The 285,739-nt window shown below is 40.8% G+C and overlaps 17 protein-coding genes and 2 pseudogenes across 29 annotated transcripts in view; 13 read left to right on the plus strand and 6 right to left on the minus strand.

The window, feature by feature from the left end:
* Positions 1-9,901: 9,901 nt before the first annotated feature.
* Positions 9,902-20,377, minus strand: mlycd (malonyl-CoA decarboxylase). Its single transcript, XM_026366639.1, has 5 exons — positions 19,282-20,377; positions 15,615-15,727; positions 15,016-15,172; positions 14,449-14,601; positions 9,902-11,355 (listed from the first exon to the last, which is right to left on the minus strand). Exons 1-5 carry the CDS (start codon positions 19,825-19,827, stop codon positions 10,810-10,812), a joined length of 1,515 nt encoding a protein of 504 aa, XP_026222424.1. The 5' UTR covers positions 19,828-20,377; the 3' UTR covers positions 9,902-10,809.
* Positions 20,378-22,819: 2,442 nt separating this feature from the next.
* Positions 22,820-48,620, plus strand: zgc:173742 (DNA topoisomerase I, mitochondrial). Of its 2 annotated transcripts, none has more exons than XM_026364752.1 (20): positions 22,820-22,984; positions 23,254-23,388; positions 24,642-24,696; positions 25,600-25,640; positions 28,859-28,978; positions 29,144-29,234; positions 29,355-29,482; positions 29,663-29,778; positions 32,240-32,361; positions 34,432-34,554; positions 34,688-34,875; positions 35,238-35,382; positions 37,553-37,696; positions 38,211-38,396; positions 41,700-41,768; positions 45,838-45,952; positions 46,686-46,813; positions 46,947-47,047; positions 47,647-47,796; positions 48,221-48,620. In XM_026364752.1, exons 2-20 carry the CDS (start codon positions 23,267-23,269, stop codon positions 48,321-48,323), a joined length of 2,247 nt encoding a protein of 748 aa, XP_026220537.1. In that variant the 5' UTR covers positions 22,820-22,984; positions 23,254-23,266; the 3' UTR covers positions 48,324-48,620. The 2 variants fall into 2 exon arrangements, with proteins under 2 accessions (XP_026220537.1, XP_026220538.1); XM_026364753.1 differs by having other exon boundaries at positions 29,147-29,234.
* Positions 48,621-48,702: 82 nt separating this feature from the next.
* hsbp1b (heat shock factor binding protein 1b) lies at positions 48,703-51,076 on the minus strand. The gene is made up of 4 exons (XM_026364756.1): positions 50,897-51,076; positions 49,777-49,843; positions 49,456-49,582; positions 48,703-49,307 (listed from the first exon to the last, which is right to left on the minus strand). The coding sequence occupies exons 1-3, from the start codon at positions 50,939-50,941 to the stop codon at positions 49,461-49,463; spliced, it is 234 nt and encodes a 77-aa protein (XP_026220541.1). The 5' UTR covers positions 50,942-51,076; the 3' UTR covers positions 48,703-49,307; positions 49,456-49,460.
* A 145-nt stretch (positions 51,077-51,221) lies between these two features.
* si:dkey-246g23.2 (solute carrier family 66 member 2) lies at positions 51,222-114,184 on the plus strand. 2 transcript variants are annotated; one of them, XM_026364755.1, is made up of 6 exons: positions 51,222-51,527; positions 53,629-53,883; positions 54,182-54,315; positions 74,184-74,400; positions 112,693-112,798; positions 112,935-114,184. In XM_026364755.1, the coding sequence occupies exons 2-5, from the start codon at positions 53,675-53,677 to the stop codon at positions 112,751-112,753; spliced, it is 621 nt and encodes a 206-aa protein (XP_026220540.1). In that variant the 5' UTR covers positions 51,222-51,527; positions 53,629-53,674; the 3' UTR covers positions 112,754-112,798; positions 112,935-114,184. The 2 variants fall into 2 exon arrangements, with proteins under 2 accessions (XP_026220540.1, XP_026220539.1); XM_026364754.1 differs by lacking the exons at positions 112,693-112,798; positions 112,935-114,184 and adding an exon at positions 87,131-90,687.
* On the minus strand, positions 99,315-103,258 carry LOC117152861. Its single transcript, XM_033326009.1, has 2 exons — positions 99,487-103,258; positions 99,315-99,392 (listed from the first exon to the last, which is right to left on the minus strand). Exon 1 carries the CDS (start codon positions 102,517-102,519, stop codon positions 100,987-100,989), a length of 1,533 nt encoding a protein of 510 aa, XP_033181900.1. The 5' UTR covers positions 102,520-103,258; the 3' UTR covers positions 99,315-99,392; positions 99,487-100,986.
* A 3,806-nt stretch (positions 114,185-117,990) lies between the features above and the next one.
* On the plus strand, positions 117,991-138,852 carry kcng4a (potassium voltage-gated channel, subfamily G, member 4a). Of its 2 annotated transcripts, XM_026364746.1 has the most exons (4): positions 117,991-118,260; positions 120,719-121,306; positions 121,432-122,073; positions 137,116-138,852. In XM_026364746.1, the coding sequence occupies exons 2-4, from the start codon at positions 121,199-121,201 to the stop codon at positions 137,992-137,994; spliced, it is 1,629 nt and encodes a 542-aa protein (XP_026220531.1). In that variant the 5' UTR covers positions 117,991-118,260; positions 120,719-121,198; the 3' UTR covers positions 137,995-138,852. The 2 variants fall into 2 exon arrangements, with proteins under 2 accessions (XP_026220531.1, XP_026220530.1); XM_026364745.1 differs by lacking the exon at positions 117,991-118,260 and having other exon boundaries at positions 120,460-121,306.
* A 6,803-nt stretch (positions 138,853-145,655) lies between these two features.
* On the plus strand, positions 145,656-160,341 carry si:dkey-246g23.4 (uncharacterized protein LOC559426 homolog). Of its 3 annotated transcripts, none has more exons than XM_026366627.1 (7): positions 145,656-146,992; positions 152,697-153,780; positions 154,567-154,820; positions 156,132-156,275; positions 156,350-157,032; positions 157,226-157,466; positions 159,177-160,341. In XM_026366627.1, exons 3-7 carry the CDS (start codon positions 154,586-154,588, stop codon positions 159,377-159,379), a joined length of 1,506 nt encoding a protein of 501 aa, XP_026222412.1. In that variant the 5' UTR covers positions 145,656-146,992; positions 152,697-153,780; positions 154,567-154,585; the 3' UTR covers positions 159,380-160,341. The 3 variants fall into 3 exon arrangements, with proteins under 3 accessions (XP_026222412.1, XP_026222414.1, XP_026222415.1); XM_026366629.1 differs by lacking the exon at positions 145,656-146,992 and adding an exon at positions 149,138-149,480 and having other exon boundaries at positions 152,700-153,780; XM_026366630.1 differs by lacking the exon at positions 145,656-146,992 and having other exon boundaries at positions 152,341-152,892; positions 153,624-153,780.
* A 6,048-nt stretch (positions 160,342-166,389) lies between these two features.
* Positions 166,390-177,403, plus strand: wfdc1 (WAP four-disulfide core domain 1). 3 transcript variants are annotated; one of them, XR_003299173.1, is made up of 7 exons: positions 166,390-166,920; positions 174,085-174,280; positions 174,568-174,651; positions 174,799-174,939; positions 175,969-176,028; positions 176,118-176,177; positions 176,256-177,403. XR_003299173.1 is itself a non-coding variant. In XM_026366613.1 (7 exons), the coding sequence occupies exons 1-6, from the start codon at positions 166,883-166,885 to the stop codon at positions 176,174-176,176; spliced, it is 609 nt and encodes a 202-aa protein (XP_026222398.1). In that variant the 5' UTR covers positions 166,390-166,882; the 3' UTR covers position 176,177; positions 176,256-177,403. The 3 variants fall into 3 exon arrangements, 2 of the variants coding, with proteins under 2 accessions (XP_026222398.1, XP_026222397.1); XM_026366613.1 differs by having other exon boundaries at positions 166,390-166,960; positions 175,969-176,019; XM_026366612.1 differs by having other exon boundaries at positions 175,969-176,019.
* Positions 177,404-188,980: 11,577 nt separating this feature from the next.
* Positions 188,981-200,416, plus strand: dyrk4 (dual-specificity tyrosine-(Y)-phosphorylation regulated kinase 4). 4 transcript variants are annotated; one of them, XM_026364683.1, is made up of 15 exons: positions 188,981-189,470; positions 191,918-192,001; positions 193,537-193,689; positions 193,952-194,102; positions 194,304-194,467; positions 195,336-195,472; positions 196,123-196,263; positions 197,020-197,158; positions 197,384-197,465; positions 197,623-197,795; positions 197,898-197,958; positions 198,082-198,211; positions 198,309-198,472; positions 198,569-198,684; positions 198,724-200,416. In XM_026364683.1, the coding sequence occupies exons 1-15, from the start codon at positions 189,447-189,449 to the stop codon at positions 198,838-198,840; spliced, it is 1,836 nt and encodes a 611-aa protein (XP_026220468.1). In that variant the 5' UTR covers positions 188,981-189,446; the 3' UTR covers positions 198,841-200,416. The 4 variants fall into 4 exon arrangements, with proteins under 4 accessions (XP_026220468.1, XP_026220466.1, XP_026220469.1 ...); XM_026364684.1 differs by having other exon boundaries at positions 188,982-189,470; positions 198,309-198,466; positions 198,724-200,415; XM_026364681.1 differs by having other exon boundaries at positions 198,569-200,416.
* Positions 200,417-201,047: 631 nt separating this feature from the next.
* On the plus strand, positions 201,048-205,295 carry ndufa9a (NADH:ubiquinone oxidoreductase subunit A9a). Its single transcript, XM_026364568.2, has 11 exons — positions 201,048-201,149; positions 202,083-202,256; positions 202,424-202,521; positions 202,653-202,744; positions 202,863-203,004; positions 203,152-203,254; positions 203,478-203,548; positions 203,757-203,833; positions 204,041-204,136; positions 204,855-204,921; positions 205,022-205,295. Exons 1-11 carry the CDS (start codon positions 201,095-201,097, stop codon positions 205,190-205,192), a joined length of 1,146 nt encoding a protein of 381 aa, XP_026220353.1. The 5' UTR covers positions 201,048-201,094; the 3' UTR covers positions 205,193-205,295.
* A 362-nt stretch (positions 205,296-205,657) lies between these two features.
* On the plus strand, positions 205,658-211,084 carry LOC113166037 (annotated as a pseudogene).
* Positions 211,085-212,394: 1,310 nt separating this feature from the next.
* LOC113165350 lies at positions 212,395-218,425 on the plus strand (annotated as a pseudogene).
* A 2,686-nt stretch (positions 218,426-221,111) lies between these two features.
* LOC113165316 (probable polypeptide N-acetylgalactosaminyltransferase 8) lies at positions 221,112-226,689 on the plus strand. Its single transcript, XM_026364720.1, has 11 exons — positions 221,112-221,466; positions 222,035-222,368; positions 222,521-222,687; positions 223,034-223,220; positions 224,010-224,207; positions 224,378-224,492; positions 225,184-225,369; positions 225,518-225,655; positions 225,798-225,890; positions 225,993-226,163; positions 226,334-226,689. The coding sequence occupies exons 1-11, from the start codon at positions 221,289-221,291 to the stop codon at positions 226,451-226,453; spliced, it is 1,887 nt and encodes a 628-aa protein (XP_026220505.1). The 5' UTR covers positions 221,112-221,288; the 3' UTR covers positions 226,454-226,689.
* An 825-nt stretch (positions 226,690-227,514) lies between these two features.
* ribc2 (RIB43A domain with coiled-coils 2) lies at positions 227,515-229,707 on the plus strand. Its single transcript, XM_026364543.1, has 7 exons — positions 227,515-227,674; positions 227,842-227,923; positions 228,179-228,499; positions 228,587-228,705; positions 228,998-229,198; positions 229,312-229,478; positions 229,570-229,707. Exons 1-7 carry the CDS (start codon positions 227,600-227,602, stop codon positions 229,637-229,639), a joined length of 1,035 nt encoding a protein of 344 aa, XP_026220328.1. The 5' UTR covers positions 227,515-227,599; the 3' UTR covers positions 229,640-229,707.
* Positions 229,708-229,710: 3 nt separating this feature from the next.
* Positions 229,711-235,617, minus strand: ada2a (adenosine deaminase 2a). The gene is made up of 10 exons (XM_026364542.1): positions 235,377-235,617; positions 234,634-234,979; positions 234,045-234,264; positions 233,676-233,889; positions 233,464-233,591; positions 233,269-233,359; positions 233,054-233,162; positions 231,511-231,668; positions 230,543-230,745; positions 229,711-230,439 (listed from the first exon to the last, which is right to left on the minus strand). Exons 2-10 carry the CDS (start codon positions 234,935-234,937, stop codon positions 230,349-230,351), a joined length of 1,518 nt encoding a protein of 505 aa, XP_026220327.1. The 5' UTR covers positions 234,938-234,979; positions 235,377-235,617; the 3' UTR covers positions 229,711-230,348.
* A 1,397-nt stretch (positions 235,618-237,014) lies between these two features.
* On the minus strand, positions 237,015-268,765 carry LOC113165484 (cat eye syndrome critical region protein 2). 2 transcript variants are annotated; one of them, XM_026365024.1, is made up of 19 exons: positions 268,401-268,765; positions 254,856-254,950; positions 252,298-252,481; positions 251,461-251,588; positions 251,120-251,203; positions 250,542-250,609; positions 250,211-250,371; positions 247,379-247,468; positions 246,944-247,094; positions 246,009-246,138; positions 245,874-245,911; positions 245,697-245,788; positions 245,398-245,524; positions 244,287-244,654; positions 243,988-244,128; positions 242,990-243,797; positions 240,467-242,501; positions 240,114-240,184; positions 237,015-239,881 (listed from the first exon to the last, which is right to left on the minus strand). In XM_026365024.1, exons 1-18 carry the CDS (start codon positions 268,518-268,520, stop codon positions 240,133-240,135), a joined length of 4,872 nt encoding a protein of 1,623 aa, XP_026220809.1. In that variant the 5' UTR covers positions 268,521-268,765; the 3' UTR covers positions 237,015-239,881; positions 240,114-240,132. The 2 variants fall into 2 exon arrangements, with proteins under 2 accessions (XP_026220809.1, XP_026220808.1); XM_026365023.1 differs by having other exon boundaries at positions 251,120-251,206; positions 268,401-268,761.
* Positions 268,766-271,338: 2,573 nt separating this feature from the next.
* slc25a18 (solute carrier family 25 member 18) lies at positions 271,339-278,403 on the plus strand. The gene is made up of 10 exons (XM_026365189.1): positions 271,339-271,488; positions 272,434-272,809; positions 273,043-273,165; positions 274,099-274,154; positions 274,393-274,483; positions 274,650-274,765; positions 275,656-275,845; positions 276,487-276,659; positions 276,835-276,910; positions 277,017-278,403. The coding sequence occupies exons 2-10, from the start codon at positions 272,790-272,792 to the stop codon at positions 277,156-277,158; spliced, it is 987 nt and encodes a 328-aa protein (XP_026220974.1). The 5' UTR covers positions 271,339-271,488; positions 272,434-272,789; the 3' UTR covers positions 277,159-278,403.
* atp6v1e1a (ATPase H+ transporting V1 subunit E1a) lies at positions 278,404-282,251 on the minus strand. Its single transcript, XM_026365190.1, has 10 exons — positions 282,236-282,251; positions 281,901-282,048; positions 281,411-281,476; positions 281,172-281,281; positions 280,659-280,725; positions 280,282-280,371; positions 279,602-279,670; positions 279,379-279,473; positions 279,178-279,265; positions 278,404-278,961 (listed from the first exon to the last, which is right to left on the minus strand). Exons 2-10 carry the CDS (start codon positions 281,931-281,933, stop codon positions 278,899-278,901), a joined length of 681 nt encoding a protein of 226 aa, XP_026220975.1. The 5' UTR covers positions 281,934-282,048; positions 282,236-282,251; the 3' UTR covers positions 278,404-278,898.
* A 54-nt stretch (positions 282,252-282,305) lies between these two features.
* The window catches only part of bcl2l13 (BCL2 like 13), a 15,064-nt gene continuing 11,630 nt past the window's right edge, over positions 282,306-285,739 (plus strand). Inside the window, exons 1-2 of one of the 2 annotated variants that reach the window (XM_026365188.1) lie at positions 282,306-282,323; positions 283,616-283,808. In XM_026365188.1, coding sequence (XP_026220973.1) covers positions 283,667-283,808 — 142 coding nt within the window. In that variant the 5' untranslated portion in view covers positions 282,306-282,323; positions 283,616-283,666. Of the gene's footprint in view, positions 282,324-282,361; positions 282,635-283,615; positions 283,809-285,739 lie in introns of those variants that run through there. The other variant, XM_026365186.1, reaches the window with a different exon arrangement.

Below are 285,739 nucleotides of genomic sequence, written 5' to 3' on the forward strand. Positions count from 1 at the left end.
TCTGCCACACTGGATGGTCTGTCCCTTTTTAAAAGTCCCACTCACACTAACAACTTTCATATCCAAAGGGGAACATGTAGCTTTCCCCACAGAGCTCTACGCCACATTTTAATGTTTTCCATTGCTGCTTTTTTTAATAACTTGTCCCTAAAGAAGTAAAAATGAGAAGCCCAGTGAGTTCGTGATGTTTGGAAGTTCACTTCAGTGATAAGCTGGAGCACAGTCTCTCCACTCCTTCTCCTGCTGCTGCTGCTGCACACTTCATCCGATCCATCCAACGACTTCTTCAGTCCCCGGTTCATTTTCATGCCTCTTCCCATTCATTAATTAGCCTGGCTTTTCACTCTCCGTGTCACTCATCTCACAGGTACCAACCACCATCCAGCTCCACTTGCCACTTGATGACTCAAGACTCCCCGCTAGGGCAGGCTCAGACAGCCTCCCGCCGAGCGTTCTGACAGGATCCGCCGCAGCCTCGTTTCAATTCATGGTTGGCGAAGTCTCTCCCAGTTAATGTACCATCTAATCCAGTGGTACATGCATCACATAAACAGATTTGGGTTTTAGCTATCAATCACAGCTGAGGAGTTGCACCTGTTTTACCAGTTGTCACTTTTGTGTTGTCAAGAGATTATTAGTGCTTCAAATGGGTCACACGCCCTCTAAGACGGGGTACTGTCAAACTTTGCCCGTGTATAAAGTAAAAGTATTTATCGTATACTTTTTATTCCTTCTCTACTGCTTATACAAATCCAGAGGAACTACTCTTTGCTACCTGTTTTAATAGCAATCAGCAGGCGACGGCTGACAACTTTTTTCCTTCATTTGAAATTTAAATTTGCTTGTACACAGTCAAAAACTTGCATGTGGACAGATGGAGTGGACAGCTACAGGTGGGGCGGTGATGAAGAAAGATAAGTGGTTCGGTAGATTGCCCTCGGGCCAGAGTGGTTTCATGAAAATACTAACAGCTAGACATTTTAAGGCTTCAAGTAGCAAAGTGTGTTATGATTTCCTTTTTACCTCATGAAAAATACAGTAAGATTGCAGTTGAGATTGGATTTGCCAATATGGAGTCAGGACCTGTAGAGTTTGTTTTCCATTCACGTCCTTCAAACACTTTGGCTATTTTCACATCACAGGCTTTAATGTTCAACTCAGATTTTATTTTGTCACATCTGATATTTTAACCTTCGTGGTTCGCGTTCATGTTATTCTGCTCAGCCGTCAATATCGCTGCAAAGAAAAACAAGTATAAGAAGTGTAACTTTAACGTGAGGCAGGTGTGGACAATAAGAAACACAGCATCATTTGTGTGGCAGTGAAATTATGCAGTTTTCTCTGCTGCTCTACTCAGTTATTCCTTCTCCTTCTTTCCAGTGTAGCTTTGAGAGACACTTCCTCATCTCTCCGTTCACATCTGTGTTGCTCGTCTCCTCTATGATTATTTTTTACCAGACTGTGAGATGCCCACGCTGACTGATGACGGCAGGCAGTTTGCACATGTGCACAGGAGTCAGGTATTTGGCTATGAATCAGATGTAGGACCACACACCAAACCGGCCCAGGCCTATTTGGTTTGTTCACACCACCTTGACCAAATCAGTTCTGAGTCACTTGGGGGTGAAAAGATCTTATTTGATCCTCTTGAAAATGTGATGTGAACTTGACATGTGACGTGTGCATATCACGGTTTGAGACTTGACACAGTGCCAGTCTTTTAAGACGCAACACCGCATTACAAATCCAAAACTTTCTTTAAAACATTCGGAAAACATGCAGAGAAGCAGAGCAAGACAGGGGCAAAAAGTCAGGAAGAGGAAGTAACAGGTGCTTGGTGGTGAATAAGTGGCAGTGTTAAGTAAAACACATGAATATGCTCTGTTGAATCCATCCATCTGCCTGCTTCTCATTCTCTCCACTTGTATTGTTGTATTGATTTAATCAAGTTCCCTCCAGCACTCAGCTTCCATATGTGTGTATTTGTGTAAGCGAATGTGTGTATGTGTATATTTTGGGGGTCCTCCAAATACTTTGCATGTGCGGAGTGAGCGAACGGGGATTTTCATTAAGTGTAAAAGGCTGACTTTATGGTGATCAATGGCTCTGCTCATCGGTCACCTGAAGTGCCCCAACTGGCCGCAGCCTCAAGATGGATGAGGGGGACTAGAATGGAGAACAGAAGGAGTGGCTGAGATGGAGTGGAAATAGAGAGAAAGGAGGTATTCGCGCTGATGAAAGTAAAGGTAAGAGGAGAGAAAGCGAAAGAGAGAGGTAGACGAGAAATAATGAATCCCACTGACCTCCTGACCCCTTTCTGCAGACACTGAGCTATAAGATCCAGTGGAATTACACAGAAATACTGTTGTTATTGTCTTTACAACATAGTTTCAGTGGCCATTTAACTTTTGTTGCGTTACAATGGTGGAACATGCACCTGCAGGTGATACACATGGATGGATTGTGTAACGGCCCGGTGTCATTGTTTGTTGCAAAGAAGTCTATGCAGAGTATTCACACACTTCACAGTTCCTACGGCTTCCTATGGCTAATGAAAAATGTTCTCAACAAGGTGCCTTTCCCAGCCATTCTTTTTTTTTTTTTTTTTGCAATTGCTATTAATTATGTTGATTCAATTCATGCTATTTTCTAAACTGGCTCAATCGGCATTTCTGGTGCTCACGCCTGTTGCGAAGGCCATTATGTGTGCAACCCAATATTTAAAGTGCCGCCGCTTCACGTAAAGGACAATGCTGGTGATTTTTCATGTGTGACTCCATTACTGTAAGTAGAACCTGCATGCATTTACATAAGAGAACTGCTAACTACTTTCTGGTAGCTTGCCGTGACAGCCGATGTGTGCTGTTGCTGTTGTTATTTCTTTGTGGTGTGTTTGTTTGTTTTGTGTTGAACAGGAACAGCAGAGAGAGATTAGAGAAAATGAAAGAGATCAGTTATGTTGAAGCCTATGTTAACACATTATCAAGGGAGACTCTCCGAGTATCCTTGTGATGTGGTGCTCACAAAATCATACAATATAACATTATTTCCTTCTTTAAGCTCTTGTATTTGGGTATTTCACATTTTTTTGGTCAGAGCACTAGCGTGAAACCAATGTCAGAAAGTGTGTGTGTGTGTGTAAATGTAGTATATGATTTTCATTCATTTCACTTCGAAAATTAACTTGCATATTCGTGAAAAATAGCTCGAGATGGGGCAATCCATCACGGGGAACATTTCATCTCCTTTATTTCTGTCCGGCTTATGTTATCATTCTCCGGAAATGCAAATCAACTTTCTGACGGCATGCAGCATCAGAGTGTGACCCCTGAGTAATTGAATAGCATGAAAGGTGTCGGTGGCGCTATGAAATTTTCCATGTGAAGAGTCTGTATTTTATCTGCCCGCTGCCCAGATAAAGAGGACTCGCAGTTGGGAAGATTTCAGATTATGTGAAAACAGCAGAGGGTAAGCAGGTGGGCATCCAGAGAAAATTGAGAAAATTGTCACCTCCCGTCTCACCACTGCCATCGTCCTATCCAACCTCCTAAAGACACAGCAAGGCCAATTAACCTTCCTCATTACCATTGCTATAGGCCTTCCGCTCCAAAGGGTAGAAGGAGATGGGAAACAGGATGGGGGAGTGGCTGAGCAGTGTTGGTGGTGAGAGTTGGTTGTTGATGGGTGGCAGAGCAGTAGAGGGAAGGAATAAATCAGCGGAATGAAAAATAAGAAAACGCAATTTGTCACACCATTGTTGGCTTCCGCTCTCCCGTTGCATAAGGAGCATGGATTCACAAGGCGAGACTTGCGTGTCAGCCCAGCTGCTGCATCTATTTAAACGAGACTCACAGCTTCATGAAGTGAGACCACGTCTCCTTTCAATATGCAGCTCTGCAACTGCTGTGCATGTCTGGATGAACGGGAGGTAGGCGCCGAGTCAAGACACGGGGAGACGGGGAGAGCGGAGAGTAAGCTGATCTGAGGGAGGGAAACAGAATAAACTGATTTTTGGAAGGTAACTCGAGTGAGATTGCAAGTGTGGGTCGCTGGGATGCACACAGCGACCCATTAAAAGGCAAGCTGTGTTGACAGGAAAAACCACCGACTCATTATTTAGACTAAAGAAGTAAGAAAAGTAAGAAGAACAGTCTTTCATTCACTGCATGCATTATATATTTCATCAAATAAAGGACTAAGCTACAACCCCTCACTAATGCTCGTCTCTTGCTATTCTGGGCTTCAGATGAAGTGTGAACGACACACCTGTAAGCTTTGAATCAAATATTTAGTAGCATAGTGTAATAAATGATCCTAAAATATTCCAATTCAAACACGAATTATTTGAAATGTCTTTGCTGCTTTTTCTTTTGACTTTCAAGAGGCTTCAAAGCATTTAAAGGGAAGCTCAACCACACAACACAAAGGTCTTGCAGAGTAGTACCCATTATGTGAAATCAATTGTATAATGTCCTGTGCTGCTCTAGAAAAGCTTTGTCTCGCCAGAGAAAATCAACCTGATGATGATGAGGAGACCAATTGCTGCAGTTTTCAAAGCAATTTTTTCCTATTCTTGCTTGATATTGGATTTCAGCTGCTCAACAGTTGGGTGGCCTCCTTCTCTGTATTTTTCTTTTCTTCATAATGCAACAAATCACAGACGGCAGATGTGGACTGTACAAGCAGACCAGTTGACTCTTTTACTTCGGTATCATGCTGTTGCGGTCAGTGTGGTTTGGCATTGTCTGACTGAAATATGCAAGGCCTTCAAGTTCATGGACGTTACCCATTCCACGTGCACTAATGCACTTTTAAACTGTGCATCGCTAACAAGCTAAGTGGTCACTGTCTTCTGGACATGACAGCGTCTGTGATTTCCAAACATAGTAGGTAATTGTGACTCATCACACAACAGTTTTCCATTTCACCTCAGGCATTTTTTACTGAGCTTGGACCGAGACAAGGTGGCGACCTTTCTGGATCTTGTTTATATATCTTTATTTCTTTGAATGATGGTCATGGTGGTTCTTAAGCACATGTAATGATGTCCACTACAGGAGTCTATCTGGTTTACTGCAGTGCCTAAGGTGCTAAAGATCAGATTCTCTGAATCATGATATTACGATACAATTTTTTGCAATTGTATGTTTTAAAACGTTCAATTCTTAAACATACAGATCAGTTTTTTCACTTATTTATTACTAGACCTATGCTTCAAAAGTTTTCTTAATGTTGAGAAAAGCTGTCAAAGGCTCATTTTTTTCAGTATTACACTAATTGTCCAGTCTTTTGTTGTCCCTGTCCTAACTTTTTAAGTTGCTGGTATCAAATTTAATTTCACAATTTCAATGTTCCATACACTGTCTTTGCAATCATTCGAAAATTAAATTAACTTAATGTTTCTTTTTTAAATAATTGAATAATTGGGATTAATCACACTCTATGACTGTGATTAACTTGATTAACTGTTTTAATTGATTAACAGCACTGCTTTTGTCATTATGGTTTAATTTCATTTCCTCCATGTAACAACTTTTGGATATGCATCAACAGGGACTATATGTTATATTGTGGGACTCCATGCAAGTGTAATGGTAATAATTTCAAGAGGTTTGACACTTCTGCACAATTAAAAATCTGAAAACTGAATTACCACTCCAACTATGCTGCAAATATTATGCCGTACATCAATGTCTGTTCAAAAAGTTTTTCAACTGAGAACTTTTGCTTTTTCACAATATAACTTTGATGAAGACTAAATTATTGGGGGTATGCACATGATGTGAGTCTTAAAATCTGACAGACAGAAATGCACTTCAGCTTTTTCCAGGTGACCCACCTGGATCATTAGGTAAAAGATGAAGTGTTATTTGTGATCATGTAACAATGAGCACAGTAGCAGAGCCTACTGTGAATGTGTGCTGTATGTACATGTGCATGCTAGTGTTGTTTATGGAAAGTGTTAAAAGTATCTTCATCAACTTTTCCTGAAAAACATGACTCAGTGAAACTGATGGACAAAGTCATAGCGTATGTGCTTGAGATGCTTAGGATCTTAGAATGGCTGTCACCCTAGGGTGATGCCACCGCTATCTCAGCCTGTTTACCTCTACTTTCATTCAATAACCCAATCTGATACAAGACAGTCAGGTCAACTAATACTGACTAATTGCAATGGATGAACGGGGGCGGAAAATGCCATCAGCAAGCCAAATGAGTTTTAATTACAGTCTATAACCAGATATAGCAGATGTGTCAATCTTCGACTCACTCCACAACTGGGACAGAGAGGGGGTGCTGGTCTAAAAGAAATAACAGCGCAGACTTGAAGGAAGTGGGAAGAGAGAACGCAGGATGTAGAAGAAGAGAGAGAAGTCGCGGTAAATTAGAAATGTGAGGAAAAGAGGATGTTTGGCCAACACATCGGGGATCCACAGTTTGAACAATGAGCACAGTGTGTCACAATTCGCTCTTGGTGAAACTTTGCTGCCCTCTAAAGGTCACAGCTTGTAAAATACGGGCAGTGTGTAGGCTACAGTGTGTCACAATGCACGTGCAGAATGGGCCGTGCGTGTGTGTGTCCAGATTGCTCGTGAAACCGTGAAGTCCTTTGAAGACAGACCAAGGGATTGGATGGGCTGTGGTTGCAGGGTCAGGTTACCACGGGGTAGAGGAGGAGGAGAACGGTGGCGCTGTGAGGTGAGAAGCATGAAGAGGGGACCGGCGACAGCTACCAGGAAGAATGGATTACCACACCTGAGTGAAGGCTCTCCTCGTGCACATGCACACAGGAAGGTCAGGGGCCGTCAGGTAAAGCCAGCTTTGGGGAAACGTTTTTTTTTTTCTCCCTCTCAGTATCAACTGAAAATCCCACTTTCTTCACATCATTACTTACCTGCAAATACTGCTGCGAATAGACCACACAATGACATTTAGAACATGCGCTGAGAAGTCCTCATCATAAAAAAAAAAAAAAAAACTACTCAAGCTGAGAAGCGGGATGCATTGATTTACCTCAAATGTCAGGAGTAAGTGTTACAATAAAATACCACAACCTGTGAAATTCCAGAGGACGCGTCCTTCAAACTGAGCTGATGCCCTAAAAACACAAGCAAAGCTTTTTTAGGAAAGTGTATGGCTCATTTCTTTATATACCACAAGAAATGCAGCAGGCACAGGAAGTTGTACAGTAGCTCATTAAAAACTCTATTTTTTTTTTTTCTCAGTAGGGTTATTACAGTGAGCAAAGTAGTGATTTGTGTTTGTGCCGTTTTATCCATGCTCGTTATTATTTATTATATATATTTATAGATGTGAATGAAAACTTTACATTGACTTTGCCATTTTCATACACACACTCATAAGTAATGGAACAAATGGCTGACAAGCAGTTGTGTGGCCAGGTGTGATTTGTTCCCTTATTACTCCAGTCAACCAATCAAGCAGGAAAAAAAGGCCTGGAGCTCTCAACATGAGATCCAAAAAGGTGTCAAAGGATGCAAAGGAAGGAGGCCCTCATTAGGCAAAATAAACATATGACAGAGACAGACAACTGGCAGATCAGCATCAGCAAAAGGCCTGGAAGACCACGGATGACAACTAAAGTAGATTACCACCGAGTTCTATCCATGGTGAAGAAAAACCCTTTGACAACATCCGGTCAAGACTCCTGAAGAGGCAGGCGTGTCAAGACTCTTTGGACTGATGAAACCAAGATCAACAAGTCTCCCGGTATAGAGAAGGAAAGTAACCGCTCATGATCCAAAGCATACTACAGCTTAAAGATGGAGCATCTTACCATTTGGTCATGTCCATGGGTTCCTGACCTCATTGGGTCATTGGCTGCAAAGAATTTTTAAAGTAATAAATAAAAAGTAAGTTCTAAAGTTAATCTTATTCCATTATTTATGATACCCCTCAAAATGTTAGCATGTGTATGAAAATGGCTTGAATTAAAGCTGAAAGTCTTGACTTTGCTCACACATCAAGTGTGCAGAGGCCAAAAAGCCAAAAAACTTATCATCATTCCATTATTTATGAACATAACTTTACATCAAAACACATCTGACAAATGGTTTTCTGCGGCTTTCAGCTTTTAAGCTTGGCTGGGCTTTAGCACACTTTGATGTGTATTAAAAGTAATATATAAGCTAGAAAGGTCAGAGCTCAGAGTGTACTATCTGCAACAACAATATGTTGGCTCAGGGAAAAAAAGGAAACCGGAGAGTCGCCACTGTTTGGATCTCAAAATTAATGACATTTTCACATTTCTGCTACATTTGTCTTTAAACATCACTGGTGAATTGCGGGCGATTTGGTCTTGATGTGTTTCCAGATATCTTGCACTGAGCTGAATGGGTTTATTTGAACCTTGTGCCAGTTGTTTACACTCCATACCGTTAAACATAATCAAGTACTTCAATGAAACTTGAAATTGCAGCATTTGGTTTGAAGGATCAAATGTCACCATACTCAGTGGTGAATAGTATTAAAGTGAATGGTAGTATTAATTTTTTTTAATACATTGCAATACTGTATATTTTATGATTTCAGTGACTTGTTCCAGCTCCAAACACCTTGTACAGATAAAGACAAAAGACTTTTCTATGTCAGACTTATGAGAATATATTAGAACATGAAAAGGCCACTCCCACCACTCTGTGACTTCTGGCCACTGTGATCTGTAAAAAATGGATTAGCTTCATTTGTCAGGCAATTTTCTCTGAACAAGGGACAAGAAATGAAATACACCACTGCCACACACACACGCACTGAAAACCTTAAAAAAAAAAGAAGAATTGTCGGAATTACTGAATTATTTCTAGATGAGGCTTGAATTTCCACAGCAGACAGTTTCTGATCAATTGTAATTAGGTCTTCTGCTGCTTTTTGGAAAGTATTGGCACTAAAACGTGTCAAGACAGTGGAGCAGTACAATATTGAACTTGGCTGCGAATCCATTATCAACATGTGCCGGGCTGGAAATGCGACAAAAGTGCAATCTGATTAGATACAAATGAAGACTGGTCTAAGCACACACGGCGCCATTGTGGAAGCTGTCAATGATCAGAATACTCGCTGCTATATTTGACTACAAAAAGCTCCAACATACCAATCCAATTTTACTGTCATTTGATCAAGGATGTTTAAAAGTATCAAACGCTGCCTTTGTTGAAATGATATTTCAAGTAATTACATGTTCAGATTGCATTCATTTGAACAGCCGTTTTCAAATTAACTCCATTTAACACATGAAAAGTGGACTTGATTAGCACTTTAGCGTCAGCACCTTTAAAACAATTAAAAGCTTTCCCCATCAGATACTGGAGGTGTGCAGCTGGGACTCATCATTCGAAAAGCAGCCACTGAGGAGGTTTGTATCATTTCATTTAGAGGTACCCGGTGTGTCCATAAATCAGATTTCAGTGCAACTGCTCACTGTGTGAGCAATTTGTCTTCTCAGTCCTATGGGAAATACCTGACAGACTACTTTAAAATAAGTCATTGCTTTCACTGTATGGCATAATATCGTATGGCATAAAGAGATTCTAATTGGAAAGCGCCAGATGTTTAACCCAGACTGCACTGCGGTCACTCCCACCGACCGCTCCTGGGCAAAGGTGACTCAAAACAAGCCCTAGCTGAAAGCCGCAGGTGTGGAAAATGTCATTGTAGTTTCCATGGCAACCCACACCACGGCGTACATCTTTCTTCCACTGTCAGATTGCGTGACAGTGTCGCTCCTTCCCACGTCCCCCCGCGCAAAGCTGCGAACAGAGAAGTACGGGTCTCTTATTGTCCCCTATTTCTCCTGAGACACTCCCGCTGTCTCTCAAGGGCATCCTTTAAACAACTGTCCTTTTTTATGCTTCTTTATTCTCCTCCCTCCTTCTCCACAACTGAACACCATCAATCTAGCCATTTATTTTAACTTTATTTCTCACTTCATTAGTTTCTAGGACACAGAGCAGCACAGGCAGAGTAAAGGGGGAGGAGAGAGAGAGAGAGAGAGACAGAGAGTGAGGGGGGGGAAAAAATGAAAAGAAAGTTTGGCTCCTTGGAGAGATAAAATGTAATTTCACAGTCAACTTGCTGTGATATATTATTTCACAACAATGGGGTATAGGCTGATATGAGCCATGCTTGGCACCTGTACAGAGCAGTTAGAACATCAGCAATGTCTCTCTGGGGAAAGCTGGTCGTGTGTGTACGCAGGCAAAATTATAACCCAAAAAATAAATTAAATAAAAAATACCAGGAGGGTCTGGCCCAGAGTGAAGACTGTGAAAGATGAGCGGTCATGATACACAGCAGAAAAAAAGAGTTATTAAATATGAAATTATATTTGCAGAATACAGTTTAGTTGACAGCAGGTGAATGTGAACAACAAAAAAAAAAAGAAATAGACAACACAAAATCCAATACTCTGCTTTCTTCAACATGTTTGCAGTGAGACAGCTCAGTCATAGAATAATATCCCTCACTGGTAAAGCCACTGATAGATGCGTTGTGCTTCATTAGCCACTGCCTTTTCATCTGGGAAACACTTACACAGTATCAAACAGCTTCAGCCAGAAGCCCAATGAGGCAAAACCTAACCTATGCACTACATACAGCAGATGGGAAGAGACATGTCATGTGAGAAATGGTCTAATTTAAACTTACAAACAAAAGCAGCTGACTCCCAATCAGTGGCGCTTCTGGAACAGGTTTTTTATTAAACATTTAAGACAAATTAAACAAAATAAACCATTGTGCACAATCTAACCTGCAGATCAAAATAAAACAGATTTATTTAGTGTCTCTTTCTCACAGTTTGCTGTTCCTTTGAAATTGGGACACGAGCCCGAGCACCTGGTCCGATGCCGTGATGACCTTATTCTGCAGGTAAAGAGCACTGTTCTTGGACGTCTCGTTCAGGAAGTAACGATAATTCACCATGATGCCGCAAGAGTTTGCCACACCCCTGGGGCTGGTGTCGCCCAGCCAGTTGAGCCGCCACAGGGTGGCGCCATTTTGTAGGTGGAAGTTGGCCACTGGGTTGAGAGCGTAGCCCCGCCTCTTCTCCCCATAGAGGTACCAGGCGCAAAGACGCATTAGGGCAGGCTCCAGGACACGGGACAGACGCTCAGAGCGCATCCATTCGCTGGTGCTGATCAGCTTGCGCAGGGCGTCGACTGCCGGGCTCCCCGGGGATGAGTCGGTGGCCTGTTCCACCTCCTTCCACTCCTGCCCAGAGAGGAGGTCTGAGCCGCGGCCCTCCTTCCTGCACTGGCTGAGGAGGCCCTGGAGCCAGGAGGAGAATCCGGGGATGGGTGACAAGCTGGAAAACTGGGCCATGTGGGGGAACTCACTCTGGAAGACATGAGAAGAGAGGAGGAAGAGTTAAAAGCAGCGTATAAATATGTTAAAAATACATCCATGCATTTGAAGGTTACAATTTTATTATTTTATTATTTTTTTAAAAATCTCTTATATTTTGAAACGCTGCAAATCATTAACATTCATGCAGAGACAGTCTACTGCCTCATTTTTTCTTAACCAGCTTAAAGAAAGGAAAACAAAGTAAAGGTAAACGGATGGAAAGCAGCAGATATTTGATCCCGACTCGGATGCGGAAGGCACCACTTTCGCAGCCGTGGAAATAAGCAAGATGAACATTCAAACTCTGCATCAAAACCACAAAACTGTTGTTTTCGTTTCTCAGGCTGCTGCTCGGGACTTTTGTTCCTCAGACGGGGACAACATTACAAATCAACGCCTGCTGCTGATGGAGATGGATGATCCCTCTCTCCTCCCCCTCTCCTCCTTGCACTCTCACCCTTTAATACCTGTCCTCATCTCCTCTCCTCCATGTCTCTGTCTCATCTCAACCACACACACACACACACACCACCCACCTCATGAGTTCCTTTCCGTCCCACTACCTTCTCCCTTTGTCAAAATACCCCTCCCACCCCCTTCTCTGCCCATCTTCGCACTCCAGTGTCTAGGTTGATAAGTGACTGAGCGATGTGGCAGGCAGAGAAGAGAAAGGCTGAAGATGAAAGTGGAAGTGTCAGACAACCCCTGGGGGGGACACGATTCTGTCTGTCTGTCTTGCTCCGCAACATTGTTTTCCTTTATTCCTCCTTCATTTCACCCTCTCATCGCTTCAGAAATCCAACATTCTCACTCTCCCCGCCCTGCCAGCTCTCTCTTTGACTTTCTTCCCACTATGCTGCATCATGATCTCACCTTCTACACTCTGTCTACTTTTAACTACTGAGCGCTCGCATTTTGAGAGTTGGCAAAGGACAGAAGGTGGCAGATATAGGGACAGAGGCACCTGAAAGGTTAAAAAGAAAGGACAAGCAGGAAAAACGAGGAGCAGTCTCAGAACTGTGCTCTAGGGCCCAATCTACAAAGACAAGCAAGACCTCCTCTCTTCACCTTAAATCATGACTGTGACCTTTTCTTTTCCGCTCTATCATCTATCCATCCTCATAGTGGTTCCTCTGTGGCTGCGTAGGTCCTCACTTCACCTTTACATAAGGTAAAGCCCTGTCAAAAAGCCAGGGCCGTTGCACAAAACACGTCTGTGTTGTGTTTGTGTAGCCTCGAGGATAGAGCAAGGGGGTCAGGGGTTTGATTCTCGCTATGGGCATAAAAGATGTATGCCCTCATAGGTTTCTTTGATTAAATGTTAGTTCCACTCAGTTTCTCTCATTCTCATTTGATGAAGGCAGAAGATAACATTCAGACATTTTGATATCTATTTTACTATGTAAAACTTTCTCCTAGGGCTAGCCTTAGGTGAAACTAAAAGACAGTGGATTGTACTAATTTTTCTCAAGCTGTAATTGTAAAACAGACATTTAAATGAACTTACGTCTTAGTGTTATATTTCACAATGTGAAACTATAGATGCTAAATTATATATTAGAAAAAATGGTGAATGGCTGTTAAAGCGAATGTACAGTAACTAGCTTTGCAGAGGTGTCATCTTGGCCACAGACTCAAAAGATGCTTCATTAAGGTGCATTGCGTCCAATATTTGAATGTATAAGATTGCATTTAGTGCATACAAATACTTCTATATAAGTATTACCTTGGATTTTTTAAAATCTAGATTGCCATATCTGCATCTGTTGGTAGTACGTCTCATTTGTATTTGTTACACAGTTGGCCCACCTGAAAACTTCACTGGTTTAAAGTACCTGCTCGTTGCTTTTGTAGTTCAGTATTCAGAAGTGAAAAAAGTACCTCTGACAGTAGAAGATATTGACATGCAAACTAGTAGACGTCTTGATAAAGACAACATTCGTCGTCTGTGAGGCTTTTAGAACCCGGTGATATAACCTACTTTCCAACCTCTGACAAAAACAGCCCTAACGCTGCAGCAGAAAACACCAAACAATATATGCTGAGCTCACTGAACTGCATTACTAAAAAATGCCAATACGTGAAAGCTTGCAGCAATCAGAACAGTCCTAATGTATGAATAACAAAGCGGAAGCAGCTTAAGGCCCTGAAACCTGATTTAATGGAGGATTCACCATAAAGAGCCATTTCCCATCTGTTGGGTAGAGTGGCTTTTGATGTTGCATTCAGTGTTCCAATCATTTAACAAGTGCTCACTGGAGTGGCCCGATATGAAGGGCTCTTGCACTTATTGAGGGGGACGGATGCAATTTCATTACTGTCTGGTGACTACTGCTCTATTTATGTGTGTTTGCATTCATGAATGTACGAGCGAGCCCCTAACCAAGTTAGGGGTGTAGTGTAGGATTCAGCACAACTAGAAGACGCAGCACGACTTCAGCAGGACAAGAATGCTACAGTTTCGAAAAGCAATCCATCATAAATCTCAGTAAGTCAGCATGTGGGTAACACAGAGTGAAACATTTTGTTCCTGGGGTGGATACAGGCGACATGCTTTGATCCTACACCGTAGGGGTGGCGCTGAGGAGCTCTACGGGAGTCGACAGCAGTATCACTATACATGTCATGTGCGCCGTTCATGATAAGGTGTTATTCTCTTGCTTTAATAGCAAAGGATGGTTTAAAAGCATCACTGATAAAAATGGGTACTTCAGTTTATTGTATTTAGATTTAGATAGTAGATGTTTACATAACTTTGCCTCTTTTCTTATCTTAAGCACTGAGTATTTACAGTAACTAGATTTAAATAACTCTCCTGTTTTAGTGCAATGGCTGTAGCTATGTCTTTCAGTGTTTTACTTAGTAAACTCTTAACACTCCTACTCTTGTCCTCACCTCAAAACATCAAAATGAAAACATCTAAAATATTAAATTAGGTAATATACGATGCAGAAGGAGTATCAGAACAACACATTTATGTTAGTTTCACTGTATTTTAATCATAGTTGCCAAGTAGGCAGCTCACACAATGAACAATGAATCATGATTTGCTGACAAATGGCCTAGACTACACTTTCAACCCACCTGCAGTTCTCTCACCACCCTCTTGATCAGGTAATTGCCTAGCTCCACCCCTTGTAAGCCAGCCTGGGTGGAGGAGATGGAGTAGAAGATGGCTGCATTTATCTTATTCACATCCTCCTCTGAGTCAAGAGTGGCAAACTCACGGACGATGCTCTGGTGAGAAAAGCACAAATTCGGCATTACTCATCCAGATGGATCAGCAGGCCGATGTCACTGTTCCTAGCTGGATACCTGCAGCCAAGGCAGTGGCATCGCACTCGTGCACACACTGTGGAAATCATTGAACTATTTCCCAACGTGAAATACTGTCAAATATCAGTGTTGTCAGAACCACATTTTTCTCTCTGTAAATGGCAAGAAAAGGAAGTCGGCAGTGCAGAGGTCACTCCTAGAGGAATAAGCAGTTTAAAGGTCTTAGTATTGTTTTTCAAACGGCAATAATGCATTTGTCAGCTGTGAGGAGGAACAAATTGAAACCCTCCCCACCCCCTCCCGTTTAACGACCCTCCGAGGTGTTGTAAAGTGAGACAAACCATCGGAGCAGCCTAGGGCTGTAGTATAGCTAACCTGAATGTTATCAGAGATGTCTTCAGTAAGGGCCACGTGTAGGACAACGAGGGGCTCTCCTGGCATGGCAGCATGAGTGAAGGCGTAACAACGCCGGTATGGTCCCACTCTGCGCTTCAGGTCAGTCCAGTTCCTCATGGGGTGCACCGCCTCATACCTGACAAACAGCTGATATTTATTCTGTCAGCTTGCAACTGCACAAACCCACACAGTATAGCTAAATAATGACATTGCCCTTCCCTTGGGAACAATGGGTTAGGGTAGCATTACCACTGGGGGCTATCTAGCCAGGTTTACATACAGATGATTCTTTATATTTTGGTCACAACCCTCTAAAGTCTTTAAATGCAGAGTATCACAGTAATCCACCCCCATGATTGGTGTTTAATGTGTAGAAATATACTGCTTCACAGGCCTGACACGCCTAGTTATGGCTGCTAAATGTGCAATCAGTGGACAATCACTAGTCAGCAGAGAGATTGACCGACAGGCCAATTTTCATACTGTATAATTGGTATGTAAGAAAAGAGGTTACAATTAAATGAAAAGAGTTCGAGAAAGAAGAACAGAACGGTGTGAAGGTGCATCAACGTCCTTACTGGCTGATCTTCTGCAGAATCTCGCAGGGGGACTGCCAGGTGATTCTCTCCAGTCGGAGCAGACCTACAGAGAACCACTCAGAGAGCAAGCTTTTCAGCGTGCCGCTCAGGTCCTGGGAGAGAAGAGAAGGTGAGAGTTTAGAATTATCATACACATCCACCTAATAATCAAATTCACCACACTCTGTCCCTTAGCAGCAGTCAGGCGCTAGGGAAAATATTAACACAATCTTGCATTGGTATTTTATTGTAGTATAGAATCAATACTGTATTGTGTATAAATAAAACACTGTCAGACAGAGGAAATCTTATACGCTCTCAATGAATAAGAAAAAGTTGGTCATGGCATCCATGAATTTTATTAAGTTATCTGAGCCCTGTGGTGGATTATCCTTTTATTACAGCTGTGAACTATTTTTTCCCTCATTCTTTTATATCTTATTAAGAAAAACAAGAACTGCAGCTTTTATAAGACTATTAAAAAACAGATAAACACACAGTCTTTAAAATCTCATGACCTTTTTTTACTAACATAACTCATAGACTCTATCTTATTGACTGACAGTGAAGTTGCTCAAGTTTGTCTGTGGGCTATTATAGGCTGTGCAGGGTGTATGGTCCCCTGGGTGTCTGTATACTGTTTGAATGCTTTCACATTATGAGTAGTGATTTGTCTGAGCTTGCAATGGGTGTAGAGGAGGCACTTCAATAAACAACTTGCCATTTCAAAGCAGGCCTGTCCGCCTGCAAAGGTCAGACTTCATTTAAAGCAAATCTCTTGCAAACACACCAACAAGTGCACAGGGTGCACGCATACAAACCCACTCAAACACATAAAAACTGCTTATATTGGCTGTTCCATAAGATGACTTCACTTTTATTTTAATGCTGGCTTGTCAGTCATAATAATAGCTAACACAAACAAGCTCCAACACAGTCAAGGTATAAGAGCTGTCCAGTACTAACAAAATTTGGAATTCTTCCTCACATACAACGTGTGGATAAGGCACAGCATTATTCAGCTCTAAGGTCATGACCTTTCATACTGGAAAACTTGGCTCAATCAAGAGCAAGTTTAAAGTAACCAGTAATGTGAAACAACAGTTATGTATGTGTATTTGTGTTCTTCCAACTTCCCAAACTGCCAGTCAATAAATTATCTAGAATGCCTGATAATCCTGGGCTGGCATTTCTGCAGAAGACAGAGCACATCAACAACCTGTGAGTGCAGCAGCTGCCTTGGATAGCCAATTCTGACCCATACAAAAGGATGGCCAAAAAGAGATGGCTATTCCATTGACCTAGCAGAAGATGGAGTCTTTTGAAAAAGGAGGGTCGAGCATTCAAAGCCCAAGGTTAGAAAAGACAAAGGTTATAAGATAGGAGAGAAAGGAAAGACGAACCCCTGCCTCTCCTACAAGTATCCTCTCTATGTCTAGCTTAGTGTGATTATACAGAGAAATGGAAACTGCAGTGCCCAGAAGGAAAAGTCCGCCTGTCAGAGGTCAGATGACCGCTGAGTGCCAAAGTGTTTACAGATCAGCCTCAAACAGTGCCAATACCTCTACTCGAGTGGGCTGCAAGCCATTGCTTCGGAAAAAATAGCCTCACTTTGTGCATCCCAAAGACTCGACTAAAATGATGTCTGTCTTTCATCCTCTCACTGTGTGTATAGATGAAAAGGACCTCTAAGTCGATTACCCAACCAAGACAGGCTAATCTAGCATGGAATTCAAAGTGACACACTTGCAAGAACAACAGTAATTGCAGTCCTGCATTTTCAAAACTTTTGTAGTTTCAGAATTTATATATTTTTCCTCCTCTTTGCTGCTTCAATTATCTACATCATTCTGTGGATTGGCAGTTTTTTCTCTACCCCGGTGTGCCCATATCATCAATACAGGTAGTAAAAGCTTCACATTTACCCTGACCTTTTCTCATTTTAGTTCAGTCAATTCTGGCAATAACGACAGGCACAGATTGCTATGCACCACCAGGACCAAGGTGGTCAGCAATGAGTGCAGGTGGGTACACTGTAGGTAGCTTAGAGCTTTTTAAGGTACAAAAGCTCTCAGTGGGCCTGGGTTATTGAAATTAAATGCATCTGAACCAGCTCTCAGCAGGAATAAAATAGATACTGAGCAGGAGCTCAGCTACCAGTCATCAGGGAATAGGTACGGCTCTCCAAAAATCATGCTACAAAATACCTGGATTGAAACTCTATTCCAAAGCAAATAAAAGCATAAAAAACTGATCACAAAGGCGACAGGAAACCCTTTTCAGTCCAACATCAATCAAGGCAGGGCCAGTTTTAAATTGTCTATCTCAGTTTTGTAATCTTGACTGAAGTATCATACCACAACAAATCACATGTGTACATCTCTAGTGTGTTCATTTGTACACCTATTCTCCTGCAGCTCAACTACAGGCAGAAATAAACACACTGCTATAGATACAGCTAGGAGGACTAATCAGGACAATTATCTATACAGTTCGCTGATGCACCTGCTAAGACAGCAGTTAGATATGCAACCCTTGGTGCACTTTAATTATAAGTTGCACTCTTCTGCATGTTATTAAAAGTGTTGGCCTGTCAAATGACTCCTTTTTTTTCGCCCAGTGACTAAACATGTATTATTATCAAACCATCTACAGCAATACTAGTACATTCCATGCAGATTTGTACTTTGTGACCTTAGAAACTTGGCTAGAGAAAGAAAAATAGGGGTCTGAATTCTCTAACGAAACAACAGCATGGAATTGATGTGACAGCAATCTTACTAACCCCCCCCCAAAAAAAAAAAAACAACATACAGTTCTTATTTCAGTGTGCACATGGAAAGTGTGATACTTCAGTGCTGGAGTGAATTAGAAATTATAATTATATCTGACTGAACATGAGTGAGGGGTGAACAATGAGGTAAATGAGACTGGATTTTTTTTTTTGTATTTTAAGTTGCCAAAAATGTGCCATTAATGGGGCAAAGAGCACGGGAGCCATGTCTGTGTGATGGAAATTTAAAAGTTTGTTCCACTGCGTTTTCTTTCAATTTTAATTTAACTTTTTCTTCAAAATATTCAAGTTATTCATTATATGTCTGATTTATATTCAGCTCTTTTGCCCTTTTTTGCACGCGAGTAGCTCTTGTCTATTCTAGTATAGAATGGCACATAATTGCGGAGTCTATTTTAACACAGAGTTTTCCAGCAACAGTTGAAGGCAGGTTTGATCAGTACAGTATGTTGATCTTTCCAGCTAAAGCGTGCAGACAATCTGAAGGAAGTGCTGAAGATGGTTGGCAGTCCCTTGTGTCAAACTAATTTTGTCTAATCTACTGTGTGTGCAAAAAAGCTTCCTTAATTAAGAGGAATACAATGATTTAGTTCTCCCAGGACTGTAAACTGTATCAAAGGTCACTGGCACTCAAGCTGTGATGAAATGTGAGCCATGTCATGTGGGCTAAGGGAAGGAGTGTGGTGGGTGTATGCTCCTTTTGGGGGTTAGTTATGTAAGCAGTCATACACAGTCTAATGTCAATTTTGTTAGATTATACCACATGCACACTCCCTAATTTGGTGAATATCCAGATCCAGCTAAACAGTGCAAAACGCCTAAACACGAATGACACATGCGAGCACCCGTAGAAGTTATAAACAGATGTATTACCCTCATCTGTGGGCTCTCGCTAGTTTTGGATGAGATTATTTCAAGTACATCGGCTCGGAGATCCACCAGGAACTTCACTCCATTTTCGACCCTGCTTATATGATTAAGTAACTGTTTATAACGGGGAGTCAAGCTGTACCGGAGCCTGTCTTCAGCTTGTAAAATGGTCGACAGGTCCCGCAACTGATTGTCCAGCAGCTTGACAGCCAGCTCCGAAACGCTTTTGTGGTCTACTCCGAAGTCTTGTGACAGCTTCGTCAAGAAGTCCAGTTTGTCTTCTTTGCCGAGACTTCTGTAGAAGTGCATAAACTCCAAGCTGTTAGACTCGGGAGGAGGAGGAGACTTGTCTCTTGTTTCGTATGTGGGTAAAGGTACAACAACCCTCGCTAGTATCTCCTCCATGTCAGTGACACCGACGCGAATCGGGGTAGAGTACCAGCGACAACCGCTGATATCAGAGGCCTCCAGAGCAGCTTTAATGACAGACCGGTGTCGCCAGCACCTCACACTGCCACGAAAAGCCAAGATAACAGGATGGGATATCATCGCCGGGAGGGAGCTCAGCTTTCTGTTTGGAACCCGCGACCAGTGAACACAACCGTTTCCGGGTCTCTTAAAGAGACAGTACAGCTGTCAGGGCAACATGGTAGAAGGTGAAGCCGGAGGTCCAGGACAGGTCTAGTCTAAAGTCTTAGCATAAAACAAGGTCAGGTAGGGTATTTAAATCGTTTTTGTATTTAAAGCAATGGATAAACATGCTATTTACATAAAACGAACCAAAGGGGGGTCTTAAACTCTTCTCTGCAGTGATAGAAGGTTTTCAAGTAAAGAGAATCATCACATTGGACAATAGTTATCTACTGATTCATTTTATTACATACAAATCACATTTGAATGTACTTTTACATCCAGGATTGTCAGTAACTAATATAATATAAGTCATGTATGTAACACTCACTCAAGCTACATGAAGCTTCCATATCTATTGGGAAATAGCATGCATAAATTAATTAACAACAAATAATGTTTTTAATGACTTACTTTATTTTCAACTGACATGGGAAATTGGTATGCAACAGTAATATTCCTGAAAGCAAAAATAACTGCCACGTTTTGTGATGTATGAAAAATGTGATTTATGTGATGCATTTTTTTTTTTTTTTTTTTATTTGGTGTATTTTTTATTTTAATTACAGTTAATTAAAGTTACAGTCAACTATTTTTACACTGACTTGTGTCCTTGGTTTGGTACACTCATGCCATCCTCTCGTCATATTCCAAAGGTGGTTTTCAATTCTCAGACTTTTTGTCAAGAGTTAATTTGTAACATTCTTCGCTTTCAAGGTATTTTAAAGTTACTACAACTACAGTGCAAATCAAGATTATTGCAAAAAAAACATTTAATTTAAGAATAAGGCAGTCCCCATACTTAGAATGAAAAACAAAGCTTTCTTAGTGTACATGGCAAAGATGTTCCTGAATGTGGGTCGCACCGTTAAAATGGGGAGGAGGTTGATGGTATGGAGGGCTGCATCAAATAAGTGCACAAAACAACATTTGCAGTGCCATCCATCTGTGTGACTTAGGACCTTGTTTTCCAACAGGACATGACATGACCCCACGTACTGTACACCTCTAGGTTATGTAAGAGCTATTTGTCCAAGATGTGATGGAATGCTGCATCACATGACCTGGCCTCCACCATTACCAGATTCGAATCCAGTTGAGATGGTTTGGAATGAGTTGGAGAGTGGTTAGGTTAGGTTGACTGAGAAAATGCCAAGAGAATGCGAAGCTGTCATCAAAGCAAAAGGTGGCCGAAAGATGGCGAAAATATAAAACATATTGTTGGCTATTGAAGACTTTTTTTTGTTTACTGGATAATTCCATATACTGTATATTCTTTGATCATTTATATGTATTCAGTAGTAATGTATAATGTTATCACTGGCACCAAGCTTTTGACTGCTAGTGTATAAATAATGTTAAAATAATAATGTAGCCTGTATACATTTATTAAGGAAAAGTCTTGCCTACTGTACAAAAACTACTAGTAAAAAATTTAGTCACAAGCCTATAATATGTAAACCTATGCTAGGCTGATAAAAAATAATCTCAAAATCAAACACATTTTGTGAATACACATGATGTCATAAGAACAATTTGAAAATAAATGAATACATAAAATACTCTGTTTTTAACCTTGTGTTCTTCTGTGGTTCTTGACAGGCTATGTTTGATGCTACAAGGTCAAATCATCACTGTTGTTTTCCATGCATGGTTTCAGTGATCTGCAGATTGTACCATACCTTATATATTAAAAAGATAGAACAGATTTCTGTCTACATCCCTTTTAGAATTGGCTTGTTTTAAAAAGGAGTCAAAATGCATTTAACTACTATATATAAGTTTATTGAGTATTGTGTATCAGAGGAAAAGAAATGTATTAGGATTATCAGCTTACCATCAATATGACATTTGTATTGTGATATGTGTCATTGAAAATTATTTTAACAGACACAGGTGATGAGAAAAGGACTTTCTCTCACTTCTGAACAGGTATGAAAGAGCTACATTTTTGAAAGGTGGTGAATCCTATTAGGATTCTGTTTCGTTTATTGTCTAACATTCCTCTAATGAGGAACGTTCATTTAGATTCAGGCATTCAGAGGGGACCCATTAGTATGCACATGCTAAATACCACTTAGCAGACAAATTACTAAAGGGAAAGCAATAAAACATATTGTTTCATGTTCACAACCAGGCACAATAAGGAGACTGTGTGTCCTAGAATAATACTGATTTATTTCACATGTTTCATGTGGTAAGGGGGCAACTTACACTTAAAACACAAGATTTAAAGGTCCAATTTGTATGATGTTTTTTTTCAGATCATCAGTGATTTTAACTCAGCAACAATCCCTAATTTAGTGTAGTCTGAATTGTGTATGTGTTAAGAATCAGACAATCTGCTGGGCAGCTAGTTTATACTGCTTTTGTCTAAGGTACAAAATAGTTCAAGGTTGTGTCTCATCATCTGCAGCCATCATCTACTGTGTAAAATTATAGAACTGCGAGAAGACAGTATATTCTGCAGAGAAAAACAATGTAGGCCCAGTAACAGCCTTTTGCAGTCCATTATAATGGGACCCTATTGTCACACACCATGTGTTATTGTTTCTTTCTATACTGTACACAATGGGCTGTTTTCCATTCCGTTAAAGCTTACTCCTCTATTGAAATCCTTCAAATAAAGTGAAATTAAATGCATTCATCCAGTGTTGTTTCATATATTTATTTTATGTGCCTTCTGTAGCTAACTATATGCTAACTCACATATCTATCCTTTGCATTTTTATACAAACACAGTATAAAGTCCTACAGATTTTTCGATGGATACTGTAGTTTAAATTACTGTAGTTTTTATCTGGTGGATTTGGGATGAATCAATAATTATGTATCCTTTTTCCAGATCAATAATGTCACAGATAAGTGTTGTCCACACAAAGCATCTTCCTGTTACCACAGGTCAGAGGTCACAGAGTCTGGAGGGTCACACAATATGGCGCAGCACCACCCAACCTGGCAACTGTCCGAACGTCCTCAGCCAATCAGAGCTCATCTGGAGTCGACGCTAGCAGAAGGTCAAACTCCATCCGAGGAGTTTACCGCCTGAAAAGTCAAATAAACGACATTATAACAGGTGCGCAAGTCGTTTTATACTTCATTTTTTTTTTACTGACTAATGGTTTAATTAATTTTTTACAAGTTATCAGGGAATAAGAGATATTTGCAAATTAGCGTTAGCTAGCATAAACGTTGAAGTTATTTATTCTGGTGGCGTTGGCTGAAGCTAGCGAGCTCAGTGGCTAACTTAGAAGGCCAAAGCTTTTCAGGGCTGTTAGCATTTTAATATTGTAAGTTCAAATCAATTTGCTGCTGACTGGTTACTGTTCACTATGTCTTGCTAAGGTACATGTGAGCGATGGGAAGAGAGAAAGACGCTAACGTTAAAGGAGACGGGAAGGCCAAGCACAAAACAACGAAACTGAAAAAGCTGAGTGATCATGAAAGCGCCGGTGCTGGGGGGGACTCGCTCAGGAACAGGTGAGTGCTGTGTATGTGTCCGTGTGTTAAATGAAACGAAAGGTGGAAAGAAACACGTTTTGCGTACTCTTGTTACCGCTTACTCTAATTTAATCGCTTTAAAATGGCATTATCGAAAGTTACCTGAATGGCCCACCCCCTGTCATTTGCAGATGAGAGAGCAGTCCCCTAATAATATATGCATGTGACCTGACTGCAGCACATTCAACATCTGTTAAGCACCAAAACTGGCTTTTTGCATGGAGCCAGCAAGTAGCACTGCCTTTCATGTTATTGAAATTAATTCGTAAGAAAAGAAAAAAGCTACTATTTGCAACGGTGATACATCAGATGGAAGTGAGAGCCATATGGCAGCTTGTGTGTGCTACTAAAGGGCAGGCACAAGAAAGTGTTACTAGGAGAATGCTACGTTGGCTGAGCTGTCAAGCGGGCGGGTGCCATTGAGTACATGCATTCATTTCACTGAGTACAGTGGGTACTCCATCTTCATATGAATAAATTAATTAACTTGATATCTGATGCGTTTATTACTATGCATATGTGAGCAGACAAATGGATGTGGAGTGATCTGTCATTGGCTTGTGTAATTGATGAGAGCAGGGAGATGAATAGACAACTGTAAGCGCTACTGGCAGTAGAGCAAGCAGCTTTCTGTGACAGCTAGCCTCGTGTTATTTCATGGCACACTGACTGAATTACTGATTAAGGATCAACTTATCCTTCTCAGGTACAAGACTCACAGAACAAATTTTCCTGAGCATGAAAGTGCCTCCTGCTTTAACTATTGTACGACCTTAATCTGATGTTTGGAAAATTTTGATTTAATAAAAATGAACATAGCTGCAGAATAATTGCAGCTCAATTTCATGATACATTTAGCCCTGGAGGATGTAAAGGTCAAAAGGAAAAGAAACATGTTGAGAACTGTTGGGGGATCCTCTGGGACACAGTTTGTCTGACTGGTGGCATTTTATAGCATTGTCTGACTAGAATGATACTAACCAGGCAGAGACATCAAACTTACATCACCCTAATATGCTCTCGCTTTAAGCTTACTTTTGAAAAGTGCAGCTCCATATGTCTCTCAGGGGCCCTTTCAGTCATGTCACAGTATCAAGGAAAGCTAACTTTTTCTTTGCAGTTGTACTATACTGTATTTCCCTAATTGCTCCTGTTCCAAATGCTGCATTGCTAACTAGGCTTTTCTCTTCCCCTCATTGTCATCTTTTTCATCTTGATGTCCTGATGAACAGTGCCAAGCCAACTAAATCTACAGAGAAAACTGATAATGGAAAGAATCACAAGAAGGTAAACCACTCTTCACTCTCCTTTGCACTAAACATTAGAGTAGGCAAAACATTTGACTTGATGTTCACTTTTAGCCAACACTGACAACATTAAAACATCTCAGTAGACTAGGTGAGTTATTGTGATGGTCATGTGAATCCATCTGTGACTCTGTCCCTCTCTGACACAAGAATATCAGTTAACAGCGTGACAGTTCCAGCCTCTGTTACCAGCTGTCTCCACCAGTCTACCATAGCTACATGATGTGTGGCCTTGTGGGTTATCTTAATGCTATTTAATTCCCACAATCTACTGCATCTCATAATATGACATCATTAAATATTACAGTGTTATGTTTTTTGTTTTGAATTAATCTGCCTTGTAGAATATTTTTGTTTTATAAAACCTAGGAACATAGTGAAAATCACAATTTCCCATAGCTCATGGTCATCGTCAAATTACTTGATTTTTTTTATTACCAGCAGCCCCAAAACAAGTGAAATTTAGTTTACAGTGATATTGCCAGGAAATCTTCACATTAGGAATGCCTGATACGGTGAATAATTAGCATTTTTGATGGATAAGCTGATTATCATAATTGATTAATTTTGTGCTAATGGAGTAATTGATTATGCCGATTGTGTTCTCATCCATCAAGAGTCTCAGATTAAAGACTTTGCATGATATTTTACATGTTTCATTATTCAAAATGGTACATTTTTCAGAGTCAGATGTAACACACTTATTCATGTACTCCATAGGAGTTCTGGAAGATATGACCTGTTGTGGTTGTATGTTAGATTTCTTGCATGTATTTATTTATATGCAAGTGAGTTAATCTGATACAGTGCTCAGTGTCATGTACCAGCTGTGTTCAGCTTTAGTACAGTTATGAGTGTGGTCTAATGCATGTCCTCCCCTCAGGTCAAGACACCTAAGACCCCGGAGCCAGGCAACAGCCCAAGGTAGGAGCAAAGTTATAATGGCACTAGACTATATCTTATTAAAGGCCAAGATAATAGACTGACATGCTGCTATGGAGTGAGGGGATGGAAATGAATATTTGTGTTTTGATGTTCCAAGGCCCTGGACAGAAGCTGTTTCTATTTGATACAAAGTGTTAAGCTGTCTCACAGGAAATTAATTTTACTCTGCACTGAAGACAAATATGTGTGGCTTGTCCGGAAAGTAATAAATGCATGGTTTGAATAGTTGGATGCTCAGCAGGATGTTGTTGGGATGGCAGACTTTGGCCAAAGGCCTGGTGCGTCAAATCTGTCTCACAGCAGTGTTTCTATAGAGTTGTTAATGGATTGTTTCCCAGAGGTGGACTTAACCTAACCCAATATGACAAGTGACATTTCAAAGGAGATGCCAGTTGGAAAACCAATTTTGCTAAATTCTGGCTTTTAATGTTTCCCTTTAGGGTTTTTTTTCCCCCAGGAAAAAAACAGTCAGGTGGTAACTGTGCTAGCTGAGTGGGTTTCATGTAGGGAGGAAAGTTAAGTCCTTGTAGTAGAGTTAGGAAAGAAAAATAAGGCTTTTAGAACCACCAACTGTAAATGTCAATGGATGCAGTGATCCACCCTTTTTTGTATAGCTTTTTATGGATTTTGCTCAGTGATGCTGTATACAAAAACCATGACCATTTCTACATACATTTTTTACCTCCCATGGCAACCGAAAAGCTTGGCCACAGTTAGGGTTGCAAAGTAAACTTAAAAAAAACTTAGATGAAGGTCCCTCCTATATTTGTAATTTCTGCAGAATATAAGTAGAGCTTTGTCTTTGGCTCAGACGTAGTTTTCCCACTGCCAAGTTAAAGAACATGGATGTGTGTAATTTACTTAGGCATGGATGTGATTGTAACATACAGTTACACCTGCAGGCAGACAGTATTCTGTATTTAATTGTCACATTAAAAATTCTCCTTTCCCTGAAGAGAGCTGATTCTGAAAAGTCTTAAGGCACCTACAGACTGTGATTTCAGCAGTCTTAAGTTTACTACAAGCCACACTTTGTGACATGGATCTAATAAACTAGGGTACAACATCAAGTTTCATGTATGTTGACTGTACAGGGATAACATCGACTGAATCATGGGCTATGACACACGTTAGTACAAAGAATAAAGCGTGATTGATCCATCTGCGCCACAAACAGTTGTAAACAAATTGTCTTTTGATGCATTGATCAGTGTGTTTTTTCATGCAATAGTCTGATTGGTTGTTCAGTAGATGTAGGTTGTAGCAGGCATCGCATTGCAAGATATCCTGCACTTCTGACAGTGTTAGGATTTGGTCCCAGGCTGTATTTGTTGGAGGTCGTGACAACATGGATGTGACAAGATCACACTGTATACTGGCATATATGCGAATGGCTCCTGTTATAAATTTGGTCACCATGTCTTATATACTGTAAAGAAAAACACACTCAGATACACACATTTTTATGATAGGAAGGCATATTAAAACAGAAAATCTTTATTTTCAGCATGATTCATGAAAAATGTGTAAGTTGGAGTAAACTATGGATGTAATGTAGTTGGGTCCCTAATTATGGTGTCATGCTCTTGTGACCTGGCACATTTTTTCATGAGCAGTTGGTGGAATAAAAAAAGTATACATGGCAAAAGGTTAGGAGTTTTTGTTTACAGAATAATTAATCTCGACTCACTTGATAAATGCAAAGGTCAAAAAATAATTAAAATGACAGTGTGATGTTTGATTAAAGACACTGGTGCAGAAAGGTCAGCAATGACATGAAGTGGTGACCTCAACAGATACCTTGTTTAGTTTTCTACTAACTTACCTTATGTATAAATGAACACTGGAGAGATTAAAAAAGGTGCAGGGCAGTAGATTTTGTCAATATTGTGAAAATAGAGCTGTGCCTAGAATAATTTCAGAGTGCTATAATAACTCAACTATTGTCTGTGTATTATATGGAAAGTAGTGAAACTCAGCCAGGGCCTTTACCTCAGCAGACATTTCGACTTGTCATAATAGTCAAAAACAGTGTAATGTAAAATAAGCCTATAAAAGGGCAAACAAATGCACTTCAGAATCATACTGAATGTCTTTTCTTTTTTATTTAATTATTTTTATTGTAAGAAATAGAAGGGGATTTATTTAGCAAGACTTTTCCCCCTCTGTTTTTATCTATCAAAGATTGAAGATGTATTTTCTTGAGATATAAAAGGTCTCATATCATCTACACGAAACATGCACAGCATTTGCAGTAAAGACCAGATGGAGTTGGAGACCATAAAGCCTGAGAAAAGGCTCATTACCCTCAATCAGAAGCCATCAGTCGTACTGTAGAAGTGCAGAGAGAGAGTGCATTAGGCTCGTACAGTGTGTACCAGGTAGTTGCTAATACAGTGGCTTGTAATTTGACAATTACGTACCACAGCGCTTCACATGTTCCCCATTTCCTCTTTAACTGAATGTTATGTTGTGAGGAAAGGAGAACACTGTCTGTTAGATTAGCAGCAGAGACTCTTAATTTGTTGATTAATTTGGGCCAGTTCCCTGTCCACTGATTTCTCAGTCTGCAGGGAAATCCAAGCTTCCACTTGTGTAGTTATTTTTTATTTCTAATTGCTGTAATTATGTCATTATTATTACTGTTACAATAATGTTGCTTAATTACTGTAATTATTTGTGATTTCTTGTGGTCAGTGAGTCATCATTGTGTGCTTAAGGTTTTTTTTGACTCCCTATTATGCCTGGCAGTGTAATTTTGTCCTAACTCTTTTGGCAGCAGTGAGAAAGAACCATTAAGCTTTTATTCTGCCTTGTTACTGTCTTAAGTAGAGGCTAATTCAAAACCGACAGCTCAACACAATATTAGGAAAAAACAACAAACAAATGTGTGTGTTTATATACAGTGATTTAGAAAACAAGATTCCCATTGGGTGAAATAAGGACTGTTTTATTTTTTTTATTGCTTTTTTTTCACATTTGAAATTAAAATACTGCTTCCATTTGTACTCTGGAGTTAAAAAGATGTGACTGCTAACTAAACTAATGCATTATCCAGCGTAAATACAAAAGTTACCAAGGCCAAGTTCAAGGCTGGTTCAGACAGACTAATGATTGGGGACAAAACATTGACATCCAGTATTAAGATGACAAGGTCATTCAGCTTTATATTACAGACTGCTCTTTTTGTCGTTTAGCAAGTCTGTGAAACAGGAGCCACAGGATGATGACTTTACAGTGAAAAAGAAAGGCTTGAAAAGGAAAAGAATTAAAGATGAATCCATAGAAGGCCCTTCATATTCCACTGCTACACCTACGTAAGTGGCCTGAAATGAAAGCATTGCTTGTATTAAACGTTTATTGATATTAGAATATGATTAATAACATTGTTTTGGCATCATAAACATTAAAAAATGTTTTTACTTGCACCCATAATTAGTTTCATGTGTATGCGATTAATATTCTCTCTCAATACTTCCTAGCAGCTCAAAGATTAGAAATAAGCAACATGGGAAAGAAGACGAAAGTGACGGAGAAGCTCAAAAAAAGAAGTCAAAGAAGAGGACAGAAAAGGTAAACTTCTGTCTTCCAGAGGTAATCTGTCTCCATCAATAATTTTCCTGCCATAGGACGGTTTGCTGGTTCACAGTGGGAGTGTTTGAATTCACATCTGAAGTGTTTTTCTCGGCACAGACAGTAAAGAAAGAGGAAGAAGAGCATCCGGTCTCAAAAAAACCTAAGAGGACAAAAGAGGAGATAGAGGAGGCAAGACTGTTGAAGATCAAAAAGAAGGAAGAGGAGGAGCAGAATCGCTGGCGATGGTTGGGAAATGCTGCTCTTCATCTTGCGTTGACTTGGTCCCACCTCACACTCTCACGCACATATATACACACATATACACGTACACGTTGAACCATCACACACACAGGGAAACCAGAGATAAGCAATTTTAAGTTTGTCAAAGACATCCTAATTTTTTCATCATGTTGCTTTTTTGTCAGGTGGGAGGAAGAAAAGTATGAAGATGGGGTGAAATGGAAGTTTCTGGAACACAAAGGACCCTACTTCCCTCCTGAGTACCAGCCTCTACCTGACAATGTTCACTTCTACTACGATGGTCAGTTGAGCATGGAGGTTGGCTTGTGTGAGAGAGGGTGATTGAAACATGGTTGAAAGGGTATTGTACAAGCGATTTTTGACACACTTCACGCACTTTCTCACAGTAGTCTAAAGTCATTTTGGTGCCTCAAGATACAGTTGAACCCTTTTAGACAAAATTCTGAATTTTCATGCACTACAGGGTGACACTGTACACATTGCTTAAAGGCAGTTCTCTATAATTCTTAGTAGCTTTACTTACAGCCCAAAAGCAGAAAACAAATCTATGTAAAAGAAAAAATGTGATGTCATTAAGTTTAGATTATTTTGGTCTAAACATTGTTAAGTTTAAAGACCTCTGTAGTCTGTTCCTTATCTCAACTTAGGAGCAGAAAAACAGTGGACAAGTTGTGTATTAAAGAAAAAGAGGTAATTGAAGTGAATATGAATACCAATGAACAGACAACCCAACTCAGTTGCTCATATACTCAAGACACGCACATGCACAATTGGATCTTTAAGACAACAAAGGTGTAGTGGGTCAAGCACTGATTGATGAGTGTAATTGTTTTTGCTTTGTTAATAGTCTAGCCACAACAGTGTCCTATGGGGAATCGGCTTGATCTGGTAATTCCTGAGCGTGCATGTGCTTGTTTGTAGCTTACTCTTAGTCATGGGGATGAATGTAGATTGTTGTCTACTTGTCTCTGAACCTACCACTGTAAAGTCATGAATTAGTCTAACAGGACACTGAAGCAGCTGAGGTGGCTGCTACTGCGCTACTGCACGTTAGATTCTGTTCAGAGCCTAAAGATCCCATAGACAAGCTTAATTTGTAATTTTATTTTTATTTTTTGCATGTAACGTGAGGACAGCAAGGCCATAAAACATGTATGATATTTAAGCAAAAGCACTGCTGAAAAAATAATCATCTTTAGTGTTTTTTCTGTACAGGGAGTGCAGAATTATTAGGCAAGTTGTATTTTTGAGGATTAATTTTATTATTGAACAACAACCATGTTCTCAATGATGAACCCAAAAAACTAATTAATATCAAAGCTGAATATTTTTGGAAGTAGTTTTTAGTTTGAGCTATTTTAGGAGGATATCTGTGTGTGCAGGTGACTATTATTGTGCATAATTATTAGGCAACTTAACAAAAAACAAATATATACCCATTTCAATTATTTATTTTCACCAGTGAAACCAATATAACATCTCAACATTCACAAATATATATTTCTGACATTCAAAAACAAATCAGTGACCAATATAGCCACCTTTCTTTGCAAGGACACTCAAAAGCCTGCCATCCATGGATTCTGTCAGTGTTTTGATCTGTTCACCATCAACATTGCGTGCAGCAGCAACCACAGCCTCCCAGACACTGTTCAGAGAGGTGTACCGTTTTCCCTCCTTGTAAATCTCACATTTGATGATGGACCACAGGTTCTCTATGGGGTTCAGATCAGGTGAACAAGGAGGCTATGTCATTAGTTCTTCTTCTTTTAGACCCTTTCTTGGACACGTGTGATGGAGCATTGTCCTGCATGAAAATCATGTTTTTCTTGAAGGATGCAGACTTCTTCCTGTACCACTGCTTGAAGAAGGTGTCTTCCAGAAACTGGCAGTAGGACTGGGAGTTGAGCTTGACTCCATCCTCAACCCGAAAAGGCCCCACAAGCTCATCTTTGATGATACCAGCCCAAACCAGTACTCCACCTCCACCTTGCTGGCGTCTGAGTTGGACTGGAGCTCTCTGCCCTTTACCGATCCAGCCACGGGCCCATCCATCTGGCCCATGAAGACTCACTCTCATTTCATCAGTCCATAAAACCTTAGAAAAATCAGTCTTGAGATATTACTTGGCCCAGTCTTGACGTTTCAGCTTGTGTGTCTTGTTTAGTGGTGGTCGTTTTTCAGCCTTTCTCACCTTGGCCATGTCTCTGAGTATTGCACACCTTGTGCTTTTGGGCACTCCAGTGATGTTGCAGCTCTGAAATATGGCAAAACTGGTGGCAAGTGGCATCTTGGCAGCTGCACGCTTGACTTTTCTCAGTTCATGGGCAGTTAGTTTGCGCCTTGGTTTTTCCACATGCTTCTTGCGACCCTGTTGAATATTTTGAATGAAACGCTTGATTGTTCGATGATCATGCTTCAGAAGCTTGGCAATTTTAAGAGTGCTGCATCCCTCTGCAAGATATCTCACTATTTTTGACTTTTCGGAGCCTGTCAAGTCCTTCTTTTGACCCATTTTGCCAAAGGAAAGGAAGTTGCCTAATAATTATGCACACCTGATATAGGGTGTTGATGTCATTAGACCAACCCCTTCTCATTACAGAGATGCACATCACCTAATATGCTTAATTGGTAGTAGGTTTTTGAGCCTATACAGCTTGGAGTAAGACAACATGCATAAAGACGATGATGTGGTCAAAATACTAATTTGCCTAATAATTCTGCACTCCCTGTATGTGTAGGTAAGAAGGTGAAGCTGAGTCTGGCTGCTGAGGAAGTGGCATTGTTCTTTGCCCAGATGTTGGACCATGAGTACACCACCAAAAAGGTGTTTCGGGAGAACTTCTTTAAAGATTGGAGGAAGGTAAAGCCAAATAGCATTGTATATATTTTCTGTTTTGGAAGGGAAAAATATGGTCCTTACTGCCTCTCAAATCTGACAACGTTCCCAAGGGGATCAATAGAGTATTTAATTTCATTCAACTAAACAACTAATGCAACAAAGTTTACACTAAATTACTCCAAATAAAATAAAAATAAAGTTTTGTCTAGCAAAATATCCCTTAATGTTGCTGACAACTGGAAGCTTTCATTTTAATACATATGGGTATGTTGTTGGTACTTAAAACTGTGACAGTTTCTGTTGGGAAAAAAACGTTTACATTGGCATAAAAAGTCAAACTTGTCAGCAGAGTCAGTGTCTCCAAATGTCAGCTCCAGAAATGTAATGTTCAGTATTAGCTGTGCACATTTCAGCTTTGTGTTCAAGTATGCATGTATTGTAAATTGTAGAATAGTTGTATATAAAGCATAGGTTGTGGTTGAGACTTTAACTGGTACATGCACGCTGGTGTTTGTCAGGGTGTCCTCTGGATAGTGAAAACACGGTGCCAAGCCTCAAGGCATATCATGCAGAATTAATTTTGCGCTGCTTAGTGCTCAATGCACTTGAAAATATGATTTGTGCGAAGGCATTGATATGCTAATCCATACAAGTAGCTCCCCTGCATATGAACAAATCCAATTAAACAGTTTTATTATAGCCAGAAAAAACTCTTCTCGCTCCACTGCCCTCAGTGCCCGCCCACTGTTGGGTGTCAGTCATGCTTAGACACACAGACTCACTGTGTGTCCACACTGGCAGTGTGTCTGGAGAGAGGGGCATGTGCTGATCTAGAGGTCTGTTTTTAGATCTCATCTATGACTCTGAGTCACAACACTGGACACTATCGGTCCTGCTTTGAAAAACCTGATAGATTAGTTATTTCCTTCTATCTTAAGTTAATGGAGGTGTTCAGGTAAGATGTCTGTCTTATATTAAGATCTGGGTTTTCATATGGCATATCCAGGTCATGAAAATCACTTTTTGTTGGTCGTTGTGTTCTGCCAGTCAAGGTCAATGTGACCTTACAACTAGTCATCCGTATTTTTGGTGCACACAGGCAGAAAGTCCCTAGAATGCAGCTATTGCTTCCTTGTCCACAACAGCAGGAGCCCATATTAAAAGCCCCTCATGTTGTCATGACATTTTGGCACCACAAACTGCAAGAGGTGACCTCTTGTGCAATGATTTAGAAAGTTCACAGTTATAGTTGGAAATCAACTTCTCTGCTGCTCCTGCCTCAGAGTACCGCTGTGTCCAGACTGCTTGTGTAGCTTGCTCAGCAGTGGCCTTCTTAAGAGGAAATGGTCTATACTCTGGCCTTTTCTAATGACACCACTTGATTCTTTTTCTTTTCTCTCTGCCTCCATAAAGTGTAATTAAATGAAAGGTCACTGATCTGTTTCGATTGTGCACGTCTTATTTGGTTTTTATCACAGCATTTTAAGGCATTATTTGAAAAGAAAAGATTCTGCAATGGTGTTAATAGGTGTCACTAAAGTTAATAAAGTAGTATTGTGTGCAGCTTTTCGACCCATCACATTAGTGTTATTAATAAACATACTTTCTGTTAGCACTGTTGAGTTAAACAGCCATCTAGAAGCTTGTCAGTGTAATACATTTTAACTATTGTATGTTATATTATGTATGGATATGATTCCCATCTCTGATGTAGTTCATTTAAAGATAGCAAGTTAATTGCTCATGCTATTACTATATATTAAGGCTGAGCTGACAATCATTTTTTGCAATTTTTCATTATAGAATAATCTGTTATTGTTTAGTGAAATATATTTGACAAAACAGTTTAGATAATGTCAGTGAGTGAAAAATGCCTGTTACAGTTTCCCAGAGGCACTCTTCATCCTTGCTTAATTAATGACTGAAAAAGATGAATTAATTATCAGATCTGATACACATTAATTTTCTGCTGGGTCTGATCTGAATGCGTTATCACTGAACTATATACCATGTTTTATATTCTAATTTAAATTTGATAAAAATATATATGTTCAAGATGACACCACAGATTAACACATTGTGCTTTTTTAGGAAATGACCCAAGAAGAGAGATTGCTCATTAAAGACCTTGACAAATGTGACTTTGGAGAGATGCATGCTATGCACACAGCAAAAGTGGAGGCTAGGAGAAACATGAGCAAGGAGGAAAAACAGGTGGGGTGCAGTTTCCTTCTGTCTGTGAATATGCTGTTGTTTTCACACCTTACTTTCATTGTCTAAAGAAGGTTAATGTATAATTCAGTTTATGGATAACAGTTATTGTTTGTTTTTTTTTTATTTCTGTTAGGCTTTGAAAGAGGCCAACCAGAAGATAGTGGATGAGTATGGTTACTGTCTGCTGGACCATCACAAAGAGCGCATTGGCAACTTTAAGATTGAGCCTCCTGGACTGTTCAGGGGTAGAGGGGAGCATCCTAAACAGGGCATGCTGAAGAAAAGGATCCAGCCAGAGGATGTCATTATTAACTGCAGCAAGTGAGAGAGTGACATTGCATATTCTGCATAAGTAAAGGATAAAACAGAGTTAACAAAAACACTATTATTCATTGCCATATGTTTGATGATAATGAATGAAGACATCAGTGCTTCAAAAATGTTCATTTCCATGTTTCATACATAGCAACAATGCATTTGTAGTGCTCTGCTACAGATAGAGAAAATTATGGATTATGTAGAATTAATGTGTTTTTTACAGTTAGTCTATGAAATATAGTAGTTCAAAGGAGTGTATAACTCAGAGATTATAGTAGATTATATAAGTCTGGAGTACTGGGAAAGAAAAGTTTGTATTAACTCACCCAGATAGAGTTTTTTTATTTCTTTGCTTTCTCTGACAGAGAGTCCAAAATCCCTGTTCCACCTGCTGGTTATCACTGGAAAGAGGTTCGACATGACAACACTGTGACATGGCTGGCCAGCTGGACTGAGAACATCCAGGGCTCCATTAAATACATCATGCTCAATGCCAACTCAAAACTCAAGGTAGCCTGTTTGTCTATTGCAAAATGCAAAAAAATGTTCTTAATTAGGCACAGGCACATATGTCAAATATCTTTAATTCAACCAGGTATCACATAAAAGAAGGATTTAATGTTTTAATTCTCAGACAGGTAGATTCTGTTTGACGGTCTGATTTTACACAACCCCCATTTCATTCATGTTATTTGAACAGGGAAATACATCTTCAAAATCAAAACATTTCCTATAATACCAGAAGAAACTCCCAGAGAAGTGTTGCAGAAGCAGCAACAGATCTCAGCTGCTTGCCAGTGAACAAAAATGTAACCTTGACAAAATGACAAATGTTGTTAGTAAACACAGTGGACTATTAAGCTCAAGTAACTGACATGAGTGGAGACCACTGACTGCCTGAAATGTATAAAAAATACATTCAGCAATCAGCACCGCAGCGCGAACGCAGCCCCCCACTACCAGAAATTATGCAGTCGAGATTCCCACATTTGCGAGTTTTTAATTCCTTCAAATTTGACACAAATCTCAACTTTGACTCGAACTTTGGGTGATAAACTTATTAGATTCTGGTGACTAAAGGTCAAAGATCAAGGTCACACTGACTTCACATTCATCCACTTTTTACCACCCACTTTTGTGAACGTTATATGTGAAGAACGCTTTGAATAGATTCCTTCACATTAGGTACAACTGTCATCTTGGACTCGATTAACTGATTAGATTTTTAGTGACCAAACGTCAAGTTCACTGTGACCTCATGTATGTCCAATTTTATCAATACTATCTCAGAAGCGCCTGGTAGGAATTTCATCATGTTGGGCACAAACATCTTCCTGGACTTATGTAAACTTATTACACTTAGTCTGCTTGCGTGTAGACTACAACGTCACAGTGTTTTTTTTGTATGATGAAAACCTTCCTTAAACTGCATGTTATTGGAATTGGAAGAAGCTGCAAAGGAAGAGCTGTCTGATTTGCTATTCAGCTTTATTTTTCACCTCTGCCTTTTCAAGCATAACACCGTGGACTGACAACACCAGTGAAAAGAAACAAAGTCGCCTGTTACCTGCAACTTTTATTTTTTTTATTAGACACACTCTCCATTTGCATTCTGTGCTATAACTGTACAAGTCCATATCACAATAGACTTTAATCAGATTCATTGTGTTGTGAAAAGCTTTTTGTAGCTTGTGACAGACTACTGTCACAGTGTGTTCCAGTGCAACTTTCAATAGAAGATGGAAGATGATATAAAGCACTTGATCAGCTTGCTTTTGTCAGTGCCTGGTAAGCCTTGATCATAAATACTCAGTTGTTCATTGTTTGATCACTTGATTTTACAATAGATATTGAAGGTTTCTTTTATTTTAATTGCTAGCCTTCTCAGTAGTACTCTTAACAACGCACAGCTGAGTTTACAGAGATGGATTCTGTGGATTTAAAACGAATAACATTAGTTTGTGGTTTAGATCAGAACTAAATGTTAGATCTGTACTGCGTAATTACAAGCACCTAACATGCTTCCTTATTGTGATCACAAACAAAGTAGTTTGAGTAGGTAATTTGCATTTAAATACCCTAATGTTTTTTGTTGTTGTTGTTGTTGTTTTTTCTGAACTATTAAAATTCCATAATGGTTTTGTTTAGGACTAAATGGCAACCCATGTGAGTTATTAAAAACAAAGACTTATGTGCATTGTCTTGTTGTTCCTCACCCTCATTTCTCTTTCATTGTTCTCCATTCGCTCGCTCTTCTGTCTTTCCATCTTTCATGTGTAAAGGTTAAGTTATTCCACTGTTAGTCTCTATGGCTGTGTGTGTGTGTGTGTATCTTCATTGATGGGTTTAATTGTGTCTTGGTTGCAATATATAACCATCAGCAAATAGAAGGCAAATAGAAATTTGTCATTGTGGTTGTGTGTTTTTATATTTTTTTTTAATGGAATTCTTCATGCTATGATTTCCGTATGGGGGGGGGGGGGGGGGGGGAGAGCTATTTGATCTCAAACTTGAAAGTAAATTATAATTTTTTTGACATTTTGTTTCTTCAGTTTTTAAATTCTTTGTTTTATGTTATTTTTCTCCCCTTTCCATGTCCTACTCACCTTTGCTTTTATTTGGTTTTCTTGTCTTTTCCTGTGTTTTTTTATTTCCCTTTTACATTATGTTATAAATGCAGGGAGAGAAGGACTGGGAGAAATATGAGGTTGCCCGGAAACTGAAGTCGTGCGTGGACGGCATCCGTAACCAGTACCTCCTGGATCTCAAGTCTAAAGAGATGGGAGTTCGCCAAAGAGCTGTGGCCCTCTACTTCATAGACAAGGTCAGATTCTGAGTACAACTCTAAAGTAAAGATACAGAAATTCTGAAACCAAATGTAGTGTTTACACAGAAATACCAGAAAATAAACTGCTGTCAGTGTTGCATTCTTCTTAATGTGCTGATGTGAAGCTAAGAACCATGTAAAAATGTTGAAAATCAATACAGTGTGCATTTTCTTTTTTCTCGCATAGCTAGACAGAAAATCTTTTACAATGATCGAAATGGATTATATGTAGCCATTTTCTTCTGGTGATCTCAAGTTAATTATTTCATTCTGTTGGCGTGTTTTACTGCTTAAAGCTTGTGTCAATATTATTTCAATTCAGATTCTTTCTTTTGTTTGCTGTGCAGTTCTTTATCTATACTTCACATGATAAGTGTGTTTCTGTAGACTATATATAGTCATCGATTTAGCTTGTTTACACTGACTGAATGAATGGATGGTGGTGAAAGGTGCTTGATGTGTATGTTTGGATATGATGTGTATTTGCTTCTGTATCTTCTGACCCATAAAGCTGGCGCTGAGAGCTGGTAACGAGAAGGAGGAGGGAGAGACAGCAGACACGGTGGGCTGCTGCTCACTGCGTGTCGAGCACATTACCCTGCACGAGCAACTGGAAGGTAGTGAGTGTGTGGTGGAGTTTGACTTCCTGGGTAAAGACTCCATTCGCTATTACAACAAGGTCCCAGTCATCAAGAAGGTAAAGGAACAAAACACTCATTGACCCTTTTTAATTTTTGTCTTCTTTGGACTTGAAACTGTATTTTGGAAACTAGATTTTTTTATGCTTCTACTTGACAGTGTTCATACAATGCAGTTTATCCATTCTCATAAGACACTAATGTCACCCTGACATTAGTGTCTTATGAGACATCATTCTCATACAAAATCAGTAGTTTTCATTATAATAATTTAGGTTTTGCTCTTTGGGTTATGGCAGAAGGCCCTGCAGAGAAGGCCACTTGTATACCTATTATTATACAGAGGCTGAAACAAAGAGAGAAGTTACAGTTGTGCTTAGGGAATAATTATAGGTTGGATTCCTGCTGAACTGTCCTTCTGCTCCAGTCTGCTTCTTCTGGATTACATCTTCATTGAGGGAAAATTTGAACCTGCTAATTCTTTTAATCCTCTAGGTTCATGCTATCATTTTTTTGTTATAGTCAAGATGGTACGCCCTCTATTTAGCACTGAACCGGTCAGGCTTGCAAGAGACCCAAGTATAGCTCAATGTCCAAAAACTTTAATATTGACCACAATGAGAGATAAATGAATCTTGAACCCAGCTAGCCTTCTAATTACTCACTTGATTTAAAATCCACACCTTCAGATCCATCTCCGGATCTACAGAATATATTACACTTTTTCTGCTGGCTAAGTACTACTCCTTGAGTGTCGTTTTAAATGTTGCACCACTGCTGTCATTGAGGAATTTTCACAGTAACAAATGTTATAATAGTAATTTTGTTGAAGCTTATTTACACGGTCTAGATTGAAAGCTTAGCATAAATCACAGTAGCAGCAGTAACTACATGTGTCTACACCGGTGTAATTCAGGCAGAGTACTGGGTGTAGGTCACCTGCATTTTAGAAGTGAAATACACAATCAAGGTGATAAGTGGGTAGAATGCAGAAAAATAGACTTGAAGTGTAAAAGTGTGTTTTGTGCTACATTAACAGGTATTAACAGGCAGTGTCGACACGTGGATTGATTAAAATAGGGGCATATCTGTTCTGTCAGATACATGTGAGATGGTGACTGTAAGAGTCACTTTCAGTGTAGACGCACTGTTAGATTTTTTTTCAGCACTCAAGATTTTTCATAGTTGCAGTTCAACTTAATGTCTTGTTGCTAAGGTACTTGGCTACTTTCTATGTTTATATTCATCCTTCCTACCTCCTGGGTCTCTTAAGTAGGACAGACGGAATAATTGCTTCAGAGGGCCTATAGAAAGACTGCTGCAGTATTGTCACTTCAGTTAAAGTAGAAAATAACTAATATGGCGTCATCTGTGGCGCTGTTTTTTTATCCACTTAACAAGACATATGTGGGACACAAACAAAACTTTAACATATCCATTAAGAGTCTTCCATTCTTTATTTCAGCCAGTTTATGTTCTTCTGTTGGTTTTTTTGTAAGGCTTTATTATGTGAGGTATATGCACAGATTACACTAATGCTAACAGGATAGGCTGCCTACATCAGTACTGTAAAAACAACAGTTAATGACTGCAGCAACTCCTGTAAGTTGTTAGTCTATGTGATACAGTAAATCATGATGCATACTGTAATGAGCAGGTCATCTAGTGCCATCATAGAAGAAAACAAAATGTGTCTGGAAATGTTTTTTTTAATCTTGTTTAGTTGTCTGCAGTCTGTCAAACAGCTGTCACATTTTTTTTGTGTATGTATGCATATGTAAATTTCCAACCCCTCCTCTGGTGTTGGCCCATGCTATCTTCTATCCCAGAGATTGAAAAAGAAATGTTAGCACCTGACAGCCAAAGTGCTTTGTTTCTTGGCAGAACATAGAATTATTCAAATGAGTGCATTCAAAAGCAACACATTAGCTAGAATTAATTAGTCCCTTGCATATTTTAGCATCATCAATTCCCAGGGAAATCAGTGAGATTGCTACTAAATGTCACTTGGAATAAAATGGAACAAGGATGGAGGGATAGAATTTCCATTTTTAACCTCTGGAGTATTTGAAACCATTGACTCTAATGCTTATGGTTATATGTTTGGCTTATATATATACTGTAAATGCAGTCAGCTGTTTACTACATGCAGAGATTATAGATAATGAATGAAAAAATTACAAAATGACAATAAAGTTGTCATACCATCCACACTATGCATGATAGGTACTGCTAACACTTTATGTCCCATACGTAGTTTGATGGAAAAACAGTTGTATTGTTTCTCAGAAGAAAAGGGGAGTAACTATTAGGGCAGGTGCTCATATAGATAAGCCATCCGTGAGAACACTTGAGTGCCTTTCTTTGTCCCCCCCCCCCATGAATTCTTACCCAAATACTTATCAGCATGTCAGTGTATCTGTTTATTGTTTAAAAACAAGCACCCAGTTATTACTTAATTTGAACACCAGTTAGAACTCATCCTGGATAGTGAGGACACCTGCAGCTGTATTAATCTATTGTATCTGTTACTTTAATTAATTCATTAATTTCAAAATGATTATTTCCATTCTCAACACACAAACAAACACACGCCCAGAACACATTACTAAACCAATTAGGCAAGTCACATTTGTGTCTTTGCTTCTCTGAGACTTTTAAACAGATACTGATTTACATTTTCATCCCAAAAGCACTTGCACTTTCACTTTTTTTTTTTATTGTCAGTTTATTTGCCAAGAGGGAACACAGTTGCCACAAAAATCAGCCAGTGAATATGTCAGTGTGTTTCATAAAGTAACACACCCATTGCTGTTAATTGTGTGTTACATATTTTACGAGTTTATTTGGGGAATGGTGCATCTGCGAAACCCACAGTGTTGTTGGAAATGTCAGATGTAATTGTGCAAATTTTACTCCTCTGGCTTTGCTTGGGAATACACACACTACAGTGTATATCTAAAATGCATTATAATGTGTGTGGTTTTCCATTCATTCTGTTTTAAGTCACTGTAAAATTGCTGTCACATTTTGCCTAATGTGTTGCATCCACTGACATACAATTTCACGCTGCCCCAGTCAGCCATGTTATCTTTTAATATATTTTTTGAATTGGCATTTTGGAAAAGATTATCTGATTCGCTGTTCCTTAGTACTTACTAAGACGTGAATGTCCTTACTACGATAGTATTTCTAGTCCTCTAGTAAAATAGACTTCAGAATCATCATGGGCACTGTCAGTTACATTACCAGATTTCAATGTAGAGTAAGTGAAGTAATTTGCCTCAGGTTGAGGTGAGAGTAAATGTTCATTTCAATCCTTTTAAGTCATACTGGTAAAATTTCTTTGTGTATCTTTTCAGGTTTTTAAGAATCTTAAACTGTTCATGGAGAACAAGCAACCGGGAGATGACCTCTTTGACCGCCTCAGTGTGAGTGTCTCACTAACTGTCCTTCAGAATACCAGATTATTTTTTTTTAAGGGTTGTTATAAAAGTGTGTAATATTTGAAGAAAAGGCAGAAAAAGACTGTAAAAGCAAAATAGAATTACATTTATGTTATGTTTTCTGAGGACTGAAGGCTGCAGTAAAGCAAAAGCAGGGACTAAATTGGTAGGTGTAAGAGATGAGATTGAATGAGGATGAACCATTGGTGTGGCAAGATGAAAGGGGTAAAGTGAGGAAACGGGAGGTGAGGAGATGGAGGAAGAATATTGGAAACGGGGAGAGTGAAAGCAGAAAAGGAGTTTCAAAGGAGAGAGGGGATGGACTCTGGCAGATAAAAATGAAACTGCGCAAGTGAAAATTGAGAGTGAACATGCTGAGCGGATGAATTTCCACACATAAAACTCTAGCGTCGTCTAGCTGCGGGCAGCAAGGCCACACAGAATGTACCAGTTGTACACATGGTTAGTTCGCTGCAGGAAGATTCAGGGCTTTAAACAAGACCAGCCACATTATTTGTCTATTTGAATCAATATCCCAGGCCAGGAGGTTGTCCTTGATGGGGAAACATATTCCGAATCATTCTATACAGGTTTGTTGTAGTGGAAACCTGCTACAGCCTCTCATAGCCTGTTGACCTTGGGTTAAGTGATCTGATTGCTGAGAAATACTTTATCTTGTAATACACTCAAGAGAAGACAGGGTTGTACATGGGAATGTTCGCATGGATTAGATTAATACATGCCACACTGGGGGAAAAAGGTCTTAAGAAAACAAAGGAACATAAAGTGGGAGACAACTCTTGTTTATTGGTATAGAATGATTGACTGGTCAGAAAAGGAAGATGGAAGACAGGACAGCAATGAAGGATTTAAAGGAGGGAGTGCCCGAACCCTGCTCTCTGCCCTCTGGTGTGTCAGGAAATGTCAGGGTGTGTTGGAGGTGGAATGGTAATGGCTGTTGTGGGCAGGTCTGATTGACACCCAGAAAGGCCAGGCCACTGAGAGAGGTGTGTGTGTGTGTGTGTGTGTGTGTGTGTGTGTGTGTGTGTTGAAGTACACAAAGTGATTGGGAAGTCAAAGCTGGCCCTGGAGCAAGAAGGTTAGGAAAGAGAAGGTGGATGATGGAAAAAGGTATGAGATGGAAGAGGGGGATGAAAGATGGAGAGAAGGAGAGCCAGGCAAAAATGATGAGCAGGATTATGAGATTTGTGGTATTTGGCTATAAAACTGAAGAAAGATGGAAGGTGAGTGTTGGAACTGTCAATTGTGCTGCTATTATCAGCTGGTGTTTCCAAAAAGGAAAGCAAAGGGTGTTAAGGAAGGAGAAAAATTAAAAACTGGGACTGAAAGGTAGATAAAGAAAAGCCGTAAAGTGATCGAGAGATATATAATTAAAAGTCTCACTGATGTTTGGCCCTAAATTAGCTTGGCCTTTATCGCTCCAGCTCTGCTAACATGTATGTGATGTAATCATTAAGATGTTTTATGCATATAGGACAGACCTGCTGAACACAAAGCGAGTAGGATAAGAACACTGAACCCACTGTACTGCTCAGTGTGTGGCTCAACAAAGTAATAATCCAATTGAACATGGACTTCACAGATTTTCATCCTGCTTTATATGGTCCTAGTTTGTGCAGTACATAGATATAATTATTTCTGAAATTGAATACCATTCATATACATGTACTCCACTAACTAGAACCATAGGAAGCTAGGTGAAAATCAGTGAAGTCACCCTGTAAAGGAACAATATGTAATATATTTACAATTGACAGATTACAATTGCTTAGTTGAAATATTGGCCTCTCTTTCAAAATGTTTGTTTTTGAGAAGAACATCAATTTTTTCATTTGATGCTTGTGAATTCACTTCATTACTTCATAACAGAGATCTGCATTGGCTTCATCAAAGAAGAACTGTTCCTACTCAGATATAAATGTGAAGGGATTTGCTTGGTATCTGCTAAATTGAACAACATGTTAACAAAGGCCTGAGAAGTAGCAACTGGAGCTTAAACTGCAGTATGTGGCGCAGATAGTATTTGTGTACAAGTAAAGAAAAATCTACTTTGTTTACTTGTTTACAGTTACATACAAACACAACTATTAGAACATTCGTTATAATGTATTTATGGTACTTCACTGTTTTCACATCCTGCCCCAGTAAGCAGCAGGGTTTTCGGCAAGGTTGTTGCTGAAGGACAGTGCTGTTACAGCTGGACATAGTACAACCCACAGGAAGACTTCCACAAACTGGCCAATCAGAACAGTGTGAAGTGGGTAAGGGGGACCTTCCAGCTCAAACAAGCCTTTTATAGTCTACTGAGGTATACAGGGGCCTACAGAGGTATTTTAATTTAACATGCATTTGCACTTTTTAAATGTGAAATATAATTTAATCTTTTTTTGGCCCCAGTATAAAATTCAAACTCTAAATTAAGCATTGCTTTGCCACATGTATCTTTTAAGTATAACACCCCAGGTCTGGCATATGACCTGTAGTGTTCTGTGTCTGGCCACCTTTACAAAATGCCAAACTGAAATGCAGAAGTCAGTTATACTGATTTTGTAGAAATAATGATAATAGTGTCTAAACCCTTGATGTTGCAAAGGCTTTTATATATCTGCAGACATTCCTTGTTGCAAATATTTCATTGTACTCTGTGGCATTTTAGAAAGAGAGGTAGGGAAAAATGGTGCTCATCTATATCAGATTGCAAAATGCTCAGCCACTGTAATTGTGGTTTTTCTGAGCCTACACACATATACACACACGTAAAAGTCTAAAGTGTCTGATCTGAGCTGAAAATTCAAGTGTTTGTCAGACTTGTCTGGATGCCTTCTCTCCTGAGTCTACATCATTAGAGCTACAGTTCACTCACTGTCTGCAGTTTTAGGTTACCTCAGTGGGATCTTAACTTTAACTACATCTTAGTGAAATAAATTAAGTTACTTCCAGCAATGTGGTATAGTCCCTATCAACTGCTTCATTTGGGCACATTTCATTATTTCTCTCCATTTTTTTTTAATTTACAGTAAAGAGTTGCAAAAAACCCAAAAATTTGAGCGAGTGAAAAATGAAAGGCACATTGCCATAGATGTTTAGAGTGGCACCAGTGGATATTTCTTCCTAGCATTAGTTACCTTCACCACAAATTAGGACTTTGGGGGTACGAGAGCGATCGTGCTTGCCCCTCAGACTTGCAGACACCTTCATTAACATTTCAGGGGCAGAGTTGGGTAGCTCATTAGCAAAGCAGGCACAGCGGCAGATGTGAGTGTGTGCACATGTGTGCTCTCCAGCACATGAATCCGTACGTCTGTATACGTGAAAACCCGTCCTCTTCCTGTTTCTAATAGGCTCCTGCACGGAGACACGTACATTCATACAAGTTTGTGGCCCCAGACAGCCGGGTCCTGACCTCGCGCTGATTAAACCAACCACATCATTATTGTAATCTTCATCAGAATAATTTCTTTTTTGCCAGAGCTGTGAGCGCACCAGCAAGCTGATCTGGGTTTTTTCCCCCACGTGTGCTTTCATCTATGTCTAGCAGTCCCACATATTTGCTCATCATATCGGTATATGTGCAGTGATCTTACATGTTTGTTTTGTCACACCAGTGTGTTTGTGTCTTTACACTGTTAACCTCTTCTCTTTCCTGTTCTGTTATAACTGCAGCCAGTTGACAGGAGCTAATGGCTATCTAAACACGGACTATGACAGTTCTAACTTGTTATAATACCTACAGAAGTGTCAGAGGGGAAATAGTACTGTGATCTTTTTAATCTCCATGCTCTAATGGATGATGGTGATAATGAAGGCAGAGATGGGATTTTATGTGTTTATATTGGTTACGGTGTGTCGCAGACACTTTAAGCACTGCAGTAACACAACCCCACAGTGCCATCTAGTGGTAGAGAACATTTAGGGATTGAGCTGGTCTAATGGTTTAGTGATGACGGTACTTATAGTTTATAATGTTCTCTGGACCAGACTAATGTGCGTATGTTTTTGTCTTTGCTCCTCTCCTTTCTATTTCTCATGGCAGACAAGCCTGCTGAACAAGCATCTGAGCTCTCTAATGCCGGGTTTGACTGCGAAGGTCTTCAGGACATACAATGCCTCCATCACCCTGCAGCAGCAGCTCAAAGAGCTCACAAACCGTAAATCACACACACTCACTAGAATGTAAAACAGTTTGATCTTTCATAAATTACTTTATAACATACTTAAGCTTTTAAGGCACTGGCTCATACTCCACAGCTGCTGGACAGTTACTATCAGTTTGCCTCTTATCATTGTCTCATTACCTGGCTTCTTGTGTCATGCAGTCCCATGATAAAACTGCCATGCTTCTGACATTTTTTATTTTTAGCTTGCTTGATTCAAGATACCCTGATGTCAGTCAGCCTTTCCAGTCATGGCAGGAGTACATTATCACTGTAGCCAGTGCTGTGCGTCTGCCTTACTCTTATCAGGGCCCCATTGGCTGCCTCTGCCACATTTTCTCATTTACAGATAGAAGTGTCACACTCTCTTCTCATTTCTGGATTGCCACTGAGAGCCAATCTGCAGGCTGGCATGTGGTTGCATTGCTTATTGTACGGACCCCAGGAAGAATAGATGAAGCTAATAGAGATCTGAATAACTAAAATGAATAGTAGCAACCTGTGTGTGCGTGTGCACGTGTGTGTGTGTGTGTGTGTGTGTGTGTGTGTGTGTGTGTGTGTGTGTGTGTGTGTGATTGGTGATGCAGATGGTGGGTGGGAAGTAATAACATGAGGGCTGGCAGAATGATTTTATCTTTAACATTTCTGTGCATAATTTAGGCCAGATATGTGTTCTCAGTTTGATTTCCTGCTTAAATACAAATTATTGTTCTGTCACCCTCCAAAGAGTCTGACAGTGTGGCAGAGAAACTGCTGTCCTACAACAGGGCTAACAGAGCAGTTGCTATTCTATGTAACCACCAGAGGGCGCCACCAAAAACCTTTGAACAGTCCATGGCTAACCTACAGGTCAAGGTGTGTGTGTGTCATTGTAACATTTTATTGAAGGCATTTCATTGTATAATCATACAGCCCAATCAGGTTTATCTTGAATATGCCTATAATGCATAAGTAAAAGCACACTAATGTCCTCATTTACTCCATCCAGATTGATGCTCGAAAGGAACAGCTGTCTCTAGCCAAGACTGAGCTGAAACAGGCCAAGAAGGAGGCCAAGGCCAAAGGCAGCTCTGACCCCAAGCGGCAGACGTAAGTGTCAGAGTACTGCAGATAACAGCAACAACAGACTTAACTTCTTCAGCATTAATTATGAACTGTAGGTTAAATTTGCAAGTTGTGGTGTTCACTCTGGTACTAACTTGCAAAGATTATTTTCCCCCGCTGTTCTTTGTCTTTGTGCTACAGTCAAAGGGCAATTACAAACACAGTTGTACATAATATCAGAGAACACTATGTAGTATTCAGCCTTGAAGAGGGACACTTGGTTTCATTGGATGTCACTTGAGTTTACAGTGAAAACTTTAAGCTATTTGTCACAAGAAACGGTAATGGTAATTACAAGAATCTGCATTTAAGTGTCTAAAAGTCTGTAAAACGTCCTTGTCCTGAGTGATGCTGTTTCACTCATCTGTCCCCTCTTAGCTGGTTTTAACTGTTTAACTTTAAGCGTTTCATTCTTTGTTGATACATTTTTTTCTGCATGGTGGACATCTTCCAAACACCTTCCCTTGAATTAGGCTGCACACCGATGAAAACGATCCTTTTTGCTCCCTCAAATCTTATTTTAGGTCACCTCTGAGACTCTATTCTACAATTGTACACTTGCGTTTTTCAACATTTTCTGCTAGGTTGGTAGAGCGGAAGAAGGCAGCAGTGAAGCGCTGCGAGGAGCAGCTGCTGAAGATGGAGGTGCAGGCGACTGACAGAGAAGAGAACAAACAGATTGCCCTGGGTACCTCAAAACTAAACTACCTGGATCCACGCATAAGCGTGGCCTGGTGAGTAAATACAAACATATTCACTCGACATCACTTTGAGTTGTTTAAATCTAAATGCATGCATATTTAAAAACAGGTTTGTGCTGTGATTTCACATTATTCTATGTTATAAAAGAACTCGTGAACATCAGAACTTTCTTAGTTTTGGTCTTAATTGAACATCTTTACTCTTACATAGTGAGGAATCCTCTGAGCAAGTTAGAATTGAATAAATGTCTTTTTGAAAAAAACTGAGTCATCAGTTCTTCAAGAAGCCAAATGAACCGAAATACTGTATTCGCAGTAAAAAGTGTCAAAAAGAGTCAAACTAATGTATTTCCATATTATTAAAACCCACTTTGCCTTTTGTGACATTTTTTAATACAAACTTGTGTTGTTCTAAGTATAAGGCAATATATACTTCATATGTTTCTGTTTGTTACAGGTGTAAAAACATGGAGGTACCTATAGAAAAAATCTACAATAAGACCCAAAGGGACAAGTTTGCTTGGGCCATTGACATGACGGAGGCAGACTTTGAGTTCTAACGTGAATCTTCTAAAACTATCAGTATCATGAACTATGATGCTAATATGCAATCAAGGAACCATTCACTTTATATTACCTACAATGTTGCATTTTAATATGTACATAGACTGCTGATGTTGTACTAGACTGTGTGACACAAACAAGCTCCACCCTTGTGACGTGCTGTGTTGTTTACTGCTGTTCATTTCTTTTTGACTCTTGAGGCACTTTACTTTAAAGCTCTCTGTTGGTTAGTTGTTTTGTATGTATATTTTGTGTTTGCATTGATTTGAATAAAGGTTCCCATTGTGCAGGAAAGGTGTGCTTAAGCTCCTTGTGATTGGACATGATTGCAAATACCCCTTTCTTAATTGGAAAAAAACAAACAAAAACAGACACTTGAGCACCTCAGAATTTATATATTTTTAAAAATTCACTCAGCACCTGGCCAAATATTTCTGTAATACATGACAAACAGCATTGTATTAAATAGCGTTCAAAGAAGAAAATCTGAATTGGAATGCATCCTACACCTTTGTAGTAGCAGTGCTACTTGTAAAGCACTGCAGACTGAAGATGCTGACGGTGCCCATTTCCCAAGTTGGTAGGGATGGAGGTTCTACTGGCCTGTTGACCCTGCGGGTTGTTCTTCTCCATGCAGGTTAGGGCAAAACTGTCCCTATCAGCCATCACCTCAATGGGACTGAATTAATTATGATATATGAGGGCAGCAAAATAACCTCTAGGTCAAAGTCCTAAATCCAAAGTTGCATTCCTGCACATAAGCATTTTAAGTTCTGAAGGGCATGTCACACTATTCTAGCTTACAAGTAACGTTCAACTGTTCAAGTCATCACATAACTGTTAACCGTTTATCACAATACTTAATATATAAAAAAGCATTTCACACAATGACACATCAAATCAATAGAAGTCATTTTTAGAATGGAAAAGTCTGCTGCTCCTGAATTTAGGACCGACCGCACGCCTTGTAACTTAGGAACCTGTGGGACAGAAAAGAAAAGTCACATGTAGTAAACTGACAGTGAATACGTCATCAGCATTTAACATGTGTTTTGCTGCATTTACAAGAATCCTACAAAACTAAATTCCTTGATGGAGGGCAAGGTGGACATGCAACGTCCTTCTTACCTTCATTAAGAGCCTTGACCTTCTTTAGCCTTTTCTGGTGCTGCCTCGATCTCCTCAACACCAGCCTGGGTCATCAGGTCAGCAATGTTTTTCTCCAAGTCATCAATACGTGTGCTCATCTCGTCAAGTGGCGAAACCGTTAAGGTCTGTAATTTTAAATATCTCAAAAGTGCACAATGATGTCTGAGTGTGGAATATTGTGGAGAGAGAACACGCTGCCAGAAGGATGGTGGATGAAACACACCAACAATGAGACAGTAATGTGAGTTTGATTTGAACTAAATGAAAATGAGGTTCTGTTCAATCAATAAGCAAGGATATTCCTCCCTATAATCTGGTCGGACATGGTCTGGAACTTGTCCTGCATCTGTTGCAGCAGTGTCTGAACCTGTGAAGCAAAAAGCAAAAATACTGTAAGTGGCATCATCAGATTTGGCCGTTTCATTTGTGAACGAGTTCCCAAAACTATTCAGCACAACTCATACCTTTGGAACAGACTAACATCAGCACCGTACCTTTTTTTCTATTTTCTATGAATGATTTAAAAAAGCAGCAGGACAGTGATAACAAAGGTATCTGATCTCCTTGACAACCATGTTGGCTCAGTAACTTAGTAACCACAAGAATTTTTTTTTTTTTATTCTCTGTGACCAGCAGAACAGATAAAGCACCACACATTTACACTTTCTATTTGTGCACGTCTGGGAATCATTTAATATCACAATTATTTCTAAAAATGCCCTTTATCCCATCAGACAAATGTATTCATCAAATATAAAACCATGCAACAAAACCTATTTTTTACAGATATGTGTTTGGAGTAGTGTTTACTCTGCAGTTCATGTGACTAGTTACCACATTGCACAGAAAATATTCCTAAATGACAAAGAAAAGATGAAAGTAGGCAGGTAGATGTTGCAGGTTGGAGAAAATAAAACTCAACGAGTCTCACTTGAACGCATCTCCATGACAACACCCAGAAACATTACCACAGCTATCTACCGCACACAACAGCGGCACGTCCGAGACTGCACAGTGTTCAATTAGAGGAAACATGTCCCATCACGGGCGACTCTGAAGAAATAGCATCACACAGCAGAACCACCTCTGCAGCTGATGCTTGCGGCTTAGTCGGTTGTGATTTAGTGATGTCATTAGGAGAGAGAGAGAGAGAGACCAACTGAACATTACATAATGTTAACACGATGAAGCTAAACAAAAGCCAGGACGTTTTAGTTTGTTAAACAAGGCTAACAAACTGAGTCAATAAACACATGTTACTGAGCAATTAAACGAATAGAAGCATGTAGCTTACTACAAACATGGTGCACTCTGGATAGCAAGCTAGCTAGCATTAGCTTGCCACCGTTAGCACTGATATTACCGCTGCTAGCTAAGCTCCTGTAGCTAACGCTAGCTTTCCAACACGATCACGACTCACCACATTGGTCAGGTCCTGCACCGACTTGGGATCTGTCTCGGCCATGTTGTGGTAAAAATGATTATCAGTGCTGAAGCAGTACTACAGTTTACTCGGCTGTCCACCGATTATTTTGCTATCAGCTTTGGAACAGTTGGAAATAGAAAGAAGTCCCTCGCACCACCCACCACATACAGCTGTTCAACAATACGCGGAGTCTCGCGAGAGCTCAGTCGGAGCAAAGGTATATGGGACATTGAGTTTTTAGCGAGGAGTAAATAAAGTATGTAGTTCTGTTTAACACCGCAGCAGCATCCATTTAAAGCGCCAGAGTTAGATTACATGAAACATCCCATTGAACGCAGCAACACTGACGACTTAATAACCGTTTATTGCTGGATTATGGGAAGTCTGCAAAAATAACATGACACTAAAGAACAGCACACGGATCCGTGCCCGTGTGTGCGTTCTTGTCTGCGCGTGCACGTCTCCTGTCTTCCTGTCGTGGGAACGAGCAGGGATTTGAAAGTTGGAGCTGCGGGGAGCGCGCTGAGTTCAGGCTCCACGCTCGGACGCACGGTGGATGAAGCACAGTGGATGAAGCCCAGTGGATGAAGCACAGTGGATGAAGCCCAGTGGATGAAGCACAGTGGTAAGTGAAGCAGTCCGGAGTCTCCACGCTCCAGGTCCCCGTCAGGAGCGGGAGACCGTGTGCATGTTGTGCAGTTTAAAAAAATAATACTCCCAGTCAGCATTTAGAAATGTTGTTCCTCTTTTTGATTGTGGACTAATGTTTACTTGACAGAGGTGAACTGTGCGCTACACGCGTTAACCCCGCTTTGACCTGAGAACCGCGTAAAAAACGAGTCTCTGTGAGTCTCTGTGAGTCTCTGTGAGTCTCTTTGAGTCTCTGTGAGTCTCTGTGAGTCTCTGTGAGTCTCTTTGAGTCTCTTTGAGTCTCTGTGAGTCTCTGTGAGTCTCTTTGAGTCTCTGTGAGTCTCTGTGAGTCTCTTTGAGTCTCTGTGAGTCTCTTTGAGTCTCTGTGAGTCTCTGTGAGTCTCTGTGAGTCTCTTTGAGTCTCTTTGAGTCTCTGCGAGTCTCTGTGAGTCTCTGTGAGTCTCTGTGAGTCTCTTTGAGTCTCTGTGAGTCTCTGTGAGTCTCTGTGAGTCTCTTTGAGTCTCTTTGAGTCTCTTTGAGTCTCTTTGAGTCTCTTTGAGTCTCTGTGAGTCTCTTTGAGTCTCTGTGAGTCTCTTTGAGTCTCTGTGAGTCTCTGTGAGTCTCCTTCCAGCAGCCCCCCCACTTTGACGCCTGAAGGTTCAGGCATGTTGGCCCAACCCCGTGAAGCTATGCTTTTCTTACATAACGCAGGAGGTGGCCCAACGCTGTTGGGCTGCTCACTGTCGGTGTGATGGTTTGCTCACAGCTGCTGCACCATTCCCCCAAATAATGTTTGGAAATAAACTTTGGAGAACCTGGAAAACATTGTTTATGTACAAGTCTGATGAGTAGTTCTATCAGCAGTCATTCCCATGGGTGATGTACTACCTGAAAACTTGGTTCAAGTACTTCTTAGTGTGCTGAATGGTCATTTTGAAGCTGTATGCCAGCTGATTTGGGGACACAGGAGTTTATATGCATGCAGTCTCCTGTTACACACAGTGGTTACACACTGATTATTGCACAGCCTCACCACCAGTCACAGGAGAATCACGCCACACCAACATCCTGTACGTACTTGCACAGAACCCGTGGGTCATTGCAACACACACGTCGTTTCCAAAGAACTGGTTGTATGTGTTATAATATCTAAATGACTGCACTACAACAAACCACCCGGTGCTGCTAACACTGGGCATAAACAGCCACTATTTAGGAATTAAAGTACTTAAGCAGCTGAGCTAGTTGGAATGCAGACAGACGGCTTGGTAATAAAAGGTGCAGTGGCGTTGCCCTCGGAGAACTCAGAGTTGGTATGAGACACGGACTTGCATTTTGACGTGTTATCTTCACAAAGTGTGGCAGCTAATACTGACACCACCCACGCTGGTCACCTCTGCGCTGCCCCCAATACTCGCCTGTCATCTCCGCCTTTAACTTTTACCTCACATGGGACAAGTCTTTGACTTCAATTCCCCACCTGTCATGCTCATCTGGCTGCGCCGCTGATAATTCCTGAAACACATATCTGTTGCCGTGGTTGATTTAAATGTGTGAACCTATAAGTTTGTCTCTTCTTGACATAATAATGCGTGTTGTCCTCAACATGTTTTATTTAATAGAAATGATGCACTTTTGTGACCTGCACACATGTCCTGCACATTTTTCCCTGCTGCACTAGTTCTCTTCACATTTCCTAATCCTTAGGTGTGATCGTTTATGACAGCACGTGTCTGAGTGTATATGTGCTTGCATTCCCAAATTAATTGTAAAATCAGGTTGTGAAGCTGGAGGAACAGGTCTATTCAGAGTAGACTTTCTGACTTGTAACAGCACTGAAAGAATATGTGCTAATAATAACATTAATAATGGGTCCATTCTATTCAAGTGTTCCAGTAAGTCAGTGCGATGTATTACTTTTAATACCTGTGCTTTTCTACTTTGTCTACTATACATGTTAAAATGTCTTCCCTGTATTTTGGACTAGTTTATTCATTGGGGCCTTTGTATCTCAGCTATTTTGCTGCTTTAATTGGATATTTTTGTGGTATCTTTCTGTAATAACTGATCGATCTTGTTACCTTTCTGTTACCAAGGTGCAGCCTTTACACCTCCTGGACAGCCTGGGCTTCACTCTGAGTGATGGATGGACAGGTGGTACTGCAGGAGGAGGACACGGAGGGCTCATGGACGCTGCTGTCCTGGCTGGCGTCCTGCCTCATGGTGTTTGGAGGGGCCCTGCCCTATCTGCCACAGTACCAGGAGATCCAGATGAGCAGCAACACTGAAGGCTTCTCCACAAGAGTCTGCCTGGTGCTGCTCATAGCCAACATCCTGCGTATCTTCTTCTGGTATGGATGTGTTTCAGATGTGTTTCAGGCTCTCATCCTTATTTTTTTTTTTACCTTTGGCAGGCACACAACATTTGTAAGGTCATTGGAAGGAATTTAATAGTCACTATCACACACTCTGGTTAGAACATGATATGTGGTATATGTTATATATATGCTGTTATAATTTCAGTAAATGGTTATTTTAGTCTCTTGTCCTTTAAAAGTAATTTGCATGAGGACAGCTCAGCTCTAATACTACTTCTAAATGTAAACTCTGAAGTGTAATGTATACGGTGGTCTGGTTGTGCTCTTTTAGGATAGGGAAGCAGTTTGAGTTGACCCTGCTGCTGCAAAGCGTGGTGATGATCCTCACCATGTTTGCCATGCTCCACCTATGCTGCATGGTCCAAAACACCAACCGAGTGAGCACCAAGCAGCACCGACTTTTAGGTAACCAACTGCATGCCAAAAACACCTCTGCTGAAAATGTGTTACTAACCACATAATAATAACTGACAAAACAACATAATCATTACTCACAGCAGTCATTTCAGTGCAGCAAATGACTTTGCCAGCATAGCACTTGTTTGTATCAGCAGTTTGGAAGCCAAGTGCTTCAGCGCCTGCCTCTTGCCAAAAGAGGGTGCCATTGGAATAGTTTAAATAGCAAGACTGCCGCTTTCAAAATACCTTACCTCACTTACACCTCTTATCTGATTTTCATTTGATTTCCCCTAATCTTTTGGATCTAATCTATTGATTAGTAACTTAAGGGTCTACACATTAAAAAACGCAGGCTACTGTGCCACACTAATAATGAAGCCTCAGGAGTAATTAACGTAACGATATAATTGACATTGCAACACATACGAGTGCATAGCAAAGCACTAATGTCCTATGGATGGATTAATTACAGTACATGAGATCAGTCTATTCTGAGCCTGTGTGTATTCTGTGTGCATGTGTGTGTGTGTGTGTGTGTGTGTGTGTGTGTGTGTGTGTGTGTGTGTGTGTGTGTGTGCATGTGTGTGTGTGTGTGTGTCTTAGGACAAAGTGGATGAGGCACTGGTGCAGGGTGAGGGAGAATCCGAGAGGTGATAAAAAAGGCTAATATTAAACAGACCAATATCAGCATTCACTGTGCTGTGTATGTGTGTATGTGTGGCCGGTGTCTGTGAGTGGAGAAGGAGGAAGCCTATCCAATATCATTTTCAGGGTCACTCTTTATGGGGTACTGTCTTTTATAGGTAATTGTGTTATTTTTATTTATTTATTTTTTTTATTTTTACAGATGCTCGAGTTGATTGCTTTTGCAAATGGCCTGTCAGAAATTCAATCCAAGTGCAGTTTTTTATTACATAACAGCCTACCAAGTAAAATTGAATGATGGAAATCCTGTACCACCCCCATCGTCCACAGCAGAATTCGTTATTACAGACATAAATTATGATAAGCGCCTGATTTTGTGTTGATATTTGTCTCATTATCAGTGGAAGATGTTTTAAATTGAGATTTAATTGGGAAACTGGAGATTGTGTGTATGTATGGACAGGAGAGCAATGATTATCTTTATATTAGGCGTCTGTCTTGTCTTATCTCAGCAAAGAGCTGGTGCATTACTCATCATCAGCCCTTTTTTTTTTTTTATTAAAGCCCACGCTTTAACTTTTTTTATGGCAAATAAAATGTTATATGACGACTGGTGGTGGATTGTCTGTTTTCTCAGAGGGCGGATGATTTTCATAGACTTACCCAAATCCATCTGTGCTCAGTATTTGTGCACATGTCGCAAGCATAATGGACAATGAGTCTGCCTGCTCTCAGTCATTGAGGCAATAGAGAGATGCCTTTTTAAGCACGATGCAGCCTCGGTTCAGATTGTCATACCTAAGTTTGTGCGCTGTAACCCCAGCTCTTAAAAGTCAGTATGACCACCCTCTTACATCACGCCCATCTCTCTGAAGGGCAGTTCTGAGGTCTGGTTACAGAGTGCGGGTGCGATGGGGGATGGTTTAGTCCAGGACAAGAATAGATCAGAACAGCCCTCCGTCCCAACTGTCCACTACTCCAGCCATTCCTCCATTGCTAAGTCTTAACAACAAATCATGGTCACACCTATGCAAAGCAATTTTTCTCCAAGATGCACATTGGCATGATTTCTAAAGATGTACAGAAACTTTTACTGAGAATGGTTCATGTTTTGCTCTTTTCTTCCCACCTTCTTCTGCTGTTTTGTCTACTCGCAGTCTTCATCCTGTCCTTCTGTTGCTATTTCATGTCCTCCTCTTCCATCCCCTAACTTGTCCTTCCAGAAGGACCATCTGAGAGTGCCAAAGTCAACATGTGCCATAGCAGGGTTTTCTGTGATCAAGTCGCCCGGGAAAAGACTCACAAACATGTACCGACAGAGAAGCTTGTCACTTATGTACAATTGTTAGTTATGCTGCATATTCCTGCCTGTTACAAGCTGATTGTGTCAAAATTTCCCGGCCTGGATCTGTTCTGGTTTTTCTTGCTTGTGAAGCATGTCTTGCTATGTAGTCCATATTTCAATCATGAACAATGTGCCTGCTGAATTCTGTGTATCGCCTAAAGGTATCCATTGTGCTGCTAATGAAATCTGGCGTTGATTCATGGGGGATCCAACTGCGCGCACAGGAGGTTTTTCAGCCAAATGCAGCTGGCTGTGTTGTCGCAGTGATCCTAAATGCTTTGATGGAAGTTGAATGCGCGTTAAAGACTGTTATTCAGGCCTCTTTCAAAATGGGCTTGTTTTTTTTTCAGTCCCAAGTCGAGTTTGATTGCACCCTGTCCTCCATTCCTCCTAGCCTGCTTGCCTGAACAATGTGTAGGTGTGGACCATTATCGCCAGAAAACAATGCAGACTCCCTTTGTGATGCATGCTAGGAAAACTGACAACTATATACAGCTGGAGCTATGTTAGCATTATTGAAACCAGTGTGGTCCTCCTGTGCACACGTCACGTCCTACAACACACATACAGTACACAGTATATGCAGATGTTTAAGTTGCAGATTAAATTATCTTATGCAATTACCATAACCTATTTACATTATTGTAAAATCACAGGAACCAACATATACACATTGAAAATGTAGATTTTCCTTACTTTCCAGGTTATGCTGTTGTTTACAGATGAGTGTGACTAAGAATCAATATAACGACATTAGGAATTGAATATTTCAAGGCCGGTCACCTTCGTTAACATTAATGAGTTCGAGCAGGTATGGACTGGCTGAATTGGATAGTTGTGTGTGTGTGTATGTGTGTGTTGGTATGCTCTACAATAGCTTTTCTCTATGCAACCCTGATATGGTGTGGACGTAGTAAATGAACGATCAGCAAAAGCAGAAGTGTTGTTACAGAGCCCGTTATAGCCCGTTATTCTTTACATGATCACCAGAAGAGGTACAGAGGTAAACATAGCTGCTGTGCATACATTTGCAAGAACAAGCATTGGTGCTGTTTGCAATTTCCTGGTTTTCCACATAAATTGGTCATGAAATGACTGTACACTGATAACGCCAGACTGAAAGGTAGACTGTTAATTTGTTAAAGATTAGGAACCAAATTAAAATGAAAAGCTTGCTGACTGTTAGAGTAACGTTGTCCTATAGCCTCACAGTCTTTCCAACAGTCTCTACATTGAACTGAGTCTGAGTTATGACTTTGCAGTGACTTCCAGTTGCTATCCCCAGGGTGCCACATTAACAGTCCTGGCCTTATGATACAGGGATTGGGAGGCCAATAGGAGGGTGAAGGGAGAGAATGTTTTAAAGGCAAACGTGACCTCAGGCTGCAGTGTCAGACTGAGGTCAGACTGAAAATGGAGAGGTACAAGTGAAAATATCAAATGCTAGGTTTGGGGAAACAGAGTAAAAAGCAAGTGAGGACATTTTTACTTATTTTAATGGTGTAGCCTACCTCTCACCCAATGACAGATGAATGGATGGATGGAACAACAACCTCCTCTACTGGTTATATTGGAAAAAGCACATATACTTAAACACAAATGATATCAGCTTTTAAGGTATTTTTTCATATTTGTAATCTGTGAAGCTTATATTCTGCCAACGCTCTCAGCTCCCGCCTACAACACTGCTTTGTGAGTCACCTAGCAAAGAGCCACAATTGCTATTTAACGTCACGTAAGTGGGAGCCAGTGAGAGCTTGCCAGACCATAAACAGAGAAAGAGATGGGGCTCCTGATAGCCCGTGTCGACCCTGCGGTCATCCTTAAAACCGTTAGCACTCAAGGGGTGAAAGCAATTTCAATTTGCTTTAGATAACCTCTTTGGACGAGGTTAGACAGAGCAGACATTGAAAGCATCATAGATATTGTGGGCCCAGTCAGTGGCTAATTCAGTGTCTGTGCTGTGGCAAAATGAACAAGAACAATAGAGTTTTCCAGCAACTTATTGCCTCATAAATTCTCACCACAGCTGTTCGAAAGAGCTGCAGTTCTCTGCAGTCCAGCAGTGAGCAGAGATAACTAAGTTGGCTTGTTAAGTTGTCTTACACCTGAAAACTCATGGTGTTTGATTTGCAGTATACCTTTTAAATACCTCAGTGATGCATTAACTGTTGCTGGGAGTGCAGTGTTTTTTTCACAGGGACGACTCAGTGGTGAGAGAGCTGAATGTTTGTCTACAGCGGTTCATATACACGTCAGTCAACAAAGAACTACACTAAAATAATAGACATCAAACAATATATATCTTTAGAAATTGTGGCAGTATTTCTTCTTAGCGTTGACTGTGGAGTGAAATGTTCTACAGCACAGCAACACTGTGGTGTATTGATCCATAGGGTGACATAAATACTGAAAATTGGCTGTCAATGAAGTAGAAAAACTGCATGTAGTCCTGCACATCTCTTGATTCAGGCTCCTCTCTCCGATCCTGTACAAAGGCATTGTAGCTGAAATGTTACAGTGTTCTGGACGACTGCTCTCAGACGTGGAAAGCGTACAAACTGCCTATCACGAACAAACAGTCTGCTGATTTTCATGTGGAAACCTGTGATCACGTAGCCCTGCGAGGATGGGTTTGGAAAAATAAATAATAGAGCGATGTAAAAAAGGAAACACATGTTTTTAGATAAAAAAATAATGATAACTTCATCCTTGTCTGTTTTTCTCTCTCCTGGAGCTCCAGATTCGTTCAGTCTAGGTGGTACAGCTTCAGCACCGACTTGAAGTTCGGGATATCTTGCACAACAGCCATTAACAGGCTCTATCCGTGCAGACAGATGGGAAATATGACCAGTTCACATTGTTCTCATCAAAAACAAAAGTACAGTAGTTTTAAAATGATGTTCCAAACTGCAGCATTCAAAAATAGTCCCCATCTTCTGGGGTAGTAAGTGTTTTTTGTTTTGTTTTTTTCTCTGGCACGATCCATTCCTATTTTCCTGTGTCTCTCCGTTTCCCTTCTGCTCCATCCTCATATTGCCTTTAATATAATTCATTTTGTGTGGTGGTTTGCTGTTTATTTCAGAAATTCGACATGCAACGCTCATCTGGCAGTAGTTTAATCTGTGACCTCTTGACACTAAAGCGCATATTACCAACAGTGGACTTCACCTAAGTGGCTTTGAGGTGTCCCTGTCAATCAAGTCATCAAGGACTGCATCTAAAACTGAGATCGAAGGGGGAGGAGGTGTTTTTATGTGTGACGCGAAAGACAGGCTCATTTTTGTACGTGTGCGTATCTATTTGTGATGCATTTGTTTCTGACTTCAAACCACTATTGCTGTCATAGTCATGTAATCACCAAATGGTGCAGTGCAGAGTATGATGACTCGGCCACGCTCACCCTCTTACTCTCACCGTTATCTGCAGCACTCAGCACTGCAGCGGGATGAATCAGGTGTAACACGCACTGACGCACGCAAACAGACACAGGCACAAAGGCACACACTATGCGGCCCGAGCAAGTGCATTTACATATCATACACACAGGAAAGTGGCCTGCTTATTTTCAGCGTCAAGTGTGTTTAATTAAACCCCTGATAACAGCAAAGTTTAATTAGCAAGTCAAATGAAGTCAGGTAGAAGAGGTGCTGTATTAGCATTCCAGCATATTGGATTACTTGGGGGGCATTTGTTGAGATGATTTTTTGCTGTTTGCATTTTCCTAAACCAAACATAAGTTTTGTAATTACATTTTGGATTGATGAGGTTGTTTTTGATGTCATTGTTTTGCATAGTTTGACTCTTAAAGAGACATTTGTAGTATGATCGGAGTGACTGTTTCTTACTTGGCACAAGGCATTATCTTTTATTTCCCAATTTGTTGTTTCGATATATTCATTTTCATAAAGTTACATTATGCAGTTTTAGGGAATCAAGCTAGCTAGTCGAAATCCGTCCAGCCAGGGTGTCAGACAGTCACTATGGTCAAAACCTGTGGTGTATTCAGAGATAAAGACAATCAATCAGTATGTGGTGTGTTTATCCCTATAAAAATAATAATTGAATTATTTGTCCCGTCCAACTTCAGCCGGAATTCAAGGTCTAATTAGCCAGTAAGTGAAAACACGTGGATGAATGCGTAGGGACCTTTAAAATGTGCAGCAAGAAAATGAACTTTTGCCTCAGAGGCAGGTGGAAATTATTCATCAGGAGATAAAGTAATGGTCTGCCTTACACAATATGACATGTTGTAAGGTTAGACTTCTAGTAAATGTGCTGAAACATGGAAAAACACTGGTGTCCTTTGGTCTTTTAATGACTCTCCTATTAACTGGGTAAAACCTAATTTAAAAGATGAATCTCCTGATCGGTCAATTTCATGGTCCAAATCTATTTTTCTTGTTTTTAAAGCACAGTTAAATGAAGATACCTTTCGTCAGGCATTTCACACCGACTGTGAGTTTGCTTTGCCCTCGGTTCATCCACCTGGTCCAGAAAAGGTCACGTCAAACAGAATGGGAACTCACTCTTGGCTTTGAAATGCAAAATGTAATTTTGAGCAAATTTGTCAGTCTCTCTCTGAGGGTCTGTCCTAATACCTTGTAGTTATTTATGGATGTGGGTTATTAATTCATGAACTTGTCTTTGACCCCGTTGAACTGGTTGTGTCAGTGAGGACAGTGTGTCGCCTCATTAGACGAGCACTAGAGAGTGGACCGGACAGTGTGTGTGTGTGTGTGTGTGTGTGTGTGTGTGTGTGTGTGTGTGTGTGTGTGTGTGTTGATGAAGACATCCATATATCAGGCTGAACAGATGCCTGCTAACAGAACATGAAGTCAATAACTTCTCAGGGTCAGTTGGGTTGATGAAAGACAAGCCTTAGCCTGTGCTTGTTCAATATTGCCTAGCTCTCTGTCCCATATGACAAAAAATGTTATCACAATATATTTCAGTATGTGGTTGACATTGACACTTATGGTTGTGTATAAATAATGCAGTTACTGTGTTTGAGGATCCTGAGAATGACTGAAGAAGGCAGGTTCTATTCTGAAAGTAATATTTTGGTTATAGACAAAACATTTAACTTATCAGAAACATAGTATAACTTGATGTCATCGTCAGTTTAGGTGAAAACTGACTGAATTCATTGAGTTTTTAAACAGTTAAAAAACTGTTCTAAGAGGCAAAGAATTGGACGTCTGGTAGTTTCTTTCCAGTTAACGGCCTTAAAGAGAAGTAATCACAACTTTTTCCCCAGGGGCCTTTCAGAGTGCACAATGGTGACAGCTTTACAGACTCAAACCAATGAGAGAATTGGAATGATTTCTATATATAGTGAAAATAATGATTCTTAGCTCCTTTAACATTCTGTTTGAACAGGCGGAGCGGTCACCAATAATAAAGAATCTGATTGTTTCTTTGTTTGGTTCAGGTTATGAACTTGCTAAACCTACATATTAGTGTGTCCAGCACTGCTTGTGGTCTTCGCAACAGCTGCATTAGCCTTTAATTTCATACTCTCTGCATACTCCTGGTTTTGCTCTGACCGAAAGTTTAAATTGCAAATGTTTGACTTTGCCCTGCTGTTCTTAAATATGTAAAGCACCTCTGTTTTATTCTATTAACATTGTTTGACCTGCCTTGTCAGCAGTTTTCTCGCATGTGGAGGGTAAAATGAATTCAGCAGTATTAAATACAAATCCCCAACTGTGCTTTCTCTATCACGTAAATTATGATTGTGACTTAGTTTCCTTGGCAGGGTAGTTGCATGACACAGCCTGCAGCAGGTGAAACAACAGATCATCCACATCTGAAGTGTGCATCCATTGTTTCTTCATTAGCAGTACCCTCCTCACCCCCTGTCTTTGTCACATTTATGAAAAATAATTTCTCAATTTATTTAAACAGCTTTCTCCTCTCTTTGTCATCCCCTGCCACATAAAATCGAGGAAAACAGCAAACAGCTGGTTGTCAGCTTTTCTGCGTCACACAACAAACAAAAGTGATGAGTAATACTTAAAGACAGTTTACAGCAAAGGTGCTGATTATGGATAACCTGATCCCATAGAGGAATAACTGTAGACTTCCTTCACTGATACATGTGGCTGAGCACCCATAAGGTTTAAGCTCATTATTCCCTCAGTGAGTTGGACTGAAATGCACTCTCCCTCCTTCAGCCTCTCACGGCTGTGGTGCTCAGTGTGTTGTGCTCTCATCAGACCTGATCACGAAGAATGTCATAGTCAAACTTCTGGCGTGCTTATTAAGAGAAAGCTGTCTGACACTCACTGCTTCTCAGACAAACACCGCCCCACTGTATGAGTGTTAATGATGTTTAATTCTTCCTTATTCTATTTGATAGGCTGTTGGGAAATTTAATGGCATGACTTAATCTGCTTGAGTAAATTAACTATCACTCAGTTAATGTGTCACATTTGAGTTTTCAAACTTGTCTGGAAAAAAAAAATCACATCTTTCTAGAAAGTTGTCAAACTCCCAAATAAAAATTCACGGATGATCCATTTTGTATAAGGGCAGGAACTGTGTGTGTATATAGTAGAGGATGTAGCAGGGTGTCTGCTTTCCCACTGTGCTAATTGGAGTGGTGCCCTGGGCACTGTGTCATCCATGAGACAGCAGACTTGCACAGACTCCTCTGACTCGTCTCCAACATGTCACACTGGGCTTCTTGAGAACATCAGTGCCCGCAGGACTGCCCTCTAACTCAAACACACACGCACACACACACGCACGCACCCAGTCAGAGCATGACCAACATCCAGAACAGGCTAAAACACAGGTTGTTTCTCTGCTGTTGAACACTCTCTTGCAGTGTCTTCCTCAGTGCTTTGGATGAGTACGTACACACAATGACCTGGCATTATAACTACATACTTTAAAATTAGTGTTATGACTTGATTAAAAGTTACTGGTTTAAACAACCCAATAAACTGCTTTGGACATCGTGCTTGGGTCCTACACAGAGAGAGGGAGGAGAGAACAAAGCAGAGTAGTCATTTGTGTGGTGAGGAAGGTCAGTGGACATTATATCTAAATAATGACTTCTAATGAGCTGCTGCTGTGCTAATTACTGTGGACTCAGAGTGGGTGATGAGGTAATTGTACCCTGAGGAAGGAGATTGAGAAGTGTACATAGATGTGTGTGTGTGCGTGACAAATCCAGAGAGAGACTGGACTACAATACAGACAGAAATCCTCTGATAAAATATATATATATATATATATATATATACTGTGTATATTTCATATAATGCTCAAGCAGAAAAGAAAGCTGCTGGCACTGTGCATGCATAGTCAAGGGTAGTGGTGTAGGGCATAGGAAATTAACATTTTGTGCTGTGCATGCTTTCTTAAATAATAATACAATATTAAAAATTGACTATCTGGCAGATGGTCACTCAGTCAGTACTTAGTCTGATTATTTGCATTTGAAAACAAAAAAAAGGAAAGGAAATAGTACACATGCATGTGTAATGTAGTTTGTGCATCTGTATTAACACTCACAGATTACCCTGAATGGGTAATCGGACTCGGAGCCCATTCACAGAACTGTGATAAAGCAGAACTGTTCGATTTACAACAGTGTCAAGTTCCTGAATTTGGAGTCAAGTGAGTCACGTTGTGTGTTTATTCATGTAAAAGATTTCCATAATCTTTTTCAGCTGTTATTTCCTTATATTATCTGATATAATCTGTGTCCATGGACGTTTAGTGCTTTTTCACCTAATTATGTCACATTGTATTTATGAACACACTCAATCTGAGTGGAGAGCCTGTGTGGTACACGCGGCTGAAGGGACTAATCTGATTCATGAACACTAGAGTGTGTTCCTTTATATCCATAACATTAAGAAATGTCAGCATGTGCCCTAATGTGTCCAGTAATTGCATAAAGATATTTACACATGCCTTGAGCTGTCACTGCCTGACAATGCTTATAATAAGCTGCAGTCAAGCTGTGTATAATCCTATTCAGTTAGGAAAATTAATGTTAATGCACTTATCCACACTATAGAAACCATACAACAAAATGTATGTAAACAGGACGTCTTTGAACTGTTATGTCACAAACTATCTTTGGTGTGAAGGTCACATTGTTTGATTGGGAAAGCTTTTGACATACCCAGTGGAATTGTCCATTTAATAATAGCCTCACTGCCCCCATCGACTTGTTTTCCCATTTGCGCTATCTTTGATTTACACCTGCTTGTCTGTATAGGAAGAAAGACCCCCTCCACCCCACCAATTGATAATGTGTGTGCCCTGGTAGACCCTAAACAATAGTTTAGACCATTTTGCTCCCCTGTGTTGATGTGTCCTTATCTGGACCCCCAACTTTTCCACCTGGTCAACAACTGATTGTTATCCGACTAGATCACCTTCACACACATCCTGGCTACATTTGACCCTGAGACTGTGTGTTATGTAGAAAATAAACATATAAACATACAGACAGTATACTTTTGCTTGTATATACATCATACAGTACTGTACTGGGTCTACACCCACATCACTGACTGTGTATCTGTGTCTGAGGAAGAGCACTGGAGAGCTAAAGTGGAGCTAATTTGATCTTCTCCGTGCTCTACTAGCATGTGTAAGGAAGGGTAGAGCGCCTCAGCGATGCCTCGTCTCCTTAATTCCATCCACTCCTTCGTTCTCAGCACCAAGGTCAGTGCAGCTTAGCACTTTGGCCTCAGCACTGTGCAGTTGTCATCCATGAGACACGCAGCTCCGTTGTTCACTACACCAGCACTTTTGAGAGCCCTTATATATCTTCTGTAATCATGGTAGCCACAAAATGTATTAAAGAACATATGGAACATATTACCTTTGTATTTCAGGGGTGTTAATTATATAAATGTGTAACAGTAATCTCATTAAACAGTAACTGGTACAACCACTTTATTAGATGAATTCAATATTATAATATCAAGCATGTAACTTAGATTATTATTACTATTATCACTCTATTCTATCCATTCAATAAAAACTGCCAGCACTCAGTTTCACAGACATCAGACAATATAAGGCCTGTCACTGCTCATACACTATACTCAGGAATTGTATTGTACATTAAGTTGTTGGTGTTGAAATACGGGCATAAGAACAATCTGAGAAACAGACCTTTCTGCTTACTGTCAGTTCAGTTTTAGTTCTATGTTCTGCTATGAAACAAACATTCACAACTCTTGTGCAGTGTAGTCTCACAGCGAAAGCTGCCAACGTTGGTTAAATCACCTGGCAGTGCTTCAGCCAATTACTAAAATAAAAAAATACGATTAGTCGGATCAGTGTGTTTTCTGTTAACAAAATGCTGCAAATGAAATAATGAATGGTTTTAACTAATTATGTAGTCATATAATTAAGTGACTGTGTGACATTGGCAGAGATAACAAAAAATAGCCTTGGTTTTTAGAATTAGTAGACAATAGCTTGTCAACCAACACCCATAATAAGAAGCTGTATTGTGCTGGATAAGCTTTGAAAAACGAAAATGGAAGAACAGGGCTTTCGCTAAGACGTCATCCTTTTCATTCTGCTGCAGCACGATTCAAGCAAGCAGCAAAGTTCAAAGAACAGACAGAGCAGTGAGGTTTCTTAAGGACAAACCACCTGCAGACACACCAGATTCTGTGTGATCTTGAAAAGATTTTAAATATTTACGGATTTAGCTGGTGTGCAAGGAAAGATAGAGACTTATATGGCTGCTATCAGGACAAGTGAAGGACAAAGCCAACGAAGGGCTTTTTTATCTCTGGTTTTCTCTGCTTAATGGAACTTAGAGCACTGGATAGATGGAGAGGAAGAGTGTGGGGTAGAGAAGGAGGAGGTGATATGACTGGGAGGAATATGCAAAAAGTTACAAGGAGGTTAGCAAGAGAGAACTCAGTGTTAAAAGATCTTCATGGAAACTCAGACTGATTCAACTGATCAGACCTGGAACATCATGATGACGACAGAAGACCTAGACATTGCAGTATCTATTATACTTGCCCGAAATCCTACACAGAATATTACCAAGCACCAATTATTGTAGCCAGTATTCAGTGACAGACCTCCTCTCATTTATCTCTGAACTACAGGCACCGGCCAGTGATTTTTAGTAACCAAAGTGGACGGAGGCGCTAGAGCATGAATGAATGTTAAAAGGCAGGACAGGCTGGACAGTGGTGATGGATGTGAGGGTGTGACATCGTGCCAGAATTGTCAGTGGACCTGAAGCTGAAACAAATGCTGTTAGTTGTGGAGGTGTTGTGCACTGTACTGACTGATACGTGGTGTTCTGTCAGGAGCCACACAAACAAGCACTGGAGTGGGCCATCAGTCTTCCTGTCATGAAGCTCAGTGTTTTCGCCGTCGTATGTTTTCAACAATATTTGAATTGACCTCTTCTGTTTGTCCTTGTCTATCTTTCCATTAAGACTCACACAGCGAAGTGGCTCCGTTCATGTGTATAATGTGACATTTGTTCAGCCCCTGTCAGCGAAGTGAGTGTTTTCTGACTTTGATCAAGAGCTCCTTAGCGTTGCTGACTTGCTGTTTTATGAAACGGCTCCGAATGTGGAATCCATTAGTGCGGAACAAAGGCAAGTGGTCACAGAATTGTTGTTGCGGATCATTAATGCCAGCAGAGCTCATTAGCCGAGCATTACGTGGGTCAAGAGGCTAAAGAACGGACACATACGCGCAGTAAAGAAACAATCAGTGGTGGAAAAAACACAGTCGTGCGGCAAGGTCAAAGCTGCCACTGTCAAAAGTGTCACTATGGTAGGAAGAAAAAGTATTCTTGACAAAGCATAATCTAATGCAGACCATAAATAGACCCTTTTCTTTCCTTTCTCTACCGACTCTCCCAGTTTGGTACTTAGGTAAACAGTTTCCCAAGTGAGAGACAAGAGTTCAGGCTGTTTGCCTCCCAAATGAAAACACTGTAAAACTGAAACATACAAAAGAAAAGATCAACCAGATCAAAATTGACAGCGCATTTAAATATCTACATGAGTATGACATGTTTCCCATCCTAGCCAAATGAGAATGAAAGTGTGCCATGATGTGCTGTTTAAATACCACCACATCTCTACTGTAATTGATGCCCCTTTGACCAACCACCTAGTTTTTTTTACAACAGTAAAACAGTTTGGATCTCAGGAGTTGGATCTTAAGTTGTTGTGTGCTGTTCTACTGAAGTAATTGGTACCTTACATAGCTGTGCTTCCCCCACACTGGACCGATGTGTGGGGTTTTAGACTGCAGACACAAATGCCAGTTTGAAGGTAGGACTGCACTGTTGTTTGGTGTTGGAGACTGCTTACTGACTATTAATCACTATACTGTGACTATACTGTGAATGCTGTTGAGCATTCACAGTATAGTAGTAGTAGTTTTATTTCTATTAATATTTGTCAAGCTCTGTGTCTTCTGGGGTTTGGTGTAGCAATAGATGACAGCTGATAGAGAAAGACAGATTACTGAAAGCGTCCTGCTTTTCCAGAGAAGAAATTAAATGGTGGCACAAGTGTCTTTTCCTTTTGTGACTGATCAATAATACTGATGTCTGCAGTGTGTCATATAGAAATCCACCTCTAAACAGTATTTAATAAGTGGTGAAAATGACTGATAGCTTAGGGTGTGTTAACTCTCTATACACAGTTTAATTTGCGTGCTTGGTCAAAGCCTCTGAATTCTCTTCTTAGGATGTAGTCATTCAATCAAACGTAGGCACTGGTTGGGTTGGAACAGCCATCAGATCACACTGCTAGATAACAAACAGATAAGAAACCCGACTGATCGTCTGGGAGCAGGATCGTTGATCGCTCAGATGATTAAGTAGACGCTGGGATCCCGCTCACATTACACGTCAGACAACAGCCAATTAGGCTGAAATTCATCAAATTGTATAAAATGATTTTCTGAGGAGGATAACACCACTAAATTAGTCAAATCTAATTAGAACTAATGACTATTTATAGAAGCAGTGTATTTTCTGTTTTGGTGAAGAGCTAGTCCTGACCACATAAATCTGTCAGTGTATCGTTATCGTTAATATTTCCCATCAGCCTTGCAGTATATAGAGCACATTCTTTACAGCTGCCAGTAGATACTTGCATTAAAATGCACACACTGCCTCCTCATTAGGGATTCGAGTGAACAACTGCAAACTATTGACTTCTGAATGTATTGGATGTTTCTGCACGAATGAGTTTTGTAATACACAAAATATTATGCAAATGTATGTGCCCATTGTCCCTGTGACTAGATAAGCATTTGTGGATGCAGGCAGCCTTTTTTGTCTTGGCAGATGTGACTAAAGAGAGCTTTGAAAGGCAACTGCAGTGCTGGGACTGTAGAAACAATGTGGCACTTAGTAACAACTTCATTTACTGCGTGTTGTTAATTCATGGCAAAGATAGAGAGACGTACTTAGGACGAATTGAGCACTGAGGCAACTAATCCAAAACTGGATTAAGCTATTAAACTGTGCTATAGAAACACATTAAAACTATTTATGTAATGCATATTTGCCTGTATGTGTGTATTGTCAAGATGACATCAGAAATTTGTATTTCCCACGCATTTAAACACATAAGAACGATCAGCCAAGTGTGCAGTGACACAATTTATTATCTTAATCCTGCTTTGATGACCTTAACGGCATTGTGACAACTCACATAGTCAATTACTCTGTTGTTACACTTCATGTAAAAAATGTCCATCCATTAATTGAAGACCTGTGTTTATGAGTTTGTTGTGCCCCATCTACTCTCTTTGAGGATCTTTGTTATTTGTCTGAAAAAGCCAATTAGGAACCATTCTTGTAGGTCAGATGTTCCCCTGTGGTGTGATTGAAGACATGCAGTAGTTGTTGATTGAACTCAGTCAGTGAAAAACTCGAGTCAGATGTTTACTGGCAGACAAGTGTGAGCTTTGGTAGACACAGCAATCCTTGTTAACACACGTAACCCCTGTTAACGCATGGCTGAGCCTGAGCCACCTATTTTTCCCTGTGTCGGTCTAGGCTGACGTGTTACATCCCATCTTAAAGCTCAGGAGGGAAGGTCCGCTTTAGGGATCAGCAGTCTTAGCAAAGTTTCCGAGAAAATCCTGTAACAATAATGGGGAATGTGGGCGTGCTCAGTCAGCAGTACTCATATTTGTCTTAATAAATTAACTAAATGTTTTACCAGAGAAGGCACCAGTGACGTTCCTCTGCCCCAAAGAGAGGAAAATCCACAGGGAAGGCAATTTATTCTTGCTCCTGCGTGCTCCTATTGGTGTTGCACTCCCAGTGTAACTTAATGAGTGGACATCATTTTAGAAGCCTTTGTATAATTTAGAGAGCTGACAGTGAAAGCAGGAGACACAGAAAGCACTGGACCCTTTCATTCCTGCCTTCACTCAGTCCTGTTCTGCTCACGAACCAAGTTATATTTTATACTGCAGGAACAAGCCTAACCTCTTTTCACTGTGGTTTCAGTCTGTCAGGGAGAGGCAGTCCACGTCGGTTCAGTGACTTTCTGTACATCAAAATGACTGCAGAGCACCTGTGGCGTCCCTATTAAAGCTTGTCAGAAACATATTATGGCGTCTCTGTACCATCATTACACCGTGGACTGGCAAAGCAGCCTGCAGGTTTGGCTGCGTGTTGAAGTGTCCCTTAGCTGAGGTTGCACGAGTAAGTGTGTTCAGAACACCAGTAGAAAACCTGTGCGAGGTGAATATGCTGCTAAAATAATGTGGCAACACCGCACAGCACAAAGCCAAAAGTCCATAACATCCTGCATGGCCTTGAAGGCACCACACCTATCGTCATATTAGCCCAGTGAGCCATGCAGAGAACAGACAGCCTACAAGACTGGCAAACAGCAACTTTAACACATCTTAAGATACAACAAGCAGGCTCCACGGAGCTGATTCGTTCATGCACGCTGTCACTTCTGAGTCAGCAGATCTCAAAGCTCTTTAGCTGTCAGTGTCAATCCTCGTCTTCGCCTCAGAGCCTCTGCTATTCTACGTTTCATACTTTACTCTCTCTGCTCGGCCTGCTGAGAAGCGCTGCGGGTTTTGGCCTCCATACATGTGTTTGACTGACTCAAAGCTACTCTCCCTCTCTTTCTGGCTCTGTCAGCCTCCATCTCTCTGTCCCTCCATCCATTTCTAACCACCTCCCTCCTCTGTGCAGCTAGTGTGAGACTGCTGCTATGGTCGGCTACAGCACAGAAACAAAGTATGAACAATGCTGCGCCTACATCTGCTCAGGCTGTCACACCTCCAGGCTTACACCTGAACAACACACACACACACACACATATACACAAAACTGATTGACTTATCCTGCCGGAGACACATCATCCCAGAGTAGCTTCATACACAGGTATTGACGCGCTCGGGGCGACTTCCTCGCCCGTTTTTGTAATTGAATTGTTTGATCTTGAATGGGCTTTGTGTAAACAAAGAGTCTGTGTGGGTAAAAAAAAAAAGAGCGCTTCTCTTCCTCCTAGCACTCCACAGTCTCTGGGGCTTTTGAAGTGCGGCCCTGGCCTCCATACACACCAGACAGGAGGATGCTGTTTGGAAAAGGCCAGGCCACCTGTCCTGTCCTGGGGTGACAGGACAGCAGCCACAAAGGAGGTTTTGTGTGTGTGTGTGTGTGTGTGTGTGTGTGGGTGGGTGTGATGTGAAGTGAAGGCACTTTTTTTTTGTCACAAAGTGGGTGAAAAAAAAAAAAAGACTGAAACTGTGAGCTGGTCAGGGAAGGGAATGATGCATGATATGAGCGAAGGACAAATAAAAGAGATGATTCCATAAATGATGCATAGCTTTCTGTCTTGATTATACTCTTCCAGGCAATTTGATTATGCAGGTAAACATACAGTACGAGGTTGTATATGCGAGAGATGAAATAGGATAGAGAGAGAGAGATAAGAGGAAAGGAGGTGGTTGTGTTGCTTTATGTTGGAAAATAGATTGGATTGCTTAGTAAGGGGACGAGAAGAGAGTATTTCGGGCGTCTGCATGTGTATGTGAGTGCGCTGCAGATAAGGAGAGGGAGGCGAACGGGAAGCTGAATTAAAAATCGAGAGATGAAAATGTGAGAGGCTCAGTGGGAGGCTTTGTTCGCTGGGAAGTTGACAGTAGTTTTGAAATACCGCTGCTCTCGTTGTTGCTGTTGTCAGCATATTTATTCCTCACAACCTTGGCCTCATTCAAAAAAGGAAATGAAAGGGATTTTATGTTGTTGATAAAGGTCAGCCTCTAAGCCTCTCCGGCACTACCTCTGCCAGCTGCCAGTGACTGAAACGACTCCGATTTGATGTTGTGTCGAGGTAAAGTGGCATCGGGAATGAAGTGAGACTTGTGAATAAGAGCTGGAGTGCCAGGCTCCCTGCTTGGATTCTGTCATTGTCATAGTTTGTGAGGACAGACATAAGTCATTCCCAGAAAGTCAATATTTGTCACGTCATATGTGTGTGCAAGAGCTCAGAAGTGTGTGTGTGTGTGTGTGTGTTGTTCTATCTCTCTGACATGTCAGCTGTGGGTGATGTGTCTTTTGTGGTTCCCAGTAATAAAGCCATTAATCACATTCGCTGTTTGCCACAAACATGCCATGCTGCACTCACTGCAAGATGTCTCGCAAGATGTCTCACTCTGTCTGTCTCTGGGTGCCACAGCAGATCCAGCTCACTGGAGTGGAATGGGAGACATCCCAACATTGTGTTGGGTGGCTGCTGGTTTGTGAATGTGTGTGTGAATGTGTGTGTGAATGTGTGTGTGTGTGTGTGTGTGTGTGTGTGTGTATTTTGCATGACCACTTGGTGTGTGATATATCATACATCATCAAAATTGGATGAAGCACTGATTAGACACAAAAGCATATTAAATTTTGAGTGTGATAGAAGAGCTGTGATCAACCACAATGATAAAGCGGGTAGATAGTATAGAAACCATATCACTTGACACTATTCCATATACAATATATACTATTCTGAATTTGAATGTGCCTGTACAAAAAAAACTAAGGCAACATTGATTCATGATTTCATATCATTTCATTGTGTAGGATTAAAGTGCATTCTTCACCTTCACCATTCTTCATTACTAGTGATAACACTTATAACTGGACCCATAATCTCTTGTTCTCATTTATGAATCATTCAGTTTATCAAATGTGACAACCACAGCCTCTTAAATAAGGATAAAACATTTAGAAAAGCAAGTAGATCATACGTGTGCTGATGTCCTTGACTCATTTTCATTTAACTTGTCCATCAATGGTTGTTTGAGGGCTGACCTCCAGTACACTTCCTAATCCTAAACTTCACCCTAATTCCAAGTAACGAACTCAAACTGATTATTGATGCAAAGAAAACTTTTTATATTCAAACTTATTTTCCATTAAAATTGTGAAGCATTCCTTTTTTTCTGGTTTTTAATATGCTGATTTGCTACCCTTCTCTATTTTCTATTTATTTGTAGTTTTGAGTCTAGACATGTGTCTAGGTTTTAAAGTGATTAAAAGCATTTAGAAGTCATCCACTCTGATAGTGGATTATTATTTTTTTACTATTTGCTGACCGAAGGGGACATTTTCTTCATTTGTTTCAGTTTTATAGTTCATTTGTTAATCAATAACAAATCTAATTTGCTATAAATAATGTCAAGGTGTGACAGGTAACAGTGCATGGAGAAGTCATGCAGCGTCACACTAACTACTCTCTTTTAGCCTTCAGTCCCCTTTAGCTGATGTCAGCTGGTTTCCACGGCTCCACTGTCATACATAAGTAATGAGGGATCGTCGATCATCCCACATTATGGACCACTGAGGAGATGGCTGATGGTGACAGGATTGTTGATGTTGTCGTCCTAATGTTTCCATTCATAAGCTCTGTTGGCTCTGGGAACATGAACTCAGCCTCACAGATTTCGACTACCCTTCCATGCTGTGAACTCAGTCGTGCTGAGGCTGACTGGACAGAAATTATTTCGCAGGGTTCGGTCGCTTTGACTAAATGTTTATTCAAATCTAATTCGGTATCACACGTTGATTTCACTGTATGTTCAGATGCTGGTGCTCTTCCATTTAAACTGAGTAGAGATTTTGAAGAAGAAGCGACAGCTATAGACCCAGTGAAGAGGCGGTATTTATTAGTGAATTGTAAAAGTCTTATATGATAAATAGGGAGGTGTCAGTGAAAAGATTGCTTTAAACCAAAGGTAATAAACCTTCTAAATGTATAAAGGCCAGGATATTCCAAAGTAATAGAAATATAAAAGCTTTCGAGTATCTCATTTATCTTTGTTCGATTCACTTATGCATGTGCACAGGATTGATTTAAGAGTGCTGCCTTTGCAGAATTTCCATGGGCCCTTTAATGAAACACTCGCATCCCTGCTCTTTCCTCCTCTCTTCCTTTCCTGCCATATTAGCCTCACCGCTTTCAATCTCTGTCAGTGTTGCTCTTCTGTTTCCATGTGCATACACTGTAAGCATCTCCTCGCCCTTCGGCATCACAACCACACACACATGCGTGCGTACGTGCGTGCGCGCACAAACACTCCCTCACTCTCAGGCCTGAAAATAAGACAGCCCTGCTCATTCATTGGAAAGGGGGAAGTGTGCTACACAGCAGGGACTCAGCTCCACCAAAATGATGCAGTGTTATGGAAAAAGAAAAGAAATTGGATCTGGTCCAACTTTTCCTGCAGTGTGACATCATTGGTTAAGGTGCTCCCAGCGGCCTGTCAGTTCCATTCCTTCTACTTTCTCTTTTACACATCATGTCTGTTCAGTATAGGTTTTTCTTAATGTAAGTAAAACTGCTGACTATTGTAAGTGTTATTGTTTGATTCTCCCCTCCAGACTTGGACTTTCGCTACTTCTGGAAGTGGACTGCGTTTGAGGACTACCTGCTCTTCTGCTTTGGCTTCACCGTGCTGTGTGCGGTGGTCACTCTGCTGTTGCTGGACTCCGCTGTGTTTGTGGAAATGCTGGGCTCCCTGGCCGTGATGTTCGAGGCCATGCTCGGCCTCCCGCAGCTGCTGCAAAACTTCCATAACCGCTCAACCAAAGGCATGAGGTACGGCACTCTCAGAGATCAGAGCATTGCAGAAAGACATACAGTGAAACACCAGATAGAAATGCTCCTATTAACATGAATATCCATTTATGTTCTCATGAAGAAATAATAATAGGGTCATTTACAATTATTAGGTGTTGCAACAGACAAACTAATTTCTTCCAAGAAATGGTCTCAATCGAGATATTACATGCTACATTTTAAGATAATGTCAGAGATTTAGGCTGTATCCATGTTTAATCTAAGGTCACCTTGAAGAGAGGCAGTAGAATAGGAGGAATGGGTGAAGAAGGGGGCACTGTAAATAAATGGTTTAGCTTGCAATATCAGTGTATTTCCTGTTAAGATTAAGTCAAAGGTCATTATGTATACTGATTCCAATTAGCCTCTCAGGTAGAGGACTGCAAGATCAATTACGCCACTAATGGCACAGAACCTCATACTAATTATGATCATTATTTCCTCATTATGTCTGTTGTCTGTCATCAGTGCAGAAACCATTCATGGGGCGTGCATGTGCACGTGCATGTTATCCCTGAAAATAGTCAGTAGAAACAAAACAAAATATTTCCCGTCTACCATCTACTTGTTTTGAGTAGATGTTCAGGAAGTATAGAAGAGATAAATTAACATGCATACAAGGGAACTGTGATGAGAAGAAAGGCTAAAATTAGGATTTTGCATTGACGTCAGTTGGAATCAGCAACTCTCACTGGGGTTGAGAGTGCTTTTGTTTATCTTGACTCAAAAATCCTTCTGACCCAAATGCACCACAGTTAAGATACAGTATATGGCAACATTATTGACTTGTCTGCTAATTATTTTCTTAATCAAGTACTTGTTTGGCCTACTGAATGTCAGAAAATTTCTTAATTCAGAAACAAAAATTTCAAGTAAGTAAGTAAACAGTTGCTTTTTTTTTACTAGTGTTCTTTCCTAGTTTGCTATATTATTTCTGTATTTTGTGCTTTCCCCAAAACAGAAGAATACCATAAAAATAGTGCATCAAAATAATAACTCATGATGGTGTCCATGTTGTTCATGTCCCTTTAGGGGCATTAATTGTCAGATGCTACTGTGGCTACTGTATTATATTCTTCCCATACTGCAGTTTTCACTGTAGCGCATTCAGGGGAAGAGTAACTCAAGCCTGCACTTATTTTACCTCACGCAGAAGGTATAAGCCCTGATGTATTTTATTCGTCAAACAGAGCAGCAATGTACTCAAGATGTTGCTATATAGGTGATTTATTGTCTGCATTGCAAGACGTTCCCTCTCAAGTAATGTGATCCATTTTACACAAGTGTCCTCAGGGTATACATTTAGGCTTGCACTTCCTTTGAGCTCCCATTGAGCTCAGACTGAATATTACAATAAAGATTAAATACGTAATAACACTGCATTAGGTCTCTGAGATGCCTGATGAATAAGTTAGGCTCATCAATTCACTAAACTCAGATCCATGGTCCCCAAGTCCCTGCATACTCAGTAATGTAATAATGTATCAGCCACAAAAAACAACAACAAACAGACGTTACTAAGTCTTTCCAGAAAATACTATAATGTGAGTATGGAGATGTTCAAACCTCACTATTGATCTTAACATGACCATGTTGACTGGAAACTGTCCACTCAGCACTTTCATTGTAATATTTTTACTGGTGCTTTTACAGGTAATTTGTTCCGAGCAGTTTTTTGCTCATGTGCCCATTTGGTACAATCGATTGAGTAAATGTTGTTGTTCTGGTGGTGCAGACCAAGCAACTGGCTTTGACACAACTTGAAAAGGCGGTTCTCAGTCTGCTCCACGTGAGCTCCAGTCTGGATTATTTGCAGTGTGAGAAGTAATTGATGAACCTTAAGAGATGTGTTAATTTAGCGGGTTTATGGTCAGTACATTATTGCAAACATGAGAGCAACTCATGAATTGTAAAAGCGCATGAATAACCAGGAAAAGTCAAAATGAATGATACTCTTAGCCTGGGCACGCCGCATTGAAGTACAACACGACTTGCTGTCATTCTGTGGAGTAAACTTGGTTTTGATTCGTCTCTGTGGGCTCATGTAGACTAACATATTTGCTGTTGACTGAATGAACCCAGCTACAGGTGCCAGCCCAGCATTAATTACTGCATGTAGTTCCTGCTTTGCACACACATTAAGCCCAGAAGGGTATATCCATGACATCATATTATTAAGAGCAGTATGTGCTATTCAGAGCATGAATCTGTTTCTAGTTATTAAACACAGGCATTGTGGAGATACCAGGTTTTTATCTCACAGTCTTTGGGCTTTGATTGATGCTTTCACCTGCTTTGCATTCGAAAGCATTCATTACTCAGGTGGAAGTTGCAATTGAATGGTAAAGTTGCAATTTGTTTATATAAACAACAATGTGCAGTGTTGGTGCGTATGAGTGATTGCTCAGCGCTCTCTGCTCAGCTGCCTGGGGAGCCCGCCTGTTTATCTTTTCCCTCTCATTAAACTTTATCTACTTCGCCTCCTCTCCCAGCTCTGCATCAAAGCTCCCAACCTTCACAATGTCACTCAGTGGCAGTGGAGGGGACACTGACGATGGCAAGTGTGTCTGTTGCACTGACACAAAAGTATGCAGAGAAATACAGTACTGCTCTTCCCAAGGGATACTCATCTGTGTTAGTTTTCTTCCTCCAGACAGTTCTCCCCTTTTTTTTCCTCTCCCAATTCAATATTCTGCTCTTTATTGTCGTGAATGTGACAAGAGTAGTCAAAGTAGCTGCGCGCAATTGGGACCAGTAAAAACAAAATATATACAATACATATAAACACCTGTCCCCTACTGCTGCATATTCATCTCGCACTCCTTGTCTTTGTCACACTATTTCTCCCCAACCTTAACAACTAGCAGACTGTTTCCCGCTCTCAGTTATGGGTAACACTCTTCAAACATTAATGGTGGTCCTATTACCTTGTCTCCTCAATAGCAGCATAATGGTGGTTTCATGTTTCCCTCGAGGCAGCCATTACCTTGAGGCAATTTCCGACAGAGGGCCTGTACTGTTACAGTCTGGCCCTGGAGGATGTCAGACAGGTGCAGTGATGACCTCTAAGCACTTTGTGACCTGTGAAGAAAAGCTGTGTCTCAGTTGTGACCACATGTGGAAGGTGAGTGTGAGGACAGTTGCTGCACATATGGTATGGTGCAAGTGCAGTTTTGTTGATATGGCTCCATAGGGTAGAAGTTATGGATAAAATAAAAAAAAACTGTATATTTGTGTGTTTCTGTAGACAGTTTGCACTTCAACTCATTTTCTATTCTCAGACCTTACTGAACCACTAACATTTTCTTGCACAGGATATAAAGGTTTTTGAGTCTTTGAATCAAACCTCATGTCTGTGCTGCAGTGTCTTTGTTAACTGTTATAGATGGTGATTAGATCCAGTTAATAATGTGTTAATAAGATAAGTTGAGTCTTGGGTGTCTGCACTGTATTGTAACTTGGCAGAGGCAATGATTATAGTGTTTCTTGTAATTATAAGTTATATGTATGTATGTATATGTACAGGTCTACAGCAATACTAGGAGCTTTGTGAGGTTATATTTACATACCGTAGTGTTGCTAGGTTATAGTTAACATAGTCAGAGTCATGGTATTGCAAGTCAGTGCATTACCTCTCACTGTTAAATTAGAATCCCGTCCTGTCCTTTGGAAGATAAAACATAAGATTGTCCTTTTATTTGTACTGTAAACGGCAATTTAGGGATTTGGAAAATAGCTATTTGGGTTGTTTTTGCTTTGTCAAGTCTTGTGGTTTTACTGTGTGAATGAGTTTGTGAATTTATTACTCACTTGTGTTGTAAATAAGTTAAGTACATGCCAGGAAATGCAAGGTCCTGCTGTGCCTATAGCTCAGGACAACACTGGCGCTGAAACGTAAAGCAAACAACACCCTGGCACCAGCTGAACCTAGTTTTTTCTTTGTAAACCCACACACTGGAGAAACTGTGAAAGCAGCATTTTTTTTTTCACACTCAGTCCTGGCTGCTCTGCCTTGACCTCTTCTCGCTGGGCTGTAGCACCTTTTGTCCTGGGGTCTGTGAGCTATCACAATGGTGGAGGAGAAACTTGTTGTTAAAGTAAAAAGAAAAAAAATCCAGACCTCTACAACCCACACTCCCGGCTTTTTACAGATAAAATGAACAAAAAAAAAAAAAGACATTTCCTGGTGAGATAGAGAGGCTGGCTCTTCAGGAGAGAAAGGAAAACAGCACACAAATACTCCTGACGTCAGAGCGGGACTGCCAAATGATTTCATAGACGATGTTCTCTATTCTGTGGTAGTGTCGATACATTTTTTTCTAAAGGTGTTTCTGCTGTTTCCAGGTTCACATTGGTTTATAAAAATACCTTTCCAAGGGATGTGGAACGTTGTGAAAGATGCTTTTATTTAGTCGTCTACCATCATTTCAGCTATGACACATGTTGGCTTAGATTATACAGTAGTAGTACATGTAGCCATCACTAATTTACCTATTTCAGCTTGTTTACATTCTCCGAAAAAAAAAATGTATTTGAAATCCCCTTTGGTGGGCTCGGTGTGATACCTTTTCTTCTTCTCCTCCTCACCTCCCTGCCGTTTCATTTTGAGAAGTAGTATCCATCTTTTTCTGGCAGGTCGGGAACTTTTTTCTGTGTTTGCCTGTGTGCGATCGATCAGCATGCATAATTCATAGTTGGTGGGTTAAGAGTAGCTTGGCTTCTCTCTCGCTGGGTCCTTTGATTTTCATCTCTCTATCTGCCCCCCTTAGGGAGAGTAACAGCCCTGCTGCTAAATCCCCACACACACACACACACACACACACACACACCATCATGTGTGGGCGCATGCATGTGTACACACGCAAAGATCTGCGTGAGTGGAAAAAAACACATCAGGCCAATGTACACATGCATGGATGTGCTGAAAAATAGAAGGAAGAGGGGATTAGAGCTCTTTGAAGCCTTAACCATCAGTTGTCGATTATTGTGTTTTTTTTTATTTATTAGTATTATCAAGCAGTTATTAGGACTGTTTAGGACAGAGTGGAGTTACTGTTTCTACCAACCTGTCCAGTGTTTTTGCTGCTTGTTGTTGTTTTTTGTTGCCTGCTGTTCTTTTCTCTCTCTTCTTTCCACTAGCCCCTACCGGTCGAGGCAGATGACCGCTGTTACACTTCCTCCCTTCGTCCCCTTTTAGTTGGTTTTGTTTTTGTTTGTTTCACGGGGTCTCACTCACTCTCCAGCCACTTTCTGTTTGACCTTATTTGGACTTCCTCACCCTCCACTCTCCTAGACCTTTATTATGGATTTGATTCACCTGTGTGTCCCGTTTTCTTTATAAGCTCCCCTCAATCCTCACTGCTGGTTTGTTGGACTTCCACACACGTTAGTTTGTTCGTCAGTTGGATTATTCTGGACTACATTTATTACACTCCTCCACACCTCCACACATGGCTTGTTTGTTTGTTTGTTCGCTTGTCATTCGTTACAATCTGGACTGTTATTCTCCCTTCACGTTTATAAGTTAGTTTGCCTGCCGTGTGCAGTGATTTTTGTTTTGTCACTTTGTATTGTTTGATCTGTAAGTTAGTATTTTGTCTGCATTTGTAGTGGTTTTCTGTTGTAGCTAGTAAGTTCTATTTAGTAAGTTAGTTAGTATTTTGTATTTTTATATTTTCGTTGTTACTTTGTGTTGTTGATTTGTATGTTAGTATTTCGCTTGCATTACAGCAGCGTTTTCTGCTGTTACTTTGTATATCTGGTTAGTGGGTTTGTTAGCATTTCCCCTGCGTCACTTGTTTGATACTTTGTTCACCACCGTGCTTCCAGTCTTTTTAGTTGTCACTTTGTCTGCCCTCTAGTTTTGTTGTAGTGTATGTTTGTTTCCTCGTTCTGCTGGTTCCCTGAGTCCTGGTGGTTCTGCAGGTTCTGCTGGAGGTCTCTTCCTCTTAAGGGGGTTCATCTTCTCTACTGTCAACTAGTGCTGCTCAAGTGGGGTTGTTGGGTTTTCTATAAAATTCTATATACAGTTATATTTTGTTAGGTCTTACACAAACACTGTTACTGTAAGTGCCTTGAGATGACCTTGTTGTGGTTTGGCACTATACAAATAAAATGGAATTGTACTGAATTGTCATTGTCATTGCCCGCTGCCTGCATGAGGTTTAATTTGTGATCATCAGTTCACTTCCTCACAACAGGAGTGGAAAAGTGTGCTCTGTCAGCTGAGATAGACTGGGTAACCTTTTGGCTGTTGCTCATGGAAATTCCCTACAAAATGCAGGGAAACCACAGTTGTTACAGAATTAGAACGAGTGCAACAAACCAGTGGGTAAAGTGTGTCTCAGCCCTAAATGGAAAGCGGCTCATTCCAGTGAGTTGAGTGTTGTGTAGAATTTGTTTTTGTGAAACGTTCACTTTCATATTCGTACTCTGGACTGCAGTCACAACATTTACATATATGGATAAGAAGATACAGCTGGAAAATGATAGTAATCTGTGCTTCACATGCAAGATACTTGCAGCCTGCAATTGGTTGTTCCTTCATCCATCCATCCAACCAGTGGTCCCTTAGGCAGTGGACAGTGCAACAAGAAATCTTTCTTGTCAGCAACTGTCAGGGGAAGGTCGGAAGAAAGGCTGAGAATAAGGCTTTAAAAGCAAATTAAATGAAGGAGTGAAGCAACTTAAGAATGAAACCAAAAAGAGAGAGATAGGTAAGTACAGTGTTGGTAAACCAGCCTTACATTATAGGTTTATCAGTCATATGTAGTAACTCCTCAGAGCTACAGTGTCACAAAGAGGAATATATGTTATAATATAATATGTTATAAAACACTATATCTTCATAAAACAGTATGTCATATGGCGGTGAAACATATATTGTTATAATATCATTGATTTTATAGAGTAACCAATTACAAGAATGTTTACAGTGATTGTAGAACTGCTGGGAGATTCAGTTTTATAAAGTGATATTTAAAGATACTTCAGGCAACTTTGCAAACACCACACTTGTCCTTTTAGGCGTCTCTCTCTCTCTCTCTCTCTTCCCTGTCTCTGTCTCTCTTTCTAAATGTCACTCATCCCTGTTTCCTGCAGTAGCGTTCCACGTGGTCCACACCAGTCACTTGAAGGAGCTAATAGCTGGCTTGACAGCACTGGTTCAATACACAACACAATTACTGCCCAGCCCACATACGGAGCAGCTTTCTACATCGCTCACCCGTGTCCTGTCACGCTCCGGCTTCGTTTCTCACCCCTCTCTAGATTCATTGCCCCCTTGCTTGGCTACATTGTCATTCATCTCTCATCATTTTCCTCTTACTTTCATCCTTTTTTTAGTCAGTCCCCTCACATCTATTTTTCCTCTCTATCCCTGAATTCACCCTTTGCTCACTCATCACTTACCACTTATGTCAGCTGAAGGTGTCAGGTCAGTGATCAATAAGAGACTTGTCCCGGCTGAGCTGAACTCAGTCACCATGAGTGCATGTGTGTATATGTATGTTTGATGAGAACATCAAGCAAATATGCAACTTTGTAGTCTTTCTTTGTGTTGGTATGCAAGTTAAAGATAAGTGGTTCATGCCGGTTCATGTATACTTTTTTTTTTTTTTGCAGTGTAGTGCAGATGTAGTGAGTCAGTATTCTCAATCAGCGCCATAATCGTCACTCTTCTCACTCAGAGTGTCACTTAAGACCAACTTCAGTTGTTTGTCCTGTGTGTCTTTCATCACTTGCCAAATCATGATTAATTTTATCGCAGCCAGATGGAGCTACATGAGATGAGCATGATAGTCTGAAAAATGTGAAATGTGTGTGTATGTGAGTCTGCCAGAGATGAACGACCTCAAACTAGAGTTTTGTCTCCATTCCTCCGCGCTACAGTAGAGACCGCTTTGGTGCAGACGACCCACCCTCTTTAATTACATTGTTAATGACTCATCCTCTTTAATGATGTTTGCCATCTCATGTGCAAAGAAGTTAGCCAAAGGGGGGAGTGGAGCATTTGGAAGGGTGAGAGAAGGGAGAGAAGGTCAGGTGGAGGCAGACAGGAAGGTAAAGTATAAATGAAGGTAGCACGGCTGCAGAGAAGGACACGAGACATTATTTATGCAACATATAAATCACGATATGCCTAAATTTAAAGTCTGTTTTTAATGGAAGAGGAGCACTGCAACAGACGTCATGGCCACAAGTTGAGTCAAAAACTAACCAACCTGTCACCATCCCTGCCTGTCCTTGTCCTAGTTCTATTTTCCGGTTTCTGCTCTTGCTCTCTCTCTCTTTTTGTGTTGTCCCTGTCTGTCTCTCGTCTTCTTTCTTTCACTCTCTCCCTGTCTGTCAGCCTCTTCTTCTGTTGTTTTTCTGTCACTCTGTTGTGCCCAGTCATTTTCTGTCCCTGCCATAAATGGTTCGTTTCCTCTGATTACTCCTCTGGTTCGCCTGTCCATTTTTGGATTCTGGACTTTGAACTCACTTTGCCTCCTTCCCTCTTTGTCTCCTGAACCCCTTAAAAGAAACCTTTGTTTAACCAATCATAGTGTCAAGTCCTGGACCGCAACCCGTCCTGGTAACAAATCATCACACAGCCGGCATCCAAGAGTTTAAAGTTTGAACTTATTAGATGTACTTTTTGTGTCACGCTCTCAGCCGTGCAAGCTGCAAAAAAAAGTTCTCACTAGAAGTGGGAATATATGACAGTGACCACTTCACTGTGGAGTTACACTTCTCAAAGTCAAACATTATCAGTTAGCCTTACTACTTCCAACTATGGTGAGGAATGCAAAAGGCTTTCTCACAGTACTACTAGCTGGTTTGGTGTCATGTTTATGCCTTCAGCAAGGCTCACTGCTATTCCAATTTTTGTTAGCAGAGACAAAAACAGTCGATGCAGAGCATGGTACAAGATGATAGAAGTCAGTAACTTTATATTCCATTTATTGAGAACAGAGTAAATGCAGTGACAGTGGAAATAAAAGTAAAGATGACAGTCGAGTGTGTGGAGGGGGGGGGGGGGATCTCTGGAGTTCAACAGAGTGCACTCTCTCAGGGTAAGAAATCAAGTACTTCCCCTGAAGAAAGCTGGTTACTTAGAGAAGAAAAGAGAAAAGAGAAGCATCATCAGTTTAAATTCTTTAATACTCTTATTTTTCAACAGTTCACTTAAACCCTGGAGTGTTTACCCCAGGTTTAAATTGTTTGGGGAGCAGAAAATGTCAGTGAACTCATGTGCTTTAAACACGTGTTCCTCGGCCGGATGCTTACTAAAGCCTGAAGTGGTTAAATTGGAGGTGGGAGGATCAAATGGACCAAACCGTGATAAAAACAAGCAGCCGTGTGTTGGCTGATGCAGACTTGTGCCATCTTGTTGGCTTTTATTTACAGCTCACATTCTGGCTAGATCTGTTGTAGCTGTGTAGTGTAACGCTAAATCAGTTCGAAGCGAGAGTATGTAAGCAGCACAACAGCAACACATGCAGAATGGGTCACAGCAGTTATACAGTATCTGAAGGCGAGAGACGTTTCCTGTCTCTACTACCACTATCAGACATTTAACAAGTTGATATTAATAACTGTGCGACACTCACAGGGGGGTTACAGACCATTTTGTGCCCAGACATTGTCAATCACAAACAGAAACCTAGCAGGAAAAATCATACAACTCAGAATTATTACAGTCAGAATCGACAAGGTCAACTAACCCATAAAAGATTTTGAAATTGCTTTTAATTTGAAAGTGTCTCCACTTTTGTGACTGGATTAACGAGTGCGTCAGTGTGGATATGATTATGTATGAAAGTGTACAGATGCTCAGGCTGACTTTTCCTCACATTACAAACAGCTGTGAGTTAAAACTTTGATCATTCCACTCTAAGCTGGCTGTGTTTTAAGCCAGCATCCCTCACTCTAGATTATTAATCACATTAGCATACCACATGCAGTGTTCAGATTTGGTACATTCTCAGATATGTTGAATAACAATGTCCTGATTTCCATGCCGGGGCAGGATTGTTTGCTGCTCATATTTTGGTTCCGCTTTGGGCTGAAGGGATCCCATGAGAGTGATGGGAGTTTGACGTGAGTCTGCAAGGAGAGCTCAAGGATAGTACAGGACAGCTGTCCCCATAGTCATTAAGGCTGACTCAACCCCCATACACACACATCATCCATTACTATTTCACAGAGGTCTCCTCTCCATTCAAAGAGGTTTCTGTCTTTCTCTCTGGTGGTTTTGTTGGCTTAGCCCTGTCTCTCTTACTGCATGCTGGATAATTGCTGTTCTCTGCGGGCTCTCTGTCTCTCTCCGTTCCTTTCTTCTCCACCCCTGTCTAACCCTTTACAGTATGTCCCATTGATGACTGATTGTCCTGCTCTGTCCCCAGGCCCAGTCAGCCCCAATAAAATAATGACCTCCCATTACATTCATACCTATGGGACCTCACCGTCCAGAGAGCAGGAACAGGGAATAGAGGAGAGAGCAGAGAGTAGATGAAGCAGGAATGGTGGCTGAAAGTGGAAAGACAGAATAGCGCAAGGGAGGAATAGCCTAGGAAAAGAAAAGCGATGAGCAGAAGAGCTGCAATAAGCAGTGATGCAGCGTGAAGAATATAGTTTCTGTATTGTATCTGTTTCTGTAAAGTTTCAGACCTTCAGGGCGTCGTGTTGGCAAAAAGCCATCGGTGTGCTAGATAACTGCTGTCTTCTTCTTCAAGGACTTTCTTTTCAGCTTCTGTCTCTTAGCCAGGCTGTCTTTGTGTTCACTTTTTCGAACTGGCTGTGATCAATCCACAGCTTAGAGCAATGTTATCATGTGAATTGATTTTCCACTTCTACCCTCACGTTACTTTTACAGTGGGAGCCAAAAGACTAAACAGCCTTTTCTTTTACAGCAAAACACTTAAGGAATAGTTCAACATTATAGAAGATTCTTGTGACCCCAGTTCATGGTCTCTTCCTGACCTTGTATTCCTATTCACACTTAACACATTTCAAGCATTCACACTACAAAACACGGTGCCGACCTCTAAAAGCTGAACAGAATGAAGCTTCTTTGTTGTATTTGGCTGAACAGTGTGAAAGACAGGGGTGAAAAGTCTGTGTAACTGCTTAATGGCTAAGTTCAGTCATTTTTTATTCTCCACTCATGCTTAATATTTTGTCAGTCTCCGACCTCGATTAGCTTGTTTGTCTATGCTGTAGACCTCCACTGATGTCCAAAAATGATTAAAAGACAAGCACACACACACATAAACACATTACTCCAGTGGGGGGCATCCTTCTTCATTACTAAAACATGTGATACAATATTTTTTTTTTTTTTTAAGCCCCAAAGGCTTCAAATGGCCTTACCTTTTTAAAGCATCTAAAATGAGTAAAACTCAACTGCGCATGTGCAAGATTTGCACTAAACAAAGTGGATATCTTGTGTGGGTTGTTGACAACACTATTCAGCTGGGAAATGACAGGCATCGCCCTTTAATAAGAACACGTCAAAAATTAAACATACCCACGGTGCATGAAATGAGCATCTGGTTTACTTGTCTGGCACAGGTCCAGTAGGTGCAGTGTGGACAGCCCTTGCAGACTTTTGGCTGCACACAGACGTACACACAGTCTGAGCAACCCCTAGCAGACTTGGGTAAATGATGACGTTTATGTCTCAGGACACTAATTGTTGCAGATGGGATTCATGAAGCAGCACTCAGCTTCATGATAGGCCATGCATTTAGGAGACAGATGCTGATTGAAGGCAGTTACGTAGGTCTAGGTCTGAAATACCAGCATGCATGGTACCTTCTCATGTACAGTAGTCAATGCCCATGGTATAGTACAAGTCGCCTATTCCATGGGCACTGCTGCACCCAGACATAGATACTGACTTTTGCTCTCACAGATAACAGTCCGGATGGGCTTTTCCTCCATATCATGGGGAACCTCACTTCCATTTTTCCCAAACCAAGCTGACTCATCTGACCACAAAACATGTTTTAACATGGCTGCTTCTCATGCTATTCCACCTCAGGGCTCAGAGGTTTAACAGTCATTTCTGCCCATTATGCATTTTATGTATGCAAGATTTTCTCAATCATGACCCCCGTACATTCCAATTAACCTCCTAAAAATCCAGAATGGTGTTATTGAATATTTGAACTTGTATTTACAAAATACTATTAATTTGGTCAGTGAAAACACTGAAAATCTTGTCTTTGTACTTTTGTCAGACAAATAAATGTTTAAATGAAAAGACTTGCTTTGTACCTCACTTGTAAGTCACTTTGGATAAAAGTGTGTGTGTAAATGCAAATGAATTGATGAATGACAGATTTTCTTTTTTGAAAAAGTCTCTATTGAAAAGAGGGTTTATATTTGAAGCCAGTAAACAGTTACTATAATTCTCATTAACATGTTAGACAGTACCGAGTTTAATATTTACAAAAACAAAATGAAAATGACAAGTTTTGATTATAATGAGAATTTAGATGCAGATACATGTTGAATTTGTCATTTAGAGTTGCTTTAGAGGACACAGCCAGGATTAGCTAAGCTAACTGTTGGTTCATCAGGCAATAGTTCCCATAATGCACAGTTTGATGCTAAAACATGAGACCGGTACAACCATGAAGCATGTTCTTCTTTAAATGTATCTTTTCTCACTTCTCCTGTGTGTGTGTGTGTGTTTTGTTTTGTTCTGTGTTTTTTCCAGCGTGAAGATGGTGCTGCTGTGGACAGCTGGTGACATCTTCAAGACCACTTATTTTGTGATGAACGAAAGCCCGACTCAGTTCTTTGTTTGCGGTTCAGTTCAGATCCTGATCGATGTGGCCATCCTGCTCCAGGTCCTGTTCTACAGCCAAGACACACGAGCTAAGCTTGGCTGAACTCAGCTGTATCTTTGGACTTTTTAATAAACACAGCTGAAATTATGACACAACTGGCAGGCGAGGCATTAAGTACCAGAACAGGATCAGGGAAGAAGTGGTTTCAAACACAGCCTACCAGTTTATCTCAAAGTGCCATCAAGCCTGTTTAATTTTTTTTTTTTTAGCCTTGAACAAACTCTCTAGTAGCTCAAATTAAGCACTGATACCAAATTGCCTTTGCCTTACCTATAATAAGGCAGTGATTAGTCATGACAGCATTTTTGAGCATTTTACACTATTTATTATTTCTCTGTGGAACATTACACAGACTTGTGAAGTGTACTTGACCTGGAAACTGTAACAGAGCAACATCACTCACATTGGCAACTCATAAACAACAGATATGTGCTGCCGTAATGGCAGCGTTAACAGCTGTTGGTAATCATGCACTGGAATCTACAACTTCACACACGTGTGTGTGTGTGTGTGTGTGCGTGTGTGTGTGTGTGTGCGTGTGCGTGTGTGTGTGTGTGTGTGTGTGTGTGTGTGAGAGAGAGAGAGAGAGTGTTGGCATACTTGCTTGAACGTCTGTGCAACCAAAATCGATTTTTGCCATTGGCGCTCAGAGCCAAGCCAAAGCCACAGAATGTACATCAAGTAATAGTCTCATCAATCTCTGTGTTGTGACTGTTACGTACAGTGGGTCATTGTCCCATTACTTTTACTTTTACTATTGTTTTTTTTTATCCAATCAGTTTCGGATTCTCTTGTTCCTTTTACAAGCAGCACTTTTCTTATTTGGGACTTCAACAGTGAAAAAATGATGTTCGAGTGCCAAAGTGAAGTGATATTTAAATCGAAGCGCTTGGCAGAAATATTACATTATATAGTATCTTGGTCTTTAATTGGACACATTTTGACTTCAAGATGCCAGATGTACTGTTTTTATAGAGTATAAATTACCTTTTTATAATCATAACCAAGTGAGAATGGGTTTAGTGCCTGAAGAAAAACACTAGTAGCTTAGTTACTGCATGTAACAAACAAATGTGCCCTGAAACATCTTTTAATATGAGGAGGGACTGTCAAAGGTTTCTGTGATCCAGTCTCATTGAACAGCACTCTAACCGGTCAGAGGCCAATTAATTATGCTCGTATGGTAAGTTATGTAACTGCTCATTTAATGAAATTTCATAAGATCAATATATGAAAGACCGGGTGCAGTGGACTGATATTGAATGTCACACATGCATCTGAATAAATAAAATACCCTTCCCCTAATATGTTTAAATAATATTCAATATCGATGCAATTATTAATATCGTTATGGGACGATACTTTAGCCACCACAGAAGATATAAAAAGTAAGATAGCAAATATTACAAAATAAGAATTTTTTTTGTTTCTTAAGAACTAGTTTAACATTACTTGTGATAACTGCCACCAATTGACCTTTGTACAGCTCCGAGGATAATGTGCGACTTGAGCTGTGTTTGCTCCACATCAGGTTCCAAATTTCACAAATGAATATCAATGAGATCAGAACAAAAGTGATAAGAAGAATTAAGTACTACGCTGCTGCTATTTATTCACACAGAAATAATCCATTAGACAGAGGACAATTTATGTAATGCTTTATGTTTGGATCCTGCTACTGCTGCAGTACGAGCTTCGGTGAACTGCAGCAGCTGAGCTGTGGAGAGAACAAGGTTATAAACTGTAATGATGACTCAAGCAAGGTCTTTTGCTCAGATCACCTTATTAGCCTACCGCCCACATCATTTCGCTGTCTGCCATGTGTTCCATGTTGTTCACTTTTTGCTCATCCTGGTTGCAGATGGACACTTTCATGGTGTAATGTGTTTGGGAGAAACATTATAGCCATAACAGAAACTTTCAGAGATATTTTAGTCACAAACTCTGTTTATAATCGAAAAACGAGTTCAACATTATAGCCTCAAGGCGTCCTGTGGTTCTTTTACTTGTATAACAATAGTTTCCTCTTACAACAACACTGCAGGACAAAATAAATCAGCAGCAGCAGCTGATCAGTAGTCAGCGCAGGTTTCTTTTTACTTTGCCCTCAGCATGATTTAATTAAGTAATAAAGCTACTGGCTTATTACTTCTTTCAGTCACGTTTTTATCTCACCAGTTTGAGTCGATCCATTTGTTAATCTATACCTGCCAGTGTGTAAGTTCTGGATCATGTTTAAATTACACACTGCAGTGCATATGGTCTGCATCATGCAGACATACGTTGCCTGCAGCTACCAGTATGCCGCAGTCATAGGATTACATCTGTAGAGATGGAGCCATTGCTGCATCTTAGTAATGCCCCCTCTGAGTCATAAAGGTCTTAAGTGTCCTTTAATAATCTGGAAAAGGTGGTGGTTTCAAGAATGGACAGTGTCTTAAATATTGAGCTAAGTTCACAGTTGCAAATAATGAACAGGGTCATATTCAGTCTTCTCATGTCACAACTCTAAAATGTAATTTAAACGCCACGTTCTGCACAGTCCCTGAATGCCTCACACGCACATGGAGTAAACAGTTGTAGAGAGGCAGGGTGAGACATCTGGACACAAATCAAGTGAATGAAGCCTTTGCTGCTCATCTTCGTCGTGCAAAATTTACCACATATGAGTCTGTGCATCAATAAATGCTTCTCACCTGGTGCTGTAATACATATTCCCATATTTGAATATTTATAGACCCTTTTGCGTGGGTGTGTATATGTGTGAAGGATCTGTGTACTTGCATTGTGTGTTCAGAAATCAGTTATCTGGCATTACATTGTTAACCATATCATAAGCTGTATGTGTCTTATCGCCTCTGCCCTCAGTACCACTGTTGCATTGCATTATTTCTGAACGCTATACGCTCTTATCACCAGACGTTTGTCTGTAGTGTTTTTTTCTTTTTAGCTGTTGTAAGGCTCAGCATAGCACCCTCACTAGATTTAGTGTGAACAACACAGGGAGGGTTGGGCTGTTACTTCTGATCTATGCAGTACTATGGATTTCAAGTATTTATTGAAGGAGTCATAGACGAAGATTTACAATGTTTGTAAAACCAAAAGTAAAACCAAACCAAAAAAAAATAGTTGCCTTTAAAGTATTATAAAAACATATCAAAACAATTGCATGCTAATATGTATAGAGATCTATGACACCAAACTAAATTAATGATGTGTGAAGCAAAAAATACTCAACAATGTACTGTTGAAAGAGTTTTACTATGTCTGATGTATGTATGTGAAAATCACATTGTGTTCTCAAATATATACTTTTTATATTCCAGCATGTGGCCTTGTGTTGCTGGTAGTGCTTTTTAAACTGAATGTCTTTTAAAATGTTAAAGGCTTTTTGACATTGGAAAATAAAAAACTAAACAACTGATCTGAGCTCAGCCGGCTGCTGCTCCAACTTCCATCTGGATTTAGACAGGATTTCACACATAATCACCTGAAACCTCATTTGAACCTCACGGGTTTGAGCCAGCTCAACAGGAATATCAGACCAGAATTACATATAGATAAGAATATACCCTTATACACCTGTATAAATCCTTTTTATACAGCGATTCCCACTGCAGCTATCACACACACACACACACACACACACACACCCTATATCATATAGTCATATAGAGTGTGTTTGCCTGTTTAAGAGAGAGTGTCCCTGTGCCCAAATAAATTATGAAAAAGATTGGGGCAGAGCGAGGTCTTTGGCTGCTTCTGGACACATGATGGGGAAATCAATAAGTGGAGGTTAAACAAGGCGTATATCTTCATCTCACACACACACACACACACGTACAGCATCACTGGCTAAGACTATAGACTTTATATACAGGCTGTGGATAAGACCACTGACAGTCAGCAGGGTGGAGTATGGCAGTATGGATTGTAAAATATTAAACTGGATACAGTAGATAATGGGCAGCCTGGTATGTTTAATAGATGAGTTCGATGAGGACAGACCGTGTGCTTCACCAACTGACAGTCTTACTGTACTCATTTCCTGACCTGGCTTGTACATGCATTAATTAATAAACTGACTACAAGTCAGTGTGTGGCCTCTGTGTAGACTTGATGGCAATATGTCAAAGCCATACCTGTTTCATACAGTCTGTCTGAATCCTATCACACTGCTGCTCAGCCAACAAAGGCGCATGACTTCGCCTGATACATTTAAACGTACTTCATTGTATGTCTTGTTCAGAAGGGGCTCGCCTGGCCGCCTGCCATCGCCTACCCGCCTGTCTTCCTGTCCACTCATCCATCAGTTGATCATCCAACACGTCTGTCTATATATTGGCTTGTTTTAATGATGAATGAGGTGGCCTGAAATAGTCTACCTGCACTTTACATCTGTGATGTGCCACGCTGCCCCGTCGTGCTCCATTTATTAATGATAGTATGCCGTCTTGCTCTGAAGGACAGGAATGGGCACTTTTCATCCCCATTGAGTGTTCTAGACTTTAATTCATGACAATTTTAGTCAATGTCAGACTGAGCGCCTCGTTGCAGACACACTCCAGGTCTGTTCTGTGAACATTAGAAAGAACATTAGAAAGATGCATTTAAAAAAAAAAAGACTTAAAATACTTGTGCTAGACTCAATTTTCATTTTGTAAGTGTGCTGCATTTTTCTTGGCACAGATCTGACACTAAGCCTATTTCCCTTTTGAACAGACTTTCTGATCTTCAAGTTCAGTTTTTCTTTAAGTGGATTGCACATGAACAAAGGTCACAAGGTTATGTCAGAGTGTATCTGAGTTTCTCTCACTGGTTCAAAGTGGCTCAGCTGGAAAAAGATGATGTCATATATTTCTGTGCACCAATCAGGCTTTAGCAATACTTTAAACAGAATAGCTGAGTTCTTGACACTTGACCTTGTAATTAATAATAGCTCAGTAGCATTTTTTTGCAAAACTTAATTTTTTTGTGCTTAATTGGGTCGTGAATACTGAATATAGCAGAGAAATAATAAAGATATGAAAGCAGGCTTTAAGGGATTTCAGGTCACACATACAGTACATGTATATTAATGGCACACACTGTAAGGCTGCAGCTTCTAACTCAGGAGTTGCTCTGGCTGCTTATCCAAGACTCATAAACATAAAGTGTTTCACAGCTCTGTGACATTGTGATCTAATCCAACCTAAACCTTTAGCTAAACACAGGAGACACATTTGACTTTTGATCATAGCACTTAGGCGACTTCCTCGAGTGGAGCCAACACCTTGATTTAATGCAGCTTTACTAAAATTTTAAACATGATTCCCTTCCAAAATGACACCAACAGCTGTGGTTAATGGCATATTTCCAAAACTCATTCATCCTTTATTTATATAACCTTGTATAAACAATACCATCCACGTGTGTATGTTTCAAACAATCTGTGTTTCATCAATTCAACCTAATCCCTATAAGGGCAGCTTGGAAAATGGACATCAGTCATCTCTTACTGAATGAAGTCAAAGTTTCCACTGAAAGTCGCGAGAGCTTCTTAGGACTCAGCCTGGACAGGGTGTAACTACACATTAAAGGGAAAATGGCAAATAGAAAGAGATATCAAAGTCATCTTGTTGTGGGAATCTAGGCCCAGAGCAGGCAGATGGTCTTATATTAATGGGCACAGGTAAGCAGGCAGAGCAGCCCTAAAAGCTCTCCAACTGAAGAATGTGTGGAAAAGTGGAAAAGTGGTCTCTTATCTCATCATCAATACTAATAAAAACGTTCATGGCTCATTTCTAGTACGACCTGCATCAGAAGTTAACCTCTGACACCATCTTTGCTCTAAAGGTGGAGGAAAGGGCACAGAGAAGAAGAAAATGATAACTTATTTTGGGATTTTGACGACCAGATGGTCTTAAAATCCAGTGACTCTCCACACTAAAATGTAGAAGGAGAGAGCAGGAGAGGAGACAGGGCAACAAAGTAGATAGTAAAGTGGAAAACAAAATACAGAGCTGTGCTGTTTACATGATTATGGAAAATGCCAGAGTAGGAGAGGGCATGACAGGATTAGTAATGACGGATCAAGACAAAAGCACACAAAAAAAAAGGCACTAGAGGGAAAGACAGTTCAAGACAAACTCTGTGCTTTTGGGAAATGTAGCAAATCCAGATGGCTCCAGGCTTAGAGCAGTCTCGTGGCACCACAGTCCAGGACAGTCGGCCCCCGTAGGCATGTAAAGACAAGCTGGGCATTGTGGGACAGGATCAAATGCACAAGATGGATGAGTTTTTTTGCAGAGGTCACAGAGAGAACAGAGGGGGGGGGGCAGGATGGAAGAGGACAAAGTACCCAGAGGGACAAAGTGTAAAGAAAACTCAGGTATCTCTAAAAATATAGATGTTTGAGAAATTAGAGGGCAGCAAGGCCATGTTTTTCATTTGACCACCATGCACTTTGAAATCTCTTTATTGCATAATTGGATTTGGCTGCTTAACCAACAGAAGAGCAAGTGTAAGAATGGACAAGGGTCCAATATTCAGCCTGTGCTGTAGATTTTAAAAGCGAGTTCAACAAGAAATGTGAAATCACTGTATTATTACATTACAGTACATTACTTCGTATTACATTCTTGACGCTTCTCTACGCCGTGTACAGTAGAGACCTTGTGCAGCTATGTATAATGAATAAGGACTGTTGGGAACTGGTGTCTTGCTTTATGGAACAAGGGCATTAGCTGTTAGACGATAGCAGCCATCCAAGAGAGAATTATTCAGTGTGGCTCTGCAGAATCATCCTGCCTTTGACACATCTTATACTTAAAAGTTTTTTAACATTCCCTGCACCTCACAAAAAACGAGCGAGTGATGCGAGTGATTTTATGCAATGCAAAATGTATCACGGAGTTGTTCTTTTTGGTAAACATTTCCTGTTTTACGATGACTAAATGAACAGGCAGATGGTGTAGACGCCCAGTGCAGCCCCGTGCAGTGTGAGGAGGAGTGAATGACCCTGCAAGATGGGGTTCAAACCGCTCCGATGCGTGGTCTCATCTGGCCTTGCATCAGAAGCACAACAGAGATCAGAGCGCCGCATCACGAGACGTACGTTACACCACTAGCACTAACAGCTGACACAGTCTATAAATGATGCTATATGCGCTGACCTCTATATGAGTTATTAGTCTGCTCTCGTCCTGTAACTGCAGACATCGGGAACGTTTTCTATGCCTCCCTGATGATAAACAAGCTCATTTGCCCTTTCTTCACCAACTGCTCCCCTGTGAAGTGCATGTTTTCCTCTGCTTTCGTTGCCATTTCTCCATCTGAGGATCAAGCCTGCAGATGGCCAAATGTTTCTTTTTTTTACATCATCGTCTTGTATCTGTGAAGTTTCTGCCAGATTTTCTGCCTCGTATGGCGTTTGGGGTTTGTGTGGCTGAAAAACCACACACCGTGAATGCGTGCGCTCATGTTGGCGGCCGTATATATAGGCTACCTGTGGGTGTGTACATGCTGTCCATCACGACAGAGAACGCAGCGCAGCAAGTGTCATGTTACGTGGAAGGAGACATTAGTTGCTGTTGTTACAGTGGAGCCAGACGACATACCAGCCAGCCAGTAAACAGATAAGCAATGACAAAGACTCAGCTCCAGGAAAGGGAGGATGACAGTCTATACCAGCTAGTACTATAACTTTCACAGAGTGTCAACTTGGTGGTGATTGTTATGTAAGACCACTGCAGATAACATCACCAAGAAAAGAAGTTCTTCATAGAACAATTGTGCAGCGTTGACTTTAAAAGACTTTTCTTCAGAGAGAAAAATTTCATTTTACTGTTTGGGAAATTTCACACATCCCACAAAACAAGTGATTCAGGCATCTAAACAGAGCTCCAATAGCACAAGAAGTCAAGGAAAGGCAAAGGACTGAATGTTCTGCTGAGAGTGATGCAGAAGCAGCAGGAGTGGATGTTTGGGGAAAGAACAAAAGCTCAGGGTTGGACGAGTTAGAATAGGATATTTAGTGTTATTTATTTTGAAACCATTATTAGGACTGAGTCGAATTCATATGAAATAAAGCTGCCTAAACCTAACAATCTAACAAAACAATAAACACAGTTTATTTAATTAAAACCATACTGTAATCACCATTTGCAGATATTGTGCATAACAAGAATTTCAAAAAAACGTTAGCACCGGATGTAAAAGATGGTTTTTCACAATCGTTGTATAATGACATTCTTGCGTAGTGCTGTGGAGCGAATAGCAGTTTTTTGAACAATGCTGAATCAATCAATAATGAGTTACACTTACATTTACTGTGTGCTGCCGTGTAAATGCATTGTAGTGATTCAGGCGTTTCGAAGTCAGCTGACTTCTTTTCTGAGTGCCTTTTTTGATTACCCCCACTCTCCCTGCACTCTTCCTCCTCAATGACGTTAAATGACTCCATAAGTTTAGTTTAATACGGGGGGAGTGCAGTCCAAGAATGAAATATCCACCTTGTCAGCGCTCCACAGCTGGCCCCTCAATTCCAAACAGAATAACCGGCATTTTGTATCGGTTGCCCATATGGTCTCCGGCTCTGAGGTGTGTGTATGTTTGTGCGTGTAAGAGATTGCACGTCCCAGCCCCATTTGCCTCATGATTGCTTCACTGACTGCTCCCCCCACCCCCCACCCCCCCCCTCTCTGTTTACTGGTTGGCATTTAAGGTCATATATGCAGCACGCCCATATAAGCACAAATATCACACACACACCAGCTGTCCGTAGCAAAAGCATCAGTCAGAGAAGTTTCATGAAAGTCTCAGTGGTGTGTTACACAGACATTCTCCTGCCCTCGCAAAGCCGCTCACTGGTTGGGGTTATGTGGGGACTTCAAGGCTTTTTCCACTGTTGTTTTCACACATGCACTCTCACATTTCTCCCATCCCCAAACAATTAGCTCAGGATTAGATTGAGGTCAGTACCATCAACTCCGCTGAATTTCTAATTTGTGCAGCATTTGAATCAATTCCAATTCCTTTCTCCAAAGCATGTATATTTCACCCACCTCCCTCTGATTTTAATCTTCAATTTAGATTTAAATTAGGCCACCTCTAATCTGCCACTTAAATTGAACACTATTGTTGCGTCTCAGACTATTAATTGTAAGGGTTGAAGCTATTTTCTGCCTCCATGTCAGGTAATTGTAATGTTTTTTTTTTTTTTTATATGGAGAGAAGTTTATGACACGAAGGAGCTGCACTCACCACCGAGCACCATCACCAGCCCACAGACTGCTGGATAGGTGATGTAAGCTGGAGGGGCTGATGGCGGTAATGATGATGATAATGCAGGCAGAGATAAGACCATGATGAAGAAGATGACATGGGTCATAACCCTCATTGCCATCAGCACCAAGCCAATTTCTGCCCTCATTCACTTAAAGAGCAGAGAAGGCAGGCATCCTTCTGCAGTATTTCACAGCTGACGGGGTTTACACACCATTACCGACTGCCACCGACCAGTACTGAACAATGGCTCATTTGCATGTTATGGTACTGCATTAGCTTGATGATCTCAGGCTTTACAGCACATCTCAGGGCACATAGCTGATGGGGATTTAATCAAAGGTCATCTATGTGATGTGAATGCCGAGATAACATCACTTTCTACAGCACTAACTATTTTTCTGTGACTAGCAACACTAATTTACAACTCATACAAGACCATAACAGAACCCACCTTACACAAGGTAAAATGTTTAAAATGCGTTTACCCAACACCGATATCTGCTCACAATGCACTTTGGGTAGCACTGATGATTACCTCCACACCACCTGGGCCTGCAAAGTATTTCACTCCCTCTGGGCAGCTATGATAGAGAAACTGTTGTGGAAATTTTCTCTGCTCTGGTGAGTAAGGAAATGGAGACTTCTGCCGGCCGACAAGGTTTATTCTTTGCAAAGAAGGTCAATCAAACACACTAAATGGTTAGAACGAAGAAAGACCCCGGACAAAGGAAAATCAGGGCTTTTATACCTGGGGAACACCTCCCCAGGTAGGTTTCACAACCTTTTGTCATTTGTAAGTGTTGTCACTATCTTTCTGGGATGTGGGTTTGAAGGAGTTTCCCGTAGGATCTTACACCCAGGTGATAGTTCCTGAGAGACCCAGACGGCTTGATCAAAAGACAACATTTGTTTCATACTTTGGTGAGAAAACAGAAGGTTGTGTTTGAGGAAGTTAGATATCAGGAGATGCAAAGAGCTTAAATTTCCATTACAATTCCTCCCTTTTGATTATTCATTAATCATTAGATAAAAATAAAATAAAATAAAATAAAATAAAATAAAATAAAATAAAATAAAAAAAAAAAATAAAATAAAATAAAATAAATAAAAATAAAATAATAATATGAGTCGTTAACCATTAGACAATGACGGAATAAAAAATAAATAATAATAATAATAAAAAAAAATAGTAGTAGAAATAAGATAATACAAAGCAAAGATGCTTGGCCGTTAGTCAACAATAACAGAAAAGAGAAGAAAGAAGAAGAAAAAAAAAAAAAAAAAAAAAAAAGTAAAATAGAAAAATAGTCACAACTGAGATGATAACAACAACAGAAAAAAAAAAAACTTATAATAAATAAAATAATATGAGTTGAAAAAAAAAGAATTTCTATTACCATTAGACAATGATGGAAAAAACGGAACAGAAAAGAAGAGTAGTAGAAATAAAATACAAAGCAAAGATACTTGATCAGCAGTAACAGAAAAGAAAAAAAAACAAAAACAAAAAACAAAACAAAACAAAACAAAACAAAACAAAACAAAACAAAACAAAACAAAAACAAAACAAAAACAAAAACAAAAAGATTAAAATAATGTAAAATAAAAGAAATAATAAAAAGAAAAATAGTAATAATCACAACTGAATTATCTAACACATTCATTTCCCTGGATTTTAAAATGTATCATCATGGCAGTTGTTTAAGAGAAAATGGAAAAGAGGGATTGTTTACAGAATGTCATCATCAGAGTCCGAATCTGAGCTGGAGTAATGATATGGATCAAGAATGTGAAACAAAGCTGAATTTTGGTCGGCATCATTAGTGTTTGCATTGTGTCCTCTTGTCAGAATGACAGTTTTGGCAGGTGTGTAGGTGTAGGTGTCAGTAGAAAGTCAGTGGTGCATTGTGTAGTTCTGTGGAGATGTTTTGGGTTCTCAGTCCTGCACTTCCGGTTGGTGTATGTTGAATGTACAGATTGGTTCCTCGTGTCCTCTCTTCTTGTGCTTTGCCATCCTCGCTCTGTCCTTCCTCGCGTTGTCGGTCCTCGCGTTGACGGTTCGCCTGTTGCCGGTTCTCCCGTTGCCGGTTCTCCCGTTGCCGGTTCTGACGTTGACGTTCTCCCGTTGATGTTCTGACGTTGACGTTCTCCCGTTGGCGGTTCTCCTGTTGGTGTTCCTCCCATTGTCGGTCCTCTCGTTGTCAGCTGAGTTCCTCTGTTGGCTCAGCTCACGTTGACAGCTGAGTTCTGCAGGCAGCGTGTATCCATGTAGATCTCTCTGCGATCTTCATAGCAGTGTGTGTTGTCAGGAGCACCTGGAATGGGCCTCGCCAGCATTTGGAGTGTCAGCCTTTTCTTCTGAGGTCCTTTGTCACCACCCAGTTCCCTGGTTGGAGGTCATGGAGTGATGTGGAAGCTGGTGGTGGAAGGGCTGACTTCATCTGTTGAGAGACTGTGTTGTGTGTAGCACAAAACCATGCATGATTGACAGAACTTCTGAGCCTGAACTGAGCCTGAACTGAGCCTGAACTGAGCCTGAACTAAAAAGCCTTTGGTGAACCAGTGTTGAGTTATGGCGTCCAATATTCCCCCCTTTTGACACATGGTTCAGCCCATGTGTCAGTTTTGTAAAGTGAGGAAAGAAATAGTTAGACAGGTCATGTTTGTTATCAGGTCCCCACCACACTGCCTCTGTCTGTGTGGCACCACAGCGATTCCACAACAGATTCTCTTGTTGTGTGGCAAAGGACTGTATTGCTGTAAGAGAGGTGGGTAAAGAGAGATTGGGGTTGAAATAAATACAGGATTGAAGATGAAAGGTTGGAGAGCAGTTCTTTGCAGTGGCATCAGCTTTTGCATTTCCTAGAGAGAAAGAGTCTGAGTTGTTAGAGTGAGCCAGGCATTTACAAACAGCAATCGATTTTGGGCGTAGCACGGCATCTAACAGAGCCACAACCTTGTCATGGTGGTTAGTGGGTGTTCCATCAGATTTCAGTAACTGTCTGTGTTTACATAAAGTGCCGAAATCATATACGACACCAAATGCATATGTAGATTCAGTGTAGATGGTTGATCTTTGTTGCTAGCTAGTCTGTCAATGCTATCAGTTCTGCAGCTTGTGCAGAATAGTAAATCTGAGACAAGAGTCTCATGGTTAGTGACAACAGCAAATCCAACTCTGTTGTGATCTGTTTGTGGTCACGCGAGGTAGAGTCATCTGCAAAAAGAAAGTCAGGGTTAGTTAGGGGTGTGTTTTGCAGATCTGGCCTTGGGGAGGAAACCTGTTGGAAGACAGCAACACAATTATGTTCTTGTTCATTATCTAGAATGGGGAAAAGGTTGGTAGGATTTTGGAAGATTCTGAATTGCATCTGCTCTTTTTGGTGAAAGAGTTTTCCCTGCAGAAGTGATGACATGACCTAGGAAAACAACTTTTCCCTGGACAAATTGAACTTTTAGACAAGCTGGCTTTGTGACCCTTTTTAGCCAGATGCTTCAGGAGTTTGACTGTTTGCTTCACACTGCTCTTTCGTTGGATTGCATATTATGAGGTCATCAATATATATTTTACTGACAGCCCACAGTGTCTTGGGGACTTCCTATAGGGTTGTAATAGTTAGGTTAGTTTGTAGTTAGTTAGGTAAGTTGTTATTCATGCAAAAGGAAAAAGATTAAGAAGAAAAAAAAAATAAAATGTTAGAAGCGCTTTTTTTGGTACCAGCTGGATTGTTGTTGTTGAGTGTGCACAAAATATGTCAAACTTTTAATATATCACTGCAATTTTGGTGAAAATAAAATCGATTAATCCGCTGTTCTGATGTGTGAATACATGTTCGTCAGAGCTTTCCCTCAACCAACTTTCTCATATGGCTCATCAGGTCCTGGTGGCACATGAGAGGTGCAACGCACATCCTCTGGTGCCATGAAGTCTGTTGCAGCCGTTGAAGCTAGTGTCCTTGTTTCTGTAAAGAACTCAGAAGAGATCGTTGTTGTTTGCAACTTCCATTGATATGTATGTGTCAGGTCTGGGGTATGGTGAACAAAGGAGTGTGAACAATTTGGTTCCAGATCAGATAGCCTGTGGACTTTGACACTGTCTGGGGTTGAGATCAAACAGAGGCCTAATTTGCACATCAGGTCTTTGTCCTTCTTACTTCAGAGAGTAGGAAGGCATGTTTAAAATTTGTAAAGATTTATCCACACCTTTGAGTGGAAGGGGGATGTTCTCTCTAACTGTTTGCCCTGATGAATCAACAGAGTACATATATTTTACACTTAATGTGGGCAGATGTATACTGAATATATGTTAGAGTAATAACAGTTGTTTGAGATCTCAGTGGATTGTGTATTCTTGTGTTCAGTATGTGTGTGTGGGTGCAGTACCGTCCTTTTGTCTCATGAGTTGGTTTGGCTTGTCAGCAGGAATCCATTCCTCTCCGACAACCCTCATCCTCTGTCAATCCGACTTGTCTTCCGGTGCTGCTGTGGTATACCTGTGACAATCACGTTTCCAATGTCCATGTTGGCCACAGAGGTGACAAATATCATTTGAGGGTTTTATTCTCCAGTTCTTGTGGTGACTGCGATTATTCCTTCTACGATCATAGCTTGATTGTCTCTGTTCTCTGACTGTGTTATACATGGTTATTGCTGCCAAATGAAGCTCCTTCTGGTTTGTCTCTTCTTTTATCTTTTTCCTTGTGAGTGTTTGGTTATAGGCATGTATGGCATGTCTACGAAGCTCAGACAGGCGTGCGTCATTCCATCCAATGCAGGAACTCTTAACAGCTGAGGAAATGTCTGGTTGTAGTCCATTTAAAAAGTAATTGCAGAGATGAATTTCCCACACATCTGGAGTGTTGCCTACCTCTTCAGGCAGTTGAATGCCGCTGTTGGTGTTGAATACTTCTGTCAGGCGAGTGAGAAATTCATCAGGATTTTCGTCATCCTTTTGTTTGCAGGCCGTGATTTTTTCCATGTTAACTTTTACAGGAAAGGCATGAGTGAATGCATCACAAAGATGACGGACAGCATCTCTGTATTGGGCATTAGATTCATCCTCCCAGGTGATGTGTTTGCATCGGACGTCAATATATGGGAATTTGCGAGATATTTTTTGCCAGTCAGTGGGTTTCATCTTGGTGATCAAGAGTCTCTTTAGTTCATTCATTGTGGGTTTAAATTCTTGACAAAATGTGAGGAGTTGTTCAGTAAATATTTTTCCTGATGTTGTGGGGTTGGGTAGATGTTGTGAGGCTGCTGTGATGTCAGCAGAAGTCCATGGACGAAAAACTAAAGTTGCGCCTTCTGGTCCAGATACTTCAACCATGGGCATGTTGAAGGCTGCATTTTGGTTGGGATGGCGCAGTCTATGTGCAATTGGAGAAGATGTGGTCGTCGAGTTTTGTGGTGGACCAGGTATTTCAGGATGAGCTGCTTCAGAATCTGTACTTTGTTGTGGTGTAGTGGAATCTCTTTCTTGTCTTCTGAGTGTTGTGGGGTTGTATGGTGGTGGAGCTGAAGAAGGAAGGGTTGGGTTGCCGTCGAGGTCTGGATCCAGCTTCAAAGCCGACAACTCTGGAAACAAAGAAGAGGAGATCTGCGAGTCTGGTGTTCTTTGTGTATTTAAATTCTGCTTTACTTGAGTTTCAGTTTTTTCTTGTGAAAAGGGTAGTTGTTTCTGCATTGTTTTCCTATTCCGGGTCTCTGCTTCCCCTTTCCACATCTGAAAACATTCTTTTTGCATTTCCATTATTTCTAATTTTTTAACAGCAATATTCTTTTTTCTTCTCATTTGTTGCTCTTTTCCTTTTAGTTTTTCTTCTAATTGTGCTATGTTTTTGAGACTGAGGGATCCCCCTATTGGAAATCCAAACTCAGCTGTCCAGACATTTAAAAATTTTAAGCTTTTATCCCCATATTTCTTTCTCATAACATCCACAATCGGTCCCTCCGGAGACTCACGCTCCCCGGAAAACGTACTCCCCATCTCAAATGTGGAGGCCACGCGCGACAACTACGATACAGACGTCTCTATAAAGACCACTCTGTTAGGCACAAGTGATAAAAGCCGGTATTTCGTTTAAGGAACAAATGCTAAGACCCTTATTTTCGTTATTTTGTTTGCTTGCCTTGTTTGCTTTAGATAAAAGCGTCTGCTAAATGAGTAAATGTAAGAAAAAACAGCTATTTAAATCTTATCGTTTTATGGTACAACTAAACCGATAGAACTCGCTTTGGATAAAAGCGTCTACTAAATCAATAAATGTAAATGTGAAAAAACAGCTATTAAACCTTCTATATTGTTTTATGGTACAAGTAATCTCTTGAAACAGATAAAAGTCACTTTGGGTAAAAGCGTATCGCAGATATTATAGCGATACAAAGTTGTGGCATGTGATGAAATGCCCGTCTCCAAATTGACTAAATGTAAATGTAAATGTAGAACCTTATATTTCGTTTAAGGAACAAATAATAAGACCTGTTATTTCGTTTAATGGTACAAATAATAAAACCGACTCAATTATGGATAATAAGAGAAAGGAAATATTACATCAATTTAACCCCAAATTTAAAAATTTAAAAGTCAATATTTCAGTGCTCACCAGATGAATTTCGCTAAATTGCGTTCTTGGAATCCCAGCGGCAACGATCTGGGGCGACTGCGGTCAGTCCTCCCTTCTCAGAAGGGTTTGAGGTTTGGAGGCTGGAAAACCTTTCTTCCAGGATGGCCTTTCGCTGTCCGCGTTCCGTCCCAGACGGCTGCTCGTGGGATCCCACTTCTGACACCAAACTGTTGTGGAAATTTTCTCTGCTCTGGTGAGTAAGGAAATGGAGACTTCTGCCGGCCGACAAGGTTTATTCTTTGCAAAGAAGGTCAATCAAACACACTAAATGGTTAGAACGAAGAAAGACCCCGGACAAAGGAAAATCAGGGCTTTTATACCTGGGGAACACCTCCCCAGGTAGGTTTCACAACCTTTTGTCATTTGTAAGTGTTGTCACTATCTTTCTGGGATGTGGGTTTGAAGGAGTTTCCCGTAGGATCTTACACCCAGGTGATAGTTCCTGAGAGACCCAGACGGCTTGATCAAAAGACAACATTTGTTTCATACTTTGGTGAGAAAACAGAAGGTTGTGTTTGAGGAAGTTAGATATCAGGAGATGCAAAGAGCTTAAATTTCCATTACAAAACTATCCACCATCCTAAGCTGCAGAATCCATACATCCCCATATATATATATATATTCAATATATAAGTTACAAGCTGGAAATTAAAAGTGGTTGCACTACACACTAATTAAACTAATCCTGGAATTAAAGATTCTCGCTGCATAATGAGGAGATGGATATTGCAAAGCTTATAAACGACTACATTTAAAATATCAAATCCTTGGAAGTGTCAGTGTCAAAGCATTTAATCCTTTAAGGTCAGTATGGGTTAGTTTTGAATTCTTTGATGCTGACAACCATTGACCATCATTTAAAAGGGAGGTATATTAAAAGACTAGTGAAAACCTTTGATGAGCTTGTGTAATTACAGTGTCCATTTTGACAGACAAAATAAATAAATATATATAAAATATATAATTCATTAATTACAAACTAATGGTTTGCAGAACAGTTTCAAAAATGAAGTAGTGTGAATGAACAGCTAGCGCACAGTATATTAGTTATACTTACAGTAACTGTGTGCACATCATCAGGTGCACCGTCCTCTGGTGACTAGCTAGATAGCACTGGGTTTCTGTTACCTACTACTAGTTATACATAATATGGTTCTTTAATAAATATAAGGTCATCATACATTTTGTTTTGCAGGTATTTGAAATGCTCTGCATGCAGGTTTGTCTGAATGTGGAGCTCCGTCATCTTCTTAGTGATGGAAAATGTCACAAAATGATCCATTATTGGTTACAGCGGTTGAACTGAAAGTGAGTGATCTTTGTGTGTGTAGCCAGGATGCCAGCTCCTTTTCAGCAGCAGACAGGCCAGTCACAGGTGTAAGTGATAACATTACCAGTGGCTGCAGTCCATGCATCAGTTTCAGGGTGTCTGATGACCAGGACACTTACAGTGTTGTATAGTATTGGTTCCACTTGTGCTCTTTTTGTAATAACAAGGAAAAATGATATTGCATATTGCAAATGCCAATAGATGCAAGTTACTGTATGGTTAGAACCTTATGTTAACCTAAACTTAACCCCTCAAGTTACTGAAAAATCACTGAAGCTCCTGCCTACAATGAGTTTGCTGTGTATTCCTACTTTCTCTGTAGGAAAGCTAAAATCCAAGCCCAGATTTTGGCAATGCTCACGAGATTCAAGGGCAGCGGTGTCCTGCCTGGCCTCACCCTGAGGGAGATAACGGATGGTTGGAAGGTGAAAGGACGGAGAAGCAGATGAGAGGGGGGGAGGAGGGGGAGTCAATGGTAGGGGAGGAGGGTGAATGTGATTTTTAAGGACAGGCTACATGATAAGTATGGGAGGATGATGGGAGGAGATGGAAAAGATGTTGAAAATGAGTTTAAGGCTATAAACAGGAGAGTAAGGATAGTTAGTATGCATGTTTGAGCTGTCTCCTTGTACGTGTCTTCCTTCTCATTATTCCTCACTGTGAGCTGGAATGAAAAAAGGTGATGACAGTCTGCTGGTGATAAGGACCCCTCCATCAGAATAAATGTTTATTCTGGCAATATGAGGACAGAATAACAAATGTCTTGTATACCACAGCTGTGCAGTTGGTAAAGCCTTTAATACCACTGTTTCAACCTCAATCACACATTTCTTTCATAACATTAAACACACCTCCATAGTATGGACGGCTGCCACAGTTCATGTTTCCAGAACCGTGCTTACAGGAGGTCCTTTTAACTATGATATGTACTATATAAATAATTATTTACAATAATGTAGATGTAATGTAAGTGATTGACCTCAGATGTGCTACAGAGAAGTGAGAAAGTTTCTAAAAAGGATTTGTCAAATTTCTCAGCTGTTTGTTGGCAGTCAAGGGAACTTGCCTAACAATCCAGTTTAACCTGAGCATGAACAGATGTTTATGAAATGGGATCTCTTATCAAGGACCCCAGTAGGTTTATGACATAACCAGAGGTCAGAGCATCATTTAACATTAATCATCAATCATTCCTCCTTAGGAATGTTAACCCAGCTTTTGGCCCATGTTTATTTTGTACCATATACCCTTCAGGGGTCTTAGGAAAACTGTGCACCCCCATCAGCATGACGCTGTAAATGTAATATAATGTAAATCAGTCTTATCAAACCTCCTTTTTTGGAATTTGTTTAAAATCAATATCCCTTTATGTAATGACTCGGAAACCTTTAAATCATACATCATATCAGAGAGAGGAGATGAAAATGAAACTTTTAGCTAACTCTGGCTCATTAAAAATCACTGATAATTAAAAACATCTTCCTCCAATTTGCAAATCTGTCAAGCAACATTCATCACTGTGATGTGCAAAATCTCACTACTGTACATTAAGTATCCTGGAGAGAGCAGGTCGTCACTTTGCTCACTTTTGACTCCTACTGTAAATGCAAATACTATTTCTGGTTGGGAGTTAGATAGTTCAACTCCTTTAGATCCGTTTTCTGAGACATGACTGGGAATGAGACGGTAAGCTGAGAATGCTTCAATTTTTAAGAGCAACGTGAGAACTGAAACTGAGACAAAGAAAGCTAAATGAGATGTCAAGGAAATACGGGGAAGAGATGGCATGGATGAAAATGAGACAAGGATTAAACAAGACAGGCCGAGGAGACGGATAAAGACAGAGAAAATGTTAAGGTATAAGGCAGAAATGGTGGAGTATGGTGTAGAATATTTTCTTCTATTTCATTAACACTTTCAAGTGGATCATTTGAGAACAGTTTAACTTACTAAGATACACATCTGGTATTAAACGGAGACCAGTAGGAGGGAGGTAAACATGTCTAAATTGAAAGGCTATCAGCAAGGCCATGCTCTGCTCTGACTGTACCATCACTTTGATTTACAGTGGACCACACAGGAAAGTGGCTTTTTGCTGTTGTTATCCGTGGTGCTCTCAGCGAAAGCAGAAGAGTCTCTTAATGAAGAGAGCATGGCAAATGTAGACCTGTGTACAGAAGAGTTCTGCACTCTAAAACACACGGGCCCTGATTCACTAAGATCCCAACTAGCGAGTACTAACTTACACGCACAATCTTTTCTGGCATTGCATGTCTGTGGTCCCAATGTGTGTTTGTCAAAGAGAAAAATGAATTGTTGATGATGATGATGATGATGATGATGAGCTGTAATTAATAAAAGCTCAGCCCCAAATGCTCAGTCTTTGGTTGACGGGGGCAGAGTAACTCATTTAGGGATTATGGTCCATGAATGCCCCCCTATTGTGCTATAGTTTATAGATCACCCATCATCTCCCCAAAAACTTTAGTGCAGTTCGTCCACTGTAGCGCCCCCTATAGGAAAAAGCTGAAACAGAAAGAAGAGGAGTATGTTTGTTCCCACTCCACCTCCACTGAGGACTTCTCAGACATCCAGTTAGATTTAGACAAATTTCCTTGAAGCAAAGCTATTTATTACATTTATATTTACATTTATAACAGCAGCAAACTCTGGACTCTAGGTTCCAAATATAACTAGAAATACATGTTCCCATCTTAGAAATGTTTCCCATGGACAACAACAAAGTCATGCACACACCTTTTTTCAATCAAGACCTTTCCCTAACCTTAACCATACCTTAATTTCCATGCATAGATACTGTGGTACAGAACACTGGTGTGGGATGTAAAATAAACAAATCAATAAATAAAATCACACATAGTTTAAGGCTTTGGAAAAACAACATGTTCTTTTCTAGTAGAGTTGGTTTAAACCGATTTTCAATCTCTCTTTTTATGTCTCCAGCCATTCAAAAGTCATTTTATGTTTCATAAATGCACAATAGTTTACGGAAAACAAAGTCCTCTCCAGCACAGCTCACAAAATCCCACAGATCCCACAGGGGATGCCCACTGCATCTTCTTTCTGCTGGTAAACAAGTCCTCGACCTTTTTCCACTCTCACATCCTTCGTGTGACTTATCTGCCCACATGGGCAGCTTGCACGGTTGCACGTGCAGACACACACACACACACATACGTAAAACTCTCGCTGTGTTTCTTTTTTTTTCTCACTCACTGTCTCTGTTGCTTTCAGATATATGGCACAGAGAAAGAAAGAGAGGGCGACTGAACTGGAGAGAGTAGACTTCTCTCCTCCCACACACCTAGCTTTCTAAAACAGGCTCCTCTCCTCTTCTCTGCAGTATCATTGCAAGCCTTTATGGACCTCTTGTTCCCAGTGTGAATTATTAACTATCACTTTACAAGCCCAGACAGGCTAGTGGAGAAGAGAGCGTCTCTCAAACACTCGGCTTAAAAGAAGAGAACTTCACTTTTGTTTTTAGCAGTGTGCCCTTCTCAGTTTGCAATCAGCCAAGCAAACACTTGTGGAAAATCTGCGGTGTGTTGGCGAGGTGGAGTAGTCTGCCTGCTTCTCTGTTGTCCTCTCCCGAACTCCTGATTTTACATGTGCAGCAGTCAGGGCCATTTCTCAGCCATGTCTTGGAGTGAGTAAGGAATACTATGTGAGAAGAAACCTGATTTCAGACGATAGAAGAGACTAAAATCGATACGAATGATGCCAGATGTGTGTGTTTTTTCACCTGTGTGAGTTTGTGCATGAGTGCAGTAGCAGGGATAATCCAGTTACCGTTACATTTCTTTAAAGCATCGAGCTCTGATGTCATTACGTTTCTCCAGCCACAGAGTCTCCGCACGGGGAGGATTAGCTTGAATGGCTTTGTGATCTTCTTTACTGCTTTCTTTCATGCTGTTTTAGCACAGACTTCCCAGTGCTTGATAGTAGGACGCCCAGCTCGATGCTCACTGTAACCACAGCAAATGGGGCGTTGTCCAAAAAATCACAGAGACATCACTGAAAAGCCAGTTTCATGGAAATGAGAACACGTGAGTACAACTAGCTTGAGAAATAGTCATAGCGATGAGGTTATTCACATATTTACTGTATGTCAAATAAAGCCTCTGATCATTGTTACACATTTTGTGAAGCGACCCTTTAATAAGTGTGAGACATGTTTATAATAATTGCATGTAGATTTAACTTCATCACCACGTGTTGCAGAAAATGCTGAAAAAAAATGCTATTAAATAATATGTGGAAATGATTTTTAACTTATCTCTTGTGTTTCGGACAAAGTAAATAATAGTTCATGTCCATTTAGACGATATATTTTGATATAGATACCTGTTCAAAGGCACAGTGAACATCTTTTTATTTATTTATTTTTTTTTTCTCACTCATTCAGTGTGTTTGTGCTTTATTTCTTCTGTAGTTCCCATCGGGCACTGCTTACTTCTGCCTCAGGCTAGATGCTTATTCAAGGTAGTCAGCTCATCATGTTGAGTGACAATCGCTGGGGCATAAACTTGACCATCTGAGGAGGAGGAGGTTAGGACTAAATATATTTTCTTCCTGAAAGTGAAAAGTTGCAAATCACACATAGGAGGGAACGCCACTGGCACAGTGCCTTCAGCTCGTTTATCATTTATAATATATTCTCAAAAATAACAGTCTGCAGATTTAACGAGAGCTTTGCCGATTATTAATTCGCGCTCTCATCTTTTTGCTGTTTGATGGTAGCTGTTGTACTCCAGAGGGTGGGAAACCACACAGAAAAACAAAGCATAAGAACAGAGATATAAACCAGAAAGTTACAAATGAGCCAATTACTGTGGTCTACAAGTTTAACTCTGAGATATTGTTGACATGTTAGAAATTAAGTTAAAAATTCTGAAAGTTGGTTAAAGTAGATTCATCGTTAAGGCAGTGGCTTTTTTTTCTAAACTCAATGCGTCACAGTTTGTCCTTACTTGCATGCCAGCAGCAATGTCTTCCCTTGTTTGTAGTCTTGCATGATAATTAAAGAGAACAACTGGCCTTCTCTGCCTCCCAGAGCAGCTCTGCCCATCCATATGTTATTGCACCACACGACATCTCTCTGCCATTTAACAGTGAAAAATGATTGTGGGTTAACTGTTATTTCATTGTTTATGTGTTCATACCACAAAGCAAAAGACAACAAGAGGGGAGTTGGTGAAGGTTGATGAGGACAGGAAACATAGAAAGCAGGAGTTTGAAAATAGGCAGAGATAGAAAAGTAACGAAAGGATTGAGCCCCCAAATATGCGATGAGCATATTTGGGGGCTCTCCTTTAAAAAATAAAAATCAAAAAAAAAAAAAAAATCAAGTGAATTGAATTCATGTTTCATCACACTGTCTCTCTGTTTCGCACACACATGCATACATGTTTCTTTTCCCCCCAGTCGGACAGATCACTGGCGTTGTTGCTTCCGCACCCTGAGGTTAAAAGAGCACACTTAAAACAGAAAAAAGTCGGCATCCCCCCCGTTTTACAAGCTGCAGTGATCGATACCACTCTGATGTCTGTATGATAAATGTGTTGTCGGAGCCAGCAGTTTACCTTTCGTTCATGCTGAACTATCCATCAGGCAGCAGCTACAATTTGAATGTAGAGACGATAGTTGCATTGATTTTTTCTATATCAACACAAATCAAAATGTTTGAATATCTCCCTCTGCAAAAAGGCACTGTTTTCAATAGTGCCAACTTTTCACTTAATCTTCATCCTCATCCTAATGTCCTAAAATACAAGAAAGGGTTGTATGTTGCTTTGCATTTTAATCGCAACCTACATTTACGTGCGCCTCTGACTTCTGAGTCTGACTCATGAAAACACAGAAGTTCAGCCCAGAAGGTGGGCAACATAAGAGAAGAACAACCTGCTTGCTCAGACAGATTCTGTATATAGGAGGCAATGGGATCAAATGTTTCCGCTCTCCGATTTCATCCTCATGGTTTTGTTTCCATTAGTCTGCACCGGTAGAGAAACAGGGCTATAGATGCAGTGTATGATGTATTATTAATGGTCAGTTCATAACATGCAGTTCACTCAACCTGGAGACCGGTGTATACATTGAATACATTACAGCAATGCTTAGTGGGTTTCCACGTCCGTTTAGAAGCTGTAGCTGATCAGACTGATGGCAGAGTTTGTGTGAGAGGCTAGTGGGGTCACAAAGAAAGTGCAAATTTGACAGGGAGAAAGTCACTTTTCTGCTTCTTTCTTCTTGCTTCTCTTATTATTCTGCTTGCAGCTGACACGGCTCCCCCTGCTTGCTCCACTCCACTCCACACGTCGTGTTCTGGGGAGGGGGGTGGGGGGAATTAATTAGTGCTACGGTTTGAGCTCAGGATGGGAGCGGGGCTGGAGAGGGAGCCTGGGACGCAGAGAGGGATTTGATGAGAATGCCTGGATGTGGATGCATGTACTTGTTTGTGTGTGTCCTTTCTCTGACAAAATCACGCACGCCTCTGAGTCCTGTGCTGGGTCGAACACTCGCACACAAAGTCACTCGGTTTTTTCTGCCTTCTCTCCCTTTTTCTGCCTTGAAGAATAGCTTAACATTTGGGGAATTATTATTATAAGACACAGCATGCTCTTTTCAGTCAAAAACTGGCTGTTGCGAGTTTTTGGTCTTTATTACTTTGAAATGTAAGACTATCATTTAAATTAAGAGAATATAGGAGATTCACCTGTATTTATTTTTTCACAATTTTGTATCAGTTTACTGTCTCTTTGACTTCAGTGTGGGGTGATAAAGGCACCAGCTGGAGCTACAGATCTGTAATACCTGTTTAGGTATTTCTGAAAGTGGCATTATAAGGTCCAGAAATGTTTACAGTGTATTAGGAATTAAAGTGCATGATAAACTCAGGTGGCTTGAAATCCATACTAGAGCTATTCATTTTCATTGGGTTTAGAAAGAGTTGTAAAGAGACTTTCTTTGCCTTTCATTTCTTTCACCCGCCCCCCCACCCACTCCTTTCCCCTCAGGAGACTTTTAGTCACCCTGCTGAGGCTCCGGTTGTTTATGTTGTCACCCAAGCACCTGTGCCTCAAACTAACAAGCAGTGAGCAGTCCAGACTGAGTCCAAATGAGCAATGGGAGCGTGAGCTACAACAGTGCCAGACATCCTAAATATGAGCAGAACGGGCTTCAAGGTGCTTCTGTGGAAATATTTCCTTTCCTCCTTTTCCCAATTAAGTAATTAAGTCAAATGAAAATACCCAAGAAGTAGTTAAAGACAGGTTGTCTGGTTACATTAAAATACCCGGTTTCATGTTTACGTGTTGTATTAGATCAGATGCAAATGAAATGGACAACACTGCAGGGACAAACTGATAAAGCAGGTGACATGATGACAGAGTGACTGTTGTCACAGTGAGACAGACTGCAGGCCAGCTAATCTGTTTCAGTTGTGACTGAGGCATCAAATGGGTGAGAACAAACAAGTCCTGTGTGTATGATCAGTCACATACTAACAAACTGTGTGCATATGGTCTCCTGTAGGCTACTGAGCAGTGATGGAAAGGTTCAATAAGTCCAGTGTCTGTGCTCTCACCTCCTGTTAACACATTTTCAGAGCCCTCACTCCCACTTTGTTTCTGCCTCTGTCACAGAGACTGATTGTCTGCATGCCTCTGGAAGTGAAAGTATGGTCACGTCCCCCACCCCCACCCCTCCACCCTGCCAAAACCCAGGGGCAGTTAGAGTAAAAAATGACCACTTGACATGCATTATGACAAGCTGATATGTTTAGAGGGGACGCCGTGATTAACAGCGAGGGCAGCTGACTCTGAGCACATACTAGGCTGCCCAGATTAAACAGGGACTAGTGTAAACACACCACTGGCGACGCGGAGAGGCACGCAGCACAGCCACTGGCCAACGTGCGAGGAGTGTTTATGCACTAACATTTCCCAATATTTGTCTACAGTTAAGAACAAAACAAATAAAACCTGAACCAAATCCATAATAAACAACAGGAGATGTGTATGACTGATGAGCATTGAGAACCAAGATTCAGAGATTCAGCAGCAATGAAACACCTGAGTCAAATCCTTAAAAACACATCTCAGGACTCTGTCTTTGTGCATGTTTCCTCTGTTTTCTAGCTTTCCTCCATCCATTCATTAAATGTTCTCAAACGTTCCCTTCACAGAAATGTTTCTACACTGTCCCAGGCTACTCCACCCACTCCCTGCCAGATTGAGAAGTCCTGAATCTATCCTACCAGAGGGCAACAGCTGAAACAGCCTCTGTCCAGGGTGTGTACAGTCCCTCGTAATGCCCTGTTCCTTTTTGAAGCAACAGGTGTTGTAAAGGTTCATACGGGAGGGGTGGCCAATGATCTGGATGGTGTTGATGACTCTTTATAGTGCCTTCTTATGTGTTCTGGTGCAGCCCCAGGTCCTGTTTAGGACCAGATTGTTGTCCGCACACCACCCCACCAGCCTCTGGACTTCATCCCTGCATGCCATCTCGTCCCCACCAGAGATGAGGCCCACCACGGCGGTGTCGTCAGCATGGTCTGGGTGGGTGCTGACAGAGGGTATATAGACAGAAACCACTTCTGATATGCTTCTGAAAAAAATTTCCACCCTTCAGTCACGTAGCACTTTCATCTCCTTACCCCTCTCTGCATCCTTCCAAGTAGGAGGAGAAACCCAGGGTTTGCCTCCTGCAGGCGGTGTATGTGAAATAGATACAGTACGAAACTATGAGGAGGAACAAATCCTTCACTAACATCGTTCACAACGAGTGAACTGTAGGATTTGTCTGTAGGCAACAACGCAACAAAGCAGGAAGTAAAAACAATAAACACAATTAAAACAGAAAAAGATATTTAACTATGTAGCCTATTTACTATTTGAAGTCGTGAAGAGGACGGAACGAAAGAACACTGCAGACACAACATCACAGCATCACGTATTAGTGCCCAGTGGAATGAATTCCTCTCTATCGGTTTTCACATCATCATGTCTGTGTCCATTTGTAGCCAATTATTTACAAGAAGAGCGATGCACACTCCAATAAACACATTAAACGCACACTCTCACTGCCTGACGTGACCACATGCATGTGAAATGAGAGCCGCTCTTCAGATTTGTGAAAACCTAACAAGCCCACTCAAGAGAATCAATAGCTATTCAATTAACGATGATTCTGATGAAGAGGTGGCCGCAGCTGATCAGCTGGCCTGATTTGGTTCTTCGTCCTGCCAGCGATGCTATCGCTCAATCATCGAGAGCTCTCTTTTGATCCCGGGGTGAGATACCGTGTGTTCTGTTACCTGTAATGAGACAGAGAAGTAGAGGAGCGTACCTGAGCGGGAACTTGAGAGTGTAACGAGAGCCCCGCCTGAATCGTGTTTCACATCATCAGGTTTCAATCCCACAGTTGTCTCATAGAAAGGTAACTTCCAGGATCAAATCATCCAAGGAAGGAGAAATAAAAATAAAAAAAAAACTCTGACCTAACCTCTATTGAAGTACACAGTCTGGGGGACAAGATAGACAGTGTCACCCAAAGGCACCTGGATAAAGAGCACTAACAGAAACTTCAAGTGTGTGGGATTATAGATATAGGGCTTTGGAGCTTGTGAGATTTGAGTGCTGCTGTACACAAATCGCATTTACGCCCATCATCATGAATAAAAGAAATGGACCTTCAACCTCCTTTCATGTGATTTGTTATGAACTAAGTCGTCTGAATTTTAGCAATAACACCGTATGTAATTCAGATCACAAGGTTTGATGAACAGGTCAGCGTGTTTTTCTCAGCTTTGCCTTCTTTAGCTGAGAAATCTCTTCAGAAATGTATTTCATTTCAAGAAGTACTGCCCTTTTTTTCCCCCACCCCTACATGTTTATCTCTCCTCTTTTGGGTGATAGCAGTTCCCTTTATTCCTGCATGAATAAAGAGCTCCTCACATCTTTAGGCTCGTATAAAATGCAGCAGCAAAGCTTTCAGCCAAGAGCAGAGACACCAATTGGGTGTTGAGTGATTTTCCAATGGTTGCTTAATAGTTTTGAAACAGTCTTCTTAAAGACACCTGACCTGTGTGTGTGTGTGTGTGTGGGCGGGGGGTCCTTCTATGTCAACCCACTTCTTTAAGCAGTTTGAATTTGTCTCAGGGTTTTCCTGCATTTCAGATCAGCTGAAGGCTGAATCGAAATCCTCTCACAAAGCAAAGGTTGTCAAGGAGTTTGCATCATATTGGCTGCATCCAGAAAAAGTGAAAAAATGCGTAGGATCAGACTGGGATGAAAAGAAGACGTTTACATTAATGACAGACACGGACACACTGAGGAGACAGCGGCAGCAGCCAGTGTTCCCCACCTGCTGTATAGGATTCCCTTTTATGCTGAAAGGGATTTTGAAGTCAGTTGGGAGCCTTGTTGATAAGCAGAGAACCTGCTTTGAATGTTAATTATTTTACCCCCGCAGCACATTGAGCACCGGCTCATGTGGACTGGCTCTGCCCACTGGAGAATCTGCAATTGTGTCTATTTTTACATTAAGAATTTGTGGTTTCTGCAATTTAGCCACTGCTCATCATTGGAAAGGTATTAAGAGAAGATAATGGTTATTGATCAGGATGTTGTCATATGCACTGAGTCCAGTTTAAACAAAGAATTAACCCACTATCCGGATTTTAAATGACGTTCAATTCCTCGAGGGAGTCTCCCCCACCGCCTTACATTTTACTCACAATGGATGATACAGTTGGACGGTAATGGATGATAATAATGAAAACTCTCTGTTTCAGTTCCAGTACTGTTTAGAGCAGGAATCAGCCTCTCTGAATGTAACCCTAACACTGTTAATCTGTTTGTTTATCCAATCCAGGAAAGCCTATTATAAAACTCACTGTAGCTACCACTTACGCTCTTTTGGCTATTTGTCAAGGTTAAACTGTATCAAAAGGTCTTTATTTGCCGGTGCTGCTGCAAATCCTCATTTGTCCTGCTTCACCCAGCTGCAGTCGACTTTATTCGAGGGAACGTTGCTGCAGCTTACAAGACGAGTCTCATGTAAATCAAAGGATTTGTTTATGGCTTCATCGCAGTGTTTTTGGTCCGCATCGCAGTGTTCAGATGTTTAATTCACATGGAAGTAATATTTTCTCAGGGTCATATGAACTCTGTTGTCAGAGACGCTAATTAGAAACGACCTAATGTAGATGCTGTCTTACTGTATCAGCCTGGTGTTTCATCAACCTGTCCTCTCGTTTTAATTCCACTTCTGTGTTTCCCCTAATCTTCAACCATCTCTTTTCCTGCCCTCTAAAACATGTTTTCCACCCATCAACCGTTCCCCTCTCTTTTCCCCACTTAAAGCCCTCCCTCGTCTTCTGTACCTCCTTTTCATTATCATGACTCCGTTCCTTTTCCGGCTCTCTCTACCTCCTCTCTGTTCTGTCAGCCCACTTGCCTTGCTGTTTATTCCATCCTGTGCGCTGAGTGCTAATCTGTCTATTCACACCGTCCACTGAGAGAGCAATTAACCTGATCAAAACTTGCTACCTCAGAGATCAAACAAATTGCAGCAGTGAAGTGTGGTTAGAGAATCATAAATAGACTCGGATGTTAGAGGAAAGAGAAGAAAAAGAGAATCGGTCAGTGAAAAATGTGGACGGGACCATCGTGTGGGACCTTTAAGTGGCCATCTGTATAAAAGTTGTGTGTTCAAACTGTTTTTAAATAGCTGAGTGACTCATTGCTCCTCTCCTGCACACACCTCACACCGCTGCTCATCAGACCCCATGCACGCTCCTATCTCATCTCAGCCCCCTCTTGCCTGTGAGGGATTAAACTCTTAATCCGCCAGACTGAGGCTTGCTATTAGTACTGACAGGGTTGCTGCAGCCCTTTGCGTCTTTTGTTGCACGCGTGCATGTAGCTTTTGGTGTATTGCACCACGGTGTGTGTGAGATGGAGGGTGGGCAGTTTCAGGTATGTGTGAGATTAATAAAAAACAACGATGGCGGGGAAACACAGAGGGTACTCAGGGTTTTGCAACACATAAACGAGTTAGCTGGTCCAGTGTAGGAGGAATCTGCCTAGGTCTCAGCGGGTGTGTGAGTGTTCCCCTCTGTATATGTGTGCCTGAGTATGTGTGCAATGAAACACAGGAAAACGACAGACAAAATTAAAAAGGCATATTGCATTGCCGTGACAATGAGGCAGAGCGCAGGGCACGTCCCACTGCCGTGACTGAAACATCATCTCAGCGGGAGGGGAGAAAAAAGCTGTCTAAGAAATAACGGTCCAGTGTGTGATCAGTGTAATGTTGCATATGCTAACCAGCCCTGGGCGCGTGCTGCGCCCTAGGTTAACGAACAGTGATGGAGGGATTCAATAAGCTGAACATTTCTGTTCTCAGCACACACGCGCGCACACACAAACACAGACCCCACCTCCACACCTCTTGAGTTTCCATCTCTACTCTCACTAATGTGTTGTCTGCTCTGTTAGCAGCCATAAGGGCCTGGACAAAGTGTTTGCTTGTTTTAGTAGTTCCCTCAGGTACAACCTAATGAGCTGCCTCTCAAGGACAAAATGAGAGTGGGTGAGGCCGGAGACGCAGACAAATCTGTGAGCATAATGACATATGTTTTTCGGAGCCTTGTGCAAATTTGGCACCGGTGTTGCAGAGGTTGGCGTGATGCTGCATGTGTTGATCTGCAGCAGTCAGTGGGTTTCAAAGTCAGCACTGAACACTGAGTCTAGTTTCTTATTACACAGCCAGAGGTTTGGCCAGATGTTCAGTGCCATTTAAATATATCACTGCCTTTCCTGCTTGGAAACTAAGATTTCCTCTCATGTGTGACACTCAGTGTTTAATTAGATTTTATGTCTGGGTCATGTCTTCCACTTCCTGCATGGAATTGCAATGTCATAAGACAAGCATCTTTTGGTAATACAGCTCCAAGAACAAAGCTACATTATCCTGGTGAAGGGTTTTCTTATCTCCCACCTCCAAACAACTGGCTGAAAGAGGGGTCACGGGAATACTGGAGCTCATTTAGAGTCACCAACTATCTACATTTCTCTAAACTGTGGAGAAAGCTGGGGGCACAATTTACAGGTGATACTATTGTGCTGTAAATGTTATAATTGTAATGTTTTTCTTTTTTACGTTGCCTTGATGACATTGTGTCCGGAGATTAGGCTGAAATAGTTTCGAGTTTCGATTAATTTGAGAGGGAACCGCGCCCCCGTTGCGCGCAAAGTGATTAGGACAGGAAGCCTGGGTGGGGGCATCTCACCTCACTGTCCTTGAAATCCACCTGACTGTATTTTTCACAAAGGATTGCAGAAATTAAAGAAGCACTGGCTTCATGCAGCTCTTTTCTAATCGAGCGCGCACATTTGCGCCAACTTGAACTTAGGTACCCGGACTCTCCTCTGTTGCGCAGCGCAGCTCCGACTCCCCCCCTCTTCTGCTGCTCCTCCTCCTCCTCCTCCTCCTGCAGCACCACCAACCGAGCTCTAACGGGACACTGAGAGCGCACCCGCTTCCATCTCTGTCATGTTTAGACTGTGTGCACCGGCTTGGATGGTGCGGATGCAGGCGAACTGTCCCTGCTGTTCCAACAATGTGACGGCTGGGACTGGTCGGTGACACCCTGGTTTGGCGTTGAGTGATCGGAGGGTCTGCGAGCCGGCAGGGATTTTACACCGAGTGATTTGGATGTCTGGAACCGAGTGCTGGGCTCAAGATGGTAAGCTTCCTAACTTATACTCCTGTCTGCAGGGGATGTGTTTGCAGCTTGACATCTGTCCGAAGTTGTAATGTATCATCACAAGTCATTAAATGAGTAGTGTTAGTGTGCTCACATCGTCTAACACTGCAACATAAAGCACGATAAGAGCATTTGCATCTTACTCTATTTAGAAGAGGGTGCATCCGAAATTTGAAAGCAAAACATCTGTCAGGCAAATTTTCATTAAAGCAATAATTAAGTTAGACTTCAGGCGTCCTCGTTTGATTTGTGTTGCTAAAATAGTCTAAAGACGACATTGTTGTTTAAGATGTCTTAATAAAAAGTGCAGTTTGACCAAGTTTAATTAAATTTCTAATCCTGGTAAAGGCGCAGCATCATGTCGCTTAAGAGAGAGAGAGAGAGAGAGAGAGAGAGAGAGAGAGAGAGGGAGAGCTGGACAGAGTTTTCCTACATTGAACCATTAAAGCTTTAAAGCATCCTCTGACAAATGCAGTCACTCTTTATCTGACTATAACTACAGTGTCAGATCACTGACTGGAGGCTGAATACAGTATGATAAGTGAGGAGGTCACAGAGAAAAAAACGCAATGTTAATACAAACATAGTAATTATCTTGATTTATTCATTGATTACTTGTCCGTTTATCAAATAACTTTAAATAACTAAAGCGTTTTAGTCCAACAGTAGTTTACACATTCAAAATAAATTGATGTTGTAATGTTTGACATAAAATCATCAAGCGTCACATGCAGTTTAACTTCACATAAAGAGAGGACATGTTCGGTTCTCTTTCCAATTCCTCTGACGTCCCTCTGCTGTAGTCCAGACCAGAGAAGCAAAGGAGGTCAAGTGAAGCTGATAACACTAAAACACCTGCCTCTTAAGGAAAAAGCAGCTCCATTCCCCGGGAATCAAAATCGATGAATAAACAGTTCATCACGCTCTCTTCCCCGTATGAGGTGGAAATGAAACAGCAGCATAGTGACAGAAGTGATTTATTGGTTCCTCCAGTACAGGATCCTATTATCCTCCTGGATCGGAGTTGGAGACAAACAGTACGTTGGTTCAACCCAGTGCTTCAAACTGTCCGAGATGTCCAGTCGCCCATTCAGTGAGCCTGTGGTTACTGTAGATACTGAGCAGAATAACTTGAAGGCTGCTGATAACTGTATATTCCATTCTTGGTGACGGTGTTAGTGTAGCGCTGACGAACTCGCAGGTCTGTGTTAGCCTTACTACACCATGCTCACCTTCAAGGTTACGAGTCAGGGGCTATGGTCACGCTGGCAAACAAGCGTTGTGTTGTGCATGTGGAAATGCGCAAGTGTGAAATTGTCTAGGGGCGTCTACTGAACAGCGTGTATAGATAATTCCCTCAGTTTCAAGCTGGTTTGTTTTTCTGTTGTCACCAAATCATTCAACAATAAAAAAAAAACTCTGTCACCTACTGCCTTCAAGTTTTATCTGCAAAAGTTAAGGAGCAGATTGAATCTGTTAATAGACTTTTTCTGATGCATATATTTTGTATTAGAATGGGAGGCAGAAGCGTATCTAATGGCATTAACAGTGGCTAATTGCTCATTCATTACATCAGTGCTTTTTCTATGATGACAAATGACTAAAGGTATTTATGTCCGCCCTCACCTACCTAATGATCGTTGATGATCTTCATGCACGGGGCCGAACAGAAAAATAATGCGATCATAAGAGCAACTATTTAAGACTTTGATACACAGTGAATAATTCTAGGCAACTGTAACAACTAATAGTGCCAATAAGTGTCAGAGCAATCTTATTGCCAAGAAAAACAATTTGGACCTGTGTTTCAGTGTCTGTTGCTAGGATTGCTGCCCGACCACAACAGCCAATACCAATGTGTGAATACCACCACACAACCTGAATGTTCTTTTCTGTTGCGGCTCTTCAGCATTTTCCAACATACACGGCAAGTGATCCAGACAAACCCGATCCGAGCTGCATTTGATTTGACTGTAAATGCTTCCATTCAAGTCATGCAGTGACCACAGACGCTGTTCATTTATAGCAGCAGAGCTGAGGGGTCTGTCTGTCCTGTTTCTCTCTGAAAGGAAGTAAAAGAGGTGGGTGGAGCCTTCAGTACTGCAGTCTCACTGAGGTGTGCTCTCTCTCTCGGTGTCTTCCTCACCCTTTCATATCTTCTTTCCATCTCTTTCCAATTCTTCGTCTATTGTTGCTCTATAGTTTAAAAATCTCAGTCCATCCTCACTCACTCTCTCTCTCTGGCTTTATCTACCTCTGTGATGTCAGTTTCTAGGTGCTCCCTAACCGTACTGTGGCGACACAGAGAGTCCTCATCAGTCCCCGGACACCTCAGCGCTACACATTTGGCTCCTTGACTCATACAGCTCATCATCTGCAGCTATCAGTCACTAATCAATCCTAACCCACTCTCTCTATTTTGGCTTTCTTTTTCCAGACTCTCATTTCAGATGGGGATTACCCACTGATCTGATGCTGAATCCCGATACCCCAACCGAGTCTACAGTGGAACTCTGACAGCAACATCAAAACCCACCCACACTGAAATGTGGCAACCGGTTTTCTGACATGCTTCATTTCTCTCCTTTCTGTGTTTTTGCTTTGTTGGTTGCGAGCCAAAGCCATAGCTCATCTGCCACTGAGAGAAATCTCCTTGTTATGAGGGGCTCTGATACCAAAAAAGCAGAAAGCTCCAGCCTTTTTTTGCTCATCTCGTCTGCACTTGGCCTGAACTGCGGAACAAAAGTTTTTTGAATTGTGAAAGTTGCAACACATTCTTGAAGGCTTCAGTACAGAAAGGGTTGCAGTTCCCTCAGACTGAAACGTTGACCAAGGTGTTATTCATAGACTTTTTTTCTGGTATCATAACTTGGTCTAAGCTGCCCTTTGTGGAGCAGCGTGTTTTCCAGATGCTGCCATGCCCATCATCAGCAACGCCAACCATGACTTTAGCAATCTGTCCGTCAGTGACGACAGTAGTCTTGATCGCATCTTCACTGAGATCCCGGAGACCGAAACGATTAAGGTATGACTGACTGAGATTGTCTCTGAAGTAAAATAAAGCATGAATGAACTGGCAACTACTTGCACTTCCAATTTTTTCTCATGTAGCTGTTTGTGCATTGAAGCTGTTCACTCTTTACTCTCCAGGGTGTGTACTACCAGAGGGCTCAGTTCATCCGTCGGCCAGAGGACCTGGTGTCCATTGACCATGGCTTGTTAGCAGTCATCAACGTTGGGGGAAACCGCTACACCTTTCCCTGGAGCACCCTGGAGCAATTTCCCCTGACCCGTCTTGGCCGTCTCTGTGGCTGCCGATCGCCCGAAGACATCGCCAGCGTCTGCGACGACTACGACGAAGCCCGCAAGGAGTTCTTCTTCGACCGCTCGCCCTCTGCCTTCAGGGTCATTCTCAACTTCCTGGCTGCAGGAAAACTGCGTTTGCTGCGGGAGATGTGCGTCCTCTCCCTGCACGATGAGCTGACCTACTGGGGTGTGGAGATGGCGTACATGGAGCGCTGCTGCAAGAGGAAGATGTACACGCGCATCGAAGAGGTACATGAGCAAGAGCGGCGAGAGGAGGAGCGCAGGCAAAAAAACGCCATGCAGCGGGTGCCAGTGGAGGAGACAAAATACCGGAAGGTGATGAACTGGCTGAGAGATATGGTGGAGAATCCTCAATCTGGGTTACCAGGGAAGATCTTCGCCTGCATGTCAGTCATCATGGTTGCGGTGACTGTCATCAGCTTGTGTATCAGCACCATGCCAGACCTCAGGGAGGAAGAGAATAGGGTGAGTGAGCCCAAATGTTTTGGCATGTTGTGAAAGCAGCTGTCAACTGCACAAGTCCTGAACCCTAGTCAACGAATACTTAACTGTCCATTATTATTTGACTAAGGCCCATGAATTCAAGTTTTCAAGAGTCAAGATTTCCCATGAATCGTGTGAGGGATTATAGTTATAGTCTCCTCTCACAGTTCTTTCCAGTTCAAACACAGCGGTCGTGAAGTAACAGAGTCGCTCCTAACTGAACTCTCTTTTAGGCATTATCTGCAGCAGTGATTTTGTTTCCAGGAAACCAAGGTTGTATTTTATCAATGGTGTGTTTCTGCAATACATCAGTGTTTATGCGTGAGAAAAAACTAAATGTGTGAGAGACGGATAAATTGTAATGCTACTAAAAAATCATATTTGAAATATTTCAAACCTATTTAACTCCTTGTCATCATGTTCTTCTAAATATCTATGTGGGATGTTGCTGCTGTGTGTGTGTGTGTGTGTGTGTGTGTTGATGTCCTGTGATCTGTGTCTACCCATTGCAGCGTGGGATAATGAAGCCCGAGCTGTACCCAGGCTTGTCCAGTATCTGTCAGTAAACACTGGGGAATAATAAAATAGGCTTACTGTATCTCACATAAAAGAGTCACGCACGCATACAAATGTGCGCATCACTAGACACAGTTGCGCAAATTGGCACCGGCATAAAAACACACATACGAGCGCTGGGAGTCACATGCCTGGACACACACTAACATGGTCACATGCGCATACAATAGTAATGAACTCATCCTCTGTAACCGATACGGCTCTCTGTCTCAATTTTGCACACATTTACTCTAGAGCTTTCTGTTCCCTTCGAAGTAAAACTGCAGGGTATCCTCTATTCGGTTATGATTGCTTTTCTGCCACTTAAATAAAATTACATATCCACACGTTCTCTTGCTGGGTAAGATTTTATTCCCCATATTTTACCACACATATTTACTTAGCTAGACTGTACCTGTCCTACTGGAGGGAGGCCACAGCTGGGATTCAAACCCTGGTCTCCCTCATACAGTAGAAGGCAGCGTTCTTACTATCCAGCCGATTATGTATCTTTGAGAAGTTGTCAACACAAGCCCACATTTATTGATTTTATAAATGAGCAGTCACAAGCAGCAAAAGGATCGAGTGCAATACTGGAGAACTCAGGAAGGTGTACAAGAGCTCTGGCTCCAGAATGCTTGATGAGTTGTAAGGGCTAAAGAGAGGATTTCAAGAGCCCTGCCAGGAAGAGTCCAATAGTCAGTGACAGACATAGGATCACAGATGGAGGAGCTGGAGCACAGGGTTGGACTGAGTCCCTGGGTAGAATTCATTTGGTGCTTCTAAACCTCCAGGACCCGGTGACGCCTTTGATATGTGCCGTATGCAGCATATAATAGCACAAATCTATAAGAATTAGCCAATAAGAAGAAGCACAGAGGAGTGTTGTTGTAGATTTATTTTCTGTACGCTGATGACAAGGTTCAAAACACAAGAATCAAATATACAGCAGGATTAACAAGCGGCCAGATATTCAGGCAGCAGAGAGAATAAAGATGAGGTTGTATTTCCTGATGTATTAGTATCACATTCTAATAAAAACAGGAATTGGGGTTTCCCTCCCAGCTAAATACTGTAACAGAGTAACAGACATGGTGAAATCCATCTGTCCTGATGGGCCATCTCCCCAAACTCCCTCACACACACACTCACACCAGTCACCATCACACTGTGTATCCTCCCCATCCCAAGAGTGATTCAGGAAAGGATGTGAAACTTTATACTGCTCTGTGTGTGCGTGTGTGTGTGTGTGTGTGTGTGTGTGTGTGTAAGGATTTACGAGGACAGTGTAGGTTGTAAGGTGTGTGTTTGTGTGTTTGGATGTGTATAGTTGCAGCTGACATTTTAATGGCTACTGAGGACTTTATACTGTTGTGCCTGACGTCTCACTGCCTTGTGAGGATATTATTTTCTTGTACGAACATTTAGGTGAATGTGTCTTTGTCCAAGCTTTTCTTTGCATGTCTTTGTCCATTCGTGGAAAGACGATGGCAGTAAACAAATCCCTCTGCTGTTTTCTTTCTCTTTTTTTTTTTCAATATTCTCCTTTGTTCAGCTACTGAACTCCATCCGCAGCATCCAGCTTGTCTGCTCAGGCATGAGCAACAGGACTCCTGTCATCTTTAATTCACATGGTCCTGCTGTTTGTCTCTAGTCTGCTTTGTGCTGGAGTGGGCCAAAATTCCCCCTTCCACTCATCAGTCTTCCTGCTTCTCTTCTAGTCTTTGTTTGAATAAGAAGTGTGAAAGGACAGATAGAGTAAATGGAAGCTGGGGAAACAGGAGGACAGATAGAAGATCGGTCTAGGAGGCGGAGAGTGAGAGATGGAGAGAATATGCTTTTGGGAGAGAATTAAAAAGGAATGAGAGTGAGATTCTGAGGGGAAAGAAAGTAAGAGATAAACACCGGTTTATTTTTTCCCTGCCCCTGCTTCCATCTCTCTGTCTCTACATAATGTGCCTCTGCATGTCCCCAGCTGATCCCTTCCATCAAACTCTGTATCACTATAAGCTAAATGCTTTGGGAGGGGCCTTTGTCTTGCAGCTCAGTTTTAAGCCCACTGATAATAACCACGTACTCCATCATTTCTCAATCTCCTGCTGTGGCTGTGTATCTTTTTGCTGAATAAGCACCACGGGATCTTTGTGTAAAACCCCATCTCTAAATCAGGTACCCATTTTTACTTTCCGTGCGTTCAGTGTGCAACAATTTGACAGGAAGCGCAACCTCTCCCGACGTGTTTCAAAAATGCAAATAGATGCATAAAATATTGATATGAAATCACAGTCTGTGGATTTTTTAGATGCTTCTGAAAGAGACATCAAACTGTCAGTGGAGGATTACAAGTTCAAATGGAGGCTTTGATCACGGAAATGTGTTAATATTTTGAATAGCACCATTACCACAACATATAAAACCGAGCAAAAGGTATTTTGCCACCAAAACTTAACCTGTAAGGTTATAGTGGAACATAGTGAAGCCTCATTCTTGTTCACATAGCTCGATGTCAGTTTTCCCTGACAATTGAACTTTACTGCATGCTTCTTGTGGACCCAACATTGCATTTTTATTTGTAATGGGATGTGATGAAATGTTCTAAAATGTGAGCTGAACACATGACATGTAACATAAATCTAACACATATAACATCCTGACATGAGACTTTCTTCAGCATCCCAGGGACTTTCTCAGGAGTGTCCCAAACGTTCTATAAACAGGTCTCCGGTTTAGTCCTGACGCCCCCACAGTCGCACCAGCCCACACAGCTTAGCTGGGAAGCGTTTCCACAGCTCTGCTGGGCTCACCGGCAGGCGCTTCCACAAGTTGGCAAATAGGAACATAGCGGTGAAATGACACCAGATTAAGGTTAGGTATTAAAAAATGAACCACAGGGGAAAAAAGAGAGAATTATGATCTCTTTGGGTTTCGATATCCTTAAAAAGACAGGAGCTAAAATAAAACGTTTACAGACAGCTAAGACTTTTTGGGGGTTCTAGATCAAGTGCAAGTGTAGACTGATGAAATAGGATTAGAGTGAGCGTTTGGTATTCAAAAAGCTGTAGAAAGATGCAGGCAAATGTCGACTGCAATGATAACACGACCTTGCTTTCACTGTGTCACTGTCAGCCTCAACTAAACTATTCAGTTTCTGGCCATCGGTCATTAGTGTATTTCTTCTGCTGTGGATGCATTCCTCCTATGTTTTCTATATGTATCGTGTAAAAACACCTGACAGTTCCATATTATTTGAAGAAGCTTGCGAGGCTGGCCTTGATATTCATTCCTTCATGCGGTCAAGTTTTACTGTGAGTGCTGTCCTAACCCAGCGCTGACCTCTCTAATCTCCCTGACTCAAATCTCTGGCAGCAGCAGTGTTTAGATTGGAAAGAATGAGGCATATGCAGTTTTTAACCGTGCAGCGGCGGGTCTCAGCCTACACGGATAACCTGCCCGTGTTTGCACCTGGTTGCTGTTCAAATGTCAAACATCCACCAAAGACACCGACTTTCTTTGCTCATGTTTCTGTCTCAAACTTTACACCGAAGCAGCAACTTTCTCTGCATTCATTTTCATTCATTTACCACACGTTTTACTCCGACAAAGTGTCACTGGATGGATTCATGTCTTTAATATTCTCACCGAGCGACAGAGTATTTTCAGACTGTCTCATCAGATTTGCTCTCCTTCTCCTAATTCAGTCGTATTCTGGCCTGGGGAGTACTTGAAGTAGCCGTGTTACATCCTAATGCCATAAATTGGTGTGGGATTTGCTGTTCAATAATTACGTCCCAGGGCATCAATCAGACGTAGAGGGGGGACAGAGAAAGTGTCACACACACAGAGAGAGACAGCAAACTGTAGGACTTAATCTTCAGACTGGGAGTTCTGACACATTTTCCTATGGACTATTCGCTTGTTCTCAAGCAGAGGTTTGCCAATAACTTAATCAAATAAATAATAGAATGGATCTGGAAATCATTGTTGAGAGGGCAGATGGGTGTGTGATATCTCTTTAAGAAACAAAAAAAGAAAGCAGAAGAGAGACAAGTGGAGATAATGTGTCTTCTCACAGAAAGATAAGGTAATTCTTTTCACAGGGAGGAAATAGCAAGTCAATGAGAAGTAGCAGAAGATAACAAGAGAACCGAGAAAGAGAGGACGCAAACACTAAACTAGCTATGAAGCATCTCTCTTCTTCCACTCCCTCTATTTGTCTTCCTAGAGAGAAATTATTTGAAATTATTACATATATTTAAAAATATATCTGATATCTTAGAATGATCTGAATCTCTATTGATGGCGAGAACAAACGTTGGCCTAATTGTGTGATGCCATGATCACATGCTGCAAAAACCTGCAACAAAACCCTTGTTCACAAAAATAATCACACCATCACTGGAAAACAAAGTTTGTTATGTCAGTGTCCTACAAATTGTCAGAGACTACTATACATGCATGTCATCTGCCGCTGTCTATTCCTGGGAGAGTTAAAAGCTGATGGTGACAGAGCATCGTCTGCAGAGGCCAGGTAGGATCTTTAGAGATGAATTGCTTTTTGTGTAGCTACAACAACATTTGACATTACAAACACTAATGTCATTAAGATAAAGTCAGTTTCTGTAATAGTGTGTAATCACATTGAGTCTGTTAAAAGACCCTCCAGCCTGGATTAATCACCTGGAACCAATCATTGTCAGGAATCCTTTTTGGAGTGCATTAGTACAGGTTATTCATTAATTATATGATCACCTGGTAACTCTTTTTATAGGCAGTTGACACAGAGAATAGAAATATTTAACAATTCAGATGGCTCATTGATCCCAGGGGATTTTTCGTTTTGAAGTCAGCTCTGTGTGCAGTGTACAGTAACTTTGAAATAGGTCTTCTACTTGTTATCTCCAACAGATAGAAACTAAAAGCAGAGTTTGTTGTCTCTTATCTGTCATTTCATACCAACTTCCAGCTCCGCAGAGAATCACTTGGAAAAGATCAAAGTATTGGCTGTGATGAAAATCTCAGGCTCACTAGGATTCTGGTTATGCGTGTACATGTTCTGCATCTGAACTGTGCAGAATTGCATTATGTGAATCAACAAAGCCAGTTTCCAACATTACTGTCTCTGAGGGAGGATTGTGATTTAGTATCTTAACATTTTTGACTGTGGACTTAGAAGCATGAATGAATTTTCCCTGCAGCTCAGATCCACACAGCTGAAGGGCTTCCCAGCATATAATTATATTTAAGATGATACACTTCCACACCTGAGACGGAAACACATAGTGTAACAAGAAATTATGCATTAGGAGTCGGGCTTCTTCTGAGTTTGTGTGTGTTTCTCTCTGTCTTCAGTGAATCAGCCTGCTCATTGTGCCAGAACCATGAAGGGAAGGCACCACCATCCATCATGTTTGAATGTGTAGCAATACACACACATAATTTTAGCCTCTGTTAAATTAACATGAAGGGAGCATAAATATGTGTCCGAGTGTGTACGTTTTGTTGGCTCAGCAGGGTAATACTGAGGCTGGCAGTCAGTCAGAGCAACTATAAGTCAACGAAAGGGAATAAGACTTTGTGCAGGCTGGTGCCTGGAGAGAGGAACGTACAGTGTAATTTAAAGGAAAGAAAAAGAGTGGAGAAAATTAAGGGAGGGGGGGTTATAACCTTACAATAGCTGCAGATGACCTTGGCATCAAAGCTGAGGTCATGTGAAATAGAAAGTGATAAAAAGTAGTAAGTCAGTGTCACAAACCTTCAGAATTGCTATTTACAACTGTATTGCAAATACAGCATTGTAAATATTTATATGATCAAGCTTAAAGGCTGCTCACCAGAGTCCATTAATGCACCAACAAGACACATGTGAATGTCCATGCGCTAATGTTTAGCATGCACACGTGTGTGTTTATGTCAGTGTGCATGTATTGTACTGTCTTTGGTCGTATCATTCCATGCCTATTATGGCCTATCTGGTTATGAGCTGTGTTCCCTCTGTCTGATGTGCTGCACGGCTGCCAAGTCAGATTATGGGAGAGGACAGCAAAGACCGAGGTGTTTATCCTGTCGATGCCAGGATGGGATTGTGGAGCACAGACAAGTACAATGCAGTGAAGTATTGCTCGGTAGATCTGAATATGTTAGCACTGGAGATTGACCGACCTGAAGGACAACAGTTAGACCTTTGGTTGCTTTTGACATTTTACTGTTATTTCTGCTTTTTTCTATTCTGACCCGTTCACACGTGCGTTCTGTATTCTCATGTTCATGAGATGTTTTCTTTGATACACATACATTTAACAAGCACACAAATGTCATACAGTCCTCAGTTCTTTAGTACTGCTAATTATTAAAAGATATTATACAAAAGTTAAGAAATTAAAAAATTAGTTGGAGGGGTTTTTTTTTTGTTTTGCTTTCTTTAGTTGTTTTTTTTTTTGTGACGCTATGCATCTTTATTACGGGATTTTCAGACATCAAATCTTTGAATCAAATCTCAAAATCTCCATCTGGACCGAGAACCAACCTCTCAATTCAAGGCAATTATCTCTAAATATGGAAATATTACATATTTATAACTCCATTTCACACACCAGTGATCAATTCTCATCTTAGTTAAAGCAATTTCATTTTAGGGTGACCTTGCTCCTGAGAATTTCTGCAGTCTTCTAACACTAATTTAACATTGACAGGACTGGAAAAAGGGTGTCATAATCACACCACACAAAATTTAGAGGTATTGGCAACATATAGTTTGGCTCGAAATGTAGACAAACACAGTGTGATGGCTCCATAATTTACTTGGATGGATGGGTAGACGTCTTGTACAGATTGAAGCAGAAACGCACTGCAGTAAGGCAACAGTCTGGCAATCAACATACAAAGCTGCTCTCCGTTTATACACTCAGACACTAATTGGTGATAAGAAGCAGCTTCGGAGGCAGACGTGGATGAGGGCTGAGTAAGAGATGAGCCAAAGGTGTGTGGGACAGGAGAGCACACTGCAAACACCTGTGAGACAGGTGAGGAGTGACACAGGCAGAGAAACCAGAAAAGAGAGGAGAGGACCCACACATGTAGAGATGAACAAACAAACCTGCAACTCTATTCTCAGGGACTATACACACAATCCCATGTGTGTGTGTGTGTGTGTGTGTGTGTGTGTGTGTGTGTGTGTGTGTGTGTGTGTGTGTGTGTGTGTGTGAGAGAGAGAGAGAGAGAGAGTGTTGCTGATGTATCTATTGCATCTTAAATTAGATGACACTTTACATATTCTAGGAAATTGAATGAGAAACTAGTTTAATAATACTGAAATGCTTATACAGCATTTTGTGGATAAACCTTGAGGCTTCACTTTAGTTTGGTTAGTTTAGAATAAATTGTACTTTACCCCCTAATGAGCATGACATTCTGCAGTTATACCACCACATCACTAGTGGGCACTGGTGAGTTTCTGTGACGCTGTGTTATTCTTGTATACTACAAACAATAGATGGAAACTGAGCAGGTCATTTTGGAGTTGGAGCAAATAAATTCTGAGCAGCAGTTCTGAAACTACTGCAAAGCAGAGGGCATGCTCTGCACAACCACAACAATGGTAGCAAGTGGAGCAATCCCAGTTGTGATCTGTGTCAGTGTAACACATAGAAACGCGGGGAGGTGCACGTCACGCTACGGGATAGGCGCTGTAATCAGAAATTGCATTTTTGGCGTTTCTCTGTAACAACATCCATTTATAGCCTGTATTTTGATCAAAGAATCGTGAAAGAGAGACAGTAACAACAGAGTAGACTCATTTGCAGTTAATGTGTGAGTCTCACTTTGACTCTCCTGCAGCATCCTGACAGATGGAGAATATAGAGACTTGCTTCACATGTCACCTCATCTCTTCCTTCTAATCTCCTCTATTCCTCTAAATTGCTTAGCCACCTTCTCCTGTTTCATTTGTTGTCTTTCTCTCCATCTCTTCTCCCCACCTTAGCACTATTTGTGTGCCTGTGCGTGAGCCAGCTGTTTGTCTTTGATGGTGATGGGTCACTCTGCAGCCTGAAGAGTCACCTCTTCTTATGCATTGATGTAACACCATAGTTCTGCTTTGTTTTTGCATGTTGCCCATGTTACAGAGTTTAGTGTATGAAGCGTGGAGTGACATTAGAGTCACACATTCTTGCAAATGGTTCAGTGCAAATATCACAGACTGCCTGATGATAGACATTTAATACTAAACCCTTTAATAATGACTGGTGGACACAGTGCTTGGTGTGAGGTTAAGGTCATCAGTGTGGTGTTCAGCCACACCCTTTAATTCTCTCTTTGTGCATTGCTGTCCGTGTGACCCTCACCGTCCATCTCTCCTCTCCTCCCTTCAGTTCTTCTTTGATGGAGAAGCTTTAAAAGTGAGTGCAAGGTCAGCACAGCAGGATACAGAAAGAGTGTTCAGTGGCGCAAAGTATGTTCAAGGTCTGCTGCAAGGTAAAGCTGATTGATGGGTTGAATCTTTCGTGTTCCTTTGTTGCCCTTTCTGCTCAAACCTTTGGATCAGGTGGGATTGCAAAATCATCATAGGAGTCAGGCTCCCGAGACAGAGAGAGATGAAAGAGAGAGATAGCTGTAGATTTAAGGGCATACTGGCAGAGATGTAGAGAATTAAATTAAAAGTTAAAACGATTCTTAGCATAATAGCTAAGGAAGAATTTTAAATACAGTGTGCTAACTAGTCATTGCGCTGTCCTTACATGAGCACACTGTAATTTTCTGTGGGAAGGTCTTCCTAATTTCTCAATGAAGACAGTGAATTCAGTGAACTCTATCTGATCCAGTAGAAAAAAAGAAGCTTGCTGTTGTTAAGCAGAGATCACATTAGGTAAAGTTCTTTCTCTAACATAGACACATAGCCCACTCCTCGAACGCATAGGTTCTGCAGAATCAGTGCAAACCAGCACTAGCCAGGACCTTACCACCATGTTGATCCACGCCCATCTGCTTCGGCAGGAGAGGTGGTTGACCATCATAACATGGGCTGGGCGGCATCCCTAGCCTGTGTCTGACAGATGTGGTGTCTATGGAGGTGATTTCCATAATGAAACACCCCGAGAAGTTAGAAAAAGAACTTGATTGGTGCTGGCAAAGCACAGCGAGATGCAGCCAGCAGTATTCATGATATGCTTGAATGATAATGATTTTTAGACAAACTGTGTTTTTGCCTCCAATGCAATTCAATTATTATTATTCAGTGTTTTTCTACCTGGACTTACTCATATTTAACTGCCACATACAATTTAATTCAATTGTGTGTTAGTGTGTGTGTGTGTGTGTGTGTGTGTGTGTGTGTGTGTGTGTGTACTGTAATGCTCTCATCTTTCTGACCATCTGGCCAGCCATTAATGCAAACACTGACATCAATGTAGCACACCAACCATTATCATAATTATGCAATAAATGCCAGATGTTTCATCAGAGAAATGACCATTCAACTCCACTGCAGACTCAGAGTCAGGCCGTCCATGTAATAATCATTCAGTATAGATCACAAGTTGGCAAACTGCCTTTTCAGTTTGCCTGAAATCCACAATTTCTCATTGTTTTCAATGTGGTTAATTAATTAAAGTGTGAAAAACTGAGTGATTTCAACAACCTTTAGCAGACAGATGACTTCCTGCCTACTATACTGTTCTATTTCAGGTACAACATCATACAGAGAGATCAAACAGTCCACAGCTGGACGGTAGAAGGTAGACACAGGCCTTTTTGTCTTCTAACACTGCTTGATGAACTAAAAAGTGTGACATTGTAAAATCTGATAGAGGTACAAGAGATCAACATATTAGTTTCTTCATGTATGTGTGTGTATTGACCTATGTCTGCTTCATTCAATACATTTCATATAATATATTGAAATTGTTGGTACAGAAGTTTCCTCAATGCAAACGCTTGTGTTTCAGTTTTTTGTTCAGCCGCTCGTTTCCTTCTCTGTGAGAATCTGTGACAACTTTAACCGCGTTTGTACAAGAAGAAGAAGCGTATGACTTACATGTTGTCCGTTCAAATGTTCATTTCCACCTGTGCTGCAGTGTTCGTCTTAATGTGACATTGAGATGTGTTAATACGGACAATAACGTGAAACCCCGTGTGAGACAGCTGCTGGGGTGCATAGCGTATGTGGTGAAATGAGCTGTCACTGACATTAGTTCCAGTGAGCGTTATACAGAGGAGATAAGGTCAGGGAGATAGTGGGTACTGTGGGAGGATATTGTGTGCATTGGTGTTTATCTGCTTATGCGTGCATGTCTGTGTGTGTGTTTTAATTTGAGATAGACACAAGCAGAAAGCTCTTCGCTTTAACAAATGGCCTATCACGCAGAGAGCGAGAACGGTGTCACAAAGCCCTGATGGACCTAGTGTCAACACGAGAGAGGAACAGTAGAGAGTAGGGAAATGACTCTACATGAGGTAGATAGCATGAGCCACAGGGAGAAAATATCATATCATATAGTAATAACACATATTAATACAGTCATCCAGACATCTCTGCACACATAGAAACCATGGGAAATGCAGGTAAGATTAAGGACAAGGACGTGTGCAAAGATTAATATTTACCTAAAGATTTATAGATAGAAGTGTTTATTGTCAGGCATTGATGTTTTAAACTCCTAAACACAGATCAGGATAATTGTTGCTTAAAGTTTTTCTTTAAACATTAATTATTATCATTTGGAAACATACAGCATATAAGGCCTTCAGTCTTTTTTTTTCTTTTTTTTTTTTTGCAGTGCTGTGCTGTAATCTGTAATCAGGTTGAGAACTTTTAATTAAGCTTAAATTTGTGCTCATAAAGCAATTTTTTTATTTTTTTCTGTAAAGCAGCATAAAAAACATTACATTTTAGAAAGCCATTTGGTTCAATTAAGATGATGGAAAAGCTGAAATGATGCACTTACAGAAATCGGCTTTATGAGCGAGTCTTTAAAGTTTGATTTACAGCCTGCATATGGTGGAAAACACAACACGCATAAAGTTTAAGCATTTTAAAGTCATAAAGTGCCTCTCATCTTATGTTCTGATAAAATGTACTGTAGACAGTTTGGAGACTTGCCACTTCTACTACAGGCAGTACTTTATCCTGAGGAGACAAATAGTGTTTAGCTTCACAAAATTGTTTCCAAAAACCAAATATGTTATGCTGAGGATACAGGAAAATGTATATGAAATCATGCACAAGCATCTAGACTTGTCACACTTCATTCATTTCTTGTCTACCTTTGCAGCCTCCTGTCATCCGGAGGATCCTGCTACACCCACCTGACCTGCAGTTACCTCAGCCAGTCTCATTTTCTATTCCGCACTCATCCTCTCCCTGATTCCCCATTCCCTCCTTATATTGGGCTACTGCTACAAGCCCTCTGTCTTGCCACACCATCTTTGCATTCTTTCTTCTCATTATTTAATCTGCCATTTAAGACCCTGCCTGCCCCCCTTTGCATTGTTCACCTGATGTTGTTACCTACCTGTTGCTTACCTCTGTCTGCTGACTGTGACTATTTGGGACTTGGAAAGCATCACTCATGGTGACAAACACAGAAAGAACCTTTACCTGACCTCAGCTCAACCACTTATGAAGCCTTTTAGTTTTATTCAGGTCATTGTTTTGGTTCACTCTCAGCTAAGCAGACCTAAAAGCATAGTGAGTCTTTGACTTACAATCTTCAAGTGGTTGAAAACAGGACTTGTGAGTGTTTGGTACCAACTTCACCACGTCAGCTTTATAAACTGATCATGTGTAGTAGTACTGCTGTGCTGTATGTGTGAAAGACGTTGGATAAAAGTTTGAGCCTCCACAGTGAGCTGTGTGAAGATTGAACGGTTTGCCTCAAGTGATGTCATGTCATGTCAGCTGACTACAATGTTGAGAAACATCTGGGGGTGTGGAGTTAGAAAGCATCTAGGTTACCAGACAACCAGCTGCTCCTCATCTCTGCTTGAATGGAGCAGCTTGAGCCCAGTGTCCAATCGAAAGGGTTGTACTTCACTGTAATTTAGCAGTGTTACAATGCAAGAAGGGACATTTTCTAAATATCCAATTTAATAATAGCACTGCAAATACTCTGTACAGCATGACAAACTCACGCAAATGAATGTAACTGAGCGATGAGAATCAGTAAGACAGGGGCCACAAGCAATACAAGGGGGACAGGAGTGGTACATGTGTGTGAAGGATGCATCACGAGGGGGAATCAGATGAGGGAGCTGTGTTTAACCTGAATGAACAAAGGCTGTAAAGCAGAAGGAGAACCACGTGAGAATGAAGAATGAGAGGGAGGCAGTCCAGAGAGAGTGATGGAGGAGGAAACAGAATGAATGATGTGAAGGTGGAGAAAGAAGCAGGAACAGAGAGGACAGGGCGGCAGGGAGTGAAAAGAAAGATGAGAGGGAAGGGAATAGATGAGACAGTGTGAGCAGAGAGATAAATGTGGAGAGTGAACAATGAGGAAAATGGGGAGAATGGAGAGGTAACTAATAGAAGAAGAGGCTGAGTACACAAATAATGTAGAAAAAGCATTTGTCTTCATATTGAGCATTGTAATTTACTTTCGTTTGAAAAGTCTAAATTGTTTAATTTCAATTTTTACTTTGAACAAAATTGGATCATCTTGGAAACATATGAAAAAAAAAACCCAGAAACAAAACAAGAAAAGAATCTGCCAGAGAAATGGGCATACTGTACAGTATTACAGATGCTTTGTCTCATACCAGTCAGTTGCTGTGGGGACTTGTGGAGCTGTTTACAGCTCACCAGCATCTTTGTCAGTCGCTGTAGCCAGAATATCTAAAGCTCAACAACAGAATATAGCCTGAGGAGATAGGGTTCCCAAGAAAAATGACAGCATTAGCTGTTCCAGTAAATGTCCAATAATGATATATGTCGACTATCATGGGGCTAAGCCCTCTAGTAGCTGTAGGAATTATGACTCTTTGCCAGCAGGAGCAAAGGAGAAAGTAAGATAGTATTGTAAGGTCTCAAGAAAGAAGCTGGTGATGGATGGACTGGATGTGGCTTTGCTTCAGAACACAACTGATTGCTGTTTTGGTGCTGAAAGACTTTCTTTTAATCATGACCATGATTATTCATTAACCTAGCCAAGTGGTTATTATTTTAACCGTGACAGTTTTTATTTTTCAAAAGTGATTTACAACAATTTTGCAAAGTACTGACAGCTGATGTACTGTACTACGGCAAAACAAACACTTATTAATGAGGTAAAGAAGAAACCCAGAGAGACAGCCAAAGATTTGAAGGCAGCATTGGAACTGGCTAAAATCTCACAACAGTCTACAATAGGTAAAACATTGAACAATCAGAGTGTCCATGGCAGGACACCACAAAGGAAGCTGCTGTTTACTAAAAAAGAACATTGCTGCACACCTGAAGATTGCCAGAGAGCACACTGACACTCGACAGCACTGTTGGCATAATGTTGTTGTTCTGGACTCATGAAACAATATTGAATTATTTGTAAAGAACAGACAGCACTTCATTTGGCATAAAAAGGTCGTTATGAAAACATCAACCTAATCGTAATGTATGGTGGAGGAAACACCATGATTTGGGCCTGCTTTGCTGCATTAGGGCCTAGCCATCTGCAGTGATGGAGGGGAAGATTTATGTGCATGAAAAATTCTTCAGGATAATGTGAGAATGTCTGTATGTCAGCTGAAACTCTTTAGAAGTTGGATGATGCAACAGGACGATGACCCAAAACACACAACAGACTAGCTTCAGAAAATCAAAATCCACCTTTTGGAGTGGCCAAGTCAGACCCCAGACCTCAACCCAATAGAGGTGCTTTGCCTGAGTGGTGGTCACTTCATGGCTTATTTAGGACAAACGTGTACAGACTGGCTTTGTTTTGAGCAGACCCCTGCCATAAGAGTTTTTTCAGTGTTACAGTACCTTTCAATACCCCAACATAATATGCATTAAAAGCATCAAAGCACTGAGATTTGAAAGTGTGAGGAGGTGAAACGAAGTTAAATTTTCTGAACTAAAGAGCTGTGTGATGACAAAGCTTCAAAGAAGACAGTCAGTTGAAAGCAGGGATTCTGTTGTGTGTACTGTATATTTTGCATTGCTCTCCCTTGATTCTGCAGTTAAAGGGCATGCATGCATCATTGCTCTCTGACACAGCTCCCTCTGACTGTCACATAAATCTTCGAAATCTGTCCGAACAAAATCATTGATTGATTGTGTCAATGTATTATCTATCAGTTCTGCTGCAGTAGTTTTAGCATACTACTGTGAATGTAGCTCATGATTTATTAATGATTACAGAGGGTGATTATCTGACCTCAGGGTTTTTGTCTTCTCCCCATCTCACTTTTCCTTTCCTCCCATTTCTCTTGCTTCCCCCCTGCTCCTCTCCACCTCATCTCTCTGTCAATCCCACAACCCATTTCCATTTCTCTCTACCTCAGGGCGAATGTTCCTCCAAGTGCTACAACATGTTCATCATAGAGACGGTGTGTGTAGCCTGGTTCTCCCTGGAGTTTATTCTGAGGTTCATTCAGGCGCGCAGTAAGCTGGACTTCCTCCGCGGCCCACTCAACATCATTGACGCCATGGCCATTCTTCCCTACTATGTCTCCCTGGTGGTGACGGAGGAGGACCCAACCCAGGAGCATGACAGGCCGGGAGGAGGTAAGGGCTACTTGGACAAGCTCGGCCTGGTGTTGAGGATTCTGCGGGCGCTGAGGATTCTTTATGTGATGCGGCTGGCTCGGCACTCTCTCGGTCTGCAGACACTGGGGCTGACGGTCAGGCGCAGCACCCGGGAGTTTGGCCTCCTCCTGCTTTTCCTCTGTGTGGCTGTCACCCTCTTCTCCCCCCTAGTTCACTTGGCTGAGAGCGAGCTCACAGGCCCCCATGACTTCAGCAGCATCCCTGCCTCTTACTGGTGGGCCATTATCTCTATGACAACCGTGGGCTATGGCGACATGGTGCCGAGGTCCATCCCAGGACAGGTTGTAGCACTGAGCAGCATCCTCAGTGGAATTCTCATCATGGCCTTTCCTGCTACCTCCATCTTCCACATGTTCTCCCGCTCCTACCAAGAGCTCAAGATGGAGCATGACCGATTGTTCAAGGAGGAGTGTGCGGCTGCTGCTGCTGCAGCTGCCACGGGGGAGCTGCAGGAGGTAGGAGGTGAACAAGTGGGGGAGGACTCAGCCCCACCTGGACCTGGAGTACGTCTGGACAAGGATAGTGTTCATTCAATGGAGTCTCTAGCTCTGCTAGGCAAAGGCGGTGAAGCTGCAGGAAATAATAATCACAGCCTTCCACCAGCAGCTTTTTAAAGGTAATCACACTGACTGTCTCTGACTGAATCCAGAAGTCCAACTGTGATTGAGTCCCTCAGTCTCTGTGTTACATACAATTAAAGTACTTTAGCTGACAATTACTCCAAATGCCGCACTTCCCACATTGGCCTTCCCACATGGTTGTGAAGGCATCTGTGGTGAGTTGGATAACAGGATATCAAACAAATAGCATTTCTTTTGCTCTTTGGTACGATGATAAGAAGTACAAGTGTGCACATTGTAGATTCCATGGAAACTGAAAGACTTAAACCCTTTAAATTGGATGGTCCAGAGTGTGTCTGACCAGAAAGCCTCTGCAGCAATATTAGTAACTGGCTGCTTCCATAAACATGCAATATTCAATCCAAAGTTGCTTTTCCTTCCACTGTGAAAATACTTATGAGATCAACAGCAACTTTTAGTTTTATTCGTATTACTGTTCGATATGTTGCATATGGTATGATCTCAAAATGTGTCTCATACTATATAATCTACTTTTCTGCCATGAATTCAAATAAGTGCTCCTATCTTAGTTTATTTTTAAGATGCTTGAAGACATGGTATAACAAAACATATTAACAAATGATAGTTTTTGCCTATATAAGATATATATCCATCTCTTTCTCATGTATGTTTGTATGCTTGGACTCTATAAGGTGATGGGTGCCCCATTGCCTACTATGAACTCGAGGTAAACTGTGTGAAGGTATTGCTGTTATGTTTCAAAATTGATTTTTTTTTTTTAATCAGCTGATGAGAAAGTGAAAGGAAGAAGAGGAAGAGAGTGTTTGAGGGTGCGCGAGTGAGAGAGAATGAGCGCTAACAACCATGAAATGTACTTAAATGTACTTTGCAACGCTCCAAATAAAAGCTCTCCTAGTAATCTGAGAGAAATCCATTTTCTGGCTGTAGTTATTTTTTCCGTTTTGTTGTTGGTATGACAGTCTAATCTCTTTGGCCAGGATGCTCAATCAGAGTGCCGTTACTGAACATTTCTGAGCGAAGAAGAAACAGAAACAACTGTCCAAGCCAGACACATAGAGATAAGCATTCTGTGAACAACAATTATGTGACAGTCCTCTTCTTACATCTTCTTACATCGCCTTATGTGGACAATTACGACATTGTGGATGGATGCCATGAATCTCTACAAATCTGCAGCCTGTAGATGATGGGGATCTCCGTAATGCATTGCTACTAAAGAAGCTCTGCTTAATGTTACTCTCTCTTCAGGTCTGGGATAAATCAATCCTCTCAACCTCTGTCAAATCCTGGGGTGGCCTCCAAAACGGGTGGGGTCAACCTTTTTTCCGAGCAACATGATGGGGTCCAAGAAGGATGTGGAGACATGCAGGGATATGCCAGCTGTGGACATAATCTAGATTAAAGTTGGGATTAAATGCCCCACAGGCAAATGGGTTGCTGCCCGAAACTCAGCTTTATCTAGTTGCTTTAATTTGATTTTTCCATTTATTTCTCCCCAGAATTCCAGTGATTCCAGTTCAATCCCTTTAAAAGTATTATGGCCTTTAATGCCCATATGATATATATATAGCATCATGTCACTGTCTACGAGATTTATAACTAGAGTGAAATTTGTAATTGGATTTGCTGCAGTAACATATTGCAGAGGGTGTAGCAGTCTGAATGAAGCAGTCCAACTTTGCATGATAAAATGGGAGGGATTACTTCATTCTTTTTTACATAGGTTATTATCCATCTGTGTACCGACACGCTCATACCATAATCACATACTACAGTACAACAGCATGTATAGTATTTCACAGAGGTGCTTATTCACCTGGATAATAATGCTAGAAATAGTTATGGTGATAAAGTGTCTTTAGATGAATAATAAAAGTGCCCATCAGATAATAAATATGCTTATAGCTGGTGGTATGGTTGGATGGAGCTGTCTGGTCTAGCACATTTATTAACACATCTTCACTTCGATTGAACCTGTAAATTAATGCTGATGTAACAGAAGCAAAACTCCATGCAAAACACCACTTATTTATCACTCACTGAAATGGCACAAAAACATATCTAACACAGCATTTTTTTATGGTTTGAAGGACATTTGTATTTTAATGGCAAAATATAAAGCATATAAAGGAACAGTGTGACATTTTGTTAAATGTCTTGTCTAGATGAGAAGGTTAATACCACCCAGAAGTGGCTCAATATGCTCCAGGGTTTAAACATATGCCTTCCACTGGTACACAACCAGAGTCAGCTCTGACCAGTTTGGTGCCTTAGGCAGGATTTTAGCTGGTGCCCCTTAAATCAGCCAATTCCACCACCAATCACTGTGTTCATACCCTTTCACAGAAACTGCATATAGTTTTTTGTTTTACAAAAATCCTCACAAACAGTAATAAAAGTGGCATAAAACTAATTATGGTGAAGGACACAAAATAAGCAAGCATTGTGTAGAGGTGCCAGCTGAGGCAGATGGCAGAGGTTGGATTTAAATATTCTGAAAGTGCGTATGAAGAGAAAATAATGAGTATATGTCAATACTTGAATAAAATCTGCTGATTGTGAAACTGAGCCAATAAAAGCGTCCGAGTCACATTAAAGTCTACATTATTCTAAACGACAAGAGTTATTACAGTGTTTTCCCTAGTTTGTGGAGGGCGCAGACAGTGTGATGACATTTTGTTGTTGCTGTTTGAATAAAAACTTTGCATATTTGAATCAATTTTGACCATTATTATTCCAACATTTGGGCAGTAGGGGAAGAACCACTAAAAAGGATTCTTCTGCCTACCACAATTAATTTCTTTTTCACTATGAAGATTATTTTGATTGTCATAACTTTGCCTTTAACCCTAACTGGAAGAAAAACACATCAAATAGACTAACTCAACAATCACTTTAAAAACAAACAGTGGGTTGGGTCGAAGAGAGGCTGGATGGTAATACTGTATTAGAGGATCCCTCAACAACATCTGCCTATTGTGACGGGAAGAGGTCGCTAGTGGTTATGTTTTAATTCAGCAAATATAATCCATGTAACTCTATTAATTATATAATTGTTTCAACACAAACCTCTGATTACTTTTACACAAATGACTCACATTACTGATTTTAATTGACTACCCTTGAACTGCAGCCACTGGAAATAAATGGAGATTAGTGATTTTTTGAAGGGACTTGTTCAGCTAGAACACATTAGGGTGATATAATAAAACTAGTAAGCCACACCACTGGATTTAATTGCCAAAAAACTGAAACTGTTTCCCACATTACAAAAACACTGAAGGAGGGACAATAAATGTTTTGCACTTTTAAATGAACCTAGAATCATTTATGCTTATTATAATGAATATTTATCATTTCATTTACTAGAACAGATTGATCGTATGAACTTTCTTTACTGTATTTTGTACACACACACACACACACACACACACACACACACAAAGCAGAGGTTGTTTCTTGATATCTCTTTGGGATGGATCGCCTGTGTGGTCCCTTTTTCAGCCTTCTCTTAGGAGCCTGTCTGCAGGCTCATCACTAACACTGTTGCTCCCAAAGACATATACTCCTCTGCTGAACCCAAATTACTCAGCTCTCACACCATGACCTGAATATGCCTCCCATTCTATCTTGTTTACCTGCTTTCTTTTCTCCCCCTCCCTCCTTTTCTTTAGCCATGCTGCCTCTTTTTTAAACTATTTTCTATACATAAATCTGCTCATCTGGAACAAGAAGAAAACTATTATTCAGGAAGTCAAACACAGTAACAGAAATGTAACCAATCATAAATATTGGAGGGCCTAATTTATTCCAGAAGTTACAGTGGGTGAAAAGTTGGTAAAGGCATGTCTTGCATCTCTTTCTCTCTCTGTTCCACATACATGCAGACAAATGTGCTCTCTCTCACGCCCACACGTATTGGACACCAAGGTTTTAGTGGGAGTTTTCTTGCTCATTGAAAGTCTAAGGGCTTAAGTGGTCACTGCATGCATTCATTGTTTCTATAACGTGGGTGTTGGGAAGCCCTTTGAGACTGTAAGTGTTATTATAAACATGCACAAATAATTTTAACTTGCAAATGTGTTAACCTGTAAATGTCTAGCTGCGTCTTTTGCAGACATATCAGATGGATTGGCTGTCATGTATGTCATTTCTCTCCATCTAATCGCTGTAATGTTAAAAAAAGGCTGTAAAATACTTTTTAAAAATTATAGTATAGTATTCTCAAAATCTCTCTCTCACCATATGTGAACATAGTGATTCACATACTGTAGTAATGTAGATGAGAGACTCTCATTTATATACCTTTAGAGCAATATGTAACTTAAGCGCTAGCCACTCTGCCCTGTCCAATCCTCACACTCCCTGCTCTGCTACGCTCTAAACCTCAGGACTTTACAGTCTTTATAATGAAATTACTGTAAATGAGAATGCTGCAAAGCTTACCAATCAACAGAGATAATTAAAATTCTCTAATTGTTTAGAAAGGCGCCGCTCAAAAACTTTTTAGTAATGCAGTAAATGTCTGCACTGCTGGCAGTGCTTTCCAATGAATCTGGGTCACAGGAGGCTTTTTTTCTTAGATTTAGTTTTTTACTTTATGTTACCAGCAGCAGGCCTAGGGAATATCTGGCCTGGAAGTACTATGGATCAATTAAGAGAAGACAGTGCTTATGCTTGTTTATTACTGAGCAGCACATTGACTGGGGCAGTAGCTGTATGTATAGTCTCCCTGCTTGATCCACGTGAGAGCAACAGCACTATACACTGTCTTTAAAGTTCCATAAAACCATAATATAAAATCAATAAAAAAACTTAATTACAAAAGAAAGGGGTGTTATGGTAAAGCTAATTATGTAGCTATTTCCAATCTGCTACATTAACAGACAATACATGGTATCCATCTTGTAAAACAGAAAGCTCATTGAGTCATCTATTTTCCAAAATGCCAAACTTGGAAAATACAAAGGAAGCTGGAGCCGGCACCTGCTTAGACTGGTAAACAGCCTGGATACATCGAAAGGTAAAAAAATACCTGTGAGATTTATCACATTAATTAGTGAGATTTAGAGGTGCTGGCAAACAGATGGAATAATTGTTGGCAAGAAGGAAAATAGGTTTAATTCCCCACAGTGACAAAACAGTTCCTTTAAAATACTATTCTGTATGTGTATGTTCATATTGGAGCACATGTTGCAGCCAGATAGACGTCAATCTCAGCTAGTGAACTGAATGATCTTGTTGAGCCTGGTCTGATTTTTGTCATTATTACATAGTGAAAACCCACTGGAATTGAACACCCTAAACCCCAAAACAACATGGGAAGCAGCTGGAAGGAGGTTTAGACAATTTAAAATTCACAGCAAGTTTTGCTTTCATCCTATATTTATATACAGATGCTGGCTCAGCAGCTAGAGATACAGTAGGTGCCGCAGGGTTGTCTTAGAGGAATTTTATAAGAGGTGTTGAAATTTTCATAGTAAAGCTAGTACTTAACTTTCAGTGTTCTTCACCCATGAATTCATTAAGGTTTAATAAAGCAGAAACTGTGTGATTGTGTAGAGACAGGTGGCCCTTGGGAAGCCCTTCTTATTATCATTTTTTTGTGCTGTTCTTCACTACAATGTTTAGGCTATGTTTAGGCACACACAACACTTGGTTAAGGTTAGGGACAGACCATTTTTTATACTACAGAAAAAGGCCTAGAGACCTGAGACCCAATGTGTACTCTGTGTTGTGAGAAATGTCTTTTGGAATTCTTTCTTTGTCATGAGATATGGTCAGACAGCACATTGCAAGATTTCTGATAAGATGTGAAACCAATTAAACCACAGAATATCAGAATGGTAGCCCCTATAGAGGACATATCCCACCATCTAGATTGAGAGTCCATGGCTCAGACTACAAAGGTAGAATTTAATCAGGTGGGTGAGTCTTCAAGGAGTCGTGGTTTATCTTTTCTACCTAATATAAAGGAATTAAATAGAAAAGTCAAGAAAACCTGTGGTGGAATCTGCCAAGACTACAGCATTGTAGGAAAACAATAAACAATTTACTGAATAGCATAAGCTTTGCATGTCAAAGAAAAGGGATAGAAAAGATGCATGGGGGTTTGACATAAATGCAAGGGTGACAGAAACAACAGAAGATACAGAAACAATAAGCGGAAAGAGAAAACGAGACTGTTTGTTCTGGCTCCTAATCTGAAGCTGCACAATATTTACCTTCATAATGAGCTGACCTGCGCGGAAATGAATTCTGATGAATGTAACAAAATCTTTAAAATCTAATGATAACACAATAGACATATGAACACACTTACACCAGGATAACAAACACTATAACAGGACACACACAGCCAGACACTACCTGGGAAAGCTCAGCAGGGCTGAAGAAGTGAATGTGAGGCTATAATGAAAAAACGAGTCTGCCCTGCGGGATACTCTTTCTACTGAATCACTATTCCAGAGTTGTAGACCACAAGTTTGCCTCTGTTATGAACAATGGTTACTTAAGAGCAGTGGGAAAAATTACACAGTCAGAAATGAGAGAGTTACAAATTATAGAGAGTGAAAGTCTGTTTGATAGAGACATGTTGCCCAATTCTGACACGTTGACAGAAGAAAATCCAGTGTTTTCTTAGTAGATTGTTCTGTGGTCATCCATGAACAAAGGACATAATGTGTTTCTGGTAGATTAGTAGCTTTCCTCCAAACACTACAATCACAATTTTCACATTGCCCTTTTCCTCTTAGTCAGCTTCCTGTTACAGACAGTTATCTCTCTCGCTCTCAACTCACTCTTGGGTTAATCAGCCTCATTGTTTACTCTGTGACGTAGGCCACAGATACCATCCTAGTAACTCTGTTTCTTTGCCACATTGTCTGTCCTTGCTCATGCAGAACCTGATTTCCCTCTCCGATTTGGGCTCCTGGTTACTGAGCGGATCAGGCTTGGACCCTGCTCTCTCTTCTCTGGAAACCTGATTTCTCCCTCTGATAATCTCATGCTGGACTCTCTGACTTGTGGTTCTGGACCTCCGTATTGGCGGTGAAGTGGTTAGCACTGGCCCTGACGGCTTGAAGGAAGGTTTAAATCCACACTTCGTCTTTCTGTGTGGAGATTCTCTCCATGTCTCTGTGGGTTTTCTTTGGGTGCTCCAGCTTCTTCCCACCACCCACAGGCATACAGTTGGGTTAACGGGTGACTTTAGCTACATTGCCCACAGGTGTGAATGTAAGTGTGAATGGTTGTCTGTCTCTATATATCAGCCCTGTGAAATATTGGCGAACTGTCCAGGGTGTATCCCCAATGACAGCTGGGACAAGCTCTAGCACCCCCAGGACCCTTAAGAAGAAAATTGGTTAGGATGATGGATGGAAAGATGGATGGATGGACCTCTGTCTCTGTTTTCTGACTTTGAATTGTGGACTGGATGTGACTGTAAAGAGGATTTTGTTTGGATCTTTGAGACTTGGGTTTTCACATTAAGGACTGCTTTGTTACTGTACTGTCTCCTCTGTATCCTGTGCTGTTTGCTGTGCGCTTTTGCCATGTCTGCCTGCTTGTCTCACCTGTTGTGCCATCGCAGTTTCGCAGACAGAGACCTCTCAGCAGGTCCACCACCTCCACACAGCTTAAACCACCATCACCCTGTGGAAGGAGAGCTTTGAGGATACCTGGGTTTATCCCTACCTTACCTGCATGCTTGTCCCTTACTTACCTGCAGTCTGGACCTAGCTTGCACACATGTTTTGAGAGCCTTAGTTAAAGGGATGCTATCCAGACATATATTGTTTCTGGCATTCAGCCAATAACCAAGCAAATACATCTCTTAAATACATAATCTCTCTCTCTCTCTCTCAACATTTTCTGCCTCTGCCATGGCTGCTAGAAACCCCGTAGAAGAAACCCATCACAGTCGCTGCAACCAAACCAATTTCTACATTGATGGTTGCAAAGAATCTCAAAATTGCCCTCTTGCTTTCTGCCCTTCCATCACTTTTGCTTGTCTGTGACTTGATGTGCTGAGAGCAGAAAGTTCAAAATGCCTTTATGGGCAGTAATTGAAAAGATTTCTGAGACAGTAGTTGAGACACACTTAGAGCCAATCATAAAGTAACTTCTCAAATCCTCTAAATATCACAGATGAGCAATAGTGTACAGTGTCAGAGTGTAGAACCACTAGAAAGTCACGGTTTTCCTTATATCTTGATATCTACCATCTCAATATACCATAAATGCTCCAGCTGAAGTCCTTATTACGTTTTGCCATCATGCATGCAAAACATCACTTGGTTAGCAGTCTGCAGCTCGAAGCAGTGTCACAGAGCTACTTGGATGGCTGTAGACTCAACCACACTTGCGTGATAAAATCGAATTAATTTTAGAACCTGTTAGGAACTGTTTTGCAATACAATGCACTTTTGGCAATCATTCAAACATCATATCAAGTAAATCAAAAGTCTAATTTGCCATGCCAATGAATGTTTCTAAACAGACTGGTTTCTGTATCTTCCAAACAAATTCGATCTTTCTATTACATGAACCTCACACTTACATTTTCTTTCTCTCTTAGTTGTTCCCTGCTGTCTATCCCTGTTTCATTTTTCTCACTTACCCCCCTCCTTTTTTATGCGTCATTGTTCCTTAACCTTATTCTCAGCAAAATGATTGTGCGCTACTGTCAAATAGCACAAGTACCACACAGAAAGCAAAGAACATCCAAATGAAATGGAATGACAGACATCCTTTAAAATAGCTTTTCTTTTTTTTTTTTCGCTGTTAAAAACACAATTTTCCAACAGTACTTGTTGTTTAGCCATTCAGGGAGAGGGGAATGCTGCCAAGCTCAAGGAAACTATTGCCTTGGGAAATCCATGAGCAGCTGATCCCACCCATTAAGTCCCAGCTCAGCCTCCCTCTTCCTGTAAACACCTGTGCATTTCCTGGAAACATGATACTAACTCAACACACCTTCCACCTGGTGACCAGAGCTCAACATCAACAGGTGAGAGAAACCATCATATTCCCATTCTGTTTGAGCAGTTGCAGTGTCTATGTTTTGTGACACAAATGCCCATAAAACCTTGTTCATTTCAAGTGAACCTTTTTTAGAGCATGGTGAGACTGGACTAGTGCTGTTCTTGTTTGCTGTGGTTTCATGGTGGCTGAAAGTAGAGTTAGACAGAACATCAGTTTTGCAGCCATTGATCTGGAACCAATATTCAGACACAGTGGGTACCAGGTCATCACCCATCCTGCAACACCAGCAGCTGTAGTTGCCTTTAATTACTGCTGATTTATTGTAGATGATTGAGTAAAGGGAAGTTATCACATTTTTAAATTATTGTAGTGTATGTCACATAAAAACTACATTATTTATTTTTATTCTCTTTGGGAGCTACTTCTGATTTTTAGACGCATGAGTTTCTCGTCGATTTGTTTACGATCGCTACACATTAATAGAAACCCCAGTGATTAAAGTTCTTGTTTCAGCTAGTGTTAGAAGAGGTTTCACAGTGCCAGTGAACAACGCATGTGCAGTCGGCTAGTTGGCTGCCTCCTCCATCAACAACAACACCGCCATCTGGGCATGCCCACACACACACCTGTGCTTTCTGGGAGTGTGCCACAGAAGGCAAGTCAATGCTGAAGCTCTGAAGCAGAGGTGGAGGGCGGGAGCAGGGAGACAGGGTGCGGAGCTGAAGAGGAAGGGATCACTTAAGCAGAGCGTGCATTTATATATCTTAAAGCAGGTCAGAACACCACAGTTTATAATAACACAGCAAGCATGTTTCTTGCTCACCAGTGTGAATTTAGGGTAAGATACATAAAAAATCCAATATCCAATTATGTTTATGTGGTCCAATTATGGCTCAAATCTATCCAGACATAGACATTTTTCTTCTGTAATTAATGTCTTTAAATATGTGTTTCCTTTGTATCACTGTTACAAAAGCACTTTGGGGAAAAAAGTGGAAGGAAATATTATCAGCATGCCTGTTCCCGCTCAGGCACAGTACAGCCCAATCCATGGATTAGTGGTTATCCATGTCAGAGAGGTTAAACCTATTTCCACTTGAGTTATCTCCAAGTGTTGCCTGAGTTTTTGTCTGTCTGCAGAAGTTTTGACAAGACTGCCTGCCTCCCCCTAGAGGAAGCCGCCTCTCCCTAGTTATTCATAAGAATTCACACTCAGCTAAAAACCAAACCGACTGGCAAACATTCCTGGGGGTGTAGAAATGTGTAGAGATGGATGAAAGGATATCTGTAAGCAGATGTGCAGGTTGTGCTGCAGCGCAGGAACTGCAGTGTGTGTGGGCTGCTGTGAGTAAGGATGCGTACATGATGGGGGTTTTAAACAGGGTTAAATACTAAATGATCATTGACCAAGCCATTTTTTTTTTTTTTTTTGAGAAGATAGGGTGGGGAAGGTGCCAAGGGCCAGTTTTACAGAACCTGACTAGCCTAATAATTAGCTCATAAAAACATCTTTGAACTTTTCTCTGCCAAGGAAGCAGCTGTGCAGAGTTTACAACCTCACAGTCCTCCTAATGAAATCACTGGGGACTAATCAAGCTCTGTCATTATGCAGTATGAATGAGTATTATAGCTTCACACATTTCACATGATTTTTGTATAAATACAAAAACAGATCCATCGTATACTCATTTGCAAACAAAATTACCAAACTGGCTTAAATTGCTAAGATTCACATCTTTGATGTAGGGTGTGTGTGTGTGTGTGTTTGTGGCAAGCCTCCAGCAGGAATCAGAAGAGAACAGATCTGAGATAAGATTTGTCTTTCACGCACAAACGCACAGATGAGCTGTATGAAAAGTGATTCACCAGACTTTTAGCTCCAACACTAATCAGAGAGCGGAAAACGAGGTCCAGACTGTGATGCAGCTAAAGCAAAGTTTATTCGTTCTTATCTTTTGTTGTTTCTCTCCGTTTGTCTGCTCCACCAATCAAATCACAGTGAGTCGCAGGACGTGAAGAACTACTGCGGGAAACCTGACACAGATTCACCTACGGCCACGTTCAGACACACAGTAGTATTAATTGAAGGATCTCCCCCCCCCCTCATTGATACCACTGTGCTGATCCAGGTGATGCTGTATTACCAACATGTTCAAGAGCGCAGCAGAGCCTCTGGCGACGACTGTGTGGTCATTTGTTATTGAAACAACATCAGATAACATCTAATCTAAAATAGTGAGCTGTCCATGTTTTGATCGTGACTCGTTCTTTGGTGGGATTCTACTGTTTTTCTTGTGAATGTGGTAAAAAGTCAGGAGCTTCAGTCCCGTATCATTTGAACCCACTGTGTGGTGTTTGTTCACATTACTCCTCCTTCATTTACAGAGCAGTTACTGGTCCTATTTTTCTTCCTGGGGAGAAGGTGTGAAGAGAAGGAAGGAGGAGTGGAGCAGGTCCAAGTCAGCTTATGGGCCACAGAAACACAGGCTCCTCCACAGATGAGGCCGTCTGCTGTGACTCTTTGTCTTCTCCTCCTCTGTCTTCATCACATCAGGTTCATATATTTCCCTGATGTGGTCTTCATCCTCTGAAGGTTTTAAAATTAAAATAGTGGGACAAAAAGATACAGTACAACATGAAGTCTCATTTAATGTGGTTGAACTATGTTTTCATTTTACCTTCAGAGGGGTAAAGATCTGGTTGACATCCTGAACATCAGGTGTACACACTTCAGAGAGGTCTGATTCAAAGTTGAACATCCAAGAAACAGATGTGAAAGTGCTGTCCTCTGAAAGAGTTGGGGAGGTGGCACCATCACGGTCTTCACCCCACACATAGTAATGACACCTTTTTAATTTCTTCATCGACGTCCTGATAGTCAGGTGTGTAAACTTCAGAGACGTCAGTTTCCAGGTCAGACGTCCATGAATAGGATGAAACAGTACTGTCCTCCAAAGGGGTCAAGGAGGCAGCACCCTCCCAGTTTTCAGCACATACACGGGACTCAGAGTCAGGGCTGAACCCCCATGAAGAGTACATCTTAGTACTGACTTCAGACCTGGCTGGGTCCAAATGGCTCTGGTTGTTAAAGGTTGCCGACCCCTGAGCTAGTCGATGCCAACGGCCTCCCTCAGTGCTCTTTTACAATAACCTTGTCTCATCGCACAATCAAGTATCTGATCGCACACACACCAACAGGCTTGTTAGCTTTTGTGGCAATCACCATGATGCATGTCTACGTCGGACACGTTCAGGGAGCATCAGTATTCAGATGTGAATTGTGTAACACTGCAGTTGCTTTGTGTGGTTTACATCCACAAATCTCTCTCATTATAAATAGAAATTTGACACCACACTCGTTCATGTTTGCAGGGCTAGAGGGCATTGTTTCTGCATCAGTTGGGTAGGAAGTTGCGATGAATGAATGTGTCACCGAACAGCCTAATCACTGTTTTGAGCCCATATTTGACCTTATAGGGAAATAAAGCACGATTAGCCTTTTATTAATATATGCTATTCCATGGACTGTATCTATGTGCTATTCTTGAGCTCGATGTTCACAAAGCTAGCATTCTGATGAACATTTTATGGTGGTCACCAATGTCACATACAGTACATCTATGCAATTTAATGTTTATGCAATATTTGCTGAGCTGTTCCATTGGTTAACAAATCAGTAAAGCCACCATCATGGCTAAAAATAAGTAGTTTACACTGAAGAGACCACACAGTGGGAGAGAGAGAGTAATCTGGCTGTCAGTCAATTTATATAGTTTCCTTCAAACACAGGGAGTTAAACTGTATTTCACAGTTATTGCATCACTAACTCGTCGAGCTGTGTCAACATTTGAAAAACAAGGAATAAAAAAAACAACAAAGAAGGTTTTTCTCAAAACCAGGATGCTGAAATTCACAGAAACTGCAGTTTTGAAGCTGCAACATGTTTAGAAGTTCAATTTATGCAACTCAACTTAATAAAAAAGCTCCAGGAAGGAAGGCAATACTATCCATTTGGTTGCAACATGAACCAAAATAAAAAATTAATGATCTGATCATTTAATAATAACAGTATTTTTTCATATGCAGCATAGCTACTGATGACCCTGTTTATGCATGAACGTGTGAAACGGTGTACAAAAGCCAGGGAATAATTTCTTTAACACTTGTTTAGTGACTTGCAATACAGGGGCAGCCTGCAGAGAGAAACAAGGCCCTGCTGCAGTGAGCGTTCACACATGAAGTCAGGTACAGTGAAACCTGAGGAATCCATCTTTCTCTGGAAACACAGCCAATAACACTCTGTCAGGCCTCACCAGTACATATTCATTATTCAGAAGGTGTTGCTCTCCATCTATACCACCATCTACCCTTCTCAGTCAACCCCGCCATAGATTTATAATTTATTACCCAAGCCTATAAATCTTTGATTGTTTTTTGAACACCCGTTGGGAATCTATAATTCAATGGTCTGAGCACCAAAAGCAAACTTTATCCCTGAAAGTAAAATTAGCTCAGAAAAAGGCAGAGAGAATCATCTCATGATATTATGTAATGCTACCCTGGATGTTTGGCCCTGTCGACATTGTCATCTCTGTGTTGGGCAGTTGGAAGAAGATTGAGTTCGTATTTAGCTCTAAGCTCTAATACGTGACCAGAGTGACATAGTGACCTTCACCAAGACTACAGAGCCCAGCTGAAGTTTAACCTTCTTCAAACTAAAAGAATGAGTTAAGGGGTACAGCGTGTAAAAATAAAAAGTCAGTTAACGTACTAATTCCTGTTTAAATGCGATCAAAAACTATTAATGCTAAATTGTTGCCCTTTTGAATCAAGACTACGAACCATGTTTGGCTTTTTCTGCTGACTCAGGACTCTGACTCTACAAAAACTTAGCTCAAACACCGTGCCCTTGGCTTTGTGGAGATACTTGTCCCCAATAACAGTCTGGCGCACCACAAAAGCTGGTACAGTAACGAACGGTACAGATCATAAAAGAGGCTCTTCACAAGCTGAATTAATATTTTGCAAAAGGTTCACTGGCAGGCTGTACCACATAGAGGCAGTTAAAGGCAATTTATGAGGCGTTTTACTGAGCGGTTTGTGGGATAATGAAGCCGTCTGACTGTAAAAAGTCTTGTCCCATCTTGGATGATGTCCATCTTTTCCTGTTGGTTAATGACAAAGTCAATGTTACACAGCAGCAAAGACACGTGCCAAGTCAGCACCATGTGAAAAACAACTCGAAATGCATCTTGTCTTTGGTTCCTTCTGATTAACAATGTGTCCTTGTTGAAATATTTTGTGAACTTTTGTGAATCTTGGGAACTGTGTTTTCATAAAAATTATAAAAAAATACAATTTGTATTTGTTAATGTTTCATGTTTAATCAGCAGGACGGTGTCTGAACTTCATCCCTCATAAAAAAAACTTTCCTCTGAGCAGAATATTGTTGGTTTCTCTTTTATTTGTGACATGATCTGACACAATAACCAGCAAAGAAATCATTTTAGCCGTCCGTGAGACAACAGCAGAGATGCAAGCGCATGAAGTCTTATCACTTATAAAACAACTTGCAGGGTAACCTGCTGTGTTGACTTGAGTTTATAGCTTGATCTCTTTTTGTGTTTCTCATGTGTAAATGGATATTGTCTGACTTTATTTCGTATTATAAATAACCATAACTGTTTCTGTGGGATTTCAGTCATCTCTTTTTTTGTTTTCTGTCACAGAAGGCAACCTGGTTGTCCTCACACACACTAGAGGAGGCACAGACATCATCCCAGCCAACTTTCCACACTCTCGTCTTTCAATTTGATTAAGGCTTAACTCGTCCTCCTCCTCCTGTTTAGTCTGGAGACCTACCCACATTTTGGTTGCAGACATCATAGGACGGCCCTCCAGTATATTTGATATTCATTTATTTTGGTCAGTTCTGTTTATCTGCCTTTCACTAACTCCCCTTGTCATTTCAAACCTGGCCACTCCCTCCTGTCCTGCACTTACACTAACTTACACTCTGAACACGGGACGCTTTCTTTCTCCTTAGAACCTGCTCAGCATTTGCTCATACTGTATGTATCAACCTGCTCCGCTTCACTCTATACCAGATTGTGTTACGCCTCCAGTAGCCATCCCTTTTTTCAATCATTTCTTGATGTTTTACTGAGACGTGTTTGTTGATTCCTGCCTGACTTCTTGGACTTTGTCTTTGCCTGCCATCTTTGTACTTTGACTGACTCCTCACCTGTTGCCTGTCTGTCGGCTCTGTCTGTGTTTTGAATCACAACTCTGCCTTATTTCCTGTTTACTTGACACTACATTAAAGGTAAACTGTTAAACTTTACCTGTTGTCTGAGTACAAAATTGGAACTTTCTCACAAATTTGTCAATATAAGTTCTGTTTCTCAACATATTTAGCACCACATCTTTACATAGATCGTGGAAAGGAAGTGATGGTGATATCGACACGTGCACACATAAGCCAACAAAACGGATGATGAAACCTGGAATTCACATTACAAGGCACATGCCGTGATCAGCATTTTACACAACGTGCTTTTAACCCTTGGTGTCCTGACAGTCTTATGTCTTCAGCACATCTTCACTCTGTCACATATTGTCCAGGTCTGACCGTTGAACCCTTGTGTGCTTGGTAGGCACATTGCACCTTCACCCACGTGCGTGACATGACCACTGTCTCTGCATGTGACAAGAAAAAAAGTACCAAAGCCATTTCTGCAGAGTTTAAACCTACATCAAACTGGAGAGCTGCACTGCAGGAGAAGCATGATGGTTTCAATTTGACCAAAACAGGTATGGTAGAAATCTGATTTTACATAATAATGCAGTATGTGAAATTTGTGAATTGCACTGTGATTGTGATCACACAGAAGGAGGTTCATCTCCATAATTGAAATGATTGAAAAGCCTTTGTGAATAGGTTCTTGTGCATTCTATAAAGCTTGATTATTATTATGTGTATTATGTATTTTTCATCAACCAAAGGAGCTTAATCCTATCATGCATGGTAAATCTAATCTGCTTGCAGTGACTGTGGTCCAAAAAGCGTACAATAGAAATGTTTTCCTATTTATTTTCCTCTTGATATAGATGTGTGCATTCCTTACATGTGCCTAACAAAGGCCATCTGTCATAAATTAGGTTAACAGACATGTCACTGTCAAATCCAGTACCTGGAAATGTCATCTACCATTCCTTGAAATTCAAACATCTGAATATTGTCAGATGATTCTCAGTCCAGTTAAGGTTTTATGGTAACTCTATACTCAATTCATGGCAGATCCATCAGTCACACATGGTGTAAAAAACAAAACATACACTGCAGCAGATAAAGACTAACACGACAGAACCAATCTGCAGGGAGTGCTCATAGAAAATCTCAAGGAGTGTCAATGAATCTCAAAGAATGGGCCTTGGAAACTATGGAATGGTAATGGAGACTAACAAAACCTTGAAATTAGCCCTTCTTCTAGTGCCATGGTTCAAAGATGATAGACTTAGAAAACAATCTGTTCATTTGCAACATGAAGTGATTGCTGTACAAAGCATTTAACTATGTTCTCTGTGTCCCTGCCTAAGTGTTGGAAATAAGATCAACATGGACTCTCCAGTGAAGTCTCAGAGGATGAAGAATGCTGTAGCCCCACCGTCTGCCCCTGATGGAGGCTACGCCTGGTTTGTCTTGCTCTCCTGCTTCCTAGTCTTTGGTTTGACCTTTGGGATCATAAAGGCCTTTGGTGTATTTTACATTGAGATACACCAGTACTTTGAAACTACGGCAACAGGAGCATCGTGGATCACCTCTGTTGCTGTAGCTACCATGCACATTGTGGGTAATGACTTTTATAAGTATTTAATATAAAATATACAGTGGCAAGAAATAGTATGTGAACCTTTTGGAATTTAATGGTTTTCTGCATTAATTTGTCATAAAATGTGATCTGATCTTCATCTAAGTCAAGAGTATTAACAAATATGATGTGACTGAAATAATAACACAAAACAATTCTAATCTTTCATGTCTTCATTGAGAACAACCATAAAAGCTTTATAATAATAGTGGGAAAAGTATGTGAACCATTGTGATTAATCACTACAAGCTGGCCAGGCCCTGATGGCCTCCACTATGATTGGTATGATGTTTTTATAATGATATGCAGTGACCTTTTTACACCAGATGTAGTGCTGAGTATTCTTTCCAAATAGTTTAATATAGTTTCATCTGTTCACAAAACATTTTGCCAATACTGCTGTGGAGTGTCAATGTGCTTCAAAACTTTGGCTGTAACTCGGGGTTGTTTCTTTACCTCATTGATGAGTGTTTGTTGTGCTCTTGGCATCATTTTAACTGGCCGCCCACTTCTTGGTAGAGTAGCCACAATTCTTGATCATATAAAGCTCATTTTGGTGAGGTGTGGCTCACATAAATGTATTCTTCTTGTGCGGAGCAAAGACAAAATGTTTTTTGTCAGTTGAAGTAACTCTAGTCCACACCTCCAAACTAATTTTCTTTACCTATGCTAACACCTGATTCTACTCATTATTCCAAGGGTTTATATATTTTCTCTACTCGTTTTTATGGTTGTTCTCAATATAATAAGACATGAAGGATCCAATTTTTTGTGTTATTTCTTTAGGCACATCATAGGACATTCGTACATGTTTCAAACATTACAGTTATGTCTTTCAAAATCCTCTACTCCTTTTGACCTTTGACAATTCAGCACAAACTCAGTAAGAGGTTCTGACCACTAGGTGGCTCTCTTCTACATCTTCAATTTCTGCCTTCTGTTGAATAAAGTGTGCTCCCTTTATCATACAGAAAACTGTTTCAAAAGTACAACCCAATTGCTACATTCAATTATTATCTGCTGCAAATAGCTGCTTCAGTCATTAAAAGGCAATGGGATAAATTAATTAATACACTGTGGTTTATAACGTCTATTCACCAATAATATTAAGAAACGGTAATACATTTCTAAATACCGTGCACATTTATGAATATTCTGACCACGTATCTGCTGTGAAGAGGATGAATATACCCTATACTGAAAATTCTGTCGCCCTGTATGGCTGTTTTTTCTGGTGTACACTGTACATGCTGAATATGATTATGTGAACATGCTCTCTGTGTCCTTCGGCAGCTCCGGTAGCATCTGCCCTGAGTGCTCGCTACAGCCATCGTTCTGTGGTGATAATAGGTGGACTGATATGCAGCATAGGAGTTATCACTGGGACATTTGCCCGTAACCTGATTGAACTCTACTTCACGGTGGGGTTCCTAAATGGTAAGTGGTTTGGTACAATCATATATACATACAAAAATAATCACAAAAGAAAATAAAGTCTTCTTTGTCCGTAGGTTTGGGCTGTGCATTGACCTGGACTCCTACAGTAACTATGCTGGGCTTGTACTTTGAGAAGAGGCGTCCAGTGGCAAATGCCTTGGCCAGCGCTGGAGAGTGCATCCTTACTTTCGTCTTTACACCCCTGTTCCAGCTGTTAGTTGACAGTTTCTCCTGGAGGGGTGCTTTGTTAATCGTGGGGGGTCTACAGCTTAACTTGTGTGTGTGTGGGATGCTGCTGAGGCCCCTAACAGGTGCTACACACATAACTCGTGTCAGTGAGGTCAAAGGAGAGGAAGAACATGTGCTGTTGGAATCGCTCGCAAAAGAGGGCTTGGAGCAGAGAAAACCAAACTGCGTGAAGGAGGAGGAGCAGAGAATATCTCAGGGGTCTGATCAGACAATCAAAAAGACTTACAATCTTAAAGAGCCTGAGGAGAAACCTCCTGAGCTGAGGAATATAATCCTTCGTTATGTAGATTATACTCTCATAACCAATGCTCGATTCATGGTCTACTCAATGTTTGGTGTCTTTGCTGCTTTGGGTTTTTTTGCCCCACCTCTCTTCCTCATTCCGTATGCACGCAGTAAGGGGATCGAGGAGTACCAGGCGGCTGCACTAATGTCCATCTCTGCAGTCCTAGACCTTTTTGGAAGGGTCTTCTTTGGCTGGGTGGCAAACTTGAGACTGGTGGCAACAGTAAGTTCAGCTAAACAGGGGAGTAGGCTAAATAGTAGTATTAGTCTTCTCGAACAAACAAGCTTCATTCCCAAAAACTGTTCCTATAAAGAAGTAATGCATTGTTAAAAAGTGCACAGGTGTTAAAAGGTGTTAATGCTACCTGGTTGCAACAGCTGATGACATGCAGACTGTTTCATCTGTCTCTGTTCAGGTGCAGCAGCTGATAGTTACAGTGATTCTGTTGGGTACTGTGTTACTCATCTGCCCACTGGCCTCCTCGTTCCCTGAGCTGGCTGCTTTCAGCGCAGCTTACGGCCTTGTGTTTGGTGCCACAGTTGCCATCCACATCACTGTGCTGGCTGAAGTGGTAGGTGTCCAAAGACTTGGAAGTGCACTGGGGTTTTTCATGCTCATACGCAGCAGCGGAGGCCTGCTTGGACCACCCATTGCTGGTGAGTGACAAAGATCCTTTTGCAGTCAACTCAAAGTATTTAATGCGTCCACTGTGCCTGTCACATTTCCTGCACTAGACCATGTTAACTGGCAGCTGCCAGCTAGAAATAAAAACAATGTTGTAAATGGAATAGCATTTAATTTGTTCCGTGTTAACATTATTGTATTTTTTGACCTATATTTACAACACATTAAATCGGACAAAGGATGTGCTTACACAGCATTCTGTATTGTTGTAACAATTGAGCTATTCAACCAAAATGAGATTTTCTACCTGTCTGATACGGTGCGCCATCCTGCAGTTTGTCTGTGACCCATCCACTGCATAATAAAATCATAACAGAACAGAGGGACAAAAAAAAAAAAAAAAGATTTTGTAAACAAAATAGTTTCCAGCTCTTCTTAATCATGGCCAATTTACTCTCTGCACATCATCGTTGTCATTAGGGATAATTTATTAAGGATAATGACTCCTACTTTTTAAGTATAAAATAATAAAATAGGGAGCTACTGTGTGAAACTAGAATTATTTCAAAAGCTCCTGGTGCTCACCGACATGGGAATAAAACCATTTTACTCTCTTCTTACTATGCAAACTGACACACACTGCAGCCCCATTGCCCCGCAGCGCGTCCTATAAACCAGCGAGCATTTGAAGCTGATTACTGAGGTTACGGCCCATTTTCACACACAACTCCAAACAATAGCAGTAAACACAGCCTGAAAAACATCCGGCTTGACTTTTGCAACCATGCACAGCCACCTCTGCTAGAAAATGTCCTGCTTCTGAGCATAGCCAGCAGTAAATCAGCTGGGGAAACACACACACACACATACACACATACAAAAAAAACACAGTTCACCTAATTGTAGCTTGGATTCATTTCATGGTATTTCCAGAAAAGCTGTTAGTGTAGCAAAAAACATGGAATGAGAGCAATTTGATTCACTGAAGTGTGACAGGCTTTTTTTTTTTTTGCTCTGCAGAATGTACTGGTTGTGTCAAAGGGTTTAGATTTTCCTCCTTTTGCATTTCTATTGTTCAATTGAGCCGTTCAACACATTTTTTCTTAGAAATTAAATGTAGCCCATTGTCACTGGCTTGATTTATTAGTAAAAGCTTAGAAGAAAATAACTAAATCCCTTTGAGTCCCCTCCTCTTTCCTTTACACCTACATTCCTCATTTTCTTTTGAATATATTCTTCTTGAAATTGTGGATTAAAGTGACCCCCACATGTAAATGTTAAATTTAAGATGTTGCTAAACGCTGACACTGACCTCAAATGAAGTTATTTGTAGACACGATTTAAGAAGATAAATATAGCCAGTGGGGTTCTAAATATAACTGAACATGGTCCCTCTGACACAAGCTATTTCTAACTTAGCTACTGTACTGTTCATTACTTTGAGTACTTTAAGGAGCAGAGAGTTGATGGACGTCGAGGATTCTTCAAAGCGTTCTAATTATACAGTACTTCCTTCAAGAGAGGAAAGCACTGGCATTACTGCTTGAGGATAAAATGAATCTTTGTACAATCCTCTCACGCTAATCTCTACCTTGTCTTTTGACTTGTTTATACACATGTGCTATTAAATAATGAGATAATGGTGATTTAGCTGTTCTTTGGACAATATGGGTGAATCAGAAAGGAAAGTTATAACATTTCTACTGTGCACTTTTACATACAATATTTTTTTTTACTTCTAGGATTCTTCATTGACAAGATGAGTGATTACGGGACAGGCTTCCTCATGGCAGGAGTGGCTCTTCTTGTCTCTGCCCTGTTCCTGCTCCTCCTCCATCAGATGAATTGCAGGAATCGGGGTCATCCCCACCAAGAACCACAATATGCAACTGGGCAGAAAGGGACAAGGGAAGTTTCAGAGCTCGAGCAAAAGAGCCGGACATGATATTAACAATGCAAAAATAGTTTCAGTAACTGATGAGTGGCAAGGTTGAAATGAGACCTGAATGTCAAGATCACCATCAAAACTTGTGGTGAAAGTGTGGTGAAGGCTCAGGGAGTGCTTTTCTTTTTTGGCTAAGGGTTATATGAAGTATAGCCAACTGGATCTATGGTTGGAGTCAGTATCTCTGTCTGTCAAATAGACCAAAGAAAGAGCAGGAAATAATGAAACTGATCAATCCTTTGTGTTCTCAGTTTGCCGCTGCTATTTCCTCTTTATAATCAATGGTTAAATAAGAAGAGGAAAGATATAGTGTTAAGAGCCACAATGATGTGAAATGGTTTTTTGCCAGAGGATGATTCATTCTTTCTCTTTCTCTTTCGAACTTTACAAATATGACCAATTCTGCAGGCACATCATCAGACGATAAAAGTCTAAAATGAAAGATTATCATTCAAGAAGCAACCAAAAAACGCCTGAATATTTAATAATAGCTTTTACTTCACCCCATTTCTGTAACACTGGTAGTGTCTCAGTTATTAGCTCATGTTACACATTTGTACACATGTTACAAATGAACAGAGTGAATGTTTATTAAATAATGCATGATGCATCATTTGTGACAGTTTGGCTGCTGATTTTATTTATAATGACAAATAGTTAAATGTAAATAGTTAAATTGTTCATGTTAGTAATTAGATTCTGCAGTTTCGAAAAGTGCAACATAAGAATCACCACACTGCACCAAAAAATGTGTGCAAGTCCCTGAAAGGTTCATAGTGTATAATCCATAACCTCAAGAAACCTGAAAACTGCAGAGAGTCTACTGGTGCCACTGTGTGTAAAGTTCAGTATATGAGAAACTGAGGAAATTCAGACACTGAGTGGAAAGGCAAATGTGTATTTTACATATCATTTCTTGAAAGTCATTATTTGTCATTGTTGTTTTTTTTTTATCCTTTCTTCATCATCATATTAAAGCTGGTTACACAGTAAAAATGTGTCTATAGCTCCCCCCAGTGAGAAGCGCTGCATGTTACATTGGCAACCTTCACAGCTGAACTGAGCTGGAAAATGTAAATGGGCTCAAAATTCATGCAAAGTGTTACATTACATTACTAAAACAGCTAAATATATTTCTGAATTGTCCACTGACTTTTCCATTTTACATCCCAATCGGCTGAACACCCAGCTTCCTCGTTTTCTTTCCCCTCCGCTGCAGAATGTTTTGCAAGTAAACCAGCTTCCATTACCCTGAACTAACAAGAAGCACCAGATAAACATATACACGCTGATATATACAAATATAAGAAGTATAAATACACAGATCCTTCTCCATTTGCAAATCTGCAATAACAAACTCCAACCTAGGGTTTACAAACAGTGGCCCACACTGGAATCAACACTGCACTAACAGACACAAGCTACACACACACACACACACACACACACACACACACACACACCAGAAGACAGAGCCTGCAGAAAAGAAAACTTGCCACAACAAGAAAGCTGGTCACAAAATACCACGAGCTTTTGATCTGCCAGACAGGAACAAAGATATAATCCATGTTTCATAGAGACTCTGTGAACACCAAACACACACACACACACACACACACACACAGTCTATCTCTCTGTCTGTATGTGTGTATGAGACACACACATACAGACAAGCACAGTATGCAGTGGTTGACTGCCAAGAGAGAGAAGAGGCCATCTATCAGGGAAAGGAAGACTGCCGGTTTAAAATTATCAAAGGATTTCCAGTCCAGTGGACCTGAAATCTGCTGTTACTGGATACATGAGGAAGTTTGATCTTTTAATATCAGCCTGCCTGCACTTCCCCAAACCCATGTTTACATTCTATCTTTACTGCACATAAAATGAATACCGTGTTTGACTAAGCAAAGCACCACTGCACTTTGTACATCTACATACAGTATATACATTTCTATAAATTAGGTGTACGTTTAGTTTATTTGTCACTTGAGCTTGGGACACAAGATTGTTTTATAGAAAGTTTGGAGAGCAAGAGGCGTTTCGAAGACTAATAATAATAATGAGTTGTGAACACATTCAACAGTGGTTTCTGTCGTTCGTATTTATTAAACATTCCCTAGTGTCTTTTTAAATATATAACTGCAGAAACTAAATTTTCTCAATTAGAAGTTTTCTTTTCGAACTCAACAACAATTCTCTAGTTCTCTCGTGAAGTTTGGCACAATGTGGTGACCTCTGACCTATCTGCTTGCAAAGACTGACCCTTTGGTGGATGTTCAGTTTATATTGAACCATGACACGTTCACCTGTTACAGATTAACCTGCTAATTTTGGAATCATTCACGATGGGGGTTACTCAAATATTTTATAAACCTTTCAGTGTTATTTTGCCTCTGCTCTTACTTTTTTAAATGTGGTATAAGTTAACAACTCAGTGGAACCAATTCAGTATTCACCTGGCTCAGACCTTCTGCAGCTTACTGATGTGTGTGTGTGTGTGTGTGTGTGTGTGTGTGTGTGTGTGTGTGTGTGTGTGTGTGTGGAGAAGGAACCAGCAGGGACTGTCTACATTTGACCCTTTCAAGATCAAGTGCAATAAAGCAGAAAACACAGGAAGCTCTTTGAAGTCGGACAGGACTTATTAAAGTTCCTCCCAGTCTCTTTGGCCCCTCAGTGGAACCCGCAGGCTCAGGATCGCTTTAGAACAGTTTCCTTTTTTCTTTTTTTTTTTTTTTGTTCTTCTTATTTCTTTTTTCCAGCTAACGTTACTCCCAGATGTCATGTTGAGACAGTTCAAAGTGCTCAGTAGCAGGATGAAAAAAGAGAGAGGAAAAAAACATCGAGAGGAAGATAAAATGGAGAGAAGAGGCGATAGCTGCAAAGAGGAGAACAGTAAAAGGCAACGGAAAATTAAAAGAGCTTAGGAAATAAGGGAAAAAAGAGAATGACAGCAAAGAAGCAATTACTGCAAAGTGGGGAAACTCTCATAGCTGGTACAGTCAGACTCTGTGCTGGTTAGGGTCATTAAAGGATAAAGGACAATGATAGAGGAATGAAATTGTCATGACAAGGAGGCAGTTGAGATTGGGCACTGATTAGAAGACATGCTGGTAATGAGAAGTGATCGGTCCAACTACAGAGGGGTTTAACTTAATGAGCGCAACTAGTTTCATGTTCTTATAATCTGTTGCTGAGCATGATGAAAAAGGCTGGTTCTGAAAATAAAAAGACACATAATAGTTGTTTTCTGGGTGATTTTCCAGAATATATTATACTTAATTTGTTTTTGAGTCCACAACTTCAACCTCCAGCGATAAAAAGCCACCAGGAATGTGCAGAGATGAACGTTGTGCATTTGTGAAAAACTCTCTGTCCAAGTTCAACAAATCACTTCTAGTTTGCCAGATTGTTTTACATAAACATGTGTTCTGCATTTAATCGGGGATTTTACGAAGTTACCAGGAAATGGTGAAGAGAGGGAAAGATGGTGGAAATAAATTAAAGCCTCTTTTACACAGAAATGCCGCCGTACTGGTGAGAAGACACCTTTGCCTATTTATTTCATGTCAAAAACACAGTTTCTCCTCCAGTGAAACAACCGCAAGAGTTGATCTGACAATAAAACAGCCAAAATTTCACACCTGACGCCTCCTTGGCTCTTTCACACAGGTGGTTGGGTGAACTTCTTCAAAGAGGGTCCACATGAACCCCCCCACCTTAGCTTGGTACGTTTTATACAGCACAGCAAGGTGACGTATTGGCGCTGTAAAGCCGCCTTGAAGGGGCAGTGTAAAGGGGGCTTCAGAAAAATGTTTGGTCTACCCAAATCCCTCTTTATCTGCTGTCAATCACGTATTGTTGCTCTCTCTTCATCTGCACTTCTTCCTCCAGCTTCATGCTGTCTTTCTTTCCTCTCTTCTTATCCTCATCCCCTACAGCCAACCCCAGCCTACATCTTTAAACAGATACCTCACTTTAACTCATTAAGGCTTTTGTGTTCACACCTCACACAAACTACAATGCACTATGTTTCAGCCGTCAGCGATCTGTGTTAGCAGAGATGAGAGGCACTGTACATTATAAGAATATACCACCAGTTTGAAAGTTGATAGGCCTCTCCTATGCTCTTTATATTCACAGTCTTGCATGCATCCATGCTGTATATGTATGCGTTTGGGTTCAACTCTACAAAGTAGAAAGAGCAAAGTAGATTTTTATTGCTGCTGATATACTGCAAGGCACATGAAAAGGGGCAAATAAGTTTTGAATTAACTGCAGGAAGAAATCACAGGACAATTACAGATGTGTGACTGAGGATGGTTCATTAAGATTAGATTTGGTGGAGGCAAGTTATGAAGTGTAATTGTACTGCATATGTGCTGACTTTTGAGCTCCAGGCAGACCTCTGCACACTGCTATAAGTCCTGATTTGGAATAAATGGCTTTGACAGGCATCTTATATAGGCTTCAGCACGCAAACACAAAAGGAGGCCACCGGACTGTATGTGCAAATGAACATTGGAGTCACTGTAAAATGATAAATGAGCTCATTTTTAGTCACGCTAACAGTGATGCGGTATGAACACTATTTCCAGTCCATCTGTCGTTCCAGCACTTTCGTCTGAAATATTTCAACAACTACAAATACAGTTGTCACAAATTTGTTTCAGATGTCCATTAAGACCATACCACTGTAAAACAAATGACACTCCCAGCAGCCTTAGCTGCATGTTGTGAGCATCAGAGTTCCCAAAGTAAAGCTCAGGGAAGAAGCTGTGCACTGAACTTTAGCTGAGGAGGAGGAGGCATTGATTTCAAATCTGCGACACCACGACACCGATTGTGAATTAAAAAGGCGCAGGTGCATACACTGAGACAAATACATGCTGTTCGCACCCACACACACACACAAACCACAACACTCAATGCATGGTTGTTTGTTTACAAAGCACATACTTTCTGGCCAGATGAGTCTCTGGGTTTCATTATGAAACTAATGCTACACGTGCAGATTGGGCTCATGTGAAAATCCTAACTACTACGCTCCTGTAATTGTCACATGTGGCAGAGGTCCAGTCCTGACCACCGAGCCAGATCCACGTCTGGACAGCTACCAACTATTACGCCATGAATCAGAGTGGAATTAATCTTGACCGTCAGCGAGCAGAAACACATGATATGAAGCCCCCCGGGACATGCAAGACGCTCCACCCTGCAGAAACAGCTACAGTGCATCTTTGATTTCAGAGAATGCCTCTCACATAAAAGGAGTTTTTGAATTTCAGAAAGTTCTTTTCTCCCTCTCTCTTATATAACTTTAAGACTTCACACTTCACATTTCAGTCACAATTGTACAAATGGATGCTCAGTCCAGACTGAATATCCTGTTTCCTGTGTATCCCTCTGTATATGGTTACAGCGGAATATGTGGGTGCTCTTGCTGACCGTGTGTGAGCGCTCATCCAGGTCATGAATACACTTGTTTACTTTATTAAATATTCATGTAGACAGAGCATTCCAGACATAGACAGGAGACAGGACAATGGATAATGTGTGTGTCTGGGAATATTAGCACACAGTCTACTGCTGTAAACTGTCTGAGGATAGTTTAGGGTGTGGTGCAGTTTTATACAGTGGTGAATATTTCATTTATAAAATCAATTCCACCCCCAGGCCTTTTTGGCTTCACACAATTGTTCATCTGTAGCCAGCATCCTTAGTTCAACAAACAAAGATTTAGAAGCGCATAGTTAAATAAAAAACGAAATAACAAATGGACGGGAGAGCTTGCATATGGTGAAAGCGCTGGACTACTCAGTATCTCAAATAGACAGACTAGCTGCATTTACTGCTCTAAAAGAGATAAGCTGGTGGTGTCGTTTTTATCCTTTACAAACCAAACTACAGCAGGAAGACTGTAAGGAATGGAAGAAATGTGTGTTTGTCAATCTGCAAGCATAAGCATGCAAAGAAATGACAGAAAATCGATTTAATACCTGCACTGTCAACCTTAACAAGTGTTCATTTCAAGGCCAAGGGCATTTATGCAGCATTATGTTGTGTTTGCAGGATATAGCATCTTAATATTGATGCTACCAAACTGTCAGTAATGCACAGGTCAATCTCTTTATCTCACACACATTCATTCATGCAGTCTCTTCCCCTGCTCACTGCTCCACTGTCTATGTGCTCCTTTTTTTTTTCTCTCTTTCTCTTTACTCTGTCTTTTGTGCAAGTGAAGCCAGGGCCTCCCAGTGACATGAGCCCTGTTCCTGTAAAACTAATAATGACTGAGATTTGTGCAGGCTTAGCATTCTTTCACCCTTTCAGTGCAAGACACTGCGAATGGAGCGAGGGGAGGGGGGGCGGGAAGGGGAGACAGGTCTAGTGGTAATGTGGGGAGGGTGTGAGACACGGGGGAGATGTCCTAGTTTTAGAGGGAGCAACTTGGTAGATATGTGCAAAAGGAACAAAAGTGAAGCACAAGATGGAAAGAGAAAGACAGAGAGGCCCCTTTCCCTCAAATGCACCACATGCTTTTATTTTTTACGGGTCACTGCTGCTGAAATCACACTGTCTCCTTTCTAAACAGATTACACCGACACACTGAGGTGCGTTCAAGTACCCTCCACCATGTTTCCATACTAATCATGCAAATCCTGTCATTGAGAAAAATCAGCAATGTAAACATGGATGTCAATAGTTAAACTGTATACATGCTTAAACTGTAGATTAGCAGTCAACAAGCAGTTCCAAACCCCACACTTAGCCAAGCCATTTATTTTCCCTCCCATAGTACAATACCACACGCAAGCAGAACATGTGAAGCAAAGCCACAGAAAATAAGATGCGTCGCAACCACACGTTGACACAACTCTGTCAAAATCACATAAAGATCACCAGATGTGCCGTGAGATGCAACAAGGGGGCAAAGGGGGGGGGGGGAGGTCTAATGCACATTGCCCTCTCCAACACTCACCCCTCCCTTCTTTCACCTCCCCTCCTCTCTCTCCCAGAGACATGTGCGCACACTGTGCCAGCAGACAGTTTCAGCTCTCTGCAACTGATGCACAGACAGCCTGTTGCTCCTTTCCCCTCCTTTTCTGCTCCCCAAACTATTCTCCTTCTTCAGTTTCTTCCCTACACTGCCTTCATTCATCCCCTCTGGACTCTCCCTTTCCTTCCCTCTCTTCTGTCATTCTTCCGTGCACTTTTGCCCAGGCACATATCAAGGTAGGTCCTGCTGGAAGGAGAGGGCTTGTGTAATCTCTGCAGCGGAGAGTTATTGCTTCAGCTGGAAAGACACTGCAACGGAGAACTTACTGGAGGAACAACTAGAGGAAAAACTTTGGAAGACGGAGAGACCGTAGGAATAAATCTGAGAGGGGAAGGGAAGAGAAGGAGGGAGACGCAGAAAGAGTTTGGAGTTTGGGTGCCCGACACAAACCATGCCGGGCTCTGTGGTGCTGCTGCTGTCCCTGCTGGTCCTGTCCACAGGAAGTGATGGCAAACGGATCAGGAAAAGAGGACTCAACCATAAGGTGGGGCTGCCAACCTCACCTCTGCCTTCTGCACATGAGTGTATGTGTTTTGTCCTTACGTCTTTCTTAAGCCTTTCTTAACTAGAAGCAGTTGAGAGCTCACAGCACCACAGTACAATGTCGACTCTGTTTCAGAGAGTCACACTCTGAGGGCGGTTTTGTGGCTGAGGTGAGAGGTAGTCAAGTTGACCTGAGAGGTGAAGTACTTTCATCCAGTAATGAAAAGAACGCAGGTGTAAAAGGTCTATACTTATAGGAATAGTTCTGGGAAGTACACTTCCTTTTTTTTAGATGACGACAGAGCTCAGCTCTCTCAGTGTTGTCTAGTGTAAATTCAAGACTGCAGTCACTTGTCAGCTGTGTTAGATTAACATAAAGACAGTACAGAAAGGAAATACACCTAGCCTGGATCTATCCAAATGAATCAGCCAATCAGCACCAGAGACCACATTATTATATCTTGTTTGTTTAATCCATACAAAAGCCACGCTAAACTAATTTACTGCTTACAACAGCCTTGTTGTTGAGCTTCTGTAACTCTCAGTAAATAAGTGAATGATTATATTTCCCAGAGTTTATTTAACTGCAGTTTTTGAGGAACTCAGCTGTTTTACTTGAACATATCAGTTGTATGCTTCTTGTTTGTACTTCTACAGTATAAAAAAATATAATATATTCCGCTCATCGTCATGTTTAGTTAGTTTTTAAGGTGAGACGTTACAGACAAAACAATTGATTGCATTTTAAATAGTTAATTATAATGCGTTGTTGTTGGCAGGATGACCCAAATGTAATGTAGTTACATATGCAAATGAATTGATCCCTGCTAACAACTCAGTAAAAACTAAGCATGTAGCACTCAGCCGGTATTTCGAGACATCTGCACATGGTTGATCATGTTTTTGTACTTTATATACTGAGATACTGCTTTTTTTTTCTTTTTTTTTTTTTGTCATTTTAAAATCCACATCAACAGGAGAGTTTTTCACTTTTGATGAGGAGTAAAAAGTGGAGTGTATTCCAGCAGCAGGCTGAAATAAGATGTTGGTTTTCATGTTTCCATGTGAGCAATTGAAGGGCAAACTGGATTTATAACCTCTGTCTGTAAGTGTTTGTGGTGGATTATTAGGGCAGGAACTGACCTTGCAGACTTGATTCCTGCTTGGTAACTCAGCTCAGTGTAGCTGATTGATCATCGCTACTAAAAGCTTATGTTCCTCCTCTTGTGCGTCCGTGTTCTCATTTTCTGAATGGTTCATATCCTCATTGGCCCTTTTCGCTCTTACTTTTACCCTTTATTCTCCCTCCCTCTCTGTCTTATAAAGTACTTATCTTAGCTCTCTCTCTTCCCTGCTTTCTTTTCCTCTTTGCCTTCCTCGGTATATTTCCTTTTTCAAATCTCTTTCTCTTGTGTCCTCCTGCTGTCAGGATGGGCCAAAAGCACCATCTTGCTGGAGTCTTCTTCAAAGCTGCTGTAATTGGAACATGCTGAGACGGCTACACAGATGGAGTTTGTCTCTTTCCCTCTGAACCTTTTCATCTTTGCGTCAGTAAATCTTTTGAACCACCTCACTCCCTACACACATGCAGTCACGGGAAAACGTTAAGGCATTTTTTAAAAATCGGTCTTGAAATGGGATCTGATCTTCACCCAAGTAACAAATATCAACAACCTCAACATTTCTAAGCTGATAAAAGACAGTTGTGATTGTGAGTGTTAACTGAAGGCAGCCCTTAAACATCCAGGCTGATGGTGAAAAAAGTAAGTAAAATAGTGTTTGAACGACTGGATTACCTTTAGACCTTCACAACGCTGAGGAGAAAATTTGCACCGTCCCTCTAACAGAACTGCTTCAGCTCAGCCGTAATCTTAGGACATCTTCAGTGAACGGCTCTTTTAAGGTCGTTCACAGCATCTCTCTTGTGTTGAGGTCTGAACTCTGACTGAGCCACTCCATGTGGTGGATTTTGTGTCTCTGAAGTCATTCTGTAGTAGATTTACTTTGACATTTAGGGTCATTGTTCTTCTGTATTATACGGCATCTTCTGCGCTTCACCTTTCAGAGAACCACCCTGACATTATACTGTAGGAGACCTTGTTGAACTTGGGAATTGATTTTCCCATCCATGATGACAAGCTGGTTCAGGGTCAGCAATGCAGCCTCAAATCATGATGCTCCCTTCTCCTCTGGGATGATATTTTCGTGCTGGTTAGCGATTTCCTTTTTACACTATGTGCACTGCTATGAACAATCCATTCTTAGTCTTTGGCAAACTTCAGGTGTGCTGCAGTGTTTTTTGAGAGAGAACACACAACAGTTGCATCAGCTTAAAAAAATAGTGTCTTTTATTTGTGACTTTGGTGAAGAACAGATCACATTTCATGAATAATTGATGCAGAAAACCATGAACTTCCAAACGGTAGCGTTAGCCTTTCTTTTCACTGTATACACAAACACCCACAGCATCATTCACAACACCAGCACTGTGGAGAAAGACCTTGCAGAAAGACAAATTATGGTCAATAAGTTTTTCATATAATCTAAACAATAGTGTGTGTTGAATGGAAAATTGGTTAAAAGATTGGTAAACTAAAGGCCACCTACCTGAACCTTGTTCTTCAAATATGCTAATTTACAGTCTATGAAATCTATCTATCAAATTAGCCAGAAATTAAAAGACCAACAAGTAGGAACAGTAAATTTACCAACATAAAAAAACTACCGTAACAAAAAAAATGGGGAATTTCCCAAATGCTTGATTAGAGACTGTGAGTATATATCACATTAAAGAAAGAGCAGGTGTGGAAATCCCCAAAGACTCCACTTAATAACATAGAATAGTGGATATGAAAGAGATCAATGACTGTTTTCATGCCCTTTTCAAATATGAATTATTATACAATTAGAAGACATGAAGCTCAATATTATATTTATATTATTTGAATAAAACTTGGTGAACTCTGACTCTGGGGTCACAGGCAGTTGCCTGCTTTGTCCACCGGGTAATTTAATCTTGTACAGTGCAAAATTTACGCATATGCGTACTTACACAGACACACTCATAAAGTGGACGATGATCTCATACAGCCATAACACAATGTGGCTCATGCACCTGTCAGAGCATGTCAGTGTGCTCTGACAGCATCTTAAGTTAGCACCAGAAATCTCTACAGTTTAATTTTTACATGTAATGATTCTGATGAGGGGCCATGCAGAAGGTCATAAGTGCATGTAGATCCTGCTACTGGTCTGGCCAGATGTTTAAGTATTAGTCTCAAATAAAACAATACAGATCTAAATGCTACTTTAGGGCTGAGATATTTTTTCATTGTTATATCCAGTAAGCCTGCAAATGTAACTCAGTTACTCAGCCTTTATTTCAAATAGTGTATGGTCTTTAATGCTATTAAACAAAACCTGCATGCATTGATGCAGGCATTGACTGAAAGGTTTGGGTGATTTTGATTTATTCCAGTAGAACTGCCACAATTAGTGGACTGACTTCAGCTTTGGTGACCTTTAACTCAAGTTTAACTGAATCTGTGTTATTGAAGTCAGAGCTGACCTTTGAATGGATTGATTTATCACACCTTATTGGCTGTGTGACATCATCTACTTTTACTCAATTCTCCTCTCTCAGAGTAGTAATCGCTCCACAAAATAAATATGATTTGTATGTATGAAGTATGAGTGAACATACCAGTACCAGTAAACTGATGTGTGCAGCATGTTTTTAACCTTCACTCTACAAATCACAGTAAAGACACAGATGTCCTAGTCTTTGATTCTTTTCTTGCTTCACTTTATTTTAAGTTCATATAGGTTAAATCCTCCTTCACCACCAGCAGAAAATAGTGTAATAGCAATTACAGTTGACCTGCCTGTTGTAACCCAACTCATCAGCCCTCTCTTCCACTATGTTCACATTTCAGGAATTGCTTTCCTATTTGTCTGTCATCTTGTTTTTTTCCATTGAAACTCTCATATCTGACTGATCTGCATGTCTGTCTATCTTTCTGTCAAACTCACTGCTGGTAAAGAACAAGGCAAAGAGTCCCAACAATCCAAAAACTAACCATATGTGAACCTGTGGACATGTGAGATTTGGAGCATTTGTGTTGACACTCATGCGTTTTTTTCTTGTTTATGCTTATTTGTGTACAACCTTGACCCTGCAGCACTAACGTATATGAGCATATGTCTGAAACTGAGAGTGGTTCTGTGGTATCTGAGATCTCTGCATTTAAAACCCAAGGGGCCTGATCTTTGTGCATTTATGGAGCCGGGCAGGTCTCCAGTGGCCTCTCTCCCCATAAACCACTGAGCAAGAGCATTAAAGACAGGGGAAGACAGAGAGAATGACCAGAAAACAAAAAAACAAAAAGCAGCAAAGATCAATCATTACAACCACCACCATGCCACAGCTCTTCAATGCCAAAGGGAGAGGAAAAAAGAAAAAGAAAACATCAAAGTGATAGAAAAGAACAGGGAGGAAGAGAGATAGTGCGAGAGACAGACGGAGAGGGAGAGAACATGCCCAGAGATAGACATGAACATCACACAAGAGCCCGCTGGCAGTCTGTCGATGAGAGAGTAGCTGCAGACAGGGGCGTAAATAAACAATGTGGAACATCAGAGAGATGTGCGCAGGATTGTGTGATAAAGCTCAGGATATAGAGCGTGTTGGCACACAAAGTCAGGAAGAGAGGAAGACACAGGAGGAGCCCAGAGTGAAGCGGTGACACGTCGCAGCTGCAGGACAGAAAAGCAGGCAAAAGGACAATAAAATTTTAAAAAAGGGAAGTCAGAATGGCTAATGGCTTCCGCAGTGTACAATATTCATGTGTAGCTCACGCTTTACACGTGAGGACACACATACTGTATAAACAGGAAAGGCACGCTTGACCTTTTGTAGAAGAAGGCATGAGACTGTGATAACAGATCGGATATGAGACAAGGAGTGGCGGCAGGCGTCATTATGCCGTTATCCAATCACAGCCGACTTTGTAGTCCTCATTCATAGATCTGATTTTACCAGGAGACATCGTAAACCACTGTGGCTCCACTGTTTTCACTTATCTCTAAAGAGTCATGAATGAAGAGCATGAAACGACTGTTTTTACTGTGTACAAGCAGAAGTAGAGCAAACTTCCTCCAGATATTCCTTCTATTTGGCAGCAGAGGGTTGACACATCACATCGTCTCAAGCAACACTTGCATGTTTGTGTCTGTATACAGATGTGGTACTTGGCCATTAGCATTTATCTGAAGTCACGTTTCTGTTCGTTTGATAATGAATCCTGTAGGTCAAGTTTTTTAGTGCAGTGTGTAGATTTTTTTTTTCGTTTTCAATTCCCCATCTACTGTGCAGCATGCAAAGCACTTCACAATAGACCCAAAACATACCTTCATATAAATGAACATATGAGGTAGTTAAAATAAGCTCCATCATCACCAGCTGCAGCGTTGAAGTGATGATAATGAGGCACAATAATGCATCAGTGATTCTAATCCAATAACATTATACTTATTGATGTGAAATGATGCATTTGGCATAAAGAGTAGTGTTTTTTAAGGCATTAAAACATTTTTGAACATCTCTTTTGAATGTTTTGGACCTCTTTCTACACTGTGGCATTGCTACTTTTATTAAAGCAAATAGTTTGAGTTCTTTGTTCACCACAGTCCATGAAGTATTGAAATTTGATACCCACCCTTACAAAGGGCTCTACAATAACAGTAACACTATTACTGACCCCAAACTCTCATCTCAAAACATTCACTAACCGTAATTCACCATATCTCAGTTAATAACTCTTACTAAATGAGCCACACATTATTCCCTCCAGGTGTAAATCCACCATCCCACCCGCCCCCAAATAACCATCCAACCACCAAGCTTGCAGCTGCCAGAATGAATTAATGTGTATTTAAAGTAAGTAAGCACACATTAAGTGTGTATGATACCACCACCAGTGCCAAACATTTGTTTTCAGTTTTCCGGTTGGTTTGTAATAGTGCTCGGTAAGCCTGGCAAACAAACGGCACAGCTTTAATGATCAAGTCCAACCAACAGTTATCTAATTTCTAGTCTAGCACTGCAACGCACACTAAAAAACACACACCAAAATATAATTTAGTCTCTCTAGAACACACTGTTCTCAGATATCTCAAATGAATATCTGAAATTGCAGATTCAGAAAACTTCACCCACTGAGGTGAGAAAAACTGAAACTTTGAACTTGAAGTTTGTCTAACGGTAACACTGCATCTGCTCTCTGCCTTATTAGAAACAACTCTGCACAAATCTGAAATGTCTTCTTAAAGACATTACAAATTATGTTTACAGCTGACAAATACCTCAGTAGGTAACATCCAATGCAACACTTTGCGTCCCTGCAATGGTCAGTAATTAAAATATCCTCAAATAATTCCTCTGCAGTAGAAGAGATATCTGATGAGACTTTAAACACCACAAAGGGGAATTAATTGGAAATGTTATCACAACCTAGCCCATTTCCACAAACACATTTGGCCGACAGTGTGTGGGAAAATATGAGCATTAATGTTTAATCAAGGGCAGCTGTGCAATTTTGTCGTAATATTTCCCATGTGCACAGAGTTCAGAATAATGAATAAAGAGTTTAACCCCATCGATCCTGTGCTGGGCATTTCAAAACTAATGAAGAATAAATGAGGACCTTCTGACAAGTGTGTATTATCTGTTTATGTGTGCACATAGGCCTACACTTGCCAAAGCCACTGAAACGTGTGAAGTGTGTCTCTGCTTGGCGCAGGCTAAGCTACTTCTGGTCTACTTCCTTCTTCTCAGTCTCACCGGTGAAGTGTTTGTTCCCACAGTGAATCACGTTTCCATTCCAGGTCATTATTTAAACGTCTACAAGCAGGCATGCATGTACTAAAACTACTCAAAAGTAATCTTGCAGATCCATTGTTGCCCTCTAGTGGCACACGTGGCACATTAACCATCCCGTGCAGAGTCCTCTTCAGTTTAAACCAAAGAAAATGTTGATTTGTTATTTGTTGTTGGGTTGGTTTGAAGGGCTTTGTTTTTCATTAGGCCCAGAACCTCTGCTCATATGTTTACATTTTTTTTATTCTCATTCCTACCTTGGACATTACCCCTTCCTCTGTCTCTCAGGACTATGAGTACCCCAACCATCCCCAGTCCACACAGCACCAGAAGAATGACCGGTGTCCACCACCACCCCAGATGTTGCCAGAGCGAGCTTGCGAGGTGCCGGGCTGCCGCTCAGACTCGGAGTGTGAGCGCCATAAACGATGCTGCTACAACGGCTGCATCTATGCCTGCCTGGAGTCTGTTCAGCCGCCACCAGGTCAGCAGAACCGACAGACACAGGGTCACACACGGAGCACTGTTTGCAAGTCAGAGTTGAGCAGGGAAGGAAAGAAAACAGCAGGACCTCAAACTACTTTGGACAAGAGAATCGATTTTCACCTGTACTTTAAAAGTAGCCAATCTAAAACAGCCTTGAGTGTGTTTTGTTTTGTTTAACACTATTTCAATATTTAATAGCTTAACAGTTCTGAAAACCACAGCTTATAACATATTTTCCTCCAAAACAATATGCCTAGCAGTTTGGTTTGTGTATGTTTTATGCAGTACTGGACTGGTTGGTGCAACCCAAGCCACGGTGGTTAGGGGGTAACGGCTGGCTGCTGGACGGCCCTGAGGAGGTTTTGCAAGGTGAGAGCACACACATCTGATCATTCACAGAGGTCAGACAAAACATGTAACTCACATGGATAGATACCTTGATTTATTTCAAAAATGGCAGATTGTTTTTCACGTTTGTGATTTCTTCTTATTCACCATGGGTTTTCCGTTCACTAGCTGAAGCCTGCAGCACAACTGAGGATGGAGACGAGCCTCTCCACTGTCCCACAGGCTATGAGTGCCACATCATCAACCCAGGAAACCCTGCCGCTGGCATCCCTAACAGGGGACAGTGTATCAAACAGCGTGGAAACTCTGGTATTTCTGAAAACTCTAATAGATTTCTTAATTTCTTAATAACTACCCCCGTCTATTTGATCGAATGGAATTTAACTTGCTCTCATAAATAATTAGGGGAGAATAGAGTCTCTGGGCAGCCATGTGCCAAGTTTAACTTTAACTTTAATAGTTCTAAAAATATATCAAATGAAGTGACCTGGCAACACACTGGACAACCACATTTATAAACTCTATTTCCAGAAAAGTAGGACTCACGCCCACAGTACTGTAATCAAAATGGTGACATGGGTTTGGATGTACTGGAGTAAACCATAGTCGCACTGCTTAATTCAGAAATGCAACCTGAAATTCTGTTATGCCAGGAGGAAGCCGCACACCAGTTCTCTGCAGAAACACCACTGAGCTCTCTAAACCTGACAACATGTCAGATGGACCAGGCGACAGTGGAAATATGTTTGTTTCTTTGTCACATTTCAGCTCGTTTTGAGAAAAAATGCATGTGGGGTTGTGACAAAGACTCTTATCAGCAGAAGATTGTTATTAGCAAGAGGTGTATTTGCTGGCGTGTGTGATGGTATGGTACATCATTGCCCACAGCATGGGTGTATGAAGGCAACATTGACATGGAGGTGTATACCAGGAGAGAGACTTACAGTATGATGCCATAGAGGCAACTTATTTTTCCAGGAAGTCAGTGGATATTTCAGCAGGACAAAGCCAGCCTTCAAATTCCACATACGCTACAACAGCGTGGCTTCATAGACACAGAGTTTGTGTGCTTCACTGGCCGGCCTGCAGTCCAGATTTCTCACTTAGGGAAAATGTAACATATGATGTATCATGAAGAGGAAACAAGAACAAGAATGGACAAATACTGTATACATTTAGAAAACTACAAAAACTAGTATCCTCAGTACACATTTACAATGTAAGGGTGCACTTATATTTGTTGGTATGTATAAAGTATGTCTGAAAATTTGGGAAAAGGGGTTTGTATTCAGTCTGTGACTGAAATATTCAGTATTATCAATATTTGGTTATTTACAGATGGGCGCAGCTTGAGGCACAAATACTTTAAGGACTATAAGGATTACTTAGGTAAGTGAGGTAATGAAGACAACTCACAAACCTGCACAAAACCTAAATCCGAAGAGTGCAAATCTGCCTGACGTGACAGTGTTTCATTGTCCTCACAGGCACCACTTCTAACAATGCAGTAGGCTACGAAAAACATCAGAACAAGCACCTGGGATGAAGTGAGTTTTCAGCCGCTTTTAATCATAGTGTCCCATTAAATGTAATTATCATCTTACACTATCAATTTCTTCCTCCAGACGAACCTTCATGATGTTTTCAACATCTGCTCTCAGATGAAACCTGTGACCTCAGCTTCAGATTCAACCATAACACAACCTCAGACATCGGCCCAGTCCTTTTCCACCTGATCTCATCACACCTGAACCAGGATCAGGTCCGACGTGTTTTACCACACCTACATCTGCTACCTCCTCTTTGCAAAGCCCCATCTTTGGGAGACCAGTCTGACATATCTACAGTACACAGCCAAAGAAAGAAGTGTTGTTGTTTTCTTGACCAATATCTGTGAAAGGAAGGAGGAAGGTGCTGATGGTGAAGCAGAGGGAGAGAGGGCACAGAGTGCATCACAACTCAGTACCCCTCATTCTTCTTCTCACACACGGATACACTCTCTGACCTTAAGTCTGGTCAGCAGAGGCATTCAGAGACACAAGGTCCGTTACTCATTCTCTGAACAATGCTCTCAACTTTTCTTTACGATCTGATAGGTTTTATAGACACAGGGTAAATTCCAGCCGTAGAGCTTGTGTCTATGAATAAATCCAACTGTGATTCAAAATTCTAGCTAATAACACTAACTAGAATAACAAATGCCACATGTGTTTGTGTGGAAGGATTTGGAGCACCTGTACAACAGATGCAGGCCGTGACTTCACTGCTATAAAAGTAAAGTAAAATAAAAAGTGAACTAATATAAAACAGGAGGAATTCATCGGTAATGCAGTATAATCACTTAAGAATTTCACCATTTGACTTGTGTGCATGTGTTTGCATATGTTTGAGTCATTTTATATGAGAAGTAAAATAACCCAGTCTGCCCGTTAAAACTATGACAGCATAACAAACCCATGCTGCATTGCAGATGTGACAAGAGAAAAGGGCTTTTACATGGAGCAGATGTGTTAATCTGGTTTATTATTCCGAAACGTATCTTGTTTTTGGTTAACTGCTCAGCTTGTCTCTGTCATCAAATCAAACGGTGCTCAGTTTCATTACTGCCTATAATAACAGAAGAATAAGCTGGTCATAGAATAAGCTGAAAATGTAAAACCAAAGCTGGGACCATTCTCTATGTGCAGAACTCAAGTGATGTCTGAATGTTGCTTTTTGACTGGTGCTGCAATGCTGCCTTGTTCATTCCAAATAAACCACGTTATTGAAATTGGTTTTTGCGTTTTTTGTGGTATAAAGTGGTTCAAGATAATATTCACTGATGATAAATTAAATCACTCGGGTATTAGGGATCAGACATAAAATAAAAAAACAACACATGACAGCAGTTATTGTCAATTAAATAAGTTATTTTCAGTTCTGACAGGCCTTTAAAGTGGTGCTGCAAACCTGGAGCTGATTAGCCCCCAATTTGAACAATGAAGCAGGTGTTTGCTGCTTTGTCACTGCTGCACGGGTCCTATGTGTTCAGACACCTCCCTCAATCCAGGTCACTCCCCCTGCCGGGCAGAGACAGACAAAGAATAAGCTACTGTCATACATCCAGTAGGCTTATGGGAGAAGTGTTTGTGATTCGTGTGAGTCTTGTCTGTTTTATGTTGGATTGTGTTCTTACTATACTTTGTTCCCTTTGAGAGGATAATGAATCTGGATTGTGTCTGTTGTGGGAGCCAGGTGCATGCATTTCAGTGCAAAAGCAAACTGCGAGCTGGATTCTTATCTTACAAACCAGAAAGAAATCCTTTGTAAACGATCCATGCAGTATCTAAGTGTTTGACTGAGTGCTTTCCGGTATCCGCTATCCTCAAACTGCAGGCAGACTGAACTGATATTTCCATTATACATACAGCACACCTATCTTCCATCACACAGACGTTCAATCAAGGCTGCAAGACGTGCCAACTTGGATTCCATTTCTTTAATTTTACACGTCTAACTTGTGTTTTCAGGATACTTGACCTCCAGTGTGTGGAAAACGTATAGCCCAGTGGGTGTCTCTCCCTTTGTCCCATGCTCTCTCTTTCTCTCCCTCCCGTCTCTCGCACTGGCAAGCACGCACATGAGCCAGCACCTGCCTGAATAGCTGCGTCAGAAAAAAAAAAGAAAAAAAAGGGAGAATCACATTGTGAGTGAGAAGGCCCTGTACTTAGTGTGGCGAGTAGAAGAGCCTTTGTGTATTGAATGAGCCAGGGGTGGTGACGCTCTGCAGCACACAGTTTACCAGCCGTGTAGTCCAACAGGGTGGAACCTGAAAACTCCTGGGTAATGTTGCGCATGGTCTCTTCATCACTGGCACATTGTTGAGTTTTTTTTTATCTTTCACCATGAGCCTGCCGAGCAGAGTATCAGAGAAAAGGTTGGTGTTATATAGTTTGTTGATTTTTATTTCTACTTTATATCTCTGTCACAGACCTTTTAAATGTTGACTAATTTAAATACATATTACATTTTGACTAATTAGCCTTTCTACTTATTGAACGTGACACTGTTCAGTACCTGATCGCCTGTAACACGAGGAGAGCTTCATGTGTTTATGACAAATGTTTCCAGAAGGTGTCAGTGTGGTTTGTGCAAACAGCTGATCCGCTATGAGGGCCTCCTGTCCTGCAGCTGTGACTGTCTATAAGAAAGTACAGCTCACAAAGTCATGTCATATAAATATTGTATTTTTTCTATGCTTGTCATCTCCGGCAGAGTGAAGGGCAACAAGGACAAGGAAGCAATGCACATTGACATCACTGTGAACTGAAGAATAGTTTCCATGCAAACACAGTAAGACTCGTGGAGTCATATTAAATTCACATTTTTCCTTTTGGGCAGGAATGGCTCCAAAAATAAGCTGGATAAGCTATTAAAGGAACGAAAAGGCACATTTCCATTGCTGATCAAGGTAGGGAGACAGCCATTCATTCCTGAAAAGTGTTTCATTTGTCATGTCTAAGTCTGTGATAGATCATATTCTTGTCAGCCTGACAGTTTCAGTATATGACTATAAGTCATTGCAGTGGGCAGGTTTTTTGTGTGATGACAGTGGGCCTCCATGCAACTGTACACCCTGTGTTGATATGCAGACCATTAAATAAATGTTATTTATGTGATTGTGTGCAGTCAGCAGCAGGGCTTTATTAGGGAACATACTCTTCCTTGTGATGTACTTGGCCTGCACCAGTGTCCCCAGCTGAGAGAGGTGGGAGAGCTAAACTACCCAACCTTAAACCGAGGCCACATACTGAATCTGGGGTCTTGTGCTCTGACACCACCTAAGTTACCACAACGCCACCATCCACTGTAGCTGGGAAGGCCTACAACTCTCAGGTTTTTCCCTACAAGGGCATGTTCACCCAGAAATGGAGCGATTCATCAGCTCTGCCCGCCTCTTTGCCGTCTGAGTAGACAAACCAGCGGAGGAGGAGTGACTAGATGTGATTTGGAAGACACCTCCTTCTAAAGCTACCTGGGCTCATTCAGACTCTATTTATAATTGAGATGCTTTGATAATAATGTAGATAACATGAACATGCTGAATGAAGCCATATAATTTAGGTGATGTGCCAACAGACAACTGGCTACATATTGCTTGTGAGTTGGGGAGTGGGATTTTAACTTACAGTAAATGATGAGTCACCATAATAGTAGGGATCAATGTCATTTAAGATAGAAATACCAAAATGCCAGGCTCAGACCTCATTGTACTGTCGTATACGTACAGCTTTGCACACTGCAGGGTGTGCTGATCAAACTCTTTCATGTTTAATCCCATCACGGCGTCCTTTATTTGCTTTGATCTCAGCACTTTAAAAAAGGCCCCTCACGTAGAGATTCTCATTAATTAGGAATGGCACCGCCAGCAGGTAGTTAAGCCAAAACACACTCAAGATAGAAGTGCTGAGAATCTTTAAGCATCAGTGAGAAATGGGAAAGAGCAGGATCTGAGGCACCATCATTTGAAGCTGTTAGAGTTTATATTCTGAGTGGACTCCCCGCTCAGCGTGTCAGTTCAAAAGAACTTGTACTTGTTGCTTTTTCTAAGTTGGGATATCAATAGAGAGCATTTGCGTCACTACGAAACAGACGCAAGCAGCTGCATTCAGCCGTGCTCCCCTTCACGACGTGAACTGCCCTCAGATGGTAACAGGCAGTGTGTTTTCATGTTTGTAGCTTTTACATGATATGACTCACTACTGACGTCCACCTTTCGCAAGCTTTAAGCTTTCTTTTTATATCAGAAAGTGATGTAAGTGACTTATTGTTGGGCATCCGTCCACTTGCAGAAGACCATTCTTTCGTGCCAAAATATTAATACTTCCGTTGGTCTGCAAGGCTGATATAGCCAGGTTTTCATGCATCTCTCTTTCCAATTCCTTGCAGTTTAAATTATACAAAAGCTACAAATGGTCTTATTGGAGAAGCCGGAGTCAGTGATAGTAGGTACTTTGTAATTCCCTGTTGAACAACTAATCTATTAATCAAGCTCTACTTGCGGCTCAAAAGGAAAACACTGCTACTACACTTTGTTAGATCGTGACCTCGGTTATTTTTGTGCACTTCGTGACCCGCTTTAGAGTATTGTTTATCAGGGCCATACGCCTGGCTCAGGTTTTACCCCCACACACTGAGGAATAGGGAGTGTGCCTCCCCATTATTCTGATGAACCCTGCCCCTGATAGGGTTTCTCATCATAGCTTTGTCACTTGTTGACACCGGACTCTCTGAATTAAAGCCAGTCACGTAGGGAGCGCTCACCTCTGCTGAACTAAACACTGATATCAGTGTCACTGAGCGCAGGGTTCCCACTGCCACTGTGTGGTGCTTTGGGATATTAGCATTACATGTATTATAACCAATATGGACCTGCTTGCAACAGTTTCTTATTACCTTTCTGCTTGTTTCTACTTTCGCAGTGTACATACCACTGTGCTGCAATGTGTGCAGTCTTTGCACGACTGTCCGCATGTGTTACAACAGAAATGCCTCTGGCTTGTTGTCAGGGTCACCACATGGCTGCTTCACATGCTTCTCAACATGTGAATTTCCATGTTATGCTAGCACCATAATAAACTCAGGTATGGCAGCATCCTCAGTGCTGTGCGTGACTGCTAGCCTTCCCACTGATCCACGCAGGAGTGTGAAACCCTGGGCAGCGTTTGGCCTTGTACTGCCAAGGCTGAGCCTATTCATGCAGGTCGTGTCACTGCCGTGTGTTTCCATGGTGAGGAGATGTTGTGGTGCTGCTCCAGAGAGGACAGCTGGACTGAACCACTCCTAGAGTGTAATAAACCTTATGTGGATTTACAAAGAATGCTGGGTAAACAGCCACCCAGGGAGTTTTGTTAATGAGTGCCTGGCTTGGTTGTATGAAGTGTCTGTTTTGCTTTAACAGTGAGTCATGCAGTGCAGAGCTGCTCAACAGGGTATGTCAACGTCCTCCCCCGTCGCACTCTCTCCTTCCATCTCCATAAGCTCAGGAGCATTGTTGTGTAATAATGTCTTATCTAAAATATTATTATATAAGAGGATCCGGTTGTTGTTACCTTGTAAGGCTCACGGATTACTTCGTCATAGTATAGTATAACACACGTGGCTCTTTTTTATTCTTGGACTATTAATAATGTTACCACTACAGTTTTAAGAAATGGGGAAACATTCTTTTTCATCTATGTCTATCTAAATATGTAAAAGGATGAAAATAAAAAACACAAAATCAGCTTTTTGTTTTGTTATTTTTGCTCCAGAACACATTTTACTAAAAATACAAATTCTTGTCCATGTTATTATTATGATATTAGTTACTCCTCCACTCATAAAGACTGATAATTGTGTTACATAACTGTCTGTCCTCTCTGTTTTGATGACAGTGTGTGGAATAGCCTGTTGTATTTGGCACTAAACTATAACATCTGCAGCACATGTCATCAGATTAATAGCTATAATTTGTGGTAATTATTTTATTCTGAAAGGAATGCATAGTCTGTGGCAGTCTTGCGAAGATGTGGAGTCTGTCAGTGATCACAAAAGTCAATTACCTTGTAAATGATGTTGTAAAAAGTGGGAGGAGAATTTCAAGGTGAAAAGGAGGGCTGACAATACTCATCTTACCTAGGTCACAAAGCTCACCTCTGCCTATCAACGCCACAAGGAGGCGGGGATACAAGCAAGTGATGGAATATGTCAGTCACCTACAGTAACTTAGTAGATAAGTTAGGAAGAAGCAAAAAGAGAAGGGAAGAATCTGAGGAGAGCTAAAAATGGAAAATGAAATGTGGTGGCTTGAACTGTGTTGCCTAGTAGTTTTAGTTCTAGGTAACACAGTTTACAGGGGAATCATCGCGGCCATTTTTAGAGCAAGGTGTGTGCCACAGGGCTGCCAGAGATGCCAGGCCATCAGCACTCACACAGGCCTGACTGCCCAAGCGGGTCGCCTCCATGCTCAGGTTCTCCAATCTGGCAGGGCACAGTCTGGGCCAATCAGGTCAACACCCACACTGCACTTGATAGGGGCTAAACCCTGTAGAGTTATAGGCATAATTAGCACTATGACACAAATTTTGAACATTGATATAAATTCAAACTGACACACACACATATATATGCACCAGTGCAAATTTTATGCCACACCTGCCGCAGCTGTCCACAAGTGGGATGATTTTTTTCATCCGATCAGCTTTATTTAAATATACGTGACACTCAGTGGAGCGCGCACAGCCAGACATGGGGCCCTGAGCTGGATCTCGTTGCAGGGATGTGAAGCAGTAGATCGTAGATGAAAGAAAGATTAATGAGCTAAGTCATCCAACGCTGTGGCGGTGTGGAGAGAAAGCCAGCTGATTGCTCAACAAATTATAGATTATAGGGATCTTAACTGACCTGAGAGGACATTTTTACTTAGGGTTAGAACAGAGCACAACAGAGAGTATGTTCACAGTCTTTGTTTAGACTGCACATTTAAACTGTAAATACACATCATAACGCCTTCCCCTTTGTTGTACTTTATCATCAACTCTTTTATTCACCTTTTGTTTAACGAGAAAAAACAGAATGGTTTTGTTAAAATGCAATAAAGTAAGAGAAAAGATTGCACATTTCATGGTGTGTCATTATCTTGCTCGTGTATTGATTGGCTGTTTGATGGCTGCATCTCTTTCCTGTGTAACTGCATTGCAAAGGATGGGTGGGGAGATAGAAAAGTGTAGAAATTGGGTTTCATGAGTATTGACTGATTTCAGTGCGGAGCTGAAATGATGCAGCAAGAAAGAGTTTTGTTTCTTTTTTTGAAGCAGTAAAATGAGACGACTGCCCGTCATTGAGCAGTGAGGAGTCCCCTGTAGACGGCTGATTGTTGTCTGACGTTGGATTTGTAAGTTGTTTTGGTGCTGGGTCACAGGATTTATTCAAAGTAGAGACACAGATTTTTGTCTGTGTTCTAGATTAGCCTCAAAAGTGAGGGATTAGTTTTTCAGACTCACTACTGAAAACACCATTGTTTATAAAACCACGGCGGCCCAATGATCTGCTAAACAAGGCTGGGGGACGTGACCTGTGGCCCAATTCTGGCAGTTTTTGAGACAGTCTGGGTCTCGAGACAGACAGGAAGCTCTGGCATGTCTGTTTGTGGTTATTAATGTATATGAAATGATAAGTAATACATTATCGAGCATTATTGGGATGAATATGTGGGTTCTACGTATGTAGGTTAACTAGACCCAAACATGAGACAAGAGGACAGGACAACCGTCACCTCCAAATGCACAGAAGAACTTGCAGCACTGTGGACAGGTGCCCTTAGTAAATAGACTCGGTAATGATTCACTGTCATTTGTTGACTAGTAGTAGAATTGTGTTATGTTCATATCATGTTATGTTGTTCCATCATTATAAATTGTATTAAATTTTACAGCAGTGCAGAATGTGACTAGACACAAATCATTCAGTACAAAGATGGACTGTGACTGATGCATCAGTCCATTTAGACCTTGGCAGAGCTTTTCTTTGCAATCAAACACAGGCTAGAGTTCCTGACACGAGATGAATGGGAGCATTTGTTTTTTGTCTCACTCTTTACACCCTGTTGGAGAGACCCTCTACACATGGCTAATGAGATGTGGCTTGGCCCGAGCCCGGCTAAATTATCACCTCACACACTCACACGCACATACGCACACACACATACGCACATGGACATTTGCATGAACAAAGAAACACGCAATCGCTTTGTTTGTTTTGATAGAGAGTGGGGATAATCTGCCTCACAGTCAGAATTTGGCTTTCAGGTTATGTTAATTAATGACTCTTAAATGCCTGTGGGTGTGAATATTGTCTGTCACTGTGTGTCCCTGGGATACAGTGGCACCTGTCCAGGTTGCACCCCCATTGCAGCCACTGTCAGCTAATTAACTGACTTAAATCTCCTATAAATTTGATGGAACATCACAACATCAATACTTTGTTAATCCACACTTCTATGCAGTTTGCATTGCCAAGCTCCACTAACATTCCTTTTATAAGCCACTAGTGAGCCTATAATCTCCTGTGTGTCTGCATGTGTGTCTATGTGCATGCGCTTGTGTCAACTACTGAACTTGACCCATATCTCACATGGGATGTGCTGTCACTGAGAAGCCTGCTGTGACTCTAAATCTGCAGATGCTGTGGTCCACCTGCCAGCCAGGTCAAACTACCCACACCCCTCTCTGCCAAATGGCATCAGACACTGATACTGTCTGTTTTGGCTGGCAGCTCATCTTGCTTCAGTTTGCCTTGCCTGGCAATTAACCAAGAGTCCAACAGAAGGAAGGCACCAGGTTGTGGTCTTCTAAGACGAGGTAATTTGGCCCTTCTTTCATCTGGTCTGGTGTAGCCTTCCCAGCCACCTGCTGCTCACTCCATCTAGATCTAGCTGATGGTTTAAAGACGTGGGAACTGCGTGACCCTGGGGGGCCTACAGCCTGTCAAACGATTCTGTTGTAGTTGAGCGTAGAGACACATTGTAAATTAAAAGCCTAAAGATAAGTGGGAAGAGAGAGATACAGCATCTATTTCTGTCATATATAAGCACGAGCGCTGGCTGACACGGCAGTAATAAAATACAGTAGCCTGGTGCTCCATGCGACAGAAATAGCAACATTTTTCTTGTCACCAAAAAAAAAAAAGGTGGTTTACAGATTTTATTTTTGGTACAGGGTTGGAACTTGTGTTCTCACTAAGAGGGCAAGTGCTTTGGTATGAGCACAACTTTTCAAATGGACATTTTTGTACTGTAACCCTCCTACTAACATGACATTTAAAGATCTTATCACCTTTTTGTAACGCCCAGTAAATTTGTTCATCATAGACACACAGAGGCAATTACAACACTTTATTCCCCTTGTGACTACTTGCAGTATAAAGCCCGTAGTCAGCCTCTGCGTCCTGTCCTGCTGTGGACTCTGCAGTTCCCTACTGCTGTGTGCTGCAGGCAGGGGAAGCCAGGGTGTGCTGGGATAAGCTTTCACCTACACACTATTTGTCAGCAAGACTGTACATGCTGCAGAGGTTTGTGGCAGCAGCAAAGCAGGTGGAGAAAGGCAGAAAAGAGGGGTTTAATATGACAACCCCACTGACTTTGTCTCCAGGATACCGTGGCAAGGAAGAAGGCAAAAGAAAGTTGCGGGCGTCTATTGAACCACATGGGAGGCCCATTAGAGCTGCACCTCCTCCCTGTCTGACTTCCTCAGACCCATGAAGCGCTCACCTGGGAGCATGATGGGATCTGTATCTACAATTCCCCTCCACATGTTTCTCTAGTGCTATACTCCCCTTAAACTGCACTCCCAGAGGTCTCTTTTACAGGAAGCTAAGTGCCAGGCCCCTGCTGCTGTGTCTCCGGCTCAGGATGGGTCCCTTGTTGAGTCCCATCCATACGTCACTTGCAGCGGCAAAGACAGAGAGCACTCCCTCACCGAATACAGCAACAGCACAAAGCAATAGTATCCTCTGACTGTCTTTCTGCAGCCTGCCTCTCTATTCAGTCTGTATCCTGGAGCAAGGAAACATAATTTGGAGGAACTGACAGGGAAGAAAACACAGAGGCGTTGAGGTCTCAACCTGAATGTAACCTTATATGAATAATTGATGCAGCAAAGCCGAGTACAGTGAAGAGATGTGAAGAATCACAGGAGGTTCTGCAGTGGCAAGTCATTCATGTTTTCAGGAGTTCTACACGTCCCAAGTTCTGTGAAGTTTTCATTTGACAAATGGAGCCAAGAAGCGTCTGACTGAGCAACAGGAAATGCATCTGAGAGTTTCATCCTCATCTCTAACCTGCTGAGCAACTACCTCACCTTTGGCTCGAAATGGTGTCTAGAGGCTGAGGTGGGCTTCCGGGAGTGGTGGTGGCAGAATGGGGGAGGTGTGCTATGTGGGAAGACGGGACCTCACCTACCTGCTGTGGCTTTAGCCTCCTCCAGGGATGCTGCTGGGGCAGGAACAGAAGGGTCCAACCTGAGGTATGTAAGGGTGCAGTAGAGGTGATACGAGACCTCAGATTTGTTTCCGTTTTCAGCGTTATACACATGTCCAAACTGTGTCTTTCTCCCTCCTGTTACTTCCTGTTCTCAGCACTTACATCTCTATTTTTAGACATATTGACTGGTAGCACACTCGTTGTTTTGTCTTGTGTTATGTATACAGAAAATGTGATGTTTCGTTTCATTCATTTTCGGTTCCCATGGTGAGATTTAGTGCATCTGTTTTGCTCCAGCTGTTTCCTATAAACAGTGTGTTGTCACCTGGGTGACAAAATGCGCACAGCACAATGACTCTCCCACGGGAACTGTGGTATCATGTACGGTGACTTACTTGCAGTTCACATTTCAGAAATTTCATAGCCAGGGCATGTTTTTGGTTTTCTCTGCATCCTTTAATTTATAAGGAATAGTTAGACATTTGGGAGAATTGTATACTTCGTACATGCTGTAAACCAATTTGTTGTTAGTTAGATAAGAAGGCTGATATTGCTTCTGTATAATATGAAGTTACAGCCGACAGCAGGTCAGCTTAGCTTAGCACAAAGACTGTAAACAAGGAGAAAGGTAGCCTGTGCCAAAAGTAAAACAAATCTTAATCTTTTAATCACAATGGGTTTGGCAGGGGATCAACAGAGTCTCTGTGAATTATCCCAAGAAATGAAACCACAAATTGACATTGTTTATTCTTCGGCTTTTCAATTGACTCAGCAAAAAAAGTTTAGAAAAGCAGAAATTGGGGGATGAATACAAGAAAATCTAGTAATAAAATGAATGGCCCTTGAAAAGGGCTGTGACACAGGTGTAAATGTGCCTAGCCACACGCCGTTCCTAAAAGCTGAGTGGCCATTCAGGATGAGAACTATAAAGGGAGACCACCGGGACGCCTACGAGTGCAGGTTTCTACAGCTGAGATAGTGGAGACTGTGCATACAAGAGCTGCTGCCCAGGTCTTCACCAGTGAAATCTGTATGTGAAAGAGAAAAGAAAAAAGGCCATTCTGAATCTTGTCTGGGGTTTGTGAGAAGATACGTGGAAGTCTTAAGTCAACTAGGGTCTTATGGCGTGATGAGGCCAAAATTGAGCTTTTTGGCAGACTAGACTAAACACTGCACATCAGCATGAACACATCACTGTGACGTGTGGTGGTGGCAGCATCATGCTGTGGGCAGCCCTGGATGCTGGTGAAAATACAGGGTAGAGGGTACATACAACCATGTTACATACATCTGACATGCTGCAGTGTAGCAGTGCAATTAGATTAGGTAGATACATAGTGTGATTTTGTTTTATGCATCAAACTAAGTGGTTGTTGTGTTTTCTAAGTAAATTAAGTTCTTCAAGATCAATACTACTCCAGTCCTTTAAATATTCCACTTCTGAGAGATCTCAGAGTTCCCTGCCTCCCTCTTGTTGTCTCCACATTTCCCCATTCAACTGAAGGGCCACTCCGCCAGCAGGGGACAAATTCACACTAGGGCAAAAGGCCAAGAATGAAATGAAAAGAAATTGTGTGTCAGTTGTTGAACGCCTGTTAGATGCACCTTACACATCTGGTCTGTCTCCAGATATATTCGTAAAGATAGAGTTACTGTATGGTTAACCCCTGAAACACAACAACAGATTAGGGATTAAGGGAATTGATTAGCTCGGTATAATAAGGAGGGCAGAAGCAGCTTCCTCGACAGCTGATCATCCTGTACCAAATCTGAGGCTGATTACTGAAGTGGCCACCGCTGTTGCGTAACAGCTGCCAACTAATCATAATCATCTACTACATGTCTTCTGGGCTCCTCATCACATGGAGCAACTGAGTTGTTTCCCCCTGAAGTGGGGATTAGCTATTGGAAAACAAATTTCCATTATAACAGCAGCACAGTGTTAATATCCTAATGTCCAGACTCTTGTTAAGGTGAAGGATAAGAAGCAATTTCACATATCTGCGTGGTCAGGGGGAAACCTCCTCTTTTTGTAATTATTTTTATTATTAATAATCATTATTAGCTCTAGAGCTCCAGTAAAGTATTGAAAATGAAACTGAGGTTTACAACAACTGAATCTGTCCATTTGTTCATACAATGTCATTTATTTCCTATAAAGGTCAATTTTACTGTATATCTTGTTTCCTGTGACGTGTTGCACGTAGACGCAACTTGTCTCGCTTGACTGAAGAAAGATGGGATTTCCAGTGCAGGGGCTCTGGATCTGAGTCTGAGCAGTTTAAATAACACTGACTGTAAATGAAGTGCGCTCCTGCTGCGTGGCCACGAAGTGCACGCGTCGGTGTGAACCTTCTCTGAACAGTGTCGGTGGTGGTGGTGGAGAGCGCATCGCTCACACAGCGTGGTGTAGGTGGAAGACGGCAAACAAATAAAAAAAAAAAAACCATCTATATAGGGATAGCCCCAGCTGTCAGCAGCAGAAGTCTGAACAGGTGGCTCCTTCAGTCCCTTAGCAAAGCGCGTCAAGGCGCAGAGACCCTCAACAGCTTGCCTCGCTCGCTAATCTCCTCTCTGACGACAGCGCGTTTACGCTGCGCGCGCGTAAAACCAGGAGTATGGCAGGTTTCGATCCGCGGATCTGATCAGTCTGAAGGATTTTTACGCACCGGTGTCGATTCATTCAGTGTTCATCTCGGAGTTGGAGTGGCGGAAAAGCGCGTCTCGATTCCCGAGGCTGGAATATCAGAGTTGGATATAATGAGCCTCTCTTGGATTTTATAATCTCTCCGTTGTGTTTGGATTGTCAAGCAGCAGCATGTTGCCAGAAATAAATAACAAGGTGAGGCACGTTTGTTGATTAGAATTGATTTTACTGTGCAATTCTGCAAAGTGCTGTCAGTTATCCACTCAATTAGAGAGTTGTTGTGTTGCTTTAACCACATCTTACCTCACTTTAATGCTCCCATTTAGTGTCAGAACATACGTTTACACGTTTACTTGCTTTAAGTTTTCCATGGAATAAGAGATACCCTTGCCTAGATACAAGGCTTTATTCCAGTCTAATTCCATTTTGGCTGAAACCCTCCACAGGTGTCTTCTTACACAGTAATAAACTAAAGTAAATGTCTGGCGTTTATTGTGCATTCCCTGTTTATCTTCACTGATTTATGCATACAACGTTAAGTCATTCTCACTTGGAGAGAATTCAAATCTCTCCTCCACAAACTAACCCACTTGAATGCTTATTTTGTCATCCACCTCCTTTCCCCCCACACTGCATGCCAAGTTATGGTGAAAAATCGGATCCATTTCTATTTCAGTCCATATTTAGCCTACTTATTTCAGTGTTTGTTGTGCTATATGTGTTCTGGTGTATTTTTCTCACCTTACATGGAAGCTGATATAAATTTAACCCCGACTGTTTTTGGATTTACGAGGAATTTTTATCTTTTTCGTGGTTTTTAGTGAAGTATGTGAGAAATGTTTTGCTCTGACACCTGCTGACAAGTTGGTCCACATGGGCTGATCAGTGACTGTGCTGATTTTAAACGCATGTCTGACAGATGACAGTGTGCCTGAGCACAGTTTTTCGGTTTGTTGATGTTTGTCATCAGTTATTCATGGTTTTATTGCTTTGCTGACACTCTGACCAACTGACCCTGGAGGACATGAAGAACCATAGTTGCTCTCACGTTGCTCTCGTGATTTTATTCCTCCAGCACACACACCCAGGCCACGTAGCCATAGACTTAATATTGCTGTTGACTTTACTTTGTTGAACTTGTTGGCACATTTAATGCAAATGCTGTTGTGTGTGTGTGTGTGTGTGTGTGTGTGTGTGTGTGTGTGTGTGTGTGTGTGTGTGTGTGTACAGTAAATGGATGCTTCCCTGTTTAGATTATTATGTAACAAATTTTTTTGTACAATCTTTAGTATCGGCCCCAAATCAGACACCGATTTAATTTAACACCCACTGTGTTAAATCTCATCTCTTACTGTTCTTAATGAGAAAATTAGTCGATTCACGTACTCATCGTTGCTGCGACACCTGTCACTCATCTCTGTCACATCACAGCGAGATTAAAAGTCACAGGCACTATTTCATTTTGACACCTGGACCCATGTTATGATGGCACTGGGTTTCAGCTGGCTCATTAGCCAGGCTTACAGCAGGCCTTTACGGGTGATGTTTTAGAAGCCAACCTGCTACACTGACCTACATGACTCCTGCTGTCACTCACAATGCTCCTGAGACTGTAACGTGACTACATAATTGTATTGCACCCTTGTTTGGTTACACGTTGCTTCATTCCTGAAACTAACTGAATATACAGTCTTGAAGGTGAAGTCCCAACAAGTGGCTGTTTGTAGTATGGCTTTACAATCATCCAGCAATGGAAGTCTTTTCTTTTAATATAAAGATTTATAAATATGTTGTAAAGATAGGAGTCAATTCAGTGCCTCATCCTCAGCTGGCTGAAATGGGTCACTTCATCTCCCTCCCCCTTTGACCACACTTCAGTGATACTGACCTGATGTTGCTCTTAACTTAAGGTTAAAGGTTGGAAGCTGTTCCCTGTGCAGCACCTGTGGACAACACCCCACTCAGTCTCCCTCACCCCCTCCCTCCCTGCCAGGCTGATAGAGTGAATTTAGCACGTATCCCCAAATGGGGCTAAGCTCTGTTGTACCCATATGGTGTTGCCCAACACTGCTGATTAATAAGGCACGTGTAAGCTGGCTTGGTGTCAGAGAAAAGCGTGCAGAATCAGGCCAAATGCGTGTGGTGATGTTTTTTTTTAGAACATCCAGAACTCTGTTATTTTTTTATTTTTTTTGCAACATTTAGTGCATCCCTTTGAACATGTTCGGGAAAGAGGCGCTCCAGTGTGCACAGGCTTGGAGGCACGTGTACATCCTCTGCCAGACACATGGATGTGCACATGGGCCCACACCAGCAGGTACACAGAGAAAACCGAATAGTGATAGGATCATTGTTGCTGGGTTTTCGCAGAAAGGATCTATTTTGGGATCATAGTGCAATATTTTTACTAGTCTGGCTGCAACCTCGCTCAGCTGCCCACAGGCTGTGTGTTTCTGAAGAGACTCGAGTATACAGCCAGCATCAGCTTGAGGAGCTATTTCATTATTATTTAACACGACTGCTAATTTTACACTCGGTGTGAAGGGATTCTTTTACACAAGGATTCTTGGAACTGAAGTTGTTATGTATTATGTTATATAAAAAGTCGCATTTTTTATGAATGGCTTCTTTTCCTCCCACAGACGTCACGACCAGAGGCCTTTCCTCACCCCCACAGACTCCCAGCAGAAGGGAACCGTATCGGTACAAACCGACCCTGCTCACAGGTCAGCATACCCACAACTTTGTTTCATAAACAATTCCATCTTTTAAAATTACATAAGGTGTTGCATTATGATTAACACCTAACATCACAGCGACATAATATTTGATCTTTGCCTCTGCACTGCAGTGACCTTTTTCTTTTAAGAATTTAGGTTACCTGCAATGATTATTTCCTCCCAAGATGTTAGAACAACACTGACGTGATTTTACAATCTGTCAGCACATATGTCGTGTAACGGATCTTTTGCAATGAATCAAGTTCATCTTATTTTAACAGCAGCCTTTACCCCTTTACCCCCCCCCCCCCAGTTCTGTACAGGCATGTAACTGTGTTTACTTCCTTTGCGTGTTGTAGCAGGTGCTTGCGACTATATTTAGCCTTATCTCTATGCGTCATAACCATGTTGGCAGATCCCCCACCAGCTTTTAGCATGTGAGATGAAATACCGCAGCTATCCACTGTATAGATAAGAACGATTTTTCTTTCCCCTTGAATCAATTTAACTCATCTGACATGATTTGTGATGCTGTACCGTACATTGCTAAGGGCTACTTAACAGCATGCTGCATGTAGACACAGCTCTGTTTGAAATTGAAATTTGTATAAAATTGCAGCTAAGTATATGAGGACACATTTTAAATATGTACTGTATGTACTGTCTGGCAGTTGTCCAACCACAATTACCCGAGGGGATCACTAAAACAAAGTAATTATTATTATTACTATTATTATTATTATAATGCCCCGGTGACACAGATACATGTATGCAGGATATCTCATTTTTCCCACTTGGCACAGGACAGACATCTCATTTTGCCCCGATTGCCAATGACTGAACCTCGCAAGGCTGTGACACATGTAATCATGCTCTCAGAGCCAACAGGATGGCAGGCAGAGAAAAGCAGGTTGCTGCTCTTCGCCTCCCCCCACAGAGCCAGCACAGACAGGCTCTGTCAGGACCGAGCCTCACAGGGCTTTGTCCCCATTTTGCTCTCACCCTGAACAGTAATTCCAGCCGTTACCTCCTGGGGGGGGGGGTCCCGGCTACCTGAGCCTCCACAGACAAAATGCACGTGAAAGAGATGTCACTGAGGACACAAACCAAACATGACGAGGTGCGGCCAGACGTACAGATGTGTTCGTGACAAAATAAAAGAGGACGTGACAAGCTTTTGTCCGCAGCTTACAAAGAAGAACACATTTAGACTTGACACGTACTGGCCCACTCTGTCTGGCTGCTTTTGTTCTGTGTTTACAACTGCATGTGCGGTCCTGTATTCATTATACTTAGTGTGTAACTCCCTACAGGAAAAGATCTTTAAAGACCTCCGGCAGTGGAAATTGGACAATTCTTTGTTGATTTGCCTACATATTAGCTCTGGTTTGTGTATGCAGATACTATTATCACTATTATTATTATTCACTCCAGTCTGAAGTCTGACTAAAAGATCTATTTTCTTCCATGATCCAACCCTTCTTTGAATTACTTTATGTAGTGACATTTGTATTTCATGTGTATTTCTTTATTGAAAACAGAAGTTTAGCTCTGGTGTAGGGACATTGCCTCAGCTTGAGCCACCGGTGGTCCAGGTGGTGGTCAGTAATGCCAAAAACCAGCATCAGCAGTCGGACAACATCTTGCCCCAGATTGCCAACAAAGGGGGCCAAAACAACTTTCAGACACACCCGGTAAGCTGTTCATAAAATGACCTGTGTAAAGCTGGCCACCAGTTTGTATTATAGCATAATTTAATGCGTCTGATTGGAAGAAGTATTTTCAGTAGCTGAAACTCAGGAGTGAGAACATAGTTAAATCTAAAAGCACTTTATCATTAGGGTTAAAAAGAAGGTTACAGTCTGAGTAACACACATAGCTGTCAGCCTTAACCTTAGCCTCTTATTTCATTAACAATGAAGTTGAGATATAAAATGTGAATTTCCTTTTGTACAGGAGGAGAGGTCGAAGCCCACCCAGCAGTTCACCATGCGGTTTGGTGGAACAATGGATAAAGTGCCAGTCTCTCGCAGTAGCAAGATTTTAAGCAACAGGCTGGAGAAGGAGAAGGCTTATGAGGGACAAAGGTTACCAATGTCACCTATAGGTATGTTACAGCGAATGAGAAAGCAATGTGGATCTGGAGATTTTCCTAACACAATTATGTTATTAAGGAACAATGTAGATTTTAGTGCAAATTGCATGCTGGCATTGAGAGTTGATTGTTCACAATCGTCTGCTCTTGGCAGAGGTGTGATCAATATGAAGGTGACTCATCTCATCCACCCCCCCGTACTTCCTGTTGCAGAGGCATTGAAGAACTTCCAAGAGCGGCTGACAGAGTTTGAGCAGGAGGAGATCATGGACTATGCAGAGATCTGGTTCCTGGGTCTGGGTTCTCAGAAGATCGAGGGTTCCCAAGGCGCCCCGCAGAACTCAGGATACGATGATGAACATGGAAGCTACATCAGGGTAACTTGTTAGATGGAGTGAGATGGGGCTACATCAGTGTTTCAGATTTTAGCCAGTTAAATCTCATTTCCAGTATTTTTCCTGGCCGCAGTCCCACCTTCCATCCATACAGTCCAGTTTGTGTATGACATTGTGTCGTTAAACAGCTACAAGTGGAGTTAGTTTTTTCCTCTTTTCTTATGGAAAGGATTTGTAGGTCCCACATTTTTAATTTCTACTCCATGTCAGTGTAATCTAAAAGTATAACCACATAACCACTGTACAAGTTGTGCATTGACTAAAAATTCAAGTCAAATTCAGAAAGTATAATGGCACAGTTGGAGGTTCTTGGAATATTCAGTCACTTCGTCGATGTTATCAGTTTTCATTTGACTTCAAGCAGCCTAAGATGGACTGACGCCTTCATATGACCTTATTTCGGCAGACTTAAACCCCCCTTTCAGCTTGATTGCCTTCTTTGTTGAACTACCGTATACAATAAACTGCACTGGGGTCACCTAACCCAGTGACAACAGGCTTAACTGTTTTCACTGACGAGCAGTTGTCTCTTAGATAATATGGAATGAATGAGCTGTTTTAGCCTGAGTGACTGACCATTATTCAGACTCCTTTATGTCAATCGAGGTTCATCTCACTGCCGCAGCTTTGACTGACGGTCATTCAATAGTGTAGTTGCTGCGTGCAGAGCAGATCAAGTGAGCATGTTGTTAACTGTCTGCTCACTGAGTAAATATCATATGTAATCATTATCATTAGCTGTAATGTTAATTAAGATTAAAACAAAGATTAAAAGGATGGTAAATGCATTGTTTTTTCTCTCTTATTAGATGTTTAAATCTTTTCTGTGCTCTTCCTCCTGCTCTTCCAGGTGCTACATGACCATATTGCCTACAGGTTTGAGGTACTTGAAGTGATCGGGAAAGGCTCCTTTGGACAGGTCCTGAAATGTCTGGACCACAAGAACAATGAACTCGTAGCCATTAAGATGATACGCAATAAGAAAAGGTAGGCCCCAATATTTCATTCAGATCATCTCTGGTATTGTGTGGAATACATTATTTTTCTCATTCAAAGCAGTAAACTTTTGACATTCACTTGAGACCTGACACCCCGTTGTGAGGTTTTTTCCCACATGCCTGTGTCGTGATCGGTTTACATTTTAGGAGTCTGCCAAATCGTTGCACTCCTGATTTAGCATGGTAGAAGTCGGCACCTCGCGGTGTTATCTTACCTGTCCTTCCTCACCCAGGATCACAGTTGCAACGACTGCCCAGGTCCTCTAGATCAGATGTGGCAACCATCGGGTCTTACCGCTGCTTCAATAATGCAGAAAACAAAATGGGTGCAAACTGCCGCGGCACTGCCTCAGCACAACTCTGCACTATGTCAGATAGTTATCTTAGATGTAATTTCCCCTCGCGTAGGCTGGTGTATAAGAATTATCTGTAGGGATACTGGGACAATAATCTCTCCTTCTAGAGGAAAGCAATAGCAGAGAAGTTTGTTTTCTATGTAATCGTATTGTTTCGTATTCATGTATTTATTCATTCCGATCTAACGTCGTATACCTGGAAGTTCAGAAATAGCCAATGACCAATGAGCCAATGAATGTCAGTGTCCACCTACACATACGATTATTTTGACTTTCTCCATAGGTTTCATCATCAAGCTCTAGTTGAGCTGAAAATCCTGGATGTGATAAAGAGGAAAGACAAAGACAACCTCCACAATGTGATCCACATGAAGGAGTACTTTTACTTCAGAAATCACCTCTGCATCTCCTTTGAGCTTCTCGGGTTTGTATATTTACTTGGTTCCTGCATACAGGCCAGTCCCACATGTTCCGAAAGTACTATATAGGATACTATGCATACATCTGTTAATCAAACCTATTAAAGGTTAGCCGCCTGTTCCTTAACAGCAGGGACTGATCTTATCACGGGCACGTCTTTCTTGTCTCTAGTCATTACTCCTACCTCTGTGTAACTGGCACTCAGTCAGGAGTTAAGTGATTACCTGTCTGCTTTTTAGTGTTGATCGCAACTGATATCTATTTGAGTAGAGATAGTTTTGTATATCATTCTGGCTGAATGACCTTTAGAGGACGTCTTGGACTGCCACCTTGTCTAACATTACTGTCACAGAATCCTTTAGTTAAGACCTTGATTAGAGCCCTATCTCTTGCTCCTCCTTGCTTCATGGTGTGAAGGCTCCTGTTACACAGTCTAAAGAAGTTTATGCTTATCACAAGTCGCAAAAAATATCAGGAAACCCTGCCTGTCCCTGTCTCCCTCTGAATGTGAGCACAATCATAGATTTGCATGCTCCACTTGGCAGTCAGAGTTTATTTATTGTTTTATTATAGTTGACTCAAACTTAGCAGCCTTCTTTATTAAGACTATTTAATTAACAAGTACTTTATTTGGTCCATCTTTTTATTAGGGAGCTCTGCTATATATAGAAGTAGTATATAGATATCATATGGGAATCATTTTGTTGTGTTAACAGCATTGTAAACTAACCATGCGTCACATTTTTGTATCGTTTAACAGGGTGAACTTATACGAGCTCATCAAAAAAAACAACTTCCAGGGCTTCAGCCTCGCTCTCATCCGTCGGTTCACCCATGCTCTTCTCAGGTGCCTGCAGATGTTGCACAGGGAGAAGATCATCCACTGTGACCTTAAGCCGGTACTGCCTCCTCCAACATCCGTAAAACCTGAATCTGTATTTGTGATAGAAATCGTTGGCCATGATTAAAGCTACTGACATTAATAGAACCTGATGGAACCTAACTTTTCTTATGCTGCTGCTACTAGTGTTGATTTTGCTCCATCTTGTGGAGCTCTGTGATATTGCACCAGTAGAGCATTAAAGCAACCACGTTTGAATATACTGTATTTGGTTTGATTTCAGGAGAACATCCTTTTGTCTCAAAGAGGGCCAGGGAACATCAAGGTGGTAGACTTTGGGTCAAGCTGTTACGAACAACAAAGGGGTAAGAGCACATAACTCATCTATGAGAATATGTAACAATGTTTTTTTACCATGATATTTCTTTATATCACAAATTCAGTTCAAACACTATTTGAACTTCACCTCACCTTCTTCACCTGATTAATACATCATCGTCTCTTTCTTTCCACCTCCTTTAGTTTACACCTACATCCAGAGCCGCTTCTACCGCTCCCCAGAGGTGATCCTGGGTCACCCTTACAGTATGGCCATTGACATGTGGAGTCTGGGTTGCATCCTAGCTGAGCTTTACACAGGCTATCCTCTCTTCCCAGGAGAGAGTGAAGTGGAGCAGATAGCTTGCATAATGGAGGTATGACATAATAATTACGTTGAAATAATTGTGTTTCCATAGATAACGTTTATGGAGCCAGTTTCACAAATCTAAACGATTCAATATGGTTTTCACTGATAGGTTCTGGGAATGCCTCCAAATGATTTTGTTCAGTCAGCATCAAGGAGGAGACTGTTCTTTGGTGAGAAGTTTTCTTCACTTGGAGCTGTTTTATGTGTTATACTAAACTATGCATTTTATACAGCACGCTATTATGTAATTAAAGGATGAGTGAGTTACTAAATTGGCTACTGCTTGTGCGCAGACTCCAAAGGGAACCCGAGGAACATCACTAACAGCAAGGGGAAGAAACGGAGGCCCAACTCCAAGGAGCTGTCAGCTGCTTTGAAAACCAATGATGCTTTGTTCTTAGACTTCATCCAACGCTGCCTCACGTACGTGACTTTTTAATTATCACTTAAGATTACTGTAATAATGATCCAATAACAAGCTGCACTTTACATATTTAAATGATTTGGATCCACTTTTCAGGTGGGATCCTGCCAAGCGTATGACTCCTGATGAGGGGTTACAGCATGAGTGGATCCTGGAGGGAAATTTTAACAAAGTCCGGCAAAGAACCAAGCCTACAGTGAAGAAGGCCTCAGAGAGTTCAATCAGCACAGACAGACAAACTAACAGCAAGCCTGGTGAGAGTATGTTCTACATATATATGTATATATATATGAACAACTAAGTTTTTAGTGTTTATGTCAACCTGACATTTAATGTCTTTTGTTTTCTTGCCACAGGAGAGAAGGTCAGCTCAGAGAGCAACACTAATGACAAGCTGAAGAGAGACAGCTCAGAAACAGGAACAAAGATGGCTGAGCGTCTGCGGCCCATCGGGGCCTCAGCTGAGGAGGAGGTGTGTGAAAGTGAGGGGAAGATCTCAACGGATACCAAGCAGCAAGAAGGAGGTGGAGAACGGCCTGTTCATATCATCATCAAGCCCCAAGAGGAAGTGGGCACAGAGAGAAAAGATAGCCAGGAACCATCGCAGTATTTGCCCTCGATCATCTAACAGTCCAAGAGAAATGACAAGTGGGAACTTGAAATGTCCGTCCCACTTTCCATCTGCGAGTGATTAAGATATTTATGTAGATGCATTTCTTTGGTGCACACACAGCAGGGTAAAAAATCCTTCATGATGTTATTTGCTGCGGACACGTTGTGCAAGAAATGAAAGAGAAAAGATGAAAAAACGCTCAAGTGGATGTTTTCTAATGGCAAGCAGGAAACAATGAGTGAAAGCCATGCCATGTTGATATCAGGACGGGAAACACTGATCATCAGCAAGGGGGGGAAGGCATCTTCTATTTATCTATAGAGTCATAGTGTATTATTTTATTCTGTGAAACTCAGAGGTCTTATGCCAGTCATGTCAGTCAATCAGTTGTATGTTTTTATGAAGATGTTAACATGCAGTTTCATGCAGGCTGATAGATACAGTCACACACAGGCCCTTGTTGAGTTTAGATGAAATGGTTAAAAGTCTAATTCATAGTACAGCAAAACCTTTTTTGCTGTCACTGTCTCCTGTGTAATGTATTCAACCCACTCTCACCTTGACTTTTACGTGTTTCAGTTTCAATGTTAACAAATAATGAAGCTTACACTTAGATGTTAAAAAGTGCATGGGTAGAAAAGAAATTCAAACGTTGGTTTTATTTTCGTTTTCATTTAGTTATTTAACCTAATTTTGCTTTAATACTGGTGAAAGATTTGAAGAATTGTGTGCAATAAAGGCTGAGCCAAAAACAAGTTTTTTTTTTACAGAGAAATAATTGTCATTAATTTTTAATTATAGAATATAGTCGATCATGCACTGATTGTTATTTTCAGTTAATTTATTGAATATGTTTGAGCATCTGTTTCATACTTGTTTAACAATTTAATTCAACAATCCCAAAATATGTATTTGTAATAGAATCTCATGTATATAATTCTGTTGTAATTTATGTATGTGTATTACATAACATATTCAAACAAAATATTTCAGATATTTGTTGAGGGTTCAGACAAGGTTTTACTTGTTGTGTTGTTACTGTGAGAGAACATTTTGTATGTCTTTATTATTGATATTTTTTATATTAGCAACAAAAAGACAATCCTAACATTGATAGTTTGTGCCTTGCAGTATTAGAAATCTTGCACTTTACTGTCTGTGTACACACGCATTAGAAACTTATTCCTGTCGAACAGAAAAGAGTTTAGCGGCCCTGCAGGCTGATGTCCTATCTAATGTTACAGAACTTAATTAAACAATTGTCTAAATATTTACATTAGTTTTACTTTTGATTTACTTTTTGATTTATTACTATCAGAGAACCAAATTTAATTTACCTAAAGATAGTCTGATAACCTCATTATATATTAGCAACCAGAGATCCAGAGATAAGGGTTTGTAGCTGAAAAACATCAGGATTTTTTTGTCTTTTTGCGATGAAATAAAAAGTTGTTTCAATGTGATTTCATCCTTATTTCATGTGTGTGTCCATAAGACAAGCTGATACATATCACACTTTAATTAGTAAACCTGTCCAATCTAATGCTATCCAAATATTTTCATTTAAAAGAATAAGGTGACCACAAAATCCTCTTAATTTATTGCACTCTAGTATGACTTCACCACCCACTATGATCTCAATAATAGACACAGAGTAGAATCAGAAATCATAACCTTGTAAAAGTAGGCTCCACAGCAGAGCAACTGTATAGGATGACATCTAATTGTACAGGTCTACCTACATTAATAAAGAAGCCAGTGAGTGTATATTACTGTATCATCAAAATACATTTGAACATCTGCTTCATCACAGAGAAATGAAACATAGTCATATGGTGAGCCATAGTCAAAATAGATCAAGAATAATAATAGATCAACTAATATTGCCATTGACTGTATAAGAAGAGTGCTCTATTTGCCACTTGGACAAAGTGTGGATTGTGTTAAAAAAATAAATTAATAAAGATGTGTGATGTGTTTAATTACTGTATAAACACTATGAATTGCAATGACCTGCAGAAACAGCCTATTCCACTATAATTAATAAATTGCATATAAGGCCAGTCATTTATCACATATCAAAAAGCCTCATGTGTACTCTTATTTACTTTCTCATGTGTACTCTTATTTACTTTGGATAGATTTGTATGTCTTCAGAAACTCCTTAAATCTATAAACTACATTTACCATAATTAACCATAAACTCACTCGCTGTCGGAAATGTGACGTGCTTCTCTTTTGGCCCACACGGTTCGCCGTAGTCGGAAAGATGGCGACCGTGGCGCTGGTTAGCCGTCCTGCGAGTGTCCTTCCAAAGATATCAAGTGAGTAGCGTCAGACAGTGGCCACTGCATATGCACATATAACATAACGTATAATATAGCTGATTTTTACGTGTATGCCATCTCAGCTTTGGCGCAGTCTACATTTAAGCCATACACTCGGTTTGTGTGACCTTGCTAACCGGCTCGGCTAATCACCTGCTAGCAAAAACATTAGCCAACTGGTAGCTCACGTTTGGACCTTTAAAACATTTTGGATGGCGTTAGATTCCAGATCATCTATATCAGTGTATCATTTTTTGCATAATAAATAAAAGATAAAGAGTTTAGTTTGGCTAAACCTTGGTCACTATTCGTACCACTGATAACCGTGACGTGACGTCCATTAATGAGACTCATTTAAAACGTTAATGTTGAACATAACTACTAAACCTCCCTCACAATGTGCTGCTGAACTTACTCTGCTAGTATAGTAACGTAGTTAGTTATCTGACTAACTTGTGTGTTGTAAACGATGCTAACAACATTCATCTAAACGGTGACGCTCAGTTAGTGGTATCTCATGTCCTGCCTGCAGACAGAATTTACATCTGCGGATATTATTTATTATAATCCAGCGAAATTACTTTTTTCTTTTGCCGATTCTGTAAAGACCTGTATTACCTGGTAGCTGCATACATAGATTTATTCTACAGTTCACTGTCTAGTCTAGAATAAGTTTATGCACAGTGTGAAGAAAAAAATAACAACGAAAAGCAATAAATATGCACAAATAGTGGCATGTAATGTCACAAGAGGACCTGCAACAAAAGAGGTATTTCAAAGTCTTCCAAGAGGCCTTGTTTCAAACGTGCAAAAACCTTACTGAATGTTGACACTTAACTTTGAATGCAGGCTATATTGCAGGACTGCAGGTCCTAACATTTTTACATTGATGCTGTTTTAATACTAGCTATGTTCCTCTCCTTTTAATAGGCAGCTGCTCATCTGCCATACAGTATGCTTCATCAGTCTCCACAGTCCAGCAGAGAAAGCTGCACCATGCCCTTATTCCCAAAGGAAAAGGAGGACGGTCTTCTTCCAGTGGAATAGCAGCCACAGTGTTTGGTGCCACCGGTTTCTTGGGTCGATATGTTGTTAATAGGCTGGGTGAGTTTAGAAAATTGAGCATGGATGATGTTGTTGTGCTCATCATAGTTACTTTATATTATTTTCTTAATGATATATTACTTGTAGATAACACCTCCTGTACTCAATAATCAAGATAAGATTCCAGATGCAAAGATGTGCAGTATTTATTTACTGATTATTTGCAGGTCGGATTGGCTCCCAGATTATAATTCCTCACCGCTGTGATCAGTATGACATCATGTACTTAAGGCCCATGGGTGATCTTGGACAACTCATTTTCATGGTAGGATACACACAGATGTGCATGTACCTGACTGAACCAGTCAACATTGGAATCATTCATCTGTATGCCTTCAGTTATTTAGAGCCTTAAATGAAACAATATTTTCTTGTTTATCCTTGCTCATATTGCAGGAGTGGGATGCCAGGGACAAGGACTCCATCAAACGTGCTTTAGAGCACTCTAATGTGGTTATCAACCTAGTGGGCAGAGAGTGGGAGACGAGGTATACTTGGAGCCTGAAAGAAATGTCCTAAAACATCTGATTTGTGTTGTGTTTATGCATGCATGGTTTAGTAAGTAAGCATTTAAATGTAACTCTTCTCCCCTAATTTTGTGTAAAGGAACTATCGATTTGAGGATGTTTATGTGACCATCCCTCAGCAAATTGCCAGGGCAGCCAGAGAGGCCGGCATCACAAAGTTCATCCACATGTCTCACCTCAATGCTGACATAACAAGCCCGTCCAAATATCTGAGAAACAAGGTAGTGAACCATTTTCTCTATATACTTAATATCTCTCCAACTGAGAAAAAGCCAGTTCAGCCAGTGTTGGGTGCTTCAAAGTGTAAAGAAGCTCAATGTGTATGAATGTAGTTGATCATTGTGTGTAACATATCTTACTAATTATAGGCTGTAGGAGAGACAGCAGTAAGAGATGAGTTTCCTGATGCCGTCATCATGAAGCCGTCCGAGATGTTTGGCAGAGAGGACAAATTCTTCAATCACTACGCAAGTAAGAAGTCATTATGAAATAATAAAAGCTATTATTTTATTGTATTGTTTTTATTGCATTGAGTGGAAACACAAACATGAAGGGCGTGTTGTTTGTGAATGGTGATGTTTCACTTGTCAGCTAAACGTCTTTTGTTTGTCTTAATCTTTTATCCTGTTGAAAATGTTCCCTTTGGTACTAACAATGCAATGACAGTGTCATGTGTCATTTATTCCTTTTTCAGACATGCGCTGGTTTGGCAATGCTATTCCACTTATTGCCCTGGGGAAGAAGACTGTGAAGCAGCCTGTTCATGTACGTGTAAAATGTTTGACAGCCGGAGCTTTTCATATTTTACCTTTATAATAGATTAAAATAATAGATTTAAACTTGATTAAAAAAACAAACGTAAATCCAATTTTAATGTGTGAAGCTACGTTCTTGTTAGCCTTTTCAGTCCTTGTCAGCACCTACGTGAAGCTGTCTTATTAATCCATCTTCACTTTTCTCTTTCCTCCTTCAGGTGGGGGATGTAGCTAAGGCCATCATCAATGCTGTGAGAGATCCTGATGCTAATGGAAAGACCTATGCATTAGTTGGGTAAGTTGTCATCATTCAAAAGACCTGTTCAAGATTCAATAAAGTTTATATCAAGATAGTGTAAAACAATATGACAAACATAGGTAGAGCTGCTTGTATGGAATGTATGAAAAGTTTGTGTTGGTCCATGACTTATGTATTGTCTCTGTGTCACGTCAGCAAAGATTTAAATAGCAGCATTTTTCCTGGATGTTTTTTGTTGTTTAGTCCCAACCGCTACCTCCTTCACGACCTGGTGGAGTACATCTATGCTGTGGCACACAGACCTTTTATGCCCTACCCACTTCCCCGCCCTCTCTACCAGTAAGTTTCTCATGTCTGTTGTCATTCTATTGTGTCTGTCATGGTTACAGCACGCTATCACAGTGACATTGTTTTTATAAGCTTCCGCAATGTCTCAACATTTATTCCCGTCCAGAGTTGCATTCATTTTTTGCAAAGATCTTGTATTGATAATGGGAGAGTCTGATCACTGCATAGTCTTCTCCAGCACAACCCAAAGATTCTTAGTGGTAACCCCATTGAGAATCTTTAAGTTAGTAAAGTTATGTTAGATCTGGACTCCCTGATGGCCAATCCATGTGTTAAAATGATATATCACGCTACCTGTACCTCTCTGTCACTATTTGAGCCTGATGAATCCTGACATTGTCATCTTGGAATATGTCCGTACCATCAGGGAGGAAAATAATCCATAGATGGAATAACCTGGTCATTCAGTATATTCAGGTAGTCAGCTGACCTCATTCTTTGGTGCTTGATTCATGTCAGTAATTTGACCCTTCTGAAACAGATTAACATCTTTTCTACGACCACAGGATGTGTCTTCCAACCTGGTTGTTTAAGAAATGAGAAGCTACTCACTGCATCAGTTAAAATTAAATGACTTGTTCAGGGTGTTGTATTGTTTTTTTGGACGAGCAGTGTATTATACTAACACACACTGAAAGATTGTTCTGTGCTCTACAGTGACACCGCACACTGGTGATAGCTTCTGTTTCAATGTTGTTGTTTTTTTTAGCCTTGCTTCCCGGTTTTTCTCAATGAGCCCATTTGAGCCCTGGATAACCCCAGATAAAGTGGACAGGGTAAGAAAACCAAGATTTTGGAACAACTTTTCACTTCTATGGGGCCTCTACCAACAGTAGACACATTTATAGCTCATGATTCTGTGCTGCACTTTTCCAGTTTCACACAACAGACATGAAGTATCCAGGACTTCCTGGTCTGGAGGATCTCGGTATCACTGCTTCCACTGTAGAACAGAAGGCAATTGAGATTCTGCGTCGCCACCGCCGATTCCGTTACCTGGAGGCTGACCTGAATGAGGCAAAACCAGCCAAGACTGTCAGCTATTAAACTACCGGATGAGAAATTTAACATCACCAGTGCTGCCAGAGGGTCTCAGTACCTCTGCCTTTTGTCTTTAACTTGTGTACATAAATAAAAATTATCCTCTATCCTTCTTGTTTTTAGTGGGTTTTTTTTTTTTTAGACTTTGACATTAGGGTCCCTAAAGCACCACTAGGGATTGTAATGATGTTGGCGTGCAGTTGGACTGTACTGCCATATGCAGAGGCGTGCCTAATATTTAGTTTACATTAAACTATACCTCCTTTAGTGTTTGAGAGTGTCACACGTTCACCTGTCCATTCATTATTGCTGCTGGTTGTTTGTCATTATTGGGTCAGTGTAATCAATCATCAACACTGTTGAAACACAGTCATTAAGGGTGAATATGTTAGGAGCTGTTATCTGTCAGATAAGGAGCTTTATTGCACAACCTGAACTCTAAGGAGTTGCAGGTACAGTACAGAGGACAGAATGAAGACATACACACGGAGATCTATAGTAACTGGAGCTTTTTTACTTTTAATATATATCATTATCTACATGATCGCAAGTTGGAGATCAGGGAAATCTCCAGAAGTAGTTGCAGATCGAGAGGTTATGAGGAGGCAGTTGGACAGGATAGAACAGAACCTAAATAAACTGGGTGAGTACCATTTTAATCATCTTATGTAAGGACCTAAACAGGAACATGTGCTTTTACACCTGGGTATTCCTGTGCAAGCAAGAGTCCTCTAGCCTAGATATGGTAAAATAAGTTAGATCCAATTTGTATAATCGACTATCACTTTAACATTTAAACAGATGATGCATATTTACTGTTAAAGTTTAGAAGCTGAACCATATGGAGCTTCACTTACACCAGCACTCCGTTTCTCTGGGGATTGTTGCTATATTTTGTCAACTTGTCACGTTTCTATTTTTATCTCAGGTTTCCTCTATTTAGTTTTAGGGCTTGCATGAGTTGGTGGAGAAATAGAGGAAATTCTAAAGGATTTGCAAACATTCAAGCACGCTGTAGCAGAACACAACAACTGATACAATATGACCAAATGTGCACCGGGTCAATTGAGTCTCAGATACTCTAAATTCATTTTACACCTTCAAATGAAGTGAAACATGAGGGAGTGTCCCGAGGCTTTTTAAATCCTACCAGAACCAGAAAAGAAACAGGATACACATTTTAAACACACCTGTGTGTACATTGCAAGTGAGAAATCACAAGGAAAAAAAAAAAGCTGATTTCACAGCAGATGTCTACCTGCTTTTTCTGTATTTTAAAATCTAAGTCTTGTCTCTCTTTTCATGAACAAAATCCACCAAAGAAAAGCTCATAGAAGTATCCGCTCAAAAGAGTCCCATCGCTGAGCATTTTCCAAATGTGCGCCGAGAAAATGGTACACACGTGTTTAAAAAAAGAGAGAAGCCCGTGGTGCCAAAGTTATTTCCAGACTCCTTACTGTTTGCCCACTGGGGGAATGACCTGTCAGAAGAGGACCAAAAGGAGGCTGAAGGTCTGTTTCAGATTTATGGATACAATGCCTTCCTGAGCAACCGGTTGCCACTAGACAGAGAGCTCCGAGACATGAGAGACAACAGGTAACTTTTCTATTAACTCTGTATAATAATGACAGTTGCTTCAGAGCCAGCTGACTGCAGGTCACCCCATTCAGGTGTCTGCTGAAGACTTATCCCAAAGACCTGCCAGACATCAGCGTGGTACTCATCTACATAAATGAGGCTCTTTCTGTTATTAAGAGGGCCGTGCGAAGTGTCATCACCCACACCCCAAAGCACCTGCTCAAGGAAATCATTCTAGTGGATGACTGCAGCACGTACAGTAAGTTTAAGGTGTTGACCTACCTGATCCTCATCTGCATCTCCTGGGCTGCTTGTCACCCTCTAACCCAGTTTTTCCAGCTGCTTGACTGTGGATGGCTTTTTCAGATGACCTTGGTAAACCCATACAAGACTACATAGATCAGATTCACACAGAGAGGCCTGGACTCATAAAGAAAGTGCGGCACACGCGACAAATGGGCTTGGCCCAGTCCCGGATGTCAGGTTGGGAGCAAGCCACTGCTGATGCTGTGGCCATTTTGGACGCGCATATTGAAGTCACAGTGGGATGGTACATACAGCTTTCAAATTAAGGGCATCATTCAAGTTATATTCCTTCACTGTCCTAAGGTCCTGTTATGATCCCACGCAGATGCTCGGCTCTCCTGATGTACTTTTATTTTGGTGTCCTCTGCAGGGCAGAACCTTTGCTGGCCAGGATCAAAGCTGACAAGACAGTGCTGGTGTCTCCTGTGTTCGATAAGGTCCACTTTGATGACCTACATGTGGAAAAGTACATACCAGCTTCTCATGGCTTTGACTGGGCATTGTGGTGCCGGTACGAATCCTTTCGTCCAGAGTGGTTTGAGATGAGGGATGAATCGCAGCCTGGAAAGTACGTGGAACAAACAAAAATGTACCTAATCCGGTTAATATGGGTTACTGCCACCTGTTACAGCGTTGGGGTAATATTTATTATTATTATCTCAGAATCTGTATTTACACATTTATCAAAGCAGGTACTTGCAGGTAGGTTAATTACATCACGGTGTTGTCTCTTCTAAACTTCTTATTTCAGTTTTGTAGAGGTGAAATCTGCTGTCTAAAAACCTCTACAGTCTCCTTGTTGAGTTATTATTCTGGACTTCTGCTTCACTTCCATCAGCCTTAGAGACTAATATTTCCATCTTTTCCTAGGAAATTTGTGAAATGCGTTAAGACCAGTACTAGTTGCACTGTTACTGTACTTTGGTTCCACACAGGAGTCCCTCTCTTATGGGAATCTTCGCAGCAGACAGAGGTTTCCTTGGAGAAATCGGTGGGCTCGATGGTGGAATGACAGTTTATGGAGGAGAAAATGTTGAACTTGGGATTCATGTGAGTAGCCACAGCAGCTGAGGGAGCCACACATGCACACCCTGATTTACAGTTACACAATCACTTTTCACTTTTCCCAACTGTTCAGGTGTGGCTATGTGGAGGAAGTGTCGAGATTGTTCCTTGTTCCAGGGTAGCTCACATTGAGAGGGCACATAAACCATATGCACTTGATCTCAGCCCTGCCATGAGAAGAAATGCCCTGAGGGTTGCAGAAATCTGGTTGGACGATTACAAGAAGAATGTGTTTATTGCCTGGAACATCCCTCTGAAGGTTGATATGATTCATCTTTGTTTGTGAAGTTTATTTTTAGTATACGCAAAGGCAAGATAAAGTTAATTACTTTCAATTTCCCTGTTTTCTGCATGAATTGGTCACGAAATTTGATCATAATTTCATCAAAACACAATATTTCTAAGCTAATAAAACACTGTTGTGTATTAATAGTGTATTAATTTGTCATGTCTTTATTGGACACTCCCATTACACATACAGAGTGGAGTATTTTAATAACTGGTTAAGCCACCTTTGGTAACAACAATCTCAAGCAAGTGCTTCCTGTAGAACTTTGGATCTTTCTTTGTCAAACTTGCTTCAGCTCAGCCACATTTTTAGGATGTTTAAGGCTGGGCTCCCTTTGAATAAATTGAAAAACTTGGGAATTAATTTTCCCCTCTACGATGGCAAGCTGTTCGGGTCCAGAGGCAGCAAAGCAGCCCCAAATCATGACCGTCTCTCCACCATACTTCACATCTGGGATGATGTTTTCAGATCACATTTTATGAGGAAGTTATGCAGAAAAACCAGGAAACTGAAAATAGTTCACTTTCTTTTTCTTGCAACGTTATTTGATATGTGTATATTTGATAAAGCTCACTACATCCCATTCTCAATGAAATACTGCTTCATTGCATTATTATTATCCATCCATCCATGTGGATGTGAACACATTTGTTGTTCAGAAATGCTGCTCATCATGCACGAGCATGAACGCGCCTTGTTTATCTGGTTGATGCCGCTGATCTGCGCTGAAGTCTGTGCAAAACAGCCAGTGATGTATCTTCACACAAATTACAATCATCAACATGAGCCCAGGAGTGTCATCATTACCAAGCTGGTGATTTTACCAGAGCTGCTTACCCTCCTTGCTTTTCCCATGTTTTACAATATTTGATGGGATTTAGCTGACATAAAGTACGTTTCCCAGCTCTAATTTTATTTAAAAAAAGCCGATTTATACTTTTTTTTTTTGCCCTCTGTCTGATCTTTACTTGCACAACAGGTGCTTCTATTAATACTAGCCTATCTTGTTTTAAGATAATTAGGCATGTGAAATAATTCATGATGACAACAGTGGCAACGGTAAGAAAGAAGAGCTCCTTTGTTTGTTGTATTACGATGTCAAGGACATTAATATAAAAGCAACAGATGTAAAACCGTGAATACATTTTTCTGTGTGACCGAAGTGAACAGACTTTGATTAATTCATTCCATTTTTTTTGTTTTGTTTTGTTTTTTTAGAAGAGGCGTAGGCTCCTTTTATTTGATCCCTGTTTGTGTGCAGGGCAGAGTGCCAAGAGGCATGAATGTTAAGTCAGACAATCTGACAGGAAGAACAGCAAAGCTAAATAATGAAATGGATGAAGGCTAAATTTAGCATTTAGCAGTTTCATTTTCGAGATGGTTAATTTTTCTATTGGACACCTGAGTAGACCAGAGGCATCGTCATCATTATTGTTTCGAATGCTGATGTTGTGAAAAAGCCTGTTGACAGTATTGTAAAGATTATGCATACCTTCAATGTTAATGTTATACCTGTGATAAGTATTATATTTAAAGCTGTCATTGAAGACACAGTTTCCACATTTGTTTTTAAAGCCTTTTTAAATCTGAGATGCATTGTGTAGATGAATATAGACCATCACCAAAGATTTAGCTGTTCGCGCACCATCTGACATGAAGTATGACACACAGGGTCATGGAATCGATATTGGCGATGTGTCCGAGAGGAGGAAGCTCAGAGAAAATCTCAAATGTAAACCTTTCAAGTGGTATCTGGACAATGTTTATCCAAGTCTGGAAACATGGGATAACGTCCTGGGGTATGGTGGGGTAAGTAGCATGTTTACCCATTCCATTGTTAAGCATTGTACTGTATTAGTGAACCTGGAACCCTGTTATTTACATACCTGATCTACTTATGTCTGCAATCAAGATGTATAACTTCCACACCATGTCCCTGACTGTACAGCTGCAGAACACCCGTTTCCCACAGTATTGTGTGGACCAGGGAGTCGTCCCTGGAAACGTCCCCATCCTGTATGGGTGCCACTTCCAAAGCCCACAGGTAAAATAGAAAGGAAAAAAAACTGAGCCTGAACTGATGATAAATATTAATATAACATTGAATCATGGTTTATCTTTTCTACCAGCATTGTTACTACAACACAGACAGTGAACTCATCATAGGGGGGATTCAATCTCACAAGTATAGTCAGAACCGCTGCCTGGTTGATCCAGGCTCTGGCAATAACCCCCGCCCTGCAGGAGTGTCATGTAGCAAAGCAAAATAAGATGCATATGCACTGGGACTTCAAGCAAGTAAGACATTATCTTAAACAAGTCAGTCAGAATCCATCCACAGTGTATATTTAAATGTTAAATAGAAAGTTTGAACTGTTCCGATCCTGAACATTGGTGCTTGAATCTATTGTTTTGTAAGTTACACAACTTCCAGTCGTACTGTAAAACTTTTTCTTGATCAAACCTTTGCAGGGTGGAGCGATCAGAAACAAAGGAACGCAGAGATGTCTGGAGATCGCCCAGGGAACAAGCTTCTTTTATAAGCTCATCATTCAGCGGTGCAGTGGACAGAGCTGGACCCTTCAGCATCTCATCACAAATTTTTAGTGCTCTGCTCACTGTGCAAATAAATGTACAGATGTGGACAAAATTGTTGGTACTGGTACCTTTAAACAAAGAAAAACCCACAAAGGCCACTGAAATAACTTGATACTGACAAAAGTAATAATAAATGGATAAAATGAATAAAAAATGGTGGTACCCTCAACTTAATATTTTTTTGCACAACCTTTTGAAATAATCACTGCGATCAAGTGAGTTCTGTAACTGTCAGTGAGACTTCTGCACCTGTCGACAGGTATTTTGACCCACTACTCATGAGCAAACTGCTCCAGTTTTCTTAGTGTTGAAGGGTGCCTTCTCCAGACTGCATGTTTCAGTCCTTTCCACAGATCTTTAATGTGACTTAGAGCAGTACTCATAGAATAGTCCAATGATTTGTTCTTAGCTATTCTTGGTCCTGTTGGAGGACTACGACCTGTGACAAAGACCAAGCTTTCTGACACTGGGCAGCACGTTTTGCTCCAGAATGTCTTAAAAGTCTTGATACTTCATTGTACCCTGCACAGATTTAAGACACCATATGCCAGATGCAGCAAAGCAGCCCAGGTACAGTGTTCTTTTCTTTGTATGCTACATTTGTGCGTCTGTGAACATAGAGCTGATGTGACTTGTCAAGAAAGTTCCAGTTTTGTCTCATCTGTCCAGGGGACATTCTCCTACAAGCTTGACCTTGGATTTTACATTTACATTTACATTTACATGTAGTCATTTGGCAGACGCCTTTATCCAAAGCGACTTACAAGTGAGGAACAAGGCATGCAAAACAAAATCTAAGTCAAGGAGAAAAACATCGAAGCAAAGTGCTATCAAAAAAGTGTCTCTGTTTTATGAGATGCATGATGCATTTTACCTCTAATCTCCATGGAAGTTATTCTGGGGTCTTTAGTTACCATCTGTATTTCCTTCCTCTTCAATCTGTCATCAATTTTCCCCTTGTGGCCACGACCTGGGAGGTTGGCTACAGTCCCATGGACATTATACTGTAGTCACAGGGACATCAAGCTGCTTAGAGATGGTCTTACAGCCTTTACCTTTAACATGTTTGTCTATCTGTTTTTTATTTCTAATATCCTGAGACAACTCTCTCTTTAGCTTTCTGTGGTCCATGTTCAGTGTGGTACACACCATGATAGCACAGTGACCACTTTTCACCCTTTAAACAGGCAGACTGACTGATTACAAGTTTCAAGAGACCTGTGAAGGACTATATAGACATGTCTGTTTCACATCATACTGAGTGCATCATGTCTTTTCATGCCTCCTGTGGTGCAAGCAACCACACCTTATTTTTGCAATAATGAATGTTTATTCCGTGTAGCAATCCAGAAGCGTGTAGAGACACCTAAATGCCTCACTCAACATATGAGATGTTTATTCCTGTATTCCTGTGGCTGTGTGAGTATGAGTATGCTATGTGGTCTGAAGTTTTATTCTCTTGCTGGGGTTTCAGTCAGTTCACTGTCATCAGAATGAGAGCAGTGTGGTCAAAGAGACCGGTCCTCATACTGGGGGGCATTGGGCTCCTTTTCTACATGGGCATATATCTAAAGAGAGGATATGAACGTGTAGTGGGGACTGGTAAAGAGGTGGACTCGCCACACATGAGCAGGATTTTCTCTGACCTGAAGATGAGCCTCAACAATCTAAGTGAGTAGAGACATGGATTATTCTTCCTCCTTTAGTGGATGTGTCCACAATATTCTGTCTCCTTGTTGTTTTGGGGTTTAGTTCGTCACTATGAAGGGAGACAAGGAAATATTTGCTTATATTAAAAAACATTGCGGTGAGGTGTAGTAGTGGATGTAATGTCTGGGATGTAAGTTACTGTCCTGCCACTGTCATTAATATAATATTTTGTAGTTTATATAGTTTGTTTTCTCCATTGGAGATAAATAAAATGTCTCCTCATACAGAATCAATGAACAGAAGAAAAACATAAATCTCAATGTTGTTTGTTACCTGACAATTGACTAAATAATTTTTACATAAAAGCTTCAGTTCAGCAAAGTATTTTCTGCACAACATTGGTAACGCCTGTGGCTCGTTTTGCTCTCTCCCTGATCTCTCACATCTCTCAAGGCAACATAGTGCGAGCTTTTGAGAAAAAGCAGGATGTCATGCAGAAAATGCTCGAAGATGACAGACGGAGAAAAGCTCCGCCTGTCCGAAAGCAGCCAGAACAGACCAAGCATCGTCAGGTAGAGATCCAGCACCAAAAGAAGGCCCCCAAAGAGGAAAAGCACTATAAAGTCTTCCCCAACTCGCCCCTGTTCAAGACGTGGGGGGAGAATCTATCTGAGGACGACCAAATAGAGGCACAGGAGCTGTTTGAGATGTATGGGTACAACGTTTTTCTCAGCGACCGCCTCCCTCTAGATCGAGCTCTCCCAGATACCAGGGATCCAAGGTACAATGGACGTGATTAATTCATATGATGTCAAACTGGACATTTCACTTCACACAAACAACAAACTAAAAGAAAACGCTCCACATAACTGAGTCAACCCACATTGTTGTTCATTATTTACTTCCCCTTTCTCTTGACATGATTTAGATGTGTGAAAAAGAGTTACCCAAAGGACCTGCCAAGTCTTGGAGTGGTGCTGATCTACCTGAACGAAGCCCTGTCTGTCTTAAAAAGAGCACTGCGCAGCATCATCGACCACACCCCTAAAGACGTCCTGAAGGAGATAATAATGGTGGATGACAACAGTTCTAATGGTTGGTTGGTTACAAAAGGATCAGATTGTGCAAACACGAGATAAACAAAGGTTTGTCTAGTATTTATAGGCTTCAAACATGGGATTTATTTTGCAGATGCCACTGCTCATATTCTTATTATATTTACTAAATGGTGTTTCTAACTTAGACCATAAGTCAATACAATTCTACTTTCAGTATAAGTTCAATTCCAAATTAGGTACATCCCCAACATAACCTGAATGTTAAAATTAGTTTTACAACAAAACCTTTGTGATGAAATGAATCCTGTGGTTTAAACATGAGGTATTTTGTATGATCAGAACCATGGCTCCTCTTCAGGATTCAACATGTTGTGTGTCTGCTTTGCGTTTTACTAAGTCAATGTGGAAGCATCTGAACATGCTCTAGTAAAATCTGTCAAATCTGTTCTCCCATAATCTCAAAACAAACGACCTCATTCTCATTTCCATTCAGAAAACTTGAAGGGGGACCTTGACGTGTACGTGAAGTTCCTTGAGCAGCAGAACCCAAGAGTTCGTTTCATCAGGGTTAGACACACCGAGCAGCAAGGGCTCGCCTCCGCCAGAGCGTCTGGGTGGAGGGCTGCTACAGCTGACGTGGTGGCCATCCTGGACGCACACATAGAAGTCCATGAGAAGTGGTAAGAATATGGCTTTGTACTTATTTTACACTTAGACCCTATTCATGTAACATCTTCAGTCACTGATATATTACTTTAATAAATGTTCAAGTTTTAATTTTCACCAACCTAATTGTTATTTCCTTAATGTGAATGTTATTAGTTTTACCAACAGCACTGCTCATATCAAAGTCGTATATCTACACAGTTCTGAAATTTCACTCTGGGAAGTATCCACACCTCCCTTGTGACTGCAGAGACAAGCTGCCCCATTTTTTGTCCTTTGTTTACCCAGGACTGTTTGGCTGATAGTAACACACCATTTACACCCACACAGTTACACACATTTGCAACTGCCCAGTGTAACCACTGTCTGATCTCAGAACAACCACAGTCTGATCTTCAATCCACTGAGCAGCTCCACTGGTGCAGTCAGGGCTTAACTCAATTGCACAAGGACACAGCAGTGGTGGTGAGCAGGGGAGGGCGAGTGCAAACGAGTGCACCATGGCAGCCAGGTAGAAAAGTGTGCAAACTCAGCATGAGTACTCATTTTTCAGCCAAAAGTCCACATTTCAGAAGCTACGCCCATGTTTGCTTACAAACAAAGTGCACGGGAAGTCCACCATTCCTGACAAAAAGGTTAGATATGCTCCACCTGTTTGACTGCGGTGACTGGCGCTGATCCACAGCACATAGAAACACTCCTGTTAATGAGTCCTGCAAGAAGAAAGCGAAAACATTTCTGATTTCCTGATAAGCCAGAGGAGATTAGACAGTTTGTGTGCCGTTCTCCAGGTACAGCAGAAATCCATTATAGATGGACAAAATAAAATCCATGGGAAGATATTGGTGAACGAGGCCCAGTGACACCTTAAAACCCCAAAAATCATTTGATGCAGTGTTGTGTGAACCTTCTCTCCTCCTGTTTCCCCTTCATGCAGGGCCGAACCTCTGCTGACACAAATCAAAGGGGACCGAACAGTGGTGGTGTCCCCTGTCTTCGACAGAGTCAACTTTGATGACCTCACTGTTATTAAATATGTTCCAGCAGCACACGCCTTCGACTGGGCTTTGTGGTGCATGTACGAGAGTTTTTCACCTGAGTATTATAAGCTGAAAGATGACTCACTGCCTGGGAAGTAAGTTACAGTCAAATCAATCGTCTTCTGATTTAGAAATAATTAAAACAACTGTATTTATTTTATTACAGCTCTGTAGCTTTATGGTAATAGCGATGTATAATAAACAGAAATGTATCAAGCGCTTTCTGCTATCATCCAATGTACCTCTATCATGGTGCAGTTTGGAGCCACCCAACAGATTGACACACACTCTGCACATGGACTGCCACACACACACTAGCACCTTGCATTTTGTTTGGTTTATGTCATTATCATATTGTTTGTACCATGTTTACTGTTTTGCCATTAAATTATAACAATTTCAATAGTAACACTTGAAATCTTTTGTCTTCAGGAGTCCATCCGTCATGGGAATCCTGGTTGCTGACAGGAAGTTTCTGGGGGAGATTGGAGTCCTCGACGAAGGAATGAAAGTGTATGGTGGAGAAAATGTTGAGCTGGGAATTCGTGTGAGTACACTGCATCTATTCAACAAGTACAAGTATTAACCCTGTTAAACTTCATAAAGAGAAGCTCTGATTTCATCTTAAAATGCAGCAGCTGCACAGCATGAGCCAGGAGGCGTTCAGGTGCAGCACAAACCGCAGCTCACCTGCATTTTGGTCATGCTCAGAGCCCAGCACACAGGAATATTATTGACTTTTTTCTCTTGGTTGTTCAATAATTCAACCATTTTATAATTGAATGTGGGGGGTGGGGGGGGGGGGGGCTGTTGTTTGTCCAACTCTTGTTATATAATTCTACTAAGTAGTATAAAGTTTAAAACATTGTTCTTAGCTGCTCCTGACCTTTGTTTGTACTCATGCTTTGTACTTACATATAGTTGTTGGACCAGTCTTGATTCCATTTTACTGAGTAGTATTAAGTTAAGTAAGTTTTTTAATTGTTGATCATGGTAGGTGTGGACATGTGGTGGCAGCATTGAAGTAGTTCCATGCTCCAAGATCGCCCACATTGAGAGAAACCACAAACCCTACATGCCAGATTTGAGTCCTGCCATGAAAAGGAATGCCCTGAGAGTAGCTGAGATCTGGATGGATGAATACAAACACAACATCAATTTGGCTTGGAACTTACCATTTGAGGTATTGACCAGGCATCATACCACCATGTATACCTTTCATCCAGCAGTATCATCTGAAAACTGATCTGAAAAGACTCAACAGCTCATAATAAAAAGCTTTTCTTTAGTTATAGTTTGACAAATTAGTTATGACGACCGTTTTGCCTTTGTAGAATCATGGAATTGACATTGGAGATATATCTGAGAGGAAGAAACTCAGAGAGAGGTTGAACTGTAAACCTTTTAAATGGTACCTGGAAAACGTGTATCCTAAGTTGGATCCCTGGGACAACCTACTTGCCTACGGTGGAGTAAGTTTAGTTTTACCTGTTGCTTTCTGCATGTTAGTATTCCAGTGTGTTTTCCAGATGTCTTGTCACATTAACTTGTGTATTATTATGATCCACTTCTAACAAGTTCCACTGACAAAACAATTAATTCACCCACTGACAGATGAAGAATGTTAACGCTACCATGTGCATAGACCAAGGCCCCGTGCCCAGGTCACACACCTATCGCCTACACCTGCTTCCTCTACTACAACTACTATGGGCCACAAGTAAGATTCATAATTATATATAAGTACATATTACTCAGAAATATTATAAACCTGTTAATTCCCTACAAATAATTTCCGAATCTGCTTTCATTCTTTGTTGTAGATGACCTATTATCGTAAGACTGGTGAGCTCTACATTGGCGGGATCAAGTCCCACAAGTACAATGACAACCGGTGTTTAACTGACAGCAGTGATAAAGAAAGTGAGCCTGGCCTTTACAACTGCAAAGAGGCTTTGCAGAAAGGAATGGGGATATACTGGGACTTCACTCAGGTACCACAAGCTAATCTATTAATGAAACTATTTTGTTAAAATTACTGAAGATGTTGTTAAAAAGAATATGTCAATAAAATTGTGAACAAAATGTTTGTCTATCTTCTGATGGAAGTTGAGTTTTAGGGTAGCCATACAGATTATAATGCATTTACTGAGTTAGTATCGTGTTTGAATGTTGATGAAATGCTCTGACAACGTCCTTCTCTTTTCCAGGGCAAGGAACTGAGGAATAGAAAGACAAAAAGATGTCTAGAGATTAAAAATGCTCGACTTCTGATACAGGAATGCTCTGGTCAAGTTTGGGAAATTCAAAACATAATTAAACCATTTTAAAGTATTTGAATGGCCTGCTCTGCTCCGTTGTGGGATGTTGAATGTTCTTATCAGAATATTGTATGAGGACAATGTTTAGGACAATATTTAATGTAATTACACTCGCACTGTTGCACTGGGACTGGTGGTCTTACATCATTAAACTGAGTCATCTCTAACTTTTCTGGACTTACCTAAATGCCTGTTTTGAGGCAGCTGATGTTGTGTTTTCCAATGATAAAGTGACCTGTGAACAGACAGTGGTTTCAGATTTGTCATCAGATTTATAAGATTGTTTATACAACCCCTTTGGTGCTGTGGTGGTGTCACATTTGGAAATAATAACCGCCAATGATATTGAGATTGGATAAACTGGCACCATGACAGTGCCCTTGCAGGTGAAATTCAATAGTGATAAGTATTCATTAATACTGCTGCACACTGGAGATTCGTGCAGATGTCACAGTATGAATTATACAAAACTGCAAACTTTGTCTAACCCGTACAACAATGATGCCTTGGGGATTTTGTTGTTGTTGTTGTTTGTTTGTTTCTTCAGAATGGATCAAGTTACCTAAAGGGGTTTGCACAAGCAGATAATAGTGATTTTGTGAATGTAAGTGTTACCATGTTAAAGAAAATGTATTTTGATAGTTATCAATTATCCAACTAAATAGAAAGACCCATGTACGTATCCAATTATTTTGATATAAAATTGCTTGAATCTTGATTATTTATCTGAAAAATCACAGAATATTTTATTGTTGAATATTGATGAAAGTTTTTTTTAACTATTTGCAAATAAAATCAGTTTGAATTAACTATCATGAGACTAAAGTTTGGATCAATTGTGCAACCTAGCACTAAAAAGAGAAAAAGTGATTCATTCAAACACTTGAATAAAAGTATTATTGATGATTAACGTTAGACTGGTAGAGAATAGCCAGTATTCTTTATTATGTCATGATACAAACTACACCACATGATGCACAGTGGCTGTTGGCAGCATGCACCTTTAACAGTGGTAAACCACCATACCAAGAAAAGAAAAGGAGCTTTTCCTTTTGGTTGACAGCACAAAGAGGGAGAGGGGAGGGTAGAGATGGAGAAAGGAAGAATCAGGTAAGAACACCAAGTCAAGACCACATAGCGTTGTGTTGCCATGTCAGCTTCTGTCTTCACCACAATCACTGCGGTGGAGTCCACAATGATTTCACACACAGTAACTGACCAGTGTACTGATGTATTCTCCTCCTACGGTAAATTTATTTTGAATATGTCACAAATACTCTTTTTATGTTTTCAGATTACATGTCATTTTCTAGAAGAATACATTTGTATTGTTAGAGCAAAGAGTGAGAGAGAGGATCCTCGTGATCAGGGGTGTCACAAAACGTTAGAAAGCAACTGAAGATATTTTAACAAATCATTAGTTACTATTAAATACTCTCTGCTCTGCTTCACTGACGAGCTATCACTCAGCTGAGCAAGACTTTCAATCCAAACCGACGAAAGAACAAAGGCAGAAGCAGATCTGCGGATTAAGAACATGTCATGGATGAGACTTTTCTTAAGAGCGAGTTTAAGACTTTGAGACTAATGCACAAAAATGAAAAGCATTAAGAATGCAATGGAAATAGAACAACACAACCTAAGAAAACAATAACAATAGTTCCAACTACTCAGGGTGTGAGCTGCTTCACCAAGGGTTTTCACCCTGCAGAATGTTTCCTGAGAGCTCATCCTGGTTCACATACTGGACGCATGCCAGACATGAAAAATCTGATCACTCGTGTGTTTCCTGCTCAGGTCAACTCAGGTTACTTTACACCTATATAAGCACATTGAAAAACATCAGATGTTGTATAAAGTGCCATATAACATTAGAAACAAGTCACCAAGAGCAAGCATACACATGTACACACATCGATAACGTATTTATAAAACGTACACATATGAAAACATACACAGATAAGAGCATATGCAGCGCATATATAAATATGTATACTCATACACAGGCATAAATACACACAGGTACAGAGCACAGACAAGGAAACACCAGACACAGAAGAAAGGAAATATCAAGCTTTTTTGACATGTGTCATGTTCATTGTGTTCACTTCTAGTATAATGTACATTTTATGGATATTACCAGTGATAGTTAATTCAATTAGTCATACAAAGCATGTATCATTTACCGACATCAAAGTTAACTTTCTGTATGATGGTTTACATCTGCGTGGTTAGACTGTACATCACACCAACAGCAAGAACCACAGGCAATACAGAAAGACTGAGTTTGAATTAAATCATCAAATCATGATCATGCTTCTCAACGGCATTGCTGCGACCACGCAGACCGTGAACTCATCACAGCGGGGATTAACAGTGTCCAGCTGAATCACTCAGCCGTGCAGTGGACAGAGCCGTTTTATTTGTAATGTTTTTTTGTGCGTTTTCGTACCACGAGCGACTGTCTTTGTCCTTTTTCTCAGATCTTATCTTGTGTGCAGCACTGCTAACAAAGCACAAATATGCAAATGAGAGAATACAAGAAGAAAAATCAGTGTGTCAGACAAACAAATTCACAGCTACAGGCAAGTAAAGGTCTGCAGTTCACCTAACCTGTTTGTCTCATGATTCAAGAATGAATGTGAATGCTCCCTTTGTGATTTTATTATACAGCTCCCTCATTTGTGTGCGCTGTACTCTGAAGACATGCAAGTCTCTGGTTATCATGTTGATTTGCACATGTTCCAATGGTACGTTAGGCTTATCTGATCCTAAAGGTGCACTGTACCGCTCAGAGAGAGGTTGAACTGTAAACCTTTTAAATGGTACCTGGAAAACACCTCTCGTGCACCTCTAGGTGCTACTGTACGCAGCATCCAGTAAAAATGTGAACTCTACATGTTTTTCCAGTACAGCACAAACAAACAAGCTGCCAACCTGTCATTAAAGTCATTCAAACACTCCTTCACTCACTTCTTTACAGTAACCTATATGTTCTCTGGGTGTGTTCAATAAAAACCTGACAGGCCGGGGCTGTTTTGGATGCTTGTCGATAATTGTGAGTTTGGTGGAGAACAGATTGACTCCTTCCTGAAATGTTGACTGCTGCAGCAGGTGGTTTTGTTTATTACTAATCTGCAACAACACAAACAAGAAACAATATTTTCACCTGAGAAATGCAAAACGGTAACACCACTCATGCATTTCCATACAGCATGCTGGTGTCCCTGTTTGTGGCACTGCCACTTTCATTCCCGAGGTGATGGCAAGGCGTTTCCAACGAGCACATTACATATGCAACGCAACTGCAACCGCAAACGCTGCGCTGCAGGCAGCGGCGCAACAGGTCGACCTCACCTCTAGTGATCACTCAGTGTTAGTGCAAAGGAAGAAAAAGGAAGCAGCATGTGTTTGCTTCGCCTGTGGCGTTAAACGCATCAGTCCAGCAGTCTGCTGGTTGCCGATGCGCGTTTGTCGTGTGATCCGCAGGTTTATTGCGTCGTGGATCTCAGTCGGTGCGCTACCGTCACCATGAGAGCACTGTGGTTCAAGAGGCCTGTCCTCTTACTGGGGGGCATCGGGCTCTTCTTCTGCATGGCCACGTTGCTCAATAGAGGACAAGTGATGACAGTGTGGACCGGAGGAGAGGAGGACTCACCGCGCGTGAGCAGGAGTCTGTCTGACCTGCGGGAGAGTCTCAACAACCTGAGTGAGTTGTGCCAAATGATTCACCTGTCCTCTGATGGAGATCTCTCTGAAAAAACTTGCAGCAAAGATGATGCTGGCATGTAGTTTGATGTCAAGATGGCCAGACTTTTATTTTATTATAACATATATAATAACACCAAATGTTTCCATAAAGGTTTCTGCCAAACCACAGAATAGAGAAAGACACCTTACAGCCTAATTTCTTTTCAGGCACGTTATTGTAATAATAATAAAATAATAATAATAATAATAATAATAATAATAATAATAATAATAATAATAATGATGATGATAATAATAATAATAATAATAATAATAATATGTTTGCTATTTTGTTTGTTGTCTTTTATTAAAGATAATAGAAACAGGTTTTCATTGAATTATAGCACAATTAGTTTGTAACATGTCCAGGTGTATGTCTGGCAAAACAGGTTATGTCAAACTGTTCATGTGTTTTATCCCTGTTCTTACATAAAAGTCTCACGTCAGCTACTGAATTATTTTCTGCACAACATTGGTAACGCCTGTGGCTCGTTTTGCTCTCTCCCTGATCTCTCACATCTCTCAAGACAACATAGTGCGAGCTTTTGAGAAAAAGCAGGATGCCATGCAGAAAATGCTCGAAGATGACAGACAGAGAAAAGCTGAAGAGATCCCAAAAAATCCGCAGCCAGAACAGAACAAGCAACGTGATGTAAAGATCCAGGACCAAAAGAAGGCCCCGGAAGAGAAAAAGCCCGATAAAGTCTTCCCCAACTCGCCCCTGTTCAAGACGTGGGGGGAGAATCTATCTGAGGACGACCAAAAAGAGGCACAGGAGCTGTTTCAGAAGTATGGATACAACGTTTTTCTCAGCGATCGCCTCCCTCTAGATCGAGCTCTCCCAGATACCAGGGATCCAAGGTACAATGGACGTGATTATTTGATATGTCAAACCTGTAGATCCACTTCACATCCAGAGACAAAAAGAAAACGCTCCACATAACCCACAGTCATGTGAGTCAACCCACATTGTTGTTCATTATTTACTTCTCCTTTCTCTTGACGTGATTTAGATGTGTGAAAAAGAGTTACCCAAAGGACCTGCCAAGTCTTGGAGTGGTGCTGATCTACCTGAACGAAGCCCTGTCTGTCTTAAAAAGAGCACTGCGCAGCATCATCGACCGCACCCCTAAAGACGTCCTGAAGGAGATAATAATGGTGGATGACAACAGTTCTAATGGTTGGTTGCACTGCAGACACAGCAGAATGCCATTTTAAAAAGTAAAATAGTTTTTCTAATGTTAGAGTTCATGTTAAAAAAGACAGTTCTAATAACACACAAGCTACTGTAAATAGTTTGTGGTCAGATTTGGCCATTTCAATCAGACACAGGTACAGTAAGAACATGGACTTTTGCACAAAGTAGTACCATGGTTCAAGATCTCAGTGCTGTAAAGTGGTGATGTGGAACTAAATGGCTATATATTAAGTCAGTGTGGAAGCATCTGAACGTGCTCTAGTAAAATCTGTCAAATCTGTTCTCCCACAATCTCAAAACAAACTCCCTCATTCTCATTTCCATTCAGAAAACTTGAAGGGGGACCTTGACGTGTACGTGAAGTTCCTTGAGCAGCAGAACCCAAGAGTTCGTTTCATCAGGGTTAGACACACCGAGCAGCAAGGGCTCGCCTCCGCCAGAGCGTCTGGGTGGAGGGCTGCTACAGCTGACGTGGTGGCCATCCTGGACGCACACATAGAAGTCCATGAGAAGTGGTAAGAATATGGCTTTGTACTTATTTTACACTTAGACCCTATTCATGTAACATCTTCAGTCACTGATATATTACTTTAATAAATGTTCAAGTTTTAATTTTCAATGACCTAATTGTTATTTCCTTAATGTGAATGTTATTAGTTTTACCAACAGCACTGCTCATATCAAAGTCGTATATCTACACAGTTCTGAAATTTCACTCTGGGAAGTATCCACACCTCCCTTGTGACTGCAGAGACAAGCTGCCCCATTTTTTGTCCTTTGTTTACCCAGGACTGTTTGGCTGATAGTAACACACCATTTACACCCACACAGTTACACACATTTGCAACTGCCCAGTGTAACCACTGTCTGATCTCAGAACAACCACAGTCTGATCTTCAATCCACTGAGCAGCCCCACTGGTGCAGTCAGGGCTTACGGCTCTTGTACAAGAACAGAGACATGATGATAATTGTGCAAACAAGCTGTTTTTGAAATGATGTTCAGTAAAAAAAACTCTGGGATATTTGGCTGGTATTAGCAGTATTTTGGACCTGCGTTGGATTAGGTCAGTCATTTTAAAGAGGGTGAATATTAATGCAAACACTGATTTCCCCTTTTATATTTTTATCTAATTGACATCACTTTGTAGAAACCTGTTTTCACTTTTCACATTTCTGAAATGTCGTCAACTTTTATTGAGCATGAGTGATTTATAATGTCAATAAAAGGATAAAACTTCCAGGGGGGGGGGGGGGTTTAAAGGCTCCATAAGCTGATGTCCCTCCTTTTTCCCCTTCATGCAGGGCCGAACCTCTGCTGACACAAATTAAAGGCGACCGGACAGTGGTGGTGTCCCCTGTGTTCGACAGAGTCAACTTTGATGACCTCACTGTTACCAAATACAGGCCAGCAGCACACGCCTTCGACTGGGCTTTGTGGTGCATGTACGAGGGTTTTTCACCTGAGTATTATAAGCTGAAAGATGACTCACTGCCTGGGAAGTAAGTTACAGTCCAATCAATCATGTTCTGATTTAGAAATAAAGAAAACAACATGGTCTCAGTAATTTCATCAGGGATAATGAACTGTCCTTGATGATTAAACAGCTGTAGTTATGTAGTAGTTTAATATGAAAAAGATGCACAATAGGAACAGCTCTTTTTTTTTCCAGGAGTCCATCCGTCATGGGAATCCTAGTTGCCGATAGAACATTTCTAGGGGAGATTGGAGTCCTCGACGAAGGAATGAAAGTGTATGGTGGAGAAAATGTTGAGCTGGGAATTCGCGTGAGTACACTGCATCTATCTAACAAGTGTAACAAGAATTATTGCTCTGTAAGTTTCACTTTACATGCATGTCTGTCTAGACTCGTCCTCCAATACGTTTAAGGGTGAGTCCAAGTAGACGTTTGTGCCAGATGTAATGACGTTCACCCGAGTCATTTGTGTGTCACTGCTGTTAATAAAATGTGATATTATAATTCTTATGAGGAAGCAGCCGGGGTCTTCTAGGTGGCATTGAACCTTACAATTAATGTTTCGACCATTTGTGGTTGCTGGATTCATTTCAAGACTAAAGCTCGGAGAAAGACTCATTCTGACTGTCTGGGACCTAAACCTGGGTATCAGCCAAAGACCTAAGTCTTACTAACACTGCTGCTATTGTTTTTTTGCTAGAGCACCCAAACCAGTAGAATGTATTTGTATGTATTACTTGTATGTATTAATGTACAGGTACAATTTGTGGACATTGAAACCTATTTTAAGCTCCAAAAGGGGACATAATATGAGTTCTTTCATTTGTGTATGACGTGGCCATGCTGCCCACAGATTCAAAACATTGTCATTGTTCTTAGCTGCTCCTGACCTTTGTTTGTACTCATGCTTTGTACTTACATATAGTTGTTGGACCAGTCTTGATTCCATTTTACTGAGTAGTATTAAGTTAAGTAAGTTTTTTAATTGTTGATCATGGTAGGTGTGGACATGTGGTGGCAGCATTGAAGTAGTTCCATGCTCCAAGATCGCCCACATTGAGAGAAGCCACAAACCCTACATGCCAGATTTGAGTCCTGCCATGAAAAGGAATGCCCTGAGAGTAGCTGAGATCTGGATGGATGAATACAAACACAACATCAATTTGGCTTGGAACTTACCATTTGAGGTATTGACTAGACATCATACCATCATGTATACCTTTCATCAAGTATCATCTGAAAACTGATCTGAAAAGACTCAACAGCTCATAATAAAAAGCTTTTCTTTAGTTATAGTTTGACAAATTAGTTATGACAAACGTTTTGCCTTTGTAGAATCATGGAATTGACATTGGAGATATATCTGAGAGGAAGAAACTCAGAGAGAGGTTGAACTGTAAACCTTTTAAATGGTACCTGGAAAACGTGTATCCTAAGTTGGATCCCTGGGACAACCTACTTGCCTACGGTGGAGTAAGTTTAGTTTTACCTGTTGCTTTCTGCATGTTAGTATTCCAGTGTGTTTTCCAGATGTCTTGTCACATTAACTTGTGTATTATTATGATCCACTTCTAACAAGTTCCACTGACAAAACAATTAATTCACCCACTGACAGATGAAGAATGTTAACGCTACCATGTGCATAGACCAAGGCCCCGTGCCAGGTCACACACCTATCGCCTACAGCTGCTACTACTATGGGCCACAAGTAAGTGACGTGTCAAGATTCACAATACAACGCAATTACTCAGAAATCTTAATGGCCCACGTTAGTGCCCAATCTGCTTTCTGACCTCAGTCTTTGTTGTAGATGACCTATTATCGTAAGACTGGTGAGCTCTACATTGGCGGGATCAAGTCCCACAAGTACAATGACAACCGGTGTTTAACTGACAGCAGTGATAAAGAAAGTGAGCCTGGCCTTTACAACTGCAAAGAGGCTTTGCAGAAAGGAATGGGGATATACTGGGACTTCACTCAGGTACCACAAGATAATCTATTAATGAAACTATTTTGTTAAAGTTACCGAAGATGTTGTAAAAAGAGTATCTGTCAGTTACAGATTATAAAAGTTCAGGGTGACTCTGCACTGTGGCTTCCTGAGTATTATATAGGTAACTACTCTGATTCTTCTTCTTCTCTTTATTTCAGGGCAAAGAACTGAAGAACAGACAGACAAAAAGATGTCTGGAGATAAAAAATAAAAGACTTCTGATACAGGAATGCTCTGGCCAAGTATGGGAAATCCAACATATAATTAAAGCCTTTTAAAATGTGTGTATGGCCAAAAGGAAGTACATTTTTTCTGCTCAGAGTTCAGTGAATGACAACACTTCAATATGTGAAATCTAAATGAAAGTCAATGAATTTATTAACATTATGAAGCCTGACACATTATTTAAATATTCAGATATTTGATGGGGTTCATTTTGTCAAATATACTGACTTTTCTGAAGTTTCTATTAGTTACTATTAGTTGATGATATGATGAACAGTCGTATGAAAAGTTTTGAAAAGTTTTGACATAGGAAATATTGACTTTTTTTTTTATTGACTTTGCCTTGCCATTAAATGCAGTAAATTCTAAATATATAAGCATATTTATGCAGCGCTTTTGATGCAGTTAAGTAAATGCCAGATTTGAATATAGAAACAAATTGACTTATTTGATTATGAGCACTATATGCCTTTAAATACAGAAACACCTCATTAGTTTTGCCAGAAAGATTATGGCGAGACATCTAATAAAGGATGGGTTATACTTGAACAAATAAAAATACAGTTACTTCTTGTTGTTAGATAACCTTTTAGATACATCAAAACAGGTTATGTGTTGGGTTTTGTTTTCTGTCGTCTCTGTTGGATATTATTTCTCCATAAAAAATATAAAAAGCATATGTAGCTCATTGTTAAAATGGTTCCACTTATGCAGAATGATGTTTTTTTTACTATTCTGTGTAATTTGGGTGTATAATATACTGTGTATTTTTAAAATTATTTAAAGGGTTTTGGTCATGTTTGAGAGTGAATTGAGGATTTACAGGCAGGTGGAGGAAAATGCAGGTTCAAATATTTTTATTGTTGAATATGGACCTTTGTTTTTTGTATTTGAAAATAAAATTATTTTATTCATTGGATGATGTTTGATTTTTTTTTTTAATTAAAGAAAACACCGTATCGTGTCTGATAAAGTGTTTTAATAAGTTATTTGATAAAGCTTCATGTTGTGTTTCGTTTTATGTCGAAGACTCCGTCGTCGACGATTACAGCGGAAAAAGGCGATGTTATCCGAAAGCTAACGAAGCTCTGGTCTCTTAGCAACCAGTGTTTGAAATTTCATTGCATCGTGTTTCAGAAAAGGACCAAAGTCTGTTTTAAGCTGTTTCACCACATATTTGTTCGTTTTAGTGAGTTAAAATGTCTAATGTCGAATTACGCAAAGAGGCTGATAGACGAGAACGGAATTTTAATAACAAAATTAAGACTACCGGGGTAAGTGGCTGTTTGTAATCCACTTTCACGTAACGCTAACTCTAGCATAGCATGCTAACAGTAAGTTATCTTAGCTTTTAATACTGAAACGTATTAACTGACTAAAATGTTTTTTTTTTTAACGTTGAGCACATTGTAGCGCTGTCATTGTTATTACTGTTTTATAGGTACACGTGGAAGGACTAAACGAGCAGGTGATAGAGAAAAAGCAACGAGAAGAGGCAGAAAAAGAGAAACAAAATGCAGACGGTGAGATAAAGGTGGTTCCCTAACGGCGTCCTGAGCTGTCAGGGAACAATTAGCTAAGCAGTTAACAATAGTAACAACTTGAATGATGTTCTGTCACTTACTGATAGGAAAGAGTACCAAGAGTATTTAATAAAAAATTACTTATGCTATTCATTTGGAACAATCATATATAATAACACAGACACCTTTTGCACCTTCCATTTCTAACGAAGTGCATTGATTTCTATGTGTGTTGATGTGTTTCTCTCTATACAGCTGCTGATATGCTGCATAATAGCAAAGTCGCTTGCATTCTCCATAACAGACAAGAGAAGGAGAGGCGAGCAATGGAAAAGGCCATCGTCAACTACCGGCATCAGTACCAGCAGCCGTGGGCCCAGCGGGAGTATGACCTAAATGATCCACACCAGTGCAGAAAAACAGACGTAGGTGATGTACAGATGATGCCCCCTGGCCTGGTGGGCGAGGATCCTGACAGTAAAGGCCGACTGCAGAGACAGAGGGAGCAGCTTAGAGATTGGCTCCTCCAGCAGCAGAGTGAGCGAGCTGCAGAAAGGGATCAACTAAAAGCAGAAGGTAAGTTTGTTTGATTCCATACAGGATAGACACACCACAATTCATACTCATTAAACATAAGCACACTTCACGTTCTCCACTCTTCAGAGCAGCACTATGACCGAAGCAGAGTAGAAATTAACAACAAGGCTCTGGAGCTTCAGAGCCTTGAGATGGAGAAGAGAAAAGCAGCAGCCATGTCCACTAGCGAGTACAACTTGGCCAAGGTGAGGCATTCTGAAAATCACAGACAGTAAGATGAACAGGGAAAGTAAAAAAGGAGAGATAAAACTTTTTTCCACCCTGATGTGCATACATGTTAACTGTATGGGCTCAGAGTAATATTTACATAATTGCTTTCTTAGAACTAATCAACAAGTCTTATCAACAATTAAGCACACTTGATTTAATGTATGAAGAAAATTCTTAACCAAATAAAGATGTGACCTGGGTTGTCGAACTCAACTATGAGTTGTCATAATAACGTTTTCTATCACTTTTACTGCTGGATATTGTTAGGCAAAGACTGAAGAGAAGCATCGCCGGGAGCAGGAATGTAGTGACAAAGACAATCAAGCACACACCACAAACCAACTGCTGGCAGGTGTAGATGTTGGAGTGGCAGTGCCCGGCTTTTGTCTCAACAATGATAGGAGAGACCCTCCAGAAAGCCTTCAGCAGGTCATCCAGTTCCAGAAGTATCAAATAGAGGAGAAAATGGTGAATCAGCAACAAATGACACTCTAATCACATATTTTAAAAATATTTAAGTAATGAGAATAAGAACCTGTTCACTGACTGTATGTGTGTCCCTGCTATCTGTGCATCTGTAGAGAAAAGAGTTAGAGAAGAAACAAGAAGAAGAGCGTCATGATCGCGTTCGCTTGGAATCAGCTCGTACAGCTCTGCTAATCGAGAGGCAGCAAGCAAAAGTGAAGAAGCAGCTGAGAAGACACATGGACAGCACCAACAACAAACTGGCTGAAATGCAAAAACAACAGTGAGTAACATTTACATGTAGAATGAAATCAATTAAATCTATTTAAACAGAATATATTGTCTCACTGTGATTTTACACTTGTCATTTTTAGTAAACCGGACATTGAAAGAGGACACATTGATGACAGCTTCTTCTCCAAATTCAACACCAGCAGGAGGTGATGGATGACAGTGCACTGATAACTATTGACAATGATACTGCATGGCAAGAACACACAATCAATTGTCACAAAACCTGTCAACAGTTGTTTTTAATTATATCAAAATGAGTTTGAACAGCTCACAACATTTAAATTATGTTAATTCTGACATTTGTTCATATAAATCTCAGCCACTACATCAAATGTAGCTCAAAAAAGACATAAACTACTCCTTTGTTTCTTAGTTTCTTCCATAGATTTTTATAAAATGTGCCAGCTTGAACAAAAGTAAACTAAACATTTTAAACTAATATATACTCACAAATATTCACATTCGAGTAAAAACTTCTTCAACGATTTAAGAAAATCTGTCCTTTAAGAATGAATTGTTCCACAGGTTTTATCCCACCCTGTTTTACCACAAGCAAAACATAAACACACAACCAAGAGAGTTTCAAAAGCAGTGAATGCTGTCTGCCACTGTAACTGTCCCAAAAAGCCTAGAGCTTATTGTGCAAATAGAGTGAAGTAGACATAACAAGATGCCTTTGATTGAAGCTGTTTCACGTGCAGTTCAAGTAATCACTATATTATATATACTACAGTATATAATATTCTTATGCAGCACTGCTACATTTTCAATTTCCATTCATAATTCACATTTCTTAAAAAACATTTATTTCTCAAAAGAGGCATGTAGGCATTTAAGATTTAAAAATGCTACTTTTCTACTAGAAGGCATTTTCAGAAACAAACTTATCCCAGCTTTTCTGCCACAGAGCCAAGGCTTTGTCCTTTTGTTTTGGAGTCAAAGAACTATACCTGAAAGATGGACAGAGAAACATCAGTAAGCAGTCAGCTGACTTTGACATAACCAATGTGAGAACAATGTAAATTTGTAAATCAAACAACAGCTGAGCCTCACCTAATAGAGTTTATGGCCAACACTTTGAGGGAGCCTATACGGGATCTAAGTCCACCAAAGCCCACAAACGCTTCATAGAAATCATAAGAGAGGCCAGAGGCACCAAACATGGCAGGATCATCCGAACTGATAACAACAGGGTGGTTCTCTGACATTAAAGCTGCTGCTGGATGGTTTCGGATATCATTTACCAACTTCAACACCTGAGCAATGATACAAAAAGAGACATTCGTTAACAAGATGCAATATAACTGCAGTCATATTAAGATTGAAGTATTTTCAATTATCATTATTATTATAATCATCATCATTATTATTTTCATTATTATTAACTGTTCAGTTTTGTAATGTCTAGCAGCGCCCCCTGGTGGATAAAACATGTATGATTCTCAAAATGACTGCTATTGTGATGTGTATTTTAACTTTTTTTTTTTTTTTTAAAGCAGTGTTTAGAGACCACACATCTATACACACCAATGCACATTAACATCCCTTCTCCAAAACCTGACTGTTTAAGTGCATCAAAGCTTATTACTGCATCCTCAGATCCACTGCGCACCCAGATAATAATACTAAGCTCAGTCTCCTTCTATCTCACAGCATTTGTAATTCTATATGGAACAATGCTGCTTTCAGACTCTGTTTCACAGCAAATGTAGAATGAAGCTCTGTTTTCTCTGCGTCAGCAAGTTGCTGTGGTTGTCAAACTATTAAAGAATCACATATCGAGAGAGTAGCAGTGAGAATTTTTGCACAGCAGGGGTTTAGTATATTACTGTGCTGTGTATTATACTACTAAATGCTGCATACCAACTGTAGTATAACATAGTATGATATCATATTAATAATGTTGACAGGCTATTTTTGACCAATATGCTGTGGCACCTGCATGTAAAGGACTCGTTTGTTTTATTTATTTAATTTTTTTTAGCTGCACAACATACAATGTGGTTCACAAGACAACATACCTGGTTAGAGATAGGGCAAACTTCCACAGCCACCTCTTTTTTCCTGGACAGACCTCTGGCCACTGGGTGACGAATCAAAGCAAACCCATGGCCAATACGTGATGTGTTGAACAGAAGAGCATCCAACATGTTCTGGTCCACCTCTGTGCCCTCGAGATCTACAAGCAGTGTATACAAATCAAAATGCTGCTGTATAGGTGTTTTTATTAAATAAAGATTAATGGTTGTATTGAGTCCACATTTTACTATATGACTATTTTCAATTGAATTGTAATTCAATTTTATTTGTATAGCACCAAATCACAACAGAAGTCATCTCAAGGCACTTTGAAGTGTTTAAGGTTTAAGACCTTATAAAATATAACTGTATACAGAATTATATAGAAACTCCAACCCAATAATTCCACTTGAGCAGCACTAGGAGACAGTGGAAAGGAAAAACTCCCTTTAGAGGAAGAAACCAGCCGATTAAGGTGAGTGAAAAGGCTAGCACAAATACACCCCTTTCAAATGGTATTTGACAAGTGAGACCAGTTCCTATATTTTTGCTGAATACCTAAAACATTTGAGTTTTACATCAAAAGATGAATATGAGACAAAAAGAAACTTAAAATAGATTAAAGTGAATAAGACTTAATATTTAGTTGCAAATCCTTTGCTTGCAATAACTGCATCAAATCTGTGACCCACTGACATCACCAAACCTTTAGGTGTTATTCCCTTCAGTCTCCTCTTTTGTGGGTAAAATGCTCTACAAGGATTAAGTCTGGACACTGACTTGATGCTCCCAATGAACTCAACTGATCTTGTTTTGGGACATTATCCTGAAGGATCTCTCAGATTGGTTGCATCTTTCTTTAAATTGGCAGACAAAATGTTTCAATGTTTCCGTAGACTTCTGAGTTTGATCTGGATGATTCTTTCTTCTTCAAGACATTTCAAAGGGTTGTACTGGCTACAGCCAATGTTTGTGCAATGGCTCTGATTTTCCATCTTCTCTCAGCTACAAAAACGCTTTTTTTCCCCACACATAGACAGCTCTGGTTTTCATGTTGGTTACACCTCTTAACTATGAATGCAGTCTGAACAGACAAAACCCAAATCTGAAAGTGAGCGTAGAAATTCAGTGCTGTTTGTTTTTTAAATAATTATGTAATGGGCAACAAAACACACCTCTTAGTCACATGTTCCAATACTCACATAAAAAATGGGTGGGTTTAAACAGGTGCTATCTTATCCAAGTTGTGTATCTGATCCAGATGTAAACATCTGGAAACAGAAGCTGAGATGTTGATCTTTTGTCTCATATTCATCTTTTGATGTCAAACCCAAATGTTTTCAGTCTACAGCAAAAATAAAGGAACTGGCCTCACTGTTCCAATACTTTTGGAAGGGCCTTATATCAATTTTAGTTTGCTCTCACTTAGTTTATTAAATTATTAAACTGGTCATGGTAATCCTTACAAACTAATTTTATTCTTTCTGTTATAAAATATTCACCAAAATTGAGTTTGTCCTTCTCCAAGATCAAAGTTGAGCTCACCTGTCTCTCCGGCGTGGAAAAAAAAAGGAAGTGTGACCCCCCTCTCCGCTGGCAGTGACAAGGCATCTCTAAAGTACCACAGAGGTCTTCCTGTGTCCTCGCGACCTACCTGTACACACAGAGAGGTAATTAAGCTATTCTCAGCGCTGTTACTGTTACTTCTGCTGCTGCTGCTGCTTAACACTAGTCATACAATTAATTCTGTTGCCCCTCACCAGGTCAAACCCAGCCATGATATCTGGGAAGTCTCTCTGTAGCTTCATAGCCTCCTCCACAACTCCAGTCATCACAGATATATTCACTCCCCTGAAACATGCAGTGTTTTAGTGTAATCAGTGAGTATACTGACATGTTTTTATCTACTACTAAAAAACAAGCACTACACAACTCAATGCATTCTGAGCAGTCACCTGTGGACAGTGAAAATTATTCTTGCTCCAAAGAAGTCTGGGTGCTCAGCTGTGAACTGTCTGGTGAGGTCCTGGTAGGTCTTCAGAGTCCAGGTTCTGTCATGAGTGCTGCCATCCAACTCATATATCTGAGGGAAACAAAAAACATAAAACTGCAGTAAATTCACAGAAAAAGTAATGAATTGATCATAGTTGGCATGACATTAAGTTACCTGTGGGAGTAAAGCTCGCAATTCCAGATACATGATACTGTCCATGTAGAACTGGGTGAGGCCCTGGTAGTAATAGTCTCGGAACACAGGAGCATAAGTGACCAGACCCAATGCTGCAAGGAAGGCCTGTTCAAACCTATCCCATACTGCATCCTGGCTGGGGTACGCGGTTTCTGGATCCTGCAGAGTGAAGAGCGTCAGGTTGCCCATTATGCTGAGAGTGCAAATAAAAAGAAGTTTAGAGTAAAGCACTGATCCGGTGCATACTAGTTCACTTCATCCTGCAATACATCAATGTAGACCTCCACATCTATATTCTGTGAGTTCTGAATACGGTTTCTGTACTACAGCATTAAATAGTCATGTCACCTGGCGTCTAGCTCTGTGGTGTTGACCATCTTGTCCCTCAGCTTTTTCAGCAGGACCCAGGGAGTGCAACGTGGTAGAGTCTTGGGCAATTGAGATGAGAAAATGAATCTGATGGACCGGTTGTCAGTGAAGCACATGTAGCAGTATGGCCGATAGGTCACGTTGTTTACCAGCCACTCTACATCAACCATGGAGAAGTCGTGGACATGTAGAGCTGCCCCTGAAGAAGTGAATTATATAATTGCGTATGTTTGTGTTTACTTTAAATTGTCCCTAAATGGAGAAGTCATAATTTAGAAATTTCCCTATTGAGAATTACTAAGTCAGCAGTCAGTCATTAGTAAGTGAGCTGCGTCAGCACAACTGTCCATTATACTGCTTCCTACCCCTGAAACAAGGCACTGAATACTAACAAGTATTTTCATTATTGTCTAATATACTAGCATTAATAATAAGGTAAGAGAAAAATGTCCATCCTTATCCAAATGTGTCCTTTTGTCCAGTCTAGGCTAAAACGGATATAAAGAGGAAGCCAATATGACAGCCAGAGAAACATTTCAGTAATTGTCTGCATACAGACTAAACACACCTTTAGGCATCTTCTGCAGCACACTGAATACTGGACTGGTCCTGATGAGGTGCCTGGCCTGGAAGAAGTGCATGGCGGGGGGAAAGTCTGCACTTGCCACCTCCACCTGCTTCATTTTAAACAGCAGAGCATCCAGCTGCTGCTCGGCCTCTGTCAGCACCACCCGGCCACCTGTCTGCCTCGACTCCTCTTGCTGTATAAGAGCTTCTCTCTGCCTGGGGTCAGGCATGGACAGACCGCCGCTCAGGTAGCACAGCATCAGACAGACCACAACCGCGAGGGGGCGCTGTAGCCCCACTGCCATGTTCCGGAGAGTGTGTGGAGCTGGTTAAGAGAGACCCCCCCCCTCAAAAAAAAAAAACAAAACAAAAACAATATAAAACACGAAAAAAACATTTAAAATAAAAGCTAAATAACTACAAACACCTATTTTGTTCTCCCTGAGGTAAAAAAATAAACACTCAACCTAGATACAAGGTGACAGGTGTCTGTAGCTAAGCCGTTAACGTTATATTTTCTCATTAGCTTAACATTAACAATAACATTAACTACAGATTAGCCAATAAAGAAAAACGCCATTAAAGTTAAAATAACATTAAATACGACGTCTCCCAGTGTCTGACCAGGAGGAAAGGGAATAAACAAGTATAGCGGTCTGAATCAGTCACCGCTTGAGAAGGAACAAATGAGTATGTCATTAAAAACAGGACGAAGTGTGAGAAAACAGGACCGACTGACATTACCTTGAATATTAGCTTAGCAGCGTCTGTAGGAGGTGAAATACTCTATTTAACGTTCAGCTTAAAGACAATAGGCTAACGACGACAGCAGACGACGGCCATTTAGTAAACAGTGCAGCTTAGTGGCTTTAAAAACAGTGGACAATTTGAGGTGGAGATGTACACTGTTATGACAATAACAAGTTAAAAAACACACGAAAGCGATAAAACGACAAGTCTGTCCGTTCACATGAACCGTGCTGTTTTCTTCACGGTGCCGCGTTCGAGGCACATCGGAGTTCGCAGAAGTAAACACTATACTACAGTCAAACAGCCATTATTTTGAGATTTTTATTTATTTATTGTTATTTTCTGTGGTCACTGCTAGTATTAAACGACATCCGGGCATCGGTGAGGTCATCGTTGCTTTAAATTAGTCCGAGTTTCCTCATCAAAGCTGCGACTTTGTGGGCGGTTTAGTCAAAGTTTTACACGCAGGAAATATGTGACTTGAACGCAGCATGCCTCCCAACCACCCGTCAAGCTCCAATCCCCGCCCACTCCGCTATGATTGGCTGATTCTAACCCTAATAAGTAATTCATTGGTGGATGATCAGCTGGATCAAGATGTGTACAGGGACTTTGTGTTAGTTTACCAAAAACAGTCAAAACACTGATCTATAGCAGTAATATTTATGAGACAATAGTTGTCCGGGAACATGTAAAAGGACTTAATTCAAGGTCATCAGATTGAGTGGCAGATTAGAGTCTCTTTCAAGTTATTTCGTTTTGTGTCTGTATTTTGCATTTAGATCTAGCAGTTTGTTTTCTTGATTTTTTTTTTTACTTTTGTGTCCAGAGTACTCCACCAGGCCCATTTATTAATTAATCCTCAGACTACATTTAGCTACAAACTAATGAAAGCCAAGCATGTTTCTATATGAGGCATGTACAAATATAACAGAAGACACAAAAAGACAGATAAAGAGAACCAATACTTCCTCTCAGCTGCTAACTCCATTCTCATTCATAGTGATTTGAAGATAAGAAACTACCTGTTGTTACAAAAATACATAGAACATATTGTTGAGACAGAATGAATGACTTGACATTATCTTTCCATAAAAATATAGAGCATGAGATAAAAGCTGTATCAATTTTTTTTAACTGCTACAGTTTGTTTACTATTACATTTTGTCCTGTTTTCACAGTTTTAGAATCTAGTTATACAACTTGCTTAATTAGGCTGAATTAAAGTGCCTTAATCACAGCTCATCTGCATTTCACTGCTGCCAATTTTGTCCTCATTAGGTTGGAACAAAAGAATATATTACTTGTTAGCGTACGAGGAGCCTCTTGAAAGAAGCCTGAGGAGCAGTGGGGCTTCCTCTTACGTCACATCACTGACTCCTGCAGACACGAGACGGGTCTGATGAAGCAGAGTATTTTCTGCTCAGGGTGAACGTCAAAGGGATAAGCACTAATTGAAGGCGATGGTGTGAGCCGCTCCAATAGATTAATGCATTGTCTTCCACTGGCCCTCTTGCTTTGTCTGTTTGCATTTCATTACTTGTGGCCCTTCAGTTTCTTTAAGACAGACACATACAGTTTAGTTTAGGTTTTCTTTTAAAGCTAGGATTTCTTCACTGACAACAATCAAGCTCTTGTTTGGGAAAAGAAAATTTATTTCTAAGTCACGTAAAGTATAGAAAATACTCCATTTCCAAAATAATCTATGTCAGTCAGATACTATACACAGATACAAACTTGTAAACGTCACTTAAAAACAAAAAGGTACAGGTCTTTTTTTCCAATGCCACCAAGCAACTGAGGTAAAAGACAACTGCTTAAAAACAACAGCGAGAGAAAAAAAAAAAAAAAAAAAGGAACAGACAACACCACATTTATATTAAAACAAGTCCAAAAATGTACAAAAATTCTTAAAAGAGCAAATAAATATGATTCACATTTAATCATGTCTAAATGGGTTTTCACTAGTGCAGAGAGATGACAGCAGAGAAGAAAAGTGAGTTTTCACACTTCACACTCATCTGGTGCAGATTCTACACACCAGAAATGAACACACACACACGCGCACACAACACATCTGTACAACAACAACAACATAAAACTGTATCACAACCTCACAGACCTTTAAAATCGCTGTCCTCCATACATTAGACAGCACACTACCTTCAAAGTGGCCCTAAGTGTGGCTCAAGTGAGCCCAAAGTGGTTCTCCAAATATTAAGACAAGTCCCTATCTTAACACAACAACAAGTCATCCGACACACAACTTGTGCGACACATTTATAAAATTGTCTCAGTTTCTCACCATTCTCCTCCAGTATTTCCTTGCAATGTCTTAGGTACCTATTACTAAGGGCATTATAATGCTGCCAGACTCTATGTAGTCTGTTACAGACCCCAAAGTAGAATACTGCCTACCTCGTCTGGTTTTAAGTAGGAAGGAAGTCATGCAATCTGTACAACAAAGTCCCACTTCACATATACAGTATGAAGTGATATTGTCCATCACACTCAAACTAAAAATGAAAGTACTGTCCCATTACAAGGATTGTGTGCACTTTCAAGGGTTTCTTCTTTTACAGGAACACCTGCAGTTAATATCAGACTCACAGCTGCTTGTTAAGTCACTCCATAAGATCTACTCGTAAGATGGTAAAAAAAAACAATGCCATTTCATTGGCAGTTCCGTAAGCCTAAACATTAAATGTGGCGCCAAAATCACCAGCTGATCATAAGATGTCGAGAACGAGGAGCCTGGCAGAGCAAGAGACTCTGTAGATGCCTGACTGGATGAGGTAGATTTATTTGCTGCCATTGCTGCACAAGTGAACCTCATGTGTGCAACACTGGTGTTACCACTTATAAGAAAATATATTGGTTTCTCTTAAACATTTCCAAAAGAAAAGAAAAGAAAAAATCCCAAATTAACAGTATGACACCAAATCAGCAGGAATGTAGAACAACTTCAGCTAGATCTGCCTCACATTCAATTAAATTTGATGAAAATGGAAAAACAAAACATGGGGTTCATATGTTGGCAGTGTGCTAAACCAAATATTGTTGAGGACAATGAACACATACAATTAAAAGTTAGGTTGTTCACATGAGGTGGATTGATTTGCCACAGTTGCAGTCCAGTTTTCCTTCTGCTGCTGCTTCAAATAATTCAGAAAAATACCCGTATATAGAAACTGTACACCCTGAGGATATGTTTAGTATGTTCAGTAAGGGGAAGAGAAAACACTCAAAAAAAGCGACCATGCAAAGAGCAGGGCTGTGTATAAAGAAAGAACTAAAGCTACAGACCTGTAGGTGGAATGCAAGAAGAAAAAAAACAACAGCTGGATCTGATGTGTAGGTGTGTGTTGTATGTACATGCATATACCAGCTACAAGACAACTGCTGAAAATTTTAGATCCTCCGCATCTGGGACAAGACATAAGTCTCTAAAGTGAAAGTTTGTCATTTATATATTTTCCATACATCTATATGTTTCCAAGCATCGACTAAAAATCTATCCAAGGCCACTCAATTCCAGGAATTGTCCAGACTAACAAAATCCATAGTGCATAACAGAGAGTCAGGTATATTCTGATAATGCCAGTCTTACCAGTCCATCTCTGCTAGTCAAAGACATTCTTATCAGTGAAGGCAGCTCTGAAAGATGCATATACCATGTTTACTCTAGAAGTAGAGAAACACTGTTAGAGTTGGGGAAATTGACAGTAACTGGACCCTTTGCATGCAGCTATTGTGCTGCACTTACACATTCATACATTCACAAAGAAAATCAAGGCAGTTGCAGGGGGGCTTTAAGTTGACTGGGGTTAGGGTGACAGTCTCATAGTACCTCCTCTACACCTGAGTTAAAAGAAATGGTTGGATAAAAATAAGATAAAAATAGTAAAAGAAAAAAAACAACAGACCCTCTCCTCTGTTAGTGGATTTACTGCTCCACTGAGCACTACAGTCAATCAACAGAATAAGCAGGCTACGGTCAGTGCCCTTTAGTCCATCTGTATTTTGATTCCTCAAAGGAGGAGTTAAAGGGCTGTCCAATGTTCTTGAAGGCAGTGTCCCCTGTGTTTGGCAGGTTGACCTAATGGTTGAAAAGAAAGAGCCCTTCTGTGCAAGGTTCCAAGTTTAAACACCCACGTTTGAAAGCAACTGTTCTGGTGAAGTGCCCAACCCCACCAATTGCAGACACTTATTCTGTGCTCTGATCTCTGTATGAAGGCCACAAAGAGAAAGAATTGTTCTCCAGGGCTCAGTAACATTTCACATTATTATTACATTAGTGACACCAGTTGCCTGGTTGATTTTCAAGTCCAGTGATGGGCAAAACAGAGCCAAAAGTTTTTGTCCAGTGTAACATTATCATTAAAGCATGTATATGGAGCACAGTGTCCCAACTATGGTCCGACACCACCAACAGCATGTCCACATCTTCTTCTTTTCAGCTCACTGCTGTGTCTTCGTGTTCTTTGCTAACACCATATCTGAAAGAAGAACAACAATTAGAGAAAGCCCCACAGTTGACCATATTTTACCAAACATGGTTTAGCAGTGTCATGGTATCAGATCAGCGCTTCGGTCAATTCCAAAACGTGTAGTCATACATCTGTTTCCCCTCCTGGCAGCATTGTTATGTTCTTTAAGAATAAATACCTAACACTCTGAAACCAAATGGTTTAGGAAGGATGTAAAGCGTTAAAACGTATTTCTACTCACCCTTATGACACAGTGCTAATCACACTCCCTGTTTACTGCTAGGACCACCTGGTGCAGCCATCATTTGTTGCCTGTTATCAACAACAACAAAAAAAAGTTCTTCTGAGTATCAGCTTACCACTATTACACCAACAGAATACTGCAAATAAAAGTGATGCTTTCTTAAAGCTGTGTCTTAACTGACAGATTGAACAAGAAAAGCAGCAATATTCTGAATTCAGTATTCGGAAGTATATACATTATTAAAAGGACAAATGTAGAAAAGGTGTGTATATATAGAAGAATTCAAGACACACGATTACAGAGAGAGAATGTAATGTATTAACCACACAAGCATAGTAGAACTATTTTACCCTGGGAGGAAGTGTTCTGATGCCAGGCCTCTGTGCTGAATCATCATGCCCTGGAAGTGCCCAGCAGGTCGGGGATGTCCATACATAGCCATGCGTGTTTGACCGAAGGAATAGGGCAGCTGCTGGGGCCGTTGCAAAGCCTCCATCAAGTGAGAGTGAGGTCTTTGAGCAGCATACCGCCCCTGATCTGGATATGGCTGGCTTGGATATGGGGATCTGTTTCTAACTCCTCCTGCCTGGGACATCATGTGTGGTGGAGGAATGCCTCCTTGCTGCATCCCAGAGTGCATGGCACGAGAGTCGTACATAAAGCCAGATGTCATTTGTGTAGCAGAAGCAGAAGGGTGCTGATGTTGAGGTGGCTGAGTGCCACGACGATGGGCAGCAGCGTTATGGCTGTCGAGGTCCAGGATTTCTTTAGGGCTTTCAGGTTGCTCTGAGCTGTCAACATGAACCTGCTTTGCTGAATTGCCGCCACTGCTGCAGCCAGCACTGGCCTGCTCCACGTTCTCACCCTTTAACTCCTCTGGGCCTCCAGAGTGTGGACCTGCTTCAGACACAGGACCAGGGGAAACTAAACTAGTAGCACTGGAGCCCTCAGAGCCCAGTGGTGACACACTGCTCTCCTTTGACTGAGCAGTGCCTCGGGCACTGGCTACAGGTAGGTAGGCAGTGGGGGGCATTGGCTGGTGGGGCTGATAAAGAGACCGATTCCATTCCTCGGGAGGATAACACCCTCTACTGTTGGTTTGGTTGTGGACCTGAGCTTGGGGATGGGACTGGGAAAAGTAGTGTTGTGGCTGGTACTGATGACCTGGGTATATGTTAGAGTGGGCTTGAGGGTGCTGTTGGCCTGGCATGTGGTATGGGTAGGAAGTCCCTCCCTGCTGGTGGTAGGCAGAGTGGTGAAGGGGGCTGATAGCCTGGTTGTGATAAGGTTGGTGAGCAGATGGAGGCATCGCCCTGTTCATATTTGAATGGTTGTAGTGTGGATTTGGAGGATTTCCCATGCCATATGGACTCATAGCTCTATTTGCCTGGCCTTGGGTGTGAGGAGGTATGGATGGATTTTGACCAGGTGCTGGTCCTCTCTGTGGCTGCATACCTAGGTTACTCACCATATGGGTTTGATAGTGATTAGGGTTAAAGTCCTGGTGTTTATAAATACCATTTGGAAGACCAGACTTCATCGTTGTGTGCTGTGGAGGAACAGCAGTATCTTCTTTGTCTGGTCTACTTGTAGGCTCACTAGGTCTTTGATCTCCGTGGTCTGCTGGGCTAGGCTGGGATGGTAGTAGTGGAGTAGGATGACTGGGTGGCAAAGATGTGAGAGGGGCTGGCTGAGGGGGTCCAGGCTGGGCTCCCTGAGAGGCACTCTGTGGCATCCCATGCATGGGGTTGTTCTGTGTAGGACGTTGGGGAGAGATGTTTTGGGGGACATGATGACCTGGTAGCAGAGAACCGTGATGCTGTGTGTTCTGCGTCATTGGCTGAGGAGAGCTCTGAGGAGGGCATTGAGGAGGGGTATTGTGGACCTGAGGTTGCTGTTTATGGAGGTTATGCTGGTGATCTCTTTGCTCATGTGCATTCTGCATGTGTGGTAAATTGTTCTCTGACCTTTGCTGAGATGCTTCAACATACAGTGTTGGCACATTTTCAGGAGGAAGTTCAGCACTCACAGGGGGGTTGGGAAGATTAGGATCAGTGGAGCAGTTGTTACTTGAGTTGAGATGGGATGAAACTGTAGTGGCACTGTTGTGCTGAGGAGGACTGGGGCTGGAAGACTGTCTCTGGTTGTCTACCTCCTGTGTGTGGGTCTCTGTTGAACTCAGATGAAGCTTTTGCTCCGATGAATTCTCCTGTGAGCTGCTAGAGTTAGGAGATGGGGGTCTCTGCATTCCTTCTGATGGCCCTCTGTGGTGTCCTGTGGAGCCAGGGACGGATGGGTCTTCTTGGTTATTTGCAACAGTGTTTTTGTGTGATGAAGTTGCATCAAAATTGTTGTTTGTAGCCTTTTTATCCTCTAATGCTGCACCTGTGATATACAGAATAATGAAAGTGAGGTTAGCATACAAGTGAGGTTACTATTTGATATTGACTGATTATAGCTATAAGAAAATTGTTAAATGTAAAATAAAATAATGTCAAACAATTAAATTAACAACATCAAACTAGAAAATTAAAAATCATCCCATTTCCTGATTCATTCATTTCAAATTAGAATGCAAAGACTTTTGTAAGCTTGCTAGTGAGGCTTAACAAATGACATGCCATCTCTTCTGTATCCTCAAAGCAACCAGTAAGAAATTTTACCAAACAAATAAAATTTTTGCTACTAACTGTGAAAAATAATTAAAATTACATTTGAAAAATATCCAGAAATGAAAGACAATGATGTGGGATGTGCTAATAAACAGACTGAGACTTGTGTAGAAAAAGATTACTGTGCTTGTATTGTACTGTGCTTTGCTTTTAAAATACAGAAGATTTGTGAAATACTGCAATGAAGAAGGTCAGGTGAACCTTTGGGCTGTATGTCTGTCTGCTGGGAAGGCTGGCTGTCTGGCCCATTGTCTCTAGCAGGACGCAGCAGCTGAACCTCAGGGACAGGGGGAGGCTGCTGAGAAGGGTGAACTGGGATGCTGCCAATTGCTGATGGGGGCCCAGGCTGCTGAAAGTTGCTCATGTGCTGATGAGGGGTACCAGCAGGGGGTCCAGAAGAGGCTGACAGCTGCTGCAGGGCCAGCATCTCTGGGCTTTCCAGCATGGAAGCCAAGCGTGTCCTACCAGATGAGTCTGAGTGAGGAGCAGGGGGACGTGAGGCCATGGGCACAGAGGAGCTGACTGCTGCAGACATTTGATACTGATCATTTGGAGGAGGGTGGGGGTAACCAGCAGCTTCTGGCCATGGTTTATGTCCAACTGGAGGTGGGACTCCACCATAATTGAAGTTTCGCTGGTTCACCATGTTGGGATTTTGAATGGGTATTCCATTTGGTCTCTCTTGGTGATTCATACCAGTCCACATGTTTGAAGACTGGTACCCAGCAGGCCTGAGGCCTGGGTAATTGTGCTGAGGTGGCCCTTCCGGCCCTGGAAACCTGTTGCCCACAGGGTGCATGGTAAGGCCTTCTGGACGGTGATGTGATGGGTACATGCTGGCTTCAGGAGGAGGTCCAGGGTGGAGAGCCACTGGACGTGGGCCCAGAGACGGGCCATGGGTTGGACCCATATAGGGGTGCTGCTGCTGGTGTCGAATTTGCTGCTGATTAGGATCTGGGCCCATTGGATAAGTGGGACCCATTTGATGTCCTTCAACCATGCGATGATGCTTAGGAGAGAAAAAAAAAAAAATATATATATATATATATATATATCAGGTTAAGTGATTGATGGGGCTTTTTGTTTTACCAGGATCAAGATACAAATGCCAATTATACAATTATCAATTTCCATGTAACTACACACATAATAACGTGGTACTACCTACCACCAAACAGGATGTAGTTGTGTATGTATACCTGTATATTAAAGTTGTGGGGCAAGCGGTTATAGTTAGGGTCCCCATGCCTGGGCATGTGAGATAAATAGGCAAAGCGAGGATCCATAGCCATTCTCTGGCCATACATGTGGGGACCATGAGGACCAGGTGGTCGACAGAGCTGGTAAGACAGAAAATTCCAAAGTTTTTTTTTGTCTTTGCATCTCAAACAACAATGAATATGCTGCTACTTTCATTTTCTTATTTAAAGAGATAAGTTACATTAGTTGCATAGGTTTTCAAAAAAGAACTATAAAAAGCAAGCTATCCTAGAGATACCTGTTGCCCTGGATGATACATGCCCCTGATGTTTCCTTCTTGCATATGTTGCTGGCCTGGTGGCAGGTTGTGGTGATGAGGGGGTGCACTGGCCCAGTGAGGTGGAGGTGGTCGTGTCAGCTCTTCTTCTGAGGGTGTGCTTCCCTTGCCCCCCTGGGAGTTGCGCTTACGCTGAACTTGCTCTGTGGCCTTGATCAGACTTTCAGGTCCCAAATGTTTACTGCCTCGGTTGCGTTTTTTGTCCTTGCGCTCCTTGTCTTCTTGGTCGATGTGGAATTCTTCATCTGTGTCACCATCCTCTGACGGAAAATGTTTTGAAAGGGCCCGGGTAAAGCACCTTTCCAGAGACTCTGCCATGACAGTGTACTCTGTAGACAAACAACATTAGTTATGCTCAGATAACAAAGCACACATTTTTATACACAAACACATTTTCTACACAACATACAGTTACACAAATTAAAATACACATTCACTCAGCTTTTCATCTGCATGCAGCAAGTCCTTCCCTCCATCCCTCATCATCTCTCAGTCACTCCTAACACACAAACACTACAGACCAATATGTACACCATGTATCATCAGGTACACATTCATTCCTCTGTTCTAAGCTCTGTGCTGGCCGACTGGCCAGGTCAGAGGGCGCAGGTTGACCTCTGCTCCTCCAACCCCTTCCCCCTCCTCCTTCTGCTGCTGCTCAACCAGGGGCCTCCTTACCACTCTCCTCCCCCCTGTCCTTGGGGAGTGTATCCAGTTGTATGGATGGCTCCAGACAGGGGGCTTAGGGACTGGAATGTTTCTCTGACACTGCAGTGCTCAGATCCCCCTGAGCACTGAAGCACAGCTCAATCACTCCCCATTAATCACTGTCAAGTCTGCCCTAGCCAAGGCCCCAACACACCACTAAGTCCAGCCCCCTTTCTTTTGCTCTCTCTCCCACTCTCAAGCTCTGTTTCCCACTCCAAAAATGCATACATGCAATTCTTGACACACCTAGGAAATAGCTTTTGATGCACTAGTCTCTGTGGTGCATTAGTGAGAACAAATAATTCATGGAGGAAATAGGAATTTTGGGGTGGAGGTTTGTGATCATGTAACTGTGTTCATTTACCACTATCTTCTCCATTGTACTCAACGCAGTTTTCAAACATAAGCTTCACGTCGGCAAAAAATTCCTCCTTAGCAACATACTCTCCGTCATTGAGCTTCTTCTCAATGGTTGACAGGTCCATGGGAGTCTGGAAATATTGAAATAATACAAAACAAAGCAACAGAAGCTATGTTAAGCAACAGAAGCAATAAAATATTTGTGGTTGACTATATAAGTTAGGATGCCAGCCACGCACATACAAATTTAAAATCACTATCACATAAGCACAATTAGTGTAAACAATGACAGTATTTATGCACCTGGATGATCTCGTGGTAATTGGGGGCATAGGAGTCATCCACAGGCTCCAAAAAAGGCCAAGCATCTTTATGGGCTTTCAGAGCCTCAAGCACTTGAGAAGAGAGATTAGATCAGACATTAGAATAGCAATTAATAACAACTAGTAAGTAAAAAAACTAACTGTTCGGAAAGCATACCTTTGTATAGAGCAGTGTAGTCATCATCAATGTCATAACTGAAATAAAACAAATGTAAGACATATCACAAATAATCTTCACTGTCTTATTTGAGGAGAAAGTGTAATCTGCTGTCAGAAGCATAAAGCCTCTTACTATTCTTTATCCTTGCGTTTTCTATGGACAGGGGAAGCAGGTTCCAGATTCAGTAGTTCAGGTGGTAAGGCTTCTCCTTGGGACAGCAAACGGGCCCTTTCCTCTCGCATCTTACGCCTCTTTGCTCGTTCTGAGAGGGAAGGGTAGACACAGTATGCAATTAGATATACAAACAATAAAAACACCAGTCTCAGGAGGCTGCTGAAAGACAATGTTTTAATTGCTTTCTAAGGCTATTGAGTTACAGTTTAAATTGCACTTGCTTCCCACTGAGGCTGTTGGGAGAGCCAATGAAAAACACAGACAGCAGCTCAGATAAGTAGAAAGAGAACGATTCATCAGCTATCTTTTCTTAGACCTAGCAGATCAAAAGAGTCGAACCGAGTAGAAAAAAGCGCATATGTAACGCAGCTTTATCTTTTAACATGAAAACAGAGAGGCCTGCCAGCCCCCTGCTGTGTGGATTAAAGATGTTTGAGGGAAGATTCCACATATGCAATCCACATAGAGAGTAGCCCAGATCCTGCTGTTCATCCATAATACATTAATGAGGCTCCTCTACTGAAGCACAATCAGCAGTTCATTAACCCTTGACAGATGACACCACAGAGAGGGAGAAAAAGAGAAGTGATGCTGTGATTAAAGACCCTGCACATTCCCTCTCACAGTTTCCATGTACTGCACATCATTTTGCTTTGAATGCTTCTATGCTACAGCAGATTTTTCAGCCGTTAAGAGCAGTACAAAAGAAGAGTAGAGAAGTCCCCCACCTGTGCTGATGGGTCACTGAAAAAGGAATGTGAAACTACTGCTGCTCTCCTACTCAAAAATAAACTATTATTATACTATTTTAATTTTTTAACTTTTCTGAATATAATGTGTTCAGATGTGAAAACAAGATCTGCAAACAGAAGTTGCGTTGTGGTCCATCTTACCCTCCACAGCCTTGATCTTCTCCAGCTTCTCTCTTTGACGTTCTTCCTGTAGAAGTCTTTCCTCTTCTCGTCGCTGCTCAGCCAGTAGGACCTGTCTGTCTAGCTCTTCATCTTTCTGCTTCTCATCATCTGCCACAGCCTTAAGATTGTCCTAAATGCATACACAGAAGGCCTTAACTCTACTCTGGTTGGGTATTCATAATAAAACTGCTATGAGCTTACCAAACATCCTACTGAACATGAATATACTGTACTAGATAAAAGTTGTACAAAATATATAACTGTTTTTATATTAATCACTAAAATAAGGTGCTCTATAAACTGAACATGTAGTGATGTCTGTTTTTAGATAAATACCTACAGCAGCAGCAACTTTTCTGTAAAACTGCAGTCTTAAATACTAATCTAAGATGATATACAAGTATAAACACACACCTCCTCCACTTGGTTTATGCGTTTTTCAGAGAACCGTTGTGATGTGCGTACTGGAGTTGGATCCAGTAGTTTCTGTTTCTGCTCCCGCTCCTAGAGAGAAGAGATGCAAAAAGTCATGTTCAGCTTTGCTTCATCTAGCTGTTAAAGACACAGCCCATGATACAAATGTAAACAAAAAGGCAATCTCCAAGTTGAAGTTCCTATCACTCCCAGGAGTATTCACCACTTGAGATAGGAGTAAGGGAGTCAATAGCAGTAAGCGTTTATCATTATATATACTTTCAAATGTATAAAATTATCAATCTGATTGTTCAATCGTGTCACCAACATATTTTTTTATTTCTAATTTAGACACTTAATGAGAATATGCTCATAATAGATATGGTCAAGGAACTATTGATTGATTCCTCAGGACAACTCAACACCACACAGGCCAAGACACTGACAGGCCCTGGGGAGTTGTGGATGAGCAGTGAGTACTGAGAGGTCACTGGATCTGCTCTCCCTACCCCCCAGTCACCCTCACTTCTCTACTGCCTACATTCTCGCATCTCTCCCTGCGGGTGACAGCCAAGCTTAATTTAAAGAAAAACATCATGACACTATGAATTATACAAAATAATAATAATTAGAGGAAGTAGTGTAAAGGTATGCTGTCCAATTTGACAAATTCTCTGATATGCAAAATTGTCAAACAGTGATATGACACCAGATAGCACATCATTAACTTTGATTAAAAACTTAAAATTATATTTCACAATTTACATTTGAATCCACACTGGTTACATAATAGAGGTCCAGATATAGCACCCAGCAAACGAAGGAACCACCAATAAACGGAAAGCTCTAAGCAGATTTTATAAAAGCCTGTCTATATCGGGGACTGGCTTCAACAAGCTCATGTCAGAGTTCATCAGGGAAGCAGGACTGGACACTGAACTGTCAAGCTGGAGCAGCTAGCAGTACTGAGGTGTCAGAGTCAGGCTTCTGGCCATCCATAAAATAAGTATGAGGTCTAAAAATGTAGTAGCAGCTGTTTGACGCCTGCATATATGTGCAGGTGAGAAGGCAAAAGAGGAAGGATGATGTGGGTGGAGAGAAAGAGGCAGAGAAAAAGGAAGAAAGTGTGAAAAAAAGATCTTCTGATCTGATCTATAGTTCCCTCCACAACTCTTCTGTCCTCACTCCATCTCAGCCTTGACAAAGCATGAAGCATCAGCATATCCCGGGGCTCCACAATTCCTCTCTACATTACTAGCAGCACTAAATCCCCCCACCATCCAACACACCTAAAATAGAGTGCCTCTGGGGTCACCACTTAGAGAGGTCAAGAGAATCCTGCATCCCAGCAGGGCTGTCATTCAAGAGGCTCTATTCTGCCTCAAGGTGAGCTCATGAAATTGCATGGATGATGTAGATGGAAGGATTTGCAACAATCTGTACTGGACATGTTTGCATGCACATACATAAATGCAACTATAGGTTTTGTACACCATCCTCTGCTATGACCACCATTTTAATGAATGTAAAATAGTTGTAGTCATTCCTCAGGCAAAATGCTGAACATTTGCTGGTCCTAGATTATTTGATGTTACAATAGTGTATTTGATTTTTAAACTGTTGTTAATACAACACCAGCGAAGTGAAATGTGTCCCTTTATCATGTCACAGTAGGAACATGATAAAGTAGTGTAAAGTAAAGTAGTTTAATTGCAGTTAAACAACATCTGTTTACCGAAGATACTTTTAGATAGGTTTTTTTAATACATTAAAGATAAAAATTATAAAGTGTAATTGTTAGATTGTATATTTTATCTAATGCAAAAAGAGGAAAAAAAACAACATCATTATCATCATGTTCTCCATTTAAAAGCCTATATAAGAGCATAGCACTCCACAGTAAGGTTTAGTTTAAAGGCCTGGAGCCAACTTCATTACCAACCTGGTATGCAGATTTAAGGGCAAGCACAGGCCAGCAAGCACAGTAAGCTAAATCAGTTTTCCTTTCCTTCAACTCCACCCATCCTAAAGTTTGCCCAGGTAAGAGTACTGGAACCAAAAAAAAAACAACTACTGCAGGATAATAATGTGTGCCAGAACATAAAAGCACCTGAATGAAAAGGCTCAAGCTCGAGATTTCAGTATTCAGTACTCAATATTTTATATAACTACTGAATAATAAGACAGTAAAAGAGTTATCACTTTATAATGCAATGTTCTTGAAAATTTTAATTAATGCAATGTTTTATTTTTACTACCGCTAGTGGACGTCCAAGTCAAAGAACAGCAAAGACCTAGTTACAGGGCATAACAGTGGAAGAGTGGAAGCGTTTGCATTTTATGAGTTCTCTTTAGGTAAACAGGTTTCCACCCAAAGACCAATGTTATTCAGTGACCCTAAATTACTGTAGGAATAACAAGTGTGAATGACTGTCTGTCTATATTTCAACCCATGAGATAAATAGGTGACCTATTCAGGGTGTACCTCTCAGCCGCCTGCATACCCCATTGTCCGAAGACAGCTGGGATCAGCTCCTACTGTTTAGATAATAAATGGAAGGAAGATCTAGTTAAGACCTGTGAATAATAGATACTTCTACTATTGTTAGTTGCCGATAAATACATAAAAAAAAACATGGTGGGATTTGTTGTTTTGTTGAACTGGGATGAAGACAGATTCACATGTTCATGGTTAATAGCTGATAAAATGACTTATATGCAATTTTGTAAAAAATTACTTTCAAATGACAGAATCCGTCATATCAGCTGACACAGAAGATAATATGAACCGCTGTCATGGGGACTAATAGCAGTCTCTCTCTGGTGTCTGACCTTGTGCTCAATCATGCTTCTGATCTCAGGCAGGAAGTTCTGGCTGATGACACGGTAGAGGTGGCGGTCCTGTGGGGAGGTTTTGTCCTTGATGTTTTCTGCCAGGCTAACCCACTGATCCTCTGTTTCACACACGAGGGACCAAGCACCTCGCTTACGACCTGGTAGAATCAAAGAAAAGCAAGACTGTCCTATTGATTCTAGGGAACGTGCCAAAATTAGTAAATCTAGTAGTTAGAAGTAGTAGTAGTAGTTAGCTCAGACAGACAAACAGATCAGTTAGTGTAGTCAATACTAGAAAGGACTGCTTAAATTGATGTGATCTTATCACCTGTACTAGGTGGGGGATCCTCCATTCCATTTTCTGCTTTCACTTCTGATACTTCACTTTCAACATCACTGAAATAAAGAAAAAACTATGAAATTAATACGATAATAAAATATTTTATTATTCCAATCCCGTACTTTGTAAACAGTAAATAGCTCATCTTCCTTACTGTAATAAAGATGAGAGGGAAAAAAAATAGAAATATAAAAACGCAGAGTGAGTTAGAATACAAGCTCCATTCTATTCATAATACTTTCCACTTAACTCATTTACCTAGAGAGGCAATTAAAATCTAAAAGGGTCACATTTGTGGTCAGAATGTGGTTGGAGAGTACATAAATGATGTTCCTTTAAAAACATTTTACATACATTTTATTTATAAATATGAGTATTATTGTCTAAGCCCCAATATTTATTTATGCACTCAAAAGACCACATGGTAATACACCCTGACATGTCATCTACTATAATAGTTAAATCAATGTATCCTTTTGACATAGCTAGTACATACATATGTACAAACATGTCAAGAATCCTCTGCAGGACACTGTTGGCTTTGACAAACAACAAATGTTGATCACCTTAGTTGAGGGTCTTCCAACTTTGGCTTCTTTGGGGGCCTCCCTCTTTTCTTTTTCTCTGGCAGTGTTAGCTCAGGGGTTTCACTGCTTCAAAAACAAAACAAAGTACCATAGAAAACAACATAAAATAATAGCCTTTAATAAAGGGTACTTAGCATTGGGCCTAAGACCTCTAATATTAACTTCTAATTGATAATATGCCTGTAAATCTGTTACCCACTACAATAAAATGCACAACACAGGCTCAAGTTAACTAAAAAAAACATGACCACTGATAATCACATCAATTCTTGGTGTACTGGACAGAGAAAGAATATAGAGAGATGTGATGTGGTATTTACCTGATTTTATCTGCTTTTCTCTTGACCGGCTCTTCTTTGTACATACGAGTGCCATAAAAATACCAGTAGAGGGCTCCATTCCCATCTTGCCCCAGAGGTTCCACCCTCAGACTGTCTGCATCTAGTCCCTAAAAGGGGAGGTGGGGACATTTCTTAAATCATGTGTAGGATTACATTTTTAAATCTTCAGTCAGTGGGGGGTGATGTCATTCTGTCCTTTGAGCCTACACTGCTGTGAATCATACACAAGTACAAGGCGCATTTAGTATGTTACTGAGTGCATTTATATATTTATTCTGATTACTCATTTTAAATACGCTTGTTGTAAAAAGTTGTTATACAGCAGTAATGCTGTTGTGCTAATGTTACGCCATTAGAGTTTTACAAAGATGAAATCTCACAATGATGACAATATATTAGTATTATTATTATAAACATTCACCAATAATTGATCTTTTTGGGATACATCTGAAGTGCCATATTTACATTGATGTTTTGTCCCAGTCATAATTGGACCAATCACACATTTAATAATAATAATTAAAAAAAAACTAAACTAAAAACATTGTTAATCAGATGCTTGTAGGCTAGGTACTGAAAAACTACTATAGCCTCAAAGGGCTCAATAACAACGAAAAAATAACACTTGAACATGCATCATTGCCAACATCAGCATCACTTTGATTTCATTTAATCTGAGACAAAAAAAACAAACAAAAAAAACAACAACAACTCAATACTAAAAACTTAATAACAAAATCGTTATTGAACAAACTAAACAACAGTCTAGCAGGTTATGGTCTCCATTGTTTCAGGTGATACCCACGAGTGGTGTACCTTAAGCAAGTCAAAGACATCAGCAGCATCTAGACGGTAGTCACAGAGCCGGTGCAGCAGTTCCACCTGTGTGCGAGGAGGGAGTATTTCAAATGGGCCCTCTTTAAGTGGGTTGGGCTTCCCCTCTTCTAATTCCCACCGGTAGCTGATGATGTCATCCAGGTAATTGCTAAATGACTGGGGGCTAAAGAGCAGAGCAAAGCAGCAAGAGAGAGCAACAGTTAGAAGAGGCAAGTGAAAACATTTTTACAAGACAATATAAGATAAAGTCTCTGACTGATATGGGTGCAGAGCAAAACTGTTGCATGACTAAGACTGTATAAAGACTTCTTTATATAGGAAATAACTGGAAATCTTATAACTGATGTCCCATTATATTATCACAATTATCTTTTGTTGTCATAATTTTTGCCTTACTGTCACTGCCTGTGTCAGCATTTGTTCTACAGTGTTGTCTGAGCAAAATCTAGACAATTAGCAATTCTGGTGCCTGGAGTCACTTTTTTTATTACCCCCACGCAAGACTTCAATTTGCTCTTAATAAGGACAGTTGCAATGAACTAGTTCTTTCTTTCTGTCAAAATCTCAGGTATGGGGCTGAGCATGTAAGGCAGGACTATGTGGGTTTGCTGCTCTGTGAATTTGTATCTTGTGGTTTACTGTGTGTTGCTGACACAACTGGTATTTCCTCAGTTTGTTTTGTAATACATACATCATACATTAAGTCCCATTTAGGTCATTTGAAACACCGCTTCTTAAGCGACATGAATAAGATCATTTTTAATTACAATAATTTCCTTTATCAGAATGTCATAAGGAACAAAACAGTGCATCAACTATGGATTAAGATGTTTTAAACCCTTATATGGTGTGTATTTCAACAAATAAATACTTTAGACAAGGTTGTTTGATTCATTGAAATCTCTCAGTGTGGAAATACAACCAACTGAATTGCAAATCCTGTGTGCACATTAACCAGTGTTGTCATTGAAGATTCTCAGTTGTCCAGGTGAAGTTATCTGGAACTCATGGCAACTGGACTTCCTTCTTGGTCAAAATGTTTCACTACTCATCCAAGTAGCTTCTTCAGACTTAAAAAGTTACTTGATGAGTAGTAAAATGTTTTGAACTAACAAGAAGGAAGTCTAGTTGCCATGACTCAACTTCCAGATTAACCAGTGTTGTTTTGTAATTTATAACTTAAGAAACATCCGAGGTGAAATATAATGGCATAGAAAAAAGAGGTGGGACTTTCATAATGGTCTGGTTCTCTATTATGAGCAGGAGCTGGTAAATAAATGTTCGTTATGGTATATGTCTGTATGATTAATCTGTACCTCTCAGGTCCAACTCAGATGAACAGAACAGAGTTGGAACTCAGGGATTGGGGCAGGGGTGAAAATGTATGCAAGAGCACAGAGAAAGAGGGGTAGAAAAAAAATGGCTTATCTTGAAAGAGCAGAGTGCACTTTTCACAGCTGCAGGCTTGCCTCACTGCTTGCTAACCCATTTTTCTCCTCTTTTCTGTCCCTCAATCTGTCCAACACCCTCCCTCCCTTTTTTACCCTGCTCCGGCAGAGCGTTTAACGCGTGCGGATGAAAAGGGCAGCTCTGTGAAAGGCCAATGCAGAGCCACCCCCAGGATGCCAGCGCCTGTCCAGTCCAATAAAGCAGGTTGCCCTCCTGTTACCGGTTGCCTGGGTGGGAAAACTGGATCATTCCAGTCTCTCTGCTTATCACTTCACTGGTACCACTATGATACTTTCTAAAGATGGGCTAGAGTAGGTGTACAAAGGGGAAAGTCCCATGAGAGATAAAGCACATCTGCGGATTTGAATAACACCTCTGCTACATACTCACTTTCTCCCATCATTTGATCACTGCAAAGAGAAAGGTTTCAGTGGTTATGCTACTTTCATGTATCCTAGTAGCAGTAGAGCAATAATTCAAAAGAGACCCTTCTGACTCCTTCTGTCATTGTACTGGTGACTAAGACCTCCTATGAAAGTTTCTGGGTGCTATGACTAATCTGAAATAAATGGAAATACTGATTTTATCTTCTTTTCCACTGTGCTGTTGATGTTTTATTAAAACAATGCAGGTAATATTTTTGCTCATTATACTAGTTTCTTCTTGCGTAAGAGCATGACATACTGTAGACATGCTATACCTAATTTAACAACGTGTAGGTTCCCAACTCATTTAAGCACATTAAATAGAAGAATGGGGTTCGTCTTGTAAATTGTCCTTCACAGGACATTGGTAACAAAATTAAGTTGTCAAATAAGTATTGACTTTGTATTGATGCCAAAACTCAGAAAATGTGATGTCGTATTGAAAGAGATACAATACAACACTGAAACCAGACCATTACTCTCAAAACTATACACTGTATAGTGAAGTAGCAAATTTAAAGTATTTGCTGTGTTGATTTTTGAATTCTCTGCATTTACGTTTTGTAGATCCACTGAGGATGCCAATAAACAAAAAGACTGTAACAGCATAATGATATTTATTTCAACAGCCTTGGTCAGATTCTTTTCCCGTTATATACTTACGTGATGTCATGGCGCTGGTAGCATCCTTGCAAAAGACAAGCAATGAGATCCCCGAGGAAGTCCAAGTCCTGCTCTGAGAGGGCTATCTCCAGCTCCTAGAAACATCACAAGAGACAATAGGATCAACTCTAAGCATTTTTATTTAACAGACCATAGTTATCAGTTCAAATTACTAAAGTAATACTTAATGCCAGAACTCAGCAAGACAATAATGGAACCACATGGAGTCAAACAAAACACAGGTGATTTTTGATGTACAACAATTGCTAGTCAGTATGCAAGAAAAGGAAATGTTATATGTCAGCTATGAATCAAAATAATAAGACATTTTAATAGTGTTGGTATTATATTTCGTTAAGCAGATGCATATCATATAGGGGTTGCCAGAATTTGCAGCTTCTAGGTTTGCCAGTGATTGTTAAGCTGGAGCTGAGGTTCAAGTTCAGTCATGACCCCTCTCCTGCCCGGCATTGTGTTTAAGCCATTCAGGTTTTATGAAGCGGCAGTAACCGGCAGAGCAAACTCTAAAAGACCTGAAAGCAGCTAGGAGAGACGGTAGGCAGCAGGGGCCTAAAGCTGCAACACAGCCATGTCCCTCCTCTTCTCAGCTGACCAACCAAGACATAGCACCCCACTCGGCTTCCCAGCATGCACTGCTCTCTCAACGATGCCTAAAGGCTCTGGACTAGAGCAGGATGGTAGAAAGAGAGAAACAAGAGGCTGAGAGGGCAGAAATGCAAATGGAAGTGCTTCATTAGCCAAGTGTCCATTTCACATGAAGTCCCCTTTTGGATGATGCAAAGTAGCCACTTCAGGCGGAACTGCCTGTAACTGACCACACCTTACCCTTCCCACTGACTGTATTCTCACTAACCACAAATCCAGAGTTTTTCCCTGTGTTGCTGTTCCTCTTTATATTAGTACTACTTACATGTATAGCATACTCTTTCCTGGCACCAAGAAGAAAAAAAAAAGTCTATGCTTATCACAAGAATGGTGTCTCTACTCAGTCTACCCCTGGGTGAGCTTAAGGGTCACCAAAGGTCATCATACACACCCAATGACAGAGGCCAGAAGCCAACAAGTCAGTGCCATGAAAAACAGAAGTGGAGGTAGGAGGGGACAGAAAAGAGGTTGAGAAAGAAGCTGAAAAACAAGATAAGATAAATGTTTCTGCTTGAGGTTAGAAGAGAGTTTGAGAGAAAAACTTCTTTGGCTCCTGCCTCTGACTCAAGCTGCTGTAGAAACACGTGAATAAATGTGATCTGATCTTCATCTAAGTCAAGGGTATTCACAAATATAATGTGTGTAAAATAATATAATAATAAAGAAATGAGGATCTTTCATGTCTTTATTGAGAACAACCATAATAACCTCATAGTGACAGTGGAAAAAGTATGTGAACCCTTGGAATTAATCATTGGTTGATTTGTGTCATTGTTTATGCAGGTCCTATTCTTGCATCCAGCTGCAGAGCTCTGTCATAGCCATAAATTAAGATATTTAAAAGACAGATAGTCTGTGTACAAGATTATGTGCACAGGATGCAGAAAGATCCTGTGTCATGCCTCCTTCCACTTCCTGGTCCCCTATCACGCAGTCTCTGGGTCAGAGCGATCCCATCCATCAGAGACAAACTGCACTTTGATCACACATTAGAAAAAGCTGGGGGCCATAGCCAGGGGAAGTGTGGAGTTGAGTACAGCAAAGCAAACTGGCTTGAGAGAGGCCTTGGATTAGCACCACCCTGCTCTACCTTTGAAGTGCAACACGGCATCTCAGATGGCAAAGGGAAAGGGAATTAATGTGGCGTACGTGCCCCTTCTTTAGCCTTTCATTCACCCTATCCTACCCAATCAGCATTGTGAAGGGCCGCGAGGGACACTCCACTACAGCTGGGCATGTTGTATGGGAACCTTTCCCCTTGATAACCACAAACGCAAAAAACTAGTGACAATACTAATACACTACAAGGACACAACTCAACCTTTGGCAAACATAGTCAAAAACACACACTGTTACCGACCTTCATTCATACACGTGTCTCAACAGAATAAACAGTATAGTACTTTGACTGCTGCCCATTAATGATCAATAGAAGTATAAGATAAGAGCACTGGACAAGTGATAAGCTATAAAGAGTATAAATCAAAGAGCTAAACTGTCAGATTTATCACTGTGAACAAAACTGGTTATTCGTATTCACACACTGGAACAAAGATTGGAGGGTGAGTCAAGGCTTAGTCAAAAGGTGTGTCATCACCACAGCCACTGTGTAGGCCTGGCTTGCAATCCGCAATTCACCCTGAAGGTATTTGCCACTTTTCTCACCCAACTCCCCTGCTGTTTCTCGTCCTTCTTCTCTCACTGGCTTAACCTCTTATTCCTCTCCTCCACACCATTATCCTGCTGCCCAGTGCCTGTAAGGGCCTCTGAGACATTCTATTATTCCCCTGACAAAACCCTCAGTCCATCCTACTCTTTTCCTTATATATCCTCAAGGAGCATAACAAAGCTACACCTAGCCTTGACATATTAGAAATTCTACACTGAAGACAGTGTAGACAACAAGTGTAATTGTTTGAAGCACTGTCGATTCAATAGAACAGCAAACAGTGTGACATGTAACACCAATGTTGTCAACACTGGCATGTCATTTTCCTTCCATCACAAGTTCCTGTCATATTTAATCTACCTTTACTAATATTAACATGATGTACCTGAATTTTACCAGTAAATATAGCAGCAGCTTCTTTTTAGTACTATATGAGTATTTACAGACAGCGCACACACACACACACACACACACACACACACACACACACACACCAATGTCACTGCCCTGCCATCATACATAGTATGCAACTAATTCATGTAAAACATGTATGGTTTTTATAATAATTGTATGCAATATATAGTGATATTATTCCACTTACAACTTTCATCACTATTTACACTCTGACCAACAAATTACATCAAAGTTTTCAGATATTAAAAGTGTGACCTCTGTTGTAGGTAAAAGACATCTGAAGCCAAACACAAGTAGATGCATCTTAATTACAGTAAACTAAACACTCAAATCTTTTTAGAGGGGACAGAGAGTAACCATTGATGACAATTTAGTAAGAATGTATCCGATAAGCATTTAGTAAACCTGTATAATGGGTGCAGGGTTTAATGTTGAAACCTAAGGATGCATCTCAACTGGAGGGACTAACCACTAGGAGTCTCTCTGCTTGATATAACCGAATAGAATAGCAAAAAAAGAGAACACAGACATCAAGGCTAAACTTATGTCCTTCGACAGCCAACAGACTTCAAGGTAGAGCGGATCATCTGCATTGCATGTGTTTTTTCCACTGGATACTAAAGAACCCGTCAAGTGTTCTAACGCAGAGAGAGAGATAAAGAGAGAGAAAACAAGAGATAAATTGCATCTATTGCTCCCTGCCAAATCAAGCAGGGAGCAAAGGGAGTGTGATAAAGCTCCAAGGCTGTGGCAGGTCCACAGAGCCTGTAGTATCGAGAAGTTGAGCTCTCGGGTTGCATCACAGCAGATACTTTCTATGCCACTGCCGTTAACAGTTCCTCTGAGGTCTATATTGCCAACAGTTGGAGGACATATGCATGGATAACTGAAGGGGGAAGGGAGGCCTGTTTGTTGTGTAAAGGCTCCTCTCTTCCTTTCCTTTGCTTTTTTCTTTATTTCTTCCTCCCCCACTCCCCTCCCACTTTCAGCTCACACATGGTTCCTCCAGGAGCCATCATCTGACAACACCCGCCACCCCCACACATTAACCACCTCCTGCCACATGACAAACATGCGCAGAGAGCCATAGCACCACAGGAAAACGCCCTCGCATCCTCAGGATGTGCCGTTCATCTGATCAGAGTAAAGTGTAAACATCTTTGAGTTGCCGCCAGAAGCGTCAGACTGACTGCATCAAAATGAGAACTTGCTGTCTAATTTGCCTTATTAGTCAATTCTAATTTACAACATGTCTGTTCAAGCCACGATGAAGATGTGTCCCTCATACATCTGCCTCAACTAGCAATGCAATGCAGTCAAACAATTAGAGCCTCCAGGCAAGGACACCATTTGCTCATGAAAACATGCCAACAGGAATAATGACTACAGGTTGTTCAGAATGAGCTGCAATATCTTGTTAGAACAGTGATAAACACTAAATAACTCACCCTGAGCTTCAGCTGAGTTTTGTTATGTCCAGGTAGGGCAGGTGGCTGGGCTGAAGTGGAGGACAGACCATAGGGGACACAAGGGACAGGTAGTGGAGAGATATTTCCTGAGATATTTCCTCTCTCCAGAATGGTAGAGACACCTCTGCCATGGCCAACTTAAGGCATGTAAGTGAGCATCATTAAAGAACAGGAGATAGAGGCCACCCAATTCAGCAACGCTTCTCACAATTCCACTGCTGGCTGAGGAAACCAGATAATCAGTTTTTGCCTGAGCCGACATCACCATCGTATATAAACAAGATAACGATGCACCATTTTATATGGTTATATATGACAGAATAAAATGTCTCTACAATCTTCCTTTACAGTGAGGTTATTAGTATCATGCTACAGTGCATATTCCATCAATTACAGTTCTATGGCTTAAATCCAACATGCAATGCAGTGTCACATACCTTACATTGAGTAATTGGCAACATAGCAGGCAGCATGAATCATGGTATGATTGCCCACCCCTAAAAGTATGTATGTGTTCACATACACCCAAACTGATGACTGACCAGTGTGACTGAACAGCAATGGGAGAAGTGATTAAACTGAAAAAACATGAAGCAGATGACTTGCAGCCTTGACGGTAAAACACACAGACAATGTGAAGAGGAAATGCTGCTTTAAAGAGGAAAGTTGATCAAAAAGAACAAGTCCTGAAAGCCAAATTCAGGAAAATGCAAAATCAGGAGCTTGAAAGCAACAGGCCTGTGGGCTGTTAATCAACTCCCACACAACAGAAGATCGAGGCCTTCTTTAAGGCCTAAAATTCAAAATTTCCAACAAACATGACAGGCTGCTGATCAGAAACTGCACTAGTGGAAAATTGATTTTTTTACTATGCATAATGGGCATCAGAGAAAGTGGACTGGCTGTTGACTGAATCTGAAAGAAAAGGTTGAACCAGGCTAACCCTAGCTGGTATGCAACATAATCTGGTAAGCTGCTGCTTGAGTTATTTAAATACATTTAAACACATATTCCATAACATTAATGTCACATTTCTACTATTCGCTCTGCCAACCCAACATAAAATGACTGTCACCTTGATAACATTTTTGGCAAATGACAGGCCTCTAGACTCTTACTAAAACTGGTTTTCTCAGATTGTATTTCATCATGTCACTGGTACCTGGAACAATATGCCCACACCAACCTTTTTCCTTTTTTAAAACACTGGTGTGTTTTTGTTCTTCACGCCCACACAAGCCTAATATTGCCAATCTACAGTATCATAGGCCCAGGTCTAGGTAACAACAACAGGTGAGAAACAGCCTGCTTATTTTAGAACTAGTTCATATTTTGAAAACAAACAGTGTTGGGTTGAGGTACTGGAGTTGCAATGTGCCAACCAGAAATCTTTCTCTCAGTCTGTGGCCTCCTGTAATCCATGTAGAGCCAAGTGTGTGTCAGTCTCCACCAGCCATCCTCCTTTAATAGACCTACATCTGTCTGTCCTCTTGGACCAGCGCTAGTCAGCAATATTCAAAAAGTTTACACACCAACACAACAGTAAACTTTACTTCCTGGCATAAGCGTAAACACCTAACTCCAGTAAGTTTTGCAGAGCTCCCATCAGATGACACCCAGGCTTGTGAAGTTTTCATCACTTGAGTTGAGTGTCTCACTCTTCTCATCTCTGTCATGACCAGTTGCAAACACACAGTGAGGGAGAAAGCAACAGTGGAGTGATGCCGCCCCAGACTGGAGACAGAGAGTGGGAACCATGGGGAGCTGCAACAATGGAGCTGGCTGAAACAAACCTCAGTGTATGTGCCCCTCTATCTCCCCCTCTGTGCACACACTCCCCATGTGAAACCATCTGATGCATGTACTGCTGCTCTCACTTGTCAATCACAACTGGGGGAGGGGCAGAAGCCTCTTACAAAGTTCCCCCCCCCCCCCCCCCACACACACACACACACACACACACATCACAGAGCATGCAAGTGAGGCTTTTAAAAAAGATGTACTATAAGATTCTTGATCTTCAAGGGGTACTCACACAGTGTGAAAAAGTTCTGAAGGCTTTATTTGTAGTCTAATCTGGAAAGGAACGTGTCAGAGGTTGGTGTCTGAGGCTATAAGAAGTGCTGAGCTGGGGATGTGTCAGTGGGTGGGACAGAAAGAAAGAAAGGGAAAGGGATGCAAAGGATGAGTAAACAGTGCAGATCTAGGATGAGAATGAATCATTGCTGCTATGTGGGGGGTTCAAATACCCTCCCTAGAAATGATAAAAAACAAAGCAGGATAATGTTCAAGATAAACATAGTTTAAGTGATTTCCAATCTCCACTTGTTTTTAATAAACGTATCCTGCCACAAGTCCCCTAATTGAGACCAGACTGGCAACACCTAAAGTGACTACTATCTGCAGTTATAATCCACAAAAACTGGGAATCAGTTAGATGTGTCTGTCTGAAATTTCACCATGATGGAGAAACACTTAAGCCTTGATCCTATTCCCCCTGTTAATCCATTTGCTTTGCAGACAACAGAAACAAGGACATGCTCACAGGCAGCCTGCTCTCGCTTATTTACCAAAACTAATAGGGCTAAATCTTCTTTTACAATCAAACTGGGGGCTTTAAAGAAAAATAGAAGCCCCCTCCCTAGCAGGGCTGCAGCAGCTAGCACCCAGTCAGAGTGAAGCACCTCCACCCTCCAGGGGAAAGGGAAAGAAAAAACTACCATCTGTGGTTTAGTCATGGTGATGCCAGGAGCTGGGGCTCAGTTGCTCGACAAGGGGATTGGGTAGAAGGCCTGATAATGGGTATGGGGTACTGGGACAAGTGATAGCAATGAGGATGGGGTGGGCAGAGCAAGAGAGGCTTATCCAAAAACATGCCAAACACATGACTGGAGGAGAGAGGAGATAATGATGATGATGAAGATGGATAAGAGTGCTGATGAGCAAGAAGATATTTCACAATTAACATGAAGCAGGATAAAAGCATACTGAGATCCTCAAGGCTTTGCACACCCAAACAGGTGTTTTAGTTACTCTAGCTGATTAGTTAGGTTAACATTGGGTGTAACTTTCTTAGGAATTGTGTGAAGCCACCAACTCTACTAAACAACACTGACAATGGTGTAGATCATACCTATCTAATACATGGGGAAAACTAACAGCAGAGTAAGAGAGCTGTCAATCAAGTAGTCTGTACACACCCATAAAGTCTTGACAATAGTTCCAATCAGGCTACATAGTAAGTAAAAACATTTGTGTGGGTGGACTATGGGTGTGTAAGGAAGGAGTTGAGGACATACTGAGGAAAAAAGTTGTTAAAACTGAAACTGGCTATTAAAAGTGTGTTCCACAACAATACTTAGAAATATTATTCTATGCCCAGTCTGCAACAGCAGCAGGGGAGACGGACCCTGACAAACATTTCCAGATTCCAACTAAGCTTTCACTGCATCAGTAATCAGGTCAGGTCAACAATACTTCAATAAAGTCTCTGTTGTTTTCATGGCCATTTTCATAATGCTAATGCAGGAAATTATCTTCAGAACTGTTAAACTGAACTGAAACTACTATGTACAGTCATTTCTAAAAATGATGATGAAAGATGAACTTTAGGATTTCAATCTGATATGAAAAACAAAACAAAGTAAAACAGAAGTGATAATGAGCAAGAAAATGAAAGTGAAAGTGACAAAATTCACTCAGGCAATAATACTGACAGACACTACTAAAATTGTATTTAGAGTGACACAATCATTAGGTTGTCTTAAAACATGAAGCATGTTTAATATGTATATAATTTGCTCATTTGAAGCACATTGGAACAGCAGGTGTCAACTATCTCACATCACTGTGGCAACAATCCCCTACCAAATGTGTCTTCTGAGACGTGATTTAAACCAAACTGGCTATAAAGTTACAGCCTAATTGTCCTGTGAATTATAAAGGTCAACCCACAGAGCAGTTTCACAGAAAGAAATCTACAAATTTTACCAAAATAAAGTTAGACTAACCTATCTAACATTTAAACTAAGACTAAAAGGTGCACCCGAACCGACTGTTCACACAGAATAAATAGAGTAGATGGCATTGTCTGGCCTCTCATGAATCTGTAGTTCTGGCGGTATGGTGTGTTAAATAAATTGTCATCAGTCACAAGTGATCAGCATCTTTTCTGCATCAGATCAGCTCTCCCACATAATTTCTTCAGAAATTGCTTTTTCTAGTACTGTGTACAAACTGTTCTGACTGGACAGTTGTTTTGTGACATATCTGCCACTGCCAGACACATCAGCTGTGGCAGCAAATTGCTTTCACAAGTACTTCTTGTTTTTTTATGTTAAATTGTGCATCATGTTATAAAGTATTAAGAATCTGTGACCACAACGGTCACTTTTTGCTTGGTTTAGCCTAGGCTATGGCTTATCCAGAAAAAAACATTCTGAGGAATCAGCATTTATGAGCTCAAGTACATTTGTCATAAATTGTGTTCAGTATATTAATGTTTACAGTTACATTCAGCTTTATTTATTCACTCAGACATAATGCTGCACTGGAGAAGACCCAATAGGCTGCTACAGTTGAAAGGAAACAACAGAAAAAGATAATTGTAATAGATAATAGGTAAATTTTTTAGTGAGATAGCCCAATCAGTCCTGTATGCTTAACCAAACTCCAGTCTAACTCCAACTCTAACTTTATAAAGAAATGTCTTCCTACTCAAGAGCTGCCCATTATATAGCTGTCTTCTTCTCATAACCCACATGTCGCTGTAAAAAAACTGAACCTGCAACCATAATTCTTTACGCTCATGTTGTAGTTTACATTCATCGACTGTATTTGAGTCGAAATCTTGTATTAAATGTGCAAACTAGCAAATGCACATCCTGGTTTTTCCACCTGTTTTGAAGTCTATACAGTAGAGGTGTAAGGTGTAATATAGATATGTTGCTAACATAGCCCCCCACATAGTCCCTCAGATGTGCAGTGATGAAGCTAAGCACAGGTTTATCATATTTCACAAGATTCCTGAACCAAACAAGTATAATGGCTTTTGTTAGCAGATATCACATTTACCCTCAAAGTATGGAACAAGGACAATTTTATCTTTTGCATTGGCTACCTTTGTCAACTGACAACTTTCTTTCTTTCCTATTACCATTCTGAAACACAAGGTTTCAGAACAAACAGTTCAGTTCATTTTTTTTTCCAGCGTCTCTTCGCTAACTTAATAATACATATATCCAAAGATGTGGACAACTTGAAAAAAAAAATTCACAACATAAATGACAAGCAGCTGATGAAGATATGATAAATAAATGCTTGACAATCTGCCAAGAACGCTGCCAGCAAAGCTTCAAATGGGACGGTCATAGTGACAGAGGGGCTTGGCACAAAGAACTATGTCTGGCAATAAAGAGCATATCACTCAGAATCCAGCAAAGAGGCCTCCAGTGTCTATTGGCTGTGAGATTTCGAGCATGATTTCACATATATACGGTCTAGCTTACGCTACAGAGACAAAAAGCTAAGCAAGGGCGACAGCCAAGTTGATCCTGGTCCTCCATCCTGTAACTTATCCTCTCACTCTGTTATACTCTTATGTGCTTTTATCAACTCCCTAGTCTCCCTACCACACATTCTCTCTATTTTCATATCACACATTCAATTTTCTCATTCCAACACACAAATACTACTTTCCCAACACCCTACAAAAAGCCATAGGAAAGATGAAACCAGTGACAGTGAAGTGCATCAGTCCAGGAACAATGGGCAGGAGGCTTTTTGTGAAGCTAGCTAAAGAAATTGAGGGGAGACTTTTATCACTGCCCAGTACCAAAGAAATAAAAGAGCCGCTTCACAGCAGCACTGTTGGACTGGATCACTGAGTTTGCCGATATCCATCCTGGTAGGAGTTTCAAAGGAAACAAAAGACTGAGTTTGTTTCAAAAATCTCCAAGTCATACCCCAAATCTCAAACACACGCTACCTAGCTTCCTAAAGTCTTCACTGTGGTTTGATAGGGTCCCAGTGGCAGAGATCATCACAGAACTACAACAGTAGTCCTTAAGAACATCATGTCAATGCTATATTCAGGGCTAGCGCTACTAGTACTGCTACGACTACTATGGCACAGTGTCTTAACACTATGTCCACATGAAAGGAATGAAGGTATTCCAGAGAATGCCGACTCTAAAGCCTAGGCCAGAATTAAATCACTCGACACCCCTCACTCTGTCATGATCAGTGACAGCTACTTCCTGCCCCCTTTGCAATCCCTGATTCTTTGGTAATTTAACCCAAGAATCACATCCAGAGATTGCATTGTGACTGGAGCTAACTTATATCGCCCAACTATTGTCTCTTAAAAACAGTCAAACAATATCTTGGAGAAGGGCAAAGCAAAATATATCTTAAATTTGAGAGAATTAGTTAGCTGCCAAATTCACATTTACGTGTAAGAGGGTTACCAATTTTCATAAACAGTGACTAATACAATTCAAGAGAAAGGCAAGGATAAATGAGAGTCACTGACAGTGCCCAGGCCAGCTTGTCTTGTTACTGGTATGTGACATTAAGCAATGTCTGCCTGACAGTTTCCTCTTATTTCTACAACACAAAGTCCTCAGAAAGTAAACAAGTTAGATCCAAATGTCCATACTCTAGAGCAAGCCATTGGTAGCTACTGTTCTATATTAAGTCACTTTTAAAGTTGGCATGATCACAAAACTGCAAGACAACTTGAACTAGAGTAATTTGTCAACAAGCTAGCTAATCTTTTTTTAGATAGTTTTGTCCAAAAGTGTACTCACTCTTCATGCTAGTATATATAGCTTATAAAAGAGGAAATGCAAAAAAGGTGGTCTCCATCACTTTTTTTTTTTACTTCCAGACACTGGCTGGCACAAATGGTTAAACCCACATATAGACAGGAGTACTAGACAAAGGACAGAATTGGACATAATATATTTAAATTCTAAACTCTGACTGCGCTCTTATAAAGATTAATTGAAGAATAAAACTCTATATATAAACACACCTACTTAAGTAGATTACGATGTAGTAGTATATAAGGCACTGGATTAGAAAGCACTAGCAAGGGGGGAAAAAAACATGATCGCTTGTTGTACACACTTAATTACTAATTTATTAGACACATCAAGACATATTGAGTTTGTAAACATGATTAGATTGTTGAAATTTGTTACAGAGGCATTTGATTCGAATGCACTTAATGAAAAATTAACAATGCCGATCCATTAGTTAATTCACAATATTAAAAAAAAAAGATTCAAATGATTACCTTTTGTGATGCCAATCACAGAGTCTTAAGTATCAATGTATTTGTAGATATGGTCAATGAGTGAACAAGGCAGTAAGAAACTGACAATGAAAATGTATATTGGATGGCGTGTGACAAAATAGGAACCAAAAGTGCAAATTTTCACTTTTCATATCATTCAAATTGTTCACATGTCTGAGTGGACTAGTGAGTGGCAATATTATTTCTACTATTTGGACTGGCTGCTAGTAGTACAAATATGCAATCAGATTATATGAATCATTCAACAGTTTCATGTAAGGTGGAAGCTACTGACACTTTGTTTCATGGACACAACATTGTTAATTTTCCATAAACATAATATAGTTTCAGTTGGCCTTCAATCACAGACTCAAAGCAATAAGCTTTATCACCATCTACAATCTAGCCATTATTAACCTATATCTAGAACTGTAGTTAATGATAGCGAGAAGTTTTGACCTTGAACACTCGTGTGTCTGATTAAGATGTCAAAGTATAAAACTACTACATTAATCTCAATATTTCCTCGAAATCCAGCCACGGGGGTGTTCTGCCTAGTGATGCGGTTAAAGACGGATAGCCTGCATCATTTAGACACTGGGTAGCCGCAGAACGACCCTCGTGATAAACTGAATGACTCAAACCCTGCAGGCGTCTACACGAGTGTTTGTAAATTTCAAATTACGACGTTCAAGGGATCAGTTCTTTGCGACTGTATAACTCAAGTTAAAAATTATTTCACTGTCGTTGGAAATTGCAACAGCAGAAGACGCTCAACTTTCATGTAAACTAGGCGCAAAGCGATCCCCCATCTGGCTTCCACCTCGTTCAATAACAAAGCGATGCCTGCCTGTGTTTGTCTCCTGAAGGGGGTGGGGATGAACGAGTGATAGAGACTGTTGATGCGTGATGTTGACCTTACCAATTTATCTAAAGCGCAGTCATTCTTCAATGAATGTAACAAACCCCATTACCTCCGACGTAATTCTAGCATAGTTGTGTGCTGGGATTAGGTGTTCTGTAAACTCCGAATACATTTCAATAAGCAAGAGAGTCGAATCGAGTGATATAAAGTTGATTGCGCAAAATTCAGTTTGTTCACTGAAAGAACAAGAAGCAGACGACCAATGTTTCCTCTTATTAACTTATTGAAACCAATTATGGAAACTACCGTTTAAACCACCACCACTTTCAACAAAATGGGACTTGGGCGAGCAAACAATACGTGAACGGCATCTGCGTCCCCATGGCCACCCAAGCCAGATGGCTTGCAACTGCAAGACAATAAACTCGACCCTCTCGCTATGAACATAACTTTATCAGACAGAAAAAAGCAATAACACAGTAACTTGCTTTGCTCAGCAAGTCTAGTCCACAATTCAAGTTAGTGCGCGACTTTTGGATCTATAAATACAATTCTACAGTCCCATAAATGTGATTAAAATAATAAAAGTTAGGCATTACGCACTTGTTTTTACACTTTACCCCAAGTACCTTCTCTTCATACTGTCTCATTTGCTTTTTTTGTTTAAATGACCTGAACTAAGGTCTCTCTTCAACATAAACATTAGGCTCCGGGAGGATGAAAACAAACGAGTGGCACATGGTTGTTACAAGATCGTGTCTACCTTTCTAAAGTTACATAGGAATAAGCTGGTATTCTTGGATTTAGAGCAACGCGTAACGTCACTGTGGACATCGGACCACGAAACTCGTGAAATATCACATTCAGCTGACGCCTGCTGTGACACAACTTTGTTGACCAGCGATTAGCAATCAGAGCTAGCTTCCAACCGGGCTAGCAAGCCGAGTAACGTTAGCTCGTTACCCAGCGTAACAGAGTCGACATGGTAACGGTAACGTGCGAGAAGTTCAGAGCGCGCTGCTAAGCTGGTTCAACAGCTAACAGCGACTTACACAAACAGCGCTCGGCACGCCGCGTAGACAAAAAAGCTGACACAAACAACTTTTCATTTCCGCAATTAAAGGCATTCGTGTCACTGAAGGGAACCACAAAGCAAGTTTACCTCTATTTCAAAGTCCGGGAGGTTGAACGCCGTCCTGAACAGCGAGCAGAAGTGAGCTATGGCGGGGACTTCCCACCAAGACTGGATCTCTTCCACAGAAACTGTACATCCCTGGGACATTTTCGAACTGGAGAAATGGAGCACAGTTTACTTCTCACATCAGAATGTAGTTTCTTCAGCGGTTTATAATGTCTCAGGAGCATTACAAACACGACGAAACGTGCTGCCGCCGTACTGTCCACCTCGTTGCCATTGCGACCCGTAGAGCGCTACAATCTGTTTCAATCAGAGTCTCGACGGAGCCGAACAGATGGGAAGGACCGTACCACCGCACGGCGAGGAGGGGGGACAGCGATTATATGTTTCTTTATATTAAGATGCATGTGAGCGTCAGTAGCGATTATAGCTCCAGTATGTTAAAGCTTTAAAGGAGGAATTGCGTCACTGTTAAACACATTCACTATTTATTTTGTCTGTTTGCTATGTTAACAAAAGCATTTAGTCAACAACACCCCGCCGGCGCCATAGTGCGGCGGCCGTTTAAAGGGAATGCTCATGATTTGTGAATGAATAAAAATATTAAAAGTTAAACCAGGTGTGAGTCTGGTAACTTTTGAAGTTTGAACTTACTGCGGTGCGCTTTTTCTGTCTGTTTGTCTAAATAATTCAAGTCCTTATTCTTTTGCATTTTCGTATATATTTTCCCCGTTTTTATTTCATTTTATTTTCCCCATCAACCGTTGTTGTACTTGCAACAACAGCTTATAACAAGACCCCAAAGCTCGTTCAGCTGATCGTTTTCTTCTACATTCATGTAGAAGAAAACTACTACTGCTTTTACATTTTGATTTTGTAAACAACATCGCAGAGCAAGTTTTTGGGCAATGCGTTAGACAGGGGCTCCCCCCAAAGCATTATATGGAAAGTGCATGCAATAGAAAAACTGTGGTGCCGATTTCAGAGTTAGATATCTATGGCCAAATCTCTTATTATCTACTATTTTATTTATTTTTAGTGCAAATAATATTACACACCCTTTCCATTTCTAGGTAAAATGTTAGGTATATGTTCTGTTAGAATTAGTATTCATTATAAAACACAGTTATATTTCAGTTCAACAGTTTGATGAAATGCAGGCATGTGTGTATTTAACTTACCTCATTAGCCCACATAGATACATGTGAAGTATTTGCTATGTAAACATTTATCTGCAAATGCAAATAACTACACCTAAGGTCAATTTAAGAGGCCTCCAGAAGCGGCAGCTTTATTAGATTACCTTATATTTGTTAAGTCTTACCCAGTAGTTGTAATTATAATGTTTGTTCTGGTTGCACTAGAGAAAAAGCCAGTGGGCTCACTGATACATTAGTATCCACAAAGACAACATGCATCTGCCACACAGAGGGGCCCCAGTGCAGGATCACATCCAGAACCATCTTGCTATGAGGTGACAGTGCTAATCACTGTCCTGCACTGTGATTAGCACATACATTTAGCTGTTAAATCAAAGAATGAATGACATGAAACTAAATGATCAGATTTATGAGACATTCTATGTGCAAGTAGATTTTTTTGGCCTAAAGGTGGTGCAAGAGGAAAGCTCATGAATTCTCCAGCACCAAAAGGGTTCATTGTCTGGGTAGCTTAAGGTGAAAGTATTTATTAATATAACACACACACAAACACACACACACACACACACACACACACACACACACACACACACACACACACACACACAAACACACTGTACGTTAAGCTACGTAATTTCAGTAACAATCACTTGCCACAAACATACAAAAACAAAGACATAGTTCAGGTACAGAATTTGTTGTGTACAAACTTCTCCAGAGAGAAAAGTTGTACTTTTTACTTTTTTGTCTTTTACTAGTTTCTATGCCAGCAAAAGGCTCTGTGATCTGCACACCCACACAGGAGGTTACATTTCCTCCTTTGCCCAGTCTTCTAGTATGGTGTGAGTTTACCTCTTGCAACAAAATAGTTGCATCTTGGCTTATGATACTTCACTGTGCCAAGTTACTGTAAACAGAGTGGATGGACTAGTTTCTCTGCCTTATATTAATGTGTAGTGTCAAAGACTGTTTACGTTCTATTCATTTATTATACAATTTTATACAGTCAGAATTTATGTCTATATACGTTTCAGTCTACAATTATCGTTATTATAGTTATAATAAGAGTGTTATAATAAAGACATACTTTCTCTATCATCAGTCCAAATGTTAAACATTTGTCATTTATTGCCAAAGAGGCATGCACGCTTCTGTGCTTGCTGTTAACTTTCTGTGTTGCAAAAAACATAACCCCTCTTTTATGCATGTCAATGCAACAAATTCCTACAATGTACTGGTATTGATGTTCCCATTATGATTACAAAACATAATCTTTAATGAAAGATTCTCACTGCTGATGAGTATTATTATTATTAGTGATAATTACTGTTTCACAATCAATACATCAATCAATGGTCATAAAACGTAGTTGAGGGAAAATATGTAGCTGTATTGGTAGTCACGTGCTGTCATTGTTGATTTTCCTTTTTCTGATTTTCTTTCACACACTTTGCTATAATAAAAAGTCCCAAGCAGTGATTCTTCTACTGGTTTATCACTGCTACCTTGGAAGTAATCTGTAAAGTCTGTGGCATTCAGTGTGTCCTGGGGTGTTATGTAATACCAGAACTGCTGAATGGAGCATAATGGGCAGCCTTTTCTTTTCTGTTCACGTTGCAGAAATATTCTTAGAAACAATACACACTGAGTTATAATTGTGAGTACTTGTCTCTGTTGTGTTGGTTCCGTGTGTTTTGGCAGCAGCTCCACAGGCATGAGTTTATGTCGAGTTGTGTTAGTGCAGAGCTGTGTTGTCGGGGTTGTGTCACACAGGGAGTCAGCATGAGAGGGAGGGACTTAGGCAGCAGGACAATGCTGGTGTTTGTGCAACGGCCCCTGAGTGGCGGCTGGCTCTCTCAGATCGCTCTCGCTTGACTACCATTGCTGCCTGCACCGTTGAAGTGAAAGGAAAGTGGACAGCTTGATCCTGCCTGGGGGATGCACTGACAGAGGTAAGTCCCCCCCATTCCCCACTGCTGTATCTCTGTGATGGAAGAAAATTAGGATTTTTTGAAAGCTGTCATGTGCAGCTTGTGAGTGTGCTGTGCTAGAGCAGATTTTGGGGAGGCAGAGATCTGGAAGCTGGAGGTTGGCTTGGGGTGAGGCACTCTTGTCTGTGTTTTGGCAGGGTCACTACTGTGTGTGAATGTGGCTGAGCTGAAAGAAGGTTTCACAGAGGAGGCTCAGTGAAAGGCATGTGTAGAATGTGACTAGGATCGTGCAATGGAAAAGAGAGTTCGGAAGGAATAGACTGTATATAGAAGAAATATTTGGAGATTAACTATTGAAGTGATGCAAAATGAAATCAACATTTACAAAGCAAGTTGAAAATATGAACAAAGCATAGAAAAAGGGAGGATAGAGGGAAGGTTTACAGTGGTAAAAATAGAGGCGGAATGGAGGTGGAGAGATTAGGAGAGAGATTAATTAGGGTGCTGAGGGAAGGGGGGAGTCGGGAATGGAAAAGGCACAAAACGAATGGGTGAAATTGAGAACATACGGCAAGAAAGCAAGATCATCTGCAATACACACTTAGGCCAGAGTACAAACTATTATTCCCAGGAAGAAAGAGAAAGAAAAAAGTTGTCAAACTAATTTTTCTACTTCCCTTCCATCTCCCTTTCAGTCCTTTGTAAATGTTGCATTCCTAAAGCAGCAAAAAGAATAGCGGTAAGGCTCTCATTTTCAGTTGTGCCCTCTGTGCCAGATCAAATACTCTTATCCCTTTTAGCAGGCAGATTAGAGAGACTCAAGATGTTCTGTCCCAGTGTGGTAGTTCAGGGATATGCCTCTATTCACATTTATGAATGAATAAATCTGGATCTGATATATCCAGTGTGAGGTACACCAATTGTTAGTATTTAGAAGACATTAACTGTGTGTTTTTGTTGTTTCAGGCAGTGGGAGAGGCATCGGGTTTTGGTGTGTGGTACAACAAAGTAAAAAAAGGCTGGCTGCAAGACACAGACCCAGCATTCGTGGTTTTAGCCACAACAGAAAAAAGTGCACCCATCCCTGCCATACTGGGGGAGAAGAAGAGGAAGGCAGTCCACTGCTGCCACATTAAAAGAAGCGGTGAATAGCATTTGTGGAGTGAGCAGGTGAGGGTTGAGCTGCGGTGACAACGTTGGGCTACGTGCTGAAGTGTGGGAGAGAAGAGGAAAAGGAAGAGGAAGAAAAGGAGGGAGTAGTTGGAGTAGGAAGAGGAGGAGGAGAAGGAGAGAAGTGGAGCTGGAGCCCAAACACCAACAGGATGGCAGAGAAGAAAGTCAGGTAAATGTCCTTACCTTGCTCATATAGCAAGGGGAAGCTGCAGCTGTTCTAATGTTGGTCTTTTAAATTCTTGTGTGTATCTTTGTTTGGGTGAACTCCACATGTACCTGCCTCATTTGCATCTTTATTTGTCCACGAACGTATCTTTTTTTTTTTTCATGGCTTATGTCAGTGACTACATGTAAATGGGTCTGTGCATGTGTGTGTGCGTGCCTGTGTCGATCCCCTTGCAGCCTGCCTGCTAAGCTGATTAATGGGGGCGTGGCAGGCCTTGTTGGTGTGACATGTGTATTTCCTATTGACCTGGCCAAGACCCGCCTACAGAACCAGCAGGGGGTCCAGGTCTACAAAGGAATGTGAGTAAGGCTCCCCTGGATCAAGTTAACTCACTATTGTCGTTCAACTTCTGCATTTCACATGAATGATACTTGTTGATTAAAATATTTTTTCTGCATGCAAAAAAAAATACAAATCTAATCTGTAAAATCATTTAAAAGATACTATATCTGTATGCCTTCTGCTGATACATAGTTTTACACAGCATGTGCTCTCTTTTTAACTGCACCATCTAATCTGAGCTACACACAAGACAATATTTTTTAGATTACCACATACTTTCCCCCTGAATCTTTGAGGGTGGAGCACCACATAGGCACACTCTTCCCATATTTGGTCCAGTGTTGGTGGTGGTGGTGGTGAGATTGTACAAAACAAACTCATGGGATCTCATTAGGAGAATGTCCGTATAAACACTGTGTGTTTTGATGGACTCGACTGAACGTGGTATCTGTGCATCACTGATGTCCTTCGCTATTTTATTTAAAAACTGACGAATGCTCAGACACTAAATCAAGTGAAACGAACAACTTTAGTATCATTGAAAACCACACTGACCCCGAGTTCTTTCACTGCAAACATCATATTGGCAGCTGATTGGGTGTGGCCATCCTGTGTTCAGCAGAGGTTTTCCACTGTGAGTCAGAGTGGAAAAATAGACTTATTCTCCTCACAGTCCAAGATGAACTTGGATTTTTGTCAATTTTTACAAAGAAAAAGGGAATTTTACATAACTTTAAACAAATAACACAGTTATTTGACTTCACTCATCTCATGTTTGTTGTTGGAACAGGATAGAAGTCATAACTGGATAAAGGCGAGGTCTATGATCATAGTTACAAACATACTATTGATCTAAGTGGCTAATGGTGAAAGACTGAACTGTTGTGATGTATGGTAGGACTCATTCAAAACAGACAAAACACCAATTGTTCTCTTTTTTGTCTCTGTAGGCTGGACTGTCTGGCAAAGACAGTACGCTCAGAGGGCTATTTTGGATGCTACAGAGGTATTATTTGCATTTCTAATCCCTGTGACAAACACTACAACTCAGCTTTACTATAAGCTTAATCTACCCACCTACGCTCTTGTTTACCTTGTGAGCCCTTGATCGTTTTATCAAACTAACCAGTGTCTACTATTAATAGCTCGCACTGGTGAGCTATAAGCTACTGTGTAGGTTTGTTCAGTTTGTCTACATTACTGATGTGTCCCTGTTGTGTCGTCGGCCTGTTTGTGTTTCTCAGGGGCAGCAGTGAACCTCACGCTGGTTACGCCAGAAAAAGCCATCAAGCTGGCTGCCAATGATGTCTTCAGGCAGAAGCTCTCGAAAGACGGGTAAGTAGATTTTTGACCCTCACTGATATATGATGACAGTAAACTGAAACTTTTTCTTTGGGTATGAATTAACATTGCCTTATTGGCCTTGTATCAGCCTGTTACTGCAGAAGCATACATAATGCAGATGCTAAGATTGTATATCTGTTGCTCACACTGCTTCTAGGTATTTGCCCCTGTGGGGGGAGGTACTGGCAGGATGTGGGGCTGGAACCTGTCAGGTAGTGGTCACTACTCCGATGGAGATGCTTAAAATCCAGCTACAGGACGCAGGGAGGCTTGGTGAGTTAGTGATTGACTGGTGTTTAGTTCAAGGTGACATAGTCTGCATAATCTAGGGGCTATATTTTATTATGTGGCTTCACTAATACAAGAAGTTAAAAATAAAGTGCAAATACAGGGCTATACAGAGCTCCGTTCCACCATCCCACTATGTTCTTATTGGCCAGCTTGTGTAGGTTATCCTGTGGGCACAACTCTTCCCAAGTGGAACAGCACTGTCCTTCAGCAGCAACCGAAAGACAAAAAAACAGAGCAAAAAAGACAAAAATCCTACTGCATATAAGTGCAATACAGAACTGTAACTGTATCCATGTTGTAAAACTTGCATTGTACCTGAAGTAGCTTTGGATAAAAGTTCCTGCCAAATGACTAAATGTAAATGTAACTTCATTTTTCTTTACTACAGAAATAACCATTTCTGCGAGGCCTCTGCACGAACACTCAAACTAGTGCTAGCAGTGAGCACATCGGTGGCAGCTAACCTGATGCAAGAGGCCAAAACAGATTAGTTAGTTAGTTATAGACTTCCACACCACTTGCTATGAACCAATGGAGCATTTTCAAAAAGAAAATCTGGAAAACAAAGGCACAATGACACCTGTGCCTTTCACTACCAGCAAGCATGTCAACACAGGCTCACCTCAAGCTTAGGGCCTCTGACTATAGCGTAATAACCTAACTTCACAAAAGTATATATGTAAGAACACAAAAAGCATAATATGACCCCTTTGATTTTATTAAAGTGTACATACTCACTGTTTATGTATCAGAAACATGAAATATGGTGCATCCATCTTTTAAAATGGCTTCTATTTGTTGATATGTGAAATGTAATGTATTTGACAACTTGGCAGCGGAGTAACCTGGGCCACTTTGTGTCTATCCATTAGCTGCACAAAGACATGCCCCAAATCCTGCTCAGGCTGCTGCTCCTGGTCCAGCTCCATCATTGGTGGGCAGCTCGCCACAAGCCCGACTGACCCCTCCAAGGCGGCCTTCAGCCACTGCCATCACTGTGGAACTGTTGAGGACCCGTGGCCTCGCTGGTCTCTACAGAGGGGCAGGAGCCACCTTAATGAGGTGATATACATAAAAAAGAAACACACTCACAGTATGTGCCAATTGTTTCATTTCCCAACTATATCAACTGCTCATGTTAATAAATAGCATGATGAATAAAGTATTTTTCCACAATTTTGAACATTATCAGGCCTGCCTCAGTCTCTGTGTGTTTCTAGTACCCATTATACACTAGTGTGTCTGCTTCATGTCACTGGTGCTGCTCATGTTGTGCTCATTATGGTTTAAACATTGTTCTACTGCTGAAAACCATCAACTACACGACCCTGCACGATTGCTTGTGTTTTCCCATTCTTCCATTCAGCTCAGTCATTACTGCTTTAATGAGTTGATTTTAGATTGCATAACTCATGCAGCCTTTGTCGTATTTCCCGACACCTCTGCCAATCAACACAGATCAATAGATTCCTACAGCTATGTCTGGCTGCTATGCTGCAGTTGAATAAGGTCACGTCCCTGATTCCCTTCTCCTGTCATTTCACCCTCACCTATCTTCTATATAAAATACATTTTTTAACATTAATTCTCAGGATATTAAAATTATTTTTCCTTGCCCAATGATGTACTTCAGTCTTTCTGTCACATATTTTCCTCTCCATCTGATTTTTGTAATCTAACTATTTTTTCTTTTTTTTTTTCAGAGATGTCCCCTTCTCAATGATCTACTTCCCACTGTTTGCCAACCTTAACATACTGGGCCGGGACAAAACAGGTGTCCAGGGTGATGTTCAGGCACAGGCACCATTTTGGCAGTCCTTTGTGGCAGGCTGCACTGCAGGCTCAGTGGCAGCTGTAGCCGTAACACCACTGGATGGTGAGTGGGGGAAAAAAAAACTGTCAATTGGAGTTTAGAAAGAGGACTTCAGAGAGAAAGTTAATTTAGTAGGTTATATAGTGAATATCAAGTGGTTTTGGAAAAAGCTTTAACCGACAGTCATCTTAAAGTGTATATAATGGAAGTGCATTGTGTGTTTTTCATGCCTGTACAGTTATAAAGACTCGTCTGCAAACCTTGCAGAAGGGTGAGGGGGAGGATACATACAGAGGAATTATTGACTGCACACGGTAAGAATACAGCCAGTGGAACAAAGGAAAAAAAAAACTATGCTGCCCAAGTAACAATTTCTTTTTCAACATTCTTCCTCCCATTGTTCTCCCTACACTTTTGCAGACGCATCATGAGGCGGGAGGGCCCAGCAGCATTCCTGAAGGGTGCAACATGTCGAGCTTTAGTTATCGCTCCTCTTTTTGGCATTGCACAGGGCATCTATTTTCTTGGGGTAGGGGAGACTGTACTGGGTTTACTGGGATAGCACTGCTTGGTGTGGCGGTTGTGTTGTCTCTGTACACATAATTTGCTGCTTTAATCTGCAGTGAAAGAATGGCACAACTGAGCTATGGGTGAATACAGAGAGAGTGAATGATGGTCACAATCTGCTAACCAAAAGGTGAAGACTGATCTGAGATATGAAGAAGCTATATTTACTAATATGTGGACTAAAATGTTCACACTAATTGTGTTTCTCTAGGTTTTACATGCTGTCAGCAGGGTTTGGTAGGTTCAACAGGGTCCCCGTGTATGTGTGTGACTAATCTGATGGTGTATGTACCAAGTTGTCTGGGTTATCCCAGTGTGCTTGCTGCAATAAGTCTGAAGCTTTTCCTTTCACCTGGGAGACAAGGATCTGTCTGGTTAAGAAAGAGCTGCTGCATGTTGTCTGTGGCTGCTAACTAAAATGCCTACCAATCTGACCATCAGTACAGTTGTGACTAAGAACTGTGCGCCATCCAATGTAAGTGACAAACTCCCCTTTCAATCTTTATTATATTCATGGTAATGTTGCATAATGTTTGATGTCAGTCTGAATTGGGTTTTTGACTTGATTTTAAACACCTATCATCAAATCAGTGTGAGCTGCTTCTGCTGTTATGCATTCCTCCCACTCCATCCGTCAGGTCTGACTTGTAATCTTGAAGTCCCTCATCGGATTGGGAGGTGCTGCCTGCCAGCGTCTTTAAAGACATTTGATAATCTGATGGTAATGCTTTAATCCCTGTATTAGCTTACAATATACTGTAACCCATGTAGCCTTGACTTCCTCTTCTCTAAAGCTTGGATGGGCTTAAATAAAACCCTGAGAAGCCTAGGGCTTCTTACTGCTTAGTTACACACAATGCGCACAATAACTACAATAATGCAACTAAAGCCTTATCACTGCGTTAGTTCCTAAACTGTAAGTTAAAACTGAACGTCTTAAATGAATTCAGCAGAATCTGTGGTGTTGAAACATTGTTTTGGTTCCAGAGTCCGATTTAGCAAAGGACAGTTATATTTGTTAGACCTATGGAGGGAGTATGGCATCTTGTTTTGCCAACTGTTTGCCATTACTAAAGTCCACTGGGTGGCACTAAAAGCTTTTTTTACATTTATAATGCAAGACATGTTTAGATGAGGCTAGTGTATGTAGGTTACTACATTTTCCTCGATGTAGAGTGAGCATAGCCAGCGTAAACCATTTGTCTACAAGCTGTAAATAAAGATATCTCATACATTCCGATTTCTGTGTCACGCACACACATTTATTTCTTTGGTTCTTATATTTTAGGTGCTTTGTAACAATGGTGAACATCCATCCATCCGGAAGTCTACAAAAAATGTAGACTATGTATGTGCAGAAAAGAAATCTTTGGTGACCTAAACATGTATCTTTACTTTAACTAGGTAAGTAGTAAAGAGCAACAGTTTTCTCAAAACAAGAAGGAATACATTTTTACAAAAGCCCTGCAATTCAAAGCAGTCTTTAAGACAACCCGTAAAGAGGTACAATAGAGAGCATGATCAAGAGCACTCAAATGTAAGTCCAAGTGCACTTGTTGATTTAATATTCAGTGTATTAGTACAAAAATAAAAAAAAAACATCTGTTAATGCCTTTATAGCGTCCATTATGGAAAACCTCATGATTGGTATTTTTCAGACTCTTGTTCACTAAAGTGATGTCTGTGGTCACCTTAAATATTCCAAACTCCCTGCATTGCTGTCATCGAATCACTGTTAATCCATAAACCTGCGATTGGGGTTGGCACCAAACAATTTCTCTCTGATTTCAGGCATCATCTGTAAGGGGTAAAGCCAGGATACAAATAAGAACACACAATACACTAAATAAAAGAAATATCAAAATCATTTTCCACTTTTAATATTTTTTAAACATTTAGGCTCACTTGATTAATCTACTAGGCTCTGCTGCCCTCCACAGGCAAGTACCAGAAACTGCTTTAATGTCAAAATAAGTGATTTGGCTTTTAGGATATACTGTCCAAGTTACTCTACCTGGTGTGCAATGAGTTCTAGTCTGCTCTCCAAAGTGTTGGAAACCTTAATCTTCCCATTATCGTTATACACTTCCACTCCTCCGCAGCTGCAAATATGAAAGAACCAAACTCAGTTTTAGTCTTTTCTTCATCTTCTTTAATCACAATAATAATCTCAATAAGTAAGAACTGATGTTAAAGTATACAAAAACTATCTTACATGTGTGATGGTAGAAAACGCTCTGAGTCAATTGTGACTTCTATGTTCCTCTTCACTGCCTCTTTGTAGACAGGAATATTCTTCTTAACTGCAGCCTGTCATTCAATAATAAAAAAAAAAAAGCGCAGCACTATCAACTATAATAAATGTACCATAACATAAAAACAATAATCTCTTTTCCTAAATACGCTTCTACAACACTATCATGTTGCCAGAACCTTACCTGAACCATTTCTACATCCTGCTGTCGGCAGCGAATGACAACTTTAGGCTCCAGCAGCTGATAGAATCCCTGGAAAGTGGAAAAGCACAAACTTAGAAAACATAGTGAAACAACAAACCAACAGTAGTACCTTACTGGACAATTACAATTGGACGTGTGAATAACATTTGTTTCACCCCCTCAAGCGGAAACAAACAATATAACAAGAAGATGATGGCAGATATTAGAGTAACAACAGAAAGATAATACTTTCTTTCTTTTAGTGTATTTAAGTGGTTCTCCCTATGGCAAAAGAAGTAAACACGAAAATAAACTGATAGAGACGAGGGTGTCTTGCTGAGCCAAATACATAATGAAATTCTATACTGTTAACATAGAGGAATTCAGGAGAACGGTTAAAAATGATGGTCTCTAAACACTTCATTGGTTTAGTTTAAGATTTGATGATAATCTACTATCCTCAGACTGATGAAGCTTCTTGGATGAGTAGTGAAACATTTCCACAGAAGAAGTTCACTTGCCATGATTCAACCTCCAGACAACTTCACCCGGGTACTGAGAATCTTCAAAGACACTTTTTTAATCACTGTTTTTGTCTGCAAAACTCTCTAGTCCAACTTGCACCCCCTACCAATCAATGTTTAGTTTAGCCCCCCCATATGGGCAGGTGGGGAATTTACCTGAAGCAACAGGCCTTCCAATAGGGTGGAATATTTGCCAGGGTCCTTGGCGATCTCTGAAAGTCTTTGACGCGCCCCATTCAACAGATCCTGAGAAAAAAAGCACAAAATCAACAAAAACTCTGTAATGTTAAAAATTAATTGACATTAGGTAAAAAGAGTTATGAACTTGTTGCTCATACATATTCATATTTTGGTGGATGAGCAAACCCAAATAAAATATGAAGATGATTAATTTGGGAAAGAATGGGACTAAGAATAAGCATACGTGTACATTAATGCCATGAATAATTAAGGCTGTAAAAAGACATTGTTCACATGCATCAATATACTAATGTCTATGTCAGAGATAACATCAACACAGCATATTTTCTAACCGTGATCATGTCATCACGGGCCTTCAGCACCTTCAGCCTTGCTTGATTTCTCAGGTTGGACATCTGGCTGCAGGGAGTGGAAGAATGTATAAGTGCACAGGCTGCAAATATTGACATGTAAAACAGGACTTGTTTTACAAGTCTGTACTGTGTGATACAAAGTTCTTACAACACACAGATTTTAAGCTTTGTCATTACAGCTGGAAAAAAAAAACATACAAAGACAGTGAGATAATGTATTACTGTTATTATAAATTAAATACATTTTTTTGACACCGAATCAGGTATGAAGCAGGAAAAAGCCAAGAAGAACACAGAACAGATCCCCCTGATACCAACTGATTCAGTTTATTGGCACAGCTCATACAACACTTTGCTTTCATGACTAAATTATGAATTATATTATGTAAAACAGACTTCTTGCCTCTAGCTGTAATATAATTTCCCGTTATTTATCTCTCTTAACATATCTTGACTACACTATAATGAACCAATAAATGACCAACAACTCACATCTTCTTATGTTGTTCTATCTGCTTTTCCTTCTTCTCATAATATTCCATGATTTTCACCCTCTGGGTCTGCACCAAACGACCTTTCTCAATGTTGAACTCTTCCTCTGCCTGTAAACAGATGGGTATGACAAGTCTCATTAGTGCCTGCTGCAGAAAAAAACAAAACAAAACAAAAAACAACAACAACAAAATCACAAGACTGACTGACAGACAGACAGACAGACAGGCTTTAATTACCTTAGCAAGAATTTCCTCAACTTTCTCGTTGGCCTCTTGCTCAATGAAGGCCATCATGTGCTTGATCTTACAAAATAAGGCAAAAACATAACAGTTCAGATGTTACACAAGGTTTAGACAGAACTACGTACATTTCTTAGGAGTATTTTGTTTCATATTGCTACTCCTAAAAATGAAACCAGGCGTGTAGTAACGTGTCAGGGAACGTTGTGTTGTTGTGTCATGTTAACATTACTTTTATTTCAAACTTAGCCACAGGTGTAGTACAAAAAATAAAAAAATAAAAAAACAAAAAAACACGAGCAGTAGAGTTAAAAATGAGTAAGTTAATACCAGCCTCTAAAGTTAGAGTGAAATAGTTAATGATTACACGGTAACAAGTAGCGTATTTTAGCCAGCCAGCTAACATTTGTAGTGTTTACCTAAAGCTACACTGTCACACACATGCAGCAGCACTTAACTGTTACGGACCTAACATTGACAGTTTTACCTGTTTCTGTACGTCAGCGTCGGTGAGAGCCATGTTGGGTCTCAGAGATGTTTTACTGATTTACCGAACACGAAATCCACCAAGTCTCCCGACACACCACCAGCCCAGCAGAGCAGGGACCGCTGAAAACCTCTCCTCCTCTTGGAGCCTGGAAACAAACATCCGGTTACCGCTTTCAAAATAAAAAGCTCGTATTCAAAACAAAACTTATACATATATGTCGTACATGAAGTTGAATGCCAGGAAGCAAGAGCGCAGTATGTGGTGTCACGTTATGGACAGAATAAGACCGGACAGCGTGTTTTTATCTGTGTATTTCCCAGATTTGAACTCACCTAACAGTGTTTTCAAGTTGACATCCTGCAGATACGGTTGCTAGGACACGTCGGATTGATTTAAAACATAACCAGCTAGTTAATTAACGTAAGTAAGTTAACACACTTCAAACTTTAAACAATAGTTTAATACTTAATACTCAGCATTCACGTTAACTTTTGGAGCTTTTTAACACTGTGCGTTAAATGCCGAGCGTGTTATTTTGACGGTAATGACAGGAAGGCCAGTGTTGCTGGTCGCTAGCTTGGATCTCCCCTGTACTTGAGCTGCTGCTGCTGCTGCTGCCGCTGCCTACCAGTGGTGAGCTCCCCTCTTCGGCTTCTGCTGCAGGGGACTGTGTCGCACATTTTCATTCAGCCCACCGCTCGTCCGCGTCCGGTTGCCTTTGGACAAGGACGGTAAGAGATCGACTCACGCTAGGCTCAGCTCAGATTGAACTCAAGTTTTTCGCCTCCTTAAATAGCGCGCTAGCGGTAAACGTGCAGTGATAAGCTAGCTGTAGCTTGAATGTGTGCGCTGAAAGGTTGACAGCAGCGCTGACCTAAAGCGGACTTTCCAGAGTAGCAGACATTTATGTGATGTGACAGGTGGTTTTCTATGAAGGTAGCTATATGTGTGGTTACAAAATGACTATGTGACTGTAGCTTTAGCTAAACTAGTTATCGTTCATGAAAGTCGCGCTGTAATTTTGGAAAACGGAATGATAACAGTTAGTTATTGTTTATAATTAAAGTTGTAATCTAACGCTAAATACTGTGGTCTTCAGAATATTTTTATTTGAACGCTGAGACTTTGGAGCTGCATAAGGTTTTATTTTGACAGCTCAATCCGGAAGTTTTTTAATCTGGCTAATTTGACATTAATCTAACTTTTGGCCCACGTGGTGTCGGCTCATTTCTGGAGGACAGAGAAACTAAGATCGATCTTAGCAAGTCAGATAATATACAGTATACAAAAATATACAATATACCTTTCTATTAGCATTTGTCAAAGACAAAGTCAAAGACTTTTTTTTTTTGGCTGGCATGAAAAGGCCTTCACCATGATTTGTTTCATTATGTATGTGGAAAAATATATTCATCTAAAAGGTGTCCCTCTCCCTTTTTGTCTTCAAAATGCCAGAAATAGATTTGATTTCGTGACAAAGTGGTAACTTCCTTAACCATTGTGTCATAGTGGACATCTCTTTTGTGTTATAAGCGTTAATAGGGCTGATTTATAGTTAAATACAAATGCCGTCATGGCAAAGCCACAGTCGAATATAGACTTCCTTATTTTCTGTTATAATGGATGCCTTAGCCAGAATTGACTGTACTGGAGCCTGTACTTTTTATTCTTTATACTTTTTTTTTTCAAACTTTGTTTCTGATTTTCATCAGGTGAGACGTCCAGCTTCGACTGTAAGAATTAATGTGCCTGGGAGTCTGACAATGGCTACCTCAGGCCCCACCTGTTCTGCCTCGATTGCTGCCACTGTGCCCGAGGGTTTCCATTATGAAACCAAGTACATAGTGCTCAACTACCTGGGATTGCTGCCTGTTAGTAAATCTGACACACTAAGTACACCTCAAGGTGAGAACAGACTTTAGGTTAGTAGTTCCGTTGTCTTTTTTTTAAATTTATTTATTTATTTTTATAACCGTCATTTAGTCTAATCTGCTTTAAGGTTTTGCCTCAGGCAGAAATTGAAGTGACTGAAGGACAGCAAGGACACTCTTTTGCAGGTCTCTCTACAGTCCTTTTTACATTGTGCAGTCTGACATATCAAAGTTCAGTTGTGTGTTCATGTGCACAACTCTACACATGGCATTAACAAAAATGTTCAGGGTGTGTAGGCAGGTTACCACCTGTTAATCAGCTGGCTTTAGCCTTCTCCGTCATTGACATGAAAACCCATCCAGACACTGGTGTGCCAGTTTTAACATGACATTAATGACGTAGCCAGTGCTCGTAAAGAAAAAAAATGCAGCCCCTAAAATATGCTGTCCAAAGTGTTTGAAGACTGCTGTCTATGCAGAGGCTTTTATAGCAGCCATGTGCCATGACCTCAGACATGCAGCACAGGCTCTATGTGCCTGACATACAGATAACACAAACACAAAAGTTTTTTTTTTACCTGTTTAGCAGATAGTTATGCATATGTTACATTTGTCATTATAAACCTGTGTGTGTGTGTGTGTGTGTGAGTTATGGTGTTTGAAACTACTGTAAATCCCATGCTAGCTACCAATATGTCATGGCCTTACTTTGTGCTATGAAACACAGTGTGTTATAGTGGATTGATTACAGGGAGAGAGACGCGTGTCAATTGGAAGGTAAGACAGTTCTGCAGTTTAGATCAGGCAGGCCACTCTGTCACAGGATATGAACAGCGCTTAGGCATTTTGAGCACGATGCCCAGAAGGAGAGATGGTTAAAAAAAAGAGGAATATGGAGGAAGTTCTCCATATTTCCTGTCCCTTTCACTGTTGTGTGCATGCTTGGAATGGGTGGAGAAGGGCAGATGAGTGAGCTGATCCCTGCTTTCCGCTTGATCCGGTCCAATTTCTGACAGCCTGTCATGTGTAATCACCATAGGATTACTCAAACACCAACGGGCCAAAGAAAAATAGTTGGCTGGCTAGCTGTCTGGCTGAATGCTGAAACAGCACCAAGCCCGGGATAAATCAACACTGGTCCGTTTGTGTTCACGTATGAGCTACAGTGACAGAGGCAGAGTGAGCGAGGGGTTGCATGTGTGTCCTGTTAAATATTTGTTAGTCGGTATTTCATTTCCTAGTTCCCATTAGATTTGTATTTCTTTGCTGCTTCTCTCCAGTGCATTTGATCATATGACCAAAGCAGCATTCGTGTCAGTTTTGCCCCCTTGCGTGGTTCATTGTTCACCCCCAGGAGTGTAGACTGTATCTTGTAAATAATTTACTTTAGCGTGAGTGTTTTTTTTTATGCACGCGATGACAGAGCATCGTTCTCAGTTTTAATTTATTTAGTTATTTTGCATGCTGAGGAGGAGTAGGTGAGTGACTTGAAAGTAAAGGTTGTTAGTATTTGCTCCACCTACGACTGTAAACATGTTCTCCCCTCCAGGAAGGATAGTGTTTGTACATGACCAACTGGTTCGTATTTGTCATTGGCTCGTCATGAAGTCAAAGGACGGTTCAGTTTTCACATAGATTCTGATCCAACTTCTTTGATATTCACACTCTATATTTATTCTTAAGGACATTTTTAAAAGTCCTAAGTATTACAGCGGCCCATTCCACACTTATCATGGTCTCTAGATATGGCCATTTCAATTTTTCTTTGTTTAACCAGGTAGAAGTCTCACTGGGGACTCAAATTCCCTTTTTTAAAATGAGACATAGTTTAATTCAAAGAAATTCTGACATTCAGCAATGTTTTCTTATTTGAGATTAGTTCTTGGGTAAGAACAAAACCATGAACACTTATGCACATTTCAGCGCTGACTGTGCTGATTATTGCATTCTTATCAGTTCTGGAGT

Source organism: Anabas testudineus, chromosome 6 (genome assembly GCF_900324465.2).
Source record: "Anabas testudineus chromosome 6, fAnaTes1.2, whole genome shotgun sequence".
NCBI classification, from domain to species: Eukaryota; Metazoa; Chordata; class Actinopteri; order Anabantiformes; family Anabantidae; genus Anabas; species Anabas testudineus.

What these genes read in the sequence shown, in the direction of transcription:
- LOC113165316 (XM_026364720.1), top strand. Translation starts at nt 221,289, where the DNA reads ATGAGAGCACTGTGGTTCAAGAGGCCTGTCCTCTTACTGGGGGGCATC. An exon ending in CCAGATACCAGGGATCCAAG is followed by an intron (nt 222,369 to 222,520) that starts GTACAATGGACG and finishes GACGTGATTTAG; the next exon opens with ATGTGTGAAAAAGAGTTACC. An exon ending in ATAGAAGTCCATGAGAAGTG is followed by an intron (nt 223,221 to 224,009) that starts GTAAGAATATGG and finishes CCCTTCATGCAG; the next exon opens with GGCCGAACCTCTGCTGACAC.
- kcng4a (XM_026364746.1), top strand. Translation starts at nt 121,199, where the DNA reads ATGCCCATCATCAGCAACGCCAACCATGACTTTAGCAATCTGTCCGTC. An exon ending in CGGAGACCGAAACGATTAAG is followed by an intron (nt 121,307 to 121,431) that starts GTATGACTGACT and finishes TTTACTCTCCAG; the next exon opens with GGTGTGTACTACCAGAGGGC. An exon ending in TCAGGGAGGAAGAGAATAGG is followed by an intron (nt 122,074 to 137,115) that starts GTGAGTGAGCCC and finishes TCTCTACCTCAG; the next exon opens with GGCGAATGTTCCTCCAAGTG.
- wfdc1 (XM_026366612.1), top strand. Translation starts at nt 166,828, where the DNA reads ATGCCGGGCTCTGTGGTGCTGCTGCTGTCCCTGCTGGTCCTGTCCACA. An exon ending in CCCTGAGGAGGTTTTGCAAG is followed by an intron (nt 174,652 to 174,798) that starts GTGAGAGCACAC and finishes TCCGTTCACTAG; the next exon opens with CTGAAGCCTGCAGCACAACT. An exon ending in CAAACAGCGTGGAAACTCTG is followed by an intron (nt 174,940 to 175,968) that starts GTATTTCTGAAA and finishes GGTTATTTACAG; the next exon opens with ATGGGCGCAGCTTGAGGCAC.
- ndufa9a (XM_026364568.2), top strand. Translation starts at nt 201,095, where the DNA reads ATGGCGACCGTGGCGCTGGTTAGCCGTCCTGCGAGTGTCCTTCCAAAG. An exon ending in ATATGTTGTTAATAGGCTGG is followed by an intron (nt 202,257 to 202,423) that starts GTGAGTTTAGAA and finishes GATTATTTGCAG; the next exon opens with GTCGGATTGGCTCCCAGATT. An exon ending in ATTCTTCAATCACTACGCAA is followed by an intron (nt 203,255 to 203,477) that starts GTAAGAAGTCAT and finishes TTCCTTTTTCAG; the next exon opens with ACATGCGCTGGTTTGGCAAT.
- si:dkey-246g23.2 (XM_026364754.1), top strand. Translation starts at nt 53,675, where the DNA reads ATGGATGGACAGGTGGTACTGCAGGAGGAGGACACGGAGGGCTCATGG. An exon ending in CAAGCAGCACCGACTTTTAG is followed by an intron (nt 54,316 to 74,183) that starts GTAACCAACTGC and finishes TCTCCCCTCCAG; the next exon opens with ACTTGGACTTTCGCTACTTC. An exon ending in CGCTCAACCAAAGGCATGAG is followed by an intron (nt 74,401 to 87,130) that starts GTACGGCACTCT and finishes TGTTTTTTCCAG; the next exon opens with CGTGAAGATGGTGCTGCTGT.
- ribc2 (XM_026364543.1), top strand. Translation starts at nt 227,600, where the DNA reads ATGTCTAATGTCGAATTACGCAAAGAGGCTGATAGACGAGAACGGAAT. An exon ending in ACAAAATTAAGACTACCGGG is followed by an intron (nt 227,675 to 227,841) that starts GTAAGTGGCTGT and finishes ACTGTTTTATAG; the next exon opens with GTACACGTGGAAGGACTAAA. An exon ending in GCGAGTACAACTTGGCCAAG is followed by an intron (nt 228,706 to 228,997) that starts GTGAGGCATTCT and finishes GGATATTGTTAG; the next exon opens with GCAAAGACTGAAGAGAAGCA.
- zgc:173742 (XM_026364752.1), top strand. Translation starts at nt 23,267, where the DNA reads ATGGGAAGAGAGAAAGACGCTAACGTTAAAGGAGACGGGAAGGCCAAG. An exon ending in AGGTCCCAGTCATCAAGAAG is followed by an intron (nt 38,397 to 41,699) that starts GTAAAGGAACAA and finishes GTATCTTTTCAG; the next exon opens with GTTTTTAAGAATCTTAAACT. An exon ending in GCTCAAAGAGCTCACAAACC is followed by an intron (nt 45,953 to 46,685) that starts GTAAATCACACA and finishes CACCCTCCAAAG; the next exon opens with AGTCTGACAGTGTGGCAGAG.
- dyrk4 (XM_026364681.1), top strand. Translation starts at nt 189,447, where the DNA reads ATGTTGCCAGAAATAAATAACAAG. An exon ending in AAGGAGGAGACTGTTCTTTG is followed by an intron (nt 197,959 to 198,081) that starts GTGAGAAGTTTT and finishes GCTTGTGCGCAG; the next exon opens with ACTCCAAAGGGAACCCGAGG. An exon ending in TTCATCCAACGCTGCCTCAC is followed by an intron (nt 198,212 to 198,308) that starts GTACGTGACTTT and finishes TCCACTTTTCAG; the next exon opens with GTGGGATCCTGCCAAGCGTA.
- slc25a18 (XM_026365189.1), top strand. Translation starts at nt 272,790, where the DNA reads ATGGCAGAGAAGAAAGTCAG. An exon ending in ACAGGACGCAGGGAGGCTTG is followed by an intron (nt 274,766 to 275,655) that starts GTGAGTTAGTGA and finishes TCTATCCATTAG; the next exon opens with CTGCACAAAGACATGCCCCA. An exon ending in AGCCGTAACACCACTGGATG is followed by an intron (nt 276,660 to 276,834) that starts GTGAGTGGGGGA and finishes ATGCCTGTACAG; the next exon opens with TTATAAAGACTCGTCTGCAA.
- LOC113165484 (XM_026365023.1), bottom strand. Translation starts at nt 268,520, where the DNA reads ATGTCCCAGGGATGTACAGTTTCTGTGGAAGAGATCCAGTCTTGGTGG. An exon ending in TACCAGCGCCATGACATCAC is followed by an intron (nt 252,482 to 254,855) that starts GTAAGTATATAA and finishes TCTGCTCTTTAG; the next exon opens with CCCCCAGTCATTTAGCAATT. An exon ending in CCCACAACTTTAATATACAG is followed by an intron (nt 243,798 to 243,987) that starts GTATACATACAC and finishes TTCTCTCCTAAG; the next exon opens with CATCATCGCATGGTTGAAGG.
- ada2a (XM_026364542.1), bottom strand. Translation starts at nt 234,937, where the DNA reads ATGGCAGTGGGGCTACAGCGCCCCCTCGCGGTTGTGGTCTGTCTGATG. An exon ending in GCTGCAGAAGATGCCTAAAG is followed by an intron (nt 234,265 to 234,633) that starts GTGTGTTTAGTC and finishes TCACTTCTTCAG; the next exon opens with GGGCAGCTCTACATGTCCAC. An exon ending in TCATGGCTGGGTTTGACCTG is followed by an intron (nt 233,163 to 233,268) that starts GTGAGGGGCAAC and finishes CTGTGTGTACAG; the next exon opens with GTAGGTCGCGAGGACACAGG.
- hsbp1b (XM_026364756.1), bottom strand. Translation starts at nt 50,941, where the DNA reads ATGGCCGAGACAGATCCCAAGTCGGTGCAGGACCTGACCAATGTG. An exon ending in TGCAGGACCTGACCAATGTG is followed by an intron (nt 49,844 to 50,896) that starts GTGAGTCGTGAT and finishes TTTGCTTCACAG; the next exon opens with GTTCAGACACTGCTGCAACA. An exon ending in CGACCAGATTATAGGGAGGA is followed by an intron (nt 49,583 to 49,776) that starts ATATCCTTGCTT and finishes CGGTTTCGCCAC; the next exon opens with TTGACGAGATGAGCACACGT.
- mlycd (XM_026366639.1), bottom strand. Translation starts at nt 19,827, where the DNA reads ATGATATCCCATCCTGTTATCTTGGCTTTTCGTGGCAGTGTGAGGTGC. An exon ending in ACATCTCTGATAACATTCAG is followed by an intron (nt 14,602 to 15,015) that starts GTTAGCTATACT and finishes TTTTCTCACCAG; the next exon opens with AGCATCGTCCGTGAGTTTGC. An exon ending in GGGTGGTGAGAGAACTGCAG is followed by an intron (nt 11,356 to 14,448) that starts GTGGGTTGAAAG and finishes CATGTCTTCCAG; the next exon opens with AGTGAGTTCCCCCACATGGC.
- LOC117152861 (XM_033326009.1), bottom strand. Translation starts at nt 102,519, where the DNA reads ATGGGGAGTACGTTTTCCGGGGAGCGTGAGTCTCCGGAGGGACCGATT.
- si:dkey-246g23.4 (XM_026366627.1), top strand. Translation starts at nt 154,586, where the DNA reads ATGGACTCTCCAGTGAAGTCTCAGAGGATGAAGAATGCTGTAGCCCCA. An exon ending in AGCTACCATGCACATTGTGG is followed by an intron (nt 154,821 to 156,131) that starts GTAATGACTTTT and finishes GTCCTTCGGCAG; the next exon opens with CTCCGGTAGCATCTGCCCTG. An exon ending in CACGGTGGGGTTCCTAAATG is followed by an intron (nt 156,276 to 156,349) that starts GTAAGTGGTTTG and finishes CTTTGTCCGTAG; the next exon opens with GTTTGGGCTGTGCATTGACC.
- atp6v1e1a (XM_026365190.1), bottom strand. Translation starts at nt 281,933, where the DNA reads ATGGCTCTCACCGACGCTGACGTACAGAAACAG. An exon ending in TTGAGGAAATTCTTGCTAAG is followed by an intron (nt 281,282 to 281,410) that starts GTAATTAAAGCC and finishes ATCTGTTTACAG; the next exon opens with GCAGAGGAAGAGTTCAACAT. An exon ending in AGGATGTAGAAATGGTTCAG is followed by an intron (nt 279,474 to 279,601) that starts GTAAGGTTCTGG and finishes ATTGAATGACAG; the next exon opens with GCTGCAGTTAAGAAGAATAT.